The sequence below is a fragment of the Haemorhous mexicanus genome, chromosome 9, assembly GCF_027477595.1.
Source record: "Haemorhous mexicanus isolate bHaeMex1 chromosome 9, bHaeMex1.pri, whole genome shotgun sequence".
NCBI lineage: Eukaryota > Metazoa > Chordata > Aves > Passeriformes > Fringillidae > Haemorhous > Haemorhous mexicanus.
This window is the reverse complement of record NC_082349.1, coordinates 2804021-3013687: the sequence shown is the minus strand read 5'-3', so window position 1 is coordinate 3013687 and position 209667 is coordinate 2804021. Positions and strand designations below refer to the sequence as shown.

General features: G+C 45.1%; 4 protein-coding genes and 1 long non-coding RNA gene across 25 annotated transcripts; 3 read left to right on the top strand and 2 right to left on the bottom strand.

Moving 5' to 3' along the window:
- Nucleotides 1-2805: 2805 nt before the first annotated feature.
- TM2D1 (TM2 domain containing 1) lies at nucleotides 2806-16231 on the bottom strand. Its single transcript, XM_059853661.1, has 6 exons — nucleotides 16101-16231; nucleotides 14746-14819; nucleotides 12136-12244; nucleotides 7745-7836; nucleotides 4924-4997; nucleotides 2806-3721 (listed from the first exon to the last, which is right to left on the bottom strand). Exons 1-6 carry the CDS (start codon nucleotides 16217-16219, stop codon nucleotides 3611-3613), a joined length of 579 nt encoding a protein of 192 aa, XP_059709644.1. The 5' UTR covers nucleotides 16220-16231; the 3' UTR covers nucleotides 2806-3610.
- LOC132330877 (uncharacterized) lies at nucleotides 16205-18161 on the top strand. Its single transcript, XR_009487458.1, has 2 exons — nucleotides 16205-16343; nucleotides 17177-18161. It is a non-coding gene; the product is annotated as an uncharacterized LOC132330877 (long non-coding RNA).
- A 778-nt stretch (nucleotides 18162-18939) lies between these two features.
- Nucleotides 18940-159978, top strand: PATJ (PATJ crumbs cell polarity complex component). Of its 10 annotated transcripts, none has more exons than XM_059853654.1 (45): nucleotides 18940-19059; nucleotides 24819-24874; nucleotides 24957-25123; nucleotides 26657-26839; nucleotides 28144-28283; nucleotides 30057-30249; nucleotides 31963-32091; nucleotides 33708-33920; nucleotides 35793-35894; nucleotides 36620-36722; nucleotides 37490-37581; nucleotides 38833-38971; nucleotides 43789-43865; nucleotides 46235-46291; nucleotides 47700-47834; nucleotides 51330-51494; nucleotides 52283-52411; nucleotides 66834-67043; nucleotides 67866-67985; nucleotides 70744-71118; nucleotides 72298-72418; nucleotides 73004-73160; nucleotides 74145-74216; nucleotides 75089-75266; nucleotides 76097-76207; nucleotides 76942-77019; nucleotides 80069-80186; nucleotides 102732-102928; nucleotides 110149-110240; nucleotides 119245-119317; nucleotides 121877-121969; nucleotides 125964-126035; nucleotides 126341-126458; nucleotides 127054-127187; nucleotides 138817-138900; nucleotides 140902-141095; nucleotides 142828-142975; nucleotides 144027-144113; nucleotides 147241-147358; nucleotides 149154-149194; nucleotides 149453-149575; nucleotides 150663-150767; nucleotides 154082-154185; nucleotides 155632-155755; nucleotides 157380-159978. In XM_059853654.1, the coding sequence occupies exons 2-45, from the start codon at nucleotides 24853-24855 to the stop codon at nucleotides 157524-157526; spliced, it is 5640 nt and encodes a 1879-aa protein (XP_059709637.1). In that variant the 5' UTR covers nucleotides 18940-19059; nucleotides 24819-24852; the 3' UTR covers nucleotides 157527-159978. The 10 variants fall into 10 exon arrangements, with proteins under 10 accessions (XP_059709637.1, XP_059709636.1, XP_059709633.1 ...); XM_059853653.1 differs by having other exon boundaries at nucleotides 35790-35894; nucleotides 37493-37581; XM_059853650.1 differs by having other exon boundaries at nucleotides 35790-35894.
- Nucleotides 159979-163320: 3342 nt separating this feature from the next.
- On the bottom strand, nucleotides 163321-186359 carry KANK4 (KN motif and ankyrin repeat domains 4). Of its 10 annotated transcripts, none has more exons than XM_059853643.1 (10): nucleotides 186247-186359; nucleotides 175357-175435; nucleotides 172248-174059; nucleotides 171199-171310; nucleotides 169767-169982; nucleotides 169149-169236; nucleotides 168564-168783; nucleotides 166992-167134; nucleotides 165360-165560; nucleotides 163321-164754 (listed from the first exon to the last, which is right to left on the bottom strand). In XM_059853643.1, the coding sequence occupies exons 2-10, from the start codon at nucleotides 175370-175372 to the stop codon at nucleotides 164665-164667; spliced, it is 2898 nt and encodes a 965-aa protein (XP_059709626.1). In that variant the 5' UTR covers nucleotides 175373-175435; nucleotides 186247-186359; the 3' UTR covers nucleotides 163321-164664. The 10 variants fall into 10 exon arrangements, with proteins under 10 accessions (XP_059709626.1, XP_059709629.1, XP_059709622.1 ...); XM_059853646.1 differs by having other exon boundaries at nucleotides 172248-174056; XM_059853639.1 differs by having other exon boundaries at nucleotides 172248-174066; nucleotides 175358-175435.
- A 9388-nt stretch (nucleotides 186360-195747) lies between these two features.
- USP1 (ubiquitin specific peptidase 1) lies at nucleotides 195748-207649 on the top strand. 3 transcript variants are annotated; one of them, XM_059853635.1, is made up of 9 exons: nucleotides 195748-195880; nucleotides 196055-196248; nucleotides 197431-197554; nucleotides 197877-197984; nucleotides 198503-198663; nucleotides 199223-199935; nucleotides 201049-201219; nucleotides 202346-202547; nucleotides 205981-207649. In XM_059853635.1, the coding sequence occupies exons 2-9, from the start codon at nucleotides 196088-196090 to the stop codon at nucleotides 206693-206695; spliced, it is 2355 nt and encodes a 784-aa protein (XP_059709618.1). In that variant the 5' UTR covers nucleotides 195748-195880; nucleotides 196055-196087; the 3' UTR covers nucleotides 206696-207649. The 3 variants fall into 3 exon arrangements, with proteins under 3 accessions (XP_059709618.1, XP_059709617.1, XP_059709619.1); XM_059853634.1 differs by having other exon boundaries at nucleotides 195763-195880; nucleotides 196083-196248; XM_059853636.1 differs by lacking the exon at nucleotides 196055-196248 and having other exon boundaries at nucleotides 195773-195880.
- The last annotated feature ends 2018 nt before the right edge of the window (nucleotides 207650-209667 follow it).

Below are 209667 nucleotides of genomic sequence, written 5' to 3'. Positions count from 1 at the left end.
TAAGGTGTTATCAGGTCCTGAAAGCAGCAGTGATATCTTCATGTAATAAGTGGTGGGTGGTGGTGGAGAGGGAAAGGGTGAGGATAACAAAATGCTGTCACAGGAAGTTGCTGTAGCCGAGTTGTGGTTTAAATCCCAGGAGGAATAACCAGATTGTTGTAAAAAAACTCCATAAAAAGGAGCTCTAGGCACAAGTGAGGGATGCACAGGCTAACCCAGCTGAAGGGGAGCAACCCAGAGTCATTCATTAGTGCAGTCAGCACACCGAAGTGCCACCACTTTGGCACTGTGGGAGCAGATGTGGAGTGCCCAAAGGTGGATGTTTCTCCCAGCTACAGCTTCTTCAGGTCATGGTTAAGCACTTTGCAGAAAATCTCAAATTGGTCATTAAAATGAAGGGGGGAAATAGGACAGCTTGTAGAGTCATTTTTGAAATGACTGAATTGCACTGGTAGTTTGGGAAGATCTGTGTTTAATGCCTGGCCTGGACCTGCAGCATCTTCAGTGAACAGTTTTATCTGAGTTTTTAAAGGCTGGGCACCTCAAACTCTTGTTTTAAACTCTGGCCTTTACTTTTATGTTCTTTATTTTTACAGATACAGAATAATACTTCTCTGCCTAGTTGGAATGTTGAAAGGATTCCTGACTATCTGCAAGGCCAGCAGATATCATTTTATCTGGGAACGAGGCAGGAGGAGGACATACTACATTGTCTAATTGTTTTCATTGCTTTGCAACTGTTTTGGGGAAAACAACCCCAAGAGAAGATTATTGCAGAGCAATCAGAACTACAGAAAGACTGGGATGGACAACTTGATTGACAGGAGAAGTCTAAAGCAGGCAGCAACACAAAAAATCATCATTGGACAGACATTTTGATAAATATTACTGCAGCCAATTTATTATTAACACAGTGGGACAGCTTTACATCTTGCATCACACTTTTCACAGCCCTTATGGTAAACATGCCATATCTGACAATTACAAGATGAAAACAAAGACCTCACTAACTCTCTCCTGGCCCTGCAGCTTTATCTGCTTGCTCAGTTAACCCTCTCTCCACTTCAGCTGTGCAGCTAAGCGAGCAGATAGAAACATATTATACATATATTAACATTTATTGCGTGTTCATATAGAGAACACAACCCCAGCAGCAGCCCATGAAATTCCCAAAGGTTAATGAGCAATCTGTGGCACTTCTTCCTAAAACATGGGAGAGGATCGGGGCTGGGGTGGGAACCTGTCAGGACAAGGCAGAGGATGAAGGGGAATCCCTTGTGAAGGGAGGAGATGTCACCCATGGCTGTGTCCTGGCTGCGGGGACAGCCCCAGTGTGAGCAGCCCTGGATCCCAACTCGGGTTCCAGCAGGGAGGGATCCCACAGCAGGGAAGGATCCCACAGCAGGGAGGGATCCCACAGCAGAGAGGGATCCCACAGCAGGGAAGGATCCTAAGGCAGGGAAGGATCCCACAGCAGGGAGGGATCCCACAGCAGGGAAGGATCCCACAGCAGAGAGGGATCCCACAGCAGGGAAGGATCCCACAGCAGAGAGGGATCCCACAGCAGGGAAGGATCCCAGAGCAGCTCTGATTTCCTGGCTGACACATCTCTTGCTACACAACCACTGCAGCTTGGACCAGCAGCTCTTTCTCTCTGCTGGCCGCTTGGCTTCTGGGATTAGAATCTCACAGACCTCAGAACTAAAATCCTATTTTCACCTGATTCACACAAAGCAGCTCCTGGAATTTTTTTACAGATAATGAAACACAGCCTGGATTTCTGAAATCACCAAGTTGAGCCCTCTGCTACTTGAACACCTGGAGACACATTTTAGAATGGAAACTTGTGTGATAAGTCGCCCAAGGCTATTTTTTTATTATCACATCCATGACATCTCCTTATTTTCACAGCTTCATTATCAGCTTCAGGGTTGGAAAAACAAAAAGCAGACAAGTCACAGGATGATCTTAGGCAGGAGATTTTACTTGATTCAGACATCCATTTTCCATCCGCTTCCTGTCTGTTTTTCAAAGTATTTCAGGGAACAAAACTGATGAGCACAAAGAGCATTCAGTGAGAGAGGGAGCAAAGGGAGACAGAACAAATATCAGGCAAGGGAATGGAGCTGACAGAGTGTTCCTGTCTCTTTGAACCCACAAGGAAAATGCATGGCAGGAAGGGTTCCAAAACCACATCTTCCTTGCGTGAAGGGAAGAATTAACGTTAAGCACAAAGTATTCCTTGTGGTTCATTCTCATTACGTGACATGTCAGGTTATGCTGATTTGGGTTAAAAACAGGATTTCTCTACAAAGCTCTCTGTGCACTGGGCTTAACGTGGGTTAAAAAGAGCCTAAACCCCACAAATTGTGCTTTCATAAATCCACTTAGGAATCTCATTCTTGGGAATTCCCCTAAAAATACGGTTAGTGGATATATTAATGACAGGCTGAAAGTTTCACCTGACAAACAAAAAAAAAGCCCAAACTTTTGTAAAAAAAATTAAAAATTACACTAAAGTTTCTGTGGTGTGGGTTTCTCCCTCAATCAGTGTTAGTTTTCATTAGAAGGTGAAAAGTATGCTTGAAATTGGTCAAATAGCATGAAGATTTTGTTGACATGTTTTCTGTCTGTGTGTACATACTTCTCCTGAAAGGAACATCCAGTGAAATCCTGGTTGTCCAAAAGACTTTGGTCAAACTGCTTTGAAAGATACTGAATTTATTGCACTGAAACACAACTGACCCAAAAAAGAGCCTTTTTAGGGCTTTAGTAGTATGAAGAAATCACTCTTTGGACACTCAGTAGCTGTAAAACACACACACACCAATTTATTTTTAGGAGAAAAAAGGTATTTATTTCACTATGGATGGTTGCAAGAGAGGAAAGAAAAAAAAAAATCAAAATAAGCAGTACAATTATTTGTTTTTCTAACCTCAGGACACCCCAACATCCACCCTTCTTTTTTTGTGATATCTACAGTACTATTTTTTACACATCCATGTTTCTACTGTTGATCAGAACTTGACCAAATTTTGCAACTTGACTAAAATTTAAAGAAATAATTGTTTTAATTAACCCAATTTCACAGGCTACACCAGCCTAAGATTTAGGGCTCTTTGGGTTTTAAGAGGATGGGGGAAAAAAAAGGCAGTTTGTGTGGTTAGGGATATTTAAGTTAATTTCCAAACTGCCACATGGACAGACCCCCAGGTGTATCCATGCTAAAACTCTTATAAATTTCAATGGAATAAATATCTGCATATTTATTATGAACAACTCTCTCTGCTGCTCTCTGTAACACTCTATATGACACAGACACAACATCAGTGCAAATTGCAACAGTCTGCACGTTTCACAGATGATATAACTCAGCAACAAAACCCTCTGCTCAGAGAAAGAGAGCAGCCCCAAAGTTCCACCTTTGAGGTAAACTTGTCCACGTGAGGAACTTTCACATTTTATCATCTTTGTTCACCGTGCATTTAATATTCCGTTCTGATGAGGGGCGATGAGTAAATCCTCAGCAATTCCAGTGGACCACTGGATCCAGCTGTAAAAACCAGCTGCACCTGTGGGTTTGTGCCCCTCCCTGCCAGAGTTAGGGATATTAGGGATAGGTCTGCATTTTCCTGAAGGTTGCATTGGTGATGCTGAGCCGGGTCAGTCTGGCCCCGTAATAATCGATGATGTAGCTGGAGCCGTCGGAAGGGCCAACGATCTGCAACAGAAAAAAAGAACCAAGACTTTTCAATATGAAGTGAAATATATACTTTGTGCTAATGTCTCAATTACTGCTAATTTTCCCATCATAAAATTAGTCATGCTTAATTAGTCAAACAGAAACTAGATTTATTTTGAAGTTATGCTGCAGTTTAACTGTTTTAGCGAGCGCTGTCTCAGAAGGAACATTTCCCCTGGGCTTCTAATCAACCAAATGACACAGCCAGGCACTGGGACTCGGCTAATCCGACCAGGATTTGAGGCACAAAACCGGCCTAACAAATGAGTGGGCTCCAAACCACTTTTCCTGAACAAAGGAGGGTCGGCAGCAGAGAATTAGGCTGATGACAAGTGTCTTTGAAATACTGAACAGGTAAGGAATGAAGAGGAGGAGGAAAGATCATGGAGGTTTTGTTCTGGAAGTGCTAAATTGATGTGGAGTCACCAGGGAGATCAACAAGGAGAGATGAAAGATACTCTCAACTGGATCCGTTAAGTGCTCTGAGGCAGGATCACTTTGAGAGCAGAGAAAGGAGTTTGAGAATGCATACAAAAGACAGATCCAAAGTGCCCACTTTTAAAATATTTTCCTACAAACCCACAGGAACAGCTCCCATACCCACAATGGATTCTGAGTTCATCACAGCCGATTTGCAATTCAAGCTAAATGGCTGCGCTGCTGAATAAAACAATTTGGCAATTTCATGATGTCACAAGATGTCACCCCAGCTGGGGATTTAACCCTCGTGAATCCCTCAGTCACAGCTCTCTGCTGATGAGGGACTTGAGCTTGCAGGAGACGTGGAAAATGGAAGTGGCAATGTCTTCTTTCATCAGCATAAAGCACAGGCAAACACAGAACCTGAGGGTTCTGGGGGCAGCAGGACATTCCATGCTGAGTCCAACACTCTGCCTCACACAGAGAGGCTCTGACCACCTGAATTTTTGGTGCTACAGCTTCCAAGCTATTCATTGTCAGTATTTATAGATGGCTAATCTAAGTTTTAATTCCAACAGCAAATATATTGATATTTTGTGTCTATATTCTACAACACCAATCTACAAACAGAGCCAAAATAAATGCCTTGATTTTTCAATATCCAGTGGTTCTTAAGGCCAAAATGCTAACAAAGTGTTAGCAATCAAATCAAAGCTTTAAAAAACACAGATCTGTATCTTGTTTTGAAAGCCCTGACTTACCTGCATTGAAATAAGTATGAAATCAATTAGGCTCCCAATTCCACAAAACCCTACAGTGCAGAACTTTAACAAACCTAAAAAAGAAAAGCAAAATTTAATGTAGCTTTAAGCAATCTCTGGGATTTCATCATGGGTGGCAATCACATCCAAACTCTCCCCTCACCCCACAAAATGTGTATATATATATATATATATATATATATATATATATATATATATATATATATATATATATATATATGCATCTATCTAGAAGCAGAAGACCTAAAGTTAAACTTCTTTAATTATTAGGGAAAAAACCAAACCACATATTTGTATTTCTACATCCTGAACACACTTTAAAGATTTTAAATATTAATATTTTTTAACTTCTAAATATTCTTAAACAAGGAAAGGCAAAAGCTGATAATCAGGTTACTGAAATATTCCTTTCACTGAGGCACAGACAGAAAAATCCCAATTTGAGCTTAAAAATTTACTTCTGAATAGAAAGAGACTTTCTACTACCTCATGAGTTGCAGCACATACTGATTTGATTTTCAGAACATGCAACTTTGGAAAACAATCCTTTGTATAATTTTCATATTTTTGCTGAAATATGAATTTCTTTTGAATATATATTAAAAATATATAAACACTGCTTTTTAACTGGTATTCAAAAATGTTTGGTTTTATACAAATAAATGAAAGATTAATAGAAAATATGTGGGAATAGCAACTGACAGATGAATCTTTTATTGGAAGTTGTCCTGCAAGGCAGACTTCATTTGGAAAATGCCTTCAGAAAAAAGAGGCTGGCTTAAATTTTATTTTTTTTTAATATTGATAGTTTCTTGTACAATGAATGTACTCCAGAGAGAACTATATATATGAGAATATATATGTATATACGTATATGTAATCCAGAGAGAACTATACATTTATGAGCATTATTTCAGGGGAAGATCTTGGTTAATCCCCTCTCTCCAAAGCTCCAACGTGTCCCACAAAGCACCTCCCCTCCCCCAGGGCTGTTTCTGGGGCTGCACAGGGGGCAGTAGGGGAGGAACTGCATCCCTGCAGGAAGAGCATCCCACTGCCTGGATTTGCCTCCCATGGAAGAGAAGTCCATGTGCATCCTCCCCTGTAGGCCCTGGCACAGAAGCTGTGACTGCCCCAGAATCCCTGCAAGTGTCCAGGCTGGATGGAGCTCTGCACAAGCTGATCCAGTGAAGGTGTTCCTGTCCCTGGAACATGCCAGCTGGGATTTTAGGAGCCCAGCATATTTCTTACCACTGCTGCAGCTCTACTTTACCTAAGGAATGGATGGAGGAGAACTGTTTCTGAACCTGGCATTTATTTCTGGAGTGCAGCTTAAAGTTAGCTTTTTTTCTTCCTCCTCACTTCCCTCCCTACAAGCAGATCACACAGAGAAAATAAACTGCTCTAAAGCACAGAGGGAAAAAAATAGTGTTGTTCTACAGTAATAACTCCTGGTTTGGTTCACAGTGTGTGGGAGAGGAAGAGGTTGCCTTCCTGATTTCTTTATACTCAATAGCTTGTTTGTATTTGTGTGCTCTTTAAACAAAAGAGAAGGGAAAAAAATAAACCAAAGAGCATTTACAGTCTTCGTTACACTTGCAAAAAAGATTTCAATGCCATTAACCATTCTTAACCATTTTCTGCCAAGGCACAGATGACCTAAGAAATCCCTAATCAGCCACTGTAAAGGAATCCAATGGGTTGAGTTTTATTCTTTTCTACTCTTACCTATTTGCTTTTCTAAAGATTGAAAATCTGGCTTTGGAAGAGTTTAATTTTAAATATTAACTCTGGCTACTGGCTACAGTATAATCCAGTAGGGTTAAAGCATTAGCCATAAAGATCATCTACAAAAGATTGGAGGATTTATGAATCTATATTACCACAATATATTAAAAATAATTACTGCAAATTATTATTCCAAATCCAGTGGTACAAGTAAAAAATGCACCTTATTGACTGCTTTCAAAAATGTATCTTTTTGTGACACAGATGAACAAAGTAAATGCTAATTATAGAATCCCAGGGATAAAAGACATGGATGTTAATCAAGATTATAGAAAAGGACAGATAATGTCATTTAAAAGAATTGGCATTTAATGGGCAGAAACTCTGGCTGAAGTGACAGCAACACATACAGCTTTTTCCACATCACTGCTTCCTCCTATCTATACTTAAATTCATTCCCTTTGTCCAGCTCAGAAACAAGGCCAGTGAGGGCAGTCCTGGCATAATAAGGTATTTCCATTACTTAAAAGCCAGTGGCACCATCATCCTGGGAACGAGGTCCTAAAAACCAGAGAGAGGTTTTATTAGAAGTCCCAGCTTCTGCAGAATTGTTATTAATACCATGAGTTATCTTGAAGGTGTGCATTTGCCAGAATAAATTCCATCTCCCAGAACACCAGGTTTACTGTAAATTCTGTCCACTTTTTTCCTGGTGAAGTCAAGTCTCATTTAAGGCTGGCACGTGAGGCAAAGCCACTTCTGCTCCAGTACCTCACAAAAAATGCTGTGATAAAACATCAATGCAAAGCAAAACTTTGAGTAGCAATAACCACATTTGCTTATTAGGATTTTATCTGCTGGACACTACATCTCCATTTGTCACCCCTCCAACAGAAGAGCAGGCTGAGGATAATGCAGCACTTTGTCTCCCTTGACCATGAAGTAAGGATTCTAGTTTGAAATATTAAAACTGTGACTGTCAGCCTTCATTACTCAAAATAAGAGTATACACACACAAGTCAGTCATAAGAATAAGATTTACCTCAAAGAAAAAATTAAGGAATAAACTTACCTAATGCAGGATATCCTAGATAAAATCTATCTGCTCCCAACCATCCAAGAAATAAGGACAGAGCCACTGCCACTTTGTAGGAGTATCCATTTCTGCCAAAAGAAACAAGCAATGTAGATAATGACTGCAAAATATATCCACTCATACTTTTGACTGTTAAAGTAGTGACTCATTTTCCTGCTGCTCTGGTTTTAAATAAAAACAACAGACTTGTTATTTATCTTCAATTAACGGCCACGGAATTGATAATGTTAAGCTTTCAAACTGGGAAGGCATCCTCCATAAAGAAACCTCAGCTGCTGCAACTCAACTGTACTCCTACAGAATACAGATTATCCTGAAACTAAATGATGATTTCTTGTCAAGACATAATTCAGTTGCTGATCTGTCCCCAGCTTCACAGAGCAGCTCCTAACAGTTCAGCCCTACTGAGACAAGCCCAGGAAGGCAGGAGGTGTGTGAGTACTGTCTGCAGGCATTAGTCTCACACACAGCCAAATGGAGAGGAACAGGACAGGCAGGTGAGATGTCAGCAGAGACAGTAATTGCCACAAGATCTGAAGGAGAAATGAACCATGGCCACCGGCTGAAGAAGCTGCAGGAAGGATTCAACAAAAAGAGTAAGTCTTGGATTCACTCATTACACTGTAAATGGCACAAAGTCACAATGAAAAGAACTGTTGACAGCACAGAGATGCACGGGGGGTAGAGAGGCACTCTCAAGTTAAGCTTCCCATGGTTAGTCATACAAAATAAACAGATAGAACAGACTTTTTCAGACTTCTCCTAATTGGAACCATTCTTGCCAACAGCTGGAGCGATGCAGCCACCAAACCACCTGTAAGTGCAGTCCCTGCTGGAGAACCTTGCACTAATAAGAGAGCTAAAAACATATTGCTCTCAATGCTGGAACTGCTGCCTCGGCCAACAGCGAGCTCCTGAACAGCAAACCCAAATGTAATTAGAACTGAAAAATATTCAGTAATTCACTGTTTTGATACGTGCACCACTACGTGCCAGCAATTATTTAATAGGCCCAAATTAAACTCTTGGTTGACAGTTGAATAAAACAAGTCTCAAAAAGACAGTAGCTGACAAAAGTCCAAGCACTTTTATTAAGCATTTTCAATGCCAAGTGCAGACCTACCTTTTTTGCTTATTATCTAAATTTGCTGACTTTAAAACCTAATGGCAACATTAAGTGATTAAACCATGACTTTTACCTCAGTATTTGTTACTTGGTGTTTATTAGCAACACGGAACACACAGGGCATTCCTGGAACCTAATGTAACGTAAATTATCATCTTCAGAACTGTCTTGTTTCCACTGTAAAGAACACTAATGGGTTTATTTAAAACTTGAGGTAAACTGTTGGAAATTGTTTATCAACTACAAAGTGTCAACAGCCCTCCAAGGACACTAAAGCATAAAAAGAGCTGTTACATAAAAAATGGGAACATGTTTTAATTTTGCTCCTGATCACAGCTAGTAATAAACTGAGCCCTTGCCTATGCACCGAGATGCTTCTGAAAGCACAACAGTTTCTGCAACCTCATCAACATCAAACTGACAGGCAGAAGAAATCCAGTATGAAGGGGAAGCATGAGAGCACTGTAACAAACAAGGCTGTTTCCACTCTGCTGTTTCCTTTGCCTTACTCCTTCAGACAAAAACATGCACAAAGAGTAAACCAGTGAGTAGGAAAATGACACATCCCGAGCATCTAAAGGAATTTCTACAATTGGGTAAAAAGATGCAATTTCTTGTCAGTTCCTCTTTTGATTTTCTCTTGCTCCTCAGCCTCATCCAACCTTTATCTTTTCTGCATGCATTTCTTCCAGCTGCCACGTTAAAAACTTTTCTCCCAGCTCTTCCACAGCAGTTGACAAGAGCAGGTGCTGCTGTAGGTTGCTCTTTCAGAGTCTCTTGGCTCTGCTCAAAGACCTGTCCACACTGAACCCCATTAATTTCACAGAGAATCATTCCATGGCCTCCTTCCCTGGAATGGCCAGGGAACAACGGACATTTCCATTCTGCAGCATCAGGGCCTGCACATATTAAGTAAAATATATGATAATGCCAATCTAGGGTATTCTAGAATTTGGCCAAAAAATAAGATCTACCTCCAAAACATCAGATTGAAGCCAAACCTAAGCAGTCTTGACTCCCAGTACTTCTTTGTTGGAACGACCTTACAAGCTTTTCCTTCAATTATTACTAGGGTACCTGAACTTTAACACATTCACTCACACAAACATGTAACATCTCCAGGTTTTGCTCTAAAATAACTGGACCTCAGAACTTACCCAAACTAAATTACAGTTTTGGCTAAGAACAACTTGCTGATTTGTCCTTCACAAAAGATGGGGATGAAGATTCACCTGCTGTCCCCATGCTGGGACAATCCTGCCACGGGAAGATGCCTTCTCAAACTCTTTTTCTGGCCAAATGACGTGCAGTTATTTCTACAATTACAGTTGCTACCACAACTCAGTATGATGCTGAACAATCTCCAAAAAACAGTAGAAAAGGAAGGGCTATTGTTGTAAAAGTGAGCTGGAGATTCATGCTTAAGACAGTATTTCCAACACTTAGGTAACATTCAAAGTGTCTCATAAAAGGTCTGTCAGTGACTGGCCCACTTTTTAAATAAGTGTACAGATGAAGGATGGTGATATTAATCTTGCTGCCATTTTTTACTGGTTTAGGACATTAAGAAGGATATCCTTGTGTAACTCTATCTATGTTCACAGTTGTATTTTACTGGAATTTTCAGTCCAAAAAGGATTCTCTTCGCTTTCTGCCATACCAACAGTTGAGGGCCTGAAAAAGTCAAAACGAGTTGTTTTGGCACTGCAACCATTGATTATTCATTATAAATAACAGTCATGATCAAGTAACAGATATTGTAGTAAGGAAGACATTTCTCTGCCTACAGACCTGGATTTTAATAAATAAATGTAAAGAAAAGCTACCTTTAAAAAGTGTTTCTAGAAAATATACTAAACCAATAATATACGTATACAAAAAACCTCCAAACATAGAAATTACCATCTAATTTAAAGAGGAAGCAATTTCACTAAACTAGTATAGCTCATCTTCTCCTCAGCCCCCATCACAGATGGGACTGAAACACAATTGTTTCTGGACAAAAATGTGACTGACGTCTACTTTGCTGGCATTTAAATCTGATTAGATGTAATAATATGTTTTCTTCAGTTTGCTGAGCTTTGACTGCTGAGAAGACTAAATACAGAGAAAATATTTATGAAACTAAGAGGCAGAGCTGTACTTCTGAGTTAGGCAAATTACTGAGCAGCAAGTAGCACATCAGAGTGCTAGGGAGGTATCACACTAGAGTGATAGGGAGGCATCCAGTATTAATTCCCAAAGATTCCAGTAGGACAAAAGAGAAAGGTTCCAGTGTGAATCCCAGAAAAAGAGGAAACAAATGGCAGTGACAGGTGCTGGCTGATCATTAGCACTGGCCAGTTGGAACATTTATTGGTATCCAGAGCTCTCCATCACTCACAATGTCCTTTACAAAAAGGAGGTCCATCATTCATGTACCAGAAACAGGCTCTTAATAGACACGGTGGATTGGATTAAATACAAAAGTTGTTTCAAAATAGACAGTTTCTGTTACAGATTTTGGGGGGAACTGTGGAAGTCCTGAAGCTCCCCTAAAATTCATACATCACAGAACTTCAGCTGCAGCTACAGGCAGCTTTAAACTGGCGTGAAGCACTGAGCAGCACAGCCCTGTCCAGCCCTCCTTTGTCCTCTCCATTTTATCCTTGAGTCACCCTCATCCCTGCGCTGGCACGAGCACTTGAAGCCACTGAACTGTGACTCAAACTGGGGAACTGATCCAAGGCAGCTCCAACCCAGGACAGCTCGCAGCTCCCTCATGTCCTGGGGTCTGTCAGGGAAGGGGATGGAGAGTGTCCCCAACAGCTCCTTCCAGCAACTGTGCTGATTTTAAGCACGTGTGAAATGTGGCCGCAGCATTTGGAGCAAAATTTTGCCAAGCTGAAGTACGAGGTAAAGCAAAGGTAAAAGAGTAAGGGAAAGCAAAGACACAAACATAACTAAACGACAACAAAAAAAGGACAGACTGACAGATTTCCCTATGAACGTGCACATTTAGAGCAGCCTGGTCTAGTGGAAGGCCTCCCTGGCCATGGCAGGGGGATGGAATGAGAAGGGCTTTAAGGTCCCTCCCAGCCCAACCCTTGCCATGACCCTGTGTTGCATCCCTGTAGTGTTTATTAGAGGATTAACTACTGGGCAGAATGTGCATGGTTCTATCTTATTTCTATTTTCCTTCTGCCAACACATCATACAATTTTGGACAAACTTCAGTTTTTCACAACCAAAGAGTACTCACACATTGCGACACTCAATGGGCTTGTAAAATCCAACTTCAAGTCCCGTAAAGACTTTCTCTATGCCAAGGTGATCTTTGCAAGTAATATTTGGTGCTGGCAGACACTGAACTGAGGACAAAAAATGATTTGATATTAAGCAGTAACTGACACTCAGAGCAGTTTTCTGACTGCACACAAGTGAAACAAATTAAGTTCTACTGTGCAAGTCTTGATACAAAGCACAGTTCACACACAATTACTTGTTTAAAATACTTTTTTAAGCCAGTCCTATGACTAACTTGTAGTTTTTCTTTGCTACATTTTAAGCAAAATATACAAACCTAATTGCTGCCCCAATTCTGTTGTAATTTCCACTCTGGCTTCAATATGAGTCAATGAGAAATCTGAAGCTGACTTACAGAAAACATTTTCATCATGACAACAGTCAAATATTGGAACCAGTTGCCCAGAGAAGTCATGCCATCACCATCCCTGGAGGCTTTCAAGGTCTGACTGCACAAAGCCCTGAGCAACCCAGTTGGAATTCAGTGCCAACACTGCTTTGAGCAGGAGGTTGGACTATGCAACTTCCTGAAGGGTCTTTCTACCCAAATTCTTCCATTTTTCTTGACTCTTGGGGGAACCAAAGTGGAAATCACAGCAGAAAGTCACACCTGCTAAAGTTTGCAATGTATTACCAGAATACTAGTCACTCTCCAATGCTGCAGTCTGTTGTTTTAAAGGAAAAAATATCTGTCCTTTACCCACTTTCTATCAGCTTTCAGTACTTGTGAGTCCTGTTGGTTAATTCCAACAAAACTGCAAGCCAGGTTTAACATTCCTTCCAGATTTTCCAATAATGCACACAGGCAAGAGATGGGTTTTTTTAATGCCTATCCATATTGCATAGGGCCAAAAAATAAAATAATATTTGAGTTATGTGTGGACTTAACTGCTATAAAATCTTACATGGATTTTATACCCCATCCCAGGAAGTGTCCAAGGCCAGGTTAAACAGGGCTTGGAGCAGCCTGGGATAGTGGAGGTTGTCCCAGAGGGTGAAATGAGATGATCTTTAAAGTCCCTTCCAACCCAAATCATTCCATGATGCTACTGATCAGTGTGCCTAATCTAAGGCAATTACAAAAATAATTATTTTTGTACATTATTTCTTGTAAAGTAAATTAAGCAAGGAAGTTTTTTCCATTATTAGAAGAAACCCAACACAGTTAAAATATATAGATACAGGAGAGGCCACAGTTTTCTTCTCAGTGTCACTCCAAAGACTCCAAACCTTCTACTCAATGACACCACTTTGCTGCTTTGAATTAAACCCCTGTTTGTCTGGGTGAAGGATCACAGAAAGTGATCAGAAATTGTAGTGCTTCAAGTATGATCCAGAAATTAACTTTCTATTACTTAGGTAATACTGAAAATAAGCAATTCAAATACTATGAGGACAATCTAAAAACTGGTGTGTGTGTGTGTGTGTGTGTGTGTGTGTAAAAATGCCACACAAAGAAACAGTGTTAATTAATTCAGCAACTTGTTCTACTCTGAAGCTTATCTCCTGTTCAAAAGTGCAGTGTATTAAATACAATCACATGGTAATTAGTTGAACAACTGATAATCTTGAGTTATGATCAATCTCAAACTGTGCAGTATTTTTTCTGGTCTCTGACTGCCCATTAATAGTCAGGGACCAAATGTCAAAATGATGGAAAGAACTGAAATAACTTTATTTAAAGGATCCATTGTACAAAATATTTACATCCAGCGTCGGAAATTATTTGGAAAACCTTCACTATCCCAGAAGAAAGTCATTCAGCACTTATAGGAAGCAAAATATGAGCACACATGAATTTTGTGGACTCCCCATCCCTGGAAGTGTCCCAGGCCAGGTTGGACAGGGCTTGGAGCACCCTGGGACAGTGGAAGGTGTCCCTGCCCATGGCAGGGGTGGCACTGGATGAGGTTTAAGGTCCCTTCCAACCCAAACTATTCTGTAATTCCATGATTTTAAAACAGGGGTGCACATAAAGAGAACTTGCTGTGCTATCAAACACAGACCATTTATTTCAATGCCTGGAAACATCAAAGAAGTTAAGCACAGGTAGGAAAATAAGTAATCAAGTTATGAATTTTTCTGTTGTGCTCTGAAGTATGTCAGAACTGAACATCAAATAAATGTGCTTTCAAAATAGAGCCTCATGCACCAAAACCTGGTGATGATGGAAGGCACTATGTTGCCTTAAGGAAAAAACCCTTAAAAATTAGAAGATTTTGAAGGCTGTTCTGTCACATGTCAATTTTTTTAATAATTACATGCAAAATCAGTATGACAGGAATGGTTTGTTTTAATCACAGTGGTGCAGGACAGAGCCTAAAGGGTGTAACATACATTGAAGAGATTTACCAGAAACCTCACTTACAAAAGTACCAATCAGAGACAGAGTATTTATTCCTGTTTAGTAAAGCACCCAATCCACACAAGTGTTTTGGGCTTTCAGACTAATGATATTACTAATCCCATCTTTTATAAAGCTCATCAAATAGATACACAAACGGGTAAATTGAACACTTCCTTCAAAAAAATGTAGTTAATCAATATATAAGTTAGAAATCCTTACCATATGCTGTGTGATTTGTGCAATTCATTGGTTCTTGTGTGCTATTGTCTATTTTAGGCTCATCACACATATATGTTCAGGTAATTGAGGAAAACAGTTTTCATATCAAACACTACAACAGGTTTAACAGTAATTTATTCCACCCTCTTTAAACCCCGAGGATTTAAGATGCACCTTGATGTTGGGGCCTACCCATCCCCCAAAAGAGGAGCAGCACATTACCATGCAGCAAATCTGCTAATCCAATTTAATACACCAATATATCGCATAAGCCCCACGTTTAATTAGTGCTGCAGTCAGCACTACCTAAAGGAACTACAATATTTATCAGTCACAGCCTCTGTATTTGGAGGCAACAAGGTAGCACACGCCTCATCTGGTCTTGTTCCCTTATTTAAATACCACAGTGCCTTGAAATTGAGGCAGTTGGTTGAGGAAATTTAATATACGGGAACACAAAAAATTCAACGAACGCATAAAAATGAGCATCTGAAACGCCAGGAATTTGGTGCAGGAACAAACTGAGAAGGAACTGACTTCCAGAGGTCTTAACTCCCACAGCCAAGTAAAGCAGGAGATGAAGCAAGCTTTTCCAACATTTGCTTTCCTGACACTTTTGATCATCAAAAACTGTCAGCTGCCATCAACCAGCGTGTTCTGGGGAGGGCAAGAGGTGCCTTGGAGAGCCAGGAGCCTCGCACCTCCTGCTCTTCGGAGCTGCGCAGGGCACAGAAACACATTATTTCCTGAAAAAAAATGGCAAAGTCTCCACATCTCGCTCCTGCAAATAATAAACAAGGCGGAGTGGTGGCAGAGCGGGCCCCTCTCATCCCCTGGCAATCTCTTTGAAGGACACTCCAAGCACGCGTTGGGGCACACACAGTACCACGAGAAATCACAAAATTAATTAGGTTGGAAAAGCCTTCTGAGACCATCGAGTCCAGCCTGTGACTGATGCCCTCTTTGTTACCCAGATCAGAGCACTGAGTGCCACAGTCAGTCGTTCTTTGAACACCTCCAGGGATGGGGACTCCGCCACACCCCTGACCAGCCCCTTCCAATGCCTTATCACCCTTTTTGTGAAGAAATTCCTCCTGATGTCCAACCTGAACAATCCCGTGGAGCGGCTTAAGGCCGTGTCCTCAATTCCCGCACCCTGAGGAGCCCCATCCCGCTACTGCCAGCCGAGACCCCCTCGGGGCTCCCACCCTGAGGCTTTCCCCGACCCCCCCGGCCTGCCCGGCACCTCACGGTCCCCACCGCCCCCTCCCCTCCCCACAACCGCTGCCCCCCTCACAGCGGGCCCACCGCCACAACAACCGCCCCCGATCCGACCCCGGCCCCGCTCAGGATATTGCCCCAGCCGCAGCTCCTCGCACTTAGGCGGCGGCTCCGAGCCCGCCGCTCCCTCCAGGGCTGCGAACCAGAGGAGAAGCAGGACCAGCGCCCCAGCCGCGCCGCTCCGGGCAGCCATGACGGGACCGCCGCCGCCGTCAGCTGACCCAGGGAGGAGCGGAGCGGCCCCGCCGCGGGGAGAGCCCGCTCTGGCTGCGGGAAGAAACGGAGAGGGATCCCGAGGTGTTCGTGGCTTGCTGAGGGTACGGGTCAGGCTTTTTGGGGGTCTTGAGTGGTTTGAGTGGCGGGGGGGGTGACCTCATTAAATATGGCGGACGAGGCCGCACTGAGGGCAGAGCGCGCCCACACTCAAGATGGCGCTGGCAGGGCCCGGCGCTGGGATGGGCGGGGTAGCGCCACGAGTAAAGATGGCCGCGCCCACCACCGGCACCTACTCCGCACTTGCCCGCACTTAAGATGTCGGGTGTGAGGGCCCGCGGGCCCGGCGCGGTGTGGGGATGGAGGGGACCCGTCAGGAGCCCTGAAGCGGCTCCCGCAGCGGGGCTGGGGCTGCTCCGGGTGCTGGCACCGCGGGCAGGACTCGCCCTGAACCGAGCGGCGGAGCCGGATGAGGTGAACCCTCCCCGCTCTTCCAAACACCCACGCTTTAGGATTGTCCCACCCAGCGAAATCGTACCTTTGGGTGTCCCCGCTGGTGTCTGGAGTTTGCTGGGAACTTGAAAAATATGTTGAAAAAGCCCAGCAGAAGTAAAAGGCGTGACCTGCCAAACCTGATAAACCCAGACTGGTGCATCGCCTGTCATCCAGGTGGGCCTGGCCTGCTGACACTGTGTCCAGCACACCCACAGCAGTCGGATTAAAGAAATAATTTGAAAATCTTACCCTATTTTCACATAAAACTGCATTGTTAAAAATGCTCTTTATTTCAATTTTTAAATGAATACCAAATTCCTGGAGCAGGCAAGCTTTTCATCAGCATTTGCTCTTCACAAGGTATTTTGTGGTGATTACAAACCTTTCCCTATTTTCACTAAAGTGACAAGTATTCATTGTTTTTCTACTGTGGTTATTTCAGGTTTCTCCGGTGTTTGAAGGCATCAGTTTTCCACTTATAAACTGCTAAGGGATTCTGGAGTGTTTACAGGAGATGGAGAGGTCCTTTAGATTAAACACACCCAGGAAAGGCAACACCACTGTCCCAAGTTTACATCTGCTCAAGAAGCATTTCCTGAAAAACAAGTAGGGGCCTAAAAACTGAAAAACCGAATCTAAAAAGCTGGAAAAGCAACTCTGAAATAGTAGTGAGGAGAACATCATCACTACCCATCCTTTCTGGAAGTCTTTTGTGTTTTCTGGGCATTATTTTGGTGCATGGTGACTTGTCTGAAGCCTGTCAGTACCAAAGATGGTACCAGATACTCCAGGAATCCGTGGAAACGCAGATTTAAAACGTGTGGATGGCTGACAAAGAGCTCAGCCAGCAATGTGAAATATTGCCATCTAACAGCTTTTGGGGAGATTTCGCATAAACTGAATTGGCAGCCTGGAGTTCAGCAGGCAAAGCATGCAAATGAAAATTGATACTCCTCTCAGCGACTGGAAGCGAAGGGGCAGGGCCGGAGCGCGCTCCGGGATGAACTCAGCCCTCGGAGATGGAGACGGAGGTGCACTGATGGGAAAAGTGCCCGGCTCTTGTGTCTGCGGCGCGTCCCTCGCGTGGATAAATACACTGCTCGCTGTTCATCACTGTCAGGAAAATTGTCACTTCTCACGAGCGCCACATTAATTAAAAGTGAGAGTTCGGGCCGGGCAGCTGAGCGCTCGGGATCCTTCGCAAGGGGAATGGAGTGGTGTGTTCTTAGCGTGTCATGGCTCTGGGGCCACTGCTGCAGCTCAGTGAAACCAAACGGGTGCCAGAACAAGGGGAAATCAATCTGAACTCATGAGAAATTGATTTCCAAACCTCTTGTTACCCCGTTCAGCCAACGGGGCCGTGTAAGGTCAGCAGACAGGCTCGTGAAACTGTGTAGCAGAATAAAAATTGTGTTTATTGATTTTAATTCGACTATTTTATGTGTGTATGTATATAATTTTAGTAAGTCAGAAAGCAGATTAATGTACAGGTTTCAGAAAGCACACACAGTTCACAGTTAATTTCAACTAAAATGGTGCCTGCTCACTATTTTGTGAGTAGCAGGAGGAAAATTTTGTTTCTATTGCCATCTTGGACAATATTCTATGTCTTGGAAGCCACAGTGACATTGTGTGTTTTGGGTGCTGTGGGGGAAGTCTTGCAATCTCTTTACTCCATCCGAGTTTTCCTATGGTTTTTTGCCATTCCCTTCCATAAAGTGGTGGGGGCTGCACTGCTGAGGCTGAGCACAGCATATTATTATAAAAATATTATTATACCCATATTATTACATACACTTCACCCGAGGATCTACACCCCTGTGTCCTAAGGGAGCAGAGCCCGCACACCAAGCCGGCTCCACGTGCCCCTCCGTATGGAGTTCAAAACACAGAATCACAGAATATCATTGAGTCTGGACACCGATGTGCTGCAAATAAGTGAAAAATAAGCTTTTCTCCAATATTTACACACGTGGTTTGCCTTCACTGGGGAGGCCGGAAGCCACACGGCAGATCCAAGCTCCGGTGGGTCAGGCTCACCTGGAAATGGACTACAAAGTAAATTTCGGCTCTGAAAGGCCAGCGCTGCACTTCCCGCGGCGGCCAGAGCCCGTGTCCCGGCGGAGCGCTGCCCCGCGGGGCCGGGAGGGGCCGAGTGCCGGCCGTCCCTCGGGAGGCGGCTCTCCTGCCGCGCCGCCCCGGCTTCCTGCGCCGCAGGTGAGCCGGGATCGCCCCTCGCTTCCCGTTTCCGCCCAGGTGAGCGCCGCCGGCCATCCCGCCGCTGCCGGCATCCCGAGCTCCCCGCACCCCGCATCCCGCCCGCAGGTACCGCGGCCGCCCGGGGATGGCACGGGTGGGATGGGGTGAGGTGGGAGGGGGGCACGGGCGGTCGGCGGGGACCGCCGCAGGAGTGAATTCCTCTTCGAACACGGCCATGTGGATCACTGGGTGATATGTGTGCGTGAAAATATAAAAGGGATAAAACCTGTGTTTATCTGTGACAAGTATTCCAGCCTGCCAAGAGGATGGAGCTGGGCTCTGCCTATTGGTGCCAAGCAATAGTACAAGAGGCAGTGGGTAGAAACTGATGTCCAGGAAGTTCTGCCTAGATGTGAGGATGAACTTTTTTCCTGTGAGGATGGCAGAGCACTGGAATTGATTGTCCAGAGAGGGTGTGGAGTTTCCCTCACTGGGGGCATTCCAGAGCCATCTGGACTCAATCCTGTACCTTGTGCTCAGGGATGACCCTGCTAGAGCACCAGATGACCCAGCTGTGTTTCCTTCCAACCTGACCCATCCTGGAATTCTCAAAGGGTTTCCAACCATCTCCTACTTCCAGAGCCAGACCTGTAAACAGCAGCTTGACCAGTCTAGCCATGGCCAGGGTACCAGCCTGCACTCATCCAGAGACCCCCCTGTGAAAGCCCTGCTGGCACCAGGGACCTCGACAAGTCCCTGAGAGCCTGGTATAGACAGGGCAGGGCTGAGTGACTCCCGGTGGCAGCCAAGAGCTCTCCATGGCACTGGAATCATCCTGGTGTTGTGTTGTTGTGCAAACAGTTCCCATTGCTCGGAGAGGCTGGCTCAGGGGGAGGAGAGGAGGGAAGTAACACACCTGTTGCAACACTTCCCATCCAGCGCCTGTCAGCCCAGGGATTCTTAGCAGAGCAGGTTTTTACTTTGTTTACGGGTGGTTCATGGGAACACAGTTCTTCCGCATTCCTTTTTGATTTGTGACCCTTGGAAGATCAGCGCGATTCCAGGTCTAACAGCTCTGTTCCCTGTGAAATGATTTGTTAGTTGTGCACACACCCATCAAAGTACCTAGGATTTACTGAGAATGACAATATTTAGCTACTGGAAACGAGTTTTCCATGAGAACAGGTTTCTGAGACCATGATTTTGCTTGGTGGAGAGGAGCTTTGGCATGAGCTCTAACTTCTGTCAGACAGCAGAGAACCCACACCGGCGCTTCCCTGGAGGCTGAAGTCCACAGGAATTCAGGTTCTGCTTGCTAAAGTTACCATGCCTGGAGAGTGAGGGAGGCTCCTCTTGATCTGCACCAAGACTGGTAATCACAGGTGCAGAGTGCTGTGTTTTCTTCACTTTCCTCCTCCTGTAGTCACTAATCAGGTATAAAACTCAGCCTGCCCACGCAGTATTTTTTCTTTTCAGCAATATTTAGCTGTGACCCACTGCACCTTGGAAATGTGTGGTGTATCAGCGTTCAGGTACTCACAGAAGCATTCAAATTTTTTCCTTCTGTCAAGTGCCTGGAGCAGTCAGTGTGTGCTCAACAGCATTTTTGTAAATCCTGCAGCATTGCACAGAGCAGAGGTGGTTTCAGTGGAAAGGTGTGTGCTGGGCTTGGTCTGACTGAATTTTTCTGTACCGTATAAGTAAAACTGAGCAAAACACATGTTAGAATAGTGGTTTTTCACAGTAGGGAGTCACTTGATGGCATGTAAACTATAAAATTTTGGATATCTGAAGTTCAGCTGATGGCATATTAGTACAATTTAGGATTAACATCACACTAACAAATGCTGTTTTCCCTTGCTTTTGCATTTATCAACCTTTAAACTGAAATTTTCCGAGTCAGAGGTCTCTGTGATGAGGAGGATGATATGCTCTGTATTAGTCACTCATGATAACAGGGCCAGGAAAAATTCCAACTGCATTAGTGCAGAAAGGTGACTTTGGATCGGGATGAGCCCGTTGGTTGCTGAGGCTGGTTGTGTTAGAAGCCTTTGAGAAACAGCAGCAATTAGTTAGGCACTTGTGGGCTTTAATATCCCCAAAGGTTCCAGCCAGGCTGAGTGGGGAGACCATCCCATAAGGCTGGACTTTTCCGGGAGGGATGCAGGTTGTTGGTGGCTGGGTTGAAGGACATGGGGCAGAGGTGGCTGTGGATGGGTGGGGAAGAAGGGGCAGAAGAATCCGTGCTGGCTGAACTGTGTCCTCCTCCAGCAGCAAAGCCCTCAATTTCCAGCTTCCAGCAGCCCTTTGTGGAGGGTAGCTGTTTGTCAAGGCTGCTGGTGGGATGTTGGGATGCCGTGCTCCCCTCTGGCTCTGGGATGTGCCGGAGCTGAGCGCTCCATGTCTCCATGCAAGTGGCAGGGGGGTGATGGCAATGGAAGACTTGAACCTTTCAGCTCTTCTGATGACCCTCTGCTGGCACCAGCATGGGGGAATTCCTTTTTCCTTGTGCTGCTTTTGAAGAAGATCCAAGTCTTGGGATTTCATACAAAACCTTCAGAAGCTTTCCCACTCCCTCGGATGTGTTGGGTTCAGCTCTCAGAAGTGAAGACAGTGGAACCCCAATTGGATGCCATTCTGGGGTTACACAACACAATCTCCTGAAATTCGTCATTTTCTCGATGATTTTATGGTTATGTTGGAAGTTGTGGCACAAATGTTGAACTGAAGTTTCCAATAAGATAAATAAGCATCCATAGGAGTTGGAGACTGGAGCTGGGATGTGGAGAGCATGAACTGATTTAGCAGGACAAACCAAAGTGTTTTGCAAAATCATTCTTCAAAATTAATGCCTAGGAATAGGAATGGACTTTCTAATATATCAACTGATGCTGACACTCTGCCTGGACTTAGAGTGTGTTTGGAAAGTGTTTAATGATAAATTGTTTGGGCTCTTAAACACAGAGATCAATAATACATGGAGTTGTGAGTTTCTCTGGTGCCCAAATGCAGGTCTTAGAGACCAGTCCTCAATTATCCATGACTGGAAAACTCTAAATTAGTTTGTATTTTCAGGAATCCCTTCACACCATAAGGAGCTGTTTGTTTTAATTTTTTCCTCCTCACTCTCTTATGGAAGAAAGGATAATAAAGAAATACTGAGTGTGGTTTTAACACATTGTCCAAAAAAAAAATCAGTAAAAAGCATTGCAAGCTGTCTGGAGGCCAGCTCTGATCATGAGGAACCCCAAAGTGCTGTGTAAACTTGAGCTGTTATTCAGTTATATCACCTGAGATCCACTTGGGCTTCCACTGGCACAAGTGGCTCTTAGGGACACTTGGACCAGCTCAAGCAAGAAGCTGAAACTTTCTTTAATATTTTTTTTTCCTCCTGTTTTGTACCTCCTTCTCCAGGGAACTTCTGCCTCGATGGAGCCAAGATCTCTTACCTATAATTCTTCTCCTTAAATTTAAATCTCCAATTTTTTCGAGTCAGTCCCCATTGGATAATTGCTGTTGTTACACCCCCAGCAAAGGAAAAAATGAAGTTTGGGTATGGTTAGCTCAGCACTTGGAGGCTGTTTTGGATTGGGAATGGATGTTTCTGGTGGTGCAGTTTGGTCCTGCTGTGAGGCATGGACACGTCACCCTGTCCCCTCTTGTCCCCCTCCTGCCAGTGCTGGCAGCTCAGAGCTGACTGGGCACAAAGCTCACCCCACCAAAACGTGAAGAATTCTTTCTGAATGTTTAGCTCCCTGTTCCACCTCACTGTGGGATCAGATGGAAAATGGAAAGGGAAGAATAAGTGCACAAAAGAGGGCTGGGGAGCTGGACCGGCCTCTTGGCTTTGGCTCTTGGGTGGGCATGGTGCTGTCAGTCGTCGTTATTTCCTGCCATGCTGGATTTCTTCTCTGGCTTTAATCTCTTCCTCTCCCCACTGCTGGTTTAAAGGTGTTTCAAGCCACTTCTCCTCACAGGAGTTATTTTCCATGCCTTTCTCCTTTTGGTTTGCTCGCTTTCCTCTTTTAACTGCTGATGAGAGGTAGAAAAACAGAGGAGGGAAGCGAATGGAGGGAAGTTAAACGTGGAAGAAAGAACAAATTTCCATATTCTTTGTCCTGATTTGTTAAGGTTCATGCTGTATTTTCAGTCGAGGAGGTTAAGTTTTGTCTTCTGGGTTTGATGAAGACTCAGGAGTGTGTAAGGAAATGGTGTTTTCATCTGGTCCTCAGAATCAGCTCTCTGCACAGAATCAAAGGCTGCTGTGCTCTCAGAGGTGTTTTACTTTGAATGGAAAAGAAAATAAAGCTGCAGCACTTTCAAAAGTGCAGATGCATTCCTGAAAATCTTTCAGGGGGTTGTATGGCACTACTGCTTCAACTCTTGCTACGAGTTTGATTTAAAATGACCTCCTAAATCTGTTAGGAGTCTTGCAATGAGACTCATTCTGCCTGGCCCTGGGTGGAAACCGCACAAAGCCACTGAGCTCTGCAGGAATTCCTGCAGGAGCCAAAGCTGCTGGGATATGCACAGGAAAGGGTGCATAAATCTGGAATTGTGGTTTGTGACACGCCTCCATCCACTTCTTTTTTCCAATTAGGTAAATCAACTTAACCTGACTCTGCAGGAGAAGGAATGCTACTCACCTGCATAATTAATATTTTGGTAAATAGAACAGTGTTCTCCCAGAATTCCAGGTGTTTTCAGTGTGAACAGAGAGAGTGTCAGAGGCAGGGCTGAAAGGGTCAGAGGTCCTGCTAGGAGAGAGTCCCTGGAATGTGCTTACCCTGGAGTCATGTTCACCACATGACCCTTGCTCCTCTTGATCTGCAAGACTAAAAAAAAAATGAAAAGCTTCTATATAGAGAGGGGGATATGGCTAGTCTTGTTCCAAAATAATTCCAAATCTATTATTCTGAAATTACACACTTATATACTGAATAGAATTAAAATTATGTAAATTGTGCTGTTAAATGGCTGACTTTTTTCAGAGGAGCTTGTACTAAGTGAAGGAAACTTGTTTGGTAGAGCTGCCTTGATAGATTTCACAATGACAGGCTCCACATCAACTTAATAACATGCAAGCAAGGGTACAAATTTATCATCTCTGCTAATTGCAAGTCTGTTGTTTTTATACTGCCATCTAGGCCTCAGCCCCTGTTGGAGACCTGTTCTGTTTGGCACTTTGGAGGAGCTTGATAAAGGATATTCTGCTCCTTAAAAGCTTAATAAAGAATATTTTGCTGTTCATGTGTGTAGAAAAGAGAAAGGCAAACACCTGTAGGAGAAGAGAACAGGCTTCCTTCTCCTGTTGTAAATCAGGCTGTGATAAAAACAGATCTTCCTCAGGAGTGTGTTGGAACAAGGATTAATATGCCAAATTTTGGGCTTTAATCCTGTGCTGTCCCATGAGTGAACTTCACTGTTTTATGGGGAAACACAAAGTTTTACCTGTATTGCCATCCAGCAAGGCTGAACTGTCATGATAAGACTACTGTCTACAAATGATCAGGTGGAAAATATCTTCTAAATAATAGGTAGATTTTAGCTCTGTCTATATCTGTGAAGATCACAGCTTTAATGTCAATATTCTAAATAATTTGGTTGAACATGTCTGTCTCAGTTTTTCCTTTTCAGTTTTTTTTAACTGCATTTTTTATTCTTGTTTGGAAGAGTTGTTCATATTTCTTCCTCTGTGTGAAAGGAAAAGCACGTGGAACAAGGAAAACTTTTTGGATGTAGTACTACTACTTTTTGGGGTAGTAGTATTTTTTTATTAAATTTCTTGTAGTTAGCATGGTATTATTGCATTTATCAAATGTTACTGATCTGTTTTGATCTGTCATTAATTAATTTGAATTTTTTTTTGTTTAAACTTGAGCCAGGTTCTTCTGATCAATTCCAAAACCAGCCCTCAACATGCCTGAAAATCCAGCAGCAGGTAGGTGGTCTGAAAATGATTCCTTTTGCTGAGCACTGAGCCAAGCAGCTCCATTCCTAACCTGGCCTGGTTTGTGGTGCAGATAAGCAGCAGGTGCTGCAGATCCTGGATCGGCTGCAGGCAAAGCTGCAGGAAAAAAGGGATTCCCAGCACCAGGAAAACCTGGCTGTCCTAAGGAACACCCTCAGGAGCCCCCTGTTCAACCAGATCCTGACTCTCCAGCAATCCATCAAGCAGCTGAAGGAGCAAGTGAGTGTGAAATTACTGCTGTTGGTGTGATGATGACTCTGGGCCAGTGGAACTTGGATCAGCGAGTGTAGGCGTGTGTTAACGAGGCACTCTCGTTAATAAGCTGTAACCTGGTGCTAGTGAGTGTTGGGCCTTTCTTTTCTTCTGTGGAGCTGGTGTCTGCAGAGGCACTGCTGAAATGAGAAGTGGTTTTGCAACCAAGAGGTCATGGGGCAACGTGCTTTGAAAGGGATGCAGGACAGGCGGGGTTGTGTTGGAAAAAAACAGCTGCAAAAGACATCAGCTCCAGTGTTGGAACTGGGATCCTTTGTTTTTCACTGAAGCTAAGTGCTGTTTATCAGCCCACTGGCAGCATTTTTTCCTCCCTAAAAGACAGCATCACTTAGTTCCTGCTAATTTTTACAAGAATGCTTAACCTGCTTTGGCAAGTAAAGTGTAGAAAACCCAGCCTGAAGATTTGCCAAGCTCTGATGCAGCTGTACCCAAGCGAGTTTTAAAATGACTTGACTTCAGCAGAGGTTGGAACTTCTGTGGTTTGGTTTGTAAAGCCAAGTGACACTTGATTTTGTGCACATGGGCATGGACAGGTCTCACCCTGCAGCTAAGTTAAAATCATCAGCAAACTGAAAACAAGGGAGTGACCAGCAGGGTGGGTGTCAGGGGGACAAGGCTGTCCCTTGCCCGGTGTATTGCAGGTGTTCCTGCCTGGCTGGCCTGGTGGTGGCTTATCCCTCCCACCCAAGTTCCCATCCCTTCCTTCCAAGGCTTGGATGCACGTCTGCAGGCTGTTAAACAAATGTATGAAAATGCAAATGTATCTAAGAAGTGGCATAGTGGGGTTTGTATTTAGAATGTTCAGAATTCTCATATCTAGAAAATTTGGGTTTTCTTGAAATTCTATTTAAGCCTGGGCAGCTTCATTCAGGATGGGATTTTTCCAGTTTATTTTGTCACACTGGAAATATTTTTCATTTCTTCATTATCAGTGAGGACTAGAAGTGCAAGTTCCAGCAGAGATAACATGTTCTGTGGTAGTTTATACCCTGGGCTCTCCTTGGGGAGGGGATAATACAAAAAAGGCCTCAGGCTCCTGAATGACTCAAAATACTTGAATTTTTGTGCCAGATTTTTATATAGGTTTCCCTAACAGTTGCAGCAGTGCTTGAGAGCCTCTTTAGTGTTTGGTGCTTTTGCATGTGTTGTTTCTGGAATAGCAGGGTGAAAAGAGGGTAAGGGGCACGGGCAGGGGAGAAGCATGAAAGAAACAGAGAAAAATGAGTGGAGTAGAAACACAGCTGAAACTCCTGAAACACAGGGAACTCCTGAAAAACAGTTTAAATTTGATGTGGTAGCTTGGTTATAGATTATATATTACCACTGCCTGATTTATACAGGTGAGCATATTTGTGTGAATGGGCATATGTGAACACAGGGTTTTTTGCTCCTTGGGCAGCCTGCACATAAAATGGTATTTGTGGAAAGCCCTTCTTTTGTTTTCAGTAGCTTTTCCACACCTCTGCTCATTTTCAACAGCTCAATTACATGCCTCCTGACCGCTCGGTGGATTTTGATTTTACCAAGAGGGGGCTGTTGGTGTTTGCTGACAAATCAGTCACTGCTGGGACTCCTTGCTCTTCACCTGGACCCAGAGCATCAGCCTTCACTCCAAACCTGGCAGTTAATGAATTTAACATGATCATTCAGCAAATGGCAAAGGTAAGGCTCTAAGGTTTAGTGAACCAAAAGTTTTTTTTCATTTTGGAGCATTTCAGGCTACTTTTTTTGTTGTGTGTCTGAAGCGTGGTGCCTCCTAACCAGGAGAGAGTAGAAGTGTTGAGAACTTTTCCCTCTGGAAGATAATGTCAGCAATAGGAAGTGGCTTGGTGGCTTGTTTTGTTTTTTTAACTTCCATTGCCAATTTTCTGTTTTACTTTCTACCAAACACACCAACGTAGTAAGGAAATTTCAGCTGCCAGAAAACATTTTTGGTATTTGATGACACTTAATTTAAAACGGACATTTTCAGCAGAAAGTTGTTTTGATGGAGGCACTTGTTTATCAAGTACATTTTAAATTGGAAACGTACCAACTTGATAAACAGTGCAAAGGATTAAAAAAACTAGCACGTAATATTTTATTTAACTCTTTATTTAGTACGTCTTAACTTTGCCAGGCAGATGCAGATGCACCAAATTCCCTAAGAATTTGTACAGGTGCAGACATCCACCCATGTGGGATTGGCATTTATACTACAAATGTATTGTTCTGTGTTATTTTGAACCCTTAATTTAATTGCTTAGTCACGCCTTTCTATATTAAGTAACTGTTGCTAATTGACTACCTTAATGTAGCTGTAATATTTTGAGCATTACTCTTCTCATTAGTGTGTCATTAACTCATCAGAGATAAGATTTAGCAGTAGAGGCTGCACGTTATTTGGAATAAAAGAGCTGTGATAACAGTGCGTTCTCCCAGTAATATTTCCCAGTAAACAACCCCAACAATTTTGGATTAGAACTGAAAAACAGGCAGTTGCAAAAGCAAACTTATTTTAGCATTAAGTGTGAAGCTTCAGGAAGGGGGAGGAAATTAATTTCTTTATTTAAAAGCTGCAGCCTTTTGAATGCACACCTAAAAATCAGCATTAAAAGCAAGGGGAGCCAAAAGACAAGTAGTTTAGTTTAGCTATACAGCATTTCCAGAAATCCCAAATATATTGCTCTAGACAGCACTTCGTTCATAGTTTTCATCCAGTTTGGAATTCATCTCATAATGTGAATGAAGTGTGAAAGCAGCTCTTAAATTCCCTGAGGTTTCAGAACCTCAGAGTGCTTGCATATCCAATACGTTGCCATATTAAAAATAATAAATGGAGGAGCTTTTATAGAAATAACATATTCAGTATTTTGCCTTTGTTTAGTCTTAGGAGGAGAATAATTCTCCCAGTGTTCATAAATTTCCAACTAGCTCATTCTGTTGCATTGAAAATTAGTAAATCATTTTATCTTCTGTTTTATTAGGGAAGACAAATAGAATCAATAACGATTGATAAACCTTCTGTTGGAGGTCTGGGATTTAGTGTGGTTGCCCTTAAAAATCCCAGCCTGGGAGAAGTTGGTATCTTTGTCAAGGAAGTCCAGCCAGGAAGCATAGCTGACAGGTGAGATCTTCATAATTGTGTTGGGAAATTGTATTTTCCATGGAGGGAAAAGTCATGACCTTCACGTTGAAAACTCAATCAGAATAACATGTTTGTCTGGGTTATCTGGTGGGATATTTTGGTGGTGGTATCTTGAATTCTGGCTTTTCAGCTGAAAGGGACTCATGCTTTGAGGATCAGGTTTTCAGATGAGTTTTAAATTTCCGAGCCATTCATAAATGGAATTTCCAGAAATCATGACTCACTTTTGACAATCTTGAGTCCTGATTAAAAAACCAAAAGAAAACTCAGAAAAGAATACAAAGAAAATAAAAATTAGATTCTCTTTTAATTTTTATGCTTTGTGTCCCTGAAAGATTTTTTTCCTTTATTTATGTGCCTCTGACAATGCCCTATTTATAGCTGGTTTTACTGTTTGTTTCCTGTGTAAATTTAGATCCACTCCTCCCAACAGATCCCTGCACAGATGTCATCATAGAATCGAGGCTTCAGGCAGTTTCTTCCTGTATTGTCTGTGGGTTTTCACCCAACAACAAAAGACAGAGCAATCCTTTAAAAATAAAATGCAATTGTAAAACCACAAGAGTTGGCATGAGACAAACGCAGTGCTTGGAATTATGTCTCAAGAAAAATGTGTCTAGATTTCAAGTCATTGGTGTCACTTTTTAAATAACACATGTCAGGAAGTGCCAACACAGGATGACAAAAAGAGTGGGGAGAGGTTGGAATGATAATGGCGATGGGCCCGCAGAGAACACACCAGAGAACACTTAAAGAAAAGCATATTAAGGCTCTTTCAAAGTGGAGACAGATGGACTGATCCGGATGTCAAAGGAGGGTGAATATCTCACTTTAGGATTTGATGACCTGCTGCTCACTTTCTTTGATGAGAGAATCTGAAATATGGTTAGTGCTCGAAGAAAGTGATTTCTGGGAAACATCTTAAACGTGGCACGACAAAAAGGAAGTTTCAAATGCCTTAGTTAAGATGTGCAGCTATATTGTTTGGGAGTTTATAAATTTCCCCAGCATGCTTCCCATTTTGCTTCTGAGACAAGATCTCCTGGAGACTTTTTTGGATTCCTACAGAGCTTTGAAGGCAGTGTCTGTCTATGTAACAGTTTGGTCTCGTGCTCAGAATGAATATTTAACAAAGGAGATGAGTGATGGTTTCTCTCTTGTCACAAATCTAAATTCATCACTGGGGTGAATTAACTGTGAAATTTATATTATCTCAAGGTAGCAACTGAACTGCGTGTTGCTCCAAGAAAGTTTCACGTCTGAATCTTAATACTGTAAATTTTAAGTAAAATATAAATATGCAGCACATCAATCTTTAGAATAACTAGTGATAAAAGACAGCATCAAAGCCTGAGTTGTGGGTTCTTAGAGGTGGCATCATGTAGTGCTAAACATAATGAAGAATAGTTCCTAGTTCATTGTGTAACTACAAAAATACTTTTTTCTGCTTTGTAGTTCAATATCATCGAGAAAGTATAAGGGAATTGCAATTAAATTTTGCACAGAAGCAAAGTAAAGAAGTGTGCAAATTTCTGTACCATGACAAAGCAAAGTGTGGCTGGGCAGTTTGGAACAGTGTGGGTGGAATGGAGTGTGTAAGCTGGTGAAGGCACCCTGATAAGCAGATTTTTAAAGCACATAAACATTTAACCTTGCACAACTGCGTGTTTTGCCTGCTCACATTTCAGTTACAGGAGCCTGACATGAAGTCACTGTGCTGCATTAAAAAATTGCTTTCAATGTTTTGTTAAGGGATCAAAGACTGAGGGAAAATGACCACATACTGGCCATTAATTGCACGCCATTGGATCAGAACATTTCCCATCAGCACGCCATTGCCCTCCTCCAGCAATCCACAGGATCCCTGCATCTGGTGGTGGCTCGGGAGCCACTTCAAGGGAACAGCAGAACTGCCTTGTTCAGTGATGTAAATCCACCTGAGACTGTGAGTCCTTGTAATACTGTCCAAATCAGATTTCGAGCTGGGCTGGATATTTTATTTTTTTTTTCCCCCCGTGGCTGTGAAGTGTTTGTGTTAGCAAGTTTTACATGGAGGGATTTTTTCCTTTAATCAGATTTTATGTGGGATGACATTTCATTTAGACTCACCGTGCTGTAAGCACAGAGCTTCCATTGCAAAGCTGCCTGGTGGAGTTGTTATAAAACAGATCCTGCGTTTTTATGGGATAGCAGAAGCTTTAGTAGATCACCATATTCTTATCAGCAGGGTCTGTTCAGCACAGGCTGGATGAAGCATTTTGTGAGAGTACCCAGCTGAAACCTACTTGTGCTCAGCAATTAAAGATGCTCTGATTACCTCTTAAAAGAGAGTAAACATAACCTGCCATGAGCACTGCTTGGAACAGCCCATCCAATTTAAACTGGCACTGCTCACACCAAAAAGCCTTGTCTTTGTTTTAAAAAACAAACACAATTTATCTGTTAAAGAACCTCTCAATCCCTGTTTATTTATCAGCTTGGGGTTTTTTTGTTTTTTTTTTTTTTTCCATCTGCAAATTTCAGTGATTGGGAAGCCTTTTGTTTTTGTGACAAAGGAGAGCTTGTCACTGGGACATGTGATAAACCAGGGCTGAACTTCCATCTGTGTTCCACCCATATGGTCCAGGTGGCTTCCCTGAATTCGGACAAACTGCACACCTAAATCCAGGGATTGCAATATTGGAATCTGTATTTATTATGCTAGCAGATTCTGATGAAAAGCTGGGTAAAAGCAGTGTTTTTCTTTATTCTTAGCAATTATTTCCCTCATGATTATTACAGAGGTAGTGAAATCTGAAGGTTTGAGTGGATAATCAATATTGTTTATTGCCCTGAAAATTTTAAAGAATTAAATTTTAACTGCTTTTTCATTGAAAGATCTGCACTGAACAGACTAACAAAATAAAATACAAATATATATCTCTGCAGGGGGTCTTTAAACTTCTTTTATGATATTTAACTGGCTTTGGCAAAGATTTTCAGTATGCTAATAAATCCTTTATTCGCAGAAGACTTAAATCTGCCTACTTTGCTCCATTTGGGCCTGTATGAGATATTAATCTGACAGAAACATTGGCTGGGTTTTGGTTGCTTAACAGCTTTGTTATTTTCAGATTGTCTTGTAGAACATAAGGTCATGGTGGAGCGGAGCTTAGAAATTTGCTTCCAATCCAGTATGGCAGAATATTGTGCTGTGCTATTAATTCAGTGCTGAATGGGGGTGTTCAGAGTGTGTAAGTGAAATAACAGAAATGGGAATTTGGGCAAGGCTAAGTGAAAACTGGGCCAGTGCAAGCTCCTTGCCTCTGTTTTTCCCTCTTGTTTGCAGTACTCTGGATTTATGAAAAACTAAAAGGATGCTTTTCATTTTGGCAGGAAAACCTTAAAATTGCTTTTTCTTAGTCAAGCTTTTTCCTGGTATCCTGTTACCCCGAGAGTGGAGGACAGAAATGTGTGTTTAAAAACAGATGAGAAATCCCACTGCGTGTTCATGAGGAAATGGAGCTGAGTGAACAGAATCCCACAGATCCTCCAGCATGTGGGGTGGAGACAGAAAACTGCTCTGATTAATTCTCCTCCTTCCCGCTGCACGCGAAAGTGAGAAACGTTAACGACGGTCCGAAATTAAAATCTCCTGTTTTTATTTTATTAATTGCAGATTCACTGGGGCCACGTTGAAGACGTTGAGCTGATTAACGATGGCTCAGGATTAGGCTTTGGAATTGTAGGAGGAAAGTCGAGTGGAGTAGTTGTAAGAACAATTGTTCCTGGGGGATTAGCAGATCGGGTAATTTGTTATATTATGTCACTTCTTGTTTGATTGCAAAGTATAATTAACCGCTTTTGACAGTCTTAAAATAAACTAATATACTTAAACAAAAGGAAGCTGGTAGCATCAAAGTCTGAATGCCAGCACGTGGTTCATAAACACATAAAGGTTGAAGGTATGATTGAGGGAAAAGTCAGCAGCTGATATAAATTAAGTTGTTCCTCGGACAAGATTTGGCTTTTGTAACATTGTTGAACATGCAGAAATTATGAAAAGTTGCCTGATACTTGGTATTTTCAGCCCTTGGTCAGTCTGGGGCAGGACAAATACTCTGTAGAATTTGTCACATTTTGCAACACCCGTGGGGACAAACTCTCCAAGTGAATTCTCAGGCAAGAAAATCTGCCCTCCCAAAGTCACTGCAATGCAAGATTCAGTTTAGAGATTGAAAATGTCCTATTTTCAGTGGGTTTCCGTGTTTTGATCCCTGCCTTGCAGCCTGACCAGTTCAAGGAGACACTTAGGTTTGTGCAAAGCCTTTTGAAGTTGCACAGGCACAGTTTGCACCTCTGGTTGTTTGTCTTTAGAGACTCAGTGCTGAGTGTTGCTGCGTTTCAGGACTGGAATGCTTGCAGTAGCAAAACAGATTCAGATTTTTCAAGCAAATTTGGTCCTGATAAGTTAAAATATGTGAGGACCAGAACCCCTGCAGACAAAAGAGAGAGGCAAAAGTACTTCCTCTAGTACAGGATGGAATAAAAGCTGGGAGTTTGGAGAGCTTTATTGGAAAATGTTGGCTTTTTCTCAGCTGTCTCCCTCTGAACCTTCCGTGTATAAATGAGTATATTTTAATTTTTGTCTAGCACCTGTTTTGCTGTAAGGAATAAAGTGTTTTGGCTACCAATGAAGCATATAAGCTAAGAACTCACCACATCATTCTCAGCTGAATGAGGCATCATTAAGAACATGTGAAATAATGAGGCATGTACATGTTAAAATTGGATGAGTTTGTAAATGAGTTTGAGTTGGTTCTGGGAGTAGCTCTGATTGCTGGATAAATCAGTGCACCAAAGGTGGTGTGGAGCTGTACTGATCAATACCAGCTGAGAATTTGGTGATAGAAAATCTTGCTTGTGATGGGAATGATGATGTATGTCATGAATCCTAATTATCAAGTAAAAAATAGATTGTGTGGAGTCTTGTTACCTTTAGTGGATTTACTCACTGAAGTTGGAGCTGGTCACATGAGAAAAAAATTGCCAAGCTAATATAGAAGTATGAGGGAAGAACTCTGTAAAAAACTCCTAAATCAAAATGCTGTGCTCATATTCCAACTCCTACCTGATGAGGAATATTCTATGAAACAGACTGCACAACAATCTGGGAGATTATAAAACATTGTTGCTGCCTGTTTTCTCCTAAATGAGCAAAACAGTGGGAAAAACAGCACATAACTGTGCAAACGAGTCCTTGGGTTATTTAAAATGTTGCCATGGTGGTCATTTTTCCTGGCATTTTCTCACATTGGTTCTCATGGCCATGAAGATGCCCCTACACAGTTTCAGTTTTGTGATGGAACAGATACTTTGTGGATGGACTGGAAACACTTTTTGTCATTTGATTTGCCTTCGAAGGACGGGAGGCTGCAGACAGGAGACCACATCTTGCAGATTGGAGGGACCAACGTGCAGGGGATGAGCAGTGAGCAGGTTGCCCAAGTGCTCAGGAACTGTGGGAATTCTGTCAGGATGATCGTGGCAAGAGACCCCAAGTGTGAATTCATGGAGGCTCCACCAGCTCCCCTGAGCTGGCCAGTCAGCACATTGCCTTCCCTTCCAAATGGAAATGTGAGTATCTGCTGCTTCCTTGGGGCATTTTTAAGTGTGTTTGTGGCTTGTGATCAGAAAGGAAGGAGAGATCAGAGGGTTCTTGGGCCCTAAAGTGCTTCTCCTCTCTTGAGTTTCCAGATATATGCTTGTGTTTAAGTGGTCATTATTACAGCCCTGCCTTCTATAATTTTCCCCTTTTTCCTCTATCTTATTAATACCTATAATCTTGGGGTTGGAATGGCCAGCTTTACAGAATTTATTTCAGAGTGGCTGATTTAATTACCAAGACCATAAACATTATCGATAAGTGGTACTTTTAGTTCTTCTTCTTCTTAGCTCGTTACATTTTTTCTAATCAATCATTTGTAAGTGGATTTAAAACTGGACTCTGAATTTCCCTAAGTCTGAAATCCAGAGAGCCACGGCCACACCAGAATTATTCAGCACAATCATCTTTTTATGAAACATAAGTGTAATGTTTTCATAGTCTACGCTACTGCCTGTGATAGGAAATATATCTAAAAATTTTGAAACTTGTTTTAGCAAATCTTATCATGGTCATATCAAAGTCTCTTGTTTTTGAAGTCATTCTTTTCAGTTTTGAGTAATTAAAATCAACAAATGCTACACTAAGTGTACAGTAGGTCTCGAAACATAAACAAAGCTGTGCTTGTGTACCATCTGCTGCTACTGTGCTGCTTAGATTTAGGTGTAGAATCTGAGTAGCCTTTTCTTTCTTGTTTAGTTTCTTGAATATGAGTGGAGAGAGCTGGGTTGGTTTTTTTGATTTGTTTTTTTTGGAAGCACTGTTTTTAAAGGTCAGAGTAGAAGTCACTTTGCTCCAAACTCGCCCCTTTGCTCACTGGGCACAGTCACTGCAAAGGCAGATTTGTGTTTTACACCCCTGGGAAAATGCTGTGGCTGTGTCAGTCAAGGATTTGGGGTCCTTCTCAAGCTCCTTTTCTCCCCAGGGTTCCCCAGGAGGGATCAGAGCAGCAGGAAATGCAGTGTCCAGGAGATGGGAGGGGTGATCTGCATCCCTAAGGCTGGAGTCTGAGCACGGGGCTTGTCCAGTATTTGACAAGAGGCTCTCCAAGGGAATCAGCATTGTTATGAGGCCCTGACTGGATCATATTCTTTCCTGACTGGTTCATATTTTCCAGGGCCCATATTAGGGGCAAAATAAATAAATTTCTATTTTTTGTAGTGGTCGTAGTTTTGTTTCCTCCACAAAATACTGATTTTCTCTCTTCCTGTTGTCACTGATCAGCCCTGAGCACTGTAAATGCTGCAGCCTTTTTAAAATGTGATTCCTTCTTGGTGTCTTTTCAGTGTCCTCTGTTCTCCTGCTACGCAATTTAGAGGGGGAAAAAATCATTTTCTGAACTAAATAGTGCCTTCATGTGTAGATCTAAAGAAACTCCTCTTCCCGGTGCCAGGAGAAATTTGCAAAGACAGGATTAGTTGTTAATCTGAATGTATTTATTAATTTAATGATGATTTCAATGATCTACCACTCAGTTTGTGTCAGATTTATAATGGAACTTATCCCTAAAATCGCGTTTTTCTCTGGTTTATGAGCACTTTCACTAGCTGTGAGCTTTGGAGTGGAAAATATTTTCCTTTTCTCTTTTTTGCAAACCAGCAGAAAGGCATTTTTAATAGGTGGTTAGTTATTTTCAGTTTTATATTCATATTTAATTTTCTTTGAATCCTCTGTGGTAGAGAATAACTGAAACTACTTCTGTGTGTGAGCACAAGAAAACAATCTTATTATCTGTACTGCCCAAAATAGTGACAGCAGAGTGCAGCCAGCTTGTGCTGACTGTATTTAGGACCTTGCACTTTGATTTTTCTGGACTTCATTTCAATTATTTTGCATCCCAGCAGGAGTGTCACTTGGAGAGAAATGTCTGTAGCCAGAGCACTGACTCTGAGGAGCTTTTTGAAGATGAAAACAGCCAGGCTCTCAAGGCCACAGCTCCATTCCAGGTGCTGCTCTGGGCTTGTTTACTGTAGATAAGTGACAGCATCCAAACTTATCTTCATCTCCATCAGCCTCTTATGGAGCCAGGGAGCTGGAAGGCATTTAATGAGCTTAATGACTCTGCTGGTGGAGGGAGGTGTGTGTGATCAGGAGATAGTGCCCATTGATTTCCCTTCCATTGAGAAGGGAAATAGGAATGGCTGCTTTTCATATTGGTCCTTCCTCAGCTGATGCTTGGCAAGCATTTGATTGAACTTCTCTTTTTTCACTCCCTTATGAAATGTTTTCCATTTTCCCAGTCCCTTTTTTGCTGTTGGCAGTGACAGGATCCCTCTTGATTTCATCACTTTAACAGACCTTACTCTCATCATCTTCTTTTTGATCTCACTGCTCTGTATCTGATTACAGAAAGAAAACAACTCCATGTATTGCAATTTATCCCTTGCAATCCCAGATTTATGTGCTTGATTGTTTTTCTCTTTTGGTCTCACCAGTGTCTTTACTGTTCCCTGTTTGAACTCTTGCCTTGCAGTTCTGATTTTTACTGCTCAGAGGAGAGTTGCACAGACATCCCAGGGCCAGCTTTGTAGGGACTTTACAAATGAATTTACATTGCATTTAAATAAAAGGAAAATCACTTCTCACTTCTGAAGGTCTTAATTAACCCGCAATATTGTAATGGCACTGGGAAATTATCAGAATTTTTTACTAACTTGTGCTTTATTTATAGGATAATGACAACTTTTTTGATACCTATGACGTTGAACTTATAAAAAAGAATGGGCAAAGCCTGGGAATAACAATTGTTGGATATGCTGGCGCATGTGATATAGGTGAGTTGTTCAGGATTTAGGAATATATTGGTCAGGGGCTTCTCAAATACCCTTTATTGACCATGGGGAAAATGAATGGCTCCTGCCTGTGCTAGGGTATGGAGACATGAAATTCACTGGAATCACAGATCAGCATCTCCTATTTAGTGGGAGTTTGTGAAAGGGAAGTGTTAGTGTTTCAGAGGTTTCCAATTTTGTTTTTTCTTTGTTTTTATTTCCTTTTTCTCATTGGGAGTTAGAATTAATAATCAAACTGCAAACATGACAAAGGACAGCTTTTCTGATTTCCACTTTTCTCTTCTCTTTTTTTTAAGGAAAAATCCTTTTTCATTAAGATTTAAAGTACTAAATTCTTTAGCTGTAAGATGATTGAAGTCCTGATCAAAGTCCTTAAGCACATACTTTACTTTTAGCTTAGTTAGTCCTATTGAAATCAAACGCAGCATGGATTTAAGTGATTGTGGTTTAAAGCCTGGGTAAGCACAAGGATGAATCCATGGAGGAGGTGGCCTTTTGTGAGCCATTTTAAGGGAAATATTTGAGGTCAGTGTACAGGTGGTTGTGTCAGTGCTGGGTTTTTTTCCACCAGAGAGCCTCAGTTTTGTGTCAGGCTGTGGGAGTGGTAACGTGCAGATGGTGGTGGTTTACACAATCCTCACTTTATGGGCAGAAGGAAGTGTGTGAAAAAGACTGGAATTAAAAATCTTAATAAGAAAAGAAGCAAATTAGGTTAATGCAGTGACTTATTTCTCTTCCCCTTCCCCCAGCAGAACCTTCAGGGATTTTTGTGAAAAGTATAATTCCTGGGAGTGCTGCTGACCACAATGGCCAAATTCATGTTCATGACAAAATTGTTGCTGTAAGTAGAATACTGTGCTTATATATTGCTGTAGAGCTAATACATTTCACATCTCTCTTAAAAGAACAACATAGTAAAGACTTTCTAAAATTAATTAAACCTCCTCTGCTTTGCAGAAGAAATAATTTGGAGGTTCATGTTTGTTTAGGTAGACTTGTGACAGAAATGAGCTTTGGCTTGCTGTGGTTAAAGTATTATTTTATATTCAAAGAAATAGTAAATAGTAGTTAACTGTGAAAGAGGCAAGCATTTGGATTAAAGTGTTTCAGAGTGGAGAATCTTGGCTTTTGGCCTGCAGTAAAGATGAGCAGCATTAACTTCTACTTCAATTGAATGGGACTCGAGGATTGTTAAGATTCTGCAAGATGTGGCACATTGTTTGTGTTCCTTAATGGCTCTGGAGTGTGGATACAATCAAAATGTTAATGGTCACAATTTAGGTTTAAAAGCCCAAGCTTTATGTGTAGAAAAATGGAAAAACCATTGAGTAACAGTGAATTGAATAATAGCCAATTTTGCATTCACAGCACAAGCAGGAATGAATTCCACAGTCTTTTTGTTTTAAGAGATAATATTTATAGAGATATGATTTTAAATTACTTTTAAAATGTGTGCCATGCCAGACCTTCCAAAGTCAGCTTCTCCTCTGTGAGAGCAAAAATTAATATAACCTTTTATCTGCAGGAAAGGCCCTACTGGTGCATGATCTGACAGTGAGGTGAACAGAGCACTTTGGGTGTAAATTAAAATATCTGATAATGTAAGAATTGGGCTGTTTAGGGGGGATTATACAAACAGTTGTTTGTAGAGGCTTGTGTGGGGCATGTTAGAAATCCATGAGAAAACCAGCAGTGATAATGAACTGAACAGAGTTCCAGGTTGGATACTCTGCTTGGAACCTTCATCCACAGTCCTTGTCAAGCTGGTTTTGGTAAGCAAAAAAAATTTAAGGAAAAATCTGTGCATACTTGTATCAGATTAGTAAATTCTGTTTTGTGGTTGTCCCCACGAAAACAGAAAGAAGAAATTACTATTGTGTTTCCTCTTAGAATGCATTTTGGAAATAAATTCTCATCAGTGAAATGTAACAGATTTAATGAGATTGTTTTGCAAATATTGCTGTCTTGGGAGAGTAACCCTGTAATTCCTGCACTGAATAACGTGGCCGTTGCTTACAGCCTGTGAAACTCCACAGCACAGCCTGAGAATGCAGCACAATTACTGTTATTTGGTACAATTTTATTGTTTTAGGTTGATGGAGTCAACATACAGGGTTTTACCAACCAAGAAGTGGTGGAGGTACTGCGAAACACGGGGCAGACTGTTCGTCTCACCTTGCTTAGAAGGAGACCTTCCTTTGCTATTTCCTCAGAAACACCTTCAGGGAGAGGTAATTCTGTTTTTCTAGCAACTGGTTTTATTTTTCACTCAATTTACAGTTGCCTCATTTGACAGTTCAGGACTGGATACCACATGATCCTCAGTTTCTTTAATGGTGCACTGTAGAAAATGAAGATGCTTAAAGGAGGAATGGAAAGAAACTAAAATTAGAGATTCAGGAAAATTCAGTGCAAAACTTCTGTGTAGCCACCCCATCAAACAGAAGGAAGGAATTAGTGAGGTGCTGTTACTATTTCCTTTATTTTGCAGCATATGATTTGGGGATTTTTCATCTGTTTTTACAGTGCAGCCAACTGTTCCAATCTTTGTGTCCCCTGAAGCTGTAGGGCCTGAAATTCTTAGTGTGGCCCCCAGGAATGAGGGAAAACCAGAACAGAAGGATAATCTTCACAATGAAAAGGAGCAGAGCCTGCATCAAGCAGGTAGATAGGGTACCTGGCAGTGCCTCTTCTGGGTTCTGGTTAAAGGCTACCATATTTAATCCATTTTCAGCACTGATGGGTTGGCTTAAAACATCTTTACTTCAGGAAGCATTGCAGGGCAAAAGCTAAAGATCTACCTCTTGGATCTAACCAGCTCTTCCCACAGTCCACAGGTCTGCTGAGAGTGGGTTCTGAGATATCTCAGGATTTGTGATTCTTTGGATTTTCTTCCTTGCATAAAATTTGCCCTTTTCCAGGCAGCAGTGGTCCCCTTTGTTTAGGGAGGGATTTTTCCACCAGTGAGTGGAGGTGCAGCTCTTTTGGTACTCAGGAATGACTCTCATTAGCTCTGGAGAGCTGAAAGCCTCCAGCTCAGTGATCCCTCTTTGTGGTCCTGCTCCTGCACTGATGACCTGAGGTGTGCAGTTTTCTCCCAGCACAGACTTTATTTATCATCCTCCTCTGCTGCCAGGGCCCTGCACCAGCCTTGGGTGAGCAGCACCAGGAGATGGACCTGCAGGGAATTCATATTTATTTCCTGATCAGTGTTACCTCAGTCACACCCATCTTCATGGCTGGACTCAATAATCTTAGAGATCTTTTCCTGCCTTAATCATTCTGTGATCTTCTTGCCCTAACACATCTTAAAGTTCCTGCAGAATATTTTCATAATATTCTCCTGGTTTCCATCATCTCTGAACATGCTGCAGTTTCCTCTCTTGGCACTGCAGTAGTTTGATCAGAACTCATGTTCTTGGGTGTAAAGACCAAATAGCAGGAGTTCAGAACAGGCATTTTTTGAACAAATGGCATTCAGGCACAGGGGCAGGTCACAAAGGCATGGGCTGCTCTGGGTTTAGCTGACTTTGGAACCAGGGCTGGAGGTCTTTCCAGAACCTTCAATTCCCCCACAGATTTCTGGGCTCCTCTACAGGAATTCTGGGTGAATTTATACAGCTTGTGTTAAAGTCAGCATAAATTATCCTTATGCCTTGTAGTTTCTGAGACATGTAGATGTAATAGAGGATTCTAAATTACGGCTGTCAATGAATAGCAATTTTGCTGTGATTGTTGAAGATCTGTCAGTATTAAAGACAACCTGGAAACGAGAGAAATGTAGCAGTTCCTATATTCCATTCTGTTTTACTTTTCTGTCCAAGCCTTGTAACCAGACATCCTTTGTTGTGACTTTTGCATGTTCCCAGAAATAGGAAGCCAGAACAGAGGTGGTTGAGTAGCTGAGAGTTGAGGTTCTCAAAGCATTGTTTTGCTATGACAGAGGCTGGAAAAGAGCAGCACTTTGTCTGTCCTGTGTCACTTACCCTTTTTTTTTTTTTACTCTGGGACTTCTATGCATATTTTACTCCTGCAGAAATACAATGTATGAGATTTCACCTTGGAACAGAATTTAATGGCCAAGTTAAAATTCCAAAGATATGTGCTTATTTTGGATGTGGTGATGGGCACTTCATTATAATGGTGCTAAAGTAAATACTGCTAATTTAAGGCTCTGACTAAACTCTGGAAATGCTTTTAGAAGTTTAATGTAAAAGGTATGTTTTATAAAGCACGTATTACTTCCCTTTAAGCCCAGTTGTGTGAAATTCTTATTAAATTGTGTTTCCTGGGGAGGTATTAAATGGTGATTCTGGCCAGGCAAAGCCATGCTTTAGCAGTTCTGGTACTTTGAAAGGCAACAGGGTTTGGGCAGTGCAACGTGCACAAGGCCTGAAACTCCGTGCTAGCAGAGTGCAGGCAATGAATTTAACAGCTGCAGCCTCTGCAAGCCTGCAGGCTGGGCAGAACTGCTCCATCCTGCCTTGTAGGAGTCCTCAGAACCCAGAGGGACAATGTTGGCAGTCAGGAGCTTAAGAGGTGCCTGGGGAAAAAGCCCCAGCAACAGGGCAGGTAAAGGTAGGACTTTAATGAAGAGCACCCTTGTGTAGTAACTTTGTGAGAACAGGAGGAAGCTGCGAGAAAAAAAGACCCCAGTTTTGATGAAGCTGACAATTTTGACCAGAAATGATGATTTTTACAATAGGTTAGTGGTTTCTGCTTTATGCTTGCTAATTAGAAATGAAAAACTGCCTGGAAGCGCAGGCAGAAGGACAGGCTAAATATGCTGAGAAGTTGTTGCTAATGAAAGCTGTCCCTGGAAGTGTTTTCATTTCTGAGGCCTTGCACATTATAGAAGACATGGTACATATGTTAGGTCATGAGGAATTCAGCTGGATGAGAGACTAGAAAGAAATTTCCTATTAGCTGCCATGTGGAAAAAGCTGTTGGGGGAAAAAGGAACATTGTAAGTGAATTGAGTGATGCCACTGGAATTGAATATATTCAATCCAAATCCCTTCAGCCCACATTTCCACAGTTCTGGGGAAGTCACAAGCAGAGACTTCAAAGTGTATTTGAAAGAAGGAAGGGGGAAAACTTCAAATGGAGACGTGCATCAACACCTGCTCTGAACAACTTGTAGATTTTGGTAATGTGTTTTGGAAGTGACAGAAAAATCTGTATTCAGCCAGCTGAACACAGCTTACATTTGCTGAACTGAACTTTGAGCTTGACCCTGAGATTCATTACTCCTGGTAAACCCTGGAATCTATATTTGGCTGCAGAGTGGGTTTCAGGTGCTTAGGTGCTGTGTGTTCACACTGTTGTAACTCTGCAAGAGCAGAAAAAGAGACTCAGGAATTTCTGTCCCTCTGTTTTTCTGCAGATGGAAGGAGCAGAAGAATGCACTGGTGTTCTGGTTTTGATACAGATCAGAAGTAAAGACAGTGATCAGCCTGTGCTTGATCATAAGTCACACATTAGAAACTGTAATTTCCAGTGAAGTTAAAAAACCTTAACTGGCAGTTGAGAATTTTAGGACAAATGGTCTTCCCATTATTTTTTAAGGAGATAATTTATTTCAGAGACAACTGTGGGCTGTGTAATAAACCCAAGTTTTTCATCTTGGTGGGGTGTCATTTTGATAGCAGAAAATAGCTATCAGGACTGCTGGAATTCTCAGTTATCTGTGTCTGCTTGAGCCTGTAGGTTGAAAATCCTCTGGATATTTCCAAGTGACACCTCAGTTGTTGGGCTCTGAGCAGTGTGGTTTCTCAGTGCAGATCAGACAGAATTTGCCTGTCTGGCATGGCTGAAAGTGAGCTGGAGAGAACAGGGGTGGGCTGTGCTGTTGTAGAAGTAAACTCCAATCTTTGTTTTTATTGAGTGGAAAACTTGAAAGTTACAGAAGTGTGTAATGAGGATTGTATTGCAGAGCTCCAGCTTTGCAGTCTGCGAAGGTGCTGAAAGCAGAGGCCGCCTGACAATGCCATTTGTGCAGGGCTTTGCTCTTGGTGGGCTCTGAGCTCCTGGTGGTGTCCTCACAATTCCCCCCCTCCAGGTATTTTACTCGCTGGTTGTGTGCAGAACCAGAGCTTGTGCTTTACATTCCGAATTTCAGGGCGACGCAGCAGCAGCACTGAGTGGTCTGTGCCTTGTCTAGACATCTGACAAACTACTGAAGTCATTCAGGGGGGAAAAAAAACCCCTCGTTTTTGGTAATTCAGCCCCCAGATGCTGCTGCTGTCGCTGCTGGATGGAATTTGCTGTAGAGCTTGATTCTTCCCAGTTACACATTGCTCCAGCTTGGAACTTTATATGTGAGCTGAGCTTCTGGCTGAGGTCAAACACAGGGCAGCCAGTCATTTTCTGCTGTCTAGCTCTGTCAAATTGTCTTACAGGACTGTAACCAACTGCCTTGGTTGCATAAGTAAGAAAGCTGAAAAGATATAAATGTCAAGATAGCCAAGTTCCCACGGAAGACTGGTTTAGAACTGGAGCTTATATTAAAGCTCATGTTACTTACTGGCCTAATTAAAGCAGACAAGGCTTTATACCTGCCAAATGTATAAATAAAGTCTGTGCCTGCATTGTGCTGACACAGCCCCTCGATAACAGCAGTATCTTGTCAGGTGTTTTCCTTCTTAAGGGGGCTCATTTGGGTGGGAGATGATGTTTCCCTGGAGTGGGAAGCGTTTTTACGGCAACAAACGATGAAGTTGTGTGAAATTTGTTTTGCAGCCTGAAAGAATGATTTATTTACAGTACTGCATGGTACAGAACTCACATCTCATCACCAAGCATCACCTCTTCTGCCTCTCAGCTGAATAAATCACACTTTTACAGGAGCTGACATTTTGCATTGTTTCCCTAAGAAAGACATTTTTGATTTGCGCTGTTTGATAGACTCAGCTTAATGCGCTTCCCTTTTGGGGATTATTCCCTCTAATCTTTTATTTACACTGAATTTTTATTGGAGTATTTAGAAGTAAATGTACTTCTGAATGTACAATATGCTTGTAAATTTAATATTCACTTTCATACTTAGGAAGAGTCCCACTCCCTCCAGCACATGAGCTGAAATCCAAATGGGAAAACCTGCTGGGACCAGAATACGAAGTTATGGTATGTTTTATTTCAATAAACTACATTCATGAATGTTATTTCTTTAAATTACAGATCTGTGAGCTTAGCATCACAGGCTGTTTATAGAACAGTTCAGGGTTTGGAACAGATCAGTAACATCAGATTTTCTTCCCTGTAACATCAGGGCTGAAATGTATGTTATAATGAGTTGGGGGATTTGTTGCCCTTTTATTTTATTCTGTTTATATGGATACTGTTGTTATACAAATACGAGACAGGAACAGTGATTTAAGGAAATCAGCTGTCCTGTTAAATCTGCATCACAGGAGCCACTTAAAATATGGCATTTTTATTATTTCATTCATGATCTATTTGTTTTACTGGGCACTGAATAATAAAAGGGCTCAGGAATAGAGCTTCCGTTTTCAGAAGAATCCTACCATTTTATCTGAAGAATGAAAGAATGATTTTCAAACATGCTGGGAAAATACAGAGTAATTCTCCATAGTGTAACTTTGTGGTGTCAGTGTCTAGTAGATATTTCTTCACTTCATATTAAATAATTGCCTAGCAAAAGATTGTTTTGATGAATTGTCACGAGGAGTTGATGGAAATTGTAATTCACTTGGGCTTTTCAGTGCTGGGCGAGCCAGCAAGTACAGATAAAAGACTCGGGACAGCGTTCTTCCCCAAGCCTTGAAAAATTCTCACCACCACCAAGAAAATGCCCTGTTTGTCTTTGCAATGCTTGTCCAGTTGATTTAGAGACACTTATTTTTTACTACTTGGAGTAGCCATCGTTGCAGTCACTCTCTGGGAGATTTAAAGTAGCTTTAAGAATTGCCTTGAGAAACTCGCTTCCCCTCCTTCCATTAGCGCTCCTTTAAGATCTGGAGCTCGTGTGAGATTATGCACATGATGCAATAAATCTGTTTGGCTGCCCACTTCAGTTGCTTGGTATTCCCACCCTTACATTTCCAGGGGCTGCTATTACCTCCCTGAGCTCTATCACACTTCCCACAGAGGATGAAATCCTGCTTAGCTGGTGAATCCAACCATTCCAAATCCTCCTCCAGCCGCCGGTGGTGAAATGTCAGCAGTGGAAATGTTAACCATGGGGCCTCTTGGATGATAGGAGGGAGCTCTCCTGCCATCCCATTCAGAAAGTCATTTTTTGGTTCTGGTTGCCTGTGCCTCCCTCCTGTGTTGAGCAGCAATGTCCAGTTTGAGTGACCCCCCGGTCCTTGTGTCACAGCATCCTCGCTCAGCCCCCTGAACTCACCCCAAAGGTGCCTACAGGGTTCTCTCAGGAGTATTTATCTTGAGAGGAAACAGCTGCTTGAAGAGAGGGGTTGGTGGCCCTGGTGGCTTCTATGATGCTGGTCCTTTTTGGTGCAATGGAAGGAGCTGAGATCCCAAGCAGGAACCGTGTGGTGTCAGTCAGGCTGGGGAGCTGCCAGTCATAAATCCATTTAGTTTCATGCATGGACATGAAATGGGTTCTGTCTGTCAGGAAAAATACCCTGAGTGCTGCAACACAACATGGGCTGGAAGCCCTGTTTTAAATTAATCCAAAAGAAAAGTCTAATCTTTATTAAACTAGAAGTTTTCAAAGAAAAGTTACCTGATTTTTTTGCAAAGTCCTGTTTTTTTCAGATCAACCAAGTGTAGCTTTCCTTTAAACATTCAACTTCAGTGTCCCAGATTCCAGCCCTGGGCCATAGATTGGAACTAAATGATCTGTAAGGTCTCTTCCAACCCAAACCATTGTATGATTTTGTCTTAATTACATTTAAAATTGAAGTAAATAACCTTCTAATATTACAAATAAATCTGTTATGTTAAGGAGGGACAATACAAGAAAACTGGTGGTGAGCATAGTCATTTTATTAATCTTTAAAAAAAGACACTGAAAGGATTTCCTGTCCCTGGTTTAAATAACCCACTTTCCATTCCCATTTGGTAATTAAAGTTATGTATTTCAAGCCAGAAGTTGGTGGGTTAGTCTGGATGGGAGATGGCTGCACTATAGCCTGAGGTAACAACTTAAGATGTCATACTTTCAAATTCTGACTGGCAAGGCCGTGTGGGTATTTGTGTCAAACATAATGGCATTTTGTGCTTACACAGGATTACTGAACTTGACTAAAATTGGCATTTGGGCTCCGGGAATAGGATAATATTGGAGTCTGCTAATAGTGCATAATCACCACATTCCTACTTGGAAATGTTCTGTGCCTGAAAGATTTTTCTAACATTTGTTTAAAATTATTTTGCATCAATGTGACATTGTTTAAGTACAGTTTATTTTACTCATGAGCTGGGGGGTTTTTTTCCCAGAATTTCATCCTTCTGGTAAAGTCTTTATTGTCCTGCTGTTGAAAAATGTTCTGATGTCCAATTTTTAGGTTGTGAATGTGGATATGCCCTTTAAAGACGATTCAGAGCTCCAGAAGTACTCAAAGGTAAGGCTCACATGGTGGTTTTTTCCTGGTGTATGTTGGCACAGTAATCCTGGGAGGGCAAGACACAATTCCAGATGTGGTTCAGGAATTCAGTGGTTTTGTGGCTCTGTATTTTCCAAAAAAAGGCTGCCAATATTCTGCTTATCTCCTGGACTGATCCAATACCTTTTCATAGCACAGGCAAATGAACCTTTTAACAGTTCATCACCAAACCCCCAAACCACAAAATACACCCTCAAACCCTAAATTTTGGGGTATTTAATTGCACAGAATGGAGCAGGGGTTGAAAGTCTGCTGAACAACTTTTTTGTCCCGCAGAGGATTTTGCTGTAGTGATCCTGGCTCAGGGAAAGGGATGTGTAATTCATTTAAATTGTCAGATCTTAAATTAATTTCACTTCCAAGAGATTTTCAAGATACCTGTGTTAATACTGTGGAAGAGAGGTTTTTAGAGGTGATGCATTTATGTATTTGTGGGGACACCTCAGCGGGGAAGGGCCATAAAGTCATGATCAGACATGGCTCTGAAGGAATGCTGTGGATCAGTGGATTGCTCCTTTTATTTGAATGTCCAGAATAATTTGGGAAACAGGACAGTCAGTGTTTGAACTCCAGTTGGAAAATGCCAGAAAATGTCCAAACTGAAGGAGCAGCTCCTGCTGATCTTCTCTTCTCCCCAGGTTTCCATGATTTCTTCTGCCTTTTCTGGATAGTGTATCACTTTTATTCTACTCTTCCTGATACTGGCAGACTTAAGGCACTGAGGGTTGGAGCTTCCCTAGGGAAAAATTCCAAATTAGGGAGTCCCAGTGGGAAAAGGCTGACAGAAAATCAGTGATTTCCCCTTGCAGAAAAAAGGATATCAGTTTTAGTAGCTACTTACAGAGGACACTTCAGAGATATTTTTTCTGCCTCAAAGTAGTGTAGCTCCCAGAGGAATAAGACAGCTGATATTGTGATGAGATTTTCCAATTATGGAATTTATTTTATTTCTTTATTTACTTCTAGTTATTTTATTTTTGTTTTTCTCCAACCCCATGGAAGAGGGCTTGGAACTGGATGATGTTTAAGGTCCCTCCCAACCCAAACCATTCTGTGATTTGTTGACAGCTCACCTTGTGGGTGGAACTTCTCTCTGTGTTTTTCCCATGAAGTTTAATTATTTGAGAATACAGTTCAAATTGCCTTTCCACCCAAGGAACAGACTGGTTGTTTTTATTTGTGCAAACAGTTTGTAAAGAGAAGTTATGGACAGTAGTGCTATAACACAGGAGAGGTCACTGTGAACATTTAATCATCTTACTGTGGGTTTGGTTCCATTGGGTGAGTTACTGAATCCTAAATCTGTTTTTATCCTGGTAGATAAAGATTTAGACTTAAATACATATTTATATTTATCTCCTGGCAGCTGTTACCCATCCACACTCTGAGATTAGGAGTTGAGCTGGACACTTTTGATGGACATCATTATATATCATCCATTGCTTCAGATGGCCCAGCTGCAGCACTTGGTCTTCTGCAGCTGGAGGATGAACTTCTGGAGGTAAAAAAATAAAACAGAAAATTAAAATTATGTATTTCCTGTTTGTTTGGCCTTCTTAAAATTCAGTTCTAGCTTGGCTGCTGTGTGTGCAATAGAATTATTCCAGATTAGTTGTGGAAGCAGAGTTGTGCTTTGGAATTCATTCATTTTCTTCACTGTTCCCTTCCACATTTATGGACAAAATGTCAAATTCTTGTGACCTCTCAGTGACTTCATGGGTATTTTTTTCTGAAATGTTGTAACCTCAGTATCAAGAGTTACAAGGGCAGAGATAATTCTTGTGTTGAATTATTTGTAGTGCTGTGGCTCAGTCTTTTGCACAGTTTGGCTTTAGCTTTTGTGGTGGATAATCTTTCTGAATATTTGTCACCCCTAAAACATTCACAGCAGTCTTAGGAACAGTGGTTTCAGTTACACAATAAAACTTTTTTGTGGAGTGTTGAAAGATATTTGTGTGTATAAGCAAATACATCAGTTTGTTTAAATGTGTGTAAGGAGGCATTGGGGCAGCTTTGGAGTTCTCAGTCACACCAGACCTATTTTCTCAGAAAAATAATTGTTTTATAAAATTAAAATAATTCCTATTTGTGTGTGTGTGTGTGTACATGTGTCCATTGGTATCTCAGCCTGCGAGTGAAAAGTCATTAATTTCTTACTGCATGCTTACTCCTTGTGGAATATTTTAATATTGGAGCCTTTTTTTAGTGGATGCAAAGAAGGTTTAATGGAAACAGAATTAGGCCTTCTGAAAGATTGATTGGTTAGGTGTACAGCTATTCTGCTTTTATTTCTTCACCCCCTAACATCAAAAATTCATACTGATATCACTGAGACCTAAAACATTTTCTTATTGCTTAATGGAGGAAACCTTGATTCCTGAAGGAAGGGATTAATGGAATGCTGGAAGTGTCATTTAAATTGCTTGGCCACTAAACAAAAAAAATTATAGAAAAAGCAATAATGCAGTGCTGTAGAGTAACTTAGGAAACTTTAATTGTGTATATTTAACAGTTTTATGTATTACTCTGTACTCAGGATTAAGTTCACAGGTATGCCCAGACCTAGTGAGTGTAAATTTTTTGCTGCTCTGTAGTTGGGGAAAAAAACCCCAACAAAATAAAAATGTGCTCTGGGGCTAAAGCTGTAAGTGCCAGGTTTAGCCCTGGCTGTGTTTTTGCAGCCAAGTTATAAATCCCCTTAAATAGGGGTTTGCAGTGGAAAAAGTGACAGCCCATTCCCCAAATAAGCAGCCTTACCTGGGCCTGATGCATTTGGGATTAAAATATGATCAGCAAGGATTTTCTTTCTTTTTTTTTTTTTTTTTCAATGTACAGTGAGGTTGAATGTTGATTATTTTTAATGATGTGTTTGAATTATGACAGACAGCACAATACCCCTCCCCTGCCCTTCATTTCAGCTAATTCCACTGTGTTCTTTTTCAGGAGTAAATTGCTTTTTGGTGCCCTTTTGTTGTAGCATTTCCCTGCTGTTTGAGGGCTGATGTGCTGAATGAGTGGGTGTAGGGCACCTTGCCTGCTCAGAGGCTGATTTCTGGCAGCTGCAGGAGGAGAAATGGGAGTCCCCAGGTCTGCTGGGGGGTGCACAGCAGCTCTTCCCCATCCATCACGGGATGCTGAGAAGTGCTGGGAGCTTTCCACCGTGCTGCCACTCTCCAAGCATTAAAAAATCCTTACGTGTGGATCCTTCTGCTTAAATAATCAACTAATGGACGAGGCTGATAGCTCAGCACTTGCTGTAATTCTTGCAGAAGAAGCCCAGAGCAGTTTGTCTTGCCCTGGTGGAGACCAGTTCCACCACTCTGAATTTTTCTGCTTGGCTGGGATGTGGAGTGTGAGAGGAGCTCTGTGTTTCCCAGCAGTCCAAGCTATATTTACACTGCAAAAAGCACAGAGTGGGGGGGAAAAATAGAAGTGATCAGGAAGCAGATGTTGGCTAAAGTGGGATTGCTGTGGAGCCTTGAATAAGACTGAAGAGAGATCTGGGAGGTTTAAGGAGAGGCTCTGCCTCAAGTGCACACATACAAAGGTGTGTCCATGTCTGGTGAACGTTCCCATGCTGTTTTCTTGGATCAGGTGTGGGTTCCTTTGCAGTGTGGGTGTGGAGGGAAGGGCTGAAGGCAATCCTCAGTGACCCCACCTGCTGTGCCTTGGCTCCTGCTGGGGAGTGCCTTGGATGAGGTGCTGGATTCCCAAACCAGTGGCTGCACTGTGGACATTTGATTGTGAAAGAGGCTTGAGGCAGCCTGAAAAAATCCCTGGAGGACACAAGGTCTTGGGACTGAGTCCAGAGCAGTGATTGGGTTAAAGCCCTGCTCTTTTGGGGCTGCAGTGCTGGCTAACCCAGGTGATTTATGACGCCTGCTGGCATCCTGTTGTCCTCACATTTGGGGACAGCTCTGTGGAGCAGAGAGGAACCCTCGGGATATAAAAGGTTATAAAATAGGTAAAAGAGGATGAATCCCTCATGTTTTCCTGCAGAAGTAGAGTCACAGAGTGACAGAATGGTTTGGGCTGGAAGGGACATTGAACCCATGCAGTCCCACCCTGGGACACCTTCCACTATCCCAGGTTGCTCCAAGCCCTGTCCGGCCTGGCCTTGGACATTTCCAGAGATGAGACAGCTGCAAAAAAAGTTCCCATTTTTAAAGCACCATTATCTAGCTAGCTAGCTAGCTAGCTTATCTAGCTAGCTTATCTCTCTATCTCTCTTATTTTTATTTTCTTTTTCCAAGTCTGTGGATTAGAACATCCATTAACAGTGATCTGTTAATCACTCACAATCTTGAGTTTATGGTATAGTAAGCTTGACCCTTGTCAGGCCTTTCTGGTTAATTGCTTGCTGTAATTGGTTTCTTTCTTACTGTACAAACATTCTCACCTGTTTTCTATAGGATCTGTTTTAGTTTCAGTCACTTTGTTACGTTTTAAATTGGCAAAGTTAGAATCAGAGAATCATTAAGGTTGGAAAACACCTCTAAGGTTATTGAGCCAAACTTTTAAACTAGTTGTGGTAGTTCTGACTTCAAGTTTTTTGATCAGAGCTCAGAACCTGTGTTTGCTTAAAATATTGTGGGACAATTAATTCTTTTATCTTTTTAAATTCAAATACATAAGCCTAGCACTGAAAAAATATCCCCAACAAAGAAGCAGGTGAGAAAGAAATAGGAATTCTAGGAAAGGTTTAGGCTTGGAAAGGGAATGAGCAGAAAAGAAGTTAGAGGAAGCTAAAGAGACCTGATGCAGCAGTCAGTAGTCACAAGATCTTGGAGATGAAGTTTTACAATAATGTACATATTGTTCAGAAGCATATGTTAATAAAACCATGCAAGCTGTGCCAGAACCTCCAGGTAAAATCAGACTTTCAGGCTCGGGTGGGGGAAAAATCTACGCCAAAAAAAAAAAAAAAAAAAAATTAAAATAACGTGGTGGATACCCTTTAATTCTGTCTGTGTGGCTGTGTGGTCCCATGCTGCAGGTGAACGGGGTGCAGCTGTGTGGCAGGTCCCGGCGTGAGGCTGTCACCTTCCTCAAGGAGGTGCCACCCCCCTTCACCCTGGTGTGCTGCCGGCGGCTCTTCAGCGACGGCACCGAGTCCTGGGTGGACGAGCCCCCCGTGGCAGTGTCCCCTCCAGAGCAGCAGGTAATGCTTCTCCTGCCCCCCACTTGTGCAAAAGGACAGTAGATTTCGGGGGAAAATCCCCGTGTTTCTGGGTTTTCACGGGTTGGTGTTGAGGAAGTTCATTGTCCTGGGAAGACAAGGTGGGTAAATCACCGCGCTGCTTTGCTGACTGCACATCCCATTCATCATCCCCACACTTAATAGGTGAGTGAGAGCTCTGAGTTACACTAAATCACATCCTTGCCACCATTAGCTGATTGCTTCCGTGTTCTGAGTAGGTTTTTATAGAACTGGGGTGGGGGGGAAAAAAAAATTAAAAGTTAGAAGTTTCTTTCTGTCGCAGGAGCTTTGAAGTCTCAAAGTAAAGCTTGACACTTGTGGTTGCTCCTGTTTGCAAAAGTATTTACAGCTTGGCTTCTCATCTTTTCTGATTGCCTGGCCTTTCTATTAGCTGTCTGTGGTTAAATCTTTTATGCTATTTATTTTTTCCTTTATGCATCTAATGGGACAGCTGAAGTTCATCAACGTGTAACAGGTTAGTAATATTCTACCAATTAATTAGACTAATAACACACGGGTATTTGTGTGCCAGGTTGGGCTCTGATGCTCAAAACATGTAGGCCTGTGCCCAGGGGAGTACTCAAGGCAGCAAGCTGGAGAAAACTATTCATAATGCTCAGTGAAGTTTTAATTCCATAAAAGGTCATATTTTAGGGCATGTATGCATCATTAATAATCAAAATATTGAAGGAATAGTGTTCGTAAAGAACTGAGAAAGTGGTATTTGAACCAGAGCTTTTCTTTTCCAGGTGAAACCCGAGGAAGGCTTTAATCCTGAGGAGGAAGAAGGGGAATTGGCATTATGGTCTCCTGATGTGAAGGTTATTGAGCTGGAGAAAGACAAAAATGGTTTAGGATTCAGCATTTTGGACTATCAGGTATACTTTTCTGTATAACTGAATGCTAAAACTCCCTTTGATCCCTTGTCTTGCACAGTGCCTTAAAATGGTTTGTGATGTTGATTACTGAGTAATGGACTTGACACTTGGGCCTAGGAACTGTAGGGAAAAGTAATGTATTTTGGAGCCAACTCTATCAAGTATGGAGTGTTCTAAACCTCTGATTATTGGACATGATAAAGTGCAAAATCTTTTAACAAGCTGCTCCCCATAACTCTGAGTTTAATGACTAAATGTTGGGCAAGGTGGTTTTTTTGTTGTTGTTTGTTCTAACTTAGGACGGCTTTTCAGCTGTCAGAGTGGCAAGTGAAGGTTCTTGGGTATTAGTTGGAGATGATTATATTCTTAATTGTTAAACTCCTTAGAAACTGACAGGTCTTTAGTTGGCGGGAAATGCTACCAAAATTAATGAATCCTTCTTTCAAAAACCCTGTCCTCAATTAAATATGTAGAAACTCTCAAAATCTGTAGTCAGAATGAAACATTCTTCATGTTTCCAGTCAAGATGATAGATTTTTTTAAACCTCCACTCATCATATTTATAAGGAAATAAAATAGCTGGATCACTCTTTATAATAATATACACATCACATCTGAGTGCTGCCTAAACATTGTAGTTTAATGAAATGTGTTCAACTGTTGTACATAAATGTCAAGTGATATAAAATTCACTTTTTGATACAATAAGGCAGGAATTGGGAATGAATTAGAAGGAAAAAAAAAATATTTGAAGTATTATGCAAACCCATTAATTCTATATTTTAGCAGTGCGATTTAAGATTACTGAAAATAGATCCTGTTAGTCATTTTAGCTGACACATGTTGTGTTGCAGTGCCAGCTCTACTCTAGAGTTGCTGGGAGTCTTTACAGAGCAGTAATACACAGATTTGCTTTTAAGTTCTCATATAATCAGAATTAATGAAGGCTTTAATAGCAGGCTTTTTATTTACTTATTCGCAGATGCAAATACACGAGCAATGTTGTGGTACTTTCAGCTAAATTTAAATACATTCTAATCAATTCTAAATGAGTGGTAAACCACTTAATCTCAGATCTTTATAATTTCAAGATATTTATGTATAAAGTGTATAAAGTGTGTTCTTTTGTTTGGGAGTTGCCTCTTAGATCTTTTACACTTTTCATCATCTGCAGATTAATTTTTATAGAGAGATATCTGTGGCTTTGTGTGTGTTTATGTAAATACATCCATCACATCCTTGAGTGCAAGGCAAAGAAAATAAATAATTGTCCATGCTACAGTGGAGGCAAGGGGAAAAAAAACAAAACCAAAACAAAACAAAACAAAAAAAAAATCGTGTGTGGTTCCTGGGAGAGTGTTTGGAATTCTTAACTCAGATTTGCTGGGAAGCACAGAATTACAGCAGTATTTAATTGTGCCTTAAAGGACCTGGAGACCCTTCTTTAAAACATGAAAGGTTTTTCTTTAGGCACATGTTCTTTGTTTTACAGGAGAATATTCAAGCTTTATAATGGCAAATGATACTACTTGTGCTGTGTAGCCACTGCTGATTTTGCTCCATTTGAAGAATACGAATTTGATTTTTTTTTAGGTACTTTTCAATGAAGATGGGTCTTGCCATGGCCCATCTTCATCCTCAGTGAGTGACCAGCCTTTCTAAGCTGCCACAGTGCTGGTGGAGGTCGGGTGGGGAGGAAAATGCTTTTGAAGGGGAGATTTTGTTGGAAATTAACGCACAAGGAGTGGCTCTGTCCATTACAGAAATTCAAGGAAAGTTTGGTGTTTCATACCCAGCTTGGTGGAGGTGATGTGGCTATCCTGGGTTTTTCAGACCCAATAATTTCTGTAGCTGTTGGCTGAAATGACACTTCAGAAACACTGGAGGGACTTCAGGAAGCTCAGTGGGAACAGGGAAGTGGTGTCAGGGTTAAAAAGTGGTGGTGCTCTACTGCCCCACCTGACTCTGCCCCACACAAAAGTGGAGGAGCACCTTTGAAATGGTGGATCCCAGTGGATCCCAGCCCCAGGGTGGGACTGGGGCTGTTCCCTGCAGTGTTCAGGGAGCTCTGGAGTCCTGCTGATCCCTTTCTGACAGTGAGAGATGCCAGACATGCTGCAGAAGCACAAGAATGCTCAGCAGTTACAGACCAGGCTGCTCCCTTGCTCTGCAAGTTTCTTCCTGCTTGCTTTCAAGCACAAAGCTTTTTCATCTTAAATCTGGTTGTAGAATTAGATCATGTGCTGAACACTCCTGTGGTATATCATTTATAATATTTTGTTCCTCAAAACTGGCTGCATGCTCAGCATAAAGGCTGCTGTGCCTCAGTTGTCCTAAATGCTGTGCTTCCCAAGTCATGCTCTGCAAAACAGAATTAATAAAAATTCTTTGTGAGGCAGAATAGGAGTCTGAGTACAGGGAAAACTGAATGCTGAGATCGAGAAAATTATTACTCTGGCATATTAATTTTTAATGGGCTGTCTTTCTAATAACGTTTCATCTATCAAATAAATGATAAGCACATCCCAAGTGACTTGCAGGATATTCCCAGAAATGTACAAGCATAATTCCAATGCCTATATATTTTAATGAACTAATTACAAATTAATTATACCAATTATGCATAATCAATAGTATTTCTACTTTGTCCTGTGTTTTCTTTTGATTGTCTTTAGGGATTTAAGGGCTTAAAACAGAGCTTAAAACTTCCTTTTTTTAATAAGGTTCATAAAACTTTGGGGTGGAGTTACCCCTTTTGCTATGACAGGGTAGTTTTTATATAGGATATTCTTCATTTTCCTGTGGTCTCTGTGTATTAAAAAAACCCCTTTTTCCCCCTTTGAATATTGTAATTTGTAATAATGTTGTAGGAAATGTAAAATTTTTGAGACTGCTGCTCTGCTGGCAGCAAGGTCAGTACTTGGCGAGAGGGGAGGTGGATGGGAAGCTGATCCTGTGAACTCCTGAAATGATGGATTTCACTGGATTTTTTCCATTTATTTAAATAAGAAACACTGAAGAAGTCTTAAAATGAAATCTCTTGTGTTTTTTTCTCTTGTCATCACTGTGTTGGGAGCTGGTGAAAGCTCCTGGCCAGGCACTGCTTTTTCTTGATGGTGCTGAGGTGGGAAGGCTGCAGAGGTCTCCTGGCCATTAGAAAGCTGTGCTGCTCAGCCCCTCCATGGAGCAGCACACTCTGCTCCCTTCATTTCCTTCTCCTCTCACTTGGAGAGGCTGCTCTGCCTTTCACCTCCTCACTGACCTTTATGTGGTGCTGCTGGCACAGGTAGTGCCAAGTGAGCTCTGCTGGGGAGGGAGGGACCCAGGACCTGCTGGTGGAGTGGTTTGGGATCACCTGGGGTGGAAAGGGGCTGCAGTCAGACCTGAAAGTATCCAGCTTATAACAGTAAATCTGCCTAGCCTGGAACTGATCACAGAATCCCAGAATGGTTTGGGTTGGAAGGGATCCTAACTCTCATCCACTTCCAAACCCTGCACCTTCCACCACAGCCTTGGTTGCTCCAAGCCCCATCCAGCCTCCTGGCAGAGCTGAGCCATTGTTTTTGAGAGCAATCCCTCTTCCTTAGAAAGAAATTGAAAGACACATTATCAGGGTAAAACAGAGAAGAAATGCTGTGTAAAAACAACTGCGACCCCAGGGCATTAGAGCAAGAGGAAAGAAAAATCCCAAAAGACTTATAGAGAAAATGAAGAGATCCCAGCAGGATAGAAGGTTCTTTAGCAAAGACCTGATGCATTGCAGGCCAACAGATTCTGTCAGTAATGTTTTACAGAAATATTGGAAAAACCACAGGTAGCTGAATTGCAGATTTCTTGAGGCAGTATTGACCAGAAGGTAACTTGAATGGTCTGATGAGCTTTTATCAAATTAAACAAAAAGCTGAATGGACTTTATGTGGAGCTTAATTTACTGTGCTTTTGAAGTCAGAGTCTTTTCAAAGCAGCTGTTTCAGAGTGCATGAAACTGGAGAGGGTGAGGGGTGGTTTGACATTTTACACAACTCCTGGGAAGGACTGTGAGATGCTGTTTCTCCCTGTCTGTGCTGAGAGATAAGTCCCCAGTGCCTGCTTGCTTTGGCACACTCCAGCTGCCCTGGAGAGCTGGCTGGCTGGAGGAACTCATGGACTCACCTGCTCCAAGTGATCCATGGGAGCAGGAAGAGGCATTTCAGCACTCAGGAGCTCCAGGTTGCCCTGAGCTGGAGGAGCAGGGTGAATTGTGCCTGCCTGGGTCAGTGCTCCAGGGATTTTCCTGTGCTCTAGCAATAGGGACCCCACAGCTGCCTTATTCCTGCCTTCCCTTTGTTATTAGTAGCAGTTTTTCGTGCTGTAGAGCTGAAGTCTCTTTTGCTGCACATTCAGCAGGTTATGTTTTGTCCTTCTCCCAGGGAGCATGGGAAACAATTGTTTTCTCTTTTCTAACAAAATCACTGCATAGTCATTCACGGCAGGAAGTGAAGCAATTTAAGTGTCTCCAAATATCTTTCCTCTTTTCTTTATGCCCCAAACAGGCTCCAGATGTAGAGTTACAAAAAAAAAAAAAAAGCAAACTGACTTCTTATTTGTAGAAGGTGGTATTCATGTAGATTATATATATTTTTTTTTTTTACTTTCTTGGTCTGTTCAGCAGTGAGCTGCAGGCTGGAATGCTTTGACAAGTTGCTGGCTAAACGTTTGCCCTCTTGTGATAATTTGAGCTTTGTCTATTCTTGTGATAAGTTTGTTATGAACAAAGAAGCATATTCATGTCTTTGTTAAACACATTTTCACCTGATCATGTGATGGAAACCTGTGGCTTACTGGCAAAAGCTGCACAGCTGTATTAAAAAGCAGTTTTACAATGGCTATCAGCTTGGTACTGGGAAAACTGATAAAGGCAGCTTTTCTCCCATCTCTACAACCCATCCACATTCATTAACATCAAAGTTCTGTAAGCCTCAGTACCAGCTGTGTTGGTACTCATCTCACGGAGGATTTGCTTCTCTCCCCCTATGGGAAAGTTCTACATCCTTTAAATCATATTAAGCTGCTTCATGTGTAAAATAATTCTTAATAGTGTGTCATGAATTGAATTCAGTGTAGCTTTTTGAAAATTTCTCTTGGAGTTCAGCTTAAAAACTACTTTCCAGGACCTCAGAGCCGGTGAATGCAGTTCAGCACATTCCTGGAGAAGTTTCTGAGGTGTTCGCGATTAGTGGATTCCAAAACCTGCAGTACTACTAACGCCTTGAGAGAGCAGAGACCACTTCAATAAGAAATCAAAGAGATTTCTGTGTGTCTCACACCAAGACACAGACAGACCCACAGGAAGAGATCTGGAGAACCTGGAGCAGGAGGTCACCTTGGGGACTGGGTGTTCCCTGACACTGGGCTGGAGGGGGCCATCAGCAGGACTCTAAATGACAAGTTAGGGAGGAATGTCATAGAATTATTCAGGTTGGGAAAGTCCCCTGAGACCTTTCAGTCCCCATCAGCACTGCCAAGGCCAGCACTGCCCCGTGTCCCCAAGTGCCACATCCACAGAGCTTTTCAATCCCTCCAGGGATGGGGACTGCCCTGGGCAGCTGTGCCAGGCCTGGACAGCTTTTTTGGGGAAGGAATTTTTCTTTGTATCCAACCTGAACCTCCCCTGATGCAATTTGGCCGTTCCCTCTCCTCCTATCCCTGTTCCCTGGAGCACACCCGAGATCCCCCTGGCTGTCCCCTCCTGGCAGGAGCTGTGCAGAGCCACAAGGGCCCCCTGAACCTCCTTTGCTCCAGGCTGAGCCCCTTCCCAGCTCCCCCAGCCTCTCCTGGGCTCCAGCCCCTTCCCCAGCTCTATTCCCTTCCCTGGACACACTCCAGCCCTTCCATGTCCTTCTTTTTGTGACCTCAGGATTCCAGGCACCTCAGCAGTGCCCAGCACGGGAGACAAGCACTGCCCTGGTCCTGCTGCCACAGCAGTGCTGACAAAAGCCAGGTTCCGTTGGCCTTCTTGGCCATCCTTGCCATGCACAGCCAGCTTTGCCAGGAGAATCCTGTGGGAAACAGCGTCAAAGGCTTCACAGGATTCCAGGTAGACACTTCCACAGCCTTTCCCCCATCCACGCTAAGCAGGTGCTGTGGGTTTGGCTGGGATAGAGTTAATTTCCCTCCTGAGTAGCTGGTGCAGCGCTGTGTTTTGGATTTAGCATGAGAACAATGTTGATAACAGGGTAATGTTTTAGTTGTTGCTAAGTAGCGATTACTCTGAGTCAAGGACTTCTCAGTTTCCCATGCTCTGCCAGTGAGGAGCAGCACCAGAAGCCAGGAGAGGTGATCTGAACTAGCCAGAGGGATATTCCATAGGATGATACATGATTTATGTGATCTGTACATGGGGAGAGTTGGCCAGGAGGGGTTCATCACTGCTCAGGAGCAGGCTGGGCACCAGGATTGTGCACCGCTTGTTTGTATCAGGTTTTACTCCTCTCTCTCTCTCTTTTTGTTATGTCCATTTTCACTATATTTATTAGAATTAGCACTGCTGTTATCTTTGCCTTTATGCAGTTATTGAAGTGCTCTTCTCTCAGCCCTGCATTACCCCAGGCAGACCCAGGGCAGCAGATTTTGGCCAAGCAGGACCTGCCTTTCACAGAGCTGTGCTGATCCCCAAATTGCCCTGCATTCAGTAAAGGACTGAGATTTTCCTGATCCCTCCTTTTGCTGTCTTGTGGAGCAAATTGTAGGAGCATCCCTCCTGTCCCTGTGAGCTGCAGCAGCTCTGGACAATACCTGAGTTTGCAGAGAAGCTGGAGCATTACTGGAAACATCTGTTTTTCTTTGCTTTGTCGCATATCCATGAAAGAAATGCTGAGCAGTATTATTACTATTAACCTTTAGAAATGTTTTCCCTTCTTCCCCCAAATTCTCCAATCTGGTTGTTCTTTTTCATTTCCTGCTAGAAAGAATAGCTTTTAATAAAAACACAAAAAACCCCAAACCAAAGAAATTCATTATTATTCCACAGATGTCTTCTGCCTGCGAGAGAAGGCGAGAATTTAAAGGGACAAAACTGTAGCTGGATTTTCTGTTAACCACTTGGTAAATCTCAGCCAGGCTGGGATAAGGTGGATGAGGCTGGAGGAAGCTGTGCAGGCCTGGCAGTGGGCATGTGGAGATGATGGAGCAGTGGGTGTGGAAGAGCTCAGCCCAGACAGCTCAGAATTTGTTCTGAAATGATGAGATTTGAGGTAGATGTTGGTGCTGATGGATAAGTGTGAAGCATCCTGAAAACTCATGGAAGTTATGAGGTGTTCTGTTTTCTTAGTACCTCACCCTGCTGGAAGATGCTGCTCCCCAAATCCAAGGAATCCTGTTGCACTTGAAATTTTCTCTCTGTTCTCAGTGTGATTCACTGCAGCCTTAAAATTCTCTGCAACCTTTCTGCCAAGCCTTCTGTCTGCTCCCTTGTCCACCCTGTTCCTCATCCCTGGAGGTGTTCAGGGCCAGGGTGGATGGCATTCTGAGCCCCTGGGATAGAGGTAGGTGTGGAATGAGATGAGCTTTTAAGTTCCCTTTCAACCCAACCCAGTCTGGGATTCTGTGATTCTTTGGGCCAAATCACTGTTTGCAGATCTCTGTTGGATAAATCCCAGCCTGTCCTCTGTCCCCACTTCTATTTTGCAGCTTTTTCTGCAGCAAGTCTTCCATAATTCATGTGTTTGCTGTTTGTGAGGCAAGGTTTTCATGCAGAGGAGAGCTCTGGTTTGTGTAAAAACACATCCTGCACTTCCACAGACTTTTCCCAGTGCTGAGGCTGGCTCACCTCGCTGGTGCAAGGCTGCTGGGCTCTCTGCTTGGATTTTGAGCTCAGGAATTCTTTGAATCTGAAAGCAGATCAAACCCACAACCTGTGTTAAGGCCTGCTGAGCACAGGCTGTGTAGGTGATACCATTTGTACTTTTTTCCTTTGGCTTGTTGGTATTTTTTTCTTCTTTCCCACACATCTCTATCCCTTCTTTATCTCATCACACAGTGGCTTTCCTCCACTTCCTTATGAGTTCAGGGATTTTTTTTTTTCCTTATCTCTGTGGCTTTTCCCTGTAGTCAGCACTCAGTGTGTTTTTTCTGGAGCTGGAAAGTCTGAAAGTCTAAGATATTAAGAGAGCCTAATGAATGTAATCCCTGAGACTTTAGCTCAGTCGAGAGCAAATATGAAAGGCAGATAAAACCTTGGATGGATTGAGAAGTTTGATAAATTAAAAGATAGCAACAGGCACCTGAGTCCACTGCACGGTGACACTGAGAGCGCCCAGAGCCACTGCCTATCTTTGATCTTTTTGTTTGGGAAGAGCAGTAGTGTGTGAGGGCTTTTCCCTGGGGTCCCTGCTGCACAGCAGAGGGGTGGGAGCTGTGCTGAGCTCTCCAGCCCTGCCAGACCCGGCTGAGTCACCCACGGCCACCGTGTTGGTTCTTGCTGGGGAAGGCTGATAGGATTTCAGATCCCACATGATGAAAGCCTGCTGTGGGAAACCCATTGTGCCACCTCCTCCTCCTCCTCTTTAGTTTGCTGTTCCCTCTCCTCCTTTGGGTGGGGCTCTGCGTGGTTTGTTGCTGGTTTTTTCCCCCCTTCCCTGCGAATTCCTGTTTCTTTGCTGACATTTCCCACAACAGAAGTTTTGATTAATGCCGGCTGCACACCAGAGCTTCTGAAATTCATTGCTTTATTCCCTCACTGCAGATCAATAAATAGTAATGTTTTATTTCCAGGGCTTTGCCTTACATCACAGCAAAGTTCAGCGTTCCTCCTCGAGTACTGCTCTGTATTTAAGTTTGTGTTGCTTCAGCACATCAGCCTGCAGTTTATTTCTCTGGTACAGCCAGAGGCTGTGCATTGTGTAATCTCCTTCCTGAGCAGCCCTGCTGACTGCAACAGGTCTGAAATGCTTCGAATTTCACTCAGATGCAGTGGATCTAACGAAAACCAGTGGAGCACTTCCTCAGGGATGTTTTTCCAGGCCTTAGAGTGCCTTTGGCAGTTCCTACTGCTGTAAACGTGTTGGAGTGAGTGAACAGAAAGTTTGGACCTTGAGTCTCACTCCTAAAGTGAGGCCACCTTGAGGAGGGAATCAGACCTCACTCACAGCTGGCTGTCCCTCTCTTCCCTGTCTGTTGGAGGCACTTTGTGCTTTGAAAAGGCACAAAAAAAGGTTCTTGTCAGTCTTGGCTCTTGCATCCCATTGGCATTGTTGGGGTCACTGTGAAGGGTGGCTCTGCAAAGGGAGCCACAGGCACTTCACAAAATGAGAGCATGGATGAGTATTTTGAGCCATTTCACAACCCTGAGCAGGCAGGTACATTACTCATGTGCACTTCTACCTTTGTTCTACATAATAATGAGACAAACATAAAATGCCTCTGCTTCTTTTCGCTGTTGATGGGTGTCTTTTCCTTGTTCAGCATCAAAAAGTGTTGTGTCTAAGAGTCTTCCAGCCTGGTATCTTATTCACTGAAGAGTTTTAAATATGGATATATGTGTGTTAGACCTGGAAGTGGTCCCATGCAAAATGTAATGAAGCTGAGCTGCTCTGACCTCTGAGCTCCAAGGCGTTTGTTTTGGCTCCCTCACAGAAACCTGCAGTATACAAATTGGCACTTGTAAAAATGTTCAGATAAATCAAAAAATGGCACAGGGGGGGAAAAAAGTTTCAAACTGTTTCTTTTGGGATCCTTGGCCATTCTATTTTGGATGTGTGTTTTTGTGGCAGCAGGCAGTTTGTTGCTTGAAGAAAGCTGAAATATTCTAGGAAGTCAGGCTAGCTGGATTTAGATCTCAAGCAATGCCAAAACTAATATAGCCTGTAACTAAGTGAGAGTGACTTTGCACAGGGAATGTCAGTCACCCGCAGCTTTGTCTTACATTTTCATAGGAGCCTTTAAAAAAAGCAAAACACAAACAGAACTCCGGCGAACGTGGGAGCTGCTCCCATCCAGTGGAGCTGGAGTTTCAGTGCTCCTCATCCTCAGCCCAGGGAGGGGCTGGATGGGTGAATGGGGATGGGTTGTCAGAGCAGGGAATGCCTGCGGTGCTGGGAGCTGGGCTGGCCTGGAGTGCCCTCTCTTGGCTGCTGCACACCTCACCTTTTGGGAGGGACAAGGGAACAGCCAGCCTGGTTTATCACTTTTCTGTCCCAGCAGGATGGGCAGAGGTCAGCAGCACTGGTTCTGTCTCAGGTTTGCTTCCCAGGGCATTCTGAGTGTGGGTGTTTGGTGCCCATTTGGTAATCAAAGCCACGATAAAGCTGCAGCTCCAGCCTTGCAGCAGGACTCTCTTCACTCCTGGGACTTAACATTTTAGCAGAGCTCAAGTTTTTAAGAGATTTCATACTGCCCCAAACCCAGGCACCCCAGAGGCAGCAACTGCAGTGGCCCCTGCCTGACTCTCCACTGCTAAATGAATCCAGAACAAATGGGGCTCTGAAAATAAGGAGAAAAATTTGACACCTGGACTCTGGGAAACATTTGTGGGTTTTGATGAGGAGTGGGGTGGGGGAGAGAAGGGAAAACCTATGGTTCAGCATAGTTAAATATATGGTGTGCTAAGTATGAATAAATTGTGGCTATTTTAAACAAGTTCCTAGAATCCATGGCTGGCTGTGGCACAGAGGGGAGGACAGCAGCCACAGCTCAGGTGTTCCTCCAAGGGTTACCTGGGGGCCACTGTCCTGGGCTGCTGCTGCTGCATGGCAGGGGGCAGCTGTCAGCGTTTACACAAGTGGCAAACGTTTCAGCATGTGATTCTTCTCTTAAAAATGAGCTGTTGGCCTCAGGGGCTTTGTCTCCTCACTGCTTTGCAGTCCGTGTCTTCTCCTCGTTGCTCAAATGAATCATTATTCATTGGTGTACTGGAATCCTACAGGAAAGGTAAAAGTTCCTCTTTAAATGTGCCAAGGCCTGTTTGTGACGATCTTGGAGGTCTTTTCCAGGCTTTATGTTTGTGTGGTTTGTGTTCATTTTAACATGACCAGTTCACAGGGGGTTGTCCATGGCACTCCCCTTGTGCTCTGACACAAAGCCATGTGATAATTTCTTGAAATGCTGAAATTGTGTCACTTCTGGGTTTGGGGGGAGAGTTGCAAACTCCATCCCAGTGAACAAGCCTTCACTTTAAAGTGGAGGCTGAAATCTGCTCCTGCCTGCTGGTGACTAAAAATCACTTTGAGCCAAGTTAAGTGAGTGTAGAGCCTCGGGGTAGGTGTGCAGTCACTCTGGTGCTCTTTGGTAACTTGGAATGGTTCTAGCTTCTCAGTTAATGTGAAGTTAGCCCTGAAATCCCACTGTGGGGGTGAACTTGCCTCTTAACTATACTAACTGTACACAAACTGTACCTTTTGCACTCAGTATAGGAGGAAAGGATCTGTTTTTCATCCTGCTGCAAGCACTGCTTTCTTTCAAAAACAAGACAACAGCCCTCCCGGCCCAGTTGCACTCACCATTTAGAAAATGTGAATTTGGTGTTTGCTGTCTTGTTTTAGCAGGTTATTCTTTAGGGTGTGTTTGGGGTTGAGGGTAAATCATCAGGCAAGGTTTCAAAAAAATTCCCAGTGTTCCTTTGGTTTAGATAAGGAAAGCACAGTGCAATTCACCACTGTGCTAGAATATTAATTACAGAGAGAGTATGGGTATACATGATTACACCTTGCAGTTCAGTGGGTCTGTGCCTCTTGTGCAGCTTTTGTTGCATTCCTTGTGGCAATCACATCGTGGTCCAGGCACTGGTGAGCCACGAGGTTCTGAGCACTGCTGGTGCTGCTGCTGAGCTCTCCCTGTGCAGCTCATCCCGCTCTTCTCTCCCTGTGCAACAGCTCCCTCTGCTTGAAATCAGCAGTGGAATTGTTTCCTGCTTGCCTGCACAACAGTTTTTAACGTGGGCCCCCTTTTTTTGAGATTTCTGCTGCTCTTCATGGAGCAATTCCAGTGTATGGCTTGTGCTGGTGTGTGTAGTGAAGCAGGGAAATAACCACATTGTCCTCAAAACTTCTCTGCCTCTAGCTACTGCTTTGCAGGATCTCTCTTCCTTTTAGAACACTTCTTTCAGCTCAATTATCTCTTACCAAAACATGATGATTTATTGAGCAAAACTGGTTTTCTTTCAGTGGTGAGTTGAAACAGGACTGCTTCTCATCAGAGATGTGGTGGTCAGGCCACTGACCCTGCATAGAAGCAGCTGATGGTGAGAGTCCCATATTCTGCTTAAGTGGTTCTGATCCAGAACCCAAAAAAGAACTGATTTAGATCAGACAGAGCAGGGTTTTGAACCTGGTCCTGCCCCATCCTTAGCCAGCACTGACATTACTGGGCCAGTCCTTCACTCACAGAATTTTGTCAGCTTATCTGCATGGGTGGGGGCGAGTGCTGGGTTTGTTTCGTTCATTTTTTATCAATATAGCTAAGCCAGCAAAAGTCATATTATAAAAGCTGTTGTGTCAGCAGAGGTGTTGTATTGCTGAGAGAGCATTCACCCATTCAGGGAACCAGCAACAACCTCCCTGGCCACGGCAAGAGGAGCCCATGATAGGAAAACTTGCTGGTTTGGTTCTCCTGCAAAGCCTCCCTCGTGTGAACAGTGCCTTGCTTGCTGGGAAGGGGCTCTCTGGATCCTGGCTCTGCAGAGAAGTCCAGAAGGTTATTTCTGATTTCCAGTGGAGCAACCCCCCAGATTAAAACCAGTTTACAAGTCTGTGCTGGTTCCAGGGTGGTTGGGGTTTGCTGGCAAGAACAAAGGGCAGCAGTGACTTCAGTTTTCCAACATCCAACACTTAAAGCTCTTTTTTCCCTTCACATTTTGGAATCCCTTTGGATTGCTCTTCTGAACTTGCTGGGCTTTAGTTTGTTCCTGGAAATCTCCTGAGGGGATGCTGTTGGAAGCCCAGGGAATCCTCCCTGAGCACCAGGTGCAGCAGGTTTGGGCACAGGCAGCACGAGCACCTTGGCACAGGAGGTGAGCACAGGGAGCCTGCTGGGCTTGGCTGCCAGGACGTGACACTCAGGAGGAAACATCTTGTGTGCACTGCGGATAAATGGTAAAATTATAAAATTGTAAAAGGGCAGGATCGAGCAGCAGAACAGGAGAGAATTGTTGCTGATCTTTATTTACTTGAATCCAGCTCCTGCGTGGCTCTTGCTGCTGAACTCTAATTTCACTTCTCTAATTCCAGCCTTTTACAGATATTACAGGCATTGCCTCATATGTTTGCACATACCTTAAAAAACATGTGCCCTTGGAAAGCAGTGTATAGTCATATAAAAATAAAGGGCTTAAAAAGCGTTCCTGTTTTCAAATTAACACTGAGGTGCTGAATTCATGGTGGTCTTTGTGATTTGAATTTTGCCCTTTTTTTATCCCTCCCATGCCCTGAATAAGATGCAAGTCCTAAGGGAAAAATAGTCCATGACTGTGTATTTGGAGACCCAGTGCATGCAAGGAGCATTTCTGAACTTTATGAGCCCTTAGCAAGGGGGAGAAAGGCTGTAATTGCAATCTTAAAAAAACAAATGAGGAAACAAAAAAAATATAAAAAAAATTAAAACCCCATATTTGTTTTATATCTTTCTGCCAGTATATAATAATTTATAATTTTATTGGACTGAGAATAATTTTTTTAATGAGTGAAGGCATGATAGAAATGGTACAGGAGACAAAGCAAAGGCTAATACAGGATAAAATATTAAGTGAAGTGGATATCTTTGCATCAGTTTACAGTGTGTGTAATATTTTGTGCTTGACAGTCTCTGCATCCACCACTACAGTGTTCCTTGCCTTCAGTAATAATCTTGGTTACTCTTCTGTTGCTGTCTCCTGTTCCCTGTTAAGGTGGAAAAAATGTCACTTCTGAGTTGTCACATGGAGTCGACAGAGCGGAAACGCTGCAGTCACACACCCCACATCAATGCTCTTTCTTCAATATTTGGGGCTTCCATTTAAGCCTCATATTTTGAATTAAATTTATGACATCGCAGTGGCTCCTTTTGCCATCATTTCTGCTGCTCTGAAGCCCTTGGGTGACGTGCAGAGTGGTTATTTTCTGTGACACTAGCACGTCCCAGGCTGGATGGAGGCTGGTGGAAGGCTGCCACTGTTGTTGTTCTATTTGCAGCTTGGCCTGGCTGTGTCTGTGTGTGTAAGGAGAGGGCAGGCAGGGTATCAGTCACCTTTCAGATCTTAACATTTCTTAATGGATTAAGCAAGTGATGGAATATCTTCCTTTTTGCACAGTCTAAACCTTGGCAGTGTTGGCAGACAGCGCTTTCTGAACGTCTCAGCCGCTTCAGCCCCGTAGCACCAGAGCATGAACGTGCTTGAGTGCTCCTTACACACCCCAAACGAACATCACCTTTCAAGGCCTTCACCTGGGGCTGCTTTTTGTTGTTTTCCCCCCAGGACCCCTTGGATCCAGCAGGAACAGCCATTGTGATCAGCTCCCTGGTGGCCGGCGGCGTGGCCGAGCGCGGGGGGCAGATTTTGCCGGGCGACCGCTTGGTGTTCGTCAACGAGAAACACCTGGATGGTGCCACCTTGGCTGAGGCAGTGGAAGTGCTGAAATCTGTGCCCCCAGGGACAGTTTCCCTTGGGATCTGCAAGCCTTTAGTGGTAAGAATTGATTTTAATTTTTTTTTTTTTTCTTATTTCATCCCGCGGGGTTTGTGGGCAGAATTCAGCGTAGGGCACGTGTGCGTTTGGGAAACAGCTGAGCTGCTGTGCCTTGAGAGGGCCAAAAGTCCTGGCAAATGGCAGCTCAGTGTCCAAAACCAGCATCCTCAAGTTCCTCCTTCAAGAACATCCACGTGGAACTGGGAGATGTGCCTGGGCAGACCCCTGTGCGCTGTGCACAGGTTCCAGCACTTCAGCAACCCGGTTAAACGTGAGCTGGAGCCCATTTCTCTCTCAGACACTGCTGAGGGCTTGCTTGAGCTCCACTGACATCAAAGAAAGCTGCTCTGTTTGAAGTCAAGACTGTAAATTCAAGCAGAATTTCCCTTTTCTGGAATCAAGGCTTTGGAACAGTAGTTTACTGGGGAATGCTGCAGTATTGTTCATCAAGGGCACCCAGGCAAAATTAATTAAAGCCCCAGTTAAGAGAAAGTGCTTGTAATTCAAAGTGGTAGAGGAGCTGTGAAATAGGAGTGTAGGAAAGCTGTTAAATATATTATTTCCTTTCCTAAAAATTGGTATTTCATTGTTCATATCCTTGTATTTGTCTTCCCTTCCTACACATCTCTTTAGGTCTTAGAGCATCTGAACCAATATGTTCAAAGAATAAAAGCTGTTGACTTCTCCATTTTTGACTTTCTATTTTTATAATTCTTTTCCAGTGGCTGGTTCTCCTTCTTGCTGTTAATTTATTGAAAGATGTGGGAGATTTTTTTTGTTGTTGTTATTTTCCTGACTCATTGTTTGGATTACCTTTTTTAGGGAGACAGCAGAGAGGAGGAGAAAATGCACGGTGTGGATACCAGCAGCATCAAAAGCAGCCCTGGGTCTCCAGAACCAATAGATAACACAAATTTCTCAGTAATACTTGAAGCACCACAGGTATTTGGTTACTTTTTTTGGTTCAACTCCAGTTTATACAGACAGGAAATGATGTTTTAAAGTAAAAAATACAGTATGTTTTTCAGATAAGGCTGGAAGTATTGGATTCCCTCTAACAGCAAACTGTGCCAAGTGCATTGGGAGCACTTACCAATGCAGCTCCCAGACTGCCTTATCAAATTTATTATGTCATTAAAATACCTTGGGTTACCTTGGATATGAAATAGGAATGCTGTGTTGTTATTATAATCAGAAGTGGTGGGCTCAGCTTTGCCCAGAAAGTAAAGCATGGAAGCAGAATGCTTTTAATTATCATGAAGCAAAACAAAAAAGGAGTTCAGGGTATAAGGCACTCTTGAAATACTTTCTTCTTCGTAGCCTTTAATGTTCTCTGGAGTGATTTCTTTACTCTTGCCTCAACTCTCCTCATCCTTACTATCTGAGAAATAATTCTGTTTATTGTGGGAGGATGTGGCATTAAAGAAGAGTGAGAAACTCAGATACCAGGGTAATAGGCAATAATATTGCAGTTCTCACCAGTGCAGAGCTAGAGAGATGTGGATATCTTGTAACTTTCATCTGTTCTCGAGTGCTTTGCAAAATTCATGCTGGTAAATGTATTCTTTTTACACCAGAAAATGCAACACGTAAAGGATCATGCAGAACTGCAACACAGGAAGAAAAATAAATTTCAGATTTTCTTGTAGCTGAACATGTGTACCTGTCTCTCGATGCAAAACTGTTTTTAATGCTGAAATGGTGGATTAGAAGCACCAAAAGGGGAAGTATTGTAGGGTAGATGTGGGTATACTGTGAAGAAATTAGCCTGGATCATGACAAATGATATTTACTGATTTTCACAAAGTAAAATGGCATTTGTTGTTTTCCATGAGAAGGGTTGCAGAGAATTTATCATCTGCCAGCTTAGATTGGTTTTCTACTTCCTAAATAAAACCAATGTCATTAAGTATTTTTAAAGAAAATATTTTACCTTAAAGTCCTGAAACTGGAACGATCAATTTGGACAAAACACCCGCAGGGGAATTTACTTGCATTTTGTTTTACCTCATGTGTGACAGTTTTGGTAGTAGCTAAAATTATTATTTATTATCTTACCTGCTCACACAGGTAGCCAGGAGTGGTGGGTTCTGCTGGCTCCCGCTCTGAGACACTGGCAACTAGAATTTCAGCCCCAAAATGATGGAATTTGAGGATTTTATTTGCTTCAGTGTCGTGTTTGCAGCATTCCCTGTGGTGTTGGTGGTGTCTGGTGCTGCAGTGCAGCAGTCAGGGAGGATGCAGAGCAAACTGCTGGGTCAGGGACACAAACCCTGTGTGGTTCTGGGCACAGAAAGCTGATTTATGTGCCCTGGACTTGGGGAGGTGTCGGGAGAAGGACGCTGCAGGAGCCGAGGGAGATGAAGTGAAAATGGAGAGAATCAGGATCTCTTCAGCCTGGGTGTGTTGTGAGATCGAGGTACACAGATCAGATGGATTAAAGGGACATTTAATGCTAGATAAATTAACAAAAGGGGCTGATTTCTGGGGTGCTGGTGTTCTGCTCTCGTGCCAGCTATTGGCTGCGTTGTTTCCTTATGCTCCTGCCTCTCTCCTGTTTTCTCTCCTGCCTCTCACTTGAGTTGTGCAAACACCTTGGCAGTGTCTGGGGCTTTCCTTCTGTATTTGTACAAATGTAACCAAACAGGATCCTGACACCGAAGGTCAGCAGTGGTGCAGAGCCGTGGGGAGCCTGGGAAGGGGCAGGAAGCAGAAACAAAAACATTTTGAGGAAGGAGCCCTGAGTCTGTCCATTGGTTTTGGAGTCTGGGGGCTCGGGGGGTTGAAGTTGGGTTTGGGGGTTCTTTGGGCCACAGGGATTTGGTGGCCTGAAGGAAAAAGGGGGAACGCTCTCAGTGTGTGGCAAAATTCTGGGGTAAGTGCAGGGCATGAAATCCCAGCTGCCTGTGCAGCCTCACTGAGAGCCAATGAGCAGCACCCCATTCCATCTGGGAGAAACAGGAGCTGTTGGAAGTTGGGGGAGCTCGTGACAAATCCCAGAAAAAGAACTGTTGAGTGAGATCTTTCAGAGTGGGTTTTAATGCCTTTTCCCTTGGTTTTGTTGTTTTTTTGGTTGGTTGCTCTGTGGTTTGAGCACTGCAAGGTAATGAACAGTCATTTATATATCATTTTCTTTTGGGTATGTGGGTCTTCCATTTCCCCTCTGCCCCAGGTTAAAAGTTGGATGGAATATCCAAGGTAGGGGCAAGCAAGTATGGCTTTTATTTGGGGTTTTTGGGGGTGTTTAAGTTGCTGACACCATTGCATAAGCAAACTCTTGGGCTGTTTATTTAGCTGTTTATTCAAGAAACGTTCTTGCATTCATAAAGCAACAGCAGATATGTCTGGAGCACAGAGATACTTTAACTAGATTTATATGTACTCTTTCCTATGGCTGTTTCAGTGTTAATTAATAATTTCATTCCCTAACTTCAGTCCAGATTGGTTTTTCCAAATGGCTGCAGCAGCATCTAAGCTGTGCGACTTAAATTTCTTTATCTTGAAAAAAAATAATTGCACTGTCTGCTTTCAGTGTTAAAATCATAAGTCAGAGAGTCTGTTTTCTTTTAGAAAATGCAAAAGGTAGAAGATTTTAAAAATCAGGATGTAGTTTTAATGTGGGCAGAAAATAAAGCACAGCTTTAAAAGAGTGGGGTGGAAACATGGTGTAAAATCTGTATTCCTTTAATGATCTTTGCAGGGTTTCAGAGACGAGGTGCCTTTCAGAGAAGAACTTGTTGATGAGCCCCATCTGGACTTGGGAAGGTCATTTCAGCTTTCTCAGAAGGATGAGGAGTATGGGAAGGAGTCCTGGGAGATGTGTGAGTTTCTGAAAGTCAGAGCAGAGGACGTGGAGGAGGAGCGGGAGATGCTGGTGGATGAGGAGTACGAGGAGGACTCTGACTTCCTGAAGGGGGGTGATGCATCAGGTGGAGAGGAGGCAACTTCAGACAGGAGCCTGGACACAGAACGATGGCCAGAGCAACTGGAGGCTGCTGAAATACAAGATTTAAGGTCCAGTGTTAGCCTAAGTGCCAAAGAGTCCCTGGAATATCCATTCAGGAAAGATCAAATGGTAAGGAATGCTGTGCTGAGCACAGATCTCTCAGGGCAGACTCCAAAACTGAACCCTCAGGACTCTCTCTAGGGTTTTAATTACTGGAATTTAATTTATTAAACTTAGTTTAATTACTAGAATTAAATTTATTAAATTTATAAATTAGATTTATTGACTTGTATACCTCTAGCAGACACCAGTCTATCCTTCTGTACATTTTGGAAGGTTTTCTTAGGTAACTTATTGTCTGTAGATTTACTTGCTGGAGTGAAATATGTCTATTGGTGTATTTACAGGCATCCTGAATTTGTCTTTTTACCCAAAAACTTGTGAGTTTGGGTTTGTTTTTTTTTTGGAAGCTGTGCTGATGTGGGGCATGTCAGTAACAGCAGAATGTCACTTCATGGGTTTGAGAGGGTTTGATAGTCCAGAGGCTTCAGTGAAAGGAACTCCCTCTTTTCCTTATTTTTAAACCCAAGTCAATTCCTTCAGCCAGATTGTGTATTTGAGTAAAAAATGATATGGTGGAAGGAATTGTGGCCAGGATAGTGGTGGATTAAGGAGTAGGAGGAGACAGGTTCTGGTAAACTGCAAAACTCTTATTTATCCATCTTTCTCAAGTACTGAGAATGATTTTTTACTTCTGATTCTTTGTTCATCCCCTCACCAAACAAAAAGCTGATATTATCAGCCTCCCATGCACCAGCTTCTGAGGTGTGTGTGCTTTCACATGAAAAAAAAAGGAGTGGAAAAAGATTTGACATCACAGCCAGAGGGAATTTCAGGTTTTGTTTGGCTTGTCCCCTTAAGCAGGATGTGTATTAACAGATAAAAAGAAGTTTCTATACAGTTTTATACCAGAGTGCACAATATTAAATTTATTTGTTTGTTACTTATAAAAAACAAATGAGCAAGAGTAAAGAAATTTTTGTGTGAATTACAGGTGAGGAGAAAGATCCAGTTGCTTTATATTTCAATTGCATGTAACATTTCTCATGCCTCTTCTTAATGCAGTGCATAAATGAGCAGTTAGTATTTAAATGAGCAGTTAGTATTTCATAGTTACCTGAATAAATATGAACATAGCTGAGGAAATGTGTATGTTTGCTGTAAAAATTAATGTTCCTGTCAAATCCCCCTGTGTAAGTTAATACCATTGCTTTCTGACTTTAATTACTTCTTTTCTCCTCTGTGAAGTGTGAAGAGAATGCTGCTTTAAGGTCACACATTTCTGGAACCACAGCTCCCAGCAGCTACCAAAAAGACATATTTGGTTCTGAAACTACCCAGGCAGAAGTGAAAACTGAGATGAATTTAGGTTTGTAAGAAGGTTTCTCTTTATTTCATAATTGTATTTACAAATTTCAGTTTTGTATATACAAATTTCAGTTTTTTAACCAAAACAAAAATACTTTCAAGTGAGAAAATGTTCAAATCAAGAGTTCTGCAGGCTCAAGACAGTCTGGCATTAAATGGGTTTCAGCTCTATAATCTTGCTTCCTCCTCCAAATCTGACCAGTGCTAAATAACTGCAGAAATAAAGTGACATGCTCTGGAGGTGACTTTAGCACAACCAGAAGTTTGCAAGTGATCTGTGTGGTAGAAAATTGCCCCATATCCTGGGTTTTGGATCTGATTTCTCCTTGTCAGATGGCCACAGATGGATGGTTAGGATTTGGTGGATTCATCAGAGAAATAAGTTGATCAACCTGCCTGAAGTGGCACTCCCTGCTTGGGAGGAAGGAGCTCCAAGCCCTGTCCAACCTGGCCTTGAACCCATTTGGAACCTGGTGGGATGAAGGGTTCAGTTCCAAGGGTGAAACAGTTGGTGGGTGCCTGGACAGAGGAAGCAAAAGTTCACATCTTCCCCCTTTTTTCACATCTTGCCCCTTTTTTCCTTCAGGGACAAAGCTTCAGAGTGACTCCAAAGGACCTGAGCTTGCTGCTGATTCAGAAGCAGTTGGAAAGGAAGCAGGGAAAGAGGAGAGTTATGTTTTTCCCAAGAGCCAGGAATCTGGGAGAGTAACCACCTTAGCTCAGCCTGGAAGAGCACCAGGCAGGTATGGAGGAAGATTTCAGGTTTTGAAAGGATTCATTTAATGATCTTAACAGTCCTCTTGCTTTTCTCAGCTGAATCATGATTAAAGGCTGTGTGGAATGCTCAGACAGACACAGAGGTCTGGAGCTTTCACAGGAGAGGGAGTTTGGATTAAAACCTGAAAACTTCCCATGTTTCCTCCCTTGAATATTGGGACAGGAATGTGCAGGTGGCTCTGCCAGCACTGCAGTGAGGGGAGTGTGGAGGAGAGTGATGTAGCCTTTACTCATGGCTCCTCAAGAGCTCTCCTCCTGGTTTTCCCTTCCCTTTGTTCTTCCTTTTGGGAAGAATTCAGCCAGGGCTCTCAGGCCTCTGCAGGAAACTTCAGTGGTGCTCAGGAGCCTTGAGCTGGCATGGCTGCTGATATTTGCTTTATCTGTCCCAGTCTTCCCCAGCAGTTTGGGGTCAGTGGGTAGTGGTGCTTTTGGGGCCTGTTGGTTCCAGTCCTCAGTACTCCCCTAATTTCATCTGAAATCCTCCCTCAGAGGGGAAGCAGCTCCACAGTAAGGTGAGAGGATTATTCTGTGGGGTTTAATGGAACACACACAGGATCTGTTCTCCCACTTGGATCATGATCTGCTTACTGCTTTTGGCATGTTTATATCCCTCTCCAAGCATCACAGCATATTTATCAGAAAGTAAATGTTAATTGCTTAAATAGTCATTTCCAGTGAGTAAATGCTGTGCAGATTTGTGTATCACAGAGCAGCTTATAAATTTGGTCTGCCCATCATGTTTATTTCTGGAGCATTCCTTAAGTACATTTAAACCTAAATACAAAAATTCCTGTCTGCTCTGTTGACTCTGTACATTTGCTTTAAACTGGGCAGTGTGAGAAGGTGTTGCTGTCTCGCTGCCAGATACAAAATATGTGAGGAATTGTGACCTGGCATGGGTAATGCCTCTTTTGTTTTTTATTCCTCCCCTCCCCTCTGCCCCAAATTAGTGAATTGCCTGAGAGAGAAGAAGGAGAAGGAGAAGAAACTCCAAACTTCAGCCACTGGGGACCACCACGGATGTATGTTCATATGATCACATTTTTCCTTCCCATTTGCTTCATGTCTTTTTTTTTTTCTCTGAGCCACATTAGTTCTTCTTGGGTGTTTTTTTTTCCTCTCCTCCTCTGCCAATAACTTTAGGGTACCTGTGTACCTTGGGCTTTCCTGAAGACAGGGAATTTTTAACAGATGTTCAGGAGAATTCTGCCTTCTATTTATGCAGCTGACTTGGGAGAGCTTGCCTGGTTCAGGTTGTGGATGACCTGCAAGTTCTTGCCCATTTAATAACTATTAGGTGTGAACAATGCACACAGGGCTGGGCTGTCTCCCTTTCCAGGGGTTCCCTGCTAAGCCCCCACGGCAGGATTCCAAATTGCCAAGCCAACCTTTTTAGCCACATCCTTGTTGTATTGTTAACATTTTAACATGATTTTTTTTTATGGTCCCGAGTAAAATATGATCAGAAAGCTGCTGCTTGAGCTGATGAATATGCACTGTAGTCAGTGTTCAGAAAGTGGTATGAAATACTTCATTATTTGTCCAACGTGCCACTTGCGGGGCTGCCCCTTCCCAGACACTTTGCTCGAGCTGAAAGGGGATGAGTATTTACTTGAAGATCTGACTTTCTCTGAAATAAAAGCCTCTGCCCAGTGGGCATGGATTGGCAGCAGAATTTTGGCTCTCTTTGTGGGGTGAGATCTGCTCAGGGTGAAAACTCAGCTCTGTTGAGAGCATTCTCAGGCTTCTGACTTTATCCCTTTACTCTCTTAAATCTTCTTGAAAGACCAGGAGCTTACATTTATTTAAGGCTTTGCATTTGTAGTTTAAAAAAAAAAAAAAAAAAACACCAACTTTTTGAAGCTCTTGAAACTACCACATATTTTTTTTTCAGTGTTGAGATCTTCAGAGACCCTGAGGTGTCTCTTGGAATCAGCATTGTTGGTGGACAAACTGTCATAAAGCGCCTGAAGAATGGAGAAGAACTTAAAGGGATCTTTATCAAACAAGTTTTGGAAGACAGCCCAGCAGGAAGAACAAGGGCTTTAAAAACTGGAGATAAAATACTTGAGGTAAATGGAGATAAACCTTCCTTTTTAGTCTAAGAAATAAAAATTGTCTCAAATAGCTTTGGGTGGAGAGAAGAACAAAATACTGCCACCACTTCATGAGGTATTGGCAACACTTTGTTTTGAAAACCAAAGGAAAGCTCTAGTGGTGTTTCTTTTTTTTTTAAGGTCTGACTATGGAGCTCTTTTAACTTTCTCCTCTGTATTTAAGAAAAGATGTGTCCTGGTGAATGAGGAGGAAGTGAAAAAAATGGGAGTGTCCTCCTCCCGTACAAATGAGGAATCAGTTACAGCATATCTGTGAGCATAAATTTAATATATCCAAGGACACAGAGTGTTCATACTGAATTATGGGCTGTTATTCTGTGTGTGTGGATTTGGAGTGCTTAACTGATAACCACTGTTTGGGATAAATCCCTGATCCTGGCAGGTGCTGGGGGGGAAAATGTCATTCCTGCCTCTCACCTCTGTTGATTTTTTTTTACTCATTTTTCTCCAAATTAATACTTCAGAATCTGGGGTGCCAAGCTGATAGTGATGTTCAGGTTTAGTTTACAAACAGCTAAAAAAGAGTTAGATCCAATGTTATGTAACACTGACAATCTCTTTCCTTATGTTTTTATTTAGAAGAATTGGTTTGGACAACATCTGGCCATCTTTTAATTCTGAATACTAAGTAATACACTTTTCTTTAAACCATCATCAAACCATACTTTACAAATAATTACTCTTGGCTGTTTTTGATGCCTTCCTCAGATACACTAATCTCCTGCAAGTGTGTGTGATGCCTTGTAATGACTCTGTACCTAATAAAAATAAACACTGTTTGTCAGGTTTCTGGGGTAGACCTACAAAATGCCACCCACAAGGAAGCAGTAGATGCCATCAAGAATGCAGGAAATCCTGTGGTGTTTGTAGTCCAGAGCTTGGCTAATGTACCAAAAGTAAGTTTATTTCTATTTTTATTCCAAAACTTAGTAAATGCATAACATGTATCTTATTTTAAACTTGGCTAAACTCCTTTCAGCCAGGTCTCTCAATTTTTGTGTCTGAGGATGGATCCTTTCAGTCAGTTACAGACGAATTGACTGATTGATTACTTCTCTGGCCTAATTGGAAACCTCATTTGTCTAATTTACATGGAGTAGATGTAAATCTGTTGACTAGGTGTTAATTCAACTCCCCTACCTGTGTGGTAAGAGTCTGGCCCGATGTATTTTAATTTGCCCATATTTTATAATCTAGAAATAAACTCTGTTATCCAGAGGAGCAAAGCTGGAATTAAAATTAGTCAGATTCACCCCAGCAGCTCCTTGTGAAATGTGTCACCATAGTGACCTGAAACAGTTACCTGGGAGCAAGTTAATGTCCAAGAGATTTGAGGCATCTCCTCATCTTTGAGGCCAAGGCAAGAAACTTTTTAAAGCCTTAGTAAGAGCAGACATACAATTCCACCTGCCTAAAGTCCACACAGAAACTCCAAACTTTTGATGTAAGAATGTAATTCAGTAAATCCAGTGAAAGAATGTCATTTATAGACTGCACTGCAGTGCCCTTTTACACTGGGCAAAGTGCAGAGTGCACTGGGGAGCTCTGTTGTTGTCAGGAGCTGATTTTGGCTGTTTGTTTTGCAGCTGTAATTCTCTCTCTAATGTGGGTGATGTACTTTGGTTTTCAGGTGGTTTCTCCTGCCCAGCCTAAGGGAATCAAAGTCAGCAAAGATCAGGATGCAGACAAAGAAAATAAGAGTGATAAGGTATTTATTGCATTCAGTGCTGTACCCAGGTTTTACTAAATCAAGTGGTATAATAGCATGTATTCTAACTCTATGGTAAGCTTCCTCCAAGTCTGAAATTAAATTTGAAGTGTTTTGTTGAAATATCTTTGATTCTAGGACTTTTTGCCAAATTCCTGCCAAATATTCTGACATTTATTCTGTGGGTGTCTGCTGGGTGCTGAAACCCTGTACTTAGCACAGCTCCTCACTGTCATCTCTCTGAAGTACCTGGTTTGCTCCGTGTGGAGGCAAATTGATTCCCTTTGTTCAGCAGAAACAGAGCAATGGCAACATGTACACAAATAATATCCTCACTGTGAGGCTGCCTGGAACCCTGTGAAATCACCTTATGGGAGGATGACATCCACAGAGTCTCCTGCATTTCCCAGCTGTGTAAAATGAGGAAAGGACTGAGAGATCTGGGGCTGCTCAGCTAATTGTGAGGCAGTTACTGCACACTGACTTCCAAACTACTTCACAGCAGCTTTAAAAGAGAAAAACTCTGTTTGGTAGAAAACAGGGAATTTGTGTTAGTGAGGGAATAAGGGAAGAATTTAATTTTTCATTTTCAGCTGTATCACTCTCATGGTCTTGGTGTTTTCCTGGGGGATTTGCCCTGACTGAGGAGTGTAGTTCAGGTGCTTTGAGGGTGTGAGAGCAGCAGAAGCAAAGACAGAATTAATGCAGACAATAAGTTTTGCCTGGTGCAGTTTAAGTACAAATAGGATGAAGTTTCCATTTGATCCTACTCAGCACTCTGGTGTTTGTTGGGTACTTGAGAGGGCCCTTTTACCTCCAAAAGTTTTTTTAAAGGCTCCTTTCAGCTCCTGTCAGGGACGGGAGCAGCGAGGCTCAGTTATCAGAAAAGGTGTTGGAAGACACGCTTTCATGCCAGAGGATAATACTTCCAATGAAGCACTTACAATCCCCCTTTTCTTGTGTTTTTTTTAATCTGTATTTCTCATCTCAAAAGCTCTCATCCTCTGGCAACGTGCTGCCTTTAATCTGCAGCACTCCGGTGCGTCGCGTTCTGCGGCGTTCCGAGGTTAAAGAGGGAGCCTCGTCTTTTCCAGACCTTTTTCATCTATTGCTGCTATAAACTGGTGGGTGGAATATAGAAGAGCTCCAGTGCATGAATATGCAGCTCCTTTTGGGCTTTGAACGTGGGCTCACAAAGCAGTGGTAGTGCACTTCTGTGGGGCCGGCTCGGAGTTGGGAAGAGTTGCTATTAGTGGATTATTAGTCCACATCCCTATGGGGAATCAGTGATATTTCTAGTCCAGTCTTCAGACAGTCACAAAAGAGTTTGGCTTGAAAGCAGCCACATCCAGCTGGAAAACCTGCCTTTTCCTGTGTCTTTTCAAATGCTGGAGGTTTTTTCTCTGATTTGTTGGCGTTTATCCTCCTCCATTGATCTGTTTGTTTCAAAAGGAGCACTTTAATTTATATAAAACCAATTAAAACAGTAGTGGACGAGCCAGATGTTGACATTATTTTGCTGGTTGATTGTGTGAACTGTTCTTTTGCCTGTGTGCTGGTACAAAAACGTGGTGCAGTGGAGTAGCCAGGCACAATTTTCTCATCTGGATTTTCAGTGGGGACAAGAGGGATAAGAGATATTTGTCTCTCTGAGCCCTAGAAAATTGCTGGGTAAGCCTGGGTACCTCGTGTAATTTCACACAGACTTTCTAACAAACGTTTAAGGTCTTAAAAAGCCAAAGGGTCAACATTTAGACTGTAAGTTATTACTAAATTACAGTGATAATAAAGTGGCTCATTTGTCATAGGCAGCTGAGAGTGAGGCTGCAGATTTTCCATCTTTACCTGCTCAGGAAAGTAGAACCCAAGTCCTCTCTTGCTTCCTGGATCATCTGGATTTTGCACAGTTCTGACTGTGCTGGCTTCAAGAAAAAAGTAGGAGGCAGAGTTAAGTGTGTTACATCCTTTTGGAAAACAGCTGTTGTGCTTCCAAGTGCTCTCACTACACACTTTTGCTACTAGTGGATTGAATTAATTCCATTTATTACTGTGTTCTGTGTTCAGTGCAATGCTTTCCTGTTAGTTTTTTAAATGGATGAGATAAAAGATATTTCTACCTCTCCAAGTTTTCCACACCCTACAGCTCACTACTTGCACCATCCTATCCAAATTCAGCTTCAAGAATTTAAAAATCAATACACAGGTTCAGCTTTCATTGCTGAAAAAATGAAATACTACCCTGGGCTTGATGTGTTTGGGTGTTGTGTCATATTTCCCAGCCACAGAAGGAATTAATTACAGGAATTCTGGGTGCTCTAATGGCATCTGCTCCCTGGTGTTCCCTCTCTAAAGTGCATCCTGCTATTAGCAGTGGGCTTGCAGGGGATGCAGCTGAGCATCGTTCAGTGGAGTCCTGGTGCACACCAAGGCAGGACTCGCTTCCTTGGAGCTGGGAAACAATTGCTGAGCTGAGCCAGAGCCTCTCCAGCCTCAGAGCCTGCTCTGCATTCCTGCCATGCGCCGCTATATGCATCATTATAGGAGCTGCCTGTATTTATGTGAGGTAATAGAATTTTAGTGGGAGGTATAATTCAAAACCTTTATTAAATTTACGCCAAAACACGGACGGACTGGGATGTTTAAATATTCATGTGTGGACTAAGAGGATTGAGTTCTTATTTAATGTATTTTTTTAAAAATTGATGTTTATCAGCACCAGACAGTTTTGTTATGGAGGCTTATAAGAAACAGGGTATAACTCAGTGTTTGTTTTTAACCCTATGTTAATGGTCACACTTGGATGTTTATGGCAATACACAAGTATTTTATCAACAAGTAAATGTGCATGCACAATTGTGTTTTAGTTTTCTTTTTCCCGATGTTCAGTGTGACTTCTTGCTCTGCTTTCTTGCACAAAAAGCCTTTGCTGCAGAATTTAGCTTTGTAATTAAGTGCTGTATCTGTGCACATGCAGTGCAACAGACAATGGGATTTTTTTGTGTTCTCAGAGGTTACAAAACGTGTAACTCATTGTCTTTGAATCCATCAGAGGAAATATGGGGCTCCACCTCCCATGAAGCTGCCACCTCCTTACAGAGCCCTCGAAAGGCATCACGCAGAGGAGGCTGCTCTGGGTGAAGAGGAGGATGAGGATGCTTGTGCAGAGGGTGAGTAGTGCTCCAATCATTGCATCAGAGCACATTTGTGGGGCACAGTCAGCTGCTGATAAACCTTTTATTGCTTGTGGGAAGTGGTGCTCAGTGTGGCCACAGCATCAATCCTCAGCCTGGTTTGTAACTTAGGTGGTTCTTCTCCCCAGCCAGGCCCCCAGAGCTCAGCTCTTCTGAGGAGAGACAGGAAGGGCTGAGTTTATTTTCAGCCCCAGAACATCCAGGCTGTGTCTGGAGGAGTTGCTTGGGCAGAGCTGTCAGCAGTGGCTGGGGATGTTCTGTTTTACTGCTCTGATTTCAGTGGTAATCAAGCAGTTGCAGGTTGAGGACCCCTGGTGCAAAAAACCAGAAATCCTGGAGCTGATCCCAGGCAATGCTGTTCAAGCAAGATGGGTTCCTTTAAAAAGAAAAATCTGCTGATGTGTTGTTTTGGTGCTCTGCTGAAGAAAGGATCCCCTGGCTTCGTAGCACTCTGCCTGGGAAGGGCTCTGCAGTTGTCCCATTTTGGGTTTGGCAGTGGTTTGTGGTGGTGCTCACTCTGTGGAAGAGCAGGGACCTGAGGAGTAGGAAGCAGTGCAAGTGGAGAGCTCCTGGCAGCATGATTTAGATTCCAGCTGCTTTGGAATCACAGCTTTGGTTAACCACAGCTTGGTTAAATGGAATATTATTATCCATAGCTTATCTTGCAATAAAATATTCAGGAATACTGAACTTGCAATTAGGAGTCCTAAATTACTTTCTAAAATCAGTTACCTTGTATTTTTTTTTATCTTTATGCTCCTTTCTACCAAATCAGCATAAGGTGAGGCGAAACCTTGACCCAGCTGGTCTAGTGGAAGGTGCCCCTGCACATGGCAGGAGGTGGAATGAGATGATCTTTGATGTCCCATCCATCCCTGTAACATTCTGTGATTCTGTGTGGGCTTTTGTTGGGGTATAGTTTGTTTTTTTGTTGTTGTTGTTGTTTTTTTTTTTTTTTTTTTTGCTACAGTGATTTTCTCATCATCCTGAGCTCTCAAACAGACTGGGTAAAGCTCCAGTTGTAACAACTCATTCCAGCTCGTTATTGAAGTTCTAATTCCCAGTTAAAGGGTAGGGGTGATAAGTAGGCTAACACCTGAGTTATCTAATTAGGAAATGCCTCAATCCAAGTGCTTGCTGGGCCTGAGTTAATACTTTGCACAGAAGTAATTCCTTATTCATGGGCTTGGTCATTTTTTAGCTCTCCTGCCATCCCTAATGATATTGCTGGCTGAGGCTGGAAGCTGAAAAGGTAAAGCTGCTGCTGATATTAAATTCATCAATCCTACCAGACTTGGCAGCAGCACACAGATCTGTTCAGGGGAATCTCCTCTCTTTCCTTTCTACTGACTGAAGTTGAAGTTTTGCTGTAGCCATCTTTTCCATGACTCTTGGGAAACAGAGATATACTCTGCCTTACCTCATTCTGTTCCTTTAAAAATTAAAAACAGGCTAAGGAAGCCTAAACTAAGTTTTGCCTCAGCCCTTGCAGTAAAAAGCATGTTAGAAATGATCCAAGTGTACTTAATGGCATTAGGCATCTTGGCAGCTGTGGAATGGCCTTTTACAGAGTCCCTGTTCTGTGATCACTTGGAAACCAAAGTTTTCTCTGCAAATTCCAGTACAGTGTTGTTTCTGTGAACTGCTTGATGCTCATAACTTCTGTCCTGGTTCTTGAGCAGAAATCCCAACCCAGACAAGGACTTTTCTCTCAGAACTGCCCATTTGTGTGTCCATATTGCTCTGTTCCTTACCCACTTACCCAGCTCATTCTACTGGGTTTGGAACTTCTCTAAAAGTACATCAACAGGTGAGCTGAATTTATTGTCTTCCTTATTTAGAAGAGAAGGTTCCTTCCAACAGGAAGATGTGGTGTCAGCCCAGGTAAATTCACATTATAACCTCTCCTTTATTTGCTTCCTGGAGTTCTCAATCTCTGTCACAGCATGGAAAGCTTTGGAGGGCATTTTGAGGTGGGACAGCTGTTAAACCTGTCCTCTTGTTTTGCTCCTGATGGATTTTACTTTATTTTTTAGCATTCTTATTAACACAGCTGCAGTGTCAGGAACCTGCTCATCAATTTCTTTCAAACTCCAGAAATACTTTATTTGCTCTGCTTGACATTTTTTGTCCTTGCTTATCAATTCTTTCAACCCTCCCTCTCATCTTTTGTCTCCACATCCTCCATCATTTCCCAGACTGAAAAAGCAGAGCATTGTTAGTCTTCCTGCCATATTTGAGAATTTTTCTTTCCTTTCTGTCCCATCCACATGGCCTCAGAGTCTCCATGTTTTGTCTGTTTTCCCCTTAAAGTGGCTGAATAACCTTTTGGTGTTGATTTAATTTCCCCTAAAGTCTAAACCCACTTGCCTTTGGCAATGCTCCCTTTTATTTCTGCTTTCCCACTGCTGAAACTGTAGCTCTCATTGCTGACCTGGAGCCTGAATTCCTGTTTGGAGCAAACAGTCATTTCTTGTACATGTTCTCCCTTTTCTTTCCTGGAGCTGGTTTTGATCCAAAGAGGGCAAATCCTTGTTGGGAATGGAGCTGTGAGGTAGATTTGGTTTAGAGAAACTCCAGACATGTGCTCCATGTTTCTGTGGTTTAAGAAGTTTAAAGTTCCAGGTGTTTTGTTATTTGGTTTTTGGGTTTTTTTCAAATGTGACTCTTGCTCCCAAGACCTTTTAGTTTCAAATCTGCTTCTCCTTTGCTTCATGCCTCCAGTATTTCCAACATCATTTCCCAAGTTCTTAGATGGCTTTTCCTTGACTTTGAAGGCAAGCTGAAAGTTGTATTTCCTCTTGTTTTATTCCTTCTTCTAGTGGCACTGCCAAATCTTTATCTGTACCCAGCTCTAACCCCATGTGTGGGTTCTGTTTTCTCTTTGCTTTGACGTTGCTGTTTCAAGGCTTGATTTTTTATTTTTATTTTTTTAAGCATGGAAACAGTTTTGCACAACTTGCAGCGTGTCCATCCTGCTGCAAAAGGAGCTTTCAAAATGCTTCATCCTCCAGACCCAAAACAATTTGGAGTTTTCCCTTCCCATGCTTGCCAGTGGCAGAGCCTGTTTTGGAGAAAGAAGTTTTATTTAGACTTCCCAAATCTGAAAAACACCGGGTTGTGAATGGAATTTTTTTTTTCTTTTTTTTTTAACTCAAAACAAGTGAAAGGAGGGGAAGGCACACAAAGGAGCTGTTTGTGCTTGTGAGCAGCTGTGCTGCAGGCATCAGTAGGCACTGCTGTGTTTTCCTGGAGTGGGGATGGCTGGAGGTGTGCTCCAAGAACCTGCTAATGGACTTGTGTGCACCCCGTGGTGGCTCACTGCCATAATGAGGGCTTGGGTAGTAAAAAGGAGCAGAGGAAATGGATGGGCAGAGCAGTTTGTAATGGAATTTTTGGTGAGGTTTTCCCAGGGGGAATTCCTGGCTGTGCAGTTGGGATATGCTTTGGTGACCGAGTTGCAGCAAACGTGAATTGGACAGGAGAGAGCTGAAAAACCATTCTAGAAAAACTGAGAGGACAGCTGTTGAAAGAACTTGAAATCCTTAATTTCAGTTGCTGTTCTGTCTTTAGTGGAATCTTTTGTCAGTTGGTTGACTGGGATCGATCCGGTTGGTTTCAAAAAAGTCCAAAATAATAAAAATAGATGGTAATAAAAAATTTGTGGAAGGTGGCTTGGATAATGGAGCTTCTGCTGTGCTCAGACTTCCTGTCTGCAAGGATTTAACTGTATCTAATAAGGGGATAATAATGCCCCCTTCCTCTTATTTTGTCTCTTGGTAATGTAGAAATCAATGAAGCTCTAAGAAAGCATAATGATTTATCTTCCTGAGATGCCTTTTTGAGGAACAGTGCTAAACATCTCTGCTAAAGCAAGAGATTTAAAACTTGTCTGGTATTTTGACTTTGCGTTCTTGACTCAGAGGGTGGGGAGGCCCTGGCATGGAGGAGTTGTGGATTCCCCATCCCTGGAAGTGTCCAAAGCCAGGTTGGGTGAGCTTTAAGGCCCCTTCCAACCCAAATCCTTCCATGGTTCTGTGATCCCCCGTTGTGGCAAATCTGTGGGTGCAGGAGGGTTGGGATGGGATTGGGCAGCTCTTAACACACCTGAGGTTTTGGGCAGCATCCAGGTGCCAGTGATGTCTGTGATTAGTGAGAGCAGAAAAACAAAAGATGGAAAACAGGAATCCAGGTCAGCTGAGACTTTGAGGAGGATATGGTCAGGTTGATGGGGTGGACAGGAACAGGATCTGTGGAAGTGTCTGTGCACTGCTGTGGGCAAGGATGGCAATGTGAGGATCAGCATTTTGGGAAAATGCCAGGATTATTAACAAATGACTAAATAAAAGCCAACCCACTCATAATTCCTGGGCATCTCACCGTTTGGAGTCTGGTGTATGCAAAGTTGTGCTGAAACAAAGGAAAAGCAATCCTAACTTCTGCTTTTCATTTTGGGGGGGATCAGCTGAAAATGTTGATCTCCAGTGGAGGCAGCTCGTGCAGCCAAGCACTGCCTCTCCAATAGATGTCACTGCAATCAACAGCAAGCAGAGATGATGCTCAGAGGGGAAGATGTAGCTTGGAAAAAGCCTTCAAGCTTTATGAAAATAAAGCAGTGCAAAAGTAGTAATTGAAAGATTTAATGTTCTTAAGTATAGCACCAAGTGTGTTTAACACAGTGGATTTTCTTAGATCAGGCAAGAGCCAGGATTAGACAAATAGGGCAGAGACTTTCATTTTTCAGCTCCGTGTTAATCTCTATTTAATGTGACTCTGTGCTGCTAATCTTCTTTTCCCATTCCTCTTCTGACCCATAATTAGCTGAAATACGTGGGGTTTCTAACCAGCCCTGAGACCAGATCCAGAACGAGCCCCAGAGCAGCCCTGGCACCCTGGGCTGGGTGAGGGAGGTGCTGTCCCTGCACTTTGGGGCTGTGGGTTCGTTTGGGGTTTTGTTGTTGGGCTGATTTCTTCACTCTCTTTGTGAGTCACACGCACAGTTATCATCTGATGAAGTATTGCGAGAGGAAATTACATTTTTGATGAAGTAATAGTAAAATTGCAGCTGGGACTTCTTGTGGTTTTTTTACTGTGTGCTTGACATAATGCACTGAACAGATGGCTGTGTGTGTGCTGTGAGACATATTCTAAAGGAAGGACAATGAACTTTAAAAATGAACAAATTAATGATATTAACGAAATAACTGAGTATTTTGAGTTGTTTTAAATGTAGCTTTTGGAAGGGAGAATTAGTAGGACTTCCCAAAATAACTAAGTATGTTTATAAATTCAGAGAGAGATTTTATCTTTGCTTTTTTTTAATTACTAAATGAAGGATTTTGAGTCTTTTCAGTGTTTCTGTTCACCATTCATTGCAGCAAAACTGATATTGCTTGTTTGGGGTTTCAACAAAACACAAGTTATGATGAAGTTTGAGCCTTTTGATGCTTATAATGACAGATTGGTTTTGTTTCCTGACATTAAAAAAGCCCAAAAACAAAACAAGCAAACCCTGTGCCACGAGCACAAATCAGTGTTGGGAAACTGCAGCGTCGGAGAAGAATGGATTTAACGGAGCCGTTTGTGGGAGAGAAATTAATTTTTAACCCCTGCAGCCAGCAGGAAGAAGGATGCTCAGATAAATAAGATTATTAACTGCTCCTTTGCCATGCAGTGGGTCATTAAGCAGGAAGGCACCTGCAGCTGCCAGCCACACAGGCACGCTGGGGGTGACTCGTGTTTGGGGATGGAGATGTCACTCGGATGCTGGCAGAGCACAAACAGCAGCTGGGAGCATCCGTGGGTCAGATGTGGGAATCCAGGGATCTGCTGCTCCCCGTGTGCTTCCACAGGCAGCTCTCCTCTGCTGGCAGATGTGACTGGGAGCTTGTGGGCAGCCCGAAATTAATAGAATTGATGGCATCTCATAATAGGAACAGACAGACGGTTTGCCCTTAAGGAGGGAAAAATCTCAGCAAAATAGGCCCAAGGTCGTCAGAAGAAAGACAAGCCCTGAGCCTGTGTGTGATGAGGATTTGAGCTGCTTACAGCCCTGAATGTTTGTCAGGAATGCAGATTTCCTGAGTACATGCTGGTACAGCAATGGTACAAGGGGGTTTCCCAGGTAAGGATTCACATCTATCTCTATGTCGTGTTTGTTTCCAGCAAGTCATTTTTTGAACATTTTTAGTGATAATTTAGAACTAGTGAAGTGCTGGAGAAAAAAAATAATAGCAGAGATTTTTTTTTTCTTTCCTTCAGTTTGAAGCATGGACATATAGCATGATTAGAATATTGAATGCATTTAACATCTTTAAAATATTTTCTCTTGTGTTTGCTTATAAATCATTGCTTCTGTGTGTGCCAGTGCTCAACATTCTTGTATACAAAACTGACTGGAGCACACAGTGCTTAAAGTATAAGAATTCGTAGCATTAAATTTCTTGCTGTATAGAATAATCTACTCTTCCATAACTGTTATTGTAATGCAGAGACAGATGGCTGAATTTTCTTCACTTTGCTTGTTAAGAATGTGTTAGGTAAATGTTTTTAGACTAAAATAAAAAGCTGCTGGGAATCTAAACTGAATATTCAGCATTTTCGTGGTTAAAGGAGGCAAAGCAAGAATAAAGCAATGTGATAGTAAACAAATGAGCTATTTGCAATGAAGGATAATCTAATCTTTAAATATTGCCTGAGATTGCATTTGTTCTTAGGTAAGATCTTTTCTTCCAACACCAGCCAGGTACCCAGAGAACAGCACTGAGATGCTGGGCATGAAATACCCAGATTTGATGTTAGAAGGTTATTACATTGTCTGGGGCTGGGTGCAGGTGGCTGATGCTGTTTGGGATCTTTGATCTCGCTCCGGTGCTACAGATAAGTCATTTCAGATAGAAGATAATGTCTGTGCTGAAAACCTGTAAACACAGGCACAAACTTGCTGAGAGAGGATGATCCAAGTAGGTCTTTATGTATTGCTCTCACCAAAGTACTCTTTAATATCACTGCAATGACTTGCAACTAAAAATATGCTAAAAGGAGGTAAATATTTAAATAGGTAAATGAAAGGCAGACACCGGCTCGTAAAAGGTGGTTATGTGTTTATATTCTTGACTAATAACCTGATTTTGAGATGGGAAGATATCTTTCATCATTACCACCGTAAATGATGTTGCTCCAGTGCACAGAGAAAAAAAAAATTAAAAAGAAAACTCCACAGTGCCTCATGTCTTGCCCAGACTAGCACAGCATTGCTTCTAGTTAGAATACAGAGCAGATTATTTGCATAATAGCTCTGTAACAAAATGATCTGCTTGCTTTAAGCAGTAGCTGCTCCCAACACGTAGTGGAAGTAAGGCTCTAACAGAAGGGAAATATAAAAAATGCTAAATGACAATCATTTTATTCTTTACAGACATTACCTAGTTTTGCACAGTATTGCAGCAATTGAGGCAGCTGTCCAGAATCACTTCTTGAACTGTCAGGAGAAAGTTGAAATAATTTTTTTGCTTCTCAGTCTGAAGACTTGATTCTCCCTTATTCCCTGTCGTGTCATCCCTTTGAGCAGGTGTGTAATTGCTCTTTATCAGGGTAGGTGGCATTTAAAGAGCAATCCAGAGTATTTATCTCTAGGTGTGCTGGCTACAGTGCACTGTGACAGGCCAGTGAAAATTTGCTTTATGCCTTGTAATGGCCACGTGTGTATTGAAAACTGATTGCAAGCTAGAGACATTAGGAAGGAAATCTATATGCAGATATATTTGTGTGTGTGTGTGTGTGTGTGCTGGCTGCCTCAGATGAGCATCTCTACTTTATCACCAAATTCACAACACTTTTGCCATATTGGCTTTAGGGGACGTGTGGCAGCTGGCTGAAGGGCAGGTGGTTCTTTCTGCTGCCCCAGAAGCAATAATGAGCCTTTTATAATCAGTGTGAAGATCTGCATGTCTGTTTTCTTCATCACTGCTTGGAGATCGTGGCTCGTGCTTGTCTCTCTCTGCTTCCCCAAAAAGTTGTTGGAGGCAATGTCGTAATCTGATGTTGCCCCTGGATCCCTGGAAGTGTCCATGGCCAGGTTGGAGCAGCCTGGGATAGTGGAAGTGATGCCTCAGGTTTGGCTTTTCTATTTTTCACATTCTGTGCTGCTTCAGTGTGCAATTCTGAGCTTCACATCAGGGCATGGTGAGCTCTGCACAGAGCAGGGAGACAAAACAATTCCTGCTCCAGCTGGGCACCAAGGACAAATGATCCAAATCTCAGCCCAGGAGCACAAACCCCGTGGGCTGGAGAGAGAAGAACAAGCAGGGTGGGAGTGCCTGGGCTAAAGCTGGGCTGGGACAATGAACTGCAAGGTGCAAATGGAGCAGAGCTGATCCCAGGGAGAGACCCCGTGCCCGGCCGTGCATTTTGGGGCCATTTTGGGTCATCTTGGGTGCAGCCCTGGCTGGGCTCTGGTGCTGCCCAAGGTGTTTTGTTTTGTACTAAGTGCTTTGAACAGTGGGCCTCTGTTCTGTTTCAGTGCATTAGGTAGTTTTCAGAGGGGTTTTGTGTCCCTTTAACTGGAAAACAATCACGTTAGTTATCACAGATTTATAAATTCTGGTGAGTTTTTTCTGCAATTTCAGAATGGTAAGCCTAAGGAGATTTTTTAACCTCTAAATGTTATGCTTGTATAGTATCCTGAACTCTGCATCTCTAGAAAAGTACAGACTTCAAAAAGAAGGAATCATCTTTTCCATGGTGTGATGGCCCTGGGAATATTACAAGATACTGGAGATAAGTTCCCATCCTTGCAGTGTGCTGTTACCCATTGATGAGCCACATACCCAAACTGGGGGGGTTTGAATGGAAAAGCCAGAGGGTGGGAAGGCACAGGTGCACTTGCCCATGGAGCTGAGTTATGGCTCAGTGCTGTGAGAGCAGAGAGGGATTCCACCTCCAAATGGCTTCTGGAGAGCTTGTGCTGCTGGGCTTCCATCCCTGCAGGAGCTCTGGGAGCAGACAGCACTCCCGGTGTGCTAAGACATCTCCAAAGTTCTGTGTCACTGCAGAGGGATGGTCCTGGGATCTGTGGCTGTTCTGTGGTGCAGTCCCTGCTCAGCCTCAGCATGGCAAGGAGGAAGGATGAGATCCTCCTGGGGCTTGGCCTCCTGCTCCCTGTGCCAGCCTCACCTCAACCTGCATCTCCAGACCTTGACATTTTCCTGCACTGAACTATAAACCTTAATGCAAGGTTCTGAACCAGAAAGTTTTGGGGTTTTTTCCTCAGGTGTTTGGGCAAAAAAATATCTGGTTTAAACCCATAAGTTTTGGCTGTAATTTCCTCTGTCCATTTTGTAAACTGGTGTTCTTTTAGGGAGATGACAGATTATTTAGGGATTAACACAGTATCACTTTGTAGTGCATCATTAATGGATTTAAGCAGACAATGCTGTTATTTTAGAGCAAGAGTTCATTTCAGGATTGAGCTGTTAAAAATGTAGATCATGTGATTTTTAAAATGTTGTTTGTATGGAAGATGTGGGGTTTTAAACACTGTTTTTCAAGGGCAGAAAGCCACTGAGGGAGCAGCCTGCCAGTGTGGTGCCTATTGAGGTATTGCTGAGGGGCTGGGAGGAGATTGGAAGGGGGAAAAATGGGATGAGACAGGGATGTGTGAAGGATGAGAAGGATGACCTAGAGCAGAGACAGGACAGAGCTACAGAATGAAGCAGGGATTGATTCCAAGGATCTCCTCCATGGATCCACCTGGGGCAGCACCAGAGCCCAGCCAGGGCTGCACCCAAGATGACCCAAAATGGCCCCAAAATGCACGGCCGGGCACGGGGTCTCTCCCTGGGATCAGCTCTGCTCCATTTGCACCTTGCAGTTCATTGTCCCAGCCCAGCTTTAGCCCAGGCACTCCCACCCTGCTTGTTTTTCTCTCTCCAGCCCACGGGGTTTGTGCTCCTGGGCTGAGATTTGGCTCATTTGTCCTTGGTGCCCAGCTGGAGCAGGAATTGTTTTGTCTCCCTGCCCTGTGCAGAGCTCACCATCCCCTGATGTGAAGCTCAGACCCACACACTAAAGCAGCACAGAATGTGAAACATAGAAAAGCCAAAATTTGAGGCATCATGTGATGGATGAGGGAGCCAGGAGAGCTCTGTGCAAGGATGAGCACGGGCAGCTTGTGGGTGAGGGCTGGGAGAGAGGTGGGCAGGGATTTTGTGAGGAATGGGGAGCTCAGCAGAGCAGTTTGGGGTCAAAGTTCTAAGAATTTTAAGGATGTGGCTGCTGTTTGTGCGTGCAGGAGGGATCTGTGGGATGGGGATGGGGATGGGGATGGGGATGGGGATGGGGATGGGGATGGGCAGGCCTTGCACAGGGACACAGGGGTGGGGAAGGTTGTGAGGGTTTTAATGAGTGGTGCTGTGATTCCTGCAGCTAATGAGGTTGGATTCCTACAGATTTGTGTAGGAAATTCACCTGGCTTGGCTGTCCAGGAGGTTGTGAGCTCCACTTTGAGCTTTTCCTGTGGCTGGAGCCTTCCTGAGGCCTTCCCTCGAGAGAATTCTCTGGCTTTATGAAGTGTGAGCCCCCACTGGAGCCTTTCCCCCAGTCAGGGTATTCATCAGGTTTCTCTCCTGCCTATTTCCATGAACTTTTTACAGCACCTTTGAGACCCCTGCTCCACCCTGAGATTTGCTGCCAGTCCAGAGGTTTGGGGGCAGGAGCTTGGATTGCACCTGGGGTGGTTGCATTGCTGTGTTCCTGTAGAAAAACAGACTAAAATTAGCTACCCCATTAGACCTCAGCTTAATTTCTAATAAGAGGCTAAAATATAATTAATAAACACTGGAGCATGACCCCTGGACTGCCATTGGGAAGACCTGGCATCTCTTGGGTGGGTTGCCATCTGTTGGATGTCTTGCTTGGCCATCTGTCATAAGAGACACGAAGCATCCTGAGACCTGTGGAGCTCCACACCTCAGTTCCTTGAGGTCAGGTGGCCATGTCAATTTAAAAATAAAATAAAATAAAACAGAAAGCTGGATCCATCGAGCTCCAGCTTCCCCTAAAGACAGTGTTTATTACTGAAGAGTAAGTCATGGATGCATCTCAATCATCTTATTTGAAGGCTAAATTCCATAAGAGGGGGATAAAAAATCAATTGAATATCAAGCCAAAAGAATTACAGTAAAAATTACCATACCCCACTCTTACTTTTCCCTCAGGCGTTTATTTTTTAACTTTCTCTTAGTTGATTTCCTCCTCCAGTCAGAGTGGAAAAAGTGAGTATTTAATATAGTAAAGTTTATCCATTTAGCTCTTCCTCCTGGATTAATCCTTGGAGATGGATTTCTTTTGCCAGAAGGAAGAAGAGAGAGTGCTTGACATATTGCAAGTCCCTGCTCACATACATCATCAATTTCCTGATTATAATTTGGTTTATTTCAAAAATGCCCAAAGCTTAATGCAGTAATATCTTTATTTCATTAAATACATTAGAAGAGAAGCTATTTGTTGTCTAATAACATATTTTGGTACTAAAAAAAATAGAAATCATCTCTTCAAATACTCTGTTCACTTCTTTGTGATACAATTTTTCTCCTGCAGAAAAATGAATGCCTTGCTTAGCACCTCGTATTTGAAAGAAAGGTGTCTGACCCTGGCACTTTTATTTTACTCTTTTGTGGGAGAGAAAACAGGTCTGCCAGGCTCTGTCCTTTGGAGAGCTTAAAAATAATCAAAATGGAATCTCTAATACAAAACATTGTTTTATTTAATGAAATCTGTCAAGTGTTATGATGTCATAAGTGCAGCACAAACCTGATTAACTTCTCCAATAGACTCTCAGGACAGCTGATTAAATAAGGTTTATGGCTTCTTTAGGGAGAGCAACTGCAACTGCTGTGTGATTTCACAGGATTATTCAGTGGGGGATTTGTGTGGAGAGGAATTGTTATCCCTTGCTCTGTTGGGGTTCCCCTGCCTCACCTGATGGGACAGGACTTTGGCAGCTGTAAATGCAGAAGTTGCTGCCTGACTAACACTGGAATAAGATCTGTGTTCTCATGAGCACTGGGCACCCACTGATTTTCACTTTATGTCACATGAGACAGTTGAAAATTCTTCCTGAAACTCTTGCTGTCTCATTTTAGGAAGAGACTTTGGATGAATTCTTTGTTTAGTTGGTGCCTTTCTCTTTTGGAATAGCAGCCATGACCCAGCAGTGTGTTTTCAGCCTGGAACTTTGTGTGTTAGGGGTTTATCTACATGAGAAGTGTTCCCTTTGTCATCCTCTCTTATGAAAACCTCCTCCAGGAAGGAGGAAAGGATTTGGAGTCTGGCAGAGAGCTAGCTTGGACAGAGGAGGGAGGAAGGACCTTCTCCTTCATCTCTTCTCCTGGGCTGAAACATGATCCAAAACCAGAGTGCTGGGCTGTGATTTACACATCAGACACCCTAAACTGGGACATGAGAGCTGAAGAAATGGAAATACATAGCAGAAGAATGATTCTTGTGTGTTTGTGAGCAGAAGAGGCCCCACAGTGGAGTTGCAGGGTGCATTTGTTTGTTCCAAGGTGCAGAAATCTGCAGCAGTGCCAAGTGTCGCAGTCATTTTTCATTTCTCATGTTTCATTTTTACCTCAGCAGTCAGAGGCAGGTTGTGGCATTGGGAATCTCAGGTTTGCACCTAAACAGAGCCTGGTGACTCAAGTACAGCTTGATAGCTCAAAGCTCAGAAGTGGTCAGGTCGTTTGCAATTGTTTGAGGAGGTGTAATTAGTTTGGTGGAGTACAAAGCAGGTATGAACCTAACAAAATACTGATAAAATAAATACTAATACTAATTAAAATAATATAAAAAATATATAAAATATAAAAATAAATACTGATATAAATAATAATAATATAAATACTGATATATTAAATAGTGGCTAAATTTGAAAAAAAAAGAGGGGATAAACCACCTGAGCAGCACTGTGGGGCTCTTTTCCATAAGTGAAAAGATCTGACCAGCCACTGTCCACCTCATGACTGATCACCTCATGTCCTCTAAAAGCAAAATATGCAGCTTTTTTAAAATATTTAGCTGCTTTTTAATTTAAATTGGCTTTGCATTTCCTTTTAAATCAAACATTTTCTGCTTTTAGCACACACTGGAAGTTTTAAAAGGCAATCTGTATGGAGATCTGAGCATGCTCTGACCCATTAGCATGATTTTCCTGAATAGCTTTTTTCATTAAAGTATGTGTGCACCCAGAGAATTGAGAGGAATCTGGACCCAGCACTGACTGTAGTAAAAACCCAGCTTTTGCCTTTTTCCTCAGCAGCCTGAAACAAAGAGCTTTTCTCTCCACAGCCCCTTCAGAGGGAAAGAAAACAGCTTATCAAACCTGAGCAACTTGTTAGGGGCTGAGAGAGGATATTTTTCTTTGCTGGCCTGTGAATAAAAGCTGGGAGTGTGAAGCTGAGAGTTGTCAGCTGGAGAATTGTGGAAGTGTTTGTGGGGTGGCAGAGCCTCCTCTGAGGTCTCTGCACAACGAGCTGTGTGTGAAACCCAGAGACAGAGCCCTTGGCAGAGTGGAAATTGGGCTGTTAAAAAAAACCTGGTTTGATCACCACAGACCCACCATTATCTGCCAGGAGAATAACAATGCTTCTGTTAAATACCCCAGTTTTAAAGGAAAACCTGGCAATGAGAGCATTTTTTCTTGCATTAATTATAATTGGTGTGTTTGTGTGCAGTGTGGTTATTAGGAAGCTGTTGTTTGTGTTTTAATTACATCCTCATGTCCCTCCAAATGCAAACAGTATATGCTGTCAGGAAAAATATAAAGTATAGAAGGAAAGCTCTTCACAATATCTGATGTGATTAATTAATTAACCAAATGTATAGTAAATTTTATATTTCCTTATAGCTTTTATATATACTTAAAATACTTAGATCCCCACAGCAGGCCTAAAAAAGGAACGTGCAATGTGAATACAATATTTTGGTGCAAGTAAATCTATTTTTGTAGTAACTAGCTTGACAGTTACAATCAATCTTCAGCAAAACAACTAAAACCCAAAAATAGAAAAGAGGATTAAAATTTATCATTAAGATTGCCACTGAATTAATTCCCAGCTGAAGTAGCTGGTCATGATCAATCTTCTGTGGGGCTTCTTGCTGTTGAGGCTCTCTCTGTAATTCCCAGCCCAGCTCCGTGGGCATTTTCCTGGGCTTTACAGTCCCAGTGATTCATCCAGCTCTAATCTGTTTAATCACTGTCACAGCACATTTCAAAACTGCTGTGCAAGCAAAGTTAAGACTTCTGGGGTGGGGGATTTTAATCCAAAAGTTTTGTGTAGTCATTGTCAAGTCCCCGTGACGTGGCTTTGTTGTGTCACAGGGCTGTGCTGCCCCAGCAGAGGGAGGTTGGGATTCTCCACCATCTCTTATCCCAGTGTCATTGCCTCCTCTTCACCTGCTCCTCCACAACCAGCTCCCTAGTCTTTTTTTATTTTTATGGCTTGTTAGTGCTGCTGTTCTGATTTCATGTAAAGTTTTACATTGTTGGAGTTTTTTCCTACATTTCACAGCGCCTGGCAGTTCCCCTGGAGACCTTCCTTGGAGGATGTTGTGTAGGTCTTTGGACTCATCAACACAGGCTGTGTTTGCTGCTCAAAAAGTCTTTATTATTAAATCCAAATTCCTCTAGTCCCACTCTAGAGGAGGAGGTTCAGGCTTTTAGTGCAGGTTCTTAAATTAATGGAATTAAATTAATCACTAAGCGAGAAATGTCTCCTCACCTCGACTTCTGAGAGGTGTTGTGTGTGCTGCCTCTTGCAGTTACTTAGCACTGGTCCCCTAAAAGTCTTCATTAGGTGACAAACTCTGTTTCTGACAAGAGTCTGGCATGGCTCTCTCTAATTAGACTCCATGCAGAAAGATTCCCAGATAATGGCTGTGCCAGTCCTTTGTGGGAACATCATTACTAAAGATAAACCACTGCCAGGATCAGCTCACATTGTTCCTGTCAGGGGAGGGAGAATTCACATGTTCACAATATTCATTTGTTTGCATTGAGACCAAGTGGGGAAAGCCCTGGATTAGAATTCCCAATATTCAGACACATCAAATGAAGGAGCAGCTCTCAAATCCACATGTAGGGAACGGGTCATAGATCCTAGCAGAGCAAAGTGAGCAGGAGCAGGGCAGAAAAACTGATCCTGCCAGGACCTGGATGAGCCTTGTGGGTCCCTCTCACCTCCTGGGATCCTGTGGTTCTGTCAGAGGAGTTAGGAAAGACATTCTGTCCCAGCTGGGAGATATTCTCCAAAAGCTGAGGTGTGGAAGGGGTCATTAAAGCAGCTGGAGTCTGGTGCTGGTGCATCCTTAAGGATCCCTGTTGCACAGGTGGAATTTCCCTGGGACTTTGCAGTCTTTCCTGATGTTCCTGTCCTGTTCTCACACCCAGCCTTCCCTGAGAGCTGTGGGAGGCAGCAGCAGGGCTGTTTTCCTCGGGGAGCAGAGATAACTGAGCCTTATCTCCAGGATGCTCCCGAGCTGGGGAGCTCTGGAGAGTGCAGGGTGCTGGCTTTGAGTGACTTCAGCTGCACAGTGCCACAAAATACACTGGGATATTTACATTAGACTGTTTCTGTGGGATTTTTCTGTTAAAACGTGGTCTACAGCAGCTGTCACTGGAGCCTACCTCACATTTTAAGGATTTAATTACTCCAAAAATGCCTTCAGTCTGGCATTTCATGACCCAGGCATAACCACAATGTGATTTAATTTTAAAAACCACCATTTGTATCCTCACAGTGGATTTTATCAAAGGTCTTAGCTGCTGTTTGATTGTGTTTAATCCAGCAGTGGCAGTGTGCAGCTCCAGGAGTGTGTCTCCTATCTGGAGGAAGCACCCTGCAGCCATGATATTTTCTGAAAAATCCTTTCCTTAGGATTTTTTTCTCCTGAGAAGCTGAGAGGCCTCAGGAACAAAATGTAAACAATAATTATCTTCTGCTTGGAATGCAGCAAGTGCATCCTTGGTTGGTCCATGTTGGTTGTTTCTAATTAATGGCCAGTCACAGCTGGCTCAGACTCTCTGAGAGTCAGGAGCTTTTGTTGTTGGTTCCATTCTCAGCTTTCCTTTCAAGCCTTCTGATGAAATCCTTTCTTCTATTCTTTTAGTATAGTTTTAATATAATATATATCACAAAATAATAAATCAGCCATCTGAAACATGGAGCCAGATCCTCATCTCTTCCCTCTTCTGGGACCCCTGTGAGCACCACCACAGCACCCAGAGCCCCAGAGGTGCCAGTGCTTTCCTGCAGGACCTCGGGAGCTCCAGCTGGAGCAGGGGCTCTCCCAGCTCAGCTCCAGTGAGCCACTGATTGCCACAGCACTGCACCCAGAGGAGGTCACTTCTGGGGAAAGCCAAGTGCTTTCCTGGGGGTTGATGCATCATTGGAAAGGCAAATGAGTGGAAGGATTGTGTGCAGGGGAAGGCAGATTCCCTTATAATCACCAATTATTAGCATGGGATGCTCTATTTACCACACTTTGACTAAATCTCCTTTTAAAGGATAAACATGGGTGTGAATAGACTCATCATGGCCTTCTCATCTAATTAAAAAAAGGAAAACATACAATATCTCTTCCTCAGAGGGCTTAAATGTTGTGTAGTGGAAGTGCAGCCTTCGAGGGAAGCTTTGGGCCTGAATAAGGAAAACAGTTCTTGGTCAAAACTCCATTTGTGCAAAATGTTGGTGTGAAATGGTGCAAGCATTGGAGGTGCTCTCTGGTGTTCTGAACCACAGTTCCCTTGGGTTTCAGTCACTTCTCTCCCTGCTGTTGCCTTTGGGGGTGTGATGGTTCCCTTGATTCTAGGAAGGAGTAATTAATGGTTAACAGTTTCTAAAGGCTGAAATGGGGCTTGAATCAGATTGTGGAGGCTCTCATTATCCCCTTCTTCCTGGGTGGGTTAACAAGCACCAGCAGGAATTTCCACTTTCTGCTGTAAAAAGTGATGTGAGGGACAGGTGGGATTGAAGGAGAGAAGGAAAGTTTCCTTTTGTGAGCTGGGAATGAGAGGAGCAAAACACAATTGGAGCCTGAGCTGGAGGGAGCAGCGAGAAGAAACTTGGAGATCCCAAGTAAGAGCCCAGATCCTTCAGGCAAAACAAGAGGAAAAGAGGGAACCCTCAGCTTAGGGTAAGAATATTGTCTCAGGAGAGTTTAATGCCTGCTTGTTTTGCATTTCAGGTCAGGTTTGTCAGGGTGTGTAGCCCACACCTGGGCTGTTTGTGGCACCTGGTGCCTGCTCCCTCCCTCATGGAATTTAAAGTAATATTGGAGTATTCTGGCTGACAGTATTTTGGGGAAGAAGGGGCCATGGAGCTCTTTTTCCTAACTGGGAGAATTAACTGAAGTCTGCCAAAGGGAGAACAGGAATGCTGAGTTTTGTTTTTCTCTGCAAATCATCACTTCAGGTTTGGGAAATGATTTCCAAACGGTGTAGATGGAGCAGAGTGCTGCCAAAGGGATGTCATGGGGAGATGGGGGGATGCTGAGTCTCTGGGTCAGGGGAACTCTCTGCCCCCGGGTTTGGAGATAACAGCACTCACAAGGATGTACCTCTCATCACCTGAGGGAGGGGGACTGCTGAGAACAGCATCTCTGGCCCTTCCATTTAGATTTTTGAGTACAGCTGCCCTGTTTTTCTCATTCTTGCTGATCACTGAGAGAAGAATTGCAGCGATTTAATGGAATTTAGGAAAGCATTACAGAAATACTCTTATTTTTTCTTGAAAGCTTATGAAAACAGATGAGTGCATCACTTTTGAGATAAGGTTTGAAGAACTGTCTGCCTCCTTGGAGCTGAATAGAGGGCTAGTGGGAAGATTAAAACAATAAGCTTATTATATTATTAGTAGTGGGAGAATTCTAAACCCCATTTGTTCAATTATGGTGCCTTCAATATGCTTATTTAGGTTCTTGTAAATTGTAATCAGTAAATTAGACGTGCTGCCCTCACAGCTCTAGGGTTAGCTTTCAAGGGACTCCCTACATTAATTTTTTTTTAATGTTTGCAGTGAAATGAAGGAGGGAATTGGTTGCTTGGTATGCAGGGCTGGCTGTGTGCAGGGGATGCTGCCTGCATGCTGATGGCTGTCACTGCCCAGTGAGGAGCAGTGGTGCTGCAGCACTGCCTGAGCTCTGCTGGGCAGGGCCAGGGCTGGAGCCAGGTTTTGTGCTGTGGGGTAAAAAAGGGAGATAAATGCATTGGAACGAGCCCAGGCTGATGAATGGGATCTCCAAAAGCCAGCACATGCTGCTAACAGAGGTCTGAGGTGACACAAGAGGGATGGAAAATCCTCAGCATCCCCTTCTATATTCAAATATCAGCTGTTGTCTCTCTTTCTGGTCTTTCTTCTTCTCTTTATGTTTTGCCTTGACATTTTTAATATCGAGCATTTGGTACTAAACCAGATCACCTTGCTGAGTCACCCAGAGCCTTTTCTTTCTTCTTTTTACCTTTTCTGGGTGGACTCTCATTTGCATCATGCAGAGAGACCATTTTCCAAAGCAACACCTCTTGCCTTTCAGCCCATTTACCTGCAGATTTCAGCAGGTTTGGGAAACAGGCTCCTCAGCCCTTTGCAAGTGCTTTTACCTATCTGTCATTTAAAGAGCCTTCCTGAGAAGTGGTGTCTGGGTCTGGTGTTGCAGATAAATCGTGTGTTTGTTGCAGTACTAGATCATGCAAACTCCAATATCCCGACCATATTGTCCCCATTTATTTCTTTTATCTCTCTGTTTAATATAATAGGAATAGTGGCTGAGGCAGGGAAACATATGCAGCAGCATAATAGCAAATTGTTTGGGAGCAGTTGTCTTCCATTTCCAGGGCTTCCCTTTGAAATGTAATTGTCTGCTAATATAGCAGGGAAATATCATTGCAGGAGTGATCACTAAAGCGTTTGCTCGTGCTTTTGGCTCATGCTGCATCTGTATGGCGTTTTTTTAAGAGGAGCTGGCTGCAGTATTAGCTGGTGAAATATCCTTGGTGAGATGTGTTTGCAGAAGTTGTGATGGGCATATTGTCCCCGAATATGGAAACAGCCCCGAGCAGTGCCAAAACAAGAGAGACACCGAGTCCCATGTGTGGTGCAGCAACAACAGAATTACAATTGCCTCGTGTAAAGTATCTGGTAATGAAGGCAGATAATGGAATTCTTTGCAAAAGCAGATGCTAACTGGCTCCCCAACCCTAGGCAGCCAGCTGAAAACTGATACCAGCTGGAGGGGAGAAAAAACAGCTGAAAAAGGCATTCAGGAGAAGATGCCTTAGATGCAGGTTTGTTTAAGCAGTGCATACTTGTTTAAAATGATTTTGTGAGATCCTTATTAAGAAGCAAGCTGAGGCTAACCGTGGCAGTGCTGTAGGAAGTCAGCTGGATGCCCAGAGGATATTTGTATGCAGATTGGATGAGGAGGCAGCACCGCTGGGAATTTGTTGTCATTTATTGCCTGGCCAGGACAGCCCTTCCAAGGGCTGAACTGCAGGAGGTGGGACTGGGGAGAGCCAGAACCTTCTGCTGGCCAGGGAGGAGGCAGCCTGTGCTAGCAGAGGGTTGGTTTTAGAAGCAGGGGTGTCTCTATTTGTCCTTTCTCCAGGACAGCAGTGCCTCCTGCCAGGATGGAAATGGGGCTGGCTTGGAGCATCCTCCTGCCTCCCTCCCTCTGTTTTACCTCTTAGTCACCCCAGCCATCTCAAACCATGGAATCATTGCTTTGGAAATGAATGTGATCATTCAGAATCAAGGGCTTAGTCCACACAGAGGCTTCCTTCTGTTGTAAGTAAGGGTTTCTTCCAACAAGTAATGCAATGGGGGAGACACTTAGAAAAAAACCCAAAAGAAAACAACCCAGCCCCTTAACAAATAAAGCAACCAACCCTGGAGTTGGTCTCTGCTTTTGCCCAGATGAATTTTTTCTTTACCCAAAGATTGTTCCCACAGTGGGGCATTTTGGCACAGCTGGGGTTCAATCACCAGGTTTCCAGACCTGGCCCAACACCAGAATTTTAGTGGGGCTTTGTCACATCCCAGGGACAAATTGCCCAAACCACTGATTTTTGAAGGGCTAAAGCTCACTTTTAGTTCCAGCCCAGCTCAGAAAGGAATACACATGTGCTTCTGAACTGCCAACATTTCTCCCATGTGAGAAAACTCCTTCTGGGGAGGAAACACTGCAGAATTAGACTTAGTCCCAGAGGCACTCTGTCTGCAGGCAGAGGCTGGAGCAGAGTGTGCTTGCAGTGTCACAGGGCTGAGTGTCACAAGCCAGGAATGAGTTTTGGGGCAGCCTCTGAAGATGTGCAGCTTCACCTGCACTGCATTTAAGAGTGTGTGTGTGTGTGTGTGCACAGCTCCTGTCTGTGCACCTGGCTGTGAGTTGTTCAGCTGATGCTTTAGACATGTTCCTTGCTCCTGGCAAGCAGCACTGAGGTGTGTTACCCATGTACAACAAGCAGTGCAGGGAGCTGTGGCAGGAGGTGATGGACAGCAGCCCTCCAGCTCCAATTCATGGTTTTAGCCACAAAAATGCAAGCAGTAAGAAAAACCTTTTTCTGCTGGTGCCCAGTTCTGGGCTGTGCTGCAGCTCCTTGCTGTGCTGTAACGAGTTATTTGTCTAATTGTGGTGGGCAGCAAATGCCTTAGAGCTCTTCAGGTCTGGACTTGGCCTCGTGGGCAAAGAAATTAAACTTCAGTGCTGTGACCAAGCCAGGTGTGGCTGCATCTCCTTTGCTTTCAGAAACTCCATTTTTGAGACCCTTCCTGTCTTGCTGTTCTGGTACTAAGAAGACAAAACAGTTTCCAAATCCATGTAGCAAACCACACCTCTAATTACAAGCTGATCCCATTAGTTAAATGCATTAAAGAACCATGCAGCTACATGGATTGCCATTTATTTAACGCAGCTACATGAATTTTTGGGGGCATATAATATAACAAATGAGCTTTCTAATATTTTTGGTGATACTCTCATTTTGTGCAGAGCTCTGCAGGACTTTAGCAGCTTTCCAGGGATAACATCACACCCTGGGGATTTTAGGCTCAGGCACTGGGGGTTTTGAGCGTGGCAGGAAAATTCAGCCTGTAAATACAGCGAGGGGAGAGCTGGTTGCTCTCAGTGTGGGTAATTCTCTTGGCTGCAGCTGGGGCTGGAGATGGGAAGCTGCTCTCCATGTCCCAGTAGGCTCTGCCAAGGCACAAGGGGCTGCTGCAGCTGGAACAATTACTCAGGAAGGACCCTTGGAGAGAAGAGCCACTGGGAGCATCCCATGTTCAGCTGAATCACCCTGACAGCACAGGGGCTGTGGAAGGAACATCTCTGCCTCATCTTCCTTCTGCTCAGCAGGTTTTATTCACTTTTGGTGCCTCCCTCTCACTTTCCCCAGCTCTTTTCCCTCTTTCTTGTTGTCATGGGAACATTCACTACAGCAGTTAAATCATACTATTAAAATATGCTTCCCCAGGAGGGTGCTAGTAGCTAATATTGATCTAGCTCCTGCTGCTGACTCAGGGCTATGGCTGAACATACAATATCCCTTATTTCTGCTTTTCATGCATAATGCAGCAGTTCCTCTCACCTTGGGCTCTGTGCTAAGGTGACACCCAGCCACAGGGGTGCACTTTGACTTGCTCTTTCAGATGTGTGGCCCAGCTGAAGGGTGCAGGTGGTGCTTTAAACTGGCTTTCAAATCTGCAGAGGGAAAACAGACAGGACAGAACTGCCCTCCCCAGCGGTGGTGATGGATGTTTGTATGCCAGTGGTGAAAAGACACTCAGATTAACCTGTCAGCATCCCCAGCCACACTGTGTGCTCCCAGTAACTTTGTAAATATATCGAGCTCTGTCACAGGAATGCTTGAAATGCAGATGAAAGACAAATAACTACTTTAATATCAGGTGAGGCTGCATTTAAAAATGCAATCACTCATCTCCATTGTCCCTGACATCTGCTCTGCCTAATCAGCCTGTGGAGTTAAGCAGAGCAGTGCTGGGAAGATTCCTGAGTCACCAGGAGGAAGCAGAAGGTTTTACCTTGAGATGTGAGCTTGCAGTAATGTTTGAGCCATTAAGGGGCTTCACTTTCCCACAGTGGTTAATTAACCAGCTCGAACTTTACGAGAGTTTCCTGAATTTGATAGGTTTTGTAAGGTAAAGGTGCCTCTGGAATTTCCTTGTTTACCCTCCTTTCAGAAAAGTTTTGGTTTGGAACCAGGCTGTTGTACAAATAATTAAAAATAGCGTGGGTTTCATGTGAACAGTATTTGCAGCTGATGCTGCATTTTGCTGTGTGACTGATACACCCAGAGCAAATGATGTTTTAGAGTCTGTGCTGAAAAGACTTCTGTTAAAAACACTTACTTGCTGAGGAGCCATAAATTTCTGGCATATTTGTGCCTGTTGTTGAACATCTGCACGTAACTCACTTTATGTTCTAACTCCCTTTGTGTTTTGACCTTCCTAGAAAAAATCAGGCAGAGATATGCAGATCTCCCGGGAGAATTGCACATTATTGAGCTGGAGAAAGACAAGAATGGGCTGGGGCTCAGCCTGGCTGGCAACAAGGACCGCTCCAGGATGAGCATCTTCGTGGTTGGGATCAATCCCGACGGCCCCGCGGGACGGGACGGGCGCATGCACATCGGGGATGAGCTCCTGGAGGTAAAACCCTTCCCTGGACACACCTTGGGGATGGGCTCCTGGAGGTAAAACCCTTCCCTGGACACACCTTGGGGATGGGCTCCTGGAGGTAAAACCCTTCCCTGGATACACCTTGGGGATAGAGGCAAAATTCTTCCCTGGATCACTTTGGGGATGAGTTCCTCTGGGTAAAATAATTCCCTGGATACACTTTGGGGATGGAGGTAAAATCATCCTTCCCTGTATGTAGTTTGGGGATGAGCTCCTGGAGGTAAAACCCTTCCCTGGATACACTTTGGGGATGAAGCTAAATTCTTCCCTGGATGCACTTTGGGGATGAGCTCCTCCAGGTAAAATTCTTCCCTGAATGCACTTTGGGGCTGGAGGTAAAACTTTTCCCTGGATGCAGTTTGGGGATTAACTCCTCGAGGTAAAATTCTTCCCTTAATGGACTTTGGGGATGAGTTCCTCTAGGCAAAACTCTTCCCTGGATGCACTTTGGGGATGAACTCCTCTAAGTAAAATTCTTCCCTGGATGCACCTTGGGGATGAGCTCCTCGAGGTAATTGTTCCCTTTAGTGTGTGCAGGGTGGGAGAGGCATCTTGAACCTTTAAATAAAGCCTGGAAGTGGAATTAGGTGGCTGAGCAAGGAGCTGTGCTGATTTATGCCAAGTGAGAACTTGGCCTTTGGCAGGTAAATGTGTTTGCACTGAAACAAAAATCACTGGCCTGTGAAAAGCAATGTCTTGTCAGCAAAGTCTGTGCTCTCAGCATGTTCACAAGCTCTGCCTGGGGAGGGGCTGTTGAAAGGCAGGAAGGGGACAGTAAATCAATCCTTGGAGTGCATGTGTGGTTTACAGGGAAATTCACACTTTTCGTTAAAAAAAAAGCCAAAACCCCCTCAACGTTGCCATATGTGTTTTTACAGATGACAGGGATATTCCCCATCCTGAAAATAAATTTCATGCTGTAATCTGTTTTGATCTGTTGCAAGTTAAAATACTTATTTTCTGCAGTTGTGTCTGGCACGAGTTCACCCACGAGGCAAGAGAGCTCGTTAGCAAGTGGAGTATTTTGTCTTCACTTTTCCTCCAGTCTCCTTGCTTCACCTTCAGCCTGCAAGCACAGCTTTTCCTTCACTTCATCTGCCTTTTGGGCTGTTGCAAAATGACATTTTGCTGCTGTACCTGCAGTGATTCCCCACGTGGTGATTGCTTCAGTGGTCTAAAAAACTCATCCCTCCCTGGGGATCTTGCCCTTGGAGAGAGACTCTCCCTGAGGAGCAGGGATTTGCTGACCTGCTGCTCTCCGTGGGTGGTGATGCTCTGAACTTTCAGCAGCTCTCTGTGCAATCAGAAGACCACCTATTTTTTCACATTTCTTGACTTGAGAAAGAGCAGTTTGGCTGCCTGGGGGGGACCCTGGGAATAGTCAGAATTGTCCAAACATTTGTCATTGTCTAACAGTTCTCTAATTAGGGGGTTTCAATACACATAGTACAAGAAAGATCTTTTTTTTTTTGGCTATAGAAAACACCATCATCTGAAGTTGATTTCATTTTAAGTGTGAGGAAAGGTGTGAAGGTCTGGACCATAATGGAGTAGGTTAGGAAAATTGCTTTCTCCTTCAGAATGATGTTTTTTCTGTCCCTGACACCGAATTCTAATGATAAAAAAAAAGGGAAATTGTTACATTTTGGGTGTGTTGAAAGAACTCGTGGCACTGTTCTCCTCTGCATATCATAGGCAGAGTAGAGGATCTGAAGTTAAGTACCTGAAAGAGGCCCCATGTGGGATTAATCCCAAGGCTGGGTTTTGCATGGATGAGCCATGTTCCAAGGAGCATTTCCCAAAGTGATGGTGCTGCCCTCATTCCTCTCCCTGTTAAGTTGGAAATAAAATGTTTGGGTTTTTTTTTTCCTTCAGTAGAAGGAAAGTGAGATACTCCATCTCAAAAATGCCAAGATTCAAATAAAAATCCAAGGAGACTTTAGTAACTACCTGGTTTTTCCTTGCAATCCAGTTGAAGATGTGCCACCAGTGGGCAGGAGTAGAGTTCCTTGTAGGAAAGGATAAATTCAAACATCCTGCATCACAAAGGGCTGGCTGTGCATTGGCCATGGGCAGTGAGATGGCAGAACTCCCAGCTGGTTCTGACTGCATGTTTAAGGCACATTTGCATCTGCATCTTTAATTGCACCTCAGTTTTCAGTACTGGAGCTCAGCCTCAGCAAGAGAAGGGATTCACATCTTGGGAAGCCTCTGGCATTTCTGGGCTGCCCCATTTGGACAGTCTTGCTCCATTAAAGCAGAGGATGTCCCTGCAGGGTGTGCAGATCATTCCCTGTGGTTTTTGCTGGAGTTCAGGTTGATGGGGTGGCCATTTAGACAGACAGACAGATGTTACCTGTTCCTTTTCCTTTTGAACTGGGGTTTGATTGGATTCAATGGAAGGATGTGGGATGCTGCCAGGCTGCCTCAGCTCCTTATTCATAAAATCTTTTGTTGTTGAATTAATGAAATTCCAGCTCACTTTTGGCTTCTGCAAACAGCAGTAGCCTTGTGGGGGCATGATCCTGGCTTGTTTTCACTGACATGGAGGGAAATGCAGGTCACATCAAAAACCTTCATGTGATTTTTATTTTTTAATTCCTCTTCAGTGATGTTTTTTGGATGGCTATGTGGCTGGAGAAAACAGCTTTTTGGGGGAAGAAGATCCTTTCATCATTCTTTTATACATGTGGGAAAACTACTTGGGTCAGAATTTGGCCCCTGCACAGAAAAGTATTTTTTTTTACAGGACACAAGTCATGCTTTTCTGTTGTTTTTCCCAGCAAAGGAACCATCTGTGGTGCTCCTGCCTGGCTCTCATGCTGGTTTAGTGCAGGTGTCTGCCCTGCTTGGTGTCTTGTTAGGCTGGGCTCAGTGCTGGGGCTGGTGGTGCCCAGCATGGCCCTCAGCAGGGTCACCTGGAGCTGTACCTGTGCCTCGAGTCCTGCTGCTCCCCAGCTCTGCATGGGCCTGTCCTGCCAGGAGCTGCTGCTCACACTGAACAATCCACCCTGCCATTACCATTCTTAGCACTATTATTATTATTATTATTATTATTATTATTATTATTATTATTATTATTATTATCATCTCCCCAGGAGAGAGTCAGCTGAGTTCTGTTAATAAGCCAGGCTTATTAAGCCAGGCTCATATGCTGAATTTCTGATGTTGGGATGTTCTGCCATCTCCTCTTCTCTTGCTGCAGATGGGGCAGGGTTTGGGAAGAAACTGCTCATGTGGATGTGGAGTTTTCCCTGCCCGTGGCTGGAATGAGCTGAGCTTTCAGCTCCCTTCCCACCCAACCCTTTCTGTGTTGTATTCTTTGAGGCCACAGCACCTCTTGGAAGAGTAAAAGCTCTTTTTTTTCGACTCTTCAGACAAACATCACTGTAGAAGTTTGCCCGTTGTCCATTCTGGACTGTTGCCCAGGTGACAATTATTACATTTCATTTCTTTATACCATTTTTGCCATAGCTCAAAGCCAGAGAGCTTTTGTGCTAAATGCATTTTTATTGCTATTTTATTTTGAGGTGCTTAGATAAATAGAAGTTATGCTGTAATAATATAATAGATACAGCAGAATTTTGCCCAAGTAAATGAGCTCCCCAGCCAAAGTCACAATGCCATTTCTGTTCTGAGGTGGGAGGATTGGCACTTAATTCTCAGTTTATTTGCTGTGGAATCTCAGAACAGGATCACAGAATGGTTTGGGTTGGGAGGGACCTTAAAATTCATCTCATTCCTTGGGCAGGGACCCCTTCCACTGTCCCAGGGTGCTCCAAGCCCTGTCCAGCCTGGCCTGGGACACTGCCAGGGATGGAGCTGCTCTGCACAAGCTGCTCCAGTGCCCTTTGCAGAGGAGGGTGCAGACCCTTTTTTGGTGTGCTTTGTGTGCTTTTTGGGTTTGGGTGGTGGTTTCCAGGCTGGCAGCAGGTAAGGCTGGCAGGGGGAGGTTGCTGGGCAGGAGGGCACAGGGATCTGTGGCTTCCCAGTGTCCTTCCTCCACACTCCCCAGGTGGGGAGCCACAGGGACCAGCTGCCAGCTCAGAGCAGGATATTTTCTGTCCTTACAGATTTCATGCTCTGTTGATCACTTTAGATGATGCACATGTTTAAACATGTGCCCAGCAAGAATTTTGGTGAGGGAAATTCACATTCTAATTAGTTTTTCTCTCCCATTTTTTTTCCTCAAGCTCTGGGAGCTCGGTGTACTTTATGGGGTTTCAGTATGTAAAATCTGACTGATAAAAAAAGGCTTTGAAACTTTCCCCATTGTTTCAGAGAGCCTGGTTGTATCTTGAAATGCTGCAATTCCTGTGGTAAGAAGGAACCCAGTGCATTGTACAAAGAAATAATTATTACAGAAAGCTAAGCCAGTATTTTTACTAGCTTTGGGGTATCATTTAACTTGATTTTCATAAAAATCAGATGATACTAATTTTATGGATTTCCATTACTGCCACGTAGTAAAAACAGTGTGGGTTGGGTTTTTGGGGTTTTTTTTAATATCCATATCTAATGTTTCTCTTCTGCAAATTAAAGTTTGAGAAGCAAACAATCCTGGAGATTTTTTCCTCTGAACCCAAGAGCTCGGATTTCAGTGAGTTTGTACTTTCTGCTACCTCAGTGCATGGAACTGTAAACCAAAACTTCTGTAGGTGGAGGCACCAGCACATTTGGGATCTGTGATTAAATCTGCCATAAAGCAATGTGGGATTACTTTAAAGGCTGAACTCGAGGGCTGACCTGACCTCATACCTGCAGCAGGTTTTTGTCTTTCTCTGACTCTGCTGACTTTCCAAGGAGTTATGGAAAGAGATCTTTCAAGAAGAGTTGAGGTTGATTTAGATCAGTTTATTTCTTTTGCTCAGTCCAGGCTTTGTTTTTCTTTTCTAATCTCTAATGCAAAAAGTACAGCACAGATTTGTAGGCTTTGATTCCCAGAGTACTATTTGGTTAATCTGACATGTTACTTTACTTAATTTGAAATATTTAAAGTGATGTTTCTTCTGAAATCCTAGATGTTCTCTATTTTGTTTTATTTATACAGGCTTTGGTGTTTTGTTCATCACTGTGGTATCTGCAGCTAACAGAGCATTGATTTATTTTGCAAAAGAAAGTGTACTTAAAAAAAAAAAGAAAAATTTATACTGGGTGTAATAACTCTGTAGGACAATCCAAAACCTTGTGGAGATATATTGCTTTGATTATGCTTTCATTTTGGAGTAATTAAATAATTATAACTTAGAGACCCAGCTCACAGCTAATTAAATTTTGGACTATTTGATACATGTAGTGAGTAGGATTAATTTAACCAGAGTAAAGCCTATAAATTTTAATCTAAGAAGTCTGCTGTTTAGGAAAATTGATGGTAATTTAACTAAATCCAAACAATTTATAAAGCATGCAGTATTCCCAGCGAACAATTTATTCTCAAACTTAGAGAAATTAAGTCAACAAACTCACTGAAAATTTCAAGTTGAGCTTGAAGGCAGAAGGCAGCTGAGCATTCATTCATTTTTGCCACTGGATATTTAAATTGATGTTGGATTAATGAAGCATGGTCCAGGATGTTGCTTCTCCCCCTGCCTTTTCCATGGCAGCTGCAGACAGAACCATATTAACTCTTTGGGAAAGTGATATTATTTCCTTTTAGACCTTGCTTGGGACCCTCTTTGTACAATGAAAGACTTGGTGGGTGAAAGTTTTGCACCTCAGTCCCAGTCAGTAACCAAGTGTAAGGGGGTTTATTCTTGTCCTTGCATTGTCCTTATTTAACTGATGAACTTGCATCATGTTTTGACCCACTGAAAATAAGATTTGTGAATCCTCCTAATGTGTCTGACTAGCCCATATCACACCAGGCTGGAAGACTTGGCCTGTTACTTCTGGTTTGAATGGAAAAAAAATAAAAAATCCTTCTAAGATCACAAACCCAGGATCCAATACAAACATCTGCAGTAACAAAAATTCCTTCTGTAATCACCACTGAATTGTTCCTGGGCTCCCTTGTCCTTATTGTTTTAAGCAGCATTGGTATATCAAATGTGAATGTAAATATTATGTTGTAAATTTAGAGTGGGAGGAAAAAACTGCAGCATTGAAGCATAGGATTGTTTAGGTTGGAAAAGTCCTCTAGGACACAGAGTCCAGCCATCCCCCAGCACTGCCAAGGCCACCACTGCCCCATGTCCCCAGGTGCCACATCCACAGGGCTTTTAAACCCCTCCAGGGATGGGGACTGCCTGGGCAGCTGTGCCAGGCCTGGAGAACCCTTTCCATGAAGAAATTGTCCCAAATATCAATTTAAGTCTCCTCTGGTGTAACTCGAGGCCATTCCCTCTCCTCCTGTCTCTGTTCCCTGGAGCACAGCCTGACCCCCCTGGCTGTCCCCTCCTGGCAGGAGCTGTGCAGAGCCACAAGGGCCCCCTGAGCCTCCTTTGCTCCAGGCTGAGCCCCTTCCCTGGACACCCTCCATCCCCTCCATGTCCTTCTTTCTGTGACTGGGGACCCCAGAAGTGCCCCCAGGGCTGGAGGTTGGTCACAGGGGTTGGTCACTGCCCCACTGCTGTGGCCACACCACTGCTGACCAGGGCAGGTGCCCTGGCCCTGCTGCCCACCTGGGTGATGTCCTGGCCAGGCTGTTTCCCCTGGCAGCTGCAGCATTTCCCATTTCCCTGTGTCCAGAGCAGGGCTGGGTGCCTGCTGCTGTGCTCAGGTGTGGATCCATCACAGCAAAAGGGATGCAGCACCACGTCCTTAAATTGCCCTTCATCTCCCTGACTGCCACCCCTGCCTCCTTCAGCAGAGCTGAGGAGTCAGCACAGTCTTGCAGCCAGTTCTCCTCAGTGGCCAGAGCCTGCAGGCAAAGTGCAGGAGTCTCAACATCTGTGCTGTTGTCACATCTATATGATTCTCCTCAGATCAAGTTGCTTTCCAAAAATCTGGGAATAATCCTTAAAACCCATTCAAAGGATCTGTGGAAAAAAAAAAAATTCTCCCATTTGTGGTTTGCTAATAACAGTAAATTAGCTCTGCATTGGTTCCTGTTTTATATAGATCAAGATTTGGAGACCACATTTTCTTTGAGTCTTATCTCCTTATCCCACAGTAAACATGGAAGTCTCGGTGGTATAAATTAGAACAAGGTGTACTCCTCCACTTACATGAAAATCATTTTCTTTTAACAGATAAACAATCAGATATTGTATGGAAGAAGCCACCAGAATGCTTCTGCAATCATTAAAACTGCCCCATCCAAGGTCAAGCTGGTTTTCATACGGTAAGAACCATTCTCATCAAAACATTTGTTGCACTTTAGCCCATTCCATGACATATTTACATATTTAGCCTGCTTTGCACATGCTGAACTTCCCCAGTGCTCTTTGAAATTGAATAAACCTTTTTCCTGACTATGCTCCTTGGAACAGTTCAAGAGTTCTCCATTATAATGTAAAAAAAAAAAAATCTAATATGGAAATGAATGCTTATTTTAGGGGTGTCTGCTGAGAACTTGAGCTGTTCCTCTTGGGCTTGGGAGCCGCTTCTCCCACAACTTCCTAAAGTGCTTTGGGATGGTTCAGCACAGGGGTGGAGAGGGCAGCTTGTTCATCCAGCCAGGAGGGAGTGGAGATGGTGCAGAGGCTTGGGATTGCTGGAGAGGAGCAGGGATGAAGCACAAGGAGCAGGAAGTCTGAAGGATACCTTTGTGTGGGCATCAAAAGAGGATTTTGAAAGTGAGCAGGGGCTTGTTTGTGCAGAGGGGAAGGCTGGCTGTGCCAAGGAGCACTGGGATGGATTGTGTGGGAGGGAATATGCTAAAACACCCTTTCATCTGCATAAAAATTACATGTGGGCATTTTTCTTTGGCTCCAAGCATGAAAATTTTTCCTCTTTGTACATGAATTAAAGACACCTGCGTGCATTCCCTCAGTAGTTCAGGAAGTGTTGCTCTTCTGACCCTGGGCAGGAGGTCTGGGAAAAACCTGCCTCTTTCCCAGGACTCATACATGCTTTAACAGGCTGGAATTTCACAGATGTGCATTTATGAATAAATTCCAGCTGTGACTTTTGCTGGGCACTTCACCCCCATGCCATTTTATGAGGTGCTCTTCCCACCAACACCTCCATCATCCTTGCTGTTGTTTTATATTCCTGGCTGATCCACAGCCTCCCTGTGAACAATGTAATCATCTGGGGCTGAATGCATATAAATGTGTGCATTTACTGCCACGGCTCTGCCTGGTGCAGCGTGCCCAGCAGTGATGGAAGAGCAGCATTAGCACTGTCAGCAATGAGTTGCTATCCTTGGCAGCTCAGAGGATCTGGAGGAGATTAATGCTCTTGCCTGCAGCTCCTGGGTTACTCTCCCCAGCCACTGAGAATTCAGCGTCACGTCCCACAGCTCACTCGCCATTCTTTCATTGCCTGTGGAAAATGGGGCTGCTTGGAGGTTCCAGAGGCAAAACTCCCACTTGTGGGAGCCCAAGCCAAGAGTGGGGGCTCCTTCCCTGGTGCTCCAAGCAGAACTTCAGGGAATGAGCCCAGGCAGAGCAACTTCCATGGGCTGCAAGTCCTTGGTGTGTTGTTTGGGTCCATAGTGTGTCATCTGGATCCTTGGTGTGTCATTTGGGTCCTTGGTTTGTCTTTTGGGTCCTTGGTGTGTCATTTGGGTCCTTGGTGTGTTGTTTGGATCCTTGGTGTGACATTTGGGTCCTTGGTGTGTCATCTGGGTCCTTGGTGTGTCTTTTGGATCCTCAGTGTGTCATCTGGGTCCTCAGTGTGTCATCTGGGTCCTCAGTGTGTCATCTGGGTCCTTGGTGTGTCTTCTGGATCCTTGGTGTGTCGTTTGGGTCCTTGGTGTGTCTTTTGGATCCTTGGTGTGTCATTTGGGTCCTTGGTGTATCATCTGGATCCTTGGTGTGTCTTCTGCCCTTTGAGACACAAAGGCTGTGTAGGTTCTTAGCTAAAATTCTCTTTTTCTTATTGTGAGTTTCAAGGCGAAAATTTATCTCAAATATTCAAGAGATACCAGAAATAGATTTTGGAAATACCATTGGGTGATTCTTGTTTCCATCTCAGAGATTTTAGGGAAAAAAAACCCAATTTCTGCTTTTAAATGCTGCTGCTGAGGGTGCAAACTTCCATCTTCCCAAGAGCACAGCTCTGGGCCTTACCCTGAGAGCTGATGGGTTTGTTTGCTCAGCCCAGGCAGGCACTGGAGCAGCAATAAAAGGGAATTCTCCCACTGAGAGGATGTCCTCAGAAACTGCAGCACTGCCCCAAACGTGGGGAGAAAACCAGTGTCCCTTGTTTTTGATGTGTGCTCGAGTTCTAGCAAAGACAAATTAGACTGTCTCTCTTAAATGTGGATTCTAAGGACAAATTAGAACTATTTGCTCCTCTCATGCAAGCCCTGTTCCATGAGCCCAGTCTGTCTTGGTACTTCCCATTCCTCCAGCTCAGACCACAAACCCAGTGGATGCTGCTGAGAGGAAACATGAGCTATGGCCTTTTTGTGCCTCTGGATGTGTTTTGGCTGTGTTACACCACAGCTCACCATAGCAAAGTGACACAGACTGCAGGAGCTCTGAGAGGAATTAATTTGGCCTTCATATTCATCAAAATACAAATATTCTCATTTCACCAGTGAAAAACCTGAGGAGATTATAATTTTGTAGAAACACATCAGTCCACAGCCTGAAAAGGTCTTGACTGAGGTGATTCAGGGCATAAAAGCCAAGCTGGTGGAATTTCTGGGCTGTTCCCAGTGCCCTCTCTGATACCCTGAGATGCAGGATGCTGAGTGATAAGCATGCTGCTTTCCCCTTGGAAGCAGGAAACAGCATCCAGGTTTTCCTATTCCTGGTGTTTTGGTTCATGTGCAGGGCAGGGGGATGTTTCCATAAACTCCTTAATCAGTTGTGAAAGAAGCCCAGAAATTCCTGGGCACAGAAAAGCCTTTATGTGAGAGCTGTAATAACTATCATTAAATAACTCCAGAGAATCACAGAATAGTTTGGCTTGGAAGGGACTCCAGCTCCAGCCCCACATTTATTTCTTTTTCTAGACAAAGATAAAGGATAAAAGGTATCCTCAGCCTTTTGGACTTTTTGCTGAAATCCTGACTGAAATCCTGGCTTACCACGTGTGCTATAAAAGTCTGTTCACGCTTTTTTACACCCAGGTAGTGTTACAATTGCATTCCCACCCTTTCCTGGAATTTTTGCTGATGAGACACAGCTCAGTAGCTGCTGTGAGAATCACAGACACCCCCTTATGTTTGAAGGCTTCTCACTCTGCTTTCTGAGCATCTTTTCCTCAATTAAGTTGACGATGATTATTTAAAACAGTTGATTTTGGCCAGATTCCAAAATATAAGTCTTAACACATCCCTGTTTCCCAGTGGTCTCATTAATTACTTGAGCTTCTGAGAGCATCTAAAGGATTTGCAGCTAGAGTGTCACTTTCCTTTCTTTTAGGGGCAATAAGGGATGTAATGTCTTAGTTGCCTCTTGAAATCCTTGCTCTGATTCTCCAACAGGAATTAGCCAGGTAATAATGTGAGAGAGGGACTTGCTTCTTTTAGGAGTGTCTGTGCCCCAGTTCCCAAAATAAGATGTGTTTCTACCCATTGGGGGTTTTGCTCCTGTGTTGTAAGTCCATCCCTGTAACATGCAGAATGAAACAATATAATTAAATTTTACATCTGGAGTGGGAAATCCAGTTTACATCAGAATGCTCTTTTGCAGTGAGAATTCTATGATTCAGCAAATTCAGTGTTTTTTCCGTGCTCAATTAACTGCCTTTAATCTGGTTTGGTGCTTCAATGTTGGTATAATAAGCAGATCAAATAGAGCTGAGTGCTTGAATCAAAGTGAATTCCACTGATTTCAAACCCTCCTCCCTTTGTGCTCAGCCCTGTGAGTCACTCCTTGGTCTACCTTTATCCCTTAAAAGAAAATTGCCTTGTGCTGTGATGAACCATGAGAAATGCTTTAATAGTGAGGGATTTTTCTGATTTAAATTCCATCTGTCATCTGTCCTGAGCCCTCCCACACTGCAGCCCCTGCTCTGATATTGTTGCTTCCTGCTGGTGGGATTGTGAAGCCCACAAATCTGTCACCCAACCCCTCCTTCCATTTCCAGGTGCAATCTCCTGTTATTTGTGATGATGTGCAGAGGAGAGAGATCCTTCTGCTCCAAGGACTGGGGAGTGTCTGGGTTGTTCAATACCCCCCACTGCTGTGACTTTGACTCTTCTTTCAGAGCTTCCAGAAGTGACATCTTATGTTTAGGGCCACTCTCAAACACTGCCATGCTTTAGAAATTATTAGAAATCATTTCTATAAGAATTAGAAAATTATTAGAAATTATTTCTATAATAATTAGAAAATTATTAGAAATTATTTCTATAATAATTAGCAAATTATTAGAAATTATTTCTGAAATAATTAAAATTAGAAATTATTTTTACATTTGTTCAAACCTACATAATTGGCCGTATTTTAAGGGTATAAACTCCTGTTTTTACTTGCTTTGATTGCTGAGGTTCTTTCATGTGGGAAAGCTTTAAATCTAAGCCCTTGCCAGGCCCTGTGTGAGTGCAAGTTTGAACTTTTCCTGTTTTCTCCAGAGCTGTTTCCTCCTCTCTGTCATACACATGTGGGAACAGGCTCAGCAGTGGCTCAGGAAGTTCAGTGATTTGGGCTCCTTCAGAACCTGTGATGACCTAAGCTGCAGTTCATAAGAACATTTAGCTGTTCATTTAAAGTACCTGTGTGCCTGTGGCTCCCAGGTAATTGGGGCTGGAAGGAGAGGAAGTGCAGAACAAGACTCTTCTTGCTGCTGTGGGAGAGATTTTTCAGGGAGATGCACAAAGGTCCTGCCTTGGAGGAGAAATCCAGTGTGTCTGCTCAGTGTGCAGCTCTCCTGCAGCTCCTCTTTTCCAAAGGAGCTTCCAGAGGGAAGACAAAGATGAGAAAATACAAGATCTTGATTGGTTTTTATTTCAACTTAACAAGCAGGATGTGGACAATATAAGCTTTCAATAATCTGCAAGGCTTTATGTCCTGGTGTCACCTTATGGAAGGAACATTTATTCCCTTTTTCTACATTTATTTATACTATTATTTACATAGGCATTAATAAACTTTCAAAAATCTGCAAGGCTTTATGTCCTGGTGTCACCTTGCAGAGGAAACATTTCTTCCCTTGTTCTGCATTTATTTACACTATTATTGCATTTATTTACACTATTATTTAGATATACATTTATAAGCTTTCAATAATCTGCCATTCTTTATGTCCTAGTGTCACCTTGCAGAGGAAACATTTATTCCCTTGTTCTACATTTACACTATTACATTTTACACTATTACTGCATTATTTACACTATTATTTACATATATATTTTAAAACTTTCAGTAATCTGCAAGCCTTTATGTCCTGGTGTCAACTTGCAGAGGAAACATTTATTCCCTTGTTCTGCATTTACACCATTACATTTTACACTATTACTGCATTATTTACACTATTATTTACATATACATTTTAAAACTTTCAGTAATCTGCAAGACTTTATGTCCTGGTGTCACTTTATGGAAGAAACATTTATTCCCTTGCTCTACATTTATTTCCACTATTATTGCATTTTTGCACTATTATTTACATACACATTTATATACTTTTAATAACCTGCAAGACTTTATATCCTGGTGTCACAAACATTTATTCTCTTGTTCCACAGCTCTGTTCTATCTAAAATTTTGTGTCATTTCATACAAGCTCTTGGGTTTTCCTTCTGCTTCTTGATGTACTCCCACAGAAGCGCCCACAGCCCCTTGCAAAGCTGTGGCCAAATGCTCTCTGGGTGTTGGTGGCTGCAGATATTTTTCAGGAGGTTCTCCTGCCTTGGTTCAGACATGCAGAGGACATCTGGAGCTCTGTGGTGAGTCAGAAGCTGTCAGGAGCCCCCAGAGAGCAGTTCAGGGTGTCCTGTGGTGAATTCAGTCACTCAGGTGCTGGGCTTGCCCCTCCAAGTGGGTCTGGTTTGGGATCTCTCTTGGCTTTGCCTTTCAGCTTCCCTTCATTCCTTCCTGCACCTTCCTGGGCTCTCCCTTTGGATTTCTCTTTGCACCTGGCTCTCTTCAGGCTTCTTTTGTACCCAGTTTTTGTGGTATTGAAGTCACTAACAAAGGTATTTGCCTTTGCCTAAGCTGCCAAGGTGCAGATGGAGCAGAACATCAGGAGTTTTATTTTTTATGGTCTGCAAGACAGGATGGGGAATGTCCAGGGGTCCTGTTTAGACTAGAAAGAAGTAAAATGCAGTGAGGAATGAAGACTTTATCCTGGGTGTGAAGGTTTAGACACCTTCACCCCAAGCAGGATTGAGCACCAGCAACTGGGAGCAGCTTTTTTGGAGGTGGTTCTGGAGCAACTGTTGGCAGATCTGTGGAATGCTCATCTGCAGTCACTGTGATTTGAATATGATGTTCAGACTTCTGAGATGTCTGCCCCTGCATCAAAAGAAAATGATTGCTCCTTTTAGTCGTAAATAAATTCACATTTTAGCTGAGGACACTTGTGGAAGTGGAGAGCAGAAACAGCAATTTATTATTAGATCTGTCACTTTAAAATATATTCCCACTTTGATTCTGCTTTGAAGCAATCTCCTTTGAAGCAGCATTAAAGTATTTAAATATGTACGAGTCCTAGCAGGGGAGATTACAAGTTGTGACACTGTGTAACCTTGGGGTTTTTTTTATTTTTGCTTTTTTTTTTCCCCAGGGGAATTACCATAAGTGTTTTTTTATTGCTTGGAATAAAAATGGCCATCCACTTAAAGCTGCATAAAGATATTTTTTCCCCAGTGGTGTAAAAAAATGACAAAGGTGTTTGTGTATGAAGTGAAAACTAGTTTGGATCATTAATTACACCACAGTTTGTCATGAAGCTTCTGTCTAGCAATTTTTAGGGTAATTCTTACAAAACATATAAAAAATTATATATATTTTATATTCTTTTATGTATATATATATTTATATATTTATATATAATTTCATATATTTATATATTATATATAAAAATATATGTATATATTATATATACAAAATAGATATACTTTTATATCTATATATTTATTTTTATCTATTTATTTTTATCATTTTCTATATTTATATGTTTATATAATTGTCTATAATTATATGTTCATATAATTTTCTATTTTGTATATTTATATTTATATATTTTTATTTTTTATATTTTTATATTTGTATTTTAATATATAATTAATATTATAATTAATAATTATAATATTAATATTATAATTAATAATTATAATATTAATACATTTTTATATATTCTTTATTTACATAAACAATATATAAAATACATTTTTATATATTCTTTATTTATGTATCTCTTTATTTCCATGTTTGCCCCTAATTGCACAGCTTGCAGCCTGCACTGTGAGCATTTTTTGGTTTTCATGCTGGTTGTACTTCACACAAACTATTGTCAGAAAAGGCTCTTCAGTCATGGCAAAATCACAGAATCCCTGGTTGATTTATTCCTTTGGGCTAGAAAAGCACCAAGCATAAGGAGATCGATGTCTCACCAAGATAAGAGCAGGGAAAACATCCTTGCCCAATATGCCCTGCAGGGTAAGATGCACTTGGGGATTGTGAAATGCTGATGAAATCCAGGGCTGGGTGCCTGTGCTGCCCTGTGTGTGCAGCAGGAGCTGCTCCCAGGCTGGGCTCTCCCTCCTGCAGGGCTCTGAGCAGGGCCAGCAGGAGAGGCTGGGAGCCAGGACAGCTCTGAGCAGCACCCAGCCTGCTCCTTTGGTGGTGTGGCTGTGTGCTTGCAGATAAGGAAATGAATTCCCCAACCTTTGCTTCAGGATTTATCAGTTCAGATGCCTCTGTGCTCAGAGCTGTTAGTTCACAGAGTTGTTTCTCAGTGATCAGAACCTGCTAGCTCCATGTCTTTTAACCCTTCAGGGGGAAAATGAGACTTTTTTTCTTTCAGGCACTTCCATAAAATGTTTTTAAAACACATAATAGTATAATAGTTTGTCCCAGAAATTAAAGAGGAAAAGATTCTGCTTGTGTCATGGTAACATGGAGTGTAGTAGAGAGAAAATCAAGCCTGGAAGAGCCAGGAGAAGTCACTTCCCTTCATCCAAGAAGCAGCAGCATCACAGATCCCTCCTGCAGAAAGGCTGGAGAAGGGACTTTGGGAGAAGGCACAAAGTGATAGGATGGGGGGGAAGGGCTGTAAGCTGGCTGGGGTAGATTTGGGTTGGATTTTGGGAAGAAATTCCTCCCTGTGAGAGTGGGCAGGCCCTGGCACAGGGTGCCCAGAGCAGCTGTGGCTGCCCCTGCATCCCTGGAAGTGTCCAAGGCCAGGCTGGAGCAGCCTGGGACAGTGGAAGGTGTCCCTGCCATGGCAGGGGTGGCACTGGATGGAATTTAAGGTCCCTTGCCACCCAAACCGTTCTGTGATTCTGTGATGATTTGCCTTAAATGATATCACTGAAGTCATCTGTTACCTGGTTTTGTTTTACAGAGGCCAAAAAAACACAGAGCTAATTCCAGAAAACAAATCAGTTTAAATGGCAGCTGAGGAAAAGCGTCAGCAAGGCAGAATGCTGTTAAATAAAAAAACAAATTAATCAGATGTCAAGTTCAGAGGTGCTTTAAAGAGAGAGAAAAAGATGCCATACATCATAAGCATTTTGGAAAAACAACTCACTTTATATGTAGGGAGAATCACTGTTGATCTCCTCTTCTCCCTGCATTTTATAAAATCTTTTCCAAGTTTTTACATTGAATCTTTTAGAAAAGACTGCAGCAAAAATGAACAAAAAAAAAAAAAAAAAAAAAAGAGAAAGCAATCTGTTACATTAGAACAGGTATTGTATTTCAGTAATGTGAATGTGAAACTATAAACAAGCAGTTTACAGATGTAGAGAGCATTAAAAGAGGCTAAATGTGAGCACATCTATGGATGTGAAGGGACCATACACTCCAACTGCATCCTCAGATAATCCACACAAAATGGGATTTCCAAAGGACAGGATGGCAGTGTGTCCCAGAAGAGCCTCCTCTGCTCCCATGGAGGGATGGGATCTGCTGGGGAGCAAGGAACCAGAGCAAAAATGATAAAAACCAGTTGTCATGGTGCTGAGGGTGTTGTTTTAGTGGGCAGAGCCAACTCCAAGGAAGAGTTTGCCCACCCTGGTTTGGTGTGTAACGCGGTGTTTGTTTTGTTTTGTTGTGCAGAAGTGAGGATGCAGTCAACCAGATGGCTGTCACTCCCTTCCCACTGCCTTCAGGCTCCCACTCTGCCATTGAGGTAAGGTTTGTGGGCTGTTGTTTTTAATTAGAGACTGCTAAATTAGATAGATTAATCATAATTAGCAGCTCCTGATAAGTTTGAGCACCTTGTGCAATTAAACCCGGGGTCGTAAAATGCGTTGGGTAGAGACTTGGCCTAATAGGCTTATTTTGGCCTGTCTCTTTTTTATTGATCTGGCTGTTCCTGACAGACCTGTGTGGCATTAACAGCAGCTATTAAGGAGGAAGAGGAGGCTCCAAACTAAAACCTTGCCTCCAAATTTGAACCTTGTCCTGCTCCTCTTTCAGCTGCTCAGAGTAGCTGTGCTGAGGCAGTTCTGCCTGGAGTAATCCTAAAATCTAAAACAATCTCAGTGTGGTAATGTTGCCAGTGTTTTTGTGATTTTTGTTGCTGCCTCAGCCCCAGTGCAGACTGATGGCTGCCCTGTGCACCAGGAATCCCTGCAGTCACCACACTCGTTATCATTTTGACATCTCAGTGCGGTGTAACTAAATTTTCCTGATAAACTACACGGTTAGCCTCGCTGCTGCTTTTTAATTCTATTTCTATCTGAGCTAATAAAGCAAAAGATGTTTTGTAATTCAATTGGGGTTTGGTCTTGCCTCAATAAATCCATGTGCATTGAACTCCTGGTATTTCCATGAGCGTGGCTGGGATCCCTCAGCAGGGGCCACGGGAGGTGAGGCTGGATGCATCTCCTGTTTGCACTCTTGCTGTTCTTTTCCAGATTCTCTTACCTCTGCTGGCTGCTCCTTGCAGCCCTGGTGCTGCACAGAGCAAGAACTGCTCATGTTTTGTTTGGATCTCGGTCGTTTGTGGACAGGGCTTTGGCTTTTCCTCCTCTCCTCCACACCAGCAGCCTGTCCCAGGTGCAGCTGGTGCTTTATGAATTACCCAACAATTCACAGAGTTCATTTTATCTTTAATACCTTTCTTCATTTCTTCCCAGCTTTGTTTAATATTTGTGCCTTCAGGAGGAAGCACAAAGCTCTGTTTAGGCACATGCTGGTCAACTGGCTGTAATTAGACTCTACCCAAGTGTGTCTTTGTTTGCCTTTAGAGGTAGATGCTTGTGGGTTGAGTTTCATGCATTAATGGCAAGTTCTGACTATTTACATTACGTTTGTTTTATAAGTAAATACAGGTTTTTACTTCTTGCTGGTGTCTTTTTATTATATAAAATCAACATAACCAAATATGGTGATGTTATACAGAAGTTTACATTGCTTTCTTTGGCAGCTCTTCCTCTCTTTAAATAAGGAAAAAAATAGCCTTATATCTTGAAATGATATCTTCAAATATCTTTGAAATACCACATAAATATTTAACATTGTGTGTTACATGCACCCTACATGTAACTTGTCAGATCACATTAAACAGCCTGGCTGGTGGAATGGAATATCAGGGTGCCACAGTTACCATGAATTACTGTGTTAGTTTTCTTCAGCTCATCTCTTGATCTTTATCTTATCTGTTTATCTGCAGCTTATCTCTCTATCTTTGCTATATGAGAAGGGATAGACAGTAAATACACCTTAAATCAGGGTCTTGTGTTGTGGTGTGATACTGTGGGCAAGTCCCCAGAAACAGTGTATTAAATATTAATTGCTGTAAAGTATGTTTTTAGAAGTTTCAATCACCAGAAAGGCACAAAATGAGGTATTTTTTTGCAGCAGTGAACAGAGGTGCTTTGTCCTCTCAAGTGGTGGTCGAGACATTTGAGTTCACATTTACTTAAATGTAAAATGCCTAATGAAAATTCAGAAATTGTTTTGTTTCTGGGCCTAAAGAGTCCAGGGGAGGCCACAGAGCTGCTGCAGGGCTGGAGCCAGGCTGGGAGAGCTGGGAATGTTCACCTGGAGAAGGATTCAGGGAGAGCTCAGAGCCCCTGGCAGGGCCTGAAGGGGCTCCAGGAGAGCTGGAGAGGGACTGGGGACAAGGGATGGAGGGACAGGACCCAGGGAATGGCTGGAAGTGAAAGAAGGTAGATTGGGATATTGGGAAGGAATTCCCGGCTGGGATGGAATTCCCAGAGCAGCTGGATCCCTGGAAGAGTCCAAGGCCAGGCTGGACACCCTGGGACAGCAGAAGGTGTCCCTGCCCGTGACAAGGGGTGGCCCTGGATGGGCTTTAAGGTCCCTTCCCACCCAAACCATCCCATGATTTTCCCAAGCTGCTCAGACTGAAGGAAACTGGGACTCCTTAACGTGCTGAGCATGGGGCAGAGGGCTGGAGAAAAGCTCTTCTCACCAAGTCCACAGCTTTCACAGCTGGCAGGGATTAGTCTGGCCTTCAGAGCTGCCCCTAAGGGCAGTTCTGGGAATATCTTGTGGTGCTTTTTGTCAGCCAGGGGGGACCAAGGTCTGCCTTCCCAGATTTACATCCCTCATTCACCCCCTGACACTGGGAGGCTTTAACTGTGGATCTTCCCACCTTGTCATGCTGCCCCTTATCTAAAAAACACAACAAAAAAGAGTAAAACTGTCCAGTTTTCCTGTTTGGCTGTTTTGGGGCCCAGAGCTGTGTTTAAAAGCTGTTGCCAATCCTTTCTCCCAGGACCACAGTGGCACTGAACCTGCAGGTGCTGAGGAAGACCCGAGTCTGGAAGTTGTCATGAAAAGCTTGACTGATGAGGAATCCAACAAAGCTGTGAGTGACTTGAGGCAATATTTAATGTTGATTGAGTTCAGAATGTAGAAGCTCTCTGGGCTTGATTGGTTTTCTCTGCCTTTTTATTGGAGTGTTGCAGCACTTTTGTCAAATAATCTCCAGTACATGTAAAAGCAGAATCAAACTCAGCTTTACCTACCCAGCCTGTTTTCATGAACTGAGCACTCAGAAGAACTTGTTAAAATAGCAAGATAAGACTTTCCACCTAGCATTTTGGCCCTCTTGGGTTCTTGGTGAGTGAGGGGATTGAGTTCCCACTCCTTCCATCCATGTGTGACAAACTTCAGAAAAAGCCTGGTCTGTGAATCATATTCTCATTTATATTCATAGCTTCATAAATTCTAAGGCCAAGATGTCTATTGTCATAATCTAGTCTTGCTTCCTGAATAGCACAGCTACAGAGCTGCTCTCAGTGATTTCTGCATTAGGGCCATAACTTGTGCTTTAATGTGGTTCTGTCAGTGTGCACTGTAATAAATACTGAACTTCTCATTGACACAGATGGAGATTTTTGTTGTTTGATAGGCCAGGATCATGCATTATCAGGAATCTGAAAGTCCTTCAGGGTGCAGCTCTGATTTCTTCTTTTTGGACACTGTTAAAAATTTAAAATGGAAAACTCAAAACATGACTAAGCTGGGGGTACCTCAGAATTTTGCTGAGGTTTTTTGCTGCCTGCTCCAGTTTCAAGGAGTGCAGGACTTGCTGTGTGTCCTCAGCCAAGGAAACCTGACATTTCTGGATATCTTTCCTCCTAGATGTCTTCTTCCTGCTCCATCCTGTCTCTTGCAAGGAGTGTCTTGGGGTTTGCAGATATAAATTGAATATACATAATGCTCTGCAGCTAGTAAGTGTTTAATTAATGAGTCTGCAAATTCCAAGAGTTAGGAAGTGTTACGTGCTATTCAAGCATCAGGATTAATCAGCCATGGATTGATTTATGTCCCTAGTGGATTACTAAAAGGTTGAGTTATTGCTGTTTGGTAGCCCAGTGCAGATTCCTCTGATGGGCTGGAATAGAAAGGAATCAGATTTTTCCCTGGATGTGTTTGCAGGTGTCACTCACCTGGTTTTATTGCAGTTCTTGCTCAACTTGGCAAGAATTTTTAGAGAAATTTTGCAAGGTAATAGGAGAAATTGCTCAAAGACTGAAGCAGATTAAAACACATAAAATATGTTACACAAAAGTGAACTTTTGGTGTGGGCCATGGTGCTGTGCAGCTCTTTGAGTGGTGTTAGAGGAGGGGTGAATTGAACAGGAAAAAGAAATGGCAGCAATCCCAGGGAGGTGTGGAGGGAAGACACCTCTGGAACCACAGGAAACCCAGACTATATTGGCAGCCAGAAAGAAGGGAACTGTGGAGCCAAAGGGCACAGGATGAAAGGTAAAAAGAAAGAAAAAAGTTGTCCCAAACAGAGCAGTGGCAGAGAGGTAAGAGAAGGCAAAGGCCAGCACTTGGAAAAGTGTTGGAATTCCTGCAGACCCAACTGCTCATTCCACAATGCCTTCAGCTGGGCCAGCCCTTGGTTTAGGGGAATAAATGGGTGAAAAATAATGGCAAAAGCCAGTTTCATTTCAGAGTGTTCTCTCAGTCAGGATTTTAAAACTGCATGGGGAATATTTCTGAGTGGGTCTGAGTTTTGGGAGTGTGCTGGTGGTTCTGTCCCAAAGGGAGAGGGTTTTTTCTTAACTGGCATCAAGACTTGGACTCTGCAGTGCAGCACAACAGAAATTGGTGGTTTTGGGAAGGGAGGTTTCTCTTGCAGTCTTCTAATGAAGCAAAAGGAAACAGTGCCTTGTTTTTCACCAGAGCCTCAGTGCTACTTCGCCCTTGTTACTGAATTTCCCAGTCACATGTCAGGAGAAATCAGGAATGTAGAAGTCAACAAGTAAGATCAAGTTCACTGAGTAAATAAAAAGTATGTGCTTATCAGCAGAGATCTTCCACAAGTATGTACAGCTCAAAGCATGGGCAGGATGTCTCACCAAGTGACAGCTGTAATAAAAGGAAAGTTAAAAAATTCACATCGTTCTCTGTTCATCTGTGGCTGATAAATTTGTCAGTCTCTCACAACATAGTCTTTGTTGTCACTTCATCACTTTAAAAGCTATAAAGTTGTATAATGGACATCATTGTAGGCTTGGGTGATAAGAAGGGGGAAGGAAAACAACTTTGTTTCTGAACTGGAGCCAGTGGAAGTGTTAGGCACAGTCTGTGTCTTTGCTAGCTGAGGTTTGAGGTGGCCTCCTGGAAGGTCCTGGGTTGAAGAAATCTGATTTTCTGTAAGGTGTGCTTGGAAAAGAATTGGTGGAGGAGGCTTTGAGATGCTCTTGGAAGGTTTAATCTGACAAAGGGAAAGTGGTTTGTGAGAATGGATTCATTTGCCTCTGAAGGTTTGAGCTTGGAACAATAATCTGAATCACAGCAAACAGAAAAGAAGTCCTTGAAACACTGGCAAAGAGGAGGGGCTGTGTGAAAGTGCTTTTGGATGGAGTTGGGGGGGTGGATTTGATTAAACCAGTGGGGCTGCAGGCTTTTGACAAATGCTGAGTGTTCAGGTACCTCTAGCTCAGTTAAAGGATCAGGGGGATGTAAAGGTGCTGCCTGGTGCTTGCTTGTGGTGCAAGGTGAAGCTGCAGATTTTAGTCACACATCACAATGAAAAAGGGAAGTATGAAGTAATTTTTCATTGCTCATTAAAACAATCTCTCAGAACATGACAGAGCAGTCTTCCATTCCTCCCCTGACACCTCTGATAATACAATGAGATCACCCCTTTATCTTTTTTTCCTGTTATCCTTTTGGATGATAGTTGCAGTTGTAGAGTTACAGCAAGTTTGGAGAAAAATTCAGGGGGAAAGAAAAGATCCTGTGGGGGTTGGGAAGTTTTAGCATAATGAAACTCCAGCAAACAAGGCCAGTACTTCCAAGCTGAAACAATTCTGTTTGCCTTTATTTAATGTAGAAATTGTCATCTTAAATAGAAATTCTTTCTGAGAGGCAGAGTAACTTTTAAATATCTGAAAAGGGTTTGAGGCAATCTTTGGAAGTTGGTTTTTCTTCAAGCTAGGCTGTTGATCAGGGGTTTTAATATGGGATAAGCAAAATAATTATTACTTGGATCAAAATAAAGAGCTAATAAGGGAGGGGCACTGTACCTGTCTGGAAATAGTTGTAAAAGTAGGATATAAAAATATATTTTCATGTTTTGCAAAGGTAGAGAAATAAATTAGGCTACAAGTGGAGCCAGTGATTGAAGTACCATTGCTGGAGATCTTTTTAATGGGGCTGGAGGATGCATTTTAAGCAGTTGCTTTATTCAGGAGAGCTAAAAAATGAGGAGGAGGAGAGAACAGATGACTTGGAGCCCCTTCCTGCTGTGGGCACCGAGGGGTCCCTGCACACAGCTTGGGAATTGCTGTCCCAGTCATTCCAGAGCACGTGTGATAATCTCCTCCCCAGGAATCCCTGCTGTGCCCTGCATGCCCTCTGAGCTGAGGGCTGAGATTTTAATAACTCCTGATTTTTTAATAACTCCTGATCCTCCCTGGGCTCACAGCAGCTTTGCCTCGTTTAAGGTTTGGGCTTCAGCTTTGCTTGGTGGTACAAATGGACTGACATGGAGAAATCCTGGAATCCCAGACTGGGTTGGGTTGGGAGGGACTTTAAATCCCATCCAGTGCCACCCCTGCCGTGCAGGGACACCTCCCACTGTCCCAGGGGGCTCCAACCTGGCCTTGGGCACTGCCAGGAGTGGGACAGCCACAGCTGCTCTGGGAATTCCAGCCCAGCCAGGAATTCCTTCCCAATCTCCCATCCATCCCTGCCCTCTGGAAGCCATTCCCTGTGTCCTGTCCCTCCTAAACATCACTGGATTTCCCTAGAATCATCCCTCTGAGTTTTGGAGGGTATTTTATTGAAGCTAATGAGACATTTCCAATACATTTTGTTTTCTTTTTTTGACTTTTTAGGATGTGAAGTGTAAAGCTGACACACCAGTGGTGGCAGATGAGCAGGAGACAGAGGAGCAGCTCCCAGAAAATGTATGTGTGTTCAGGAAAATGTTTGTGTGTTCTTGTTAACCAGCAAGGGAGTTCTGAGGTCTTGATTTGGTTAAAGACTGAGTAATTCTTGGGGGGAAGGGATTCACTGGGAAGACATTAAAATAATTTTATTGATGGAGACCTAGAAAATGGCTGGCTCTTCTTTAAATGTGTGGGAATTGCTTCTTTTCCTCCTGTTGATTTGGAGGATTTAGTGGGGCACAGTGATCAGCAGCTGATGGCAGTGACCTCCCCACATCATGGGCACTGAGAACTGATCTCTCTTGCTTCTGCTTTGCTTTCAGGTCCTCAGCCAGATCAAACAGCCCAAATCTTCCACCAGAGCCCCAGGGAGCTGCCAGGAGCTACCCCTGGAGCCAGCACCTCCTCACCTTCCTCCAGAGCCAGAAGTCACCAGCCATGGTAGGAAGCAGTCATTCTGCCACAATGTGGTGGATTTTTACTGCCCTGACCCAAATGGGTGTTTTCATTTTGTTTTCCAGATCACTTCTGCTGAAGTTTTGTTCCTTTGAGCATCCAATGACCTATTCTAAGTTGTTTCATACTTTTCTCTCCTGTCACAATTTTTGAGAGCTTGGAGGTGTCTTCACTTGATTTTTCTTGACTTTTACATACAAAGATGATCTTGCTTTCAAGATGATCTTGTTTTATATTGAGATATAAGAATAAACAGTTTGGGACATGCTGTTCATTCCATGGTGCTGGAATATGGCTTCACCTGTCCTGAAAGGATTGCCCCATTCCATGATCTGAATTGCAGAGGTTAAAACTGAGTTAGGTGTCCTCACAGGCTTTTACTGGCAGCATTTATTCCCAGAACCCAAGTCACTCTGGTTTACAGACCTCAGAAGTGACTCAGAGTTGCCCTCTAGTTCAGTTTTATGAAGGTGAAGAGCAAAGAAAAAGCTTAATTAGCTGCTGTCACACCATCCCTTTGGTGGCTCTCACTTTCTTGCTGTGCTGTGTGACTGATTTCTTGCCCCTGTGATGTTCTCAGGTGTCCTCCCACCTGCACTGCCTGTGGATCCAGCCACTTGTCCCATAGTTCCAGGGCAGGAGATGACCATAGAGATCTCCAAGGGTCGCTCAGGCCTCGGGCTCAGCATCGTCGGGGGCAAGGACACTCCCCTGGTGAGTTCCTGTTAAAATCATCTTTGCTGCAGGCAGAGACAGAGAAAACATGGAAAATAACAATGCCCTTAGCAGGTAATTGCTCTGATAAATTGTTGAGGAGAGGGAGGACAAGCCAACTGTAAGCTCCAATAACAACTTGGTGATTTTGCCTTGTGTCACATCAGATGATGCTCCTGTTTAAATTGTTTGTGTTTCAGTAGTTTTTCTGCTGTGCTCAGAGGCTGCAAATGTGTTTTCTTTTATATAACCATTGTGAATCAGGAGTTGGAATGGCTGGACTAGAAATTAATGTTGCAGAGGTAGAGCTGTCTCAGCAAGGATAACACCCCTGTCTTGAGAGCAGAAATGCTCAGTAGCTGTTTAAACAAACTGTGATTTATCTGCCTGCCAGCAAAAGCCCTTGCAGAACAGAGGTAAACCAAAGGTAATCTTTTATTGCTTTCTGTGTCTTTTGGCTTAATCTGCCTCATGGATATGCTGGTTTTTTAAAAAAAATTATCTGCAGATGAATTAAAATGTATCAGTTCAAGCGTGAGCTCAGCAAATTAGTGATGCTAAAGCCCATAAACCCCTCTCTGCCCCTGCTCTGGCTGTCTCCTCTCCACTTCCCATCTGAGAGATGCTTTGCTGCAGTGGAAGAGAAGCCAGATTGGGTTTTTTAAATGTCAAATTTAGTTCTTTCAGTAAACAAGTCTTTGTTGCAGAGGTGTCTGTGCTGGGGTCTCCTGAATTCCCTGACCCTGAGACTCTTCAGGCAGTGGAGCTGCTCTGGTACATGCAGTTTTTGCCCAAAATATCACAGTGGTGCATCATTAAGCATCAAAGTGTCAGCAGCTACAGGCAGTTGCAATGTAGCAGTCTTCTTCTAGGAAAAAAAAAAAAAAAGGAAAAAAATTGAAAGGAAAGAAGAAGGAAAGTCAAAAGGAAAAAGAAAATTTTCTTTTGCAGAGTGTGGGCTGGATCTTTTACAGCATTAAAACTGAAATTGGAAAAAGTTCAGGTTTTGGTCCCATTTATCCCAGTCTCCAGTTTTGAGAGCTGGGATGAATTCCTTTGTTTCCCATGGAGATGGAGCTGGGTTAGTTTTCACTCTTTCCAGCCATGCACAGCTTTGCCCCCAGTCCCCCTTGTTTTTGTCCAGCTCCTCAGTGTTGAGTAAATTCAAATAAGTTGCTTGGTGTTAGTCATCTCCCTGCTTTTTCATTTAACTGGAATTTGGAAATAATGCATGGCAGTCTGTCAGAGCCAATATGGTGTGTGTCCTTAATGGGATTTTAATATAAATAAATGAAAATTGTAAATAACTGCTATACAGAGCAGATGAGAAAAATGCAAAGGGTTTTAGTCTTTAAATTGAGTAAATGGTTTTGGTTAAGTATTATGCTTTCATTAGTTTGTTCATTAATGTCCTCCTAGGAGTTGATTTTAAAAGTCTAGGCTCTGGAGTGCAGTAACAAACCATGAAGGGAGGGAGGTCCAACTCCCCACTTTTCAGATCCTCAGCTTACAGGACTTACCCAAAATGAGTCCCTGCTTCTTCTCATAATTCTGAATCTGCTCATTGAGAGGCAAGAAATGGTGTTTCATAGGAAACAAGGTGCTGCTGGGAAACCACAGCCTGACCTGATCCTTTGCCATGTGCACAGACCCTCTCTGGGATTCTCCATAACTTCCTGCTCCAGAACAGCCCCTTCTCCCCAAGGCAGGAGCTCAGGGCTGGTGGGATCCCAGAATCCTCAAGAGTTTGGGTTGGAAACCTTAAAGATCCTCCACTTGCACCCCCCTGCCATGGGCAGGGAACCTCCCATCTTTCTGTCTTCTGATCTTCTCCAAATTACTTTGATGCCTTCCCTTTTTTCTTCTTTTTTTTTTTTTTTTTTTGGTTTTGTGTTGCCCTGGAGTCAGAAAAAACCTTCTGCAAAGAGTTGAAACCAAGTTCACGTGACATAATGAGGAGTAAAAGCAAACACTGCTCAGGGCTGTTGGAAAGTTTCTGTCTCTCTGAGTTTCATGGCTTAGAGAGAAAATAGAACAAAACAGCTCCTTGGAGCTGGGTGATGGATGTGGCTGCTCTCTGTCATTTGGTTTTAACTCAGTTACACTCAGGGACATCTTTTGTATTTTAAAAATGCAAGATCAAAGGAGTTCATCGTCAGTCCTGGAGGTCTCGAGTGGCAGAAATTTTGTGTCCAAGATTCACTGTTTGGTGCAGTGCAGAGAAATTAGGATGACCTGTAATTGGCTTCAGCAGAAGTGCCCACAAACCCCTGAAGGACAGGAACCCCAGCTCCTGGGATCTCAGAAGGAATTTATCAGTGTGGGGGAAGGCAGGAATGCTGCTCAGAACGTGTCAAGTCTGAAATGGACGTGGCAAAGCCTGTAAGGGCCTCACCCATGTTGTACTAAAATGTTCTTGATCTAAAAATGCTGAGCTGAGGTTACTCAACAGCAGCTCACAAGGGATGGGGAAGCTCTCTCAGAATATTTTATATCTTCCTTGAGCACAAGATGTGCAGGCCCAGCTTTTGGAATACTAAATCTGGCAGCCAGGGACAGGCTGCTTGAAAATGAAATATAGAGTGCAACTTTTAAGTCATAACCTCAGGAATCTCATCAGGAATCACCAAGTAGAGACTTGAAAAATACAGCCTGTGAGCAGGGAGGTTAATTTGTTCAGGAGGTTGGAAAGTGATGTCTTAACCCCTGTGAAATGTTTTTTGGGGAGGAGATGTCCATTCCCTTAAACTGCAAACCCTTTCCAGTGATGTATTATGAACAGGGCTCTGTGCCTGGGGCTGCAAGGATGTGCTTGCAGGAAAGGCATGGCCAGGGAAGGGTTGTCCTTGGGAGTTGTCTCTATGTTGTTGATCTTCAGGCTGCTCTGGAGCAGCTCTATTTCATTTCCCTCTAAGTGCTGATTTTTTATAAAGTATTTTTGTTCTTCACTCACTTTCATTTCACCTTCCCACGTACCCCTGAGAGAGCACAACACATGGCCTCTGCTTTCAAGCAATTAAAGTGCAGTGTGGAGCTGGCTGAAGCACAGGGCTTTCAGTTTGTGATTTTTTTTTTTTTTTTTTTTTGGTTGTAGGCCAATCAAACTTGTAAAAGTAACCTCAGAATGGGAATTTAAAACAGGGGGGGAAAAAAGAAATATTATCAAAAACATCCCCAAAATGAGGTTTGAGGCTCCTTGAGATTTTCGCCCTAAATGCCCAGAGAACAGGGCATCAAGGAGTTGGTTTAAATTGTGCTCATCCATTTGGGATGAGGGCTTTGTCCAGAGAGCCTGTGGGTGTTGAGCAGGGCTTGGATCAGCCTGGCCTGGTGGGAGGTGTCCCGTGGCAGGAGAGGGAATGAGATGGGCTCTGAGGTCCCTCCCAACCCAAACCATGGCAGATTCTCTGAAATCCCAGCCCATTATCACCCTGCAGTGGGTGAATGCTGCCCACTTAACAACTTGCCAGGATTTTCTGTAATCCTGGATAGTGAATTTTCAGGGATTTGGCTCCTGGCAGCACATGGAAGAGGCACTGCTCTAAGATACAAACATTTTCTCTGCAGGGTGGGGGCCCTGCTCTGCTGCCAGCTGAATAATTCAGTGATGGTCGAGTTGATTACTGGTGGTTATTGACTCTGGCTTTGCTGCCTGGTGATTGAGACACTCAGACATGCCAGAGGGCATTCAGCAGTTTCAAGGCTGGTTTGGGGATGTTCCTCCAGGCAGGATTGGAGAACCTGGGAGGGAGGAAGGCTCAGAGGCTCAGCTGGGGCTGGAAATCACTTCAGCTAATTGCTGAAGAGGTGTAAAAGAAGATTGCAGGGTCTGTAACTTAGGGCTCTCTGGAGGTGGAGTAGGGGGTGGTCATTATCTCAGCCTTACACAGAAAGGAAGAAAAATACATTTTGTGCTGTGTGGTGTTTGTTGTAAACAACATCAAACCTCTTGTGCAGGATTTTTTATGCTGGGTTGTCTGCTTTGGATGTGGTAAATTTTCTTTTTGTACTTTTGCTTTCAGCTGACTTTAATAAAAAGCATTTTTAAGGCAATTAAGAAACTTTAAGGTACTCCATCTGTAAAATAAAGTGATCCACAAAGCCAGGGAAGTGGAACATGAAAAACACCAGAATATTCCTGTGCTCAGCTAACAGGAGTTGGTGAGAGCTGGGGAGCAGAAAGCTTCCCTGATCACCTGGGTTAGCCCAGAGGCTTTTTTGGGGAGCTTCCTGAGGGTGGGATGCAGCTTGACAGAGGAATATTTAGATTCATTCTGTCGGTCCAGGTGAGTCATCCCTTGAATAAACCCCATCTGTTGAGGAAGGGCAAGGGAATAATCAGGAAAACTGTGACTTGGAGCTGCAGCTGTTCAAGCCCCGGTGTTTGCCCCTGGAGCTTGGAGGGATAATTACCCTGTGAGGGCTAATTACCCTGTGAGGGCTCTGTGCTGCCAAAACCAGGCTGTTCCTGCTCCAAAGCCAAGCCTAGAGCTCAGCTTTGTGCTGAGCTTTGTGGGGACCTACCTGAGCACGAGGGCTCTGGGACTCCTGTGTCACTGAGCAGGTTCTCCTTCAGCTGAGCTTTCATCCCACCCTCCCCACTTCAGTTATGTTTAAATCCAGGCAAAAATATCTTCATCAGGCATAGACAGACAGCATCTGAGTGATTGCTCAGACAGACAGGCGGTGCAGCCAGGACTGAGAGCGCTCTGCTGGAATGTGCTCACCTTGTAACCACAAATGAGAGGGGGGATATTGGCCTCTGGGGAGGCTCCAGCAACATGTGGGCTGTAAGATGCTGCTGCTGCTGTTAAATGCCCCCCACAGTGAATGGAACAATGGGATGGAAAAGGGGAATGGCAGCCCTGAGTGTTCAGTCCTGGCTCGGGAGAGGCAGAAATGCAACCCCTCCTAAAGCCCAAAACCCTTGGCCTCACTCCTAAACCAGAAGGCAGTTTTTTAATGGCAGGGTGGGAAATGCAGTTAGCCTGAGATTGTGAGGGATGGCTTTGACTCCTGCCTGGGTGATGCTGAGGTGGAGCTGGGGGATTCATCATCGTTCCAGGAGGACGCTGGCTCGCGGGAGCGTGACAGACCCAAGCTGCTTTGGACACCACTTGTCACAAAGGGGAATTAGGGCAGTAAGTTTTGCAAATCATGTCTTTGATGGGTCTTTGGCAAGGGTTGAGCTGATGGTAGGGCTTGCTTGCGTAGCAGGGCCTTGCTTGAAGGAGCTGCTGCCTTCCAGGAATGTAAATCAAGCATAAAATTGAGGCTGACAATATCCAAAAGCAGCAGGACCTGTCAGGATGGGCTTCAGGAGGATCCTGGCTGCTGCTGGGTGAAACCCCTGGCTCTTGGCTTCCTGTGTTACACCCATCCAGGACCTCATGCATTCTTTATAACCTGTGCTAGGCTCTGTACACTGCAAACTCTCTTTTTTTTTTTTTCTTTTTTTTTTTTTTTTGGTAACTTAATAAAATAATGAGAGTGAGAGAGTTAAGGTTTTAATATGTCATTCTGTGTTTTATTATTCCCTCTAAAATGAGCATGTATACTTTTTGAAAAACTTTGGTTTGCTTTGGCATGTGATTCACAGGAACATAGCTCTTTCTATCATTCTGACTTAAGTCATATATTTTTACACTAAACATCTTATTACCTTAGTTTTATTATTTCAGAATCAAAGGAGAGCTTGCAAATGTCTATGACTGCAGAGCAAAGGAATGTTAATGAATAGTGCCATTGAATTTTCAGGTTTTAGCTTTTCTGATCTTAGAGAATATAACTGTAAGCAAAAATATTATGCAAGCTGAATAAAATTTAAATAAATAAGGACCAGATGTAACTATAGGGGCCTATAAAATGTAATACAAATACTATTCACTTCCTTAAAATAAATCTGTATTTTAGTATGAAAAATTATATTCATATTGATATTGTGGATTAATCTTTTTTATGAAAGCTGGCAAGTGAACACCACCTCTTGCAAGGGCTTGTTCTTAAATGGGAAACAGACCCTGTGCTTTGACCTTGAGCAGGGCAGTCTCTGGGTCTCGTGCTAGGTGAGGCATTTCTGCATGAACACAGGAATACATTTTTACATTCTGCAGCCAGTTTTACTGCTGTGGTGTTTGCCTGAGGATTTGGGGTGCCTGCTAATGGTTTGTGCTCGCCAGCAGTGGGAAAGCCCTGCATGCCAGAAGGAGGGATTTGCATGAGATAAACCCCTCTGAGATGTCAGGTGGTTTGCTTGGGCTTGACCTTCACCCTCCCTTGCTGGAAAGTTATCTTGGAGATTCCATTTGGATCTGCAAATGGAAGATCAGAGATCATAACACTGCTGTTATCATTTCCTCTGCCTTGCAAGAAACCAGCAGCTGAGTTTGTTTTAACTCCTGAGAGGCTCCTGCATGGGGTTAATTCTCCAGTGAAACTCGCTGTGCAACCAGTTGATTTCTGCTTTTATCTGGGAACCAGCCTGTAAAAAAATGCAATTTTTACAATTTGACTACTCTGGACAAAGTATTGAAGAAGTTGAGAAGGAAATAACTAACAGGATTGTGCTTGCCCTAGGAAAGAGATAAATCCCTGATCCTGCACTCAGCAAAACCCCTGGCAGTGTTATTACCCTTGATAATGCTAATTTAGTGTAACATTTGTAGCTGTGTAGGAAATCAGTTGGAAATGTCTCCTGTTAGCTTGGGAAAACACAACTTGTCAGCTAAATCAGAAAAACATCTTTTCCAGAGCGTGGTTTTATATGGAGTTTACTTTCTGTCTTCCTCAGGAAAAGTGCAGGAAGCTCCATTCCCTGCACCAAATGCATGGTTGTGGTTGATGTAGGGCTCATTCCCAGTGGTTCTGTGCTGGTTATTGCAGTCCTCACTCAGTGGGGAGTGGCTCACCTCCTTCTGTCAGGTGCCTTTGGTCCTGTCCAGCTCATGGACTGAAACAGCTCAACAAAGCCAAGCCCAAAGTTCAGCTCAGTTCAAGCAGCAGGGCTTGCAGATGTTCAGGGCCATGCAGGAAGGCTCTTTATCACCATCTGGGCCTTCTTCCTTGTCAAATCCAGCCAGGAATATGGAGATTTCTCTGCTCCACTTCTTTTGAAATCACCCCTTTTGCACCCTGATCCACCTTTATCTCAGGGTGCAACTTCATCAAAATACCCTTGGCATTTAACATTTGTGCCTCCTGCACGTCTGGTGTCCTGTTCCTCCCTCACCCAGCATTCCCAGTAGCAGCCTGGGGCTGTTTTTTGGTGGCTTTCCAGTTGAGAGCTGCTTCTTGTCCTGCTGAAGAGCAGCTGCACAGTAGAAAAGAAACGCTGGGCAGACTGGCTCAGGAGCTGAAAACTTGCAGGAAACTTGTGAGCAGCCCAAGCCTAAAGCCAGCAGCTTGTGAGGCTTCCTCACCATGGTTAATGCTCCTGCAGGCTTTTAAGGATCACTTGGTCAGTGATTTTCCTGAATAGGATGCTGACTTCACCCCCTTCCTCCCAAAAGGCTGTCAGGGCAGTGCTCTGTGCTCCTTGCCTGGGGTCTCTGCCATACCAGCCCTTGACATTTAAGATACAAAGATTAAGCTGTCAGTCTGGCTGAATTTAATGCTCAGAGTTACCGTGTCTGTCCGTGCCCTTTGCTCAGGGCTGAGTGGGATATTCTTCCCCTCTCGGGTCTCTGCATCGTGACAGTTCAGGCAGAAAAATATCCTCAGCCTGGGGCAGGAGTTGAGATCCATCTCCCTGGGAGTTCAGGGCTCTTCCCCTCCTCAGATGAAGGGCAGTGCAGTGCAGACCACGCTGTGCTCGTGGTGCCAGCTGTATTTTCCAGAGGTGGGAGCTAATTTGTGTCAGGCACCTTGCCCTCCCTCTTTATTGTTCACTCCGCACCAGCTTCGCTCTTGGAGCTGTTGACCAAGAGGCTCCATGAGCTTCTCCTGCTCCTCTGCCTTCACTTCCACAGCCAAACACTCACTTTGTCCCTCCTGTGCCTCCCCTCTGCCCCACAGCTGTGCAGGCACAGTGGTGTTCTCAGTCACAGCAATGCTCTGCTGGTGAGGGCTGTGCCTGTCCCACAGCTCCAGCCTGAACCCCACTAAATACCTTCTCTTTGGTGACCATTTCTGCTTCTTACCAGGTTTGGGGCCCATCATACCCCAACCAGCTGTGCTTTTGCAATATTTGGGAAATATTTGCCATATTTCTGGCTTGCAGTGATTTTTGTGGCCATGCAGTGCTGTGTCAGTGCATTCAGTTCATTTCCTTGGGCTTGCAGCCCCTTCAGCACCAACATTTTTGAGCCCAGCTTGGTAATCTCAGCAGGAGCAGGGAAATTCCCTTCACATCTGTCTTTTTTTCAGTGTTTTCATGGTCAGGCAGTCTCAGTTTACACCTGCCAGGGTGGACTTGGTTTAGCCTGGAGAAGCACAGTCTGCATGGCCCGGCTCATACTCTGCATCCTTCCGTCCTTGGTGAGAGCTGCTCAGCTCTGCATTAATTCCCCATTTGTGTAATGCTCCCAGACCATGCTCTGTCAAAATATACAAAGATTAAAGCCCCAGTTTGTTGAATGGATTTGTAAACTTTATGAAGTATGTGCTTTCAGCAGCTGGGTATCTTTTTTTTAAACAAGTGTGTTCTTGATACGGGAGTGTTTTTATTTCTCCTCCTGCATGAACATTTTTTGTGGCTCTGCCAAGCTTCACCATGGAGAGCCATAATCTGTATGAAACTGGTGGTGAAAGGAGGTGGGGAGGGATGGGGAAATCTGTCCAGAGCCACCATGAATTCACAGCCTCTAGCTGAACATTGACACCACTTTCTCTTCATCCCTCTTGATTGATTGATTTTGAGCTACGTAGGCTTTGTTATCAAGCGCACGTTTAATTTGAACAGGAGCTGCAGATGTCCAGAAACCAAAAGCCATCCTTTAAATAAATGTATTGTTCCAGTCATAATAGATTCTGGGTTTTTTTCTGAGGGATTGAGAGGGGTGTTCCAGCTTCAATCCATGCCTGTTGATAGAGTCATTACAGCTTGGTTGGATGGCTGGAGCATGACATCTCACCACTGCATAAACTCCTTTAAAATATTGATATGATTAAAAATGTTCACTAGCATCAGTAGTTTGGTTTTAGTGATTTGTCATGGATGATCAAAACTAACAGAGACTTACCCAGATCCCACTAGATCAGTGGAAAAAAAATTACTTCTGGGTTAAGTACTTTGAGCTGATCCCAGGAGTATCAGAGGAAAGAGACGTTTGCCATGCTTCATAAGCTAAGGAAAACTAAAACTGACATTTATGCCTGTGGACTATTTAGAAATCTTTACAGTGCATCATGGACACGTTGCTCTGTTCTGTTTTTAATCGATTTGATAAGCCTGGTTCAGCTACACTACTTAAAAAAAACCCTGCTTAAGAAAAACAGTGTTTTGGCAGATCAACGAGATGTTTCCTTCTGCAGGGTAGGCACAGAGTGAGCAGGAATGTACCTTTTCATGCCATGTGTATTTTTAGTCCTGGGTCTGGCTTCTCACACATGCAGGAACCACAGTGTAGCACTGAAGTGTTGCCTTCTCAAACAGATGATGCAGATTATCCAAGCTGATAACACTTGGTGGTTCCTGGGTCTGAGCCTTCGGTATGTGCAGTTTTACATTTAATAAAGCAGTGCTGGGAAAAGCTGCTAACTCCAGGTTGGTGGATGTTTTAAAAGCAACCACAGATGGAAAACAAACTTAGAGAAATGTGATTGAAAGGTCCTTGCTCAGAGGTTAGGAAATATGAGATTAAATCCAGTCTGAAAAGATTTAATTTGACCATCCTGTGTACCTATTCCATGGTCACACTGCCAGTTTTCTACCAAGCCTTCTGCCCTGCTGTGTCCCAGGTGAATGATGTGCCTTCACAAGCTGGTCAATATTTTGTGTTCTCTCTTTGCCCACTTCTCCCAGGCTGAAGTCTCTTGCACTGCTTTGGAGTAACAACATCATTTGTAAAACAAAGGTGAAAAATACCTCAACCCCAAACCAACCAAGCAAAACCCCACAACAACCAAAACCCCACAACAGGGAGAAGATGGACGTGCCTGTGTTGCTCTATTCTTTTAGTATTTGTTGCTTCAGTTACTGTAAAAAACCCCTGCAGTTGCCAGGGGGGTGTGTATATATCTGTATTTTATTTTATTTTTTAATCAAACTACTCTTTGGATTTTCTTAATTCCTTGGTACACAGCTCGTAGTGTTTCCCCTTCATTTCTGCAGATTGAAATCTCTTTTTCCCCCATCTGGAACTCCTGTATCAGCTGTAATCCATTTGTGTTTGCAATCCCCCAGGCTTTTTTCAGGGACTGGTGTCCATGGATCAGAGGGAGCCCGTGGCAGTGGTGCTGTGCTCCAGCAAGTCCCCAGCACTAAATAATCTGTAGTGGGAATGAAAGGGAATTGTGCTCTCAGTGTTGTGATCTGAGCATTACCTGAAGGGCTTTGGAGTTCTGTTTTGTTTTTTGTTTCTATGCTGGGAAAGGATCACAGGGCAGCACGGGCAGGTGGTGAATTGGTGATGAGAGATGTACCCAAGAGTGTTCTCCAAACTTGGAGAGCTCCAAACTTTTCCCACCCCAGCAGCAATTCCCTGCCCCTGCTCCATCCCACAGCAGGCTTCCCATGCTCCAACCTCACCAGCTTTTCCTGGGAGCTCTGTGGGAAAGCTCCTCTTTGGCCTGTACCTGTTGGTGAGGGTTCTGCAGGGGGTGTTTGAGATTGGTTATCCAGAGCCTACATGTGGAATTAAAAATCACCACGAGTTTGCCCAGAGCCAGCACTGGAGGCTCAGCTCTGAGGCTGAGGGTTGGCTGCTGCTGCTGAGGAGAGGAGCAGGTTTGGCACACAAAAAGGAGCATCCCATCCTGCAAGCTGAAGCACTCTCACCTATATTTTTTTTAAAGAAAAAGAAAGGAAAAAAAAAAAGAAACAAACAAACCAGAACAATGCAAAGGGAAAGCACCAGCAAGAGAACAGTATGTTCTTTGTAATGCTTTTTCTTTGGGGACATCTATTGCTGGCAGTAAGATTAAATCACTGAAACCTTCCCTGAAGCTACATCTGCCACTGCCTACATTTTCCAACCTCAGTAATAAACTAACATTTGCCATTGTTCCTTTCTTCTGGATTTCATTTCTTACAGATTTAACCAGTGCTATTTACCACAAGGCATTCAGCTCTTGCTTAAAGCCGAGGTCTATGCCAAGTCCCTAAAAATATTCATAGCTCCAAAGAATCTGGTTTTAAATAATATCATTAAAAGTAGACTATATTAATACTACAGTTCACACTGAGTTCACATGCTGCTGATGCCAATGCATAAAAATGATGGAAGAAGCTCTAGACAAGACTGCCCTGAAGTGGGGAACAAAATCCTTTGTACCTTTATACCAGTTTTTGATTACAGGAGTCACTTTCTTATCCCAAAATACTGAAAATGTGAAAAATCTGTCTTGCTTCTCCTGACTTGGAGTGCTGTGTTTTTGACTGTGGAGCTGGTGGGGAGTGTGGGGTGGGTCTTGGTGGCCAGTTTGGGGCTGTTTGGGAAGCAGGGTTCATGCCTCTGCCTTCTTCCCACAGGATGCCATAGTGATCCATGAAGTTTATGAAGAAGGGGCAGCAGCCCGAGATGGCAGGCTGTGGGCTGGTGATCAGATTCTAGAGGTAAATGACATTCTCTGTGTCTGTGTTTGGTTGTGGAGACTTGTTTTCAGTTCAGCAGAGGTCCCTTGTAGGTTGAATAGGTTCCATTCTCAAGGCTTCCCTTCTGTCACTAAGAACGTCCTGAAAAATTCATATTTCCTTATATATTCATATAAACTGAAGGTACAAATTGAGAATACATTAAATTTAATTGAGCAAGGCAGTTCTTGAATTACATAGTTCAGCTGTCATGTCCAATAGCTTGGTATTATTCATCTCTTTAATCTTTCATTCCGAGGCCTGCGCTTCCAGCACCACTCCTGTATCTCTGCTCTGCCTGAAATCCAAATACTGAGCTGGGATAACGTGGGGTGAGCAGGAGAAGGTGGCTGTAGCATCCCTGCCAGTATCCCTGCCAGTGTCCCTGTCAGTATCCCTCCCAGCATCCCTGCATCCCTCCCAGCATCCCTGCATCTCTCCCAGCATCCCTGCATCCTTCCCAGCTCCCCCAGGCCACAGCTTCACGCAGCTGGGGAATGGCTGCTGGGAATAAATGTGGTGTTTTTCCCCCAGACAAGGAGGGAAAAGGTGGAGGGAAAGGGTTAAGAGAGAAGTGTTGGTCTGCGAATGAAACTTGCGTCAGGCAGGGGCTCAGCCAGGCAGGGGCTCAGCGCAGCTGCTTTGCAGCTCTGCTGTCAGCTCAGGACAAATTCCCAGCATGGCCATTAAGGCCTCGGTGTGTAGGGTTAGGAAAATAGCAAGGGGTACTTGGGGAGTTGTCTTTACAGCTCTTGCACTGCAAATATTTTTGTTAGCATTGAGGCCGAATGCTGTTTTGGTTTTATAAATAACGGGGTATTAACAGAGCACAGTAATTAGGGGGTAAGAATGGAGCAGGTTAATTAATTCTTCTCTGGCCAAACAGGAAAGTGCTAATGTTTTTGAGCCACAATATTGTTATTATTTCAGCTTTTAAAAGCTGTATTAATCAAAAAGATGGCTGAATTGGTTTCAGATTAGTGTGATAAAGCACACATTGATGCCTGTGTCCAGGAAAGAATATCAATGCACTTATAAATAAATGTGTGCAGAGTTGGTGCAAAAGAATATAGGGAGTAAAGATTAGCCTTAATTATTTTAATGTAAAATTAGATATGATTGTAGTTTTGCATATCTAGAAATTCTGAGAAATATTTTCATAGCCTTAAAACTCATGGAAGTAGATTAACATTTGTGGTTATTCTGTTACAGTTCATGCTGCTTCCTAAAGAGACTTCAGAAATGTCTAAGTATTGATGTGTTTTGGTATGAAGAAATAAAAGATGATTTAGTTGACAGAATATTGGCAAACACCTTAAAGGGCACTTGTGGATCAGGCTTGGCAAAAATCAGGTTTAGTTTCATGTTCCAATAGGGGTTTTTTTTAATGGAACATTTAAGCAGAACTTCTTGTTCTGTCTGACATTACTAAAATGCTGAAACCTCCTCAGGTTGTGGTAAGAGAAGTGTTAGCTGGCTGCTCCAGCAGCGGTCTGGTGTGCCATCTATTGGGAAAAAAGGCAAATCACCACTGAATACTTCCTGCCTGGGATTCTCTGAGGCCATTTATTTGCTGATGTTTCTGATTCCCTCTGTTTTTGTCTTGATGATGTTACAGAGCTGGGGGAGAAGGGATCTGAGTACTGAGATACACAGGGAGCTCGAAGGAGCACGTCCCACTTTGTGTAGCTGGAGAAAGAAGCATTGCTTGTGGTTCCAAAGGCTTGAGGTTAAACAGAAGGGAAGAACACCCAAAACTTCCAATCCAAATGTTCTGATTGTTGGGATTTACTGCAGGCAGAGGCACAAAGCTCCAAGCTCACACTCCACAGGAAACCCAGGATCTCCCTCTGGGAATGGGAAAGCTCAATTAGAGCACCAAGGGGTGTCAAACTGACAAATGTGGGCTGTCAGCCAGGGGCAGGGTGTGATGAAAAGATCATTTATCCGTGTCACTGGGAAAGCAAACACTGGTGATTCCAGGTGAACGGGATCGATCTGCGCAGCGCCAGCCACGAGGAAGCCATCACTGCTCTCCGGCAGACACCCCAGAAGGTGCAGCTGGTGGTGTACAGGAATGAGGCACACTACAAGGATGAGGAAAACTTGGAGATTTTCTCTGTGGATATCCAAAAGAAAACGGGCAGAGGGCTGGGGCTCAGCATAGCTGGGAAACGGTAAGAGTGTCTCTGATCTGGCAGAGCTTCCAGTGGGGAACATTTGGGATTTTGATGTGGGAACAACTGTAGCCAATAAATGGAATGTGGAATAAAGGGGGGAAACTCCATAAGGAGCAGAATTTTGTATGTAAATATCTCCCAGGATGGAATGGGGCCGTGGTTCTGGCTCCTGTGTCAGAACAGAGCTGAGAAGTGGAGGCTGTTGCTGCCCAGGGAAACTCTGGGCACAGAGAGGGAATCCCATGCAGAACTGGGGGCTCACTCTTCTGTGCCATCAGGGTAGCTGTGTCTCAGGGCTTTGCAGGCCCTAACCATGGCTTTTCTGGTTTCTAAACTGGGGGATAACCTACCCTACCTCTTTGCAGAAGGATTTGTGAGTTAGATTGAGCTAATGCTCAGTTCAAAGGGACCAGGGCCAGCGGAGGGTGAGAGGCTGAGTTAGACCCAAGCCCTGAGCAGTTCAGGGGGCTGTGCCACACTGCAGAGAGCAGAGCCTGAGATACAGAACCACTGAGACTGGAAAAGCCCTCCAAGGTCATCCAGTCCAACCTCTGACCGATGTCATTCACCCAGAGCTCTGAGTGCCACCTCCAGTCCTTCCTTCCCAGACACCTGCAGGGATGGAGACTCCAAACCTCCCTGGGCAGCCCCTGCCAATGTCTGACCACCCTTTGCATGAATTCTTCCTGATATCCAGCCCAAACCTCCCCTGAGGCTGTTTCCTCCTGTCCTGTCCTGGCTCCACCCTCGTGTCAGGGACTTGTGGAGAGGAATACAGTGGGAAGTAACAGCAGCCTAATAAAATGTGACTTTTTCCTGATACATCTCTCAACCACTGCTATTAGATCACTCAAACCAGAGCACTGATAGTTTTAATCTTCCTTTGCTAAAAGAGATTTATGGCATGACACTTGTTCAGTGTTGGAGTTGCCATCCTGCATTGCCAAAAATAATTTACTTTTGCAATTACCAAGCGCCGTGTCATTATCCTGACTGCCCATGGCCAGTGGAGTTTCTGCAGCAGTTTTTGGGTGGCAGTGTTTAACCCAGGTGTTGTGAGCAGATTGTGGGGTGGGTAATTAATTTAGATTATGTAAATTACCCTGCAGATGGTAATCACAGTCTCCAGCCCTCCTCCCTTTGCTTCTGTGCTGAACTTCCTGAATCCTTCAAAGTGGGGATCCCCTCCTTAGAAGGAGCCCAGTTGCTGCAGTTTGTTAAATGATACCCTGGTATAATTCAGGTGGGAAGTCTCGTGTGCTTCAGGTGAAGGATAAAAGAATGCCAGATCTTGGCATTGCAGCTGGCACCAGCTCACACCACGGAATCACAGAATCATTTAGGGTGGAAAAGCCCACCAAGATCACTGAGTCCAACCTTTAACCTAACCCTGCCAGGTCCACCAATAACCCACATCCCATCAGGAGATAGCTTAACTCCATTATAGACCAAACCTCAGGCTTCTGTTCATATAAATGGTGTTTTCCATAAATCTTTATGTATCCTACTGTCAGAACTAGCAGTTCAAGGGGAAAGACAGCATTAAATATTAGCAAAACATGCTTGGTTTTAAAACTGATCGATTTTTTACACAGCTGAATGGGGTGTAAAACTGGTTCTTCCTCTGCTCACAGGTTTCTTTTAATGTCTCTTAAATGCAAGTAATCTAAATTGGTCTCCCAAAGAATATTGGATTGTGTAATTAGCCATATGCTTCTTGCATTGTTAGAAATGGAAGTGGAGTGTTTATCTCTGACATTGTTAAAGGAGGAGCTGCAGACCTAGATGGAAGATTAATTCAAGGAGATCAGATTTTGTCTGTAAATGGGGAGGATATGAGAAATGCCTCACAAGAGACTGTTGCCACCATACTTAAGGTGAGTACAGAATACATTCTGAGATATTGAGTTGCAGTTACTGACACTGTGCAAGGTAATTATCCTGAAGTGCTGTTTACCATACACAGGACAGCTCCAGCTGATTACTGAGACAAGAATTTCATTTGAAATAACTGGGAGCTTCATTTGAAGTCACTTCTCAGTGTATTTCTAGGAACTGGATGATATGAAGCAGGGGCACAAAGGCACATTTAGTATTTAGGCATTTATTTGAAAATGCAGCTGTGTATCTCATGTGCTATAAAAACACTTGGAAACGGGAGAGGCGACACAAACCAGAACTGAAATAAATCTTTGGCTTTGCTGTGCTGACCTGCAGGGATAAAATGACAGCTTAAATCTGTTCCTGCACAGCTTCCCATCCTCCAGGAGTGATTTTACCCTGAAATTCTGGGAGAAGTTGCCTTTTTCCATGGGCTGGGGAGAGGGCAGGGGTGGGATGCCCACGAGTGCCATCAGTGGATGCTGAAGAAACCATTTCTATTCCAAACTGCATCTGCTCCCAGGGCTTTCCCCCTGCCATCCCCACCACTGTTTCTGCACATGATTTCTTTCATTCTTCAGGGGAAAGGCTAATTATTTCCTTGCTTTTTCCATTCAGGGCTGGTGCCTTGCCAAAAGTTTACCTATTTAAGAATTGGGAACCGGTGGTGCGAGGGTATTTTGTTAAGTTGGATCCATATGGGTTAAATTCACCCTCTTCTGCAGCATTTTGCCTCTGAAGGGTTTTTCAAATGTCTGCTAAAGAGTTTGAAGCTCTTTGTTTCTTTTTCCTGAGTAAATTTGCCATCAGTTTGCAAGGGGGGGATTCATACTAAATTCAGCAACCAGGAGGAACCTTCAGGACAAGCCTAAATCCACTTTTTGTATTGTCTAAATACAAGTGCTCATGTTTTGAACATTCCTTGTGGCTTTCTTCACGGGCTTGTGGTGCTGAATATAAACATAATTCTCTCCAGGAGAGCATGAAATATTATATGTCTACTTAAATTGTACATTGTGGGTTGTTTTTTGTTCTTTTTTTTCCAAGTGTGCCCAAGGCCTGGTGCATCTTGAGCTTGGGAGATTGAGAGCTGGGCCATGGCTGTCATCAAGGAAAACATCCCAAAACAGTCAGGTTAGTGGCAAATTGCTCTGTTTAAACTGGAGCTGCGAGGGGCAGAGCACAGGGATGGTGCACAGATGTGCACATGGAGCTCATCCTTCCACAGACACTGCTGAGGGTGGGGAACAAAACATTTTATCCCCATAATTTTCCGTGCTGAGCTGCAGCTGAAATGCTGATTGAGCAGAAGAGCTGGTCCTTGTATTTATTGTTGAATGAGTGTCTTCCCAAGACACGCCAAAAATCTGTAATATCTTTCTCAAGTGATGATGCCCAGAAATTTTTGGTTTGAAGACTTGCAAAAACTGCCTGAATGTATTTTCTGCAGCTGTTTTGTCTATCAAAAGGAGCTAATGAAACCAAACTGTATCTCTGCCTATCTTCCAGCAGAACCACAGGAGAGCTGCTTTCCTCTCCAAGAAAACACAGAGCAATTTCCTGCTTCACTTGCTCTTTACCTGAAGCGAGGACAACAATTCATTTTTCAACCAGAGCAGGGCCTTTCCCCTCTCCCTGTGCCCCCCAGTCTGCTCAGACACCAACTCTTGGTGTTAAACCTGGAGGATGGCAGGGGAGAGAAACAAGGCACAGCGACTTAGAAAACTTCTTCTCAATGGGTTTTCCTTCTGAAAATCCAATGCCTTGCCATTCTATTTAAGGTGCCAGTGTCTCTGAAAGAGGGGATCCCAGCAGGGTGAGGCTGGGGGGGTTTGGCCCCTTTCTGCCACGGGGGAGCTGCACATGAGGGGATCCAGCACTGCTGAAAGAAGGGTTTGGTTTTTGGAAGCAGGGAGGAGGAGCCTTAGGGGAGATGTGAGTGAAAGCAGGAATGTTTTTAAGAAGGTCTGTAAGGGGTCTGTCTGTGAACAGCCCCAAAAAGGTGCCAAAATTATCACAGCATGGTGTGATTTCTTCACTTCCTGAAGGCCAGCAGTGGCCCTGGCTGGCAGGAGGTGGTGAGGTGCCAGGAAGGGCTAAAGCCATGTGGGAGCAGCTGGGCTAAGCCCAGCTTTAAAAATGAAACATCTGCAGTGCATGGAGCAGGCAAGGAGAGGTGAAGTAGCAGAGGGAAATTGCAGTGATTGCATTAAGTCAGCAGTCAGGTATTAGATTTTCTTTTGGCCATTGTATCAACATGAAGCCTTAGCAAGAGCAAGGTAATCAAAAAGTGGCAGCTAAAAATCACCCACCTGGTTTTAGCATGTGAAGCTCAAGCTGAAAGGGAAGCAAAATGCCATCATATCTAACGTGGGTCTAGGTAAAACTTCAGATCCAATGGCATCATCTCCCTTTTTTTGTAGCATAAGAGGCTTTTGCAGGAACCTGGTAAATCCTGCCTTTCTTTTAACACAAGAAATCCTAATCTCCTTGATGCAGAGTCGTTTGAGAGCCTTCATCTCCCTGCTCTGAAGTGACTTGGTGATTTTGAAAACTGAATAAATGTTTCTCACCAAAACCCTTCCAAGAGTTATAAAAATCTTGGCAGATGATGCAGCAAACCAGCTCGAGTGATTTGCACAACTGCAAGCACTGCTTCAGAAGGTGCTGGCCAAGAGCATCCAGACCTTTTGTCCTCACTTGGCTTTTTTCTGGGTCCACTGCATCCCTTGAGCAGTGGAAATCAAAACAGGGGTTTCTTTCACATGCATTGCAAATGTTGTTAACAGAGCCATGAGTTGGCACCCAGGGGTGGAAACTGTGCTGGGCCTGGTGTTTGTCACTGACAGCTGCACACTGGCCAGTGGGATAAATGTGCCAGGGCTTTTGAGTCACCAGCTGATGAGTTTTTGGGGAGGAATCTCTGCTGTGCATGGGCAAGGATGGAGCAGATCTTTGGACAAGGCAGCTCAGTGGGAAAGGTCTGGCCCTTGGTGGAACTTGCTCAGATGCACTTCCTAAACTGATAAGTGGGTTTCCTTGAGGGGCAGAGCCTGAAGATGATGCCTCAGGTTTTGGCTTTTATATTTTTCACATTCTGTGCTACTTTAGTGTGTGGGTCTGAGCTTCACATCAGGGCATGGTGAGCTCTGCACAGAGCAGGGAGGCAAAACAATTCCTGCTCCAGCTGGGCACCAAGGACAAATGAGCCAAATCTCAGCCCAGGAGCACAAACCCCGTGGGCTGGAGAGAGAAAAACAAGCAGGGTGGGAGTGCCTGGGCTAAAGCTGGGCTGGGACAATGAACTGCAAGGTGCAAATGGAGCAGAGCTGATCCCAGGGAGAGACCCCGTGCCCGGCCGTGCATTTTGGGGCCATTTTGGGTCATCTTGGGTGCAGCCCTGGCTGGGCTCTGGTGCTGCCCCAGGTGGATCCATGGAGGAGATCCTTGGAATCAATCCCTGCTTTATTCTGGAACTCTGCCCAGCCTCTGCTCCAGGGCAGCCTGCACAAGGCATCAGAGAGAAAAGCCAGAAAAGGGGAGAGGGAAAAGGAGGGAAATGGAAAGGGCAGCAGGAGTGAGCTTCTCCCTTTGGAGGCTCTCTCTGTGTCATCTCCCATGTTCTTCTGGAAATGAGGGGAGATTCTTGGGCAGATAGAAGGTGCAGGGCAATTGCAGTGTATTCAGCTAAACCAGCAAAGATTCCTGCCAGGTGACAGGATGGGTGTCCCTGCTATCCCCCCCTCATGTGAGACAGCAGCTCTTTGTCCTCCTGGGTGCTCATGCATGCAGGGGCACCACAGGGAAGGTGCCCATCATTTCCCCTTCTCCAGAGGTGTGGAGACACCCTGGGAGCAGCTGAGAGAGGAGAGCACTGTCTGAAGCTGACCTGAGCAACACAGAAGTGTGGAATAAGGGTCTGGAGTAGTGTGAGCAGCACCACAGGATCACTGAGGTTGGAAAACCCCTCTGAGACCATCCAATCCAACCATTCCCCAGCACTGCCAAGCCCAGCACTAACCCCTGTCCTGAGTGCCACGTCCACACATCTGTTAGATCCCTGCAGGGGTGGTGACTTCACCTCCACAGGGAGATTTTGGTCAGTTCCCCCTCCCAGAGGGGTTTGCACTTGCGTGGCCAATGTGGCATTTCCAGCGTGGCTGGCACAGAGCACAGCTGCTCCCATCTGTCACAAGGTCTGGTTTAAAAGTTCACTTTTGGGTTTGACTCATGGGTTTTTGTTCTTTATTTTCACCCTCAGGCGAGCCAGCAGAGTGTCCACAGCCACTTCCACCCCGCGCTCGCTCCCGTCCTCTCCACCCTGCAGAACTTTGTCAGCACAAAAAGATCCTCAGCAGACACGTCCCAGAGAAGCTCAGGTACAAACAGGCAGCTGTCAGAACAGCTGAGTGGGATTTGCTTTGTACCCTGCAGCTTTGAAAGCCAAACTGAGCACTCAAGTCTGGCTTTCCTGCCCAGCCTCCCCGAAGATGCCCCACGGATGTTTTTAGGAGCCCAGCACTTCCCAGAAGATTCCATTATTTTTATGTCTGCTGGAGGAGGAGTGGCCCCTCTGTTTGAAGTGCAGAATTCCTGTGCCCTGCCATTCCCCTTGTCAGAGCCTTAGCACGGGCATGGTTCTCACATTAGGAATGGTTTTCTCAGGGAATAAAGCTGCCACCACTTCATTTATATCTTTGTTGCTCCTGAGTGCATAAAGGGGTGTTTTGTAATGAGGAAGTCACAATGCCCAGTTTGCAGTTTGCAGGTTTAGAGAGTGTTAAAAATCCACAGCCTGCAGCAGCCTGGGGAGAGTGGCTCCAGGATTTGGGAATCTTTGCTCACATCTGACTGTGGGCAGGAGGAGAAGACATTTCTTCTGCTGGTCTGCAGGCACTGCAGGAGCCTGGTGGCTTTTGGGCCTCCTTCCTGGTGCTGTCTGGGCAGGCCCTGCAGCACTGGGCATCTCCTGACCCTGCTTTAGGGTCCCCAGGGCTGGGCTGCCCAGTGCCACAGCTGTCCTGGTCCTCCTGCCCAGACACACCTGCATGGAGGTGGGGAGTGCTGGTCTGGGGGGTAAGAATGTGGAATTTTGGAGGAGATTTACTCTGCCAGTCTTCTGGTTTCATTAAAGCTGATACAAATAGGGGTGGCTGTAGCAGAGCTCAGGACCTGACTACACCATCAGCTTGTTGGGCTGAAAAAGCTGCAGTTTGAACTGAACTCTAAAGCCTCTCTTTGCCTTTTTCCTTTATTTTCCCTCTCCTCTTCTCTCTTCCCTTCCCCCTTTCCCACTTACCCCTTTCTCTTTTCCCTGTTCCTTTTTCCCTCTTCCCCCTTTTCTCTTCCCCTTTTCCTTTCCCTCTCACCTTTATTACCTTGCCCTTTTCCTTCCCCTCATCCTTATTCCCTTTCCCTTTTCCTTCCCCTTTTCCTTCCCCTTTTCCTTCCCTTTTCCTTCCCCTTTTCTTTCCCCTTCTCCTTTCCCTTTTCTTTCCCCTTTTCTTTCCCCTTTTCTTTCCCCTTCTCCTTCCCCTTTTCTTTCCCCCTTTCTTTCCCTTTTTCTTTCCCCTTTTCTTTCCCCTTTTCTTTCCCCTTTTCTTTCCCCTTTTCTTTCCCCTTTTCTTTCCCCTTTTCTTTCCCCTTCTCCTTCCCCTTTTCTTTCCCCTTTTCTTTCCCTTTTCCCTCCCCTTTCCCAGTATTTTGAGTACATTTCCACACCCTTTTACTGGATCCACACCAGCCTGACCTCCTGCCTGTCCATTATTTTCCAACACAGCACAAAGGGGCAGAGGAGATCCCTGGAACTGCACCATTCCCAGGGCCCTTTGTGCAAGGACGCTGTGATTTAGGAATAATAATCCAATCTTTAATTGAGTGAAGGCACAATAGGGCTGTTCTCCAGGCTGGCAGTGCTGCAGTGCCCTAGATTGTGCCTGGGCTACAATGGGAGTCAGGGTGACACCGGGAGGGATTACACCACATTCATCCTTCCTCCTCCTTCTCCTCCTCCTCCTCACGTGGGCAGCACTGCCTGCCTTGGCACAGGAAGCCTCCACTCCTGCCTGGTGATAACTCTGCCTAGGCAGCAAGGGACTGCTGTCACCTGACAGTGTTATCTCTTAATTATATTATCTCTTAATTACAGAAGCTAATTGTTTGTTTCTTTATTAGGAGGAGCCGATATGGGCCCGAGGACTGTGGAGATAACAAGGGTCAGTGAGTTGCTTTCTGCCCATTCACAAAGCCAACTCCTTCCACTGAAATTGTTCATTTTTGCAGCATTTCTCTCGAGTCAAGCTGCATGATTTGTGTTTGCAGCCGGGGTGGGATGTGTGCCTGTGCTTTGGGTGAGGAGATGTGTGTGTCAGACCCATTTTCTCCTGTTCCACCAACCAAAGCAGTCAGTTCCTGCCATGCCCTGCCCTCTGCCAGCTGCCCCTGCTGCAGATGGTTTTTTTGCTGTGTTCCAGGGCCCATATGATGCCCTGGGTGTCAGCATAGCAGGAGGGAAGGGCAGTCCCCTGGGAGACATTCCCATCTTCATCGCCATGATCCAGGCCAGCGGAGTGGCTGCTCGCACACAGAGGCTCAGAGTGAGTACAGGGGCCCTCTTATCTCCTAATATTTCCTAACATTAGGAAATTTTAGGCCCCTAATATTTCTTGTTTCATCTCCCATGTGTCTCTTGAAGCCTCAAGCACTTCTGCATCTGCTGTCACTGATGATCTCTCACAGACTGCTCTGCCTCAATTTTTATAAAAGCAAAACAACAACAACAACAAAAAAAAAACCACCCCAAAAAACAAACCTGCCCTTCTCTTCCCATCTTGGCAATTGCTGCCCATAGTGGGAAAGTGATGAACAGAGAGAGAGCTGAAATGCATTTGTAGTGGTCATGGGATGTCAGTGTTCATCCAGACCCAGGCAGGGCAGCAGAGGCCCTCTGGACACCACAGGTATTTTGGGAACTCCAGACTGGGCATCATTTAGAGCTCCTGCCAGGTAGGAACCAGATCAGAAATGAGTTGTTTGATCTTAAATAAACAGCAACACGAGGCACTTGTGTCAGACCCACAGCACGTGGGGGTTTCCAGCCATGGTCACGGTGAACTCTCCAGTTTTGGAGAGAGTCTCAAGGAATTATGAGGATTGAAAAGAGTTTATTATGCAGATCCACCTGCTTTGGCCCATGAGATTCATTAGGACATGCTGCTACACTCCTGCCTTGTCTCTGATGGAATGAAACAATGGCAGGGTCGAGATCATTTTTTGTGTGTAGGAAGAAGAAATCATCCAGGTTAATTGGATTAATATCAGAAGTTCCTTCTCTCCCATGCAGCATTCAGCACGTGCTTACAAGGTCTGGAAGAATATGAACTTGTCTGCACATTCAGACACAAATTAATCCTTTCTGGATGGGAGGACAGCAGAGAAAATCTCCCTCCCTCTCTGCTTGCAAATAGAAAGAGCAGAATACAACCCATCTTTGTTTTCTCTGATCATATTGTTAGTGTTAAAAAAAGAATGGGAAATGATCACTGGCAGTGCAGAATCCTCACAAAAGGGATCCTGCAAAAGAGAAGCATGACTGTGCAGTGCCAAGTTCACGAGGAATTTTAAGCATTCTTAATTTTAATTTTCCCTAATGCTGGTAATTTTCCATTGCTGTTGTACTTTCAGGTTGGAGATCGGATTGTCAGCATTAATGGGCAACCTTTGGATGGGCTGTCTCATGCAGATGCAGTTAATCTACTAAAGAATGCTTATGGGAGCATTATCCTGCAGGTATGGTGATAAATTGAACATGCAGCTGCAGCAGGGTAGATAAATGGCATTCAGGAAGGGGAAAAAAAAAAAAAAAAAAACAGAAAAACCCTGAGCATCCCTGGCATAAGGCATCACAGAATTGCAGGGTGCTTTGCTGGTGGGAATTACACAGAAGGAGAGCAAGAAATCATTTCCATTCAAAAATTCTTTATTGCCATTCACACAGGCTCTATAAAAGCATAACAAAGAGAACAAAATAACTTGTTGCCACACGTGATAAATCAACAAGCTCCCAAGTTGTGGGTTGGGTTTTTTTTTTTAATTGGAAGTTAACTAGGAACAAGAAAATGTGTGTGTGTGCTTGTGATGTAAGAAGACAGGGACCCACAGGGTGGTTTCCTTGTCCTTGAAAGAAATTCTAGCAGAATTTGGGAAAAATGATGGCATCAGCACTGAGACAGAGCTGCCTGGAACTGAGTGTTCATCAGGTAAAGGATGAAAACAGAGCTGTCACTGCTGTGTTTCTCTGGTAGCTGAAAGGGACATTTCTGCCACATTGCTTCTGATTGCTGCCTGCCACTGTGTTGATCCATAGTTTATTTTTATGTTTACACAAAGAAGTGGGGAAAATGCTTGCCAGTTAGAATTCCAAATCCTCCTCGTTTGCAGAATTATTGCAACAATTGGAAAACAAGCTGAAGGCACCACTAAAATCTGCTCTTAACTCTCTTCATCATCACAGCATTTTGGGTTGGAACTCATCCTGAGGGACTTCTGCAAGCTTCCTGCTTGTATTATGACACAAATGTGACTATAAAAAAACAGGGGTGAGGGGGGGAAGAAAAAAGAGGCAATGAAATGATAATAAACTTAGTTTGAGACTTGCTCATTCTCTGTTTTGTCTGTCCATGAACTGCTGACCCAGTAAGTGATGAGCCAGTTCCAGAGCAGATGGTGTTTTGTGCAGTTCCATTGAAGTCAGAGGAAACACACAGATTCACAGCAGCTGAGGATTCTCTGTTAAATTATAGTTATCATATTGTTACTAACGTTGAGTAATTTCACTTTTCGTGTCAACAGTGTTCCCTGAATAGAAAATGAAAGCTTGCTGCAGAACCCAAAATTGCTCATCTTGAAAGCTGTAATACAGCTCAATATTGCACCTCATGATGGATTTAAAAATATTCCTGATGGGGCACTCTGGCACTGGGTCGCTCACACAAACCAAGAGCTTCTTCTAGAAATGCCACTGGGTCAAGGAGCTTCTTCTGGAAGTGCCTTTGGGCCTGTCAGTTGGCTGTTTTTCTTCTTCTGAGCATTCTGCCTCATTAAAATGAGCTTGATGCTGTTCACAGATGATAGAGGTTTGTTGGGATAGAATAGAGGCTGTTTGCCTCCATTAAAAATCTGCTCTAGGAAGGTGGGGTGTTGTATTTCAACACCTGGAGTGGTGTCAGAGCCTGGTGTGGTTCCCTTCCCCACCAAGCACAGGAAGCTCTCCACCACCAAACTGCTCTTTTTTAACCAAAACACCCCAAAAGGAGCAACCCTATCTCTGTGATCATCAGGGGTGGTGTGCCATGAAGTAATTCTGTTGATTATCAGGGTGGAGCCTGTCGTGGCAGACTGCTCTGAGAGGTCAGATAATTGTGTTCAGTGGGGTGGAAAGGCTTTTTGTGGGAACGTCCTGGGAAGGGGTTTGCAAATGCTGTTTGCAAATGGGAGATTAAGGTCTCAGGGGAACAATCATCCCTCTCAGCTGTTTTGATGCCTTGGTTTAATTTAATTTCTTTTCTGCAGGTGTAGTAATGAGATAAGGGGGAGCTTTTTTACAAGGTTGTTGAACTCTGATGTGTTCTTGCTGCCAGCTGAAGATTTTTGAATATAGATTTGGTTTTACCCTCGTTTTATCGAGTAACAACAACAAAAAACATGACAAATCCTGGCTGGAATTCCTTACTCTGGTGCCACAGGAAGGGAGCCTTGGTGAGGTCTATGCTGGCTGAGCCAGGTGCTGTTCTCATCTGCTGGACCCCTTTCCTTTGGGGCATCCTGGGATGCAGAATTTGCATGGAAACCTCCTGGCTCCTTCACCCTCTTGGCTCCAGATGGTTGGGGAACAGGGAAATATTGCTGTGGAAGAATTGTGAGCACTCATTTAAAACAGATTTATAGAACAAATTTCTTCCTTTGAAAAGGGAAGTTTTCCTTAAAGCCAAGTTCACAGCAACGAGTGGAAGAAGTACCTGCTCACTTTGATAAAAGAGGGCCACAGCTAGAGGAAGTATTGGAATTGTGCTTCCTGGCTGCTCTTCACTGTGTCTGAGCTGAACTCCTGTGCTGCAGTAAATGTCAGGCAGAGAAGAATGTCTCCTCAGAGGGAGCTGGAGTTAGGGGATAACCACAGCGTGAACTTGTTGGGAAACTGATGTCCTTTCACCTGTAAATACTTCAAATCCAAACCACTTGGTGGTGGTTTCTTCGAAAAATTTCCAGGAAAAAAAAAAGTAAATAAAAAATCAGCATCAATGAATTAAAAATAAAGTTAATTACAGGGCCCTTGCTACTCTCACAGAAGGAATTCCTGCCCAGTCTCCCACCCAGCCCTGCCCTCTGGCAGTGGGAGCCATTCTCTGTGTCCTGTCCCTCCATCCCTTGTCCCCAGTCCCTCTCCAGCTCTCCTGGAGCCCCTTCAGGCTCTGGAAGGGCTCTGAGCTCTCCCTGGATCCTTCTCCAGGTGAACATTCCCAGCTCTCCCAGCCTAGAGAAAGAAACCTTTCCATGGAAAACCTTTCCCATAGAAAGGTGCTCCAGCCCTCAGAGCATCATTCAGGATGTTTTCAGAATAATGGAGGACCCAGAATTGGGAAGTTGAACAATCCAGGTTTTTTTCAGGCTAAAAACTCAGAGAAGTCAAACCCAAGGATTAATTTGTCTCCTGCTCATCAAGCAAACCAGTCTGAGGCATTTCAGGGGTTTTGCCCAATGGTCCCTGAGATCTTGGTGTTATCTTAAAGGCTGTGGTGGTTTCTTTCAAGACCAGTCCTGGACCCCTTGTGTTGGCTCTCTTTCCTTGGAAAAGCAGCCTTTTTCTCTGGATTACCCAGAAAGACTCTTCCCCTTTGCCCAGAGCCTGAGTGCTGGTCTTGGGAGGGCAAGAGAAGCTTCAGAGCAAAATTTGCATTGAAAACTCAGAAAAGTGGCTGCTCTTCCCTGAAAGTGTGGAACCAGCGGAGATTTAAGAGAGCAGGACTTGGTTTTAAAACTTGCCTGGGGAAAAAAGCCAACAGCTGATTTTCCAACCTGTATTTCCTTGCATCCCTCTTGCCCAGGTGGTGGCAGACACCAACATCAGTGCCATTGCCAGCCAGCTGGAGAGCATGTCCACGGGCTGCAGCCTCAACCTGCCCTCTGAGCATCCCTCCGAGGATCCTGAGTGAGTTTTCCTGCTCTCCTGCAGAGCTGGGGTGGATTCCTGGGCTAGGGAAAGGCTGCAAGGAGGTCTCTCCCACTGCTTCTGTCTCTTCTTTTCCATCACCTGTACAATGAAAGCTCTGTGACCTTCCCCAGGCTGATGGTGGGCTCCTGTCTGTCTTTGCCTGCTGACAGAAATTGCTTGAGTCAATAAGCACAAAATGTGTTTCCAAGCACGGTTTCTGGGTGTTTTTCAAGGAAAAAGAATCCCTTTTCTTCCCTAATGTTCCTGCCCTTGTCCATTGGCTTCATCTGGAAGGAGTTCTGGTCACAGCAATTTGAAATAATTTGGTATTGGCAGACTGATGCCAGAGGTGTTAAAGACACCTCACAAAACACGTCCCAGAACTTTGCATTTTCAATCTTTACAGCTTTATGAGTCAAAAAAATCCAATTAAAATCATTCCTGCTTGCAGCACTTGTGTGTGGTGATGGAAGTTGGAGGTCCAGCCCTGCCATCCATCATTCTCCATCCTGTGCTTTTCTCACTGTAGCATCCCAGTCACCACTTTGAAATTAATTTATTCTCCATTTCAGCTCATCATTTTCATTATGTTCTGCATTTTCATTCTGTGGTTCATTCTATTTATTTTGAGGAGGGTTCTGTTGATTTCCTCAGGAGGGTTGAGTGTAAAAGTTGAGCTCTTTGTGCTGCATTCTGTGGTCTTACAATGTGAGATACTGGTTTTATTGCTGCTCCCAAAGGACAACTGCGTGCTTTACAAAAGGATTTGAATTCTTTTTTCATATCAAAGCAGCAGGGAAATTTGGAGGTGAAAATCTGAAGCAGAATTAGGTAAATCCTAAAAAATGCATAGATATTACTCAGCTTGGGCTGCACCTTCAGAGAGGTGGAAGATGCCAAATGGAAAAGCCCTGTCAGATCATCAAGTCCAACTGCCAAGGCCACCACTGACCCATGTCCCCATCCACACAGGGCTGGGGACTCCAGCACTGCCCTGGGCAGCTGTGCCAATGCCTGACCACCCTCTGTCCACAGCAGTTCTTTCTCCACACGTGGAAACTGCTAATTTCAAATTTGAGATGGATAAATTCATATCAGTGGTCTAAATCCCACCCAAAAAAATCTTGCTTTGCTCAGTGTAGGCAGAGAAAACCCCTGAAGAGTTCAGGCTCCAGCTAATGAGCTCTGGAGCTATGAGCACAGGCGTGTGGGTATAATGTAATACTTTAAAATCATTTTTTGCAAGTGAGGAGCTGGAGCACACAGAGCAGCCTTGGACTCTGGGCTTTGCAGGAATGTTCCAGTGCAAGGGTCATGCTTTGTGACTGTGTGAAAAAACTGAAAAAACCTGGTGGTAGATCAATGTCTGTGTAAGTGTTCCTTCTGCATCAAGTCCCCAGAGACAGACACTGCTTATCTAAGTGATATTTATTGTGTTTTCAGAGCACCTCAGCCTAAGATTATTACTTTGGAGAAAGGCTCTGATGGACTGGGATTTAGTATTGTAGGGGGGTATGGAAGTCCCCATGGAGACCTGCCCATTTATGTCAAGACTATATTTGCCAAGGTATCTTTTATTTTTTGCTTTCTTCCCTTTTTTTTCTGTATTATCTTTAAAAATAATCCTGAGATTTGGCTTGGTTAATGTATTATGTAGCAAAAAAGCAACATGTACTGTCTGAGTAGGTTGCTGTGAGTTAGTGGACCCAGAACTCCTAGCTGGCTTCTCAGTTTATATTTCATATTTCTGATGGCTGAAACAAGACACGTTGTCTCAGCAAAATTGCTCTGTGTACTTGGGAAACTTGGGTTCGTACATTAAAATATTTATAAGGCAGTTTTCTATCTGTAAATCTCCGAGAGATTTCCAGGAGGTATTGAAGGCATCTTTTTTCCCCACTGTGCAGGAGTGAGGAAATTGCAGAGATGCTGTATCCTGATGAAAAAACAGGAATTAGCCCATCTCTGATCCCAGCCCTGAGTGTCTGGGGGGATTGGGGGTCCCTGCCAGGTAGAATCATAATACAGCATATTGTAGGAGGGAGATAGGCCCCTTTTCCCACCCATCCTCTCCTAAAAATGAGCCAGCAAGACTTGTCAGGCATGGCCACACGAGGGGAGTTATGGAAATGGAAGGGGAGGGAAGAAAACCAGTGGGAATTAGGGATACTTGCCATAAAATAATTGTGAAGTCTGTCACGTGCAGCTGCTTGCCCTGTGCCTGCTGGGTGTCACTTGTGGCAGGGTAGGTGACGTAGTTGAGATAACTTTGAAGGTAAAGTAGGAGCCATGTCTCCTGCTCCTGCTCTTCTGGGGCTCAAACCACAAACACCTGGTATTTTTACAATTTGAAATGATTAAAATATTTTGCTTTTTCACTGGTGCTTAGGGCTACAAGTTTCTAGATGGGAGCATGAGTGAGAAATCCTAAGTGGAACCTGAAGTTCCTGCAGGTGGGGCAGAAAGAGACACTGTGAGCCACCCCCTGGGCAGGCAGGGCTTGGGATTTAGGTAACAGAACTTCCCTGAGGTGTCTGGAGGAGAGGAGCCATTTCTGAAGCTCTCTGGAAGCTTTCAGGACAGTCACAGAACTTTTTAGGGTTGGAAGAACCCTCTGAGATCACCGAGTCCAGCTGTGCCCCCAGAACTGCCAACCAGTGTCCCCAAGTGCCACATCCTCATGGCTTTTAAATCCCTCCAAGGATGGGGACTCCACTGGGCAGTCTGCTCCAGTGCTTGGCACCTTTTGGTGACCAAAATGATCCTGATGTTCAGCCTAAACAACCCGAGGCCTTTTCTTCATCTCTGCTGGGGCTGGGGGCAGTGCCCAGGTTGGTTCCTTTTCCCTCCCCACTTTTCCAGCTGTTTCTCAGCCATGAGGCATGGAGTACAATCAAATGCTGCTTTAACAAGCCTCTCCATGATCATAAAATCCAGAACCAGTCTCTCCCTGGGCCTTTTTCCAGGGAAGAGCCAGCTCTGTCCCTGGGTGCTACCCTGGCAGGGTGGGCAGCGAGAGCGGCGGCGCTCGGGGCGGGCTCAGCGCTGCCATTTCTCCTGGCCCTGAGGGGTTCCCAGAGCTCCATCCCCCCATTTCTCCTGGCCCTGAGAGCTGCATCCCCCACTCCAGGCAGCATTCCAGGCTGCAGGAGCCCGGGGGTGCCTCGCTGAGCCCCGGTTTGCCGTTGCAGGGCGCGGCGGCTGACGACGGACGGCTGAAGCGTGGGGACCAGATCGTGGCCGTCAATGGGGAGGCCCTGGAAGGTGTCACCCACGACCAGGCCGTGGCCATCCTGAAGCGCCAGAGGGGGACAGTGACCCTGACAGTGCTGTCCTGAGACAAACTGAGCTCTTTTAGGCCATCAGCAGAGCTGTCAAACACTGCCCAGCCCCAGCAGAGCCTGGACCGGCGCTCCCGCTTCCCAGCGCGCGTCTCCAGCTTCATTCAGCCTCCCACCATTTTTCAGCCTTTCTCCCCGCCCTCCACGACTTCTGGTGGCTTCAGAGGTTTCCCTGGACAAGTTTTAATTAAGGAACTTCAAAGGACAGGACTGTCACGCTTTATTTGAGGCCTCGGTTTGTCCCCGCTGCTCTGAACCCCGGCTGCGACTGCTGAACCTGGAACGGATTCGTACACAAAAGAGAATTTCAGATCATCAACTGATCTCATCTGAGGGGCAGAAATAAATGCAGAGTGACTTGTCATCTCACTCGTGATTTACTTATGCTAATTGTTCTTTCAAGTATGCCAGAAAACATTAGCAATGTAATTAAATTACCTCTGTTCCAAATGATGAAATATCAAATTCTCCTCTGGGAAATTATTTGTGCTCGGCACAGTAAGTCTGATAGTCAAATGTGAACTTCTCATGTTTATCTCTTTGGGTAGGTCTGTGGAAGTTAGTCAGAGGTAATTACTGTGATGTGTCAATTTGCAGCCTTTAGCATGAAAAATAAATGAGGGGAGAGGGAAATTTATTTTTTTAGGCTTTTAAAATGTTTGAGCCTTTTCAGATATTTAGGCAGCATGAACACCAACAGTGTAGCTCATTCTGTTCTAATTCTATTTTTTAAGAAGAAATGTGCTGATATATGCTAGGCATGTCGCATACAAAGGCAGTTGTTGTCGTGCCAAGCTGCAGCATAATTGTTCATCCTGAAACTTTAATGAAGACAAAAAGTTTGCTTTGGGAATGTGATCCTGTAGTTCTGGAATGCTGGTGAGCAGTCCCTCCAGCTCGATGGAGTTCATCCTCACCACCAAACTGATGTACATTTCCAAGAGTCTCCCCAGGATCAGGTAGTGCAGGAAGGGCCTTTCATGGATCCTGGAGGATGCTCCTCTCTTGGGGCTGCCAGAGCCAATTTTGGGTAACACCAGGCACTAGCAGGCAGGGCTGGGATGATCTCCCACAGCCAGGTGCAGCAGTTTGGGATGAGGTTCCTCAACCCCCTGCAGCTCAGTTGAATCCCACAGCCAGTGTTTTGGGGTCTGGAGCCTTCCCAAGGCTGGTCCCACTCTGGAGGTGGGCTGCAGGAGCGTTCAGCCAAAAGTTCCCAACCTCATTCCACATCCCAGCCATCAAGCAGTGATGATGTGAGTGTGCCCTTGGTGCTTTGGCAGATGAGTTTGGCAGGCAGGTTCCTGGCAGTGCAAGGCATTGGGGGTTAATCTTCCTATCCAGAGCAGGAGGGAGTTTGGAGGAAGCAGCCCAGTCTGATTTGGAAGTGTTTGGCATAATTATAATGGTGATGTAGGGGGGAGAAGTGAAAGGGGAGGTGGGGTCAGAACTGGCTGCTCATTTTGTGTGAAAAATTCCAGGAATTAAATGGAAAGAAGGTTGAAAATCTGCAGTGTAATAACTGAGCAGTGCAGGGAGGTGTTAAAGGTGCAGCTGTTCTGTGTAATTGAGTGGAATTTTTCCCATTTTACATACAGGAACCAGTCCTGAAGCGACGTGAACTACATTGAGACAGGGATGCTGTGATAAGTTCTCATGGAAAAGGGTTTTCCTTATTTCCTTGGAAAGTTTTCCGTAACTTTAGGTAATCACAAAGTGCATTTAGCCTGCTGGAACCATTGGTGGGTATTCCCTTAATAGTGCCTGGAAGAGACTTCTCATTTTCAGTGGATTCCCAGTGTCCTGTTTGATTTGCCAAGTGAGGTGGGAGTGGAATCCTGATGGCAGAGCACAGGGATATCTCCAGGGGTAGAAAACTGGAGAATTCTTAACAGACTGCTCTGGTTGCACAGGAGTTCAGGGTGAGGTGTGAGGAGGTACCCTCAGCAGCAGTGTGTGGAGTTTATCAACCAAAGGGAATGATTCTCCTGTCCTGGGTTTTTGTTCCCACCCTGAGACGTTGCCACATTCAATCCATGAAGTTGTCCATGGCTATTTATTAGCCTCTGATGCACATGCAGTTCATAGACATAAATAACAGAATTTATGGGCTGAGGCATTTTGCACTTCTCATTGCTCAGAAGGAGAGAGAACATTTTCTGCTTCTTGTAATTTGCACTTTGTGTGTTCAAATATATTACTGCCAAAAAAAAAAAAAAATTATATTGCAACTAATTGATAAACCAGTGACCATGCTCCACGTGCAGGGCCAAGGCAGAGAGTTCAGTTTGCACCATGCTTGTCTGGGTGGGGGTGTTCTGGTTTGTTTAAAACTTCATTTCTGTGCAAGGGAAAAAGCAATTAAACCTCCTGATTGTATGTTTACGTAGATCAGTAAAAGGAGACGTTTTATGACTTCAAAGGTTCTAAATAAAGCTCGGTTGCATAAGTAGTTGTGCATTTGTTTTATTCTGTATTTTAATTGAAGTCAGTGTTAAAAGCTGATGTCCAGTTTAAACCTGCTCTGACAAAACTTTTTCTCTGTTTCCTCTGTTTCCTCTTGTCCTAAGGGTTCTCCTGCCTTGCTTTGAGGACTCAGGGGGCAGAGCCTTCACTTTAGAAGGGCCATGTGCTGTTCACAGTCCTTCCATCAGCCTCCTCACCTGGAGAGACCTGGAATAACCTGCTCTGGGCAGTGACAGCACCAGGAACCATCTCAGGGCTCTTGGCATTTCTTGGCCAACTCGTGAGCAGGTTATGATGTGGTGGTGGTGGCTGGGCTGCTGGGGCAGCAGGTCAGCCTGGAGGGGTGAGGGACTCCACCTCTTTATCCTGCAATGAGGAATCCCTGTAATGCCCCTAAACTCCCTGTAATTAATCCCATGGCAATTATCACCTTGGGAGTGTGACATCCATAGAGCCTGTGGAGGTAAAGTGATTATGCCAGGGTGGAGCAGTTCATGTCCCTCTGCCTGAAAGCACTGGAGAGAATTAATTTAGTGTCACACATGTATAAAACATCAGTTTTTACAGTTGTGCTCAGCATGGATGCATAATTCCATGATCATCTTTCCCCACAGGGTCACATGTCTGGATATCAGGTTTGATGTCCTGGTTAAACACTGCCATGGTCATTGTTACCCCTCTTGGTAGGGTTTGTTCCCCAAAATGCACATTCCTGTGATAGCTGCACCTGCTAGGATGGCAGCAATCAGAGAGATCTGTGTTCTGCAGCATCCCAAATGGAAAAGGAACAAAGGTCACCCTGACTTTGCTTTTAGCCTTTTCCAGGTGGGCTCTGAGGGCTCTGCTGCCTTCCCAAGTCCAGTGGGGGTGAAGCAGACTTTATTCCCAATTCCTGCACAAAAACAGAAAAAATGCAGTGGTAGCATAAACTCTTTATTCCTCCTTTATTTAGGATCACAGAATCCCAGACTGGGTTGGGTTGGGACCAACCTTAGAGCTCATCACATTCCACCCCAGACAGGGACTTCCACCAGCCCAGGTTGCTCCAAGCCTGATCCAACCTAAGGGATTCCTGAGCAGTTAAAGAGCTCATGAGGAATGTTATGTTTCCAGGGCAGATATTTCCACATAAAGGTTTATAGTCCCATCTTGAGAAGGATGAGAAAATCAGGGTAAAGATTCCTGGTTCTGGGACTGCAAGGTAAGCACAGGGCCAGGGCTGGCTGCTGGCACATGCCCATGGACCCACTCCAGAGCCCGGGCAGGGAGAGCTGCCCAGCCCCAGCACGGCTCTGAGCCTTGTGCTCTGGATGCTTTTTCTGCTGAAATGGCACTAGATGGAGCAGTTGACAAAATATTGCATTTCTTACAGCCTTCTTGCAGGGCTGGAGGCCCATCAGAAGAGCTGCCCCCAGGGATGCTCTGAGCATCTTCTCAGTCCAGGAAAGACAAACTCCCAGACTGAGCTGGCTCTTTTCCTTGAACAGGGGAGCTGCAAAGAGGACACACGTGGGTACAGTGACAGGAGGTTTCTAGGAAAGGGAATCATGGCCACTCCTGCTGAAAGCTGCCCTCTATCCTATCAAAACCAGGGCAGGTTGGCCCTTCCCCAGCGAGCTGTGGGGACAGGACAGGGGCCAGCTGGGCCCCAGAGACCCCAGAGCAGAGGAGCAGTCAATAAACTGCCCTTGCAGAAAGAAATCTGCCTTTGCTGCTGAGAGTTTTGTTTCTCCCAAGAACATTAAATTCTGCTGAGAGCTGCTGCACTGACACTGTCCAAGCTGCTGGTGGGGCAGGTTCTGGCTGATCTCAAGAGATGTTTCTCTTTGGATGGGTCCTGGAATGGTTTGGGCTTGAAGGGACCTTAAAAGATCTTCCAGTTCCATCACTTTCCACTGTCCCAGGTTGCTCCAGCCTGGCCTGGGACACTTGCAGGGATCCAGGGGCAGCCACAGCTGCTCTGGGCACCCTGTGCCAGGGCCTGCCCACCCTCCCAGGGAATTTATCCCTGATCTCTGATCTGTCCCTGCTCTCTGGCAGTGGGAAGCCATTCCCTGTGTCCTGTCCCTTGTCCCCAGTCCCTCTCCAGCTCTCCTGGAGCCCCTTTAGGCACTGGAAGGAGCTCTGAGGTCTCCCTGAAGCCTTCTCTTCTCCATCCCCAGCCCTCTCAGCCTGTCAAGGCTGAGCAAAGTGCTTTTGCCTGAGCACTGAGCTGCTTCAGCTGAGACCCTCAGAGTCCCCTCTCCTCTCCTTGCAGCAAAAGAAAGGGAATACACACTAGAAATGCCCATAAGGAGAGTGGAAAAAACGTGTTCAGCCAAGCTCTTCATCATTCTTTCCCCTCATAGCTGATGGGCTGCTGGATGCTGAGCCTGTAAAGATCATTAGATTAATTCCTTTTCTTGCTGTGACTTAATTGTCTCCATTTGTCCTGCGCAGTGCTCGCACTGGGGGTGTGTTTCTCCTTGCCTATATTTAGTTTGATCTCTACAGTGATATTGGAATATATAAATTAAGGCTGGCTCTGGCTCTTTGTGGAACTGAGATCCCACAGATGGTTTTTTTGTGCAGTCTGGTACTTTGACAGCAGAATTTTGGGCACTGGGTGATGCCAGGGGCAACATCAACCCATCCATGATCCCTCAGGGTCCACATGAGCAGAGGAGCTGCTCCAGGGGCTCCTCCTGGGGGAGCTGCTCCTCCCTGGGGAGATGGTTGGAAGGGCAAAGAGGAATTATGAGGCACAGGAATGAAAATCAACATCCTGGGGATGCATTAACCAGCCTGGGCTGCAGGGATGGGAACAGGAGGGAAAGGGGCAGGGGAAGGCAGCAAACTCTGTGGTGCCTCCCTGCAGAGCTGCAGCTCACCCCAAAAAGAAGTTCCCTGTCCCCAAATCAAGGGGAGGCAGGCACTTCCCAAAGCCACCCTGATGATCAGCAGAAAATCTCCCACATTAATTCTGCTGAAGCTGGAAATTTTACCTTCCTCAGGGAAGCAGCAGGAAAATTCCTCTCTGCAAGTGAGGATCCAGAGTTGTCAGGGAAAAAACCTCAGTGAAAACTGTCAAAAAATTGTGTTATGGCTCTTTCTGTTTGCAGCTGGGCCTGGCAGAGATGCCTGTGCTTGCTTTTGTACACAAACTGGGGGAATTCCTGCAAAAAATATCCCACCTTGTCATATCTGTGCAGGGACACCCCCTGGGGATGTGGGGGGTGTCCCTGATCTGAAGAAAAACCTCAAAAATGGCTGGTTTGGTGCTGTGCAGGGGTGGGAAGTCACCCCAGAAAAGCCACAGCCATGGCGACAGGAACACACACAGGGAAAGGTTTAATTCATTTTATTTGTACATAAAGGAGGCATTTTGGGTTATAGATTATTAAAAAAAAAAAAAAAGGCAGATAGAAGTTTGAGATAGTGAATGCCTGGACTGAAAACGTGAAGAAAGGAAAGAAAATTGAGCAGATGGCAGATTTCCATGGCAAACAGAGGTCAGGGCTGTTCTCCCCTCCCTGCAAGGATGGGGGCACGAGGCAGTTCAAGAGACATTTTCTCAGGATGTGAACTGACTGAACAACAACCAGAGTGGTCCAGAATTTATTTCTGCTTACAAAAGAAAGAGTAATTAACTAATCAGGGAGATGTGGGTGTGCTCCACCAAAGCCAAGGGAGAACACCCAGTGGGTCCTGATGCAGCAGAACAAGGATGCTTGGAAAAGTGGGGTCTGAGCCCTGCCTCCCTCTCTGTCAGCAGAGGGATTTAAGAAAAAAACAGATTTGAGGTGATGCTGGACCCTGAGGGTGCTCCATGGTGGGGGAGACCCAGTTCCAGCACCTAAATCACGGCTTGGCTTTACAGGAGGAGTTTGGGAATATTAAAACTGAGCAGAGGCAAAGCAAGGAGCAAACACTGCTCCAAAAGGCATCTGCCAGCAAAGCCACTGCACAGAGCTCTCGGACAGCACCACCACACCCTGGGATGGGAATCTGCTGGGACCTTCAGTGCTTGCAGTGGCCTGCCCCACCCCACTGTGATGCAGAGCCTGTCAATGGGCTGCACTTCCCCCTTAGCTCAAACTTAATTAGGGAAAAATAACAGCCATATGGTAATTGCAAACCCAGGCAAAACAATGTCTGCCTGTTTGGGTCTGGCATGCTCAAATATTTTCCTACAGCATTAATTTTTAATTCTTGCATCAGACCCGCCTAAGCAAACATAAATAGGATTTTATGCTTTCCATAATCCATCCAGCTTGTGTTTGTTGTTACATACACTGAGCAATCGCTGCCTGCCACTACTTACAGAAGAGCTGATAATAAATATTAGGACACAAACTTACAAGTTAAATGAGATACAGTTAAGTAGTCGATTAAAAGGACACCCATCACCTCAGGTTACAAAAGACTAAGTATTGCTGCTCCAATGTGCTTTTTCAGTTATTGGGGGTGCTCACCTGCCAAACCTGCCCCGGGAGGAGAGGAGAGAGGAGAGAGGAGAGGAGAGGAGTCTGGAGTTGTTTGTGGCACAGATCAGGGCTGTGAGTGGGACGAATGAGGAGCATTAGGCACAGGGAGCATTATTTGGATGGTGCAGGGAGTTCCTGCCCTGTGGCCCCGCTGCATGGCCCTGCCCAGCGGGGCTGCTCAGGGAGGAGGGCTGGCTCCCAGCTCACACCGGGAGGGACGAGCTGAGCTCGATGTGGGCTCGCAGGAGCGCGGCGATGTCCCCGTGGGCCAGTGACAGCGCCGAGTTCCCGCCCTGCAGGACACAGAGGGGAGACATCACCGCCAGAGTGAGTCCCTGCTCCGTCCCCAAGCCTTCCCTCCCTCCGTTCCTCCCTGCCTTACAGCGAGTCACCATCCCAAACCCCCCTTTGGGCCCCAACCACACCAAACTCAGCCCAGCTGTGCCTCTGCCCGGCCCCGGTGCCCTCCTGCACGCCTCAGATAAAATTATGGTTTAATTAGAAAATAGTTCCATCATTCCAAACGCAGCCCTGTGACCCAGCAGGAGGAATTTCTGCCCGCTCCCAGCCCAGCCCCATCCCACACATCCCCATGGAGAGGCTCCATTCTCAGGAAAGAGTTAATTGCTGATAATTTCTTGGAGATGAAGCTCTGTAAATTCCACACGCCCAAGATTTCATCTGGGTTTTTTTAGGGTTACACCAACGCTCCAGCCCAGCCTATGGCTGTCACAGCCACCCCATCCACGGCCCAGCAGCACCAAAACCAGGGGGTTTGGTTCAGAAAATGGACTGAAATCAACTCTTCTTCCCTTCAAACCCCCCCGGGGGATTGCTGCCTGGAACACGGGGTCCCAGCTGAGTTTCCCCTGCCTGCAGTGATGCTGTGGAGCCCCACCTTGTCCGTCAGCGTGACCAGGCAGCCGGGCTGCGCCAGGAGCAGCCGGACGATGTCGGCGTTGCCCTGGCGACAGGCCACCATCAGCGCCGTGCTGCCCTCCTCGTCCTGCAGGTTGACATCGGCCCGGCAGGCCAGCAGGGCTCGCACCATGTCGTCCCGGTCGTGGCTGACCCCCAGCATCAGCGCGGTCTGGCCGCCCTGCAGGGCCACAGGACAGGCTGAGCTCCCCCTGCCCGCCTCCTCCCACAGCCCTGCTCGATCAGAGATTAGGACTAATAATAATAATAATAATAATAATAATAATAATAAATATAGTAGTAGTAGTAATAGTAGTATATATTATGATCTGATAATATTTAAAATAATATAAAAAAGTATAATATATAATTATTATTATATATATAATGGTGTATATATATAATAGTATAGTATAGTATAGTATTTTTTATATATAATGGTATATATAATAATATATAATAGTATAGTATATATAATAGTATAATATATTGCTATATTATATGTTGTACAATATTCTATAATAGTTATAATATAACTATTATAACAATAATATATATAATATTATAATTATTAATAATTATATAATATACTATTACTATATTATTGTATATGTATAACATATACAATAATATAGTAATAGTATATTATATAATTATTATCTGTATATAAAGATATATATAATAATATTATATAATGGTATAGTATAATATATTATTATTGTAATATAATATATACTGTGTAATATATATTATATATAATGCATTATATATAATATATAAAATTTTTAATATAATTAGTATAATAATATAATGATAGTTGTATAATATACAGTTATAGCTCTTAATTTTATTATTATTATTATTATTGTTGTTGTTGTTGTTGTCGTTGTCGTTATAGCACATATAGAATAATTGAATAATTTAGATTGGCAAAGCTCTCTAGGATCACTGAGTCCAACCACTAAGCCAGCACTGCCAAGCCCAGCACTAATCCACATCCCATAGCCACGTGTCACAACACTGCACATTGTTATTGCATGGTACACACCCTATAATAATTCCTATTAATATTGCATGGAATTGCATCCACTCACCCTGGGGCTCCTCAGCAGGTGTTGTGAGAGGCACCTGTTCACCTCTGGAAGGTCCTTGCAGCAGCCTGGCCAAACTGCCCAGCTGCCCCCAAATGTGGCTTCCCCAAATCCTCCTGGGCAGTTTATTCAGATCTGGACTAACTTTTACAGCAGTGTGGGAGCAGAGATGGGGGAGGGCACTCTCATCCCTAAACCAAAATGTGTGACTCTGATGAAACTCCCCAGCAAACCTGGGGTTCACCCCTTGCTGCTCCTCCCTGGCAGCATTTCTGATTTTTGCCTCAGAAAAACTTGTTTGCAAAATTTTCAGCCTTTTTTTAGTTTCTCCATTTGCCCCAGCTGTCACACCCCTTCCCAGGGAGCTGCTGGGTGGCCACACTGCAACTCGGATAAAGTTTCTTTTGGAACGTTTGGGAAGCAGCAACTCCCACCCCATTCCTGCTGCCGGGCCTCAGCCTGGCGCTGCCACGGAAGGTGAGGAACCCAGACGAGTCCCCCAGCAGTTTCCTGTCACACACCTGGGCAGCTCTCAGGTTGACATCCCCCTCCTTCAGCAGCCTCATCACCACCTCCATGTCCTGGCGGGTCTCGGGGGCCGCCAGCGGTGTCAGCATCACGGCCGTGTAGCCAGCACGGTTCTGCAGGTCCAGGCAGCACTTGCCTGCAGGGGATGATGGATCCAGCCCATGGTGGATCACCCAGAGGGAACAGAAAGGAAAGAGGGAGTCATGCAACGTGTGGCATCTCATATTCCCAGCAAAAGGAGTTATTCCATAATGATACAGGACAGGGATTTATCTGTTTTGAATATCCAGGCTCGTGAGCGCAGCATTAAACGGCCCCTGGTGCTACAGTTAATTACAACTGTTGAGGTCAACTCAATTAACTGTGAAGACCACAACAAACAGAAATTAAAGGGGGATAATTAATGCCTCAAGCACATGCTGGTTGGAGCTGTGAGCTGTTTGCTTTGGCTCCAGTGGCAAGGGAGCAGCAGAGAGACGCCCATCACCCAACGGGCTTGGAAAACATCCTGGCCCCGTTTCACTCATTTTTCACTTCAAAGAGCCCATTTCCAGCTCCTCCATGAGGAATGAGCCGTGGCTGAGGGGGAGGGCTCGGGTCCAGCCTCGCCCTGAGGAAGCAGCTGCCTCAAACCCTTCCCTCCCTGCGCCTCTGCAGCAACAATCGGGTTATAGATGTGTATGATAATCTGCCATTTCCCAAACATTTCATGGATTGTCTGGCCCATGAGAAAAGGCCAAAGTGCCTCTATTCTCTTGGACCACGAGCACATTTTTGCCCTGTACAGGCTCAGCTGAGATTTTTGTTCTTTCATTGCAACACAAGCTGAAAGTTCAATAGTTTAACACGAGAGTTTTTCTGCGGTCTTGGGGGATTTCTTACGCTCCCAGGGGTCTGATCCTCCTGCCCCAAGCCATCATGTGGCTTTGGCTGCTGAAAGAAGCTGGGGAGCCACCCCATCCCACCTGGGCTGGGGCCATGAGGGACATCCCTTTGGATCCAGTAACCCTGAGCCATCCCAAAGTCAGGCTGCAAAGCCCTCAAGATGTGTGAGGGCACTGATGAGCCTTCATGTCCCTGAGGAGCCTCAGCTGGGATCCCCGACTATATCCATGGGCCCAGAGCTGACCTATGGGGGAGGATGCTGGTCTTGAGGTCAGCCAGGCCTCCTGGATGGACCTCAGCCCCATCCTGGCACTTTGGATGGATCTTGGGCCCCTGTTTTTCTCCTGGATGGACCTCAGCCCTATCTGGTACTTTGGATGGATCTTGAGCCCCTGTTTTTCTCCTGGATGGACCCTGCCTTCATGTTTGCCTCCTGGATGGGGCCCTTGCAGGTAGGTGGCTCTTGGTCCTCAGCCCCACCTCTGTCCAACCTCCTTTAGCTCCTGACTGAGCTCCCTGGGAGGACCCTGGCCCTCCTTCAGTGTTTGTCATGTCTGGGACTGTCCATGCCCCCCTGTTCCCCGTGCAGCCATCCCTCATGGGACCATGACCCCGTGGTAAGAGCCACTGTCATCCCCTGCCCAGCAGAAGCCCTGGCTGAGCAGAGTGGCCGTTCCTACCCGTGTCCAGCAGGAGCTTTGCAACCTGGAAGTTGGAGTGGGACACGCTGTAGTGGAGAGCTGTGTTGCCATTCCTGTCAGGCAGGTTCACCACGGTCTCCAGGAGCTGGGGCTGGATGTCCCCCAGTGCCTCCAGGTACGCTGCCACCACCTCCGGCCTGGAAGCCTTGTGGCTGGACACCTGGAACCACTCCTGGGAGACGGAGCCCAGGACGTGCTGCTGCAAACACAAAGTGTCACTGTCACTGTCCCTGCAGAGCAGTGGCTGCCCCAGCTCCTGGCCCCACCCCGCCAGCACTCAGCTTGTGGGTTTGTGATTGCTGCTACAACTTGAGGGGGAAAGGAATTTCCTGTGGTAACTTGGATGAGTAACCAGACAAAGCCTTCATCTTTCCTTTTCCCCCCCCTCCCCTCTTCCTTTCTTTTTGGCTGTTGTAAAACTGACTCAGATGTCACCTCACCCCCCTCTCCTCACAAGGCTATCCAGAGAACAGCCTGCAATGTGCCACAGGGATAATCTCATCCATTAAAACATGAACAGAGAGCATGAACCGTGTCTGAAACGGGACTGGGAAATATTTGTACCAGATGCTGGTTGCTTCTGGTCCTGATTTCTGGGAGGTGTTCACTGAGGAGCTGGCAGGCAGCAAGGAAATCTTCGGAGGGTTTGCATCTAAAGGGAAAAGACTTTTGTAAATCCACCATGGGACAGGAGATATTGAACCAAGTAAGAGAACACAGGCAGATTAGGTTGGAATATGTTCAACACATTTAAGTGTTTAAATTATTGGACACAACTTGTCCCATTGACTTGACACAGATTTTAGGTACAAAGCCAAGCCCTTAAGCAGAGGTTTAAGCCCAAAGTCACAGATTTATATGGTCAATTTAATCTATAATCAAAAAATCCTTAAGGTGGGGTAAAAAAAAAAAAATCTTATTCCTGAACCTGCAAAGAACTTTACCAAAAAACTTTCCATGAGAGGGGAGAAATGAGCTAACTCACCAGACATGACTCAGTAGGGCCTGAATCAATTCCCATTAGATTCTGTAGTAACTCAGAAAATATTTAGCTCTCTAAAGCCTTTTCCCTTTCCTGCAGAGGTCACCACTGCTGTTCCACCAGAAGAAGCCCCGACCCAGCCCTGCAGTCCCACGTCCTGTGGCCACCGCGGCTCGGTCACCACCCGGTGTCCTGGTTACCTGAGAGCCTGATCCTGAGAGCAGGGCGCTGCTCCTGCTGATGCCTCCTGCTCATCATCATCATCCTCCTCATGCTTCTCCCCTGAGGAAGGCCCTCTGCTTTCCCTTCCATCCCGCTCGGGCTCCACATCCCCAGCTCTGTCCTCGGTCTCGGTGTCGCCATCCGACGCGCTGTCCTCACAGCTGGTGTCCTCTTCACTTGACGTTGTCTCGTAGCTATTTGAGGACACCACAGGTTACTCCCTGACCAAGGCTCATTGCCCCCAGTGGGCCCAGAGTGACAAGCAGCAAGTTAAAAGGTCTGAGCCGCAGCCGAAGTCGGGGTTAGTCTTTGTTTGGCTCCTTAAGCAGCAGGAGTGTGACAGAAGCAGTTAATGAGCAGCAGGCAAGGTTATTTCAGGGTTTGGAGGGATGTCCATCACACACAGCCCAGGCAGGGCTGGGAGCTGCTGGCACGGTGGCAGGGTGACAGCAGCACAGCCCCCGTGGCAAGGAGGCATCAGCAGCCTCGAGGAGCACAAGACAAAAGCTGTGTTTGCACAGCTTTTGGGCTGAAGTCTTTTGGGCTGAATCCACCATTCCAGTAGCCCTGATAAGAGATCTCTCCTCTGGTTGTCTAAAAGCATTAATATTAATAATGTCTTCCACAAAACAGAACGTTCACTCTGATGGACCCCAGAACTTTCCTCAAAGTAACCAAGACTCCTCCAGTCCCTACAAGTTGTACCCATTTGGCAGAGCCCAGCTACTGGGAAGTCAGGGGAGCAGGATGTGAGCAGAAAGCAGCACCCAGGCTGGCACACACAGCTGTCTGCCCAGCCCAGGGACAGTGACACGTGTCCTGCACTCTGCGTGCCAGCACACCTTCACCTCAGCAGGAGCTGCTGCCTCTGCTCAGTTCACAGGCCAAGGAGTTGGATATTGGACACACCTGGAATGGGGAGCACAGCCTAAAGTGTCCTTCACCCCAAGGTAATTCCTTATTTACCAAAAAAGTCTTTTCCCAAGCCCTGCACCACATGCTGTTGGCTTTGCTGGAGCGTGGGGGCAGGTTAGTGGCAGCGTGCTCACCCGGGCAGTGTGCTGGCCTCCTCCAAAACCCACCAAGGGCAGTGGGAATCTTCCCAGGGAATCTTCCCATGGAGTATTCCCACCTTCCCCAGCTGGGTTTGGGATGAAGCCCCAGGAGAAGGGTGTGCAGAGAGTGTCAGTCCCCAGCGTGTCCCTGCTGCTCTGAACACTGCACCACCCTTCCTTAACGGGGTTACTCACAGGTTATCAGTGCTGCATTAAAGAAGGCAGAAAAGAGGCTCTATTTCAACTGGCCTTTTAATCAGGAGGGGAAAAGAGGGGGAGAAATAATGACTTCTCCAGCGATACACAGGACATTCCACATTAAAAGGCAGCTTTTGTCTTCTGAATGGATGCTTACCCACCATTTACCCCAACAAACTGGAGATTCTTTTTGGTCCCATTGCCTCCTGCATGGAAACCATAACCTTTCTTTTTCATGATGGATTTAAGACTTGTAGTTGGAGAGTTTTCTAACAAAATACAAAATAATAGATTAATTAAGCAGATGTGCCATAATTAGCAATAATTATCCCCAACCTCTAGCAACAAGCTACAAATCATAGTTGCAAGCATCTTACTCCATCTTACGAGAGTCTTTCGATGTCTTGCAAAACTACAGATGCAGCTGGCCACAACCTGGCCCTGCCACCTTTAATACAGGTCTCAAACATCTCCAGGTCACTGGGAATATAAAGGAAGTGACTGGGAATTATGTATTTGTCCTATGAATACAAGTAGATTTTAATGGTTTGGTTTTTGGGGGTTTTTTCCCCAGTAGCAATGTATTGGAAAATTCCTATATAAATCTGCTATAATAATACATGGATGAGTTTTTCCATTGGACTTTGAATAGTGTCCATATATTAAGGAATAAGTCACTTATCTATTTGCAAGTCCCTTCCCTCCCTCCCTCCCTCAGAGAACAGGCATCAGATTCCCATCTTCATATGAGCTAAAATTATTTTAGATGAAGGTCTGTGAGTGGGGACAGATCTTTTCCCAGCCTGGTTGCTCAGTTAGTTTGAGTAGTTTGGGTTCTGGAGAACTCCACACTGATTTACCCCAGATGAGCACCAGCCTCATAATCTTGCAAACGGAGATGTGCAATCCGAATAAAAAGAATGTTTATTTGATGGAACAGCCACCAGTGTGGCAGCTTTTGGAAGCTGATCCTGCATATAAACGAGCCACTGCTTTATGAGCTCCTACATCATTTTGTTTGCTTTTTTCCATGTCAGATCCATAACTTGTGCTGTGCAGAGATTTGCCTTTCTCATCATGCTTTGTCCAGACTATTCCTGATCTGACTGACAACAACTGTTCCACCTCATCCCCCCTGTTCCACGCTGGAATAAATGGGGAAATATTTGGCCCGGACACCTCGAAGCCTGTGCCAATATTATTTACCCAACTGTTGATAGTGCGTGTTGGAATTCTCCTTATCCACAGGCCCTTGTGAGGAGTAGGCAGAGAGCAGGGAGTTCAGGGAATTAACTAATTGATTCTGGATGGAGCTGAGCTTGGAGGCCGGCTGCTTGATAGCGCTGGCCAGCTCGGGGTACCCGTGCTCCAAGCACAGCCACTGCTCCTGCAGGAGCTCCTGGATCTTTTTTACATATTGGCCAATGGGGTCAACAGCCGGGAGGTCCTCGTGGCCAGGGGCGCCTTCCTCCTGCAGCCCTTCCCGAGGTTCATCTTCTCCAAAGCCTGCCTTGCTCTGGGCCGCGTTGGGGCCGAGGGAGTTCTGGTGGTTCTGGTTGTGGTCGCCGGGGTGCTCGTGGATCTGAAGCTGGGTGAGGCAGGGAGCAGGAGGTCCAGCCTCCATGCTGGCCTCCCCAGCACGTCCCTCTGCCCGAGCGCCTGCCAGGCCCTGCTCCCTGCACGCCTCCACAGCCCGGGCGCTGGTGCTCTCTGCCCTGAGGGTGCCGCAGCCGATGGATCTGGTGGAGAGTGGGATGCTGACGTTGATGCCCTTGTCCTGGGCCTGCCTGAGCCCTGACACCTGGGAGAGCTCGGTGTTCACCGCGGCGTCAAGGCGCTGCAAGGCCCCGCTGCCCTGCCGCCTCCACAGCTCAGCCTCTCTGGACTTCTCCTGCCACAGCTGCTCTTCCAGCTCCGCTTTGGAGCTGGCCAGCAGCTTAATGCTCTTTTCCTTCTCCTGGATCTCATGATCCTGCTGCTGCAGCACTGCCCTGACCTGCTCGAGCTCTTCTTTCTTCCTGGCCAGCTGCTCCTCCAGCTCAGCGACCTGCTGCTTCAGTGCCGTGACCCCACCGGGCTCTCCATGGCCAGGGGCCTGGGGAGCACCGCTCTCCTTGTCCCCTCCAGCCCGGACATTCCTCTCCTCACCTTCCTTCGGCACCTTCAGATCCATCTCACTCACACTGAGCCCCCTTTCCGCAGGGCTCACGCTCTCCTCCGCCAGCCGGAGGGCAGCCGGTGCCGCTGCCTCAGCCCTGGCCAGGTCGGAGCCATCGGCGGCATCGCCCTCCTCGGCCCCGCTCTCCACCAGCACCTGCAGCTGCTGGTTCTGCCAGGGGGGCTGCAGGGGCACAGCCCCGCCGGGATGCCCCACGGAGCCGTCCCGCTCCATCTCCCGCGGCGGGGCTGAGGCGCTGCCGTCCGAGCTGGGCCGGGAGGCGCTTTGGGAGCCGGGCTGGCCGAGGCAGGGCTGCGGAGGGCTCCGGAGGGCCGAGGGTCCGCCCGGGGGGCTCTGGCCGGGGGGCAGCGCCTCGGGCATGCTGGAGGCTCGCAGCAGCTGCGGCCGCGCCCTCAGCTCATCCCGCGGCCAGCCCAGCTCCGCCTGCGGCCGGCCCAGCTCCGCCTGCCGCCGCGCCTCCGCCAGCAGCGCCTTCCTCCGGTAGCTCGGCTCCTCGGGAGCTGCCCCGGCCGGCAGCAGGGCCCGGGGCGGCTCCTCGCCCAGGGAAGCCTTTCGCTGCGGGAAGGAGCAGGTGGAGGTCCAGCTCTTGCTGGGAACGGCGGTGGAGCAGCCGCGGGAGCCGTTCTCGGGCAGGCTGAAGTTCCGCGGCAGGGTGTTGAATTTGGGCTGCTTGGCTCTGCGGTGGATGTGGACCCTCCTGATGGTGTTGCCTTTCTCGATGTCGTCCACGTACTTCAGGAAGTCCAGGTCCAAGTGGAAGCCGTAGGGTGTCTCCAGGGAGTAGGGGAGGCTGCGGGGCTGCTCCCTGTCCCCGTCGGGTTTGGGTAGCTGGCCATCTGCTGAAACACCCCCCAGAAAAAGAAGAAATTATCGAATTTTGAAAAAAAAAAAATTGTTTAGAGCAAGGGGGAGATGTTTTTTCTCTTTTCATCTCAGCTTTAGGCAGGCAGCTCATTATCGTGGTGAAGCTGTGCAGAGACACGGTGACACGCACCAAGCTCTGATCTGATTTTCCAGAGGTACATCAGGTAATTGTTGCACTGAGGAAGCCAAAAATTTCCTGAGATCATGGCTCTAATTGGCAATTAAGCAAACAGCAGGTTTTGCAGGCAGAGCTACGTGTCTGTGTAGGTACAGAGAGCTGCCTGGTGGATAATAAATCCAGCTCAGTAATAGCATGTGGGATCAGTCTATGACAATGACATTCTTCAAGGCTTTTGGTTTGGTTCGAACTTTTCAGCGGCATAAGCAGCACACACCAAGCGGGGAAATCACTGCCTCGCTTCACCTGCAACCACCAGGTCACAAATTATTCCTTGAAAGTGACGGATCTGGGCAGAAGCTGCTGCTCAGAGCTGCAGCCATGCAGAATACACATCCCAAGGTGACCGGCTCAGCTCCCAGCACAGCTCCTAACTGAGGCAAATCACCACTAAATGGGTGTCACTGGGTCTGCTCACCCAGCCAGCACAGGCAAACAACAGCTCTCCACCAGAGTCTCCCACTTTAACACAGCCATCTCCAGACTGCAAACATTCACAGCCCCCAGATTTCCACCTTGAGGGTTAACAGTTAGATTTCTGCACTTTTCTTTATGCATCAGGTCCCTGAAATCACGGTAGTTTGGGCTGCTCTGCACCTCTGAGTACACGAGTTGGGCTCAGTGAGGAGGAGGAGGCACCAGGGGCTGTGGCTGACCCCTTTGTCTCCATCCTGGAGACAGCTGGAGAGGACCAGGACAATTGGGAAGAGATTTTGGTGCTGCTCAGCACAGAGCATCACTGAGATGCTGAGGTGCTGCCTGGGTGGGAAGCAGCACGTGGAAGCCAGAGGAAGGACAGAGGGAAGACACCACTGGGGTCATCCCAGGGCACAGGAGCACAGCTGGAGGGTGGGAGCAGGGATCTGTCACAGAGCATGGGAGAACAAATATGTGCTGATCTAGAGCTGGGACCTGCTTTGCTGTGGTTTTTAAGAAATCAGCATGATAATGAACGATGCATTTTTCATCTCTTGGCCCCACATCTACAGAGAGCAGGTTATTTGCAGCATTTCTGGTAAGGAATTACTCCAGGGCTTGGTTGGGTTTTTTTTCAAGGAATAAATGAACAAAAAAACATCCTGTAGGCTCCATACCTTCTGTCTTCTCCATGGTGGGGTCTAACTGGGCTGTCACTTAAGCATCTTCTGACAAGGGCCGAGGAGTCGCTTCACCCTTGAAAAAAGAAATGGATACTTCTAATTTAATAAAATAACACACTCTGCCATGTGAACTTCATCTCTCCTTAAAGCCTTACAAGCCTTCAAAGGCCACCCCCTCCCACTTCCCATCTTCTGCAGCCCAGTGGTGTCCAAGGGCTTTGAAGCTGCTAAAATCAATAGCTCCTTTCCCAGAGGCAACAACTTGTGTTTGACAGACACATCCCAGGGAGCTGGTCCTTGTAAAACATCCCCTGCTTTACAGAGGGTTTGACTGCCAGTGAGGACAGACAGACATTTGGGATGACTTGAGATCGATGGCACAAACTCCTGTGAGCTGGAGATATCCAACATGATAAAAGCTCCCTGACAACAGGGACATAAACTACACCCAGAAATGACTGGTTTGCCTTTATTTTAAAATCCATAACAAGCAAAGATTCAAAATTTATGTTGAATCTCGTTCAAATGACAGCCATTACTTCAGAGCACGTCCCTACTGTTAAAAAGAACCTTCACCAAATTGCACTGGACCACAGACATATTGCTTTCAGCTCAGGGAACAACTTCAGGTGGAGATCTACCACAGCCAACAGTGAGATCTTCACATCATTTCTGGGCTGTGTTACCCTCCAGCTCCTTCCAATCACGTGGACACAGATGAGACCCTCCTGGAGCACGAGAAATTAGGGCTGGGAATGACCAAGAAAGGTCCTGGGTGAAACTCCTCACCTCCAGATCCTTTGGAAAGGCACAGGGAGGAGGCAGGGAAGGGTGAAGGAGGTTGGGGCAGTTGGACATCACAGTAGGAGGCTCCCTGGCTTGTGTGAGAAGGACAACAACGCTCCAAGTGAGAAGGTCTGGTTTTAATTTCTGCTACAGAGGATGACGTGGGAGTTTCCTGAACAGTAGGTTGTTTGTTTATGATTCTCCTTACAGTATCTGGTTTGGTTCCTGGCCAGAGACGGCCCCACAGCTGCTTGGAAGTCCATCCCTGCTCCTCCAGTGCATCCCTGAGCTATGCAACACTCTCAGGGCAGGACCGAGCAGCACAAAGCCTCTGCTGAGCCAGCCCCAGCTCACACCCATCTCATGGACCAAAACACCAGAGTCTGAACTCATTTTCTGCATGCAGAGCTTTGCTTCAGCGAGGGCTTCAGCATTGACCACAGTTCCAGAGCTCCCCAGGAAGGGGCTCTAGCTGACCTTTCCCAAAGACCAGCCAAAAAATGAAGTCAAATCCTGCTGTATTGTTACCACAGGAGAGTGTCACATCCCTGGAAGTGTCCAAGGCCAGCTTGGACAGGGCTCTGAGCAGCCTGGGATGGTGGAAGCTGTCCCTGCCCATGGAATGAGATGATCTTCAAGGTCCCTTCCAACCCAAGCTCTTCGATACTTTGAAAGATCAAAACCTTTTAAAGAAACAATCAATTGTCAATCACATGGGCATGTTTATGGTCAATGTAGAGCCTTGATGGAAGTCAGGAAGGTCCCAGCCCAAGGAGAACATCAAAGCTCTCCACAGCTCCAGCAGGGTCACAGAGGGTCATGTTGTTGCCCACCCAGCACCTTGTGAGCTCCTGGAAAGCTCCTCAAGTGCTCTCCAATTAACCACACTCCTTCTACAAAGGACAACTCCTTCTGTCTCCTCCTGCCAGAGAACAGCATGTGCCAAAACAAACACCAACCTCTTTCTCAAATGTTGTTTCTTTCCCTTAATTTTCCGACTGCAGCCAATTCCAGCCTGACCAGCTACACTCCACTCTTCTAGGTCATTTCTTCAGAAGTGGCGGGAGAAAGCCAGTGAATAGGATGGGTTTTAATATCTGGATAATTACATTTGGATCATTTATGAGCTGGCTGGGTCCCAACTCTGCAGCCCAAATTGATACTAGGACTACTCTCCTTTGACCAATCTACTTCAAAATCACCTCGTAAAAGGATGCTGAGTGTCCCCAACCAGCTTGCTGATGTTCTCCTGCCCCCTCCGGGGCAGCTGGGGCATGGAGAAGATGGCTTAGAGCCAAAAATGTGCCTCTTTGGACCCCACAGCTGCTCTCCCATGCCCTTCCCTAAGAAAAATGAGATTAAAATATGAAGTCATCTGCCAGAAGTAGCAGACCTCTACACCCAGGGTCCATAATTTGAGGCAGGGTAACAGTTTAGGTGCCTCTCCATCCTGCTAAAACCTGTTAGCCTGACCCTCTGCCAGGTTCTATACTTGCTGAGTTTTCTCTAGTAAATGAAATTGAAGAACATTTCTTTTTCTCCCCATGCATCGCTGATTCTTACCTTTGCTACCCAGAGAGGCCGTGGGGAGGATTAATCCAGATTGGAATTAGGCTATTTTTCTCAAGGCAGGAATAAATACATACAGAAATGGAAACGGAGAAGCCAAATATGTGAGAAGGCAGCAGCACAGACCGAAGTGGTTTTATTCCCAGGGGCAGCCCGTTTGCAGGGACAATGTACTGTCTTTTTAACCAGCCTGGACTCAAGCACTGGCTCTTTACACTCACATTTAACCCCTCTTTCACTCCATCCCTCTTGCCAGGCAATGTGAGCAGCTCCCCCATCCAGCCCAGCCAGCAGAAAGGAGAGCACCGTGACACCCCCAAACATTTAAATTACAAATTAACTCAACCACGTACCACAAATACCCACAAAACCCATTCTCCCAGAGTGTCTTGCTAGTAATTTTAACTGGGAAACAGTTAACCCTGAGCCTACAAATAACAAGATAACCCACCAGCTCGTTAGCTGTAACACAACACGATCTGAGCTCTCTGCCTGTCTGTTCTCCTGCACTGCAGCAGCGGCTCCAGCACTTCGTAGTGAAAGGAAAAACTGGTTAGCAAAGCATTTTGTCAGGTTACCTGCTCACGCTGGCACCCACAAACCCCCCGGGGAGCAGCAGCTCTCGCCTCCCTCCAAAGCATCTTCTCCCATGCCGGAGGCGGCAGCGAAGGGCTCGGAGCAGCGAGCGCGGCGTGGCTGGACCCCAGCCTGCTCCAGCAGCTACAAACTTGGTCAGCTGAGCTGTGACCTTGCTCAGAAAGCAAATACAAGTTTAAACCAAGAAGCACAAAAGAGGGATTGATTTTCCAGCAGAGCAGCCCACGGCTCTCGGATGACCTTTGCGAGGACAGTTCAATCCCGGCGCACAAAACGAGTTACTTTTCCACGGAATAGTTCTTTTTCCCAGAAAACACAGAGCACCAAGCGCTGCCCGGGCTGTCGAGGGGGGTGCTCCCTTATCAGGGCTGATAATTGAAGAGAGAGTCAATAATTAACGGCGGCGTTGCTGCTGGTACCTGATGCTGCAGCTGCAGCCCTCCGCATGCTGCACCTCCGGGCTGGAGCATTAGCAATTCCAGGAGCGCCTCTCCCGAGGAAACGCAGCCGCCACTCGCCGGCAGCAGCCTGGGGGGAGCTGCAGAAGGGCTCAGTGTCCCCAAATCCTCCGGCAGAGCCGCGTTCACACGTGTGGAGCAGGCACAGCCCCCTGTCCCCTGTCGCCGTGTCCATCCATCCGCATTGCCCCGGGAGATGCCGGACGGGAGGGGCGGCAGGGGCAGGGGGTGTCCCGGTGTCCCCGGGGGGGGACAGTGGCACTCTCCGTATCAACCTCTCCAGCCCTCGGCGCTGGGGTTATCCATCCGAACTTCCAGCTGGCAGCGGGCAAGGCAGGGGTCAGCTGGCAGAGCGGACACTGGAACAGGCTGCCCGGAGAAGCCGTGACTGCCCCTGGATCCCTGGAAGTGGCCAAAGCCAGGCTGGATGGGGCTTGGAGCACCCTGGGATAGTGGAAGGTGTCCCTGCCCATGGCAAGGGGTGGAACGAGATTTAAGGGCTTTAAGGTCCCTCCCAACCCAAACCAGTCTGGGATTCTGTGATTTTGAGCAGGGTGGCTCAGTGATGGGCAGAGTGCCCATCCCAAGCCTGTCCTGAGCTCCTGCATTGGCATTCCCCTCGGGCATCCTGGATTGCTGCCCCTCCAGGCTGGCAGCAGGGACAAATCCCTCAGTCTCTGCCCTGAACTTGCAACAGCCTCATGCTTGCAAAGGCCGAGGAGCTCAGGGCTGCAAAACTCGTCCAGGGCTGGGAAAGAAAATCCTGGGAAGTGAAGGCATCCCCTGGGAGCTGGGGGCTCTGCTGGGGGCTCTCATCAGGGACTCCCATCACAGAGCAGTGCCAGCACCTTTCCCATGGCTGAACGAGCAGCACAACCCCAATCTCATGCTGGGGAGGAAAACCACATCTTGTGGCTGTGTGAGAGCAGAGCTGCTGGCGCTGCTCCAGCTCCCTGCACCCCCCAGACGGGACTTTAGCACATTAACTTTGAAGAGAAGCAGACAAGTTTTGCCTGTGCAGGAAGCAGAGTATCTGAGTGCACAGAGAGCCAGCAGTGTTTGTCCTTTTGCCAGCCCTCCCCGAGGCACGGATGGGTTAAGCTTCCTACCCGAGGAATGAGGAATCATTGAAATTCCGCCTTTCCCAAACGCTGCCTTTCCCACGCGGCTCCGTCCCACACCGCGCGGGGCCGTGGCTTTCTGCTTTCACAAGCAATTACCGAGCCTGAGCTTCCAAACCAACTCCAGGGCACGCTGGCTCCTTTTCTGCAGAATTCCTCTGCTTTAGTTACGCTCGTGTGTCTCTTCTGAGCACACTCTGCCGCTTGTGTTCTCCAGGCAAAGCAGCACGACGGGGAAAAAACCACGTCTTTCTGTATGATGCTGATTTTAAAGGCACTCTGAAGGAATTGTTGGGTTTTCCCACTGGACAGACCTAGCAGGAAGCTTTAATTTGGAGCATTTCCTCATTGCAATTACCCACATACGAGCTACAGTTGTTCCCACATTTAATCCCTCTGGAACTGAAGAAGTCTGTGACCCCTTAAATAAGCTTTTAATCGGGAGCTACAAAGGGAAGGAGTCAAAACACGCAAATTAATTAATTATGGGCTGGTGCTCGATGGATTTACATCCAGCCTCTGATAGCTTTGCCCAAGGGGACTGCTGCAGGGTGGGAAGTGAGGAAGGGGGTCACCAAGATTGTCCCCCAAGCATGAGAACTGAGGTCATGGCTTGAAACTGCTGCTGCTTCACATCAGGCACCGCAGCTGCCGGGGGGTTTGCTCTGCCGGCTGCTCCCGTGGATGAGAGGAACCAGACGGCTCTGAAGTGGCTCAAGAGCCATCCCATCCACCCCTCCTGGCCACCACTGCTGCCTCCCTGGATGCTGGCAGGGCTGCTGCCTTCCCCTCCCCACAGAGAATCCCTGTGGGATGGCAGGTTTGGGCTTCACCCCCTCTCCTCTCCACCACGGGTCCATTCAGGTTGGAAGGGACCACTGAGATCATCCAGGGCCACCTCCCTGCTCCAGCAGGGTCATCCCAGAGCACCCTACTCAGTCAGGAGTGTGTCCAGACAGGTCTGGAATATCCCCAGTGAGGGAGACTCCACAGCCTCTCTGAACAATCTGCCCAGGGCTCGGTCACTGCTCAGGGAAGAAGTTCTGCCTCACGTTCAGGTGGAAATTCCCAGGCATCAGTTTCTGCCCATTCCTCCTGTCCCATTGCTCGGCACCACTGAGCAGAGCCTGCTCCATCCTTGTCCATCTGACACCTCTCTTTGGATACTTATACCCATGGATGGGGTCCCTTCTCAGTCATCTCTTCTCGAGACTGAGCAGACCCAGCTGTCTGAGCCTTTCCTGGGCACAGAGATGCTCCAGGCCCTTCCTCATCTCCACAGCCTCCTCTCCAGGAGCTCCATGTCCCTCTCGTCCTGAGGAGCCCAGAACTGGACACAGCTGTCCAGATGTGCCTCACAGGGCTGAGCAGAGGGGCAGGATCACCCCAGGGTGACCCACAGACAGAGCTGGCCCTCGGCACCCAAAGGGTTACACCCAAACCTGCTCCATCCAGGCGGTCTGGATTGCACAACAATCCCGGCTGCAAATGGACATACCAGGAATAAAAATGGCCTCTCGGGGAATATTTGTTGTAGGGATTTTTCAATTCTGTTTTCACTGCAAAGGAAGAAAAATAAGCCACTTCCAGTCTGCTGGGGACATGCACACGGGTGGGATCTCTGCTGTGATCCTCTGCCCGCTGGCACAGCCACGGGAAGGAGTTTCCCTCCAGGAGAAAAAAAAAAGGGGGGTTGAAAACTTTGTGGGATTAAATAAATACCTAGTTAAATAAAAGCAGTTTAAAGTCCTGCTTTGCACTGCAAGGAGTTGTCATGAGGTTTCCCAAAGTGAGAGCAAACAGGGTTGCTGCTGGATGAGATCTGAATCCTGGGAGCCCACCAGCCACCTTCCCATGGGTGTCTGGCATCACAAAATCACCACTGCCAGTGGTCCTGTGCCCCACAGCATCCCTTGGAACGGCAGCTTGAGGGGGCAGAAGGCAGCTGAGCTGACCCAGAACTAAAGCGAGGAGACCAGACTATGCCTGAGCCACTGCTACAAGCCCAACAGCACCCAGGAGGGAAAGTTCCCAAGCTGGATCCATCCCAGCCTGCAGCCACACCACACATGCTGGGCAGGCCTCCCTCTGTGCTGAGCCAGAGCAGGACTGGATTTAGGATGCAAAACCTGTTACTTATGGGAAGAGCCTTCATCCTGGGGCCAGTGGATGGTTTCAGCACATGCCTGATGACCACAGGACCTTATTGCACCCCAAGAGGAACCTCCCTCGGCTGCTGCCTGCCCGGGGCATCTCCAGAGCAGAGCTGGGAGCTGGAAGCAATTTGGGAGTGCTGGAGGGGGACGAGCGCTCCCTGCAACCCATCAGCTCGTGGCTGATGATGGAGAGGTCCAGGCTGGCCTCCCACCCCCTCTGCACAAAAAGCAGGGAGGAGGAGCGGCTGGGGCTGGAGCTGGGGGCTGTGCACATGGAAAACATCCTGGAGGCGTGTGGGGCCTCCCCGGGGTTTGAACCAGAGGGTTCACAAGGAAGCTGAATAATGAACCCAGCAGCACTCCATAAAGGAGAGGATCTCTTTCAGCAACCCTTGGTACTTAACCAGCCATTCCAGGCCCCTTTCCTTCCCAACGCCTGCAATAAAGCTGTGTGGATTCTGATTTTATTAAAGCTGCTCGTTGCTGTCTAATAAATGTTATGAGCTTCCTGCCAGCATTTCCATTAGAGACGGGTCAGACCTGGAGGTATCAGATATCCAAACTCTCTCCCTCCTTCCTGACTTACCAGGAGGGGAAAATGATCACATTCACCCCCTCCTCTGATAACCTCTTTTCTGACTGACCTTCAGCTCATTCCAGCCACAGACTCACAAAAGCCTTGGTCGATTCTTGTGATTTTATCCCATGCCTTGAAAACTGTGGTGTTTTCCCTAAAGTCTTCTTTCCCAGAGCCAGGTGAGCACAAAAAAGCACCCAAAGCCCTGAAACAAAAGTGCTCCACAGTCAGAAGGCAGACAAAAATCTGAGGTGCCTCTTTTCTAATGTTTACCGTCTTTGCCTCAATCCCACAAGTTTTGGGGGAAAACAATGAAGCCCTGCTATGGCTTCTGGGCTCTTCCACGCTGCTGGTTTCTACCTCGACCTTGGGACAAGTCAAGCTTTGCTGCCACTGATATTGAGTAACTCCCACGTGGTCCAAGTGGGAAATTTTAGGTGCTTTTAGGAAAACCCTGTTGTCTGCATTTCTCTCCTCCTCCCTGGGCAACCACTGCAATCCCCCATGGAGCCACGGAGCCATTTCACATCGATTTCTGACCCCAGCCAACGAGACTGGCATTGATCACACCCCTGACAAGTTCAAAATCCTCTTCACACAGGAACATTTCTTTTTCAGGCCACCTGAAACCACTCTCCTCATTGACTGGGGCTGCAGAGAGGGAGGATGTGCCACCTTCCTCCTCTGGTGGTGATTTCTGTGTGGATAACAGCAGCTGGGAGCCCTGGGGCAGCATTTCCCACCTCTCATCCATTTAGGAAATGGGGATTTTCCTCCAGGTTTTTGACCAAGCCTCAGCCCTACACCACATATTGCTGGTGTCGTTTCAGCTTTCTCACTTACACCACATTCATCCCTGATGGGCAGAGGAACCAGCTGCAAAGATGAATTTAAGATACTCTCACTTTGAAGATGGAGACCACTCTGTCTGGGTACATTTTTCACCATATTTCACATTTCTGACTCCCATCAAATTGTCCATTTGGGCAGCATATTATCTTAATAATGACACCACCTTCTTTTCCAAGTGCTGTTTAAGCCCTGGGATGGGCAGGGCTCGAGGCATCCTGAAACATGAATTCCCCTGAGGTTTAAAATAAACAGCGTTGAAGCAGGAGCTCCCTGCAGCCAGTTCCTCCCCACTGCTCTCCCCTGGCATTGTCACTGTGAGGATTTCTGCCCCAAGCCATGGGCTCCTTCATACCCCTGGGGCTTAGGGTTTTATAGACCAAAATCTGCATCCTGCTGCTCTGGAGCCAGGCAGAGTCACATAACCCCTGTCAAGTGGGGCACCAAATGGAAAATACAATAACTTTCCATATTGACTTTTTTCCCCTCATCAATGGGCCCACACTCATCCCTGTGGCTGCTCCCAAAGCCTCCTTAAAAAGACCCAAGATTTTTTGATGAGTTGGGCTGCAACACACAGTGATGAAAATGCAACTTTTAAAATATTTGGCAGCTGTAAAACCACCAAGGGAGGGACCTGAATTGGCACCGAGCTGGTGAATGAGCCTGTGTTCATCCAGCAGCCATGTCCCAGGATCTCAACACCGCTCCTGATTCAAGGAATGCTTTGAGAGCAAACCTCTCCCTCCCAAAAGGTTCCCATGCCAGAGGTTCTCTGATGGGAAGCAATGTCATATTCCTGCCTGGTGGCAAAGAAATATGTAGGAATAGGACAGACCCAGCACTGCATGAGGGGATGAAACCTGGGAGATAAAACCTCCCTCACAACAGGACTTTCTGGAGAGGAGCAGGATGTGACCATGGTTTTCCTAATCCCAGGAAACTGCACCAGGAGTCTGACAGAGCCCACAGTAGCAACAAGTTCCCTGACATCTCATCTTCCAGCTCCAGGGCTGTTTTAATGAATCCATGCACTGATCCCTCCTCAACCACAGATTCTCCAGCCAGGTCCCTGCTCATCAGGCTGTCATTTCAGCAGATGTATTTATTTTTTAAATATTACAACCGAAAACCAATTATTAATGTGAGGGTACAGGTTTCCCCTCCTCCTTTGTCATCTCAGGTATCATTTAAGAGATCAGCTTTTCCCATTTAGCCCATCCAAAATCAAACACAAACCACCTGGAAGACTGCAAAACACATCCAAAGGCAAATGCTGATTTTTTTTCCCATTGCTGTGGTTGCTACCCTTGCCCTACATGAGCAATGTTTTTGGGCGTTCACCAATTTCATTTGGGCAACACAGCTGAAATATTTAATATCTGGGGTGGCTCTGGACAAGGGAAGCCCTTCCTGCTGGTGTCACATCCCAGAGCTGTCAGGAAAATGAGATATCCCTGAAGAGTCCAGACCCACTGCCACCCCTGCACGGTGAACATCACACCCAGAGCATCCAGACCACGACTTCCTCCATCCTGAACCCACGTGAACTTCCAGCTGACATTATCCAACCCACGTTCTGCCTCCAGCCACCTCCTCATGGACCACGCAGCCTCTTCTCCAGCGATGTGCACCCACTGCAGCTCGGCGCTCCCTGCTCCCGATTTCTCCGGGAGCATATCCCGAGGAGAAAAGCCGGCTGAAATCAGCAGCTGGCCACTGGGAGCAAGCTGCACTTGAGGAAAGAGCAAGAGCACTGGAGGAAAGCTGCCCGGGGCACGCCTGCTCCCGGGCAGAGCCGGGCTGCTCAGAGTGCCCTGGCAGCGAGCACGGCCGGGGAAAGGCGATGCTGCCTGCGAGGGAGAGCGCTGTCCTGTCCCTCCGCTCCCTCTTGTCCCTCCCTGTCCCTCCGGGACACAGGGAACCCGGGCACAGCTCCGGCCAGAGCCAGAAATGAGTTACGCTGCCAGAAGCTGCTCCGTCCTGGCGGCTGGAACGCCGGCAAGGAAACGGGGAGAGGCTGCGGGCAGCGGGGGGAGACCTCGCTCAGCCCGGAGGCTGAGCTGGGGCTTGGCTGAGCCACATCTTCAAGGCTAGGCAGGGTTTTATGGTCCAGCTTTGAGGCTAAACACAGCTCTGGGGACCTCCACTGCAGTGCCCAGGGCTTGGGGCCCTTCCCAGCCCGCACACGGTGACCTCTGGGGGTCCCAGCAGGGCTCGGAGCTTTCCTGCCCTCTCCCAGCTGCCCAGCCACGCTCAGTGCCTCCATCCCGGAGCCAGGCGTGCTCTGGAAACGCTCCCGCCCCGAGTGAGCCACGGCTGATGCTGCCCCGGGCAGCCACGCCAGGGGCCAAGAGCCCTGAGCACCCCCTGAGCATCCTTGGAGCACCCCCCGAGCACCCCCAGAACATCCTTGGAACAGACCCAGGAGCACCCTTGGAGCAGACCCAAGAAAACCCCCTGAGCACCCTCCAAAGCGCTCCCACACATTCCCTGAGCACCCTGGAGCATCCCTGAGCACTTCCAGAACATCCCTCTGACCATCCTCCAGCGCAACCCCGGAGCACCCTCCGAAGCACCCGCAGCGCACCCCCGAGCATCCTCCAGCGCTGCCCCCGTGCCCCCGGGCAGCCCCAGGCACGGAGCCCGAACCGAAGCGCCCCGGGCAGCCCCAGGCACGGAGCCCGAACCGAAGCGCCCCGGGCAGCACCAGGCACGGATCCCGAACCGCAGCGCCCCGGTGCCCGCTGCCCCGCCCGGCGCGGCCGTACCTGCCCGGGCAGAGCCAGCGCGGCGATCCCGCTGCCTCCTCCGGGACGGACCCGAGGCGGGCCCGGGGGCGGGGCGGGACCCGGTGCCCTCCCCCGGGCAGCGGGGCCGGGGGCGGCCCGAATGGGCTGCAGGCGGGACAGCGGGAGCCAGGGGGAGCGGCTGCTGTGGGAGGCTGCTTTTTGGGATGGTTTTGTTTTTATTTTTTAAACTTTCCCTCATGCCCGCTGCATTCGGCGGAACGCTTTATTTGTACTTCTGTAGCTCATCCTGTTTGCACAGATGCGGATCAAGAGCGGTGGGAAGGAAGGGAAATCTGCGGGGATGGGCTCGGGATGCAGAAGTTGAACTGTTTTTGCACCAGCTGTTCTCTGGCTCGGCCCTTCAGCCCCGCCCGGTTCACTTCGGGCCCTTGTTCCTCAATGCAGTCACATGAAAAATGCAGAGAAAAGGCAATTTGGGTTTTAGACTTTGAGCTTCCCCATGTGCCCAATCCCATGTGCTCATCCAGCTGCACCACGTGAGGACAGGCAGAAATCAGTTTAGTGATGCCAAATAATTCCTTCAGCACTAGGTAAAGCTTTTGATTTTTCTTGTCTTTGAGACAGAGGGGCAAATCCCAGCCCTGCTCCAGCTGTTCCAGAGCGTGGGAGAGCAGCAGCTCCAGGGATGCTGGGGCAGCACATGATCTCCATCTGGATCAGGAACTCAGCATCCAGCGGGGATGGATGTGGCCCACTGGGATCCCCCCTTCCTTCCAGAAGAACCCAAAGACCTTTAAACTCTGACTGGGAACGTCACAGGGGCAGATCTGAGGGATGGGCTGCCCAACTACCCAGCAATTCCAGAGTCCTCCTGGCAGTGCCCAGGCCCCTAGTAAACAGGGAGGAATAAAATATCCCATTACCCAGCTCAGGAATGAGTGGGGCTCTGCCCTCCTTTCCATGTGAGGGGCTCAGGTGCTGAGTGAGAGGAACACATTTCCTGAGGAGTCTAACAACAGATAGAGAACTAAGGGGAAAGTGTGGGATCCTTCAGGCTTCCCAGGACAGCCCCTGCCTCTGCTGCTCAGGGTATTCTGGCAGTGCCTAAAAGAGAGGGCTCATAGTATTGGGTTGGTTGGGTTTTTTTCTGCTGGTGGAGCTGGGGTGTAAATCTGACATTAGTTTCTTCTCTCAATCTAATCAACAAATAAACTTTGCTGTGCAGCTGTGGCCTCAGAGACACAGCACCTCTCCTGCTGCTCCTGGAACTGTGCACCTTATCCATTACCCATCCCTTGTGCTCATCCCAAAGCCATGATGATCCCTGAGCCCCAGTGACAACAACGAGGCTTTTGCAGCAGGAACGTTGGGTACCAACAGGAAGCTCTTGTGGCCGCAGATATTCAGCTGAACTTGTTTTTGTTCTTTTTTTCCCTACGGTTAGATTAAAGTGCTCAAAGGTGTGTGTGTGGGGTAAGAAGCTGTGGTGGCAGCTCACAGCACACATTTCTGTAAGTGTGCCTCAGAAAAGCACTAACTACCAAAAACCCCATTTTGGAGGAAACAGCCAAACCCATTTCCCCTTTTCAGTCACTGAAGTTCTACTTGCTCAACAGCTGGAGGAAAAAGAGTCTTTTCCATGAGCTGTAGGTGCTTGGAAATGTATACAGAGATGTGGCTAACTTGTGTGACCCCTCTTTAACCCCAGAGAATAAATGGAGCTTTCAAACAATCCGGGATAAACAAGGAGAACTTTGCTGTCTGCACAAACGAAACCCGATAATTTGTTTAAAAGCGGATTAGATGAATTTGGGGAGCGCTCCAAGGTGGCTGATACACACGAATATCCAAGAATCCTCTGAGATGCTGCTTGCCAGGAGCTGGGAGGGGACATCAGGAATGCAGCCACAGCCTCTCCCTGCCCATCATCTCCCACTGTGTCCTCCAGCTCCCCGCTCGGGCAGTGTCGGAGGCCACGTTCCCCGCGCTGAATTTCCATCCTGCAGAGTTCAGCTATTCTTAGGCAAGGTTGTGAGTCATTAAGCGCTTTCAGATTGTTTATTTGTCAAGCCACAGGCACTTAGATTTACTTCTGAGGCCAGACAAGCCCCTCCAAGGATTTCTGTGTGCCACAGAAATTACTAGGTGAAATTCCACGGCGGGAGGTCAGCCCGGAACGCTGCGCGCCAGATCCGCCCAAGGGCTCCTTTTCAAAGGTCACTATGAGAGGGGAAAAGAACAACAAGAAGAATGTGGTTTCCTACAGCCTCTCACCACCTGATTTAGCTTTTATGTGTGTTTTTTAAGAGAGGCACCGGGCTTTTGCTGGCTGGCAAATGCCTCGGAGGGTGGGTGTTGGTTTGGATGGGGAAGGGACTCCCTGGGGAAGAAGGCTTCCTCACAGGGGTGGGATTAGACCCTCCTGGAGGCCCTGCAGCTGCCAAGAGCAGCCAGACAGGAGCAGGGAGAGGCTCCTGCCCTGTGCTGGGAGGAAAACAGAGTTGATGTTGTGTCCAGAGCCTGCAGTGCCAGGGCAGGGGCTGATGTGATGGAGCCCCTTTGGAAAGGCAGTACAGAATCACTACTGTTCTATAGAATGTCACGTTTGTGCCAACATCCATTTTTGTAGATTCTCTGCAAACTTCTGCTGTGCTCACAGAGCTGCCTTGTATGGTCTGGGAATGCCAAAAGCCTGCCCCATCCACCTGCCAGGCCAGAGGCCTTCCCCTTTTGGCTGGCAGCATGAACGGGGCAAAATGCTTCTGCCAGGATCTGGGTGCTGCAGGAATACAAATACCAACCCTACAAAGCAGCTCCATTTGGGAGGGTTTTATGGATCAAGCCATGAGTATCATGAAACTTGACTGTGCATCCCCTTTCACAGCCCAAACCCAGCACTTCCCTACACATCCCAGCCAGCTGGATGCAGGCAGGAAAAATTGTGGAGTGTAGATACAACCTTTGTGTCCAGGAGAAGGAACAGCCTCCAGGAGCCAACCTGCTGCTCATTCAGCCCTGTGCCACCCTGGCTGTGCACATCCTGTGATCCCCAAAGTGATATGGGAAAGACTTCACTTGCTAATGGCACACAGATCACCCTTCTGATGTTCACATCAAACCACGTGGGCTTGCCTGGCAAATAAATTTGCTGTAGTTGTGTTCCCCAAAAGAAATTGTTATGTCCTTGCAAGTATTTGGGTTGCCTAGAAAAGTTGTGGCTGCCCCTGGATCCCTGGAAGTGTCCAAGGCCAGGTTGGAGAGGGCTTGGAGCAACCTGGAAGAGTGGGAGGTGTCCCTGCCCATGGCAGGGGATGGAATGGGGTGAACTTTAAGGTGTCTTCCAACCCAAACCAGTCTGGGATTCTGCAATGAACAAGAAATGCTGCTGCTCATAGCTCAGGTGGCCCTGGCACAGCCACAGCTGGAATTCACACATCCATTGACAGACTCCAAATCTACTCAAAGGGAATTTCTTTGCTCAGTTGTCCCTTGTAAAGTGGTTCTCATTTTTCCATGAATCTCTTGTGGACAGGTGTGTGCTCATGACCCTGGGCTAACTGTGATGCTGCTCCTCTTAGGAGAGGGCACCCATTCACATTACAGAGAGAGGCTCAGCTGCTCTCTGCCTTAGCTTTGGTTTCCTGGATTTTTATTCAGCACTTCACTCTGACAAACTGAAAATGGAGCCCCATCTCTCTCTCTCCAAGGCCTTTGAAGGATAAACTGTCCAATTAAGAAATGACACCTGAATTATTTTCACTTTTAACCCAATAACCAACCACCCGTGCCCCAATGGGGACTTTTTTATCCAATTACACAAAACCACCCAAACCCATGGAGAAGGTGAAGGAAAAGGTGAAGAAGAAGGACCAGCCTCTGCCCTAAGACCTCCATACTGCTTTATATCTATTACCGTATTCTAAACCCTTAAACTCCGAGTTTCCCACCCTGTGATGTCACACACTTCTATCCAACCTGCACACCCACAATCCCAGCTCTGCCATTCCATTCTGGAAGCTTCTCCACAGCCTCAGGTCAGTGCAGTGCTCTCTTGGGGGTCAGTGCTGGCAGCACAGAAAGTCTGACATTCTCAGTAACCAGGGCTCCAATACTCACCTGAATCTTAAACTCTTATAACGATGGCCTCGTGTCCCTAGGTGTGGATGAGGAATTCCAGAATCCCTTCTAGGAATGTCTGTCAGTGGAGATGCTGCCAGCAGATGGTGCAAGCATGTGCAGGTCGGGCTCTCTCCCTCCTCTGCTTCCAGGAGTGAGTAAGAGCTCTGTGAGATGTCATTCCGACATGAGAACGGAGATGGGGAGGGATTTTGTGTGCGTTTTTATTTTGGTTATGGTTTGCAATGTAGCACCTGCCTTCTGATGTGAATTCCAGCCCCTAGAAGCAAACTGCCTCTGCTACCGGAAAAGCTCTGGATCCGTGTTTATTTCAAACAGAGCAGCAGGCTGTGAGCTGTGGAAGAAAATATGCACAGCCAGGCAAAAACCGGGGAAAACACCCTTAAGGATGCAACAGCACCACATACAGAACATCCTCTTTTTTTCTGCAGCTTTTCTTTCAGAGGGCTCTGAGGAAAAATGTTCTGTTTCAGACCTGGCCACAGAAGCCTCTTGCCCTTGGCAGATTTTCAGAAGTACACGTTTCTATCGTTATGAACTAATTAATCTACTTTATCTCTACATTATGAGTGCAATTATTGCTATTTTCTGAGATATCATCCATGCATATGTAGCTCTAGGAAGTTCACAGATCACATCCAACTGTGTTTTCTCCTAGGAGGGAGATAAACAAGAGCCAAGCTGTGCTATCAGTGGCTAAATACCTTGACCTCCAAACTTATAAACTCTCCCACATGGAGGAACTTGTTATGGTTTGTGCTTAGACAAGCTCATGGTTTGTGGCTCAGGCCTCCAAGCTGACATTTGCCTTCTGCAGCTGAAAATAAAGGAGCTCCTTGCAGGCTGTCTGTAGAGTTTACAGAACTGTAGCAATTCCTGATTTATTCTTTCCTGCCTCCCCTAAAATCTGTATCTTTCTGGATGCCAGAAAACAGCTGGCCACAGAGGTCAAGGTTTTGGGCCAGGTTTTACTTGGCAAAGGCTGAAGCTGCTCTAAGTCCCCAGGTGGGAATGAGTTGCTCTGTGGCCCAAACTAGGATCTGACTCCTGATAGAAGACAGGGGCTCTGCTGCTGCCTCACCCCCTCAGTCTGACATCAAACTGCCCAAACTCATCCTGTTTGGTTGCCAGAGGCAGGCACAGCCCTGCAGAGGTGCTGCTCTCACAGGGACTGGAGTTCTGCAGTGGCCAAATGTTCCCAAGTGCCCCAAGGCAGCAGCACTGAAGTGAAAGGAAGGGTTATGAAATTATTTGAGATGCTCTGAAAGCAGATGTAGCTCGTCAAGCAGGGATAATTCAGGGTTTGTGACGCTCCCAGGCTGCTTGCTGTGGGAAGAGTCAGATTTCCTTTCCTGTGGAGTAAAGCAAGTCAGACAATTTGTTCCTGTTTCTGGCTGTGAAAGGGCACAGAGTCTGCATGAACTGTGGGGATCACCAAACAATAAAATCCCTAAATATTCATTCCTGTTCCTTGTGCCTGAAGCCAGTCCTGTCCTGACATTTTATAGTCAGTATTCTTATTAGTCTGAATGGTTTCTTACCTTTTCTGTGTGGGGAATTTGACCAAGAGTCCCATTCCTCAGGAATAAAATGAGTTTTACCCAGCGTGGGCTGCAGAACTTCCCACCCCGAGGTCCCCGTGTGATCCAAGCCTGCTGAAAGAGCACATTGTCTGCACACAATTTGCACCAAAACTCACAGAATAATTCTAACAATACCAGAGCCCTGACAGATTTATAGGCCTATCACTGATATGGCTGCAGGCTCTGGAAATTGATTTATATGATTCAGCAACAGCTAAAGGTTGGGGAGGTTTTCCCCTGCTGGGAATCGTGCTCTGTACTGGAGGCTGCCTCCAGGACTCCAGAAATCCCATCTCTGGGGAATCTGCTCCTTCCAGGCATTTCATGTGGTTATTTTTGGCTGTGCCTGTGAAGATTTCTGGTCTCCCAGCACAGCTATTTTTGTAACACGTGGCTGTGAAGTCCAGAGTATTGGACATAATTTGATTTTGCACACTGGACCCTACGTAAGGAATCACTGCCTCCTGCACCTGCTCCTTCTTTGGCCTGTGCCTGAACCACTCCTTTACTGCATGGAGGGAAGCTTCAGAGCCTTCTAGACAACAGTTCCTTTATGGAGCGTGCTAAGCTGCCATCAATATTTAATTAGGTGTTACTGTGGGTTTGGAGAGATACAGAAAAAAATAATCCCCATTTCCTTACATTTAAACAGAACCTTTTCCTGCTGGAAAAATTTCCTCACGTTAAGCACTGACAGGGAACCGTATTTTAAGAGGGGGCATAAAAATCTGAGAGGGTGAGAGGCTGGTGGAGAGGAGATTTGAGGGAGCTGAGGGTTTTTCCTCAGTGGGAAGGAGCTGCTGGATGGCAGGTTTGAGATGGAGCTGTGTGGGTGTCTCTGAGGCAGCACAGCTCCATGTCAGGCTGGTGGGTGAAGCTTCTTCCCAAGCAGGGCAGCTCCTGCTTCCTGAAAATAAATCATGGCTTCAGGGGCATTTTGTAATGAATCAGCAAAGCAGGCTGTCCTGGGCATCCAGGGCTTGGCACTGCCTGCATTCCTCCCTGTGCCCCAAACTTTTGGATACAACAATGACCTGGACTGGGATTACAGCTGATGAACTCATCAGAGAAAGGTGAGAGGGAAGAAAGAAGAGGCAGAAGTGTGACTGTGTTGCCTAATTAAAAGAAATCAATCAACTGACAGACCTGCAGCTAAGATTTCACCCCAGTTTTCCATCCAGGTGGCAGAGGGGAAGCTTAAATATCACTCAGAATGTCTCACAATTATATTGGCTTTGTCTCTCAAAGCCAGAGAGAACTAATTTAGAGTGGAAATTAAGAATGACATATGCATGGTTTGGTTAAAATAACGATGATGGGGAATTAGGGAGCAATTTGTGAGTATATTAAGGGAGAGAAATTATTTACAGCAGGCTGAGGGTTATATGTAATCAGATGAAATTACCAGCAGAAAAAGTAAAACAGGAAGTTTTCATTTCAATTTTTAAAATCCAGGAAGCAGACCTGACCCTGAGCCCTGCTGGGCTGCACAACAGCTCAGCACAGACATCTTTAAAGGGAGCATTTGGGAATTGTCCCCTGATGGCCTTCCTAGGCACAAGCACACCTGGAGTTCAGCTAGCACATGAAATGAGGAATTACCTAATATGGACTTAGACTCAGCCTGTAAAACCCTCGGATATAAATAGCCTTTTCTCCTGTTTGCTGAAGCAGATTGCACAGCAGGCACTGGGCAGGGCAGACCTTGGCTGAGCTGAGCAGCCAGGGTCACGGCACCTTTGTGTCACACCAGCCTGGAGCCCTGCCCTTGGAGCTCATTCCAGCCTGGAACCAGCCCCAAGGCCCAAACACTCCCAGATTTTCTCCTCACAGCCCCAGGTTTGACTGCCCAGCACCTTCCAGCTGCCACTGAAATGACTCCTCAGCCAATGCCTCAAACCACTGATGCCTCAGGGTTTGGCTTTTCTATTTTTCACATTCTGCTTTAGTGAGTGGGACTGGGCTTCACATCAGGGCATGGTGAGCTCTGCACAGAGCAGGGAGACAAAACAATTCCTGCTCCAGCTGGGCACCAAGGACAAATGAGCCAAATCTCAGACCAGGAGCACAAACCCCGTGGGCTGGAGAGAGAAAAACAAGCAGGGTGGGAGTGCCTGGGCTAAAGCTGGGCTGGGACAATGAACTGCAAGGTGCAAATGGAGCAGAGCTGATCCCAGGGAGAGACCCCGTGCCCGGCCGTGCATTTTGGGGCCATTTTGGGTCATCTTGGGTGCAGCCCTGGCTGGGCTCTGGTGCTGCCCAAGGTGGATCCATGGAGGAGATCCTTGGAATCAATCCCTGCTTTATTCTGGAACTCTGCCCTGTCTCTGCTCCAGGGCAGCCTGCACAAGGCATCACCAGCAGCGTCACACAGACTTAATTAATCACTTTATTAATCAGCCAAGCACTTCCAGGGGCACCACCCACCTGGATAAGACTCTTGTCTCACACAAAAGAGCCTCTGTAGTCCTGAGTGTCTATTAACTGCAGGGACCTCGGGCAGTGTTTGTTGAGTGGAGCTAAAGTTCACAAGGCAGAGCTGCGGGGGAAATCCATCCATCCATCCATGCTTGGTGGGAATGCAGTAACCCAACAGCTTCTGGGGAGCTCTGGGGATCCCACAAGCCAAGGAAATAAATCAGTATATTCACCTTGGGAATCTGAACCCTGCATGTGCAGGCACACGTGGAAATTTTACCTGCAAGAGAAATCAAAACCTATGCAGGAGCATGATCATGACTGCTGGAATATACACAGCTGGAATATACACAATTCCTTCCATAATTCATATGAGTATTTAGGGATAGTGACATGCTGTAATAATAATTTGTGCAGCAGCAAAAAAAATCTGAAAATATTGCAGGACTGCAAAAAAAAAAGGTGATTTTTGTGGAGTTCAGTTTGCTTTAGTGCTTAACAGGAGTGCCATGCTCAGGGGAGCAGCAGCAGCTGGTCCTGGCAAAATTCAGCTTTCGAGTACTCAAATTTGGGGTAATTCACCCCAAAATCCAGATCTGAGTATTGCCCATAGTCAGTTATGTAACTAAACCTGTAAAATATCTTAGGTGAATAAACCTTCCTGTTAGAAAACCTTTATGTATAAGTAACGTGCATCTTTTATGCACAGACGGGAGGTCCTGGAAGGGCCAGTTTAAAGAGCAGAACGCAGGAATCCACTGCATTTTCCCACATGCCGGACCGCTAAACCGGCAGTTTTGCAGCCCTAACAGCCTCGGTGATAACTACAGTTCACTGCGGGGTGCAGAGGAGTGCGGGTGGGGCCTTAGGGCCGGGCAGCGCTGAGAATTCCCGAAAGGATGTGCGGGTTTTGTGGAAAAACGCGGGAAGGCTCCGCGGGCCGCTCCGGCCACTGCGGGCCGGGCCCTCAGGGCGTGAGGGGGGAACGGAGCCGCCGCCTCTGATTGGCCGAGCCGCATAGGGGAGTGGTCACAGCGGGACCGACCAATTCACCTCCCACCGGCGGGGGGGGCATGAGGGATCTCCCCACGCGAATGGTAAAGCCCGAACCCGAGCCCTTTGGCCGGGCCGTTACCAGCGCCCGCGCGCGCCCAGGCAGGACCCACAGCGGGCTGTCCGCTGCGCTGCCTGATGCGGCGGCGGCATTGCGGAGCCTGTGGCGGCGTAGTTCCGGCGCCCAGCCGCCGCCGCTCTGTCCACCGGCTCCCGGCGGACACCCCGCCGCCGCTCGGCATGCCTTTCGGCCGCCGGCCTGCCCCGGCGGGGCGCGCTCGGTTTTCCGGCGTTCTCTCGGGGCGGCCGCCGGCGGGGCGGGGGGGTTGCGGCGCGAGGCGGGGCGCGCGCGGGGCGGGGGGGTCCTCGTCGGCGCGGGGAAAAAAACGCGCCAAGTTCGCTGACGGTGTCCCCGCGGTCTCCATGGCAACGGCGAGCGGGAGCGGGGCCGGCATGTAGCGGTGAGTGAGGGGGAGCGGCCGCACCGCGGCCTCGGGCCCCGCCGGCCGCGGGGAACATGCGGGGGGCGCGGGGGGGCGGCCCGAGCCCGGGGCGGGGGGCGGCGGGTCCGCGCTCGGCCCCCTCGGGGAGTAAATGGCGCCTGGTGTGCGCGTGTGTGTGTGTGTGCGCGCCAGGTGTGAGCGCCCCGGCCGCGCCCCGCAGGAACCATGCCCGGCGTCCTGCCCGGCGACAGCGCCAGGGCCAGCCCCTCCAAGAAGAACAGGCTGTCGCTGAAGCTCTTTCAGAAGAAGGAGGCGAAGCGGGTGCTGGATTTCATCGAGGCGCAGGAAAATGAGCCGAAGGGCGCGGAGTTCCGAGGCGCCGAGATGTGAGTGCCGCGCGGGAGAAGTTGTGTGGCGCTGCCGCGGCGGGCTCGGGCTGCTCCCTCCATCCATCCTTCCTTCCCTCCATCCTTCCCTCCATCCTTCTTTCCCCCGCTCCTTTCGCTTTCGCGTTCTCGCGTAAATTACGCGCTGCAGCACGCGCTCCATCGAGCTACCGTGCGCTTCAATTAACTTACCATGCGCTTACGTTAATTAACCGCCCGGGCGGCCTCATCGCACCGAGCCAACTAATTGCTGTGACCAGTTTCTGTTTTGAGAAAGCGGCTTTGCCGCACCGGGCATGTTTAGCTGGCACAAACTTTGGGATCGCGTACTGAAGTTAGTTTTTAAAACCTGTTTAATCACCGTGACCAACTTCTAATAACTCTTCTAAGAAAACAAGTTTTCTTCTGCTGCAATTTGCTCTTTGAATGTTTTCGCTTTTTTTCTTTCTGGCACAAACTTTGAGATCAGTCGAAAAACTTGCTTTGCTTCAAGTTAATATAAGTAGTTATTGTGTCACTGAACTATTTATATTAAAATTTAATTTTCTGCAAACTGAGCTTTAATGGAAATATGTAGGATCTTTAATTGTGGACTTGGCTGTCATTTATTGGGGCTTTTCAGGCCCTGGGCCTGAAATCTATTTCATTGCTGGTGAGGGGATTTAAGTGGGAAAAAGAAAATTGTGGTCAGTTAGAAATAGTTGGAGACTTGAAAATTTGGTTCTGTTGTGCCATTACAATATATTAATCACTTCTATCAGTAATTAATAATAATGATAATTAACGTATAGTGTGTCAGGGGTATTGGTTTCTTTTTTTAGATTTTTTTTTCTGGTTTTATGCTTTGGCTTTGCATCTAGAAATGAAGTGATGTGACTGGAGCAATGTAAAAATATATTCTAGGCACGTTTTTTCTGCCTTATGAATGAAGAACATACAAAAATATCTACATACAAAATTTTTGATCCATTAAATCAGTCTCCTGCTATTTGATGTGTTGGAACTTAGAGCAGGTTTTCCTCCTGTGTGGTTTTGGGTGGGTTGCTGAGGAGTCAGAGTGAATTCAGCCACACTTTTGCAGGGTTTAGATCTGCATTTCTCAGTGCTGAGTTCTCTGAGGTGGGGAGAGATGAAGGAGTGGTTTTTCCAGAGTGTCTCTTACCCCATTTCTCTGTCTCCCAGTGACCAGGTGGTTCCTGCAGCACAGCCCCCCTCCCTTGTCAGCTGTGAGAAAAAAGACAACATGCTGCCTTTTGTGGGCCTGAACAACCTGGGCAACACCTGCTACCTGAACAGTGTCCTGCAGGTGAGGCCATGGCCAGGGGGGCTCCAAAAGGGGCATTTTGGTCCAGCACAAATGGGTGAAATTGGTTTATTCTGGGTGCAGTGAAAAGGACATCTCATTACAGCAGGGAAATAAAGATGCTGCTGCAGGAAATGTGTGCCCTGTGGTTGTCCTGATTGGGAAATTCTTCACTTTCCATACTCAGGGCTCCTCCCTGCTGTGAAAAATCCTGGATCTTTGTGTGCCTGGGGAGGTGCAGAGCTGTGTGGATTATAAATGTGCATTTATGTGTGGAATAACTTCTTACTCCAGTTATTCTCGTTTTTTCAACTGTTGCTTTCAGGTATTATACTTTTGTCCTGGTTTTAAAACTGGAGTAAAACATTTATATAACATCATTTCAAAGAAGAGAGAGTCTTCAAAGGATGAAGGAGAGCAAAAGGCAGAAAAGGTAACAAATCCCCACGTGTTCTTTATTTGTAACCTTAAAAGTGAGGCTGTCCTGAATGCAGGGAAAATGTAACTGATTTTTGTTCTTAAGAAGCTCTTCAGCACTGTTTTCTGCACTGTTACTTCAGGTGAAGAAGTAACAGTGCAGAAAACTCAAAATGTATTTGAGTTGTTTTGAACTTTAGCACAAGTTTTAAAGTCTAACAGCAGAAATTTGAGGAAGACACCTGGCCATGCTTCTGGCACAAAGATAATTATGGAGCAGTGCCTGGAGCTGATGGAAATGGGAGTTAGGGCACGGATGGTTTGGGATTTTAAACCAATGGTTAATTGGGCTTATATGTTTGTTTCCTACTTGAAAAAAAACCTAAATACTGTCTGAAACCCACCTGCCTCCCATAGCAGACAAAAAATTCAGCCAAATAGAGAAAACCAAGGGAGGGGAGGAGAGAAAAATGTTAGTTTGTGACCAGTGTACCTGTTGCAAGTGTTTTTATTCCTCTTACATTGTCATTGCAGGGAAGCTGTAAAGAAGATCCCTTGGCAAGTTACGAGCTCATCTGCAGTTTGCACTCCTTGATCCTTTCAGTTGAGCAGCTTCAAGCCAGTTTTCTCCTGAACCCAGAGAAATACACGGATGAATTGGCCACTCAGCCCCGGAGGCTGCTGAACACCCTCAGGTACAAATCCCCCTAAATGCTGGCAGAATTCTGTCCTGACACTTCCAGGCCATTACATTGCCCAGCCTTAGAGGCTGGTGCAAGGTAGATGGCCTTAAATTCGGGGTGGCCTTGCAGGCAGCAAGATTTTTGTGCTTATTGTTGGCACCATGGCATTGGAAATTTGAAAAGAAATTGTAAGACTGTAATGCAGAAGGGGTTTAAAGCAGTGCTTAGGTACAGAAGTGTTACTAAATTACAGAGAGGTTTGGGCTGGAAGGGACCTTAAATCTCGTCCAGTTCCACCCCTGCCATGGGCAGGGACACTTCCCACAATCCCTGGGTGCTCCAAGCCCTGTCCAGCCTGGCCTGGGACACTTCCAGGGATGGGAAGGATCCCCTTGGAGCTGAGGAGCTGGTGGGTGTGTGTACATCCTTAAGGCTGAACCTCCCCCCAGCTCTGTGACACAGGGGACACCTGATCCTCCATGATGCCTAAATCCCTGATTTCAGTCTCAAATCACATTCCCCAGTTAGCAGAGGATACCAAACTCTGATTTTTGCTCCTTTCCTTGCGCAGAGAGCTGAACCCCATGTATGAAGGGTACCTGCAGCACGATGCCCAGGAGGTCCTGCAGTGTATCCTGGGCAACATCCAGGAAACCTGCCAGCTGCTGAAGAAGGAAGAGCTGAACAAACTGCCTGTGGAAGAGCCTGCAGTTAAACTGGAGGAGAAACCCAGCCCAAACTCTGAGAGCAATGGGTCTGTGAGCCCTGCTGAGGAGGAGGATCCCAGCCCGGGCGGCCACGGTGGAGACGCGGCCAAGGAGAAGCTGCTCAAGGGAAACGGGAAGAGGAAAAGCGACACCGAGGGCGGCAACGCCAAGAAAAAATCCAAAGTATCAAAAGAGCAAATTGCAGCAGAAGAAAATCAAAGACAAACCAGGTCCAAGAGGAAAGCCACGGGAGAAAAGGTGGAAAACCAAATGGATGCCATTGCCAAGTGTTCCGGGGAGAGCGAGAGCGCCAAGCCCACGCAGAAAAAGTCGCGCCTTAGGTTAAACTGGTTAAAATCTTCCTGCAAACAGCCCAGTATTCTGTCCAAATTTTACAGTCTGGGAAAGTTAACTACAAACTTGGGATCCAAAGAGCCAGGGAAGGAATATGACTGTGAGTTCGAAGAGTCAGCTGTCAAGTGTGAAAATGGTGACAGTAAAGAAGAATATCATGAACCAGCATCTCCGGTGGAAAGCCATCATGGAAAAGGAACTGAAAAAGAACCAAAAAAGGAAGGTTGGTGCACAAGTGGATGGGCTTAAAATTAGTAGGATTAAGAAAGTACAATGCGTGGGAAGTCAGCCTTCAGACTGCACAGCCTGCAGAGCTCTAAACACAAAATTAGATTTTTCAGGAATTAAAGATGTTTTTTTAGGAAAGAGAATTTATTTTTATACTTGTTTGTAATTTTTTTTCTTTTAGAACTTGACCTGTTTAGCTTAGATCTTGAGGCATTTCTCTTAAAATTCTGTAATCGTTGTACAATGTGTATAAAAAAGGCTGAATATTACCAGGTTTGTATTTACCACTAATTTTTGTCATCCATGGAAAGAGCAAGTGGATTTGAGATGTGAAGGGATATTTCTGGCAGGAGCAAACAGAACCAAACACCACTAGCTATGGTTTTACAAACAGTATCCTCTTTTTCCCTTCCAGTTCCTTAATCTTTCCATATTCCCAACCTTCCCAAGAACCAGGAAGGAGTCAGGATGTATTAAAGATCTAATCTATTTAGATCTAATAGATACCAATTAGAAATGCTAATTGGCTGGCAGGTCTGGATTTTGTTTGTGTCAATGAATCAAGATACAAGTTGAGGGAAGGGCCTCAGTATGAATCCAGTACTTACTAATTTGCAACTTTCTACCCACCAATTTTTTATAAAAAATGGAAGGAATGAAGAGTCTTTTGAGTTCTGCATTTCTTCTGCAGATTTGGCCAAAACTGGCCAGTAAATTTAGGAAGGAGGAGAGGACTGAGGATGAACAGAGACCAGGCAAACCCACAGTGTGGTGCTCCTTGAGGAGGTCAGCAGTCCATGCTGAGGAGTCAGAGCACTGATGACAACCAAATATTCCAGAATGTGACACTGTCACACTTCCAGTACAAAACAAGAGCCCAATTTAGAACAGAAATTAAAGTTTGAGGCCCAAGAGACAGAGGGTCCTTATTTACTTACAAGCAGATGATACCATGAAAACTGCACATGATTTGTTTTGCTTTTTAATTCCTATCTGAGCTCCCTAAAAGGCCGTGGTGTAACAGTGATTTTGTGAGGATAAGCAGGTTCTGAAGGGTCTCTGGAATGAAGTGGCCCTTGCTCAGGGATGTGCCATGTGCTCTCTCCAGGTACAGAGCTGGCTGTCTTCGAGCTGGTGGAGAAACTCTTCCAGGGCCAGTTAGTGCTGAGGACCAGGTGCTTGGAGTGCGAGTGCTTCACGGAAAGGAGGGAGGATTTTCAGGACATCAGTGTCCCAGTGCAAGAAGATGAGCTTTCTAAAAGTGAAGAGAGTTCTGAAAGTAAGTAATTCCCTCAAAAAAAAACCAAAAAAAGCGTTGTGAGGTGTGTTCCTGCCTCAGCCAGCCATGGGGAAGGATGGTGCTGCAGTTAGGAAGAACAGCTCCTGTTTGTGCTGGCTAAAATTAGAGGCTGTTATCTCCTGTCCTGATTAACTTTAGACTTTGGAAACATGGTGCTGATAATGTTGGCGGATCCAGATAATATTCAAATTGTTCCAGATAATATTCAAATTGTTCCAGATCTTAACACATAGCTTGGACTGCCTACAGCCTGTCACTTAGGCACCTGTTTTCCTGCTTGAGTCTTCCTTTTTCTTCCTGGATAAGAAATTTTGCTTTTTCCTCTTTTTGTAAGAAATATTTACATTTTTTTCTTAGAAATAAAAGAAACAAGAATCCGGCTTTTTTTTTTTTTCTTAGTTACTCAAAAAAAAATTGAGTATTTTAGATTGTTTTTATTTTAATAACATTCATATTATGTTTGTAACTGTTAGTCATGTGGTCTCCTTCACAAATTTTATTGATCTGTATGTAGTTTTTTAGCTATTTTCAAAAGGAAGCATGCCAAAAAACACATCTTGAAATTGAGAATTTTAAGGGAATTAATTTTAGTTGCCACTGACTTAATATGGAGCAGTTTTTCCTGCTTTTGCTCCCCATTTTGCTGAAGGATCCAAAGGAAAATGTGTGGGGTGATGTTCATATGTGAAGTGCTGCCGACAGCGGGTGATCCTGTCAGCACTGTGAGGGTGGCAGGGGAGGCAAAATGCAAGAAGTGAGAGGGAACTTTCTGGTTATTTTGGGGGTTTGCCTTAATAAGTGAAATTCTGGTCTCATACAAGCTCTCCATTTCCAGACATGGCAACAAAACTGTGTGAGCTGAAAGGAGCTTTGGGAAAATCCTAATTCTGAGTAATGACATCCATTAAGGGATGTTTTCATCCCTTCCTGAAATGCTCCAGAGATTGGAATACATCACATATTTCACACATACTGAGTGTTCTTTGCAGTGTTGCAGGTTTGGAGTGGTCTGAACTTGACATATTTCGTTTTGTTGCTCTTCTGGCGGGATGCGTTGGAAATGTAAATATTGGCACATCCGTGAATGCAGCGATTTCTTTTCCAGTTTCACCAGAGCCAAAAACAGAAATGAAGACTCTGAAATGGGCAATTTCCCAGTTTGCCTCCGTGGAGAGGATTGTGGGAGAGGACAAATATTTCTGTGAGAACTGCCACCACTACACGGAAGCCGAGCGCAGCCTCTTGTTCGATAAAATGCCCGAAGTGATCACAATTCACTTGAAGTGCTTTGCTGCCAGTGGCTTGGAGTGAGTATGCATTGCCTGCCTTAGCAAACAGGGTCCTGCAGCAAGGGAAGTCTTACCCCAAGAGCTGGAAATGCTTTGCCATGTTTCCAAAAGATTCCCAGATGGGAGTGAAATTGCTGGGATGAAGCCCCCAATACTATAAAGGCTTTGTGTTGTTTCAGGTAGTGGCAGAAATTACTTCCAGAAAAATTGACTTTTAGGAGACAATCCTTAACAAAAATTTTTTAGGTCTACTCTTAGAACAACTATCTATGTTTTAAAACTTTATTTGCTTTAAATATCCCCTTATTTTAGGGGATATTTAAGTTTTAACTAAATAAACTGAGAGTTCAGAGGCAGCTTTAAGTGCTTTACCAGAACAAGTAATGAAAACAAATCTGCATTTTATGGTCTGATGTTGTCTCTGCCTGAATGTACTAAAAAGATGAATGAGAGTGGGGAAAAAAATACAATCAGGAGTTAACACACTTTGAAAGAGCCAACACTCACCCCAAAATTGACCAATTTCTTTAAAAAGACTTTGCTCTCTACCTGAATGTGAACACTAAAATTTTGGGGGGAAAAATAATCAGATAAACATTTTAAAGAGCTAATATTTTTTAAAAATCAATTACTTTATAAACACAATAGTATCAGCATCATTGATATTCAATTACAGAGTAATCAGTTTGGTATTGTAATTGTAGCAATCCTCATATTTTGAAAAGTTGTGAGAATGTTCTTTATATATATTTTTTTTAATACTTGGGATGAGAGGAAACAAAAATCCATCCCTACAGTGCTGTACAGGAATATCCAGGTTTCTGACAAAGCAGAAAGGAAATTTCCTCTGTCTCTGCACTGTCTTTCCATACAAGTCCAGAATCATAACATACAAAATGGTCTTTTCATTGATCTCCACAATATTTACTTAAATACTGATTTGTCTATACTGACTTAGAGCTGCACACTAAAAATCATCACAGCTGAGTAAGAAACACGAAAATTATCTTCCATTTGCTCCTGTGTTTCCTATTTTCTTGTTTCCATGAGGAAGGACCTGCAGTTAACCAATCTTCTCCTGCCTCACTCACCTCTTCTGTCCTGGCCAGCTCCAGCTCCTTGCTCCAAAACATTCAGACCAATTTCCAGGTCAGAGTGAATCCAGGCTCTTGTGGTTTTCCTCATGTGTCCTCTCAGTCCTTCCATAAATTTTCTGCCAAGGGCTACCAGTCAGAGATGAATGAAGTCAGAGTGGAAAACCTGACATTGAAACCTGTGATGAAGCTGAAACTCTTCTGAAGAGTTTCTTGATTTTTGGGTTGGCTGTTTTGTTTTGGGCAAAACCCTGTCACTACTAAAAGTAGTAACAAACTCTTACACTGGCTTTAAACCTAAATTTTTTTAAGACAAGAATCTTCAGACAACTTTTAGCTCCCACAAAAATTTGGGAATCTGGTCTGCTCAGTTGTGCTCTACTGAGTTCTCTGGTGACTGAGTTGTAAATAAATGAGAAATCAAGGGTACTGTAAATATTTGCAGTTAATAGGGATTTTATTCATCTTTTCTAGATGCTGCTTTGCAAAGTGTTTTGTTTTAAAATAAAGCAGCCAGTGTGAAAATCTCCTTGCCTGGGGAGGAGTCATTCTCTTTGGCAAGTGTGTGTGGGGAAAAATGCCAGGCCATGTGTGAGCAGGCTGTGAAGCTGTTTAGGAGGAATTTGTTAACTGGTAACACGTAATTAAGCATTTCCACTATAGAAAATTTAACAATCTGTGAGAAAATCAGCTTTTTGTCTTGTGAAATTCAGTGCAGTGGGTAAAATGTCACTAATTTATGGTCTCAAAAGATGTGGCTGCAGAAATCAGGTTTGATGTGTTTGAAGTGCATCAGTCAGAGCAGGCAGAGTACTTGGCATGCAATTTTTCTGTCTTCAGATTCTTATCATTAAGAAGAACAAAAAGCTAATAGGAAAAGATTTCCTCTCTTATTTCCTCCTCTCCAAATCTTTCTGATGCTGGATGTCATTGAGAAGAAAGGTAGAGCCTGCTTTTTCCTGTTTTCTGTGAATATGATTGTCCCAGTGTGCTTGAGTGGAACTGGATTTGTAATCCAGGGTATCAGCCAACAGTTCTGTGTTTCTTGACTCTCTTCTGAATATCTCTATTTCTGGCTGCTGCTGCTAGGGATTTTCAGAAGATTTAAGTTGTATTATTTCTGATTCTGTGCTCTTCTGTGTTCCTTTTGGTGGAGTGAAATGTGATGGTGAGAGAGGTCTGAAGTGAGGTTTCACTGAACTGGAACGACTGAGGATCTGTGTGTGTGTTACTGTGTCTATTTCTGTGTCTCAGGGTTCATGGCTCTGAACAGGAGCCAAACAGAACCAAAATTAAATCCAGGAAAACAATAATCATAACTGCAGTTATTCCATGGCTGCGGTTTCCTTGGATTTAAGTTATTTTTTTCCTATGATAAGAGCAGTAAGCTCTTGGAAACCTCAGTTTTTCAGGCCTTGTCTGTACTCCCCAGTATTTTTCCCTACAACACCCTCACAGTTGAGTAAGACTGAGTCATCCCTGGAATTTATTAGGACATCACAACCTATTGTTAAATAAAGGGGTTAATTGATCTGGGCTGATGCAATGTGTAAGTCATCAAGAGCAGAATCATTCAAGGAGGCTGCTGCTCAGTAAAATCCCAACACTGACTTTCTCTTCAAATTCTGTAGGGGATCCTTATAATGAAAGGATTTTTTTCCCCTCCTGGTAAATTTGTGTGCTGGGAACAAAATAACTGAATATTTATGGAATACTAGAGGATTTTCTAAAGGAAATTAGCCACAGAATTGCTTGAAAAATTAGAATGGCACAGGACAGCTAGTGAAGAATCCCAGGTGAGCACCACTGGCACAGCTACAGTGCACTGAGGGGAGCTGAGGGAAATTAGTCACAATCTCTGAGTGGTACTAAAGCTACTTGAAAGTAAAATAAGTAATGCTTTATTTAGTAAATGACTCTTTCCAGAGGAGAAAAAAACAAACCCAACCCTGCTTGGTTCAGCCTTGGCTGTTGAAGAGGTTTTTGGTTTGTTTTTGAACAGGATGGTAAGAGAGAGAAGGGGGTGTTGGTGTAGAAATAGGAGCAGGAGTGGTAACAATCAGCTGAACCTGTATCATCACTATTTAAAAATCATCTTTAGCTGATACTTTAGAAAAATGGGATCTCAGAAATAAGTTAAAATTCGCATTTTCTGGGCTGTAAAATTTAACATAACAGTCGTAAAAGTGCCTTTCCTGACTGGGGGTGCTTGGGATGCTGGTGCTGGGCCAGGGCAGCAGGGAGCAGGTCCCACCATCCATATCTTAGAGAAAGGATATGGCTGCACCTCTGGGCCAGCTGAAGTGGTTTTTGGGAGGTGCTGTGGCAGGAGGTGTAAGCCCCGTGTCCCTTGGCAGGTTTGACTGCTACGGGGGCCTGTCCAAGATCAACACGCCGCTGCTGACGCCGCTCAGGCTGTCCCTGGAGGAGTGGAGCACGCGGCCCACCAACGACACCTACGGGCTCTTCGCCGTGGTCATGCACAGCGGCATCACCATCAGCAGCGGCCACTACACGGCCTCGGTGAAGGTCACGGACCTGCAGAGCCTGGAGCTGGACAGGGGCAACTTCCTCCCCGAGCCGGGCTACGCCGCGCTCAAGCCGGAGCCGCTGACCGAGGAGGAGGCGCGGGCCATGGCCGAGGACTACGACGACGGCGAGGTCTCCTTCAGGCTCAGCGGCGCCGCACCGCCGGGCAAGGTGCTCAGCAAGAAGAACGTGGAGGCCGTGGGGCTGCTCGGGGGGCAGAAGAGCAAGGCTGACTGTGAGCTGTGTGCCAGCAAACAGCCCAACCCCGAGAAGCTCCTGAGCGTGGCTCCCGAGCCGCGCGGCGAGCCCAGCGCCGAGCCCCGGGCGGAGCAGGGTGAGCCCCCGGCGCTGGCAGCCAACGGACTGGAGAACAAAGCTCTCTACGTGCTCCAGAGCCTCAAGGAGTACGAGGGCAAGTGGCTGCTCTTCGATGATTCCGAGGTGAAGGTCACAGAGGAAAAGGACTTTCTGAATTCTCTTTCTCCGACATCGTCATCTACATCGACTCCTTACCTACTGTTTTATAAGAAAATTGTAGAGTGATGTGTACTTGGACTGTAAATATTTGGGATTTGCATACACCTCTGGCTCTGACTTGCATCCAAACTACCTGGAAGCAACGGCTGTTTGTTTTTTGAAGCTACTGATTCTTCATCTTTCTGGTCTTTTTTTCCTTCGGTGTCAAGTGGCTCGACTTGAATTAACAAAACGTGACATAGGACTTGACTCACACCGTAACTTTTCTGCTGGAGATAGTGCTCTGACCTTTTAGAAATACCAGTTTGTATAGATTCTGAATGATGCCTACAGCACCCAGTAGTGGTTTTAATGCAACTCTAGGTCTCAGACATGCCTGTTGTATTATTAGCTTTTTTTTTTCCTTTTTTTTCTCTTTTTTTTTTTCTGGTTTTTCCCGTTTTCCCCCCCTTTTTTTGTTTTGTTTTTCTTGGTTTTTTTTTTTTTTTGTTTGTTTGTTTTTTTAATAAAAGTTATTTGTATTCATACCCTGGAGTAAATGTATATTAACCAGCAAATTTCATCAGAAGTTGTGTATTTTTGTAACTTGGGAAGTAACACTTCATATTTAGTCTTTGGGTAATGGACATGGTTTATTCTCCTGCTCCCATTCTTTCCTGCTCCACAAAGAAAAGTCTGGGAACCTTGTCCAGAGCATTGGAGGGAACTGAATTCATGGAATTGTTTGACTGGTCTAATTTGCATCTTGGTGCATAGGTGTTAATGAGCAAAGTGTAAATAGGTGTGATTAATACTTCAAACCAAGGGCAGAGTGTAGTGTAATTAAAATAATTTTGTACTTTGAAGAGTGAAGCCCTCAAATCTGCATCTCTGTTTGGGGTGGTTGGGAACTTAGTGGCGACCTTCTAACTGAAGTTAATTTGTACCTGGAGCTCACTGAAACATGGGGGGAAAGGAGAGCATTTGCCTTTGATGCTTTGTTAAGAATGTACATAAGAAATAAAAAAGTTATGATCCGCATCTGAGACAAGCAGATGAGCCTGTTGTGTTTGGAGAGGGGAAAGCAGAGAGGGAAAGGGCTTTGGGAACAGTTACAAAAAGGCTGGGAAATGATCTTAAAGAATTACAGTGCTTCTAGAATACATTCTGTGGTTTTTAGCTGGTTCTTGGACAGTACCTCCTAATTTGAAGGTACTTTTTGACTACAGTTCTGAGGTTAAGGGGAAACATTGCAAAACCAGAAACATTTGCACTAAATACTAGAGATGAAAATCCCAATTTGTCTGTCAGAGAATTGAAGGTGACTCCTATAAACTGATACTTAAGATCTTAACAAATACAACTGAAAAAAGGGGGATTGTTCAGTCTGTCCCAGGATGGATGGAATGCAGCAGGCTTTGAGCATGCCCTGGATATATTTCACCTTTTTCCACTACAAATTAATTTATTTACAGGAAAACCCCTGAAAACTTCTGCCTAGTTAATTCTGCAATACTTAATTTTTACTGTCTTTTATTATAATGTTGTATAAACATGGAGGTAAGTCAGGAGAAATCTCTTTGAGTGCATTTTCCATGTTAGGTTTGACCTCTGATTGTTGTACAGGCCTTGATTTCTCAGCATAAAAAAATCTGCAGTGACAAAATACACTTTCCCTTTTCCAAAGCATTGCACCATAATAATAAATAATTTCAGAGTCTAAACCAAGAACAAGCTACATTACAAAAATATCAGTAATCTTACCTTGCAAGGGCAGCCCAATCCCATTACAGAATGCAATGTTTTAGGCTTTGCTGAATTTCAGCCTGCAAATGAAAGTTTATTTTTCCACACCTGCTGCAAGACTTTATCCTTTTTCACTCAACTGCAACATCAGGAATGTTCCAAGGAAACAAAATACCATTATTTACACCAAAATAGGATGTCAGGAAGACCCAGCTGCCTTCCATCATCCCAGCACAGCCTGGGAGGAGATTCTTTGTGGCAGCTGAAGAGAAAACAGCCTCAGCTGGAAGATGCTGAATGAAAACCCCTCCTCTGGCACAGGGAGAGGGATTGGGGGTGGATTTTTGGGATATTCACTCAAGCACCACTTGCCACCCCCCTGAAGCTGTTGCTTGTAACTCCTGTCCTGGAGCAGGACTGCTGTAAATTAAAGTTTCATCATTTCATGGCTCCTGGGATTTGTTTGCACTGTGTAAATATTTTTAATGCCTCTTCCTGTAAATCTCCCAAAGCCCTTCCCTCCTTCCTTAATATTTTCCATTCTGAGATTCCCTGACTCCTGTAGCACCTCCAAGGCCTTGTCAGCACCCCTGGGCTTTGCAAGAGCCTTGGAATATCCATGAAAAGGTTGGAGTTTTCCTTCTGCAGGGAACTCCATGCAGGTGTGACACAGAACCAATTCAGGATTATTCTGTTCCAAGGAACTTTGCAGAGCCTGCACACAAAGCATCCCCACTGTGCAGCTGTTGGGATAACACAGCATGGGAGAAGTCTCCAGTAACCCAAAAATTAAGTAGCAAGAAAGGAAAAAAAAGACCCTCCCCACCCTAAACTTCAGTGCTGCTGCAGAAGGGGGCACTTCATGTATAAACCCATTTTTCCTTCTCTTTTTTTTTTTTCCTTCTCTTTTTATATATAATAGATAAAGAGGATGTTTAGAAAAATCAGGTTTTGTGTGTATATCTGGTTTTTTATGCATACTTAGGTATTTATGGAGATTAACAGTCCCTTTTCCAGGGAACTTTGTTCACCACAGAGAGGAAAAGTATTAAGGACAAGATTTAGGAGTTGTGGACTCAGCTCCAAATCTGATGTTTCCTCAAAGTGCAGTGTCAGACCCCAAAATATCTGCTGTAAAACACCTTTCTTCACATAAACAGCAATGCAAAGAATGCTTTCTACCCTTTTAAACTGTGATACCATTTCAGGTTCTTTTGCCCTGTGAAATTAGGCTATAATTAAAAAATTACTTCAAATTAGTTTAGTTGCACGGACACTGCTAATCCCAGGGGTGAGGAGATGCTGGGACCTCC

Bases quoted from the DNA above. Each gene is read 5' to 3' on its own strand.
- TM2D1 (XM_059853661.1), bottom strand. From the start codon at position 16,219: ATGGCTGCCCGGAGCGGCGCGGCTGGGGCGCTGGTCCTGCTTCTCCTC. The intron at 7,837-12,135 runs GTGAGTACTCTT...TTCTTTTGGCAG, and splicing joins CCCATTGAGTGTCGCAATGT to AAATGGATACTCCTACAAAG. The intron at 4,998-7,744 runs GTAAGTTTATTC...TTTCTTTTTTAG, and splicing joins TCTAGGATATCCTGCATTAG to GTTTGTTAAAGTTCTGCACT.
- PATJ (XM_059853650.1), top strand. From the start codon at position 24,853: ATGCCTGAAAATCCAGCAGCAG. The intron at 43,866-46,234 runs GTATGTTTTATT...TCCAATTTTTAG, and splicing joins GACCAGAATACGAAGTTATG to GTTGTGAATGTGGATATGCC. The intron at 67,986-70,743 runs GTATTTGGTTAC...TGATCTTTGCAG, and splicing joins TAATACTTGAAGCACCACAG to GGTTTCAGAGACGAGGTGCC.
- KANK4 (XM_059853639.1), bottom strand. The intron at 165,561-166,991 runs GTGTGTGACAGG...GTGGCCCTGCAG, and splicing joins TCAACCTGAGAGCTGCCCAG to GGCGGCCAGACCGCGCTGAT. The intron at 164,755-165,359 runs GTGGGGCTCCAC...TGTGTCCTGCAG, and splicing joins TGGTCACGCTGACGGACAAG to GGCGGGAACTCGGCGCTGTC.
- USP1 (XM_059853635.1), top strand. From the start codon at position 196,088: ATGCCCGGCGTCCTGCCCGGCGACAGCGCCAGGGCCAGCCCCTCCAAG. The intron at 197,555-197,876 runs GTGAGGCCATGG...TGTTGCTTTCAG, and splicing joins ACCTGAACAGTGTCCTGCAG to GTATTATACTTTTGTCCTGG. The intron at 198,664-199,222 runs GTACAAATCCCC...TTCCTTGCGCAG, and splicing joins AGGCTGCTGAACACCCTCAG to AGAGCTGAACCCCATGTATG.